Source organism: Parasteatoda tepidariorum, chromosome 4, assembly GCF_982258835.1.
Source record: "Parasteatoda tepidariorum strain Cologne lab strain chromosome 4, Ptep-v5.0, whole genome shotgun sequence".
Classification (NCBI taxonomy): Eukaryota; Metazoa; Arthropoda; class Arachnida; order Araneae; family Theridiidae; genus Parasteatoda; species Parasteatoda tepidariorum.
Genome location: NC_141758.1, coordinates 94,060,152 through 94,348,509, shown reverse-complemented (window position 1 = coordinate 94,348,509; position 288,358 = coordinate 94,060,152). Strand labels below are relative to the sequence as shown.

The window sequence follows — 288,358 nt, the reverse complement described above, 5'->3', positions numbered from 1 at the left end:
TCTCACCGCTTTTTAATGTTTTTTTTTCTTTCTTTTTACTAATAACCACTGTGTTGCCTGCAATGCTGTTGTCTAAATAGAAAGTTTACTGGGCGTTGTAGGAAGATGGTGTCCCACCTCTTTGCAGGTAGGGAGGCCCAGTGACATTTTCAAAGTACCAGGCAGTTCAAAACTCTCTTCTGTTATTATTTAAGCTCTAACGTTCCCTCATATTTTTTAAATATTTTTTTTCTTTCTAATATGTAACTGATACGTTATTTGTTCTTTCCTTTCTCACCGTTTTTTAATGTTTTTTTTTCTTTATTTTTAATAATAACCACTGTGCTGCCTGCAATGCTGTTGTCTAAATAGAAAGTTCACTGGGCGTTGTAAGAAGATGGTGTCCCACCTCTTTGCAGGTAGGGAGGCCCAGTGACACTTTCAAAGTACCAGGCAGTTCAAAACTCTCTTCTGTTATTATTTAAGCTCTAACGTTCCCTCATATTTTTTAAATATTTTTTTTCTTTCTAATATGTAACTGATACGTTATTTGTTCTTTCCTTTCTCACCGTTTTTTAATGTTTTTTTTTCTTTCTTTTTACTAATAACCACTGTGTTGCCTGCAATGCTGTTGTCTAAATAGATAGTTCACTGGGCGTTGTAGGAAGATGGTGTCCCACCTCTTTGCAGGTAGGGAGGCCCAGTGACACTTTCAAAGTACCAGGCAGTTCAAAACTCTCTTCTGTTATTATTTAAGCTCTAACGTTTCCTCATATTTTTTAAATATTTTTTTTTCTGATATGTAACTGATACGTTATTTGTTCTTTCCTTTCTCACCTTTTATTAATTTTTATTTTTAATGTTTTTTTTTTCTTTCTTTTTACTAATAACCACTGTGTTGCCTGCAATGCTGTTGTCTAAATAGAAAGTTCACTGGGCGTTGTAGGAAGATGGTGTCCCACCTCTTTGCAGGTAGGGAGGCCCAGTGACATTTTCAAAGTACCAGGCAGTACAAAACTCTCTTCTGTTATTATTTAAGCTCTAACGTTCCCTCATATTTTTTAAATATTTTTTTTCTTTCTAATATGTAACTGATACGTTATTTGTTCTTTCCTTTCCTTTCTCACCGTTTTTTAATGGTTTTTTTTCTTTCTTTTTACTAATAACCACTGTGTTGCCTTCAATGCTGTTGTCTAAATAGAAAGTTCACTGGGCGTTGTAGGAGGATGGTGTCCCACCTCTTTGCAGGTAGGGTGGCCCAGTGACATTTTCAAAGTACCAGGCAGTACAAAACTCTCTTCTGTTATTATTTAAGCTCTAACGTTCCCTCATATTTTTTAAATATTTTTTTTCTTTCTAATATGTAAGTGATACGTTATTTGTTCTTTCCTTTCTCACCGTTTTTTAATGTTTTTTTTTCTTTCTTTTTACTAATAACCACTGTGCTGCCTGCAATGCTGTTGTCTAAATAGAAAGTTCACTGGGCGTTGTAGGAAGATGGTGTCCCACCTCTTTGCAGGTAGGGAGGCCCAGTGACACTTTCAAAGAACCAGGCAGTTCAAAACTCTCTTCTGTTATTATTTAAGCTCTAACGTTTCCTCATATTTTTTAAATATTTTTTTTTCTGATATGTAACTGATACGTTATTTGTTCTTTCCTTTCTCATCCTTTATTATTTTTTATTTTTAATGTTTTTTTTTCTTTCTTTTTACTAATAACCACTGTGTTGCCTGCAATGCTGTTGTCTAAATAGAAAGTTCACTGGGCGTTGTAGGAAGATGGTGTCCCACCTCTTTGCAGGTAGGGAGGCCCAGTGACATTTTCAAAGTACCAGGCAGTACAAAACTCTCTTCTGTTATTATTTAAGCTCTAACGTTCCCTCATATTTTTTAAATATTTTTTTTCTTTCTAATATGTAACTGATACGTTATTTGTTCTTTCCTTTCTCACCATTTTTTAATGTTTTTTTTTCTTTCTTTTTACTAATAACCACTGTGTTGCCTTCAATGCTGTTGTCTAAATAGAAAGTTCACTGGGCGTTGTAGGAAGATGGTGTCCCACCTCTTTGCAGGTAGGGAGGCCCAGTGACATTTTCAAAGTACCAGGCAGTACAAAACTCTCTTCTGTTATTATTAAACTCTAGCGTTCCCTCATATTTTTTAAATATTTTTTTTCTTTCTAATATGTAACTGATACGTTATTTGTTCTTTCCTTTCCTTTCCTTTCTCACCGTTTTTTAATGGTTTTTTTTCTTTCTTTTTACTAATAACCACTGTGTTGCCTTCAATGCTGTTGTCTAAATAGAAAGTTCACTGGGCGTTGTAGGAGGATGGTGTCCCACCTCTTTGCAGGTAGGGAGGCCCAGTGACATTTTCAAAGTACCAGGCAGTACAAAACTCTCTTCTGTTATTATTTAAGCTCTAACGTTCCCTCATATTTTTTAAATATTTTTTTTCTTTCTAATATGTAACTGATACGTTATTTGTTCTTTCCTTTCTCACCGTTTTTTAATGTTTTTTTTTCTTTCTTTTTACTAATAACCACTGTGTTGCCTGCAATGCTGTTGTCTAAATAGAAAGTTCACTGGGCGTTGTAGGAAGATGGTGTCCCACCTCTTTGCAGGTAGGGAGGCCCAGTGACACTTTCAAAGTACAAGGCAGTTCAAAACTCTCTTCTGTTATTATTTAAGCTCTAACGTTTCCTCATATTTTTTAAATATTTTTTTTTCTGATATGTAACTGATACGTTATTTGTTCTTTCCTTTCTCACCTTTTAATAATTTTTATTTTTAATGTTTTTTTTTTCTTTCTTTTTACTAATAACCACTGTGTTGCCTGCAATGCTGTTGTCTAAATAGAAAGTTCACTGGGCGTTGTAGGAAGATGGTGTCCCACCTTTTTGCAGGTAGGGAGGCCCAGTGACATTTTCAAAGTACCAGGCAGTACAAAACTCTCTTCTGTTATTATTTAAGCTCTAACGTTCCCTCATATTTTTTAAATATTTTTTTTCTTTCTAATATGTAACTGATACGTTATTTGTTCTTTCCTTTCTCACCGTTTTTTAATGTTTTTTTTTCTTTCTTTTTACTAATAACCACTGTGTTGCCTGCAATGCTGTTGTCTAAATAGAAAGTTCACTGGGCGTTGTAGGAAGATGGTGTCCCACCTCTTTGCAGGTAGGGAGGCCCAGTGACATTTTCAAAGTACCAGGCAGTACAAAACTCTCTTCTGTTATTAATTAAGCTCTAACGTTCCCTCATATTTTTTAAATATTTTTTTTCTTTCTAATATGTAACTGATACGTTATTTGTTCTTTCCTTTCTCACCGTTTTTTAATGTTTTTTTTTCTTTCTTTTTACTAATAACCACTGTGTTGCCTGCAATGCTCTTGTCTAAATAGAAAGTTCACTGGGCGTTGTAGGAAGATGGTGTCCCACCTCTTTGCAGGTAGGGAGGCCCAGTGACATTTTCAAAGTACCAGTCAGTACAAAACTCTCTTCTGTTATTATTTAAGCTCTAACGTTCCCTCATATTTTTTAAATATTTTTTTTCTTTCTGATATGTAACTGATACGTTATTTGTTCTTTCCTTTCTCACCGTTTTTTAATGTTTTTTTTTCTTTCTTTTTACTAATAACCACTGTGTTGCCTGCAATGCTGTTGTCGAAATAGAAAGTTCACTGGACGTTGTAGGAAGATGGTGTCCCACCTCTTTGCAGGTAGGGAGGCCCAGTGACACTTTCAAAGTACCAGGCAGTACAAAACTCTCTTCTGTTATTATTTAAGCTCTAACGTTCCCTCATATTTTTTAAATATTTTTTTTCTTTCTAATATGTAACTGATACGTTATTTGTTCTTTCCTTTCCTTTCTCACCGTTTTTTAATGGTTTTTTTTCTTTCTTTTTACTAATAACCACTGCGTTGCCTTCAATGCTGTTGTCTAAATAGAAAGTTCACTGGGCGTTGTAGGAGGATGGTGTCCCACCTCTTTGCAGGTAGGGTGGCCCAGTGACATTTTCAAAGTACCAGGCAGTACAAAACTCTCTTCTGTTATTATTTAAGCTCTAACGTTCCCTCATATTTTTTAAATATTTTTTTTCTTTCTAATATGTAAGTGATACGTTATTTGTTCTTTCCTTTCTCACCGTTTTTTAATGTTTTTTTTTCTTTCTTTTTACTAATAACCACTGTGCTGCCTGCAATGCTGTTGTCTAAATAGAAAGTTCACTGGGCGTTGTAGGAAGATGGTGTCCCACCTCTTTGCAGGTAGGGAGGCCCAGTGACACTTTCAAAGAACCAGGCAGTTCAAAACTCTCTTCTGTTATTATTTAAGCTCTAACGTTTCCTCATATTTTTTAAATATTTTTTTTTCTGATATGTAACTGATACGTTATTTGTTCTTTCCTTTCTCATCCTTTATTATTTTTTATTTTTAATGTTTTTTTTTCTTTCTTTTTACTAATAACCACTGTGTTGCCTGCAATGCTGTTGTCTAAATAGAAAGTTCACTGGGCGTTGTAGGAAGATGGTGTCCCACCTCTTTGCAGGTAGGGAGGCCCAGTGACATTTTCAAAGTACCAGGCAGTACAAAACTCTCTTCTGTTATTATTTAAGCTCTAACGTTCCCTCATATTTTTTAAATATTTTTTTTCTTTCTAATATGTAACTGATACGTTATTTGTTCTTTCCTTTCTCACCATTTTTTAATGTTTTTTTTTCTTTCTTTTTACTAATAACCACTGTGTTGCCTTCAATGCTGTTGTCTAAATAGAAAGTTCACTGGGCGTTGTAGGAAGATGGTGTCCCACCTCTTTGCAGGTAGGGAGGCCCAGTGACATTTTCAAAGTACCAGGCAGTACAAAACTCTCTTCTGTTATTATTAAACTCTAGCGTTCCCTCATATTTTTTAAATATTTTTTTTCTTTCTAATATGTAACTGATACGTTATTTGTTCTTTCCTTTCCTTTCCTTTCTCACCGTTTTTTAATGGTTTTTTTTCTTTCTTTTTTCTAATAACCACTGTGTTGCCTTCAATGCTGTTGTCTAAATAGAAAGTTCACTGGGCGTTGTAGGAGGATGGTGTCCCACCTCTTTGCAGGTAGGGAGGCCCAGTGACATTTTCAAAGTACCAGGCAGTACAAAACTCTCTTCTGTTATTATTTAAGCTCTAACGTTCCCTCATATTTTTTAAATATTTTTTTTCTTTCTAATATGTAACTGATGCGTTATTTGTTCTTTCCTTTCTCACCGTTTTTTAATGTTTTTTTTTCTTTCTTTTTACTAATAACCACTGTGTTGCCTGCAATGCTGTTGTCTAAATAGAAAGTTCACTGGGCGTTGTAGGAAGATGGTGTCCCACCTCTTTGCAGGTAGGGAGGCCCAGTGACACTTTCAAAGTACAAGGCAGTTCAAAACTCTCTTCTGTTATTATTTAAGCTCTAACGTTTCCTCATATTTTTTAAATATTTTTTTTTCTGATATGTAACTGATACGTTATTTGTTCTTTCCTTTCTCACCTTTTAATAATTTTTATTTTTAATGTTTTTTTTTCTTTCTTTTTACTAATAACCACTGTGTTGCCTGCAATGCTGTTGTCTAAATAGAAAGTTCACTGGGCGTTGTAGGAAGATGGTGTCCCTCCTTTTTGCAGGTAGGGAGGCCCAGTGACATTTTCAAAGTACCAGGCAGTACAAAACTCTCTTCTGTTATTATTTAAGCTCTAACGTTCCCTCATATTTTTTAAATATTTTTTTTCTTTCTAATATGTAACTGATACGTTATTTGTTCTTTCCTTTCTCACCGTTTTTTAATGTTTTTTTTTCTTTCTTTTTACTAATAACCACTGTGTTGCCTGCAATGCTGTTGTCTAAATAGAAAGTTCACTGGGCGTTGTAGGAAGATGGTGTCCCACCTCTTTGCAGGTAGGGAGGCCCAGTGACATTTTCAAAGTACCAGGCAGTACAAAACTCTCTTCTGTTATTAATTAAGCTCTAACGTTCCCTCATATTTTTTAAATATTTTTTTTCTTTCTAATATGTAACTGATGCGTTATTTGTTCTTTCCTTTCTCACCGTTTTTTAATGTTTTTTTTTCTTTCTTTTTACTAATAACCACTGTGTTGCCTGCAATGCTCTTGTCTAAATAGAAAGTTCACTGGGCGTTGTAGGAAGATGGTGTCCCACCTCTTTGCAGGTAGGGAGGCCCAGTGACATTTTCAAAGTACCAGTCAGTACAAAACTCTCTTCTGTTATTATTTAAGCTCTAACGTTCCCTCATATTTTTTAAATATTTTTTTTCTTTCTGATATGTAACTGATACGTTATTTGTTCTTTCCTTTCTCACCGTTTTTTAATGTTTTTTTTTCTTTCTTTTTACTAATAACCACTGTGTTGCCTGCAATGCTGTTGTCGAAATAGAAAGTTCACTGGACGTTGTAGGAAGATGGTGTCCCACCTCTTTGCAGGTAGGGAGGCCCAGTGACACTTTCAAAGTACCAGGCAGTTCAAAACTCTCTTCTGTTATTATTTAAGCTCTTACTTTTCCTCATATTTTTTAAATATTTTTTTTCTTCTGATATGTAACTGATACGTTATTTGTTCTTTCCTTTCTCACCTTTTATTAATTTTTATTTTTAATGTTTTTTTTTCTTTCTTTTTACTAATAACCACTGTGTTGCCTTCAATGCTGTTGTCTAAATAGAAAGTTCACTGGGCGTTGTAGGAAGATGGTGTCCCACCTCTTTGCAGGTAGGGAGGCCCAGTGACATTTTCAAAGTACCAGGCAGTACAAAACTCTCTTCTGTTATTATTTAAGCTTTAACAATCCCTCATATTTTTTAAATATTTTTTTCTTTCTAATATGTAACTGATACGTTATTTGTACTTTCCTTTCTCACCGTTTTTTAATGTTTTTTTTTCTTTCTTTTTACTAATAACCACTGTGTTGCCTGCAATGCTGTTGTCTAAATAGAAAGTTCACTGGCCGTTGTAGGAAGATGGTGTCCCACCTCTTTGCAGGTAGGGAGGCCCAGTGACATTTTCAAAGTACCAGTCAGTACAAAACTCTCTTCTGTTATTATTTAAGCTCTAACGTTCCCTCATATTTTTTAAATATTTTTTTTCTTTCTAATATGTAACTGATACGTTATTTGTTCTTTCCTTTCTCACCGCTTTTTAATGTTTTTTTTTCTTTCTTTTTACTAATAACCACTGTGTTGCCTGCAATGCTGTTGTCTAAATAGAAAGTTTACTGGGCGTTGTAGGAAGATGGTGTCCCACCTCTTTGCGGGTAGGGAGGCCCAGTGACATTTTCAAAGTACCAGGCAGTTCAAAACTCTCTTCTGTTATTATTTAAGCTCTAACGTTCCCTCATATTTTTTAAATATTTTTTTTCTTTCTAATATGTAACTGATACGTTATTTGTTCTTTCCTTTCTCACCGTTTTTTAATGTTTTTTTTCTTTATTTTTAATAATAACCACTGTGCTGCCTGCAATGCTGTTGTCTAAATAGAAAGTTCACTGGGCGTTGTAAGAAGATGGTGTCCCACCTCTTTGCAGGTAGGGAGGCCCAGTGACACTTTCAAAGTACCAGGCAGTTCAAAACTCTCTTCTGTTATTATTTAAGCTCTAACGTTCCCTCATATTTTTTAAATATTTTTTTTTCTTTCTAATATGTAACTGATACGTTATTTGTTCTTTCCTTTCTCACCGTTTTTTAATGTTTTTTTTTCTTTCTTTTTACTAATAACCACTGTGTTGCCTGCAATGCTGTTGTCTAAATAGATAGTTCACTGGGCGTTGTAGGAAGATGGTGTCCCACCTCTTTGCAGGTAGGGAGGCCCAGTGACACTTTTAAAGTACCAGGCAGTTCAAAACTCTCTTCTGTTATTATTTAAGCTCTAACGTTTCCTCATATTTTTTAAATATTTTTTTTTTTCTGATATGTAACTGATACGTTATTTGTTCTTTCCTTTCTCACCTTTTATTAATTTTTATTTTTAATGTTTTTTTTTCTTTCTTTTTACTAATAACCACTGTGTTGCCTGCAATGCTGTTGTCTAAATAGAAAGTTCACTGGGCGTTGTAGGAAGATGGTGTCCCACCTCTTTGCAGGTAGGGAGGCCCAGTGACATTTTCAAAGTACCAGGCAGTACAAAACTCTCTTCTGTTATTATTTAAGCTCTAACGTTCCCTCATATTTTTTAAATATTTTTTTTCTTTCTAATATGTAAGTGATACGTTATTTGTTCTTTCCTTTCTCACCGTTTTTTAATGTTTTTTTTTCTTTCTTTTTACTAATAACCACTGTGCTGCCTGCAATGCTGTTGTCTAAATAGAAAGTTCACTGGGCGTTGTAGGAAGATGGTGTCCCACCTCTTTGCAGGTAGGGAGGCCCAGTGACACTTTCAAAGAACCAGGCAGTTCAAAACTCTCTTCTGTTATTATTTAAGCTCTAACGTTTCCTCATATTTTTTAAATATTTTTTTTTCTGATATGTAACTGATACGTTATTTGTTCTTTCCTTTCTCATCCTTTATTAATTTTTATTTTTAATGTTTTTTTTTCTTTCTTTTTACTAATAACCACTGTGTTGCCTTCAATGCTGTTGTCTAAATAGAAAGTTCACTGGGCGTTGTAGGAAGATGGTGTCCCACCTCTTTGCAGGTAGGGAGGCCCAGTGACATTTTCAAAGTACCAGGCAGTACAAAACTCTCTTCTGTTATTATTTAAGCTCTAGCGTTCCCTCATATTTTTTAAATATTTTTTTTCTTTCTAATATGTAACTGATACGTTATTTGTTCTTTCCTTTCCTTTCCTTTCTCACCGTTTTTTAATGGTTTTTTTTCTTTCTTTTTACTAATAACCACTGTGTTGCCTTCAATGCTGTTGTCTAAATAGAAAGTTCACTGGGCGTTGTAGGAGGATGGTGTCCCACCTCTTTGCAGGTAGGGAGGCCCAGTGACATTTTCAAAGTACCAGGCAGTACAAAACTCTCTTCTGTTATTATTTAAGCTCTAACGTTCCCTCATATTTTTTAAATATTTTTTTTCTTTCTAATATGTAACTGATACGTTATTTGTTCTTTCCTTTCTCACCGTTTTTTAATGTTTTTTTTTCTTTCTTTTTACTAATAACCACTGTGTTGCCTGCAATGCTGTTGTCTAAATAGAAAGTTCACTGGGCGTTGTAGGAAGATGGTGTCCCACCTCTTTGCAGGTAGGGAGGCCCAGTGACACTTTCAAAGTACAAGGCAGTTCAAAACTCTCTTCTGTTATTATTTAAGCTCTAACGTTTCCTCATATTTTTTAAATATTTTTTTTTCTGATATGTAACTGATACGTTATTTGTTCTTTCCTTTCTCACCTTTTAATAATTTTTATTTTTAATGTTTTTTTTTCTTTCTTTTTACTAATAACCACTGTGTTGCCTGCAATGCTGTTGTCTAAATAGAAAGTTCACTGGGCGTTGTAGGAAGATGGTGTCCCACCTCTTTGCAGGTAGGGAGGCCCAGTGACATTTTCAAAGTACCAGGCAGTACAAAACTCTCTTCTGTTATTATTTAAGCTCTAACGTTCCCTCATATTTTTTAAATATTTTTTTTCTTTCTAATATGTAACTGATACGTTATTTGTTCTTTCCTTTCTCACCTTTTTTTAATGTTTTTTTTCTTTCTTTTTACTAATAACCACTGTGTTGCCTTCAATGCTGTTGTCTAAATAGAAAGTTCACTGGGCGTTGTAGGAAGATGGTGTCCCACCTCTTTGCAGGTAGGGAGGCCCAGTGACATTTTCAAAGTACCAGGCAGTACAAAACTCTCTTCTGTTATTATTTAAGCTCTAACGTTCCCTCATATTTTTTAAATATTTTTTTTCTTTCTAATATGTAAGTGATACGTTATTTGTTCTTTCCTTTCTCACCGTTTTTTAATGTTTTTTTTTCTTTCTTTTTACTAATAACCACTGTGCTGCCTGCAATGCTGTTGTCTAAATAGAAAGTTCACTGGGCGTTGTAGGAAGATGGTGTCCCACCTCTTTGCAGGTAGGGAGGCCCAGTGACACTTTCAAAGAACCAGGCAGTTCAAAACTCTCTTCTGTTATTATTTAAGCTCTAACGTTTCCTCATATTTTTTAAATATTTTTTTTTCTGATATGTAACTGATACGTTATTTGTTCTTTCCTTTCTCATCCTTTATTAATTTTTATTTTTAATGTTTTTTTTTCTTTCTTTTTACTAATAACCACTGTGTTGCCTTCAATGCTGTTGTCTAAATAGAAAGTTCACTGGGCGTTGTAGGAAGATGGTGTCCCACCTCTTTGCAGGTAGGGAGGCCCAGTGACATTTTCAAAGTACCAGGCAGTACAAAACTCTCTTCTGTTATTATTTAAGCTCTAGCGTTCCCTCATATTTTTTAAATATTTTTTTTCTTTCTAATATGTAACTGATACGTTATTTGTTCTTTCCTTTCCTTTCCTTTCTCACCGTTTTTTAATGGTTTTTTTTCTTTCTTTTTACTAATAACCACTGTGTTGCCTTCAATGCTGTTGTCTAAATAGAAAGTTCACTGGGCGTTGTAGGAGGATGGTGTCCCACCTCTTTGCAGGTAGGGAGGCCCAGTGACATTTTCAAAGTACCAGGCAGTACAAAACTCTCTTCTGTTATTATTTAAGCTCTAACGTTCCCTCATATTTTTTAAATATTTTTTTTCTTTCTAATATGTAACTGATACGTTATTTGTTCTTTCCTTTCTCACCGTTTTTTAATGTTTTTTTTTCTTTCTTTTTACTAATAACCACTGTGTTGCCTGCAATGCTGTTGTCTAAATAGAAAGTTCACTGGGCGTTGTAGGAAGATGGTGTCCCACCTCTTTGCAGGTAGGGAGGCCCAGTGACACTTTCAAAGTACAAGGCAGTTCAAAACTCTCTTCTGTTATTATTTAAGCTCTAACGTTTCCGCATATTTTTTAAATATTTTTTTTTCTGATATGTAACTGATACGTTATTTGTTCTTTCCTTTCTCACCTTTTAAAAATTTTTATTTTTAATGTTTTTTTTTCTTTCTTTTTACTAATAACCACTGTGTTGCCTGCAATGCTGTTGTCTAAATAGAAAGTTCACTGGGCGTTGTAGGAAGATGGTGTCCCACCTCTTTGCAGGTAGGGAGGCCCAGTGACATTTTCAAAGTACCAGGCAGTACAAAACTCTCTTCTGTTATTATTTAAGCTCTAACGTTCCCTCATATTTTTTAAATATTTTTTTTCTTTCTAATATGTAACTGATACGTTATTTGTTCTTTCCTTTCTCACCTTTTTTTAATGTTTTTTTTCTTTCTTTTTACTAATAACCACTGTGTTGCCTTCAATGCTGTTGTCTAAATAGAAAGTTCACTGGGCGTTGTAGGAAGATGGTGTCCCACCTCTTTGCAGGTAGGGAGGCCCAGTGACATTTTCAAAGTACCAGGCAGTACAAAACTCTCTTCTGTTATTATTTAAGCTCTAACGTTCCCTTATATTTTTTAAATATTTTTTTTCTTTCTAATATGTAACTGATACGTTATTTGTTCTTTCCTTTCTCACCGTTTTTTAATGTTTTTTTTCTTTCTTTTTAATAATAACCACTGTGTTGCCTGCAATGCTGTTGTCTAAATAGAAAGTTCACTGGGCGTTCTAGGAAGATGGTGTCCCACCTCTTTGCAGGTAGGGAGGCCCAGTGACACTTTCAAAGTACCAGGCAGTTCAAAACTCTCTTCTGTTATTATTTAAGCTCTAACGTTCCCTCATATTTTTTAAATATTTTTTTTCTTCTGATATGTAACTGATACGTTATTTGTTCTTTCCTTTCTCACCGTTTTTTAATGTTTTTTTTTCTTTCTTTTTACTAATAACCACTGTGTTGCCTGCAATGCTGTTGTCTAAATAGAAAGTTCACTGGGCGTTGTAGGAAGATGGTGTCCCACCTCTTTGCAGGTAGGGAGGCCCAGTGACATTTTCAAAGTACCAGGCAGTACAAAACTCTTTTCTGTTATTATTTAAGCTCTAACGTTCCCTCATATTTTTTAAATATTTTTTTTCTTTCTAATATGTAACTGATACGTTATTTGTTCTTTCCTTTCCTTTCTCACCGTTTTTTAATGGTTTTTTTTCTTTCTTTTTACTAATAACCACTGTGTTGCCTTCAATGCTGTTGTCTAAATAGAAAGTTCACTGGGCGTTGTAGGAGGATGGTGTCCCACCTCTTTGCAGGTAGGGTGGCCCAGTGACATTTTCAAAGTACCAGGCAGTTCAAAACTCTCTTCTGTTATTATTTAAGCTCTAACGTTCCCTCATATTTTTTAAATATTTTTTTTCTTCTGATATGTAACTGATACGTTATTTGTTCTTTCCTTTCTCACCGTTTTTTAATGTTTTTTTTTCTTTCTTTTTACTAATAACCACTGTGTTGCCTGCAATGCTGTTGTCTAAATAGAAAGTTCACTGGGCGTTGTAGGAAGATGGTGTCCCACCTCTTTGCAGGTAGGGAGGCCCAGTGACATTTTCAAAGTACCAGGCAGTACAAAACTCTTTTCTGTTATTATTTAAGCTCTAACGTTCCCTCATATTTTTTAAATATTTTTTTTCTTTCTAATATGTAACTGATACGTTATTTGTTCTTTCCTTTCCTTTCTCACCGTTTTTTAATGGTTTTTTTTCTTTCTTTTTACTAATAACCACTGTGTTGCCTTCAATGCTGTTGTCTAAATAGAAAGTTCACTGGGCGTTGTAGGAGGATGGTGTCCCACCTCTTTGCAGGTAGGGTGGCCCAGTGACATTTTCAAAGTACCAGGCAGTACAAAACTCTCTTCTGTTATTATTTAAGCTCTAACGTTCCCTCATATTTTTTAAATATTTTTTTTCTTTCTAATATGTAAGTGATACGTTATTTGTTCTTTCCTTTCTCACCGTTTTTTAATGTTTTTTTTTCTTTCTTTTTACTAATAACCACTGTGCTGCCTGCAATGCTGTTGTCTAAATAGAAAGTTCACTGGGCGTTGTAGGAAGATGGTGTCCCACCTCTTTGCAGGTAGGGAGGCCCAGTGACACTTTCAAAGAACCAGGCAGTTCAAAACTCTCTTCTGTTATTATTTAAGCTCTAACGTTTCCTCATATTTTTTAAATATTTTTTTTTCTGATATGTAACTGATACGTTATTTGTTCTTTCCTTTCTCATCCTTTATTAATTTTTATTTTTAATGTTTTTTTTTTCTTTCTTTTTACTAATAACCACTGTGTTGCCTTCAATGCTGTTGTCTAAATAGAAAGTTCACTGGGCGTTGTAGGAAGATGGTGTCCCACCTCTTTGCAGGTAGGGAGGCCCAGTGACATTTTCAAAGTACCAGGCAGTACAAAACTCTCTTCTGTTATTATTTAAGCTCTAGCGTTCCCTCATATTTTTTAAATATTTTTTTTCTTTCTAATATGTAACTGATACGTTATTTGTTCTTTCCTTTCCTTTCCTTTCTCACCGTTTTTTAATGGTTTTTTTTCTTTCTTTTTACTAATAACCACTGTGTTGCCTTCAATGCTGTTGTCTAAATAGAAAGTTCACTGGGCGTTGTAGGAGGATGGTGTCCCACCTCTTTGCAGGTAGGGAGGCCCAGTGACATTTTCAAAGTACCAGGCAGTACAAAACTCTCTTCTGTTATTATTTAAGCTCTAACGTTCCCTCATATTTTTTAAATATTTTTTTTCTTTCTAATATGTAACTGATACGTTATTTGTTCTTTCCTTTCTCACCGTTTTTTAATGTTTTTTTTTCTTTCTTTTTACTAATAACCACTGTGTTGCCTGCAATGCTGTTGTCTAAATAGAAAGTTCACTGGGCGTTGTAGGAAGATGGTGTCCCACCTCTTTGCAGGTAGGGAGGCCCAGTGACACTTTCAAAGTACAAGGCAGTTCAAAACTCTCTTCTGTTATTATTTAAGGTATCCGACTACCTTAAAAAAGAGGATTTTCACAAAAAATCACTTTTTTATTTTATTGCTTTATAATAATGCCCAATTTTTCTAGTTTTCAAAACTGTTTTGTTTTTGAATGCACGTCAAGCAGAACTTTAGTTATAGCTATTTTAGTAACAGATGACAGCTGTCCAACTTACCGGAAAATGAAGCCGGTAGTAGGTAATAGTTTCGGTTCCATTTCTATTTGTGTGTTTATTTTTCTTCGATATTTAATTTTTAAAAGCTCTTAAACTCACGGCTAATAATCTGAATTATATTTTAATTAGATTTTACGTTTCATGGTTACTGTTTGTGGGTAACATGAAAAGTTAGCATATTTTCTGATAGTTTGTTTACATTTGAAGCGTACTTTCTATATCTTGATTTTGATTTGTTTTGAAGAAATTTATTGATTTCTTTCAAAAAAAGTTGTTATTTATTTTGATAAATTTATTGAAATGGGAAAAGGACGCACTTCTCGATCTAAGAAACGTAAATATTACGGTAATCAACATGCCACCAAAAGCGATGATTTGAGTAAAGTTGATTATACCATTTATTCAAAATTGTGTAAAGCAGATGAATCTATTACTTCAAGCTCTTCAAAATTATCGATTTCTATGGATGTCAATAAAGAACTGATGCCTTTGGATAAAAACAATCTGTGTGGCAATCGAATAATTGATATTGAGATCCTGATGATGATATTAGCTTCATTATGTTGTCTGGTTTGCTATGATAACAAATTGCATTTAGAAGAAAATTCTAGATTTGAGCTATTATAAATATTATAAAAAATATTTTTTACTTCTAATTAATAATAAAAACTATATTTAGACATATATATTAAAGTGTGAAAATACAGTAAGATGGTTGTTTAATAAAAAATTGTTCCTGTGTTAAATGCTTTATAAGTAGTAGACTTTTGATGTTATACACTAAATACTTTAAAATATCGCTAAATGATACGTTAAAATATCGCTACGTTAAATAAAACTAAGAAAATGTGTGAAGGAATGAGCCCCCTATAAAATATAATAACTTCCTACTGACAAACATTCATAGTTTTTAGAAAAAATGTAATTATAAACTTTAATTGTGTTTTTCTCAAAATGAAAATTTTGCTGTTTTTTGTCTACAGAAAACAAGATAACTCAACTAATTATTATAAATTTGTCTTCAAACTTTCAGAGATTGTTTCTTGTATTGGTGGTTATATAACAGACCTCCAGAATTCAGATAACTGTATTATTTTTTGCTTTATGAGATATTTTGCAGTAGATAATGTGAAGAAAATGTGAAAAAAATGGAAAAATATGCTTAACACTCCATAAATTTTTTTAATTTCATGATATCATTTAAGTTGAGGTTCATAACACTTCAGAGGGTTATACGAAACGGCTCAAAAAGTTTGATAGCTGTATGTACAATAGTTTTTTGTGTAGAGTGTTTTCCGTTAATGAGTTATTTTCATTAAAATTATCTAAAAAATACTCTTTAAACAAAAAATTTCCTGTATATTAAAATTTTCTCTATTAAATATGCTTATTTAAATTAATATACAATATAAATTGCAATAATGTTGTGAAAAATATTTATTTTTCAAAAATTTTGTCCCGAAGGTAGTCGGATACCTTAAGCTCTAACGTTTCCTCATATTTTTTAAATATTTTTTTTTCTGATATGTAACTGATACGTTATTTGTTCTTTCCTTTCTCACCTTTTAAAAATTTTTATTTTTAATGTTTTTTTTTCTTTCTTTTTACTAATAACCACTGTGTTGCCTGCAATGCTGTTGTCTAAATAGAAAGTTCACTGGGCGTTGTAGGAAGATGGTGTCCCACCTCTTTGCAGGTAGGGAGGCCCAGTGACATTTTCAAAGTACCAGGCAGTACAAAACTCTCTTCTGTTATTATTTAAGCTCTAACGTTCCCTCATATTTTTTAAATATTTTTTTTCTTTCTAATATGTAACTGATACGTTATTTGTTCTTTCCTTTCTCACCTTTTTTTAATGTTTTTTTTCTTTCTTTTTACTAATAACCACTGTGTTGCCTTCAATGCTGTTGTCTAAATAGAAAGTTCACTGGGCGTTGTAGGAAGATGGTGTCCCACCTCTTTGCAGGTAGGGAGGCCCAGTGACATTTTCAAAGTACCAGGCAGTACAAAACTCTCTTCTGTTATTATTTAAGCTCTAACGTTCCCTCATATTTTTTAAATATTTTTTTTCTTTTTAATATGTAACTGATACGTTATTTGTTCTTTCCTTTCTCACCATTTTTTAATGTTTTTTTTTCTTTCTTTTTACTAATAACCACTGTGTTGCCTTCAATGCTGTTGTCTAAATAGAAAGTTCACTGGGCGTTGTAGGAAGATGGTGTCCCACCTCTTTGCAGGTAGGGAGGCCCAGTGACATTTTCAAAGTACCAGGCAGTACAAAACTCTCTTCTGTTATTATTTAAGCTCTAGCGTTCCCTCATATTTTTTAAATATTTTTTTTCTTTCTAATATGTAACTGATACGTTATTTGTTCTTTCCTTTCCTTTCCTTTCTCACCGTTTTTTAATGGTTTTTTTTCTTTCTTTTTACTAATAACCACTGTGTTGCCTTCAATGCTGTTGTCTAAATAGAAAGTTCACTGGGCGTTGTAGGAGGATGGTGTCCCACCTCTTTGCAGGTAGGGAGGCCCAGTGACATTTTCAAAGTACCAGGCAGTACAAAACTCTCTTCTGTTATTATTTAAGCTCTAACGTTCCCTCATATTTTTTAAATATTTTTTTTCTTTCTAATATGTAACTGATACGTTATTTGTTCTTTCCTTTCTCACCGTTTTTTAATGTTTTTTTTTCTTTCTTTTTACTAATAACCACTGTGTTGCCTGCAATGCTGTTGTCTAAATAGAAAGTTCACTGGGCGTTGTAGGAAGATGGTGTCCCACCTCTTTGCAGGTAGGGAGGCCCAGTGACATTTTCAAAGTACAAGGCAGTTCAAAACTCTCTTCTGTTATTATTTAAGCTCTAACGTTTCCTCATATTTTTTAAATATTTTTTTTTCTGATATGTAACTGATACGTTATTTGTTCTTTCCTTTCTCACCTTTTAATAATTTTTATTTTTAATGTTTTTTTTTCTTTCTTTTTACTAATAACCACTGTGTTGCCTGCAATGCTGTTGTCTAAATAGAAAGTTCACTGGGCGTTGTAGGAAGATGGTGTCCCACCTCTTTGCAGGTAGGGAGGCCCAGTGACATTTTCAAAGTACCAGGCAGTACAAAACTCTCTTCTGTTATTATTTAAGCTCTAACGTTCCCTCATATTTTTCAAATATTTTTTTTCTTTCTAATATGTAACTGATACGTTATTTGTTCTTTCCTTTCTCACCTTTTTTTAATGTTTTTTTTCTTTCTTTTTACTAATAACCACTGTGTTGCCTTCAATGCTGTTGTCTAAATAGAAAGTTCACTGGGCGTTGTAGGAAGATGGTGTCCCACCTCTTTGCAGGTAGGGAGGCCCAGTGACATTTTCAAAGTACCAGGCAGTACAAAACTCTCTTCTGTTATTATTTAAGCTCTAACGTTCCCTCATATTTTTTAAATATTTTTTTTCTTTCTAATATGTAACTGATACGTTATTTGTTCTTTCCTTTCTCACCGTTTTTTAATGTTTTTTTTTTCTTTCTTTTTAATAATAACCACTGTGTTGCCTGCAATGCTGTTGTCTAAATAGAAAGTTCACTGGGCGTTCTAGGAAGATGGTGTCCCACCTCTTTGCAGGTAGGGAGGCCCAGTGACACTTTCAAAGTACCAGGCAGTTCAAAACTCTCTTCTGTTATTATTTAAGCTCTAACGATCCCTCATATTTTTTAAATATTTTTTTCTTTCTAATATGTAACTGATACGTTATTTGTTCTTTCCTTTCTCACCGTTTTTTAATGTTTTTTTTCTTTCTTTTTACTAATAACCACTGTGTTGTGTGCAATGCTGTTGTCTAAATAGAAAGTTCACTGGGCGTTGTAGGAAGATGGTGTCCCACCTCTTTGCAGGTAGGGAGGCCCAGTGACATTTTCAAAGTACCAGGCAGTACAAAACTCTCTTCTGTTATTATTTAAGCTCTAACGATCCCTCATATTTTTTAAATATTTTTTTCTTTCTAATATGTAACTGATACGTTATTTGTTCTTTCCTTTCTCACCGTTTTTTAATGTTTTTTTTCTTTCTTTTTACTAATAACCACTGTGTTGTGTGCAATGCTGTTGTCTAAATAGAAAGTTCACTGGGCGTTGTAGGAAGATGGTGTCCCACCTCTTTGCAGGTAGGAAGGCCCAGTGACATTTTCAAAGTACCAGGCAGTACAAAACTCTCTTCTGTTATTATTTAAGCTCTAACGTTCCCTCATATTTTTTAAATATTTTTTTTCTTCTGATATGTAACTGATACGTTATTTGTTCTTTCCTTTCTCACCTTTTAATAATTTTTATTTTTAATGTTTTTTTTTTCTTTCTTTTTACTAATAACCACTGTGTTGCCTGCAATGCTGTTGTCTAAATAGAAAGTTCACTGGGCGTTGTAGGAAGATGGTGTCCCACCTCTTTGCAGGTAGGGAGGCCCAGTGACATTTTCAAAGTACCAGGCAGTACAAAACTCTCTTCTGTTATTATTTAAGCTCTAACGTTCCCTCATATTTTTTAAATATTTTTTTTCTTTCTAATATTTAACTGATACGTTATTTGTTCTTTCCTTTCTCACCTTTTTTTAATGTTTTTTTTCTTTCTTTTTACTAATAACCACTGTGTTGCCTTCAATGCTGTTGTCTAAATAGAAAGTTCACTGGGCGTTGTAGGAAGATGGTGTCCCACCTCTTTGCAGGTAGGGAGGCCCAGTGACATTTTCAAAGTACCAGGCAGTACAAAACTCTCTTCTGTTATTATTTAAGCTCTAACGTTCCCTCATATTTTTTAAATATTTTTTTTCTTTCTAATATGTAACTGATACGTTATTTGTTCTTTCCTTTCTCACCGTTTTTTAATGTTTTTTTTTCTTTCTTTTTAATAATAACCACTGTGTTGCCTGCAATGCTGTTGTCTAAATAGAAAGTTCACTGGGCGTTCTAGGAAGATGGTGTCCCACCTCTTTGCAGGTAGGGAGGCCCAGTGACACTTTCAAAGTACCAGGCAGTTCAAAACTCTCTTCTGTTATTATTTAAGCTCTAACGTTCCCTCATATTTTTTAAATATTTTTTTTCTTCTGATATGTAACTGATACGTTATTTGTTCTTTCCTTTCTCACCGTTTTTTAATGTTTTTTTTTCTTTCTTTTTACTAATAACCACTGTGTTGCCTGCAATGCTGTTGTCTAAATAGAAAGTTCACTGGGCGTTGTAGGAAGATGGTGTCCCACCTCTTTGCAGGTAGGGAGGCCCAGTGACATTTTCAAAGTACCAGGCAGTACAAAACTCTCTTCTGTTATTATTTAAGCTCTAACGTTCCCTCATATTTTTTAAATATTTTTTCTTTCTAATATGTAACTGATACGTTATTTGTACTTTCCTTTCTCACCGTTTTTTAATGTTTTTTTTTCTTTCTTTTTACTAATAACCACTGTGTTGCCTGCAATGCTGTTGTCTAAATAGAAAGTTCACTGGGCGTTGTAGGAAGATGGTGTCCCACCTCTTTGCAGGTAGGGAGGCCCAGTGACATTTTCAAAGTACCAGTCAGTACAAAACTCTCTTCTGTTATTATTTAAGCTCTAACGTTCCCTCATATTTTTTAAATATTTTTTTTCTTTCTAATATGTAACTGATACGTTATTTGTTCTTTCCTTTCTCACCGTTTTTTAATGTTTTTTTTTCTTTCTCTTTACTAATAACCACTGTGTTGCCTGCAATGCTGTTGTCTAAATAGAAAGTTCACTGGGCGTTGTAGGAAGATGGTGTCCCACCTCTTTGCAGGTAGGGAGGCCCAGTGACATTTTCAAAGTACCAGGCAGTACAAAACTCTCTTCTGTTATTATTTAAGCTCTAACGTTCCCTCATATTTTTTAAATATTTTTTTTCTTTCTAATATGTAACTGATACGTTATTTGTTCTTTCCTTTCTCACCGTTTTTTAATGTTTTTTTTTCTTTCTTTTTACTAATAACCACTGTGTTGCCTGCAATGCTGTTGTCTAAATAGAAAGTTCACTGGGCGTTGTAGGAAGATGGTGTCCCACCTCTTTGCAGGTAGGGAGGCCCAGTGACATTTTCAAAGTACAAGGCAGTACAAAACTCTCTTCTGTTATTATTTAAGCTCTAACGTTCCCTCATATTTTTTAAATATTTTTTTCTTTCTAATATGTAACTGATACGTTATTTGTACTTTCCTTTCTCACCGTTTTTTAATGTTTTTTTTTCTTTCTTTTTACTAATAACCACTGTGTTGCCTGCAATGCTGTTGTCTAAATAGAAAGTTCACTGGGCGTTGTAGGAAGATGGTGTCCCACCTCTTTGCAGGTAGGGAGGCCCAGTGACATTTTCAAAGTACCAGTCAGTACAAAACTCTCTTCTGTTATTATTTAAGCTCTAACGTTCCCTCATATTTTTTAAATATTTTTTTTCTTTCTAATATATAACTGATACGTTAATTGTTCTTTCCTTTCTCACCGTTTTTTAATGTTTTTTTTCTTTCTCTTTACTAATAACCACTGTGTTGCCTGCAATGCTGTTGTCTAAATAGAAAGTTCACTGGGCGTTGTTGGAAGATGGTGTCCCACCTCTTTGCAGGTAGGGAGGCCCAGTGACATTTTCAAAGTACCAGTTAGTTCAAAACTCTCTTCTGTTATTATTTAAGCTCTAACGTTCCCTCATATTTTTTAAATATTTTTTTTCTTTCTAATATGTAACTGATACGTTATTTGTTCTTTCCTTTCTCACCGTTTTTTAATGTTTTTTTTTCTTTCTTTTTAATAATAACCACTGTGTTGCCTGCAATGCTGTTGTCTAAATAGAAAGTTCACTGGGCGTTGTAGGAAGATTGTGTCCCACCTCTTTGCAGGTAGGGAGGCCCAGTGATACTTTCAAAGTACCAGGCAGTTCAAAACTCTCTTTTGTTATTATTTAAGCTCTAACGTTTCCTCATATTTTTTAAATATTTTTTTTCTTCTGATATGTAACTGATACGTTATTTGTTCTTTCCTTTCTCACCTTTTATTAATTTTTATTTTTAATGCTTTTTTTTCTTTCTTTTTACTAATAACCACTGTGTTGCCTGCAATGCTGTTGTCTAAATAGAAAGTTCACTGGGCGTTGTAGGAAGATGGTGTCCCACCTCTTTACAGGTAGGGAGGCCCAGTGACATTTTCAAAGTACCAGGCAGTACAAAACTCTCTTCTGTTATTATTTAAGCTCTAACGATCCCTCATATTTTTTAAATATTTTTTTTCTTTCTAATATGTAACTGATACGTTATTTATTCTTTCCTTTCTCACCGTTTTTTAATGTTTTTTTTCTTTCTTTTTAATAATAACCACTGTGTTGTGTGCAATGCTGTTGTCTAAATAGAAAGTTCACTGGGCGTTGTAGGAAGATGGTGTCCCACCTCTTTGCAGGTAGGAAGGCCCAGTGACATTTTCAAAGTACCAGGCAGTACAAAACTCTCTTCTGTTATTATTTAAGCTCTAACGTTCCCTCATATTTTTTAAATATTTTTTTTCTTTCTAATATGTAACTGATACGTTATTTGTTTTTTCCATTCTCACCGTTTTTTAATGTTTTTTTTTCTTTCTTTTTACTAATAACCACTGTGTTGCCTGCAATGCTGTTGTCTAAATAGAAAGTTCACTGGTCGTTGTAGGAAGATGGTGTCCCACCTCTTTGCAGGTAGGGAGGCCCAGTGACATTTTCAAAGTACCAGGCAGTACAAAACTCTCTTCTGTTATTATTTAAGCTCTAACGTTCCCTCATATTTTTTAAATATTTTTTTTCTTTCTAATATGTAACTGATACGTTATTTGTTCTTTCCTTTCTCACCGTTTTTTAATGTTTTTTTTTCTTTCTTTTTACTAATAACCACTGTGTTGCCTGCAATGCTGTTGCCTAAATAGAAAGTTCACTGGGCGTTGTAGGAAGATGGTGTCCCAACTCTTTGCAGGTAGGGAGGCCCAGTGACATTTTCAAAGTACCAGGCAGTACAAAACTCTCTTCTGTTATTATTTAAGCTCTAACGTTCCCTCATATTGTTTAAATATTTTTTTCTTTCTAATATGTAACTGATACGTTATTTGTACTTTCCTTTCTCACCGTTTTTTAATGTTTTTTTTTTCTTTCTTTTTACTAATAACCACTGTGTTGCCTGCAATGCTGTTGTCTAAATAGAAAGTTCACTGGGCGTTGTAGGAAGATGGTGTCCCACCTCTTTGCAGGTAGGGAGGCCCAGTGACATTTTCAAAGTACCAGGCAGCTTAAAACTCTCTTCTGTTATTATTTAAGCTCTAACGTTCCCTCATATTTTTTAGATATTTTTTTTCTTTCTAATATGTAACTGATACGTTATTTGTTCTTTCCTTTCTCACCGCTTTTTAATGTTTTTTTTTCTTTCTTTTTACTAATAACCACTGTGTTGCCTGCAATGCTGTTGTCTAAATAGAAAGTTCACTGGGCGTTGTAGGAAGATGGTGTCCCACCTCTTTGCAGGTAGGGAGGCCCAGTGACATTTTCAAAGTACCAGGCAGTTCAAAACTCTCTTCTGTTATTATTTAAGCTCTAACGTTCCCTCATATATTTTAAATATTTTTTTTCTTTCTAATATGTAACTGATACGTTATTTGTTCTTTCCTTTTTCACCGTTTTTTAATGTTTTTTTTTCTTTCTTTTTAATAATAACCACTGTGTTGCCTGCAATGCTGTTGTCTAAATAGAAAGTTCACTGGGCGTTGTAGGAAGATGGTGCCCCACCTCTTTGCAGGTAGGGAGGCCCAGTGACACTTTCAAAGTACCAGACAGTTCAAAACTCTCTTCTGTTATTATTTAAGCTCTAACGTTCCCTCATATTTTTTAAATATTTTTTTTCTTCTGATATGTAACTGATACGTTATTTGTTCTTTCCTTTCTCACCGTTTTTTAATGTTTTTTTTCTTTCTTTTTACTAATAACCACTGTTTTGCCTGCAATGCTGTTGTCTAAATAGAAAGTTCACTGGGCGTTGTAGGAAGATGGTGTCCCACCTCTTTGCAGGTAGGGAGGCCCAGTGACATTTTCAAAGTACCAGGCAGTACAAAACTCTCTTCTGTTATTATTTAAGCTCTAACGTTCCCTCATATTTTTTAAATATTTTTTTCTTTCTAATATGTAACTGATACGTTATTTGTACTTTCCTTTCTCACCGTTTTTTAATGTTTTTTTTTCTTTCTTTTTACTAATAACCACTGTGTTGCCTGCAATGCTGTTGTCTAAATAGAAAGTTCACTGGGCGTTGTAGGAAGATGGTGTCCCACCTCTTTGCAGGTAGGGAGGCCCAGTGACATTTTCAAAAAACCAGTCAGTACAAAACTCTCTTCTGTTATTATTTAAGCTCTAACGTTCCCTCATATTTTTTAAATATTTTTTTTCTTTCTAATATGTAACTGATACGTTATTTGTTCTTTCCTTTCTCACCATTTTTTAATGTTTTTTTTTCTTTCTCTTTACTAATAACCACTGTGTTGCCTGCAATGCTGTTGTCTAAATAGAAAGTTCACTGGGCGTTGTAGGAAGATGGTGTCCCACCTCTTTGCAGATAGGGAGGCCCAGTGACATTTTCAAAGTACCAGGCAGTACAAAACTCTCTTCTGTTATTATTTAAGCTCTAACGTTCCCTCATATTTATTAAATATTTTTTTTCTTTCTAATATGTAACTGATACGTTATTTGTTCTTTCCTTTCTCACCGTTTTTTAATGTTTTTTTTTCTTTCTTTTTAATAATAACCACTGTGTTGCCTGCAATGCTGTTGTCTAAATAGAAAGTTCACTGGGCGTTGTAGGAAGATGGTGTCCCACCTCTTTGCAGGTAGGGAGGCCCAGTGACAGTTTCAAAGTACCAGGCAGTTCAAAACTCTCTTCTGTTATTATTTAAGCTCTAACGTTCCCTCATATTTTTTAAATATTTTTTTTCTTCTGATATGTAACTGATACGTTATTTGTTCTTTCCTTTCTCACCGTTTTTTAATGTTTTTTTTTCTTTCTTTTTACTAATAACCACTGTGTTGCCTGCAATGCTGTTGTCTAAATAGAAAGTTCACTGGGCGTTGTAGGAAGATGGTGTCCCACCTCTTTGCAGGTAGGGAGGCCCAGTGACATTTTCAAAGTACCAGGCAGTACAAAACTCTCTTCTGTTATTATTTAAGCTCTAACGTTCCCTCATATTTTTTAAATATTTTTTTCTTTCTAATATGTAACTGATACGTTATTTGTACTTTCCTTTCTCACCGTTTTTTAATGTTTTTTTTTCTTTCTTTTTACTAATAACCACTGTGTTGCCTGCAATGCTGTTGTCTAAATAGAAAGTTCACTGGGCGTTGTAGGAAGATGGTGTCCCACCTCTTTGCAGGTAGGGAGGCCCAGTGACATTTTCAAAGTACCAGGCAGTACAAAACTCTCTTCTGTTATTATTTAAGCTCTAACGTTCCCTCATATTTTTTAAATATTTTTTTTCTTTCTAATATGTAACTGATACGTTATTTGTTTTTTCCTTTCTCACCGTTTTTTAATGTTTTTTTTTCTTTCTTTTTACTAATAACCACTGTGTTGCCTGCAATGCTGTTGTCTAAATAGAAAGTTCACTGGTCGTTGTAGGAAGATGGTGTCCCACCTCTTTGCAGGTAGGGAGGCCCAGTGACATTTTCAAAGTACCAGGCAGTACAAAACTCTCTTCTGTTATTATTTAAGCTCTAACGTTCCCTCATATTTTTTAAATATTTTTTTTCTTTCTAATATGTAACTGATACGTTATTTGTTCTTTCCTTTCTCACCGTTTTTTAATGTTTTTTTTTCTTTCTTTTTACTAATAACCACTGTGTTGCCTGCAATGCTGTTGTCTAAATAGAAAGTTCACTGGGCGTTGTAGGAAGATGGTGTCCCACCTCTTTGCAGGTAGGGAGGCCCAGTGACATTTTCAAAGTACCAGGCAGCTTAAAACTCTCTTCTGTTATTATTTAAGCTCTAACGTTCCCTCATATTTTTTAGATATTTTTTTTCTTTCTAATATGTAACTGATACGTTATTTGTTCTTTCCTTTCTCACCGCTTTTTAATGTTTTTTTTTCTTTCTTTTTACTAATAACCACTGTGTTGCCTGCAATGCTGTTGTCTAAATAGAAAGTTCACTGGGCGTTGTAGGAAGATGGTGTCCCACCTCTTTGCAGGTAGGGAGGCCCAGTGACATTTTCAAAGTACCAGGCAGTTCAAAACTCTCTTCTGTTATTATTTAAGCTCTAACGTTCCCTCATATTTTTTAAATATTTTTTTTCTTTCTAATATGTAACTGATACGTTATTTGTTCTTTCCTTTTTCACCGTTTTTTAATGTTTTTTTTTCTTTCTTTTTAATAATAACCACTGTGTTGCCTGCAATGCTGTTGTCTAAATAGAAAGTTCACTGGGCGTTGTAGGAAGATGGTGTCCCACCTCTTTGCAGGTAGGGAGGCCCAGTGACATTTTCAAAGTACCAGGCAGTACAAAACTCTCTTCTGTTATTATTTAAGCTCTAACGTTCCCTCATATTTTTTAAATATTTTTTTTCTTTCTGATATGTAACTGATACGTTATTTGTTCTTTCCTTTCTCACCGTTTTTTAATGTTTTTTTTTCTTTCTTTTCACTAATAACCACTGTGTTGCCTGCAATGCTGTTGTCTAAATAGAAAGTTCACTGGGCGTTGTAGGAAGATGGTGTCCCACCTCTTTGCAGGTAGGGAGGCCCAGTGACACTTTCAAAGAACCAGGCAGTTCAAAACTCTCTTCTGTTATTATTTAAGCTCTAACGTTCCCTCATATTTTTTAAATATTTTTTTTCTTTCTGATATGTAACTGATACGTTATTTGTTCTTTCCTTTCTCACCGTTTTTTAATGTTTTTTTTTCTTTCTTTTTACTAATAACCACTGTGTTGCCTGCAATGCTGTTGTCTAAATAGATAGTTCACTGGGCGTTGTAGGAAGATGGTGTCCCACCTCTTTGCAGGTAGGGAGGCCCAGTGACACTTTCAAAGTACCAGGCAGTTCAAAACTCTCTTCTGTTATTATTTAAGCTCTAACGTTTCCTCATATTTTTTACATATTTTTTTTTTCTAATATGTAACTGATACGTTATTTGTTCTTTCCTTTCTCACCTTTTATTAATTTTTATTTTTAATGTTTTTTTTTCTTTCTTTTTACTAATAACCACTGTGTTGCCTGCAATGCTGTTGTCTAAATAGAAAGTTCACTGGGCGTTGTAGGAAGATGGTGTCCCACCTCTTTGCAGGTAGGGAGGCCCAGTGACATTTTCAAAGTACCAGGCAGTACAAAACTCTCTTCTGTTATTATTTAAGCTCTAACGTTCCCTCATATTTTTTAAATATTTTTTTTCTTTCTAATATGTAACTGATACGTTATTTGTTCTTTCCTTTCTCACCATTTTTCAATGTTTTTTTTCTTTCTTTTTACTAATAACCACTGTGTTTCCTGCAATGCTGTTGCCTAAATAGAAAGTTCACTGGGCGTTGTAGGAAGATGGTGTCCCACCTCTTTGCAGGTAGGGAGGCCCAGTGACATTTTCAAAGTACCAGGCAGTACAAAACTCTCTTCTGTTATTATTTAAGCTCTAACGTTCCCTCATATTTTTTAAATATTTTTTTCTTTCTAATATGTAACTGATACGTTATTTGTTCTTTCCTTTCTCACCTTTTATTAATTTTTATTTTTAATGTTTTTTTTTCTTTCTTTTTACTAATAACCACTGTGTTGCCTGCAATGCTGTTGTCTAAATAGAAAGTTCACTGGGCGTTGTAGGAAGATGGTGTCCCACCTCTTTGCAGGTAGGGAGGCCCAGTGACACTTTCAAAGTACCAGACAGTTCAAAACTCTCTTCTGTTATTATTTAAGCTCTAACGTTCCCTCATATTTTTTAAATATTTTTTTTCTTCTGATATGTAACTGATACGTTATTTGTTCTTTCCTTTCTCACCGCTTTTTAATGTTTTTTTTTCTTTCTTTTTACTAATAACCACTGTGTTGCCTGCAATGCTGTTGTCTAAATAGAAAGTTCACTGGGCGTTGTAGGAAGATGGTGCCCCACCTCTTTGCAGGTAGGGAGGCCCAGTGACACTTTCAAAGTACCAGACAGTTCAAAACTCTCTTCTGTTATTATTTAAGCTCTAACGTTCCCTCATATTTTTTAAATATTTTTTTTCTTCTGATATGTAACTGATACGTTATTTGTTCTTTCCTTTCTCACCGTTTTTTAATGTTTTTTTTCTTTCTTTTTACTAATAACCACTGTTTTGCCTGCAATGCTGTTGTCTAAATAGAAAGTTCACTGGGCGTTGTAGGAAGATGGTGTCCCACCTCTTTGCAGGTAGGGAGGCCCAGTGACATTTTCAAAGTACCAGGCAGTACAAAACTCTCTTCTGTTATTATTTAAGCTCTAACGTTCCCTCATATTTTTTAAATATTTTTTTCTTTCTAATATGTAACTGATACGTTATTTGTACTTTCCTTTCTCACCGTTTTTTAATGTTTTTTTTTCTTTCTTTTTACTAATAACCACTGTGTTGCCTGCAATGCTGTTGTCTAAATAGAAAGTTCACTGGGCGTTGTAGGAAGATGGTGTCCCACCTCTTTGCAGGTAGGGAGGCCCAGTGACATTTTCAAAAAACCAGTCAGTACAAAACTCTCTTCTGTTATTATTTAAGCTCTAACGTTCCCTCATATTTTTTAAATATTTTTTTTCTTTCTAATATGTAACTGATACGTTATTTGTTCTTTCCTTTCTCACCATTTTTTAATGTTTTTTTTTCTTTCTCTTTACTAATAACCACTGTGTTGCCTGCAATGCTGTTGTCTAAATAGAAAGTTCACTGGGCGTTGTAGGAAGATGGTGTCCCACCTCTTTGCAGATAGGGAGGCCCAGTGACATTTTCAAAGTACCAGGCAGTACAAAACTCTCTTCTGTTATTATTTAAGCTCTAACGTTCCCTCATATTTATTAAATATTTTTTTTCTTTCTAATATGTAACTGATACGTTATTTGTTCTTTCCTTTCTCACCGTTTTTTAATGTTTTTTTTTTCTTTCTTTTTAATAATAACCACTGTGTTGCCTGCAATGCTGTTGTCTAAATAGAAAGTTCACTGGGCGTTGTAGGAAGATGGTGTCCCACCTCTTTGCAGGTAGGGAGGCCCAGTGACAGTTTCAAAGTACCAGGCAGTTCAAAACTCTCTTCTGTTATTATTTAAGCTCTAACGTTCCCTCATATTTTTTAAATATTTTTTTTCTTCTGATATGTAACTGATACGTTATTTGTTCTTTCCTTTCTCACCGTTTTTTAATGTTTTTTTTTCTTTCTTTTTACTAATAACCACTGTGTTGCCTGCAATGCTGTTGTCTAAATAGAAAGTTCACTGGGCGTTGTAGGAAGATGGTGTCCCACCTCTTTGCAGGTAGGGAGGCCCAGTGACATTTTCAAAGTACCAGGCAGTACAAAACTCTCTTCTGTTATTATTTAAGCTCTAACGTTCCCTCATATTTTTTAAATATTTTTTTCTTTCTAATATGTAACTGATACGTTATTTGTACTTTCCTTTCTCACCGTTTTTTAAAGTTTTTTTTTCTTTCTTTTTACTAATAACCACTGTGTTGCCTGCAATGCTGTTGTCTAAATAGAAAGTTCACTGGGCGTTGTAGGAAGATGGTGTCCCACCTCTTTGCAGGTAGGGAGGCCCAGTGACATTTTCAAAGTACCAGGCAGTACAAAACTCTCTTCTGTTATTATTTAAGCTCTAACGTTCCCTCATATTTTTTAAATATTTTTTTTCTTTCTAATATGTAACTGATACGTTATTTGTTTTTTCCTTTCTCACCGTTTTTTAATGTTTTTTTTTCTTTCTTTTTACTAATAACCACTGTGTTGCCTGCAATGCTGTTGTCTAAATAGAAAGTTCACTGGTCGTTGTAGGAAGATGGTGTCCCACCTCTTTGCAGGTAGGGAGGCCCAGTGACATTTTCAAAGTACCAGGCAGTACAAAACTCTCTTCTGTTATTATTTAAGCTCTAACGTTCCCTCATATTTTTTAAATATTTTTTTTCTTTCTAATATGTAACTGATACGTTATTTGTTCTTTCCTTTCTCACCGTTTTTTAATGTTTTTTTTTCTTTCTTTTTACTAATAACCACTGTGTTGCCTGCAATGCTGTTGTCTAAATAGAAAGTTCACTGGGCGTTGTAGGAAGATGGTGTCCCACCTCTTTGCAGGTAGGGAGGCCCAGTGACATTTTCAAAGTACCAGGCAGCTTAAAACTCTCTTCTGTTATTATTTAAGCTCTAACGTTCCCTCATATTTTTTAGATATTTTTTTTCTTTCTAATATGTAACTGATACGTTATTTGTTCTTTCCTTTCTCACCGCTTTTTAATGTTTTTTTTTCTTTCTTTTTACTAATAACCACTGTGTTGCCTGCAATGCTGTTGTCTAAATAGAAAGTTCACTGGGCGTTGTAGGAAGATGGTGTCCCACCTCTTTGCAGGTAGGGAGGCCCAGTGACATTTTCAAAGTACCAGGCAGTTCAAAACTCTCTTCTGTTATTATTTAAGCTCTAACGTTCCCTCATATTTTTTAAATATTTTTTTTCTTTCTAATATGTAACTGATACGTTATTTGTTCTTTCCTTTTTCACCGTTTTTTAATGTTTTTTTTTTCTTTCTTTTTAATAATAACCACTGTGTTGCCTGCAATGCTGTTGTCTAAATAGAAAGTTCACTGGGCGTTGTAGGAAGATGGTGTCCCACCTCTTTGCAGGTAGGGAGGCCCAGTGACATTTTCAAAGTACCAGGCAGTACAAAACTCTCTTCTGTTATTATTTAAGCTCTAACGTTCCCTCATATTTTTTAAATATTTTTTTCTTTCTAATATGTTACTGATACGTTATTTGTACTTTCCTTTCTCACCGTTTTTTAATGTTTTTTTTTCTTTCTTTTTACTAATTACCACTGTGTTGCCTGCAATGCTGTTGTCTAAATAGAAAGTTCACTGGGCGTTGTAGGAAGATGGTGTCCCACCTCTTTGCAGGTAGGGAGGCCCAGTGACATTTTCAAAGTACCAGGCAGTACAAAACTCTCTTCTGTTATTATTTAAGCTCTAACGTTCCCTCATATTTTTTAAATATTTTTTTTCTTTCTGATATGTAACTGATACGTTATTTGTTCTTTCCTTTCTCACCGTTTTTTAATGTTTTTTTTTCTTTCTTTTCACTAATAACCACTGTGTTGCCTGCAATGCTGTTGTCTAAATAGAAAGTTCACTGGGCGTTGTAGGAAGATGGTGTCCCACCTCTTTGCAGGTAGGGAGGCCCAGTGACACTTTCAAAGAACCAGGCAGTTCAAAACTCTCTTCTGTTATTATTTAAGCTCTAACGTTCCCTCATATTTTTTAAATATTTTTTTTCTTTCTGATATGTAACTGATACGTTATTTGTTCTTTCCTTTCTCACCGTTTTTTAATGTTTTTTTTTCTTTCTTTTTACTAATAACCACTGTGTTGCCTGCAATGCTGTTGTCTAAATAGATAGTTCACTGGGCGTTGTAGGAAGATGGTGTCCCACCTCTTTGCAGGTAGGGAGGCCCAGTGACACTTTCAAAGTACCAGGCAGTTCAAAACTCTCTTCTGTTATTATTTAAGCTCTAACGTTTCCTCATATTTTTTACATATTTTTTTTTTCTAATATGTAACTGATACGTTATTTGTTCTTTCCTTTCTCACCTTTTATTAATTTTTATTTTTAATGTTTTTTTTTCTTTCTTTTTACTAATAACCACTGTGTTGCCTGCAATGCTGTTGTCTAAATAGAAAGTTCACTGGGCGTTGTAGGAAGATGGTGTCCCACCTCTTTGCAGGTAGGGAGGCCCAGTGACATTTTCAAAGTACCAGGCAGTACAAAACTCTCTTCTGTTATTATTTAAGCTCTAACGTTCCCTCATATTTTTTAAATATTTTTTTTCTTTCTAATATGTAACTGATACGTTATTTGTTCTTTCCTTTCTCACCATTTTTCAATGTTTTTTTTCTTTCTTTTTACTAATAACCACTGTGTTTCCTGCAATGCTGTTGCCTAAATAGAAAGTTCACTGGGCGTTGTAGGAAGATGGTGTCCCACCTCTTTGCAGGTAGGGAGGCCCAGTGACATTTTCAAAGTACCAGGCAGTACAAAACTCTCTTCTGTTATTATTTAAGCTCTAACGTTCCCTCATATTTTTTAAATATTTTTTTCTTTCTAATATGTAACTGATACGTTATTTGTTCTTTCCTTTCTCACCTTTTATTAATTTTTATTTTTAATGTTTTTTTTTCTTTCTTTTTACTAATAACCACTGTGTTGCCTGCAATGCTGTTGTCTAAATAGAAAGTTCACTGGGCGTTGTAGGAAGATGGTGTCCCACCTCTTTGCAGGTAGGGAGGCCCAGTGACATTTTCAAAGTACCAGGCAGTACAAAACTCTCTTCTGTTATTATTTAAGCTCTAACGTTCCCTCATATTTTTTAAATATTTTTTTTCTTTCTAATATGTAACTGATACGTTATTTGTTCTTTCCTTTCTCACCGTTTTTTAATGTTTTTTTTCTTTCTTTTTACTAATAACCACTGGGTTGCCTGCAATGCTGTTGCCTAAATAGAAAGTTCACTGGGCGTTGTAGGAAGATGGTGTCCCACCTCTTTGCAGGTAGGGAGGCCCAGTGACATTTTCAAAGTACCAGGCAGTACAAAACTCTCTTCTGTTATTATTTAAGCTCTAACGTTCCCTCATATTTTTTTCTTTCTAATATGTAACTAATACGTTATTTGTACTTTCCTTTCTCACCGTTTTTTAATGTTTTTTTTTTTTTTTTTTACTAATAACCACTGTGTTGCCTGCAATGCTGTTGTCTAAATAGAAAGTTCACTGGGCGTTGTAGGAAGATGGTGTCCCACCTCTTTGCAGGTAGGGAGGCCCAGTGACATTTTCAAAGTACCAGGCAGTACAAAACTCTCTTCTGTTATTATTTAAGCTCTAACGTTCCCTCATATTTTTTAAATATTTTTTTTCTTTCTAATATGTAACTGATACGTTATTTGTTCTTTCCTTTCTCACCGTTTTTTAATGTTTTTTTTCTTTCTTTTTACTAATAACCACTGGGTTGCCTGCAATGCTGTTGCCTAAATAGAAAGTTCACTGGGCGTTGTAGGAAGATGGTGTCCCACCTCTTTGCAGGTAGGGAGGCCCAGTGACATTTTCAAAGTACCAGGCAGTACAAAACTCTCTTCTGTTATTATTTAAGCTCTAACGTTCCCTCATATTTTTTTCTTTCTAATATGTAACTAATACGTTATTTGTACTTTCCTTTCTCACCGTTTTTTAATGTTTTTTTTTCTTTCTTTTTACTAATTACCACTGTGTTGCCTGCAATGCTGTTGTCTAAATAGAAAGTTCACTGGGCGTTGTAGGAAGATGGTGTCCCACCTCTTTGCAGGTAGGGAGGCCCAGTGACATTTTCAAAGTACCAGGCAGTACAAAACTCTCTTCTGTTATTATTTAAGCTCTAACGTTTCCTCATATTTTTTAAATATTTTTTTTTCTTATATGTAACTGATACGTTATTTGTTCTTTCCTTTCTCACGTTTTATTAATATTTATTTTTATTGTTTTTTTTCTTTCTTTTTACTAATAACCACTGTGTTGCCTGCAATGCTGTTGTCTAAATAGAAAGTTCACTGGGCGTTGTAGGAAGATGGTGTCCCACCTCTTTGCAGGTAGGGAGGCCCAGTGACATTTTCAAAGTACCAGGCAGTACAAAACTCTCTTCTGTTATTATTTAAGCTCTAACGTTCCCTCATATTTTTTAAATATTTTTTTTCTTTCTAATATGTAACTGATACGTTATTTGTTCTTTCCTTTCTCACCTTTTTTTAATGTTTTTTTTTCTTTCTTTTTACTAATAACCACTGTGTTGCCTGCAATGCTGTTGTCTAAATAGAAAGTTCACTGGGCGTTGTAGGAAGATGGTGTCCCACCTCTTTGCGGGTAGGGAGGCCCAGTGGCATTTTCAAAGTACCAGGCAGTACGAAACTCTCTTCTGTTATTATTTAAGCTCTAACGTTCCCTCATATTTTTTAAAAAAATTTTTTCTTTCTAATATGTAACTGATACGTTATTTGTTCTTTCCTTTCTCACCGTGTTTTAATGTTTTTTTTCTTTCTTTTTACTAATAACCACTGTGTTGCCTGCAATGCTGTTGTCTAAATAGAAAGTTCACTGGGCGTTGTAGGAAGATGGTGTCCCACCTCTTTGCAGGTAGGGAGACCCAGTGACATTTTCAAAGTACCAGGCAGTGCAAAACTCTCTTCTGTTATTATTTAAGCTCTAACGTTCCCTCATATTTTTTAAATATTTTTTTCTTTCTAATATGTAACTGATACGTTAGTTGTACTTTCCTTTCTCACCGTTTTTTAATGTTTTTTTTTCTTTCTTTTTACTAATAACCACTGTGTTGCCTGCAATGCTGTTGTCTAAATAGAAAGTTCACTGGGCGTTGTAGGAAGATGGTGTCCCACCTCTTTGCAGGTAGGGAGGCCCAGTGACATTTTCAAAGTACCAGGCAGTACAAAACTCTCTTCTGTTATTATTTAAGCTCTAACGTTCCCTCATATTTCTTAAATATTTTTTTTCTTTCTAATATGTAACTGATACGTTATTTGTTCTTTCCTTTCCTTTCTCACCGTTTTTTAATGGTTTTTTTCTTTCTTTTTACTAATAACCACTGTGTTGCCTTCAATGCTGTTGTCTAAATAGAAAGTTCACCTTGCGTGTTAGGAAGATGGTGTCCCACCTCTTTGCAGGTAGGGAGGCCCAGTGACATTTTCAAAGTACCAGGCAGTACAAAACTCTCTTCTGTTATTATTTAAGCTCTAACGTTCCCTCATATTTTTTAAATATTTTTTTTCTTTCTAATATGTAACTGATACGTTATTTGTTCTTTCCTTTCTCACCGTTTTTTAATGTTCTTTTTTCTTTCTTTTTACTAATAACCACTGTGTTGCCTGCAATGCTGTTGTCTAAATAGAAAGTTCACTGGGCGTTGTAGGAAGATGGTGTCCCACCTCTTTGCAGGTAGGGAGGCCCAGTGACACTTTCAAAGTACCAGGCAGTTCAAAACTCTCTTCTGTTATTATTTAAGCTCTAACGTTTCCTCATATTTTTTAAATATTTTTTTTTCTGATGTGTAACTGATACGTTATTTGTTCTTTCCTTTCTCACCGTTTTTTAATGTTTTTTTTCTTTCTTTTTACTAATAACCACTGTGTTGCCTGCAATGCTGTTGTCTAAATAGAAAGTTCACTGGGCGTTGTAGGAAGATGGTGTCCCACCTCTTTGCAGGTAGGGAGGCCCAGTGACATTTTCAAAGTACCAGGCAGTACAAAACTCTCTTCTGTTATTATTTAAGCTCTAACGTTCCCTCATATTTTTTAAATATTTTTTTTCTTTCTAATATGTAACTGATACGTTATTTGTTCTTTCCTTTCTCACCGTTTTTTAATGTTCTTTTTTCTTTCTTTTTACTAATAACCACTGTGTTGCCTGCACTGCTGTTGTCTAAATAGAAAGTTCACTGGGCGTTGTAGGAAGATGGTGTCCCACCTCTTTGCAGGTAGGGAGGCCCAGTGACATTTTCAAAGTACCAGGCAGTACAAAACTCTCTTCTGTTATTATTTAAGCTCTAACGTTCCCTCATATTTTTTAAATATTTTTTTTCTTTCTAATATGTAACTGATACGGTATTTGTTCTTTCCTTTCTCACCGTTTTTTAATGTTTTTTTTCTTTCTTTTTACTAATAACCACTGGGTTGCCTGCAATGCTGTTGCCTAAATAGAAAGTTCACTGGGCGTTGTAGGAAGATGGTGTCCCACCTCTTTGCAGGTAGGGAGGCCCAGTGACATTTTCAAAGTACCAGGCAGTACAAAACTCTCTTCTGTTATTATTTAAGCTCTAACGTTCCCTCATATTTTTTTCTTTCTAATATGTAACTAATACGTTATTTGTACTTTCCTTTCTCACCGTTTTTTAATGTTTTTTTTTCTTTCTTTTTACTAATTACCACTGTGTTGCCTGCAATGCTGTTGTCTAAATAGAAAGTTCACTGGGCGTTGTAGGAAGATGGTGTCCCACCTCTTTGCAGGTAGGGAGGCCCAGTGACATTTTCAAAGTACCAGGCAGTACAAAACTCTCTTCTGTTATTATTTAAGCTCTAACGTTTCCTCATATTTTTTAAATATTTTTTTTTCTTATATGTAACTGATACGTTATTTGTTCTTTCCTTTCTCACGTTTTATTAATATTTATTTTTATTGTTTTTTTTCTTTCTTTTTACTAATAACCACTGTGTTGCCTGCAATGCTGTTGTCTAAATAGAAAGTTCACTGGGCGTTGTAGGAAGATGGTGTCCCACCTCTTTGCAGGTAGGGAGGCCCAGTGACATTTTCAAAGTACCAGGCAGTACAAAACTCTCTTCTGTTATTATTTAAGCTCTAACGTTCCCTCATATTTTTTAAATATTTTTTTTCTTTCTAATATGTAACTGATACGTTATTTGTTCTTTCCTTTCTCACCTTTTTTTAATGTTTTTTTTTCTTTCTTTTTACTAATAACCACTGTGTTGCCTGCAATGCTGTTGTCTAAATAGAAAGTTCACTGGGCGTTGTAGGAAGATGGTGTCCCACCTCTTTGCGGGTAGGGAGGCCCAGTGGCATTTTCAAAGTACCAGGCAGTACGAAACTCTCTTCTGTTATTATTTAAGCTCTAACGTTCCCTCATATTTTTTAAAAAAATTTTTTCTTTCTAATATGTAACTGATACGTTATTTGTTCTTTCCTTTCTCACCGTGTTTTAATGTTTTTTTTCTTTCTTTTTACTAATAACCACTGTGTTGCCTGCAATGCTGTTGTCTAAATAGAAAGTTCACTGGGCGTTGTAGGAAGATGGTGTCCCACCTCTTTGCAGGTAGGGAGACCCAGTGACATTTTCAAAGTACCAGGCAGTGCAAAACTCTCTTCTGTTATTATTTAAGCTCTAACGTTCCCTCATATTTTTTAAATATTTTTTTCTTTCTAATATGTAACTGATACGTTAGTTGTACTTTCCTTTCTCACCGTTTTTTAATGTTTTTTTTCTTTCTTTTTACTAATAACCACTGTGTTGCCTGCAATGCTGTTGTCTAAATAGAAAGTTCACTGGGCGTTGTAGGAAGATGGTGTCCCACCTCTTTGCAGGTAGGGAGGCCCAGTGACATTTTCAAAGTACCAGGCAGTACAAAACTCTCTTCTGTTATTATTTAAGCTCTAACGTTCCCTCATATTTCTTAAATATTTTTTTTCTTTCTAATATGTAACTGATACGTTATTTGTTCTTTCCTTTCCTTTCTCACCGTTTTTTAATGGTTTTTTTCTTTCTTTTTACTAATAACCACTGTGTTGCCTTCAATGCTGTTGTCTAAATAGAAAGTTCACCTTGCGTGTTAGGAAGATGGTGTCCCACCTCTTTGCGGGTAGGGAGGCCCAGTGACATTTTCAAAGTACCAGGCAGTACAAAACTCTCTTCTGTTATTATTTAAGCTCTAACGTTCCCTCATATTTTTTAAATATTTTTTTTCTTTCTAATATGTAACTGATACGTTATTTGTTCTTTCCTTTCTCACCGTTTTTTAATGTTCTTTTTTCTTTCTTTTTACTAATAACCACTGTGTTGCCTGCAATGCTGTTGTCTAAATAGAAAGTTCACTGGGCGTTGTAGGAAGATGGTGTCCCACCTCTTTGCAGGTAGGGAGGCCCAGTGACACTTTCAAAGTACCAGGCAGTTCAAAACTCTCTTCTGTTATTATTTAAGCTCTAACGTTTCCTCATATTTTTTAAATATTTTTTTTTCTGATGTGTAACTGATACGTTATTTGTTCTTTCCTTTCTCACCGTTTTTTAATGTTTTTTTTCTTTCTTTTTACTAATAACCACTGTGTTGCCTGCAATGCTGTTGTCTAAATAGAAAGTTCACTGGGCGTTGTAGGAAGATGGTGTCCCACCTCTTTGCAGGTAGGGAGGCCCAGTGACATTTTCAAAGTACCAGGCAGTACAAAACTCTCTTCTGTTATTATTTAAGCTCTAACGTTCCCTCATATTTTTTAAATATTTTTTTTCTTTCTAATATGTAACTGATACGTTATTTGTTCTTTCCTTTCTCACCGTTTTTTAATGTTCTTTTTTCTTTCTTTTTACTAATAACCACTGTGTTGCCTGCACTGCTGTTGTCTAAATAGAAAGTTCACTGGGCGTTGTAGGAAGATGGTGTCCCACCTCTTTGCAGGTAGGGAGGCCCAGTGACATTTTCAAAGTACCAGGCAGTACAAAACTCTCTTCTGTTATTATTTAAGCTCTAACGTTCCCTCATATTTTTTAAATATTTTTTTTCTTTCTAATATGTAACTGATACGGTATTTGTTCTTTCCTTTCTCACCGTTTTTTAATGTTTTTTTTCTTTCTTTTTACTAATAACCACTGGGTTGCCTGCAATGCTGTTGCCTAAATAGAAAGTTCACTGGGCGTTGTAGGAAGATGGTGTCCCACCTCTTTGCAGGTAGGGAGGCCCAGTGACATTTTCAAAGTACCAGGCAGTACAAAACTCTCTTCTGTTATTATTTAAGCTCTAACGTTCCCTCATATTTTTTTCTTTCTAATATGTAACTAATACGTTATTTGTACTTTCCTTTCTCACCGTTTTTTAATGTTTTTTTTTCTTTCTTTTTACTAATTACCACTGTGTTGCCTGCAATGCTGTTGTCTAAATAGAAAGTTCACTGGGCGTTGTAGGAAGATGGTGTCCCACCTCTTTGCAGGTAGGGAGGCCCAGTGACATTTTCAAAGTACCAGGCAGTACAAAACTCTCTTCTGTTATTATTTAAGCTCTAACGTTTCCTCATATTTTTTAAATATTTTTTTTTCTTATATGTAACTGATACGTTATTTGTTCTTTCCTTTCTCACCTTTTATTAATATTTATTTTTATTGTTTTTTTTCTTTCTTTTTACTAATAACCACTGTGTTGCCTGCAATGCTGTTGTCTAAATAGAAAGTTCACTGGGCGTTGTAGGAAGATGGTGTCCCACCTCTTTGCAGGTAGGGAGGCCCAGTGACATTTTCAAAGTACCAGGCAGTACAAAACTCTCTTCTGTTATTATTTAAGCTCTAACGTTCCCTCATATTTTTTAAATATTTTTTTTCTTTCTAATATGTAACTGATACGTTATTTGTTCTTTCCTTTCTCACCGTTTTTTAATGTTTTTTTTTCTTTCTTTTTACTAATAACCACTGTGTTGCCTGCAATGCTGTTGTCTAAATAGAAAGTTCACTGGGCGTTGTAGGAAGATGGTGTCCCACCTCTTTGCAGGTAGGGAGGCCCAGTGACACTTTCAAAGTACCAGGCAGTTCAAAACTCTCTTCTGTTATTATTTAAGCTCTAACGTTCCCTCATATTTTTTAAATATTTTTTTTCTTTCTAATATGTAACTCATACGTTATTTGTTCTTTCCTTTCTCACCGTTTTTTAATGTTTTTTTTTCTTTCTTTTTACTAATAACCACTGTGTTGCCTGCAATGCTGTTGTCTAAATAGAAAGTTCACTGGGCGTTGTAGGAAGATGGTGTCCCACCTCTTTGCGGGTAGGGAGGCCCAGTGGCATTTTCAAAGTACCAGGCAGTACGAAACTCTCTTCTGTTATTATTTAAGCTCTAACGTTCCCTCATATTTTTTAAAAAAAAATTTTCTTTCTAATATGTAACTGATACGTTATTTGTTCTTTCCTTTCTCACCGTGTTTTAATGTTTTTTTTCTTTCTTTTTACTAATAACCACTGTGTTGCCTGCAATGCTGTTGTCTAAATAGAAAGTTCACTGGGCGTTGTAGGAAGATGGTGTCCCACCTCTTTGCAGGTAGGGAGACCCAGTGACATTTTCAAAGTACCAGGCAGTGCAAAACTCTCTTCTGTTATTATTTAAGCTCTAACGTTCCCTCATATTTTTTAAATATTTTTTTCTTTCTAATATGTAACTGATACGTTAGTTGTACTTTCCTTTCTCACCGTTTTTTAATGTTTTTTTTCTTTCTTTTTACTAATAACCACTGTGTTGCCTGCAATGCTGTTGTCTAAATAGAAAGTTCACTGGGCGTTGTAGGAAGATGGTGTCCCACCTCTTTGCAGGTAGGGAGGCCCAGTGACATTTTCAAAGTACCAGGCAGTACAAAACTCTCTTCTGTTATTATTTAAGCTCTAACGTTCCCTCATATTTTTTAAATATTTTTTTCTTTCTAATATGTAACTGATACGTTATTTGTTCTTTCCTTTCTCACCGTTTTTTAATGTTTTTTTTTCTTTCTTTTTACTAATAACCACTGTGTTGCCTGCAATGCTGTTGTCTAAATAGAAAGTTCACTGGGCGTTGTAGGAAGATGGTGTCCCACCTCTTTGCAGGTAGGGAGGCCCAGTGACATTTTCAAAGTACCAGGCAGTACAAAACTCTCTTCTGTTATTATTTAAGCTCTAACGTTCCCTCATATTTCTTAAATATTTTTTTTCTTTCTAATATGTAACTGATACGTTATTTGTTCTTTCCTTTCCTTTCTCACCGTTTTTTAATGGTTTTTTTCTTTCTTTTTACTAATAACCACTGTGTTGCCTTCAATGCTGTTGTCTAAATAGAAAGTTCACCTTGCGTGTTAGGAAGATGGTGTCCCACCTCTTTGCAGGTAGGGAGGCCCAGTGACATTTTCAAAGTACCAGGCAGTACAAAACTCTCTTCTGTTATTATTTAAGCTCTAACGTTCCCTCATATTTTTTAAATATTTTTTTTCTTTCTAATATGTAACTGATACGTTATTTGTTCTTTCCTTTCTCACCGTTTTTTAATGTTCTTTTTTCTTTCTTTTTACTAATAACCACTGTGTTGCCTGCAATGCTGTTGTCTAAATAGAAAGTTCACTGGGCGTTGTAGGAAGATGGTGTCCCACCTCTTTGCAGGTAGGGAGGCCCAGTGACACTTTCAAAGTACCAGGCAGTTCAAAACTCTCTTCTGTTATTATTTAAGCTCTAACGTTTCCTCATATTTTTTAAATATTTTTTTTTCTTATATGTAACTGATACGTTATTTGTTCTTTCCTTTCTCACCTTTTATTAATTTTTATTTTTATTGTTTTTTTTCTTTCTTTTTACTAATAACCACTGTGTTGCCTGCAATGCTGTTGTCTAAATAGAAAGTTCACTGGGCGTTGTAGGAAGATGGTGTCCCACCTCTTTGCAGGTAGGGAGGCCCAGTGACATTTTCAAAGTACCAGGCAGTACAAAACTCTCTTCTGTTATTATTTAAGCTCTAACGTTCCCTCATATTTTTTAAATATTTTTTTTCTTTCTAATATGTAACTGATACGTTATTTGTTCTTTCCTTTCTCACCGTTTTTTAATGTTTTTTTTCTTTCTTTTTACTAATAACCACTGTGTTGCCTGCAATGCTGTTGTCTAAATAGAAAGTTCACTGGGCGTTGTAGGAAGATGGTGTCCCACCTCTTTGCAGGTAGGGAGGCCCAGTGACATTTTCAAAGTTCCAGGCAGTTCAAAACTCTCTTCTGTTATTATTTAAGCTCTAACGTTCCGTCATATTTTTTAAATATTTTTTTTCTTTCTAATATGTAACTGATACGTTATTTGTTCTTTCCTTTCTCACCGTTTTTTAATGTTTTTTTTTCTTTCTTTTTACTAATAACCACTGTGTTGCCTGCAATGCTGTTGTCTAAATAGAAAGTTCACTGGGCGTTGTAGGAAGATGGTGTCCCACCTCTTTGCAGGTAGGGAGGCCCAGTGACACTTTCAAAGAACCAGGCAGTTCAAAACTCTCTTCTGTTATTATTTAAGCTCTAACGTTTCCTCATATTTTTTAAATATTTTTTTTTCTGATATGTAACTGATACGTTATTTGTTCTTTCCTTTCTCACCTTTTATTAATTTTTATTTTTAATGTTTTTTTTCTTTCTTTTTACTAATAGCCACTGTGTTGCCTGCAATGCTGTTGTCTAAATAGAAAGTTCACTGTGCGTTGTAGGAAGATGGTGTCCCACCTCTTTGCAGGTAGGGAGGCCCAGTGACACTTTCAAAGTACCAGGCTGTTCAAAACTCTCTTCTGTTATTATTTAAGCTCTAACGTTTCCTCATATTTTTTAAATATTTTTTTTTCTGATGTGTAACTGATACGTTATTTGTTCTTTCCTTTCTCACCTTTTATTAATTTTTATTTTTAATGTTTTTTTTTCTTTCTTTTTACTAATAACCATTGTTTTGCCTGCAATGCTGTTGTCTAAATAGAAAGTTCACTGGGCGTTGTAGGAAGATGGTGTCCCACCTCTTTGCAGGTAGGGAGGCCCAGTGACATTTTCAAAGTACCAGGCAGTACAAAACTCTCTTCTGTTATTATTTAAGCTCTAACGTTCCCTCATATTTTTTAAATATTTTTTTTCTTTCTAATATGTAACTGATACGTTATTTGTTCTTTCCTTTCTCACCGTTTTTTAATGTTTTTTTTTTCTTTCTTTTTACTAATAACCATATATGGCAACGTTACTATTAAAAAGTAACGAGTAAAAGTACAAGTATTTTTAAAAAAAGTAACGAGTAAAAAGTAAAAAGTTCTTATTTTAAAAAGTAACGAGTAAAAAGTACAAGTACTAAACAAAAAAAGTAACGATTTAAAAGTACATTTCTAGGAAATCGAAAATTCAAAGTAACCTAAAATTTTATTGAATAATATTCTTATGTTCTTTAATGTTTTTGCAAAATTGTTGCCATTTTTTTCATTATTTTTAATTTTGAAAGTTATGGATATTAATTTATTTTTAAATTCGGAAGAATATTATTATATAATTTTATAATATAATCGTATAATACAATTTTAAAATCAAATATAATTTTTTGGATTTTGATCTTTTTATGGATTTGCACGAAAAAGAAATTTATTTTTAAATTCGAAAGAATATTATAATATAATTTTATAATACAATCGCATAGTATATTTTTAAAATCAAATATAATTTTAATATCAAACTTTTTATAGATTTGCATGAAAAAGAAATTTTATCTATTGATTTTAATTTTTAGTTTATTATTTTTATTTATTTAAATTACCATTGATTTAAAATTATTTTATTCTTTAGAAACGCGTTTTAAAAAGCACAGTCATAAACAAAGCAAACACGGGGTTTCAGATAACTTAGTGATCTTTGAGCTAGTAAAAAATAATTGAATGTGCAGTATAAGTTGAAACAGAGGGTATTCAAACAGAAAGTTAGATGTGAATGCAGATATATTGCACATTAATTTTATAAATTAAAAAAACATAAGCATTTTTTTAATGTAATTTTTTTTTAATTCTTTTTTTTTAGAAAGCTTACCGAGTTTTAGAAAAAAGTAACGATTTCATTCGATATTTCCGTTACAAATACTTGTACTTTTTCCCTGAAAAAGTAACGAAAGTACAAGTAAAAGTACTAAATTTAAAAAGTAACGAAGTACAAGTAAAAGTACGTACTTTTTACTTGTACCGGCGGTACAAGTAACGAAAGTAAAAGTACTGCCATATATGGTACTAAGCCAGGTAAGCGAAGAGTCACTTTAACTAGTTTAACGATCCAACAGAAACAGAAACTAGCATCCACACAGAAATCGGAACTCTTCTGCTACATTTTTCATTCCGGATTCAGAAAAATAATTCGTTTTGTTGGTGATTATCTCGTAAGGCGATAAAAAATCATGCATAGTACACACGCCTTCGATATTCGACGGGTAAGGAAGGGGGTATGAAATTCTCCTCGAAGGAAAAGTGGATTAATATCCCAAGGAACCCTCTTGGAGCACCCCCCATCCACAATAATAATAGTTACATCTTGTTTAGATCCCAAAATTCTGGGAAGCATTTATTACCAAATTCGATCAAACAAGTTATCTTCACTTCTGGTCCATAGATATCAAGATAGGAATAGATTTACCCATAGTGAAAAGGAATCGGTCAGGAATCAGTCAGGAATGTGTCAGGACTAATGTCAGGGTAAGGAAGGGATATTTTGATTTCGTCATGTGGTAAAATGATTTTTAAGGTGTTTTTTATCTTATAAAAACTTTAAAGGAAGTAGCTTAAAACTTTAAAGGAAGTTTTTTTTAAAAACTGCATTTTAAAAAATAAGTAGTTTGAGAAAATATTAAAAGTTTTTATTTACAACTGGAGGTGTTTAATCCCCTTACCCCTCTCACCTACGTTCCTGGCATGCAATAATTCTCTAATTCAAACAATGAATTTTTTTTCAGTGAATCTGTAACTAAATTTAACATGTGATACTCAGTTGTGTGTTGATAAATGTAATTCTCGCGAATTAACTTTCATGATTTGATCATGTCAGTGGCAGAAACAAGAAATTTTTAAGGATCTGTATTTTTAAGAACTCCATGGATAATATATCGTCTGCTGCTACTCATATCGTCTGCTGTATGACGTTCGTCTGCTGCTACTCATATCGTCTGCTGTATGACGTTCGTCTGCTGCTACTCATATCGTCTGCTGTATGACGTTCTCTTTTGTTGCTAATGTCTTATATAACACAGGTATGGTACAAGTTTTTTACGTTGAATCAAACGAGACTGCATCCACAGAGTGAATAGTTTAAAAGTTAAAATCATTAAATGAGTAAAAAGTATTTCCGCTGGCATATGATTATGTACACTTATTACATTATTATTTACAGTGAATATTTTCCGATGTAATTTTCATGCTGAAATAAATGGGGATAAAATTCACGTCGATAAAGATAAATAAGCTTTAAATGATAAGGAATTTATTTATAATAAATACAATTAGTTAAAGGAGTTTTTTGTAAGAAAAAAAAACCATCACGACTTTTGAAAAATCAGTCCTTTTGATTTGTCGGCTTTCATTTGATAGAGCTAGAAAAAAAATGCACAGTAAACAATACTTTTTCTTGTTTATGAGGGTGACGTGAGATGATAAATAATCGCAACTAGAAGATGGTACTTTTTGTTGCTAAAACTCTTTATTTCTTTATCTTGACCATTGCTGTTTCATCTCAATTCAGGGTTTAAAAAAAATTACGTACTAAAATTTACGACCAGTGAAAAAGTTAATGTAGGCACGTGCCCTATTTTTTTACACAACCCTTTTAAATTTTTAACTATTCATGCTATTGACTCGTGTATAATATCAATTGGTTCATTGCGAAAAAAGTACATAGGAAACATTGCTTCCCTTGTTTAGATAGTTTTGCCAGTTGTGTAAAAAAGTACAATTTTGTACTTTTTCTGTAACTATTTCTATTACTAAAAAACATTTGTGAGATCGTTTTAAGATTGATTTCATCCTATTTAGTGGAAGAAAAAGTCGAAAACAATACCTCACTTGCTTTTCTAGAAGAAATTCATTTCTCTTTCCTCCTCATATTATATTCCCATCTTCCTTAAAAAAAACCGAGCAAAGCTTACAGAGCACAGAAGGGCGAGTTTTCAAGTATCATGGGATAACAAAGCTATACACTGAAATTCCCTAATTTTCAATTCTTTTGAATGCCTAAAGTGTAACAAAAAAAATTCGATATAATATTAAACTTGGAAAAATTCATAATTGTAATTTAAGATGGGGTAAGAAAAAGTTGGATTTCTTTTTATGTTTAAGAGGTCAAAAGTTCTGACTAGCGAAGGAAAACTAAAAAATTTTCAAAGAATGTTCTACACAAACTTTTGCAAAGCAAAACGAAATTCTCACTTTATGGAAAGTTAAATTTTTTTAAAATCATATTTTTACTGTAAAAGTCAAAGCAGAAACAAGAGGAGGGTATTTTATTTTATATCCGCCAACCGAATTCTTGAGTTTATGTCTTCCAATGTTCAACTCGCGGAGGAGTTTTTGATGGATTTACTTTGTATGGAGAGGAAAACCTCTCACTTTTAGCCTGACAGCAAGTGGAATTTAATTCAGGATCCATCTACCTATGTGGACTTTTTACATCAGCACAGTGATTGGTGCGAGTCAGATGCAAATTCGTATCAACCAGCCATCTCTGGAATTCGAACCCGGGTTACCGTATTGGCAGGTTAGCTCTTTATCCCGTGAACCACCATGACTCACGGGAGAGTAAGCGGATTTTCTTACGCTTGCATTAGGTTTTAATTTTCTTAATAGTAAGCTGTTAGCGTTTGAAATAATAGTTTTAAACAGCGCCAATCAGGACATTTATAACATTTTCCCTCCAAATTATGAAAAAGTTCAATTTGAATGAGATAAAAATATCTAACGTTCGTTAATCACAAAAAATATAATTAGAATTTTTTTAAAAGTGATTTAAATAAGGAAATAAAAATCTCTGTTCACTGTTATTGACATAGGAAAACTGTAACAGGAAGAAAAATATAATTTAAAATTACTTTAATATAAAGGTATAAATATTCCATGTATAAAACATTCCTTGCTCAATTCAACTTTAATCTTAAAATTTATGAATAAAGACAAGATAAATCTCTTTCGCCTTTTTTTTAAGGAAAAAAAATTTAAAATATTAATGCTAAATCTTATTTTATAAGTTTTAACAATAACTAGTGACAATTACCGCTTTAGGTTCCAAATATAGCATTTTCAAAGTTATAACACGTTATTACTTAGTAATTTTTTTTAGTTTTGTGTCTGTTACTTTGTTTCTCTCAGAACGTGGTCAAAATTTTAAATTTTGATAAAAAAAAAGATAGGGGTCCGTTCAGATATTGTGTAAGCATCTAATGGTTGAGGGGTCTTATTATTTGCTTCTTTTTACTGGCAAAGCTAGGGAATTGGTATAAGTAATGTTTATGATAGACTTGTAAATCCCCTTACATATTCAATTTTCTTTTCAAAAGCAGAATTAAAAAAATTCACAAAAAATTAAAAATTATCCTTAAGCTCTTTTTCACAAGCGATGCAATTTTCACGAATTTTAAAATAAATTTTTCTCAAATTAATGAAAATTTCAAAAATAAGTCTTTCTCCAGGTTTTATTTATTTTACTATTATACAACTGCAGTTGATTTTAATTACAATTTTATTGGCACTGCAATAGCATGACACAATATATTCAAGCATAAATTTTAAATAATTTTGAAAGTTATGATTCTAGGGCTGCAGTTCTGTCATAGCGCGAATTTCCGCTAAATTGTCCTCTTTCTTTCTAAAATCCGAGAATTTCTCAATATGCTTCGATTAACGCTAAAATTGCTTACAATTAGAATATTTTTCATTTTTATTTAACCGAATTTTTGCATTCCTAAAAGCTTCAAATTAAACGTGAAAAATTGATTTTACATTTAAGAGTGTGAATCAGTAGAAAAATTGCAGAAAAATAGTCCAGACATAAACCCTATCTTGTCAATTAAGGTGGCTCTCCTATAGTTAGGGAGGGTGATAGACTGATGATTCTAGGAAAAGAAGGTACAGGAAAAAAGGGTACGGAAAAAAAGGTCCTGGTAAAAAAGGTACCTGTGTAGGGAAAATTCTGTGGGGGAAAATATTTGAAATGAGAAGATTAGATTGAAGCACTTTTTGCTGTCCAGTGCATGTTTTTTTTTTTTTTTTCGTCATGAGCGTTTTTAAAGTCACTAAACATCCAACACATAAATCCTCCCAACTTCCCCGATTGGCTACTTTAAGCCTCACATTAGCAACTTCTTCCCAAAATATAATTTAAAATAGAAAATAACACATTTTTCACTTAAAAAATTACAAAAAAAATAAAGCATTATTGAAAAATTTAAATAGTATCTTTCCCGCTTTAAAAAATAATCAAAGAAGAATAAATAAATGAAATAAAATTTTTAAAAAAAAAGCTTAATACAACCAGCCCATAAGTCCCCCCCCCCTTACCCTTCTCCTTACCTCAATGATCTGATCTGAATTATTACAGATAAAAAGAATATTCATTGAAACAGCGAGAAGCATTCATGCTGCCCAGAAAGCGAGAGGGGAAATATCCCTACAGATTTTCCCTATGGAGGGACCTTTTTTACCGGGACCTTTTTTCCGTCTACCTAAACTGATTACCATCCTGGAGTCAGTAAGAATACAAAATAAATAGGAATTAGAAAAGAAAAAAAAATTATAAACCAAATCTTTGACAGAAAAATTGGCATACATGCTATTGCACAGGGAAACGCTCCCCCCCCCCCCCTGAGCCATCACTGCTCTAATATATTTGTCTCTGGGCCAAGGGCTTTTTTGCGAAAGAATTATTGTATTTGATCAAATATTTTAAAAGATAAGATGTGAAACTTGACATATTGGGGTAAGAAAAATTTGGAACACTATAGCGGTTAAACTATAAAACCAGCTTTTTAAAACTTTGTTTACCTCCTATATTAAGATGATAAATCTGAATTGTTGGAAAAAAAAGTATCTAAAAAAAAGTGCGTTTTCTATCGTCCAGAAAAGTATATTCCGCTACGGTTAAAGTTATAATACCTATTATGAAAACTTATACATATTTCTAAAAAATTATAATTATCAAAGGATTTTATAGAATGAATATCCGACCAGCAGTTCTAAAAATACTCGTTTTTTTTTTTTTTTTTTTTTTTTTTTTTTGTAAAGATTACTAAAGTTTTAATTTTCTAAAGCAGCGGTTTTGCTTTTAATTTCTTTCAGCTCTAAATGATTAAACTTCCCTTGGTGGAACACTCACTTTAAAAAAAAAGTTACTTAGCAGATGTGAATTTGCTGCGAATAATAGTTTTTTTTTTTCATTCTTTCATCTATACCAGGGCCTGATTATTGCCTAGGCCCAAAAGGCACGGGCCTAGGGACTTTCTGGGGGCCTCAAAAATTAGTTAAAAATTCCACAATATTACTTTTTTTAAAATACTGAACGAAACAGTTTTCCTCAAAAAAGGCATTTTTTTTTAATTTCAAATTTTCATTATATGTATTGTGATAAACCAAACTGGTGTAAACATTGCACTAATCATATTCGCAATGTCTCATATAGATGATTAGTGTCAACAAGAGCTAAAAGCTTATTTTTAACAAATATGTAAAACTGTAGATTGAAAGCTACAATCTTTAAAATAATTCAGCTAATCAGAGACATTTAGCAAAAATCACTGATTTCAACTTTTTGTGGTCACCAAACTAATTTTATTTTCATACAACATTGTTTTGATGTTTTATATTTTGCTTTAATATTTAGATGCGTAAACTTTATCTTAGAAAAATAATATTCAATTGTCTGCTTTCAAAAATTTTAGAATGTTTCTCTTGAATCATGCAGTTCAATAGATTCTTTTTATTGTTCGGACAACTCTCCAGTAATTTAATTTCAGAATATTTTGTTAGGGGCCCTGAAAATATTGCGGGCATTGGTCCTAAATTTGTCATGATTGGTCCCTGATCTATACCAGTCTTAAAGTTCGATTTTATTTTAGGCAGTTGAATTTGTAAATCTGCAGCAACTTTTAGTCTATTACTTCTTGGCTTATGCATAAATCAAATTGAATAAATTAACCGAAAATTATGGTTTTTGCAAAAGAAATATAAAATGTCAAAGTTATCAGTGAAAAAATAATTAGTAATCCTTAAATTTGTAACTTTATTTTGAACTTTAAAGTTCGCTGAGAAATGCTGATACAAATCTTTTTAGTAATTTATTCAGTTTATTGTTATTGGAAAAAAATATAATGATACATTTTGAAATTTGCTATTTCTTTTTTTTTTATATTGGGGAATTACTTAATTTAAATGATTTCATAATAATAACCAAATTAAAAAAATAAATTAATTTTCAGTTGAATGCAAACCTATTACAGGTTTCAAAAATTATTTCTAGTTAAAATTGTTAATCAAATTTAAATTTTGTTATTTATTTTCAATTAAATTTATTTATTAGTAAATCTACTATTATTATTATCAGCATAATGTTATTGGAAAAAAACCTAATGATACATTTTAAAATTTTCTATTTCTTATCTTATAGGAAAATTATTTAAATGTTTTCATAATAATAACAACCAAATTAATAAAATAAATTAATTATTGGTTGAATGCAAACCTATTACGGGTTTCAAAAATCATTTCTAGTTTTTTTTAAAAAAGTGTCTAACCCCTGTGAAATTTCCACAGAACACCGGGTCCCAGGAAAAAACCTTTATGGAGACTTGTGCCCCGCTTTCAATAAACATTTGCGCTTTAAACATAAACACTGCCGCTTTGTTAATCAATTTTGTTGTTTATTAAAAATTAAATTTATTTATTTGTAAATCTACTATTATTCTTTGTGAATATTTACTTTTTAATAAAGCTCTCTTAATTGTTTGTACGTTTTTTTTCCCTCCACTCCCTGTAAGCAAGTGGATTTTTAAAGTCAGTCAAATCGGAAGATCAATTCCAGTGCAATTAATAATAAAATTTATTTCACATGAATAGTAATAATTGATAGAAGTTACGCGGACAACCTTCAAAACAAATAAAACGTAAGAAAATTTAGAAAAAAAATAAACTTCAATTTTTTCTTACTTTACTTTTTAAAACTTTTCTATAATATTTTTTCCTTAAAAAAAGAAAAAAAATATGCCGTTATTTGGTGATTACGTAGATAACTATAAATTAAGCAGCTTTCCACATTTTGGAGCAATTTGTAGGATTTTGCACTTGATATAAAAGAAGGTAAGTGTTACTAAAAATTATCTATAGAACATTTCTCAATTTCATACTCTCAACAATTTGAGACGAAGAAATAATAGTTTAACAAGCAGAGAATAAATTAAATAGAAAAATAATAACACTTACTCGACCAATGAATTCGGCAAATATCCACCACTCTCTATTGATATGCACTCTGTCTTTCCAAATTTGATTAATGGAATAAGAGTTTCAACGTTTTCATATATTAAGCTTTTGAATAAATGGTAAGATCTGCTGTCTACTTTTTTCCGAAATACCAATATATCTACTTTAAGTTTGTTTGCTGCTTTAAATATATCTTCTAACAATAAAACATCGAAATGTGATCCACGTGTGATAAACAATCTGAAAAGTTCGAGAAATGCACTCTGGTGAACGCGAAATTTAGATGAAAGCTTTAAAAGTTCTTTAATTTTCATATTAACAGGAAGACTACCTAAAACATGGTGATCCTCTTGGTAGATTTCAATCGCTTTTACATAAAACTTCAGAGCAGACGATAAATACAGACTGCATTGGTTATCTTCGTGGAATTCAATCAGAAGGCGGCCACACCACATTAAACTCTTGTAAGGTGACGTATCACGAAAAATCTTTTTTAACTTTTCAATTGATGAAATATCATCATCACATGTTGGAATCATTATAGTTTCTAATTCGAGAAAATCATCACTCATAAGAGACGTCCAAATATTAACAGAAACAATATCGCTTTCTTCATCTTTTGAAAAAATAGTATCCTCTTTTTCGAATCTGCAAAGGCAAATCATTCCATTCTGGTCATTTTCCTTCAGTTGGAAGGATTTGAAAACAAGCAAGAAATCGCTGTAGTCCATGTTTACGGTATCCATTAGGCGGTATCCAATATGCACGCTTGCGGTATCCATTTCCAAAGGAAAAGAAATTTTAAACACGATTTGAAATTTCAATTTGGAACTACTTTTACAAATTGTTACTTCTTGAAAGAAACCACCAGGTGACTGGACACCATATATGGCAGTCAGGGCCGGATTTAAGCTTAGCGGGGCCCTAAGCTACTGAAAATGATGGGGCCCTTTTAAGTTCATTTCTATTTCTATACACCTAAAGTAAACTGTCGTATTTCTTATTGCTGAATATTAACATTATATTATTAAAAATTTGATAATATTGCTTGATTGTTAAATATATTGATTGTGATGGGACTATAATGTACAGCCTTTCTATTATTACACATATTTTTTGAACGAGAAAAAAAACAGAAACTCATTTTAAGAACATCATAAGCACAGAGTAAAGATTTGGCATGTTAGAAGAACCATTATATGTTTAACAGAGTTTTTTTCTTGAAATTCTGAATCTATTTATTTGGAATTTTAAATGTTTTTTTTCTTTCTTTTTTTTGCGAATTTTTTTTTCTAAATTGTTTTTTTTTTAAACGTTACATTTCGCTTTGCTGCTCTATGACTTAGAAACATGAAATTATGAAGGTGTGTCAAAAATAAGCAAGGAGTTAGAAAGAGCATAAGAAAATACAATTTGATTATTAGTTTTATTTTTTTTCAATAACCGCCGTTGAACAACCGACTTAATTTGAGTTTACGACGACGAATTTTTAACTCCGTATAATATTGAATAATCACCTTATAATTTTAAGCTCAATCCAGAAGACAAGAGAATTGGATCAGTACCCAGAGGTATTGATTTGTTGTGAGAACTTAGAGGACTTTGTGACTACGGCAGATTTAACATGCACCAGTCACCATTTTATACATGGGTATTCTTCATGGTATTTTTATTCATGGGTATTTAATTAAAGAAAAACCCGTATTGAAATCTAACGAATTGTCCCTGATAAATTTTGTGGCAGTAAGAAAAATATTGAAGCCTGATACATGTCCAGATTTTTGAAACACTTTCTAGTTTTACTATTTAATCAAATTGGTTTCGATGTCTTTCATCCCGCCTGTCTCATTAGTGATTCAGCATATTTCGATATCATTTTTGATTCGTTCTTACTTATTAATTTGTTTGCGACAATTAATTTGTATAACTTTTTTACTACATTTTTGCGAGGAGTTTAAAAATATAATATCGAGGGCATTAACTGAAGTTGAATTGGCTTTTTTGTATGCCTCTTTTACTTACATCATCCACACACCCACACGCGACCGACTGCTTCTTAGAAACAGATATTAAATAGTCTCTTGATCAAATGATGGGACAAAATTTGCTTTTTAAGCAAATCAAAAAACTTTTCTACATTTTAAAATTGTTAATTTTTAAATAATTTATTAATACTCAAATTGTTTAAAAGATATGTTCCTTTTTATTGACAACACAGTTTTATATTTAATATAGCCATTTATTTATATTTTTTAAACTTATTTTTTATTTGTTTTTATTTTATTAAATTAAATGCACAGATTTAAAATAAAAACAAATCTGCCAAAATTTTATAAATAGTTTCAATTTGCAATTTTAAGAAGTTATTTCAACTTTGCTTTAAAAATTTGAAATCCTTATAAATTAAAAAATTTAGATGCCTTATTAACTGTAAACACATAATAACAACAAAAATCAGGGAGTTAAAAATAGAAACAAGTATGATCAATAAACAATAAAAGCATAAGCTAACTAAATAAATGAATTTTATGTACGAAATATCATATTTTACAAATTAAACATAATTCATATTTCGGGGATACATGGAAAATTTGGTCAGACAGGAGGTTTGAACAATATTTTTTACATATATATTAAAGCATTTGTTTAGCTGATGATCACTTGATTTCAATGCTCTATCAAGCAATATCACATGTTGCTTATGTCTATTAGCAGTAAGTAAAATTAAAGTAAAATCACATCTGTTATCTCAATTTCATCCAAAATAAACCAAATCAAGAATTTTGGCAGATGGGCCTGTCAAAGAGGGAAGTGAATGGTGGCCCACCATTTAAATAAATAAAGAAAGGAGTTCACGGATTCATGTACGATTAATTTGGAAAATAACAAATTAAAATCAATTACAATATTTAAGTAAATTAAACAATTAAGCTAGTTAAAACATTTAGGATAATTAAAAGGAAAAAAAGCTTTTGTAATAAATTGGAAAATATATATTTTGCAAAAAAGAAAAGTTAAAATTAAACGAGAAGCTCTTTAAGGACAATGAGACACAACGGAAATTTCGAAACAGAGTTGACCCTAATCAAGATTCTCCCACAGCCGTAGAAATTTTTTGCCCAGAAATCAGACAAAAGGGTGTTTCTGTGGACAAAAGAGCCCACAGCAATTTAAAGAAGCTGAAAACATTTCCCACAGTGTAAATTGAGGCGGCTATTTGACTACTCCATGGAGTACCGCTTTTTAGGATCCATGGACTACTCCCGTCACTGGTAGCTACGAAAGCTACAGGATATTTTCATCTGTCAAAAGGCCTTTTTATTGCTCTTTTGGTTAAAAAAGTGAAGAGTAACAATTATTTTATACTTGTAAACACTTCTATTAGATTTTGAAAAGCGTTCGCCCATGCAAAAAAGGAAAAAAAATGTATTTTAGGCTTCAGAGGGCTCCAACTCCGAATAAAACTTTAAAAAAAGAAGGAAAAAGTTGGATCTGGGGGCCCTTGCCATCTCGGGGCCCCAAGCTACAGCTTATTTAGCTTATACGTAAATCCGGCCCTGATTTAGTTAATGAAGTTCAATATGTTTAAAAGTGCTAAAAAAGAGGACTATGTTCGGCTTGCTGTCGAGCTTAATGTAGACATTTCTAATATGAAAACTATTGTTGATCTAATTACAGCAATTCAGAGTTGTGATACGATATTTAATTAAGGTTTGAAAGTTTTTTTATGATATTATAAGTAATAAACCTTTTAGATCTTAAATTTTTTAGTACTATTTTTCTCCAGTCACACAGAATAAAAAAAATATTTTTACATTTACATGTGGAAAAACAATTCACAGATGTAGCCTTTTATTTATTACTTAATAATTATTTAAAAGAAAATAAATTTTTAAGTGTTCTAAATTTGCACTAAAAATAGGACTCAAATGGTGCTGCCATCTATTAGTTACATCAGCACAGAAATACTATAAATTATTTAATGTAAGCAAAATAAAGAAAATATTTGAGAATTGCAAGTGAATGAAACATAAATTTAATTCTTCGCATTTATAATATAGCGTTTTCAAAGACAGTATGCATTAGGATCTATATATAAATCTAATAAATACCTAATAGTGTTTTATTATTTTCATCAAACAATTATTATCCTGGATTATTTTCCTTCTGAAAAATAATTGTATTAAGTTTCGTCGCAAAAAAAAGTAAAGGAATTTCGAGTACAACGTCAGCATATCTTGCAAATTCGTATTGGTCAAACTAAAAATTAAATGCATACTGTCAACAAAATTTTACCCTCCAGTAAGATGCAATAAAAAAATTTTATTAAAATGTTGAAAAAAATCAATATTATCTAGTCTTTTTTCTTCATATTTATTTTATCTCTTTTTACTGAAATTTAAATCAAATACACATGTATAAATATACATAAATCACGGGTCTGTTAAGAAGAAATTTGGGTCCGTTCACGGACCCTTCATAAAATATCTTTTCATAAGAACGGACCCATCATAAAATAATTTATCTTTTGATCAGGCCCTTCACAAATTCATTAATCTTCATTATTGTTTTGTTACTCGAATAAACTCTTCCTGGGGGGGGGGGTAAAAAAAGATGGTCCAGACAAACTAAGTTTAAATTCCAAATGTAGTATTCTAAGAATATATATCTACTTTTACAAACATTGTGTGCACATTCTTATTAATATTAAATTGCAATTTTTTTTTGTAAATAAATAATTGATCAATTTATTATTTCATAAAATTAATTATTTGAATATTATGTAAATAAAAATTAGTTTCTGGCAATTTTTTAAATAAAATATTATAAATTTAAGAATTGTTAAAGTTTACTTAATGCGTAACACATTAAAAGTGATACAATACTAAATTGAGTTATTTAAAATATGTCAATTGAAATGACTAAGAATGCGAGTGATTTTGTTTCCATTATTCGTTCAAAACGAGTATTCTATGTTGAGCAGTATAGGCTAAATACCAAATATTTGTATGTTGCATCTCTAATTTAGCAGCAGCAATTGTTGAGCAGAATCTTGTATCTATTTACAATTTAAAAACTTCTTGAAAAGTCTTTTAGCAATTCTTGTAATAACATGACCCTATTTGCACAAATTCACAAAAGCAGGACCCTGGTTGAAAGAAAGTGACTTAATGCTTATTTTATATTCCCAAATTATGAAAAGTTTTTTCACAAATTTACAAAAACAGGACCTTTCACAAAATGTCTGGACAGACCCCTGCATAAATATATATTAAGATACATTGATTAACTCAGAGTTATCACCAATAACTAGAACAATGTAATCACAATAATACAGTGAATTCGCGATAACTCGAATCTGATAGGACTGACGAAAAACTTCGACATATCGGAAGTTCGACTTACCGTTAGTTTCGGTTTTGGACTTTCAAAATATTGGATTATTTAATTAATGCTTATTAATTACAAATCTTCTAAATGCTTACAATATTTAAGATCATTTTTCTGATAAGCCATTTACGATAAGACTGTTTGAAGCACTTTATGATACCCTGGTCCATCGGCTGCAACTTTGCTGTTGTGTTTGGCGGGACAAGTTTACAGCTTTCAAATTAGGTAGATCACTATGCGCTGTGCATTTATCCATTAAGGTGGTCCTAAAGCCGTATACCTGTAATGTTAAAAACCGCCGAACAGTTACACAGATTAAATAGCGTACTAAGGGTCTCGAAATTTTTCACGACATTTAAGAATCTTGTTAGCCATAACCTAAAATGTTTATTTTTGGAAAATTAGGTTGTGAATTATTTTTAAAAGCATATAAAAGTTTTGTTACATTTGATTTTGTAGTTCTGGTTCTGGAAATTAGATGGCGCTACAAGGCTACGAGAAATGTGAATTTACCGCTAGTGAGGACAATTTGCGAAAAAAAGCATAAAATACTTATTTATATTCTCATTAATTGCAAATTCTTTTTGTTTTAGGTATTAATACAGATTGTTAGCTTTATTCCAATAGCAGTTTTAAAACATTTTATTCAGTATTTAATTTGTTTAACTGTTCGGGAGAAAAGTCACTAATTAATAATTTTTCCAGCATCGAAAATCAGAATATTTTGTTTTTTCAGTTGTTTACGAACGCGCTTGAAAGAGAGTTATTCAGGATTTAGCGACTAGCATCAGCAATTTTAATGTTTACATTGATATCACGTACATTGATATCACGTTGAACCAAAGAAAAATCGTTGGAAATTTAGATGCAAAGGTGTTAAAACATCGTATTTCTTATATTAAATGTGTTAAAACTTAGAGACATAAGAATAATTTAATCTACATACTCTGTTGAAATTTCTGGCAAATGTCTCAAAATAAAATTATCTGCTAGTTAGTTTTACTAATATTTATACGCTACTAAAATATTTCTATCAAAATCGTTATATTTTCTAAATGAATAAGAGCTCAATATTTTTTTGTTTTCTCAAGAATCGGAAGCTTAAAAAATTGTATTTAATGTTAGTACGTACACAAAAAATCAATTTCAATCTTGCATTATTTGGAAATTATTATTATCAATTAAAATAGATGATCCTGTTAATTAATGACCTATTATTAATAATTTTTTAAAAATATATATATAACGATTAAAGTGTTAAATTCACTTTTTGTGTATTAAGTGTTGATGGCACTTACCACATAACTGGAATTTCTCAAAAGAATTTTAAAATTTGCAAGCATTTTTTCTTCAAAAGCATCTACTAGAGTTTTGAGTACGGATAATTTAATTAAAAAATATAGCTTTACTTTTGAGTATTTTATTTATTCAAAAAGCAGTATTGTGATGGCAAATTTTGCAATTTGAGAGAACTGAAATTTACAAATTTTATAAATATGATCTTTCTTTTTTTTTCTTCTGAAAATATCATGTTGAACTTTTGCAATTTATTTTAACTGCAACTAATTTTAACTAGAACCTGATTACAGTGGTTTCACTCTTTTTATTTATTTGTTTATTTTATAACCATAGATATAAAGATATCCCCTATATTAGTCCCTGTTTTTAACATAATTTAAAGTTTATTATAATAATAAAGAGTTGTTACCTTATGCATACACATACGTTTATTAATTTTTTGCCCATTTAAATTTTATTATATTTGAATTATATTATATAGATGAATATTGGAAAAAATTTAAGCAATTTTGCATTAATAAAAAATGCTTAATTTATGATTATCATAACAAAAACAATCAAACGACAGTATGCCATGCTCCTGTATACATTCCTACTGCACCCTATTAAAAGAAATTTTCTACATAAGTATACACACTTCCTTTGAAATAATGGCATTGAGTAGAGTACACACACACACTGTGTGATTTTTGTGCCTTCAGCCCTTGGTTTTTCAAATTAACCATGTTTATGATTATAAAAAATTATTTCAAAGTATTTACATTTTTAAATGTAATATAGAAGATTTTTGTATAAGTATATCCTTCAAAATAAGTGACATTAAAGCAGTAGCATTTAATTGAATATATTAAAAATTTATGATTATTCTGTTTGCACTTTTGAAATTCGAATAATACTTTTATTTTCGTCCAACTAAGATTATTAAAACCCTTTTATATAAGATAGGTTTTTAATTATGTCAAATTATAATTTGAATACCTTCAGTTTGAAAGCCCTTGTTTTTTATTAATATCAATTAATATTAAAACATGCAGTCTATAAATGTTGATTATTGCTTCAATTTTAAAATATCATTTTTTAAAAGAAACACAATTGTCTAATAATGACTGATGTTTTATAGTTTTGCTAAATGGTAGAATAGAATTGTATTACCAGTGCTTTTGCAGATGACTTTTTTTTCATTCCATCTGATTAAGAAAATGTTTAAAAAAAGTTTATCTATTTTCGATAGTTTCGATTATATAACTTCAGTTTTATCCAGGATTGGCATGATTCTTTTTTTTTCTTGAGACATTCATTTGAGAAAAAAAAAAAATTTTAATGCAGAATTTATCCCTGTATTCAGAGTGTTGTTAAGTTTTTTTAAATTTTGATTTTATCAATATTAAAAGTCGTATCTAAAGTAACAAAAAGGAAAGAAATGTATGTAAATTATTTGATGTCAAAAATTAACTGATGAATGTAAAAAGATACTAGTATTTGTTAATAAAAGCTCCATGAAACCTTCAAATTGTACCATATATAAATAATAATGTTAAATAATTTGTTGTTTAATAACCATTATACATATTTAGTGTTGTTTATCTGATAGCAAAAACTTTAAAAATTCTGCAGCAGTTCGATCAAAGCCTAAGAGGTTTAAATTAACACTCTTTGCATTAGAATTCTGCAAATATTCTTCACTACTTTTTTCAAAATAATTTTATATAGTGATATAGTTGAATAAAATGACCAATCTAAATCCTGTAAATGTTATTATACAAATAGTGACGAAAGTTAGGTTTTGTGTTCGAACTACGAAATTCTTTTTCAGTCTTCCTGTTTTTATATAATTTAAAATTTTACTTCCTTTGGCAATTTTTTTACGTTTTTATTTAAAAAAAAAAAACTTTATTCTTTCAAATGTAACAAAAGTTTTAAATGTAACCACTAATTAAGAAATGCAGTCCAGAAATATAGTTGACCTTTTTTTTTTTGTATTAGCTCAATTGACCATCAGAAACATTTTATTAAAATTATTTGCCATGGTAGATTGTTTTTACCTCTTATTCAAAATATTTACCTTATTTTTACCCAAAATGATGAGTTAAATTTAAATGTTTTCCTTAAATTAAAGGAATTGAGACCAAAAATATATGTTATATGGTTATGAAAATCATATTTCTAATCTCATTTCTTAGGATGTACTTTTTATGTCTTGATCAAAGTTGTAACAATTGAACTGAAATTGTTGAAATTTTTTTTTTTTTTGATATTTAAATTGAATATTTTTTTTTTTTTTTTTTTTTTTTTTTTGTGAAATGATTATTTTTTGGCTTTGATGGATTCCCTCTCCATGAAATCTTCACTATATTAGGAAACTTGTCTCTATTTATATTTTTTACCTTAGGTTATGCAATTTGGAACTAAAATTATAAATTTTATTTTGGTGTGTTTAATAACAGACTTAAATCACAAAATTTATTAAAAACATGTGGTGTAACTACCAATATGATTATTAAACATCGATTCACTACACACAGCCATGAACTTAATACAACTCTCATGGCTAAAGCTCAAAACCTGGTGACCTTAATCCAGCTCTCCTGGTCTTTCACAAATACAGAGGGGATGAATTGTGGCGTAACTACCACTACTATTTTTTAACATCAATTCACTTATAAATAAGACATGATAACTTGATTCAAATTTGAGATACCTTTTGATAGATGAAGGTTGGCATTGTCTAATGGCTCGTGCACTGCAAAGTCTCTCTTTTCTTTTCTTTATTTATGGGGTACTCAAACCCAGTAAAATTTTAGGATATGGTACAACTCTATTTTAAACATTCGTTACATCAGTAATAATGTTTTATTCCAGCTCAACATCGAAAATAAAAGTGGACCTCTAATTTATATTAATATAGTAATTATTAAGATAAGTTTTGACTTTGATACTTTTTATACAATCCAAAAAGAGTTTTATTTTAATTTTCTTTAAGTAAAGAAAAATTGGTACTTTAAAAAAAATTAGGACACGAAACAAACGTATTATTTTATTGATTTTCCGAATATTTTATTCCGTATTCGACGACATTTGCTGATCACCTAATTATTTATTTGGTTCACATAATTGTGAGTAGTGACTTGTTGCGAAATGAATCGTTTAAAATAAATTGAAGTTTAAAAAAAAAGAGAAGATTTGTTAGTTTCACAAACTGATTATTTTTTCATACTTTAATATCTTTAATTTAATAATTTTTTAAGTTACTTTAATAGTGATGCTTTCTGTATTTATCTTTTAAATAATAAGTATAAAAAAACAAAAAAACGAAATATTCATAATATTGAATAATGGAATATGCTGTTACAAGAAATAATAAGCAGCTTTCGTTAAAAATATGAAATAATATAGTAATGCATTAGCTTAATGTTTTAAAACATTTCTTATTTAATTGCTAATCTCCTAACAAAAAAAGAAAGAAACAGACTGGACATCATTTACCAAGGCCGGATTTACGTATAAGCTGTAGTTTGGGGCCCCGAGATGACAAGGGGCCCCAAGTATATAATATAATAAATATAATATATACAATATTAATAAATATAAATAAATGACTGAATAAAACAAAAAACTTCATTGTCATTAGAATGAAACATATCATCTTTCAAGCGATTTAAGTATTAATAAATTATTTATAAATAAATTTTTTAGTTTAAGAGATAAAAAAGTTTTTTTTTTAACCCCTTCATTCGATCATTAGACTATTTAATATCTGTTTCTAAGGATCAGAATTTTGCTTTTGTTTTACTTTAAAAGTGTACAAATTATATATTCAATGCTTTCATGTGATATGCAGCAGTTTTAAATAGCACTTAAAAATATCTAAAATTACTGAAATTGTCAATTCAAAAAACAATTACTTTTGAATATGAAATTAAATAACTACACACGTTTGTTTTGCAATCTCATTTTATATAGCATTATTTAGAGGAGACAGTTGCGTGTGGATGTGATGATGACGTAATGAAAGAGGCATACAAAAAAAGCAAATTTCAGTTAAAATCCTCAATATTATATTTTTAAACTCCTCGAAAAATGTAGTAAAAGAGGTATGCAAATTAACTGTCGCAATCATATTAATATTAAGTAAGAACGAAACAGAAATGATAATGTTGAATCATAAATGAGACAGGTGGTATGAAAGACATCGAAACCTATTTGATTGGTAAAACTAGAAGGCGTTTCTAAAATTCTGAAATCTATCAGGCTTTAATTTTTTTTCTGTCACAAAATTTATCAGTAATTAAAAATAATACATTTATTCTCAATATTGGTTCTGTTTTTTCGTTGATTAAAATGTTTAACATTAACAGATAGTTGTCTTTTAAAACATTCCATTCCGTAATAAAATTCATTCCATATTCTGCAATTGTAATTATCTAAAACTAATTGATATAAAGCATTAGTGTGTTTCATTGATATGTTGAATGCTCGTTTTGACTGGATGCTGCTCTTGCACATCCTAGCCACTATACACAAAGAGACGAGCTGATACTTCAAACCCGTATTACATTTATTCTCTCTGATATTTAATAGACCCTTTAATAAATCCTTAAAAATATAAGCCAAAAATTTACATAAATAATGACAATTTTTATTCTTGCACTAAAAATTAACAAATGTACTTGAAACAATTAAAAAGAAAGCAAAAGTAATGAATAAAGCCCGGAATTTCAGGCAATAAAAAATGCAAAAATAGGCAGGCAAAAAGGCATTTAAAAAGCTTGAAATAGGCACTTAAAAAAGGCACTTAAAATTGGAGCAAAATGGTAGTTGGTAATGCCTAAAAGCCCATATAGGTATCCAAGGTATAAAAAAAGTTGCTAGAAGTATCCGGTATACCTACATATTCATTTCACTCGACTGTCATAGCAATAGTACAAAATAAGTGGACATAATGGCACAAAAAAAAACCCTCAACTGCGTAGGTGCGAAATAAAAATTGAAAACTCGTACTCACAATAATATTGTATGCAGATTTATTCTGATGATTGGTTGTTGTTGCACATCACAAATAGATGCTTTTTCAAATTTTCGAAAGAGAAATTTTGTCTCCTGTCAGTCAATATAGTTTTAAACAAAGAGAAGGATCTTTCTACTTCGACAGAAGTTATGGGCGCGTACCTAAAACAACTTGCCATGGTAGGAGATATGGTAAGTCCAACTGTAGTATCACCAGAAAGTACTTTTGCAATGTCCTTGATGCATTCAAAGTCTGTATTTGCAGAGATGACGTTTTCACATTTCTTCCTTATTATGTCACCAGATGGTCCAGGCACAGACATTAGTTCTTCAATAGTATTGGCGAAAATCTTTAGTGACTCGGACAAAGACATATTTCTTTTTTCCATGTGTTCAATAGCTCCAGGGAGCTTCCCAAAATAAGTTGAAATAAAAGTCAGTTCATTTTTAATTTTAGAACTACTAAGCAGATTTTTACTTTTTCTTATGGATATTGCCTCTTCATCCGAAAAGCTGGTAAGGACTCGAGTAACTTCCTCAAAATTTGTGCAGTAGTATGAGACTGCTGAAATCCATGTTCCCCATCTCGTAAGGATCGGTTTAGGAGGTAATTGAATGTCCGGTGCAATTTCTTTGAACTCTTGAAGGGTCTTTCACAAATACTTTTTTCACACTAGAAACAAGCGAGTCTACCTCAGGATAGAGACCTCTTACTTCCTCTGCTATCCTGTGCAATGCATGAGCAAGGCACGTTAAATGGATTATATTAGGAAATAAAACTTTTAAGGCATTTCCATCTTTTTTCATGTAGGAGGCTGCATCTGTAAGAAATAATAGCACTCTTTCATGCTCAGTACCATTTGGCCAAAGTAAAGCCAGTGCATTAGTGAACAACTGTGCAATTGTAGTACTGTTAGTCTTTTGCAACTGTTCAGATGTCAACAAAAAGATTTTATGTTTTTCAAATGGGTCCATAACACCAACAATAACATTCGCAACATATCGTCCAGCTACATCTGTCGTTTCATCTATAGATAGCCATATGTTTTTCGTTCCGATTTCATTTTGAATAGTTTTAAGAACTTCGGTATAACAGTCATCTAAGTAAGTTTTCCTTAAAGTTGATTCACAGGGCACACTTTGATTCGTATATTTTTGCAAAAAAGCTCGTATACTTTTATTTTCAAGTTTCCACAGCGGAATGCCGGCATCTACAAATGATCTGCATAAATCCATGTCAAATTCCGATTTGCGAGAAGATAATTGAAATCAGGTGGGAATCAGAGTCGATGTTTTCCCATCTTTTTTATCTTTTGTTGTTTTATGCTTAGATGTTTCCAAGTGCTGAGATATAAAATACTTCTTCTCAAAATTTACTGACTTCTCCCATGTCTTACAAAACAGAATGCTCCCATCAGTAGAGAACACATCCGACCCAAATTCTTTCACAAAACTGTCCTGTTTTTTGCTTGTGCAGGCTTTTACTTTAGGCATGTTAGAAATAACTAGTATACTAGAAAACTTTTTCCTGCTCCTGCTACAATGTGCTCAACCAGCTTGGTGAATTCGTTTTGTAGATAAGAGAGCATACGAGTTATTCGATGGTGTAGGCTATATGGGCCGTAAGTAAGAATAAATTCTATTGACTGTAAGTAAAAATAACTCCTATCTTTTCACTACCTTTCTCTTTCTCCTTGCAAAGCGCATCGGGCGAAGGTGACGCCACGACGATGGTGACGCCACGAAGAGACGGAGAGAAAATATTAATAAGACAAAAAGAATAAAGTCCTAATCTCTATAAATGCACAACAATACGTCGGATGACAGTCAACCATTTCTGTACTTCAAAATTTCTTCATTTTGCGTTTATGCTCGGTCAAAAGCACAAAAAGCTTTGCAGAAAAATTTTAAATTAGACAGAAATAGGCATTTATGAACAAAAGGAACGAAAAAGGCATTTTCAGAAGAAAACGTTTAAAAAAGGCAGAAAAGGGCATTTATGGCATTTTGCCTGAACTTCCGGGCTCTAGTAATGAATAAATATTTTTAATGTAAACATCAATTAAATAATATCAGCTTACGAAATGTTCTTTTTATTTTTACAAACAGTATTAATATAACGGCCCTCACCTGCTCCAGGGTGTAGGGACTGCTGGATTGGGAATTGACAAGGCTACTGATTTGAATATTAGTAGTCGTAAACTCGAAACTGGATTGGCTGTGCAATGACTGTTATAAAATTAATAAATGTGGGCGGGATAGCCTGGTTGATGGGGCTCGTGTTCGTGAGAATTTGAGTTTGAATCCAGCCGGCAGAAGAATACCCATGTATAAAATGGTGACTGACGCATGTTAAATCTGTTGGGGTCACAAAGTCCTCCAAGTTCTCATAAGAAATACCTCTGGGTACTGATCCAGCAGTTCCCTTGTCTTCTGGCTTCGGTTCAAAATTACAAGGCTACCGAGTTAAACATTGGTAGTCGTGAACAATTGAGAATCGTAAAGAAAAAACAATTGAGAAAAAATTAGCAAAAAATCATTAAAAATTGCAAATAAAATATATTCAAAATGAAATTTAAAAAAACTCTGTTAAATATATAGTGGCCCTTCCAGCATGCCAAATTTTTACTCTGTGCTTAAAATTTGTTTCTGTTGTAACTTTTTTCTATCGTTCAAAAAATATGTGCAATAAAAGAAAGGTTCTACATTATAGTCTCATCACAATTAATATATTTAACAATAAAGTAAACTCAAATTTTTAAAAAAATTTAATGTTAATACTCAACAATAAAAAATAATGACAGTTTACTTTAGGTGTACAGAAATAGAATTGAACTTATAAGGGCTCCACCAAGCTTAAATCCGGCCCTGTCATTTACTGATGAGATTTGAGATTAAACCTTACTAAACTGATGCCAAATGTTGATAATTACTTATTAAAGTATCAGGTTCATCCCTCCGTCTAAAAGCATTTATTTATTGCTTAGTTATTTTATATAACATATAATAAATTTTAATTTGACTCGTTTTAATTTGAATTTAATTAATAAATGTATAAAATTAACATGTGTTTTTTCTTAAGTTTTTCACACTACACTTCTCTACAGTTAAAAATTTATATCTGTCACAGTAAGTAGCACTATACCAGCTGTCAAAAATAAATTTGAAGTTGATTAATTTACAAAAAATTAATATCAGGTAAGCAGGGGTCTACGAGACAAAAAAGTTTGGGAACCAATGATCTAGGAGATAACGCAGCTTGTTTTGTCAATAGAATAATGGTTGCATTTAGAGCACTTTGGTTCTCAGAAAGAGTTCAAGATATTTAGTGGTGATTGTTCTATTTACGGATAAAATGGTAATAAACTCTGCTGTGATCAGGGAACGATTTGTGTTGTCAATTAGCTCAGGAGCTCCGGAAGAGATACGAGTACTGTAGCTAGTCGGAAAGTAGTATAAATTTTGATCGCAATTTAATTCAGTTATTAATAATAATAAACCTTTCGGTGATAAAAGAAAAGAGTTGTTTTTTTTTCATTGATAATTAATTCCGTTTTTATACTTAATCGAGATTTTGTATGTTATTGTATTTTTTATAAAAATTCGATACTTTTTTTTAACATGAATATTAACTTCAAATCCACAATAAAAACATCTTTTTTACTTAATTTTTAGCAAACATTAGTACATTAGAAAACATCAAAGAACACCCAGAAAGTTTGAATAAAAATATATTTTACAGAATTTAAATGAAAATAACTTGTGAGCTAGAGATTTTCTTAAAAAATTAAACAATAAAAATTATTTTAGCTCGGAAGCTAAGGATACATAATATGTGATTAGCGTTGAAAACTCTAAAGGTCTAAAGCGTTACATGAAAAATTAATTTCCATTACAGATTATTTGCAAAAACCGTTTAATTTGGCAGTTTATAAATTCATTTTTGTTAAATTTGCTTTAATTTAATTTTTAAAAATAGTGTGTACACACAGATATATATATATAAATATTTGGATTGTAATTTTTACAGCAGAAAATAGCATTATTAAAATTTATAATAAAATAATGCCACGTCAAAAATTTAAATGCATTTTTAGCGTGAATGAAATAAATTTTTTTTTATTATCTTTACTTCATGTAGAAATTACTGCTTGAGCAAAATTTGATTTTGTATCTTTTATTCCGAAAAATCGAAATACATAATAAAAGATTTTCTCGGCTGTACGCAAGCTAGTTTCAATGAGTCATATGATTTTGTGAAATTAATAAAATACCATTTCTTTTATTTTTGTAGAAACTGATTTGCACTTAATTCGGTGTCAGTTTTTAAATTGAAAATCTAAGGGTAGAATTACGCATTAAAAATTTAAAAAAAAACATAATTTCTATTCAACTTATGTGCACACTAGATTTAAAAGTACAACTGTAAATCAATTTAATTTTTTTATTAGAAATCAGTGTATCAATTTTAAGAAAAACCAAAAACCTGTAAAGAAGAACTTTTTTAAAGAACTGATAACGTGTACGCTTTTGCATATTTTATCTGTCAAAAGACTTATATATGGCTTCTCGCAATCGGAATTCCTATCACTTTCCCTGTAGCTAGAGTTCAGAAATTTTATTAGATGATAATACAAGTATTCTTCGTTTTCTGACCGTTACAATCAGAATCCTTCTCTCAGTTGATATTTATGGTAAATCGAAATTTAAGACCACACATTTAAGACAAGCTAAAATGCCCATATTGTATAATTATTTCAAAATGCCTCGAGCACAATTTATCTACATTCTGTTGTTAATTGAAATATAACCTATTTCCTTCATGAACGACCTATCAGATACAAAACTGAAAAAGAAATAAATAAAATATTCTTTAAAAAAGTTTTTTTTTTAAACCGAAGGTAATAATTCAATTTTTGGTAGACAAAAAAACAGGGCGTACCACTTTCGTAAATAACTTTGATCTCCACCGAAAATCCCTCAACCTTACTTCTTTCGATAAACTTCATCAAAGAACGTTCCTCGCATTTCTAATAATAATGTGGGAATTAAGTTTCTTATCTTACGAGGGTCAAAAATAGGCATTTATTCTACTTTTATGTCCACATGAAAATAAAATAGTATGAAATTAGAATGGTTTTTTATGATTAAACGAGGAAAATATTTTTTATTTAAAAAAAATCAGATTTTTTTTTCTTTTAAAACAGTTTGTTTACTTGAAATCTCTAAAACAGCCTCGTTGATTTGTTAATGACACCGACTGGAAAATATTAGTTTTATTAACCTAACTGATTTTAAGGGTTGAAAAACTTAATGATTTTTTGAGACAGTGTCCTCTTACTTTCTATTTGAATAAATTTTAAAAATTTTCCTTTTTGAAACTCATATAGAGTTCGATTGTTAACTTATGTATTTTTCATTTTTTTCCTTCTTTTTTTGAAAGGGTGATTATTTTAGATTAAAATATGAAGCTCTTTTATAAAAAACCACAGGAAAAAAAAATTTTGAAGTTCACCACTTGTAATACTTTGCTTTTGTGATCAACAGATAGCCAACTAACTAAAAAATATGATTATTTTTTTTTCCATATCTTAAAAATTACTTTTTACAGATATTTGTAATGTAATCTTAATTTATTGTGTAATTAAATTTTTTTTTAGAATTTTTTTTTTCTTCATCAAAATAAAGATGAATCTTATGAAATTTTGTCGATATGACTATGGCTTTAAAATTTTATTTAAATAACCCATATATCTTAGGAAAGGAGAGTGGTTACGGCATGAAACATAATTTTTTATGTAAATTTAATGTTATCTAGCTTAGTTTAAAAAATGCATCATTTGTTATTTATGCATGCGAGCGATTTTTCAAAAATAATCTATTAAGGTATTAGAGCATATATACAATTACAAAAAATAACATTATATTATTCATTTCAACCAGTAAATGAACAAACTTGTGTTTTACATATTTATTACAAAAGCACCTAATAGATTTTTTTATATTTAATTACATTTTGTAAGGCTACTTTTTATTATATTCTTAAATTTAATTATATTCTATTAGGTGAAAAATTTATATTATTTATTAAATCTGTAACAAGGAAGTTTGATTAAAAAATATAAAAATATGTGTAATTGCCTGAAAAAATTAAAGGGTAATTATTTCTCAAATGCCATACATTTGGTCCTTAAGCCATAAATTTGTTGTCGAACAATGCTTAAAAGTAGTAGAACTAAAACCGCTTAAAAGAACTCTCTGTACATTTAAAAGACACTCTGTACTTAATATATTCCTTTACTTAACATGAGTACAAATACTTTTAAAGTTTATAACAAATGTTCAAGAAATAAATAGAAATTTATTGCATTGCATCATTTGGTTCATAAGATAGTTTTTTTCATTAAAAAGAAAGAAAATATAAGCAATTATCTACACAATCTATTTTAAAGAAATTTATTTTATAATTACCAAAGACTAAAATAATCAGCATATTTTATTCATTATGTGGTGCCCTAACACAAACATTAAGAAAAATATATTAACATAAAGCTCTTTTTTCGTCAACTTTTATTTGCAAGATGCAATTTTATTTATTGCGCATTGTTGTAGGGAGAGCAAGATTCTGTGCAGATGCATGGTTCAGAGCAGTATTGACCATATGAAGTTTTTACGGTTCTAGGAAAAACCATGTTTTCGTATAGTTTTTTCACTCTATAAAAAGTAAGATTTCCCATAGTTTTTGTTGTTTTGTAAAATAAATAATTTTCTTATGGTTTTTACCATCTTCAGAACAAAGTCTTATTGTTTATGCCACTTTTGTGAACATCTCCTTGTATGTATCATTGGACACTATAACTTTATTGCAGCTGCACAATATACACAAAAACACTCAAATAGCAGAAAAGCTTTAATAAGCAGAATTTTTTTAAAAAAAACTAAATATCAAAAAATTTTCTTTTCATGAAAGACTGATAAGGACATGCAAAAATATTAAATAATATTACCAATAAATTGAGTAGTTATTTATTCAATAAATGATACGTAGAAAGAAATCATATCTACAATATAGAAATCATATATTCCAATCAGTTATAAATAACAAACCACTACCTGTCAATAAACATGGGTTAACAATATTTACCTAATTTTTATAGGGAAAAAACAGAGATCTGAAGTAATGTACTACAAGTAGTGAAACTATGTACAATAATTGCTACTTTTTGTGTACTTTGTAGCATAATGTGTTTTTTCAAAAGAAAAAAAAAGTAGTGCAAAAAAAATAAAAAAAAACAGTAGTTTGTAGAAATTCCGCAATTATTTTTAACAATTACTTTATAGAATAGAAACGTTTGTTCTAAAGTTAAAAGATCCCTGTGGCTGCAGCTGAGCATAAACAAGAATTATGTATTTATACTAGTCATTATGAATAAGAGATATCAATTTGACCATATATTCATGCCCAGACAATGTCAGCAATCAATTTAAACATATATTCAAGTGTGAATGCTCACTTATGAAAAACATTGAAGTTATTTCAAAGGAAAGAAACATATTTCCGATGTATTTAATTTCTTAAGCACATAAAATTGCAAATATTAGATAACTTCCTCGCATTTTTCAAACTGAATATTTGTTGTCGAATAAAGCATAAAAAATTGTTGTTTTAGGATAATGTTTTAGAATAACAAACTGGTTCATGCAAACATGAATAAATAATTACTAATAATTTATGGTGTTTCAGCTCATATTTTATTAAAAATCATTTTAAACTTAAGTGTAAATTAAATTCTCCAGTTAAATTCATTTCATTTATTAATCTAAGATTATTTGTTTTACGATACTAGAAGTCGTTCTTTACATATTTACATCATTGCGATACATTGATTTATTTACATCTAGAAACTGTTAAAAGGTAGAATAGCTCTTTTTGAGGTAGCCAATCAACTATGAGTTAGAATCTTTTTGGGAAAGGCTAAACTAGATCTTAGCCTAAGGCGGGGTGTGATTTTCAGCGCCATCTAGTTTTCAAGTTTGAGGCTAGAATCCACTTTAGGACCGCCTTAAGAGAATCACTTTTCTTTTTTTTAGCGAAGAATTTCGGATCCAATTTTCTTACATAGTCTTCAAATAAAACTGATGTCATCCAAAACTTTTTGTTAGATTTGCAATCCAAAGGATACGTTTTTACATTCTTGAAACATCGGGGATTTCGGTATTTACCGATAACAAGTAAGGGCAATTTCTCTGTCCTAGACGCATTTCGTTCAACTAGGACAGTCAAACGTTTCTTGCACATTTTGCCCCCCTGAGAAGTTTTCATCCTTAAACATCATAGTCTTATTTGGAAGACATTTAAAAAATAAACCCATTTCATCAATATTGAAAGCATCATTTTCACTGTATCCTTGAAGTAAATTTGGTAACGTTTCATTTAACCTCTGTTCACATACTTCAAGAGGACAGCTTTAACTTCTCCATGAAGAGTGCGAAAGACATTGTGTGTGTTTTGCGAAGAAAGGGCAAGATATCAGCTCCAAGGTTTTTTTTTCCTGCTTTAAAAGATCCAAAAAAATCGAGTTAAAGGGAGTAAAATTCGAGTAATCGAGAATAATTAACATGAAATTGAAGATAAAAGGGTCGGGACCTCATAAAAAAATCGAGTTATAGTAATATTCGAGTTATCGTACTTCGAGTTATAGCGAATTGACTGTATCAGTTTCAATAGCCTAAGTTCTGTTTTGTATAAATAATTTTATTATACACAAAATTCAATACATTGAAGCATAAAATACACCGTATAATTAATGACTGCATAATCTGCAATAACAGTTGAGTGTAAAGAAGTGAAAATAGCAATATTTTAGTGCTCTTTAATCAATAACTTTTTGTTATCATACAAAATCTAATATATTTCTTAACTGGTCACCGCTCAGCATCATATTTATAGGACAACTTCCTTTTACAAAAACATACATTGTAATAAGACAATTGTTTCAAAATTATTATTTCTCCTAATTAAAACTCTCACACACTATAATTCAGGGTTGGCAAGATTTTGCCGCAGGTGGAAAAAACCATGGTAACTACCGGTAAAAACCGTCCTGGCAAAAACAGGTTTTTACCAAGCAAATTGGCAAAAAGTGGCAAAAACCTATATTTTCCAAGATGAGAGGACAAAAACACATTTTTGATACAAAATTATTCCTAAAATTGAAATATATACTATGAATATAAATAATTACAAAAAAATTAACAAAATTATTATTCCATAATTAAATGATAATGTAATAATATATCATTTTAGTAGTTTAAAACATTATTGATTGGAAAATTTGTGATTATTCTCTTTTTTCCAGAGAAATAAACTTATTTTAAATTAATATAACTATAATTTAAAGCATAAAATATCTATCCGCGTGTGTAGTTAATTATTGTACAAATAATAATTTTTTATAATAAATAATAATATTATACAAATAATAATATTTATTTATTTGCATAAAAACATTTATTTTAGGATTCTAAAATGAAAAGAGATCAAAAACTTTCAATCTTTTAAAAATTATTACCCTTATATTAATTATTAATATGTTAAAAATAATTTTTTCATGTAACGTATCAAAATTATTATTCCTTATGATTGAGTTAAATTTGTTTCAAGTACTTTGTAATAATATTTAATCAGCTATTTAGATAATTTGGTTTTTGCCGGTTTTTACCAGGTTCTTGCCACTGTCCTGGCAAAAACCCCTTTTTGCCGGCAAAAATTCCAACCCTGCTATAATTTATTAATGAATTATACATCCGGGACTAGAATTGGTAGAAATTCGAATGAAATTAAGTAACAATATGAAATATCCCCTTAGTTTGAACATTATACCACTTTCATCATAAGGCTACTTTTTGTATCACTTCATTATAAAAAGTCGAAAAAATGGATTAAACATAGACAAAACTTATCAGTTATTTAGATAATTTGGTTTTTGCCACTCCAACCCTGACCTGTAGAAATGACTGCTTACTTATTTATGCTATATTTGCTTACACAGATCACTGGATACAAATAAGTTTAACTAATTATGGCAATCTTTGAACTTTAGGAAAAGATAAAAATTTTATAGGTGTAATCAATGTACACGTAACAATTAAAAATATTAATAAACATTTGATATTTTTTACACAAATTGCTTTAACTTATTAAAGAAAATAATATAATAGGAAAATATTTATAAGTTTTGAAGCTCCATAATTCATGAACAACAAAGTTGAATACCTTATCCTTTAAATATGCTTTTAATACTGATAAATTATGCTTTAGCATAAGAATAATTAATGAAATATTAAAAATAATAATAAACTCTTTAAATAAATTTTTTTTTAAAAATTAATTTGTTTCTTGTTCAAAAATTAAACTTTTATTTTTATTTTTTTAATTGTGACATAATTTCAATAAAAGGGTTTTGGACAGACTGGTTTAAACCGTTATTTAATTTATTCTGTCCAAAACCTTTTCAACTGTGGGATGTGGATTATCTTTTTAATATTATGTGACATTTGATGCGATAGATATTTCAACAATGTTGAGGAAAGGCAATAAAATTGGTAAATTAGCATCATAATTTGCAAATGAAGAACCAATGTTAATGATCCATGCGCATAAAAAAACGGAGGAAAGGCACATTAAAATTAACCGACCCTTCTTCAACCGGGATGTGAGTATCGTAGACTTGATAAATAACATAATTGGTTGACAAAAAAAATTGCTACAAAGCAAAAGATGACAAATTCATATGCTCAATCATTTTTAAATTTAATAATGTTAAATGCTTGGCTACGAAACAAATGTGAGCATGTGTAGAGGCAACAACTGAAGTCTGCAGAATTTAACAATTAAAAAGGTTTTAAACTCTGCAGATTTTCTTTTTGAAGTAGCAGAAACTCTTTGCAATATGAATAGCATGTTCAAAAGTAACAGAAAAATAAATATCAAAGTTCAGTAAAAAAATATAAAGGTCTGGCTCAGCATATTCCACCAAAACCCGTGCGACCAGATAAAATCTGAGACTGGCCTAATTGGCAAAAGAATTTGATGCAAATGTAAAAAATGCAAAGGATTAACACAAAATATTTTTGACAGATGTGGTGTAGGGCATTGTTTCAACTAGAGTAACAACTGTTTTTAAAAAGCCCACATTAATTGAAATTTTTGAATAGGTGAATTCTTGTTCATTCAAAGAGGTGAATCGGGTTCAAATCCCAGCCATGGCTCGTCGATACAAATTCCGCATCCGGCTGGCACCGACCACAGTGTGGACGTGAAATACCCTCAGTGGTAGACGGATCATGGGTAAGAGTCCCCTTGCTGTCAGGCTAACCATGGAAGGTTCTCGTGGTCTTCTCTCCATGTAACGCAAATGCGGGTTCGTTCCATTAAAAAGTCCTCCATGAAGGTAAATTTCTCAAAATACTTGATCCAGGAGTTTCCTTGTCTTCTGGATTGGGTTTAAAATTACAAGACTATGGAGTTGAACATTTGTAGCTGTAAACCTTGAAACTGGATTGGCTGTTTAACGAGGATTATAAAAAATTTTTAAAAAATCTTGTGGAAATGCAACAAACCATTTTCTTTCATTAAGTCTTTTATTTTCTATGAACTTAAAATGATGTATTCTAATGTATTGATAATTTTAAAAAAACACTGTTGTTAAGGTATAAAGGTTCAACTTCACTTAGATACAAAATGATAAGATGAATAGCTGTCTATTGAGAATTACTAAAAATCTACCACCGTTTGATAAGATGCCAAGCAGATCTTAGAAGTTTAAAGAACCTTTAATAGTGAATCATATTAGAATTTACTTAGTGTTTAACACAATTCCTCTGCTTTTTTAAGACTGACTATGTGAGTAGTTATTTTTAATTTTGTGAACAGTAAATAAAGTAAATAAGAATAAGGAACAGAATAATAATTGAGAACCATTACAAAACAACCACAGTAAGAAGACTAGTTGTTTATCGAGAACTACTGTAAAACAAACACAGTAAGAAGGCTAGTTGTTTATTAAGAACTACTGCAAAGCAAACACAGTAAGAAGACTAGTTGTTTATTGAGAACTACTGCAAAACAAACACAGTAAGAACACTAGTTGTTTATTGAGAACCACTCTAAAAAACAAACACAGTAAGAGCACTAATTGTTTATTGAGAACCACTCTAAAAAACAAACACAGTCTGATCAGATACCAAACACAAATTTAAAAAGTATAAAGAATTTTTATTGTAAACTGTATTTTACAGGGTTGGGTTTTTGACGTCAAAAAGTGGTTTTTGACATGACAAGGGTATAATACTGGTTTAAACCGTCAAAAATGTCAAAAACTGAAGTTTGCCAAGAAAATATATAATCTTCAAAACTACCAACAGTTGCCATGCATTATATTGAAATTTAATTATACTATAGGTAATCAGCAGGTTTTAAAATATTTTTTAATTAAAATTAAGGTAAAATAACAGATTTAAAATCTCAGAAATTTATATTCAAATGCATGTGCAGAAAAATTTTGCACAAAAATTGTTTAAATATTTATATTTAAAAATTTTTTTTCTTTTCTTTTTGATACTTAAGAAAATTAAAAGTTTATTACTATGCATTTTTGACATATAAGGAACATATAACTAATATTTATAAGGAACTTACAAGTTATGTTGTATAAATACAAACTTGATACAAGATACAAGTGTATAAAAAAAAATTTTTAATGTTATACCGAATATCTTTATTATCCAGTATGTTAATTTGAATTTAAAAGTAGTTATATTTATGAATAATGATAAATATAATTCATATTGTTTATTATATTTATTTATAATTATTACACTTATCATTTTAAAACAATTTTTATCTCTTAATTTTTTTTTCTCCACTCGTATTAAGAATACAAATAATGCATATCTTGAAAGCAAGAAGTAATTATTCAACAGCTGAATATTTAGATATTCAACAAAACTATATCATATTCAGCAAAATGAATAGGCTGAATATACTGTAAATCGACACTAACTACTCTGTGTATTTAACAGAAAGCACTTAAATTTGTATTGTCTTATGTTAAAAAGATTATTAAGAAGATTTAAAAAAAATATTAAAAAGATTTTTCTTTAAAAGAAGATGTCTAATGTACAAAACTGCTAATGTTTATCTTTAAAAATGTCTAATTTTTAGTATAATCTAAACCAGTGGTGCGCAAACTTTTTTCGACCGCGACCCCTTTTGCAGAGAGAAAATTTTTGGCGACCCCTAGAGATAAATGTTCACAAATACGATGTATATTTCGAGCATTTCCTTCGTTTCATCGAATAAAAACATCATCATATTTGACTCATATTAATTTTATTTATAATTTTAAGAAAATACTTTTTGTATAACACAAAAATCAGTAAATAGCCCTTTAATGAGATGTATGTGGCTGCAAGTTTCTAATTATCTCATCGATGTTTGGATGTATGTTGCTAATTGCAATTCGCATATCATCTTCAGGTTTTAAACGTGAGTGGTATTTAGTTTTTATTGAAACTAGTTTGCTAAATCCAGTTTCACATAAATACGTTGATGCAAATTGTATTAACACTCTGATGGCATTCTTGCATAAAACGGGATATTGTTTTTCCACGGATAGCCAAAATGTTTGGCAAGACTGAGTCTTAAATTGATTTCCAAGAGTATAATCACTAATCAGATCTCTCAATTGCTCTTTCTCACTAATTTGAAGCGTTGAACTGCATATGTCAAAGGAAAATGGATCACGAATCCAACCAAGATCGTTTTCAGGAAAATCCTCGAATCTTTTCGAAAATTTTTTCTTTAAATTTTCAATGTGATTGGAAATGATGTTTTTAAATGTAAATATATCTATATTATTTTCCTTGATAAAATCGTTAAAGCAAGGGAACATGTTGGTGTTGTTTTTATTCAGTTCAGTTTGCCAGAGACTAAACTTATTCTTAAAAGCTTGAATTTTGCTGGCTGTAGTTATGATAGTTGAATTCTCACTCTGCAAGCTCAAATTTAAGTCGTTAAGTTTTTCGAAAATATCAACTAAATAGCTCAGCTTCCCTAGTCAAACTTCATTGATATAATAACTTGCCAATCTATGTTTCAATTCGATTTAGAACATGTACACTTCATTTCTCAAATCAAATATCCGTTATAGTATTTTCCCACGTGAAAGCCATCTGACTTCGATGTGTAACAGTAATTTCTCATACGTTGAGCCCATCTCATTGCAAAGTATTGAAAAGAGACGGCTGTTGCACTTAATGTAGTTAATTGAGCTAACAGCGTCTTGTAATACGTTGTGCAACTCTTCATCCATATCTTTTGCAACAAGAGCTTTCCGATGAATCATACAGTGATTAAATACCAATACCATATGAGGTGCCACCTTCTGAATTAAGCCTCTGAGCCCTTTATTCGAACCTGTTAATGCTGCAGCACCATCAGTACAAACCGCAACACAGTTTGCCCAGGTAAGGGACTTTGTTTCAAAATATTCATTTATTACTTCGAATATTTTTTCTCCAGTTGTTTTTCCTTCCAAATTTTTGCAACATAAAAACGTTTCTGTTATATCTTCATTAAAAATAAACCTAACGTAAATAATTAGTTGTGACATTTTAGTAATATCGGAAGTCTCGTCCAGTTGTAAAGCAAATACAGATGAATTTTGTATGCGTTTTATGACTTCTGACTCGATATTTCGTGACATTTCGGAAATCCAATTGCAATTAAACAGTGAGTGATGGCGCTTCACTCTTTATATGTACACTGTATGGTATGCAGCATGCAGGGATAATGCATTTCATAAAAATTTGGCGACCCCCAAAAAACTTCTGGCGACCCCTAGTTTGCGCACCACTGATCTATACTATACACTAAATTTGGTTATAAATAAATTTCTTAATAATATCACTGCAGATTTTCAATAACACATGAAAATGAATACATAATATTACAAAAGATGTGAGTTTTCAAAAGTACAAGATTTTGGTTACTATTCAAAATATAAGTGTTTCTTCAAAATTTTAAATTTATTTTTTCTAGAACATATTTAGAAACACTATCCTTTAAAAAATATATAAATTTTACGTATTAATTAAATTTCACATATGAATATAGGTTTTTGCCATTTTCGACATTTTTGACAATGAGGTTTTTGACATGCTGGTTTAAACCATGGTTTAAACTGTCAAAAACTGTCACATGTCAAAAACCAGCCAACCCTGGTATTTTACTTAGTGTTCGACACTACTTCTGTTCTTTAAAACAGACTTCATGAGTAGTAATTTTAATTTTAAAGACTAGTTAGTAAAGAAAAGGCGACAAAGGTGCACAATAATATTTGAGAACCACTACAAAATAACCGTAGTTTGATCAGATGCCAAATAGATCTTGGAGTGTACAATAATATTTGAGAACCACTACAAAATAACCGCAGTTTGATCAGATGCCAAATAGATCTTAGACTTAAATGTGATTTATTACTAGGGCTGGGATAGCCTGGCCGATAGGGCGCCGGGCCATGTTTGTGGGTTCGAACCCTGCTGGCCAAAGACTCCGTGAAGTAAATGGTGACTGATGCACTTTAAATCTGTCGAGTCACAAAGTCCTCCATGTTCCCATAACAAATCAGTACTTCTAGGGCAGTGTTGTCACTACAGTGCGAGAATCTCGCATATTTTTTTCTTTTCTCGCATTAAAAAATTTTATTAATCAATTTCAAAACTCGTGAATTTCTCGCATTTTGGAAAAAGCTTCGAATTACGCCATTTAGAATAAAATCCATTTCACTTTTCCTCCTGGATCTTTCATTACTTTCAACATCTGCCCCGTTATCTAGCTTCCCTATTTACCAGTATTGTTCAGAACCTTTTCGAACAACAGAACACAACCACAGAACCCCTTTCAGAACACATTTCTCTGCAACCACGTGTTTACCGTAGGTAGGTAAGGTTTCTTCATGCAAGACGTTCAAATTTTTTATGCACTAATGTAAGTTGGACAAATAGCTTGTAAAGGCAAAATCTTCTATAATGATGCACCAAAAATATTCAATGCTTTAAAAAATGGTAGACGTTAAAAATGTATTATAATTAAAGAAATGATTTTTTTTCAAGAGTTTTTGTGTTTTTTTAGTATTTAGAAATCTTACCTAACTTTTTGAAATCTCACCCTGTTTTTGAGAAAGGGTGAGAAATTCTTACCCATTTTTTTTCTATGATGAAAACACTGTTCTGGGGGTACTGGATTGGAGATAGATCATTCTCTGATTTAGGTCAAAATTACGATCTGTGGATGAATGAATGGATGTATGAACTTACTATAGAAGTGTGTGGCAGAAGTTGAATTCTTGGCCGTAGATCCCACCCCTCTGCCTAAAACAGGCATGTCCTCTACAGTTGTAACTAGAATAATGGCTTAACTTTAGTATGAACAAAATTATGACTAGATAAATGATGTCTATACTGAAAAGTTTCGTTACACAAACTACAAGCATAAGGTTTCTCTCTAGTATGTAGCCTAGTATGTCTAGATAAACTGTTTTTCGAACTGAATCTCTGAGTACAGAACTCACAAGCATAAGGTTTTTCATCACCATGGTCAATTCTATGGGCATCTAAATAACAACGCCCAGAAAAACCTTTATTACAAATTTCACATGAATATGGCTTTTCGTTGGTATGAGTGCGATAGTGTACCTTTAAGTTGTTTTTCCATTTAAATGTTTTGTTGCATAAAGTACAAGGATAAAGTTTTTCTTCTTGATGAACAAGACTGTGCCTTTTTAAAGCATCCTCGTATTTGAAACTACAGTTGCATACGCTGCAGGAATGAGGTCTCTCTTCGGAATGAACATACATGTGCATTTTTAAGCGAGAATTCCGATCGAAACTTTTATTACATAAACTACAAGGATAAGATTTTACTTTAGGGTGAGGCTGGTTACTGTTTTCAGCAGATGTTTCTGGAACACACGTGTGTCGATCCAAATGAATCTGCAGAGGAAAACATTTATTACAGACACTGCAAAAGTGGGGTTTAACGTCTTCTTGAAATGGACTTTCTGTCTCGGAGTTATTATTATTAACAGACATTTTTTGAAGCACCTACAGAGCGTTAACGTCAAATCAATTATTTTAATTGTGTCTTGTGTTTATTAGGCGTGATTAATGGTATTACATAGAAAGAGAAAATATTTAGCCTCTTAAAATAGATTAAAACTCTCGTTGAATAAAACGAACGAGTAATAATCTTTTTTAAGTTAAAGCTCTTAACTGCCCGTTTCTGTTTTGATTTTAACTGGCGTAACACGACTTTCAAACCTTTAAATCTAGGTTACAATTAAATGACAAATCTCATACCAAACTGTCATCATTTCACAGCCATAACTTTTTTATTTGCTCTGTTTAAGACTGTCACCGCTATTCAGCATATTTCTCTTTTAAAGGTAGATAGGAACTTATTAACGTCACCCTAGAGCTGCATAATGGGCCATTGGAGACGGTCTAGGAAACATCCATGAGGATGATCCGAGGACATAACTTCGCAATTTCGATTCTCTGCGGAGGGGATTTCTCCCTTACTTTGGTAGCCCGACGACCTGCGCTAGAAGTCGAGCACTTTACGATAGAACAGTTAAACTAGGACTAATGCCACGCATCCTTGGTTCCTACGCAGGCTGATCAAAGTGGTCACCCACCCGCTTACTGACCACAGCTAGTGATGCTTGAATAATCAGATTGTTGTTGTTGTTAATTTACGTCGCCCTAGAGCTGTCCAATGGGCTATTGGCAACGGTCTGGGAAGCATCCCGGAGGATGATCCGAAGACATGCCATCACAATTTTGATCCTCTGCGGAGGGGATGGCACCCCCGCTTCGGTAGCCCGACGACCTGCGTGCGAAATTGAGCACTTTACGGTAGCACATTTTAACGAGGACTAATACCGCACACCCTCGGTCCCTACGCAGACTGATCCAAGTGGTCACCCACCCGCACACTGACAGTAGCCAGTGATGCTTGAATTCGGTGATCTGCTGTGAACAATCTTAACAATCAGTCCACTGCGGGACGGAATAATCAGATAAATTAAGGGATGGGAATACCCAACACTGACGTCTTTAAGTAACTCGGCCTTGTATGCCCTTTGCGCGGTATACACTACACTGATGTTTTTTCTTTTAAAGTTAAGTGCACTTAAATGTGTTTCAATAAATAAACACTTTTTCATGAAAATTTATTCATATTGTTTTTTAATTTTGCTTTATAATTAATATTACTGCAAAATTATGACAAATGTAAAAAAAACTGACACTTGCATTGATTGTTGTTGTTGTTGTTAATTTACGTCGCACTAGAGCTGCACAATGGGCTATTGGCGACGGTCTGGGAAACATCCCGGAGGATGATCCGAAAACACGCCATCACAATTTTGATCCTCTGCGGAGGGGATGGCACCCCCGCTTCGGTAGCCCGACGTCCTGCGCGCGAAGTCGAGCACTTTACGGTAGCACAGTTTAACGAGGACCAATACCGCACACCCTCGGTCCCTACGCAGACTGATCCAAGTGGTCACCCACCAGCACTCTGACCGTAGCCAGTGATGCTTGACTTCGGTGATCTGCTGGGAACCGTGTTTTAACGATCAGTCCACTGCTGGACCCATTTATTTGAAACTAAATAAAATACCTATTTAACTATATAATCATAACTTTTAAGTACATCATTATACATAAGAGTTATAATATCATTTTATTTTATTATCTAATAATTTAAATTTAAGATTATTATATGGTAGTAGAGTAGTAGTAGAAGTAGAGTGATTGATATTTATCAATTGGGAAACATAAATCATACAATACAGGCTCTTTGATTACTTAATAAATTAGATTCCTTTACCTATCTTTGCAAATACAACACACAAATTCTGCTTTTTAAAAACATTTTATTTAACATCGGTAGCAATGAAAGCTGAAAGCTTAGTAAAAGTAGCTTCAAATATTAAAATAAATTTTGTGTCAGCATGTTCTAATCTTTGATTTCCTAATACTCAATTCTTAAGTACATCTGATGAAAAAATATTTTTGTACTTCATTAAGTTTCATACCAAGCTATCCCATTTTATTGTATATCTGATAATTAATGACGATTTGAATGGCATTTAACACACAAAAAAAAGTTTTTTTTGTTTCCGTTTTACTATTACCAATAGTAAATTGAACACATATTTTGTTTCATGAAATGACACTTCAAATACAATAAAAAAATTTTATTAACTTACAATTCAAAAAAAAACTAATTGCACAATATTTATATCACAGTACATTCAATTAGTTCAGTTCATTTTTTTCAATTATGCACAGAATAAAAAATATAATTACACACTTCCTTAAAAAAAACCTGTTTCATCATTCTAGAAAGATCATATTCTTCTAAATAAAGAAATTACATCAATTCATTTGTCAATATTTTAAACAAAGTGTACAATCTTTATATCACAGTTTGTTAAGTTTCTGAAGTTTATCTCAAATAAAATTAAATAGATAATTAAATGAAAGAAGTATTTTACATGAAACCAGTTTGGAATAACTTATCGTTGTGATCTTTTAAATGTCATATCGTCACATATTTTCTTCATGGCACTAATGTCTTTGTTAATAACTCTTTGACAGTATTGCTGTTAGTGTAATGAAATAGGTTAAAACATGGGGTAAAATGCTCCATATTTGTTTCGTATACTTTCTTGAAGCTCTTAAACTATTCTTGTTTTTAAAGCCTAGAGAAGAATTACAGTTTTCTGTTGAAAAATAAGTCTAACGTCAATGTTAAAAATCTTTTTCGAAATTTTTTTTTTCCCTTCAAGTATACATATGATGACCGCTTATTGCTGAGTAGAATCAACTTGCGTTCTGTATTATAATATATCGTGCATCTCATTTTTCACATGGAAATGGTAAATTCTAAGCAGCTGTATCCAGATGAGAATAAACTGATTGGTGATACAATTACTTGATGGGAACTAAAATGAATTAATGTCTTTTCTCAATAAAACAATTAAGAGCATATCCAAATGAAAATTCATTGATACGTTAATATGTTGAAACATTTAAATGCACATCCTGATGAAAACGAATTGATACGTTTGTCTGATGAAACAATTAAATCCACATCCTGATGAAAGCGAATTGATACATTTATCTGATGAAACAATTTAATGCATTACCTGATGAAAACGAATTTATACTTTTGTCTGATGAAACAATTAAATGCACATCCAGACGAGAATGAATTGATACGTCCGTATGATGAAACAATTAAATGCACATCCTGATGAAAACGAATTAATACGTTTATCTGATGGAAAAACTAAATGCAAATCCAAATGAAAATGAAATGATACAAATGATACATCCACTGGTTGAAACAATAAAACCAGATGAATATAAATTGATGAAACGATTGAGAGCATGTTCTGATAAAAACAATTTGATGCATTTACTTAATGTAACGATTAAGATCCATATCTTATTTTACTTGAGATAATCTAGCAACTGCCAGTGAGCCATTCATTTCTCCAGGGTCAGATTACAGCATAAAAGAAACGTAAGATACTTCAGAGTCTGTACGCTTAAACCGAGACAGCACGACTGATGAGTTACCCATGTTGAAGTCGTCTTTACTTAGTATCACCGTAACTGTGGTCGATATCGTGGAAATAGTACGGTCTTTCTGTTGTTGCTCCTCAGTTTTATCAGGAGAAATTACTCCCCATGATTGCACTTCGGCTGAGCCAAAAATCAAGAAAGTTATAGCACCAATGACGTATAATGCAACAGATATGTAAAAAATCATTGTCCATTGTTCAACATTGCCTTTCTGGAAAAGAAGATGAAAAGCACATCATAAGTTTACATGAAATTGAAGTAATTTTTTATTAATGTATAGAATGAATTTACTTTTTAAGGCATAAACTAGGCTTAAACGGATTTAAACTATCTAGTGAAACAGTTTTTTTTCTTCTTTTTTTTATCATGAGAAAAATATACAAATGGGAGGAATGTTCTTGATTAAAGTATAAAATAAATTTATTCAAGATCTAAACTAGGCTTAAGGGACTTAAACTATTTAGTGAAACAGATTTAGTTTTTTTATTCTGAGAAAAATATACAAACAGAATAACAAGGGGAGGAGTCAAGTCATGCAGTTCAATACTCCATAATTTCGTGGCAATATGATCAGAATTACGCACAAACCTCCTTTATATTATTTACTCTAGAAATTCTAATCAGATTAAGACATTTAACCACTTTGATTAATCCAAAGAAAGCTAAAACGAAAAATAAAATTGAAAATTAAAAAAACTTCTTTTGTGTCTTAGTTAAAATGAAAAAAAAAAAAAAAATGCGGTTTTGTGTCTTGCACTCTAACACAAACTCTTTGGCACAACGACATTACATGAATAAAGGAAACAACCAAATAAGGCACAGTCAACAACGAAACAATGGAACTGAAATTAATGGTTGGGCAAAAAAAGGAAAAAATTGAAGAGACGGTGACAATTTATTATCAATTTAGACAAACTTATTTTTAAATAAATTTGGAGCTTTAGTAGTAAATATATATATGCAGATTGCATTGAAATATAAAGAGAGAATGTAGTTGAAATATTGGCTCCGATTGTGACCTGAAACTCGCCTATCTTCAATTTTTGGTGGGTATCAACTTGTTAGGGAAGTAAAAGCGGTAGGTGCGTAATACTGACCATATTGCCTCCAACGTGCTCTTGGTCACGAAATTATGGATTGTTGAACTTTGGCTCTCAATCCCAATTGGCTGTCGCTGAAATGCTTTACTTTGCGTTTTAGTTGAAATATAGTCTTAAAAACACATTTATCTTTAAAGTTTTTTGGCCGTAAAAAATAAATTATCATTATTATTGTTATTATTATTATTTAATCTTAGAGTATGTATGACCTCTTTGATTAAATACTATCCTCAAACATCGTATACTTAATAGAAGTTTACAAATATGCTACTTACATTTCCTTCTAAGAAATATCCAGCAACAATAGGAGACAATATTCCCGGTATACTCGCAATTGCGTTCGAGACGCCAAAAATTTTACCTGAAAATAAATAAAACATTATTTTGGACTGTTTAGGATATTCTTTATACTGTAAAAACTTTAATCTAATAAATATGTGGCTTAAACTTAATTTTTTAAAATATGCTCCTCTTTTATTGAACATATTTTTTGTAATTCTAGTTCTTTCTTCATTTTTTTAAATCGATAAATTTCTGAGTATACAATAATAAAAAAGAGTTGTGATTAGCTAATATTGCAGTTTCACTGATTTAAACTCTACCAACTATGAGTGTATTTTTCTGTAATATTAATTAATCTAATTAGTAAAGAAATTGCAAACAAATTCTTGCTTTCTTAAAGTTTTACTACAAAGCAATTTAATTTCGCCATATCCCTTCTTAAAAAGTATTTTGTATTTGCATAAATAATAAATATAGCTCACGTAAAATATTTAAATTTGAATTTCTTCACAAAAAAACAACATTCAGGCATGATGTGTTTATTTAATGATTCTAAGTACATTAAATTAATTTATATTGTATATTTGTTAAAGATCTAACTCATGGCCTGAATTAAGAGTACCCATGGACGCCACTAATTACGCTATTTGATGTGGGTTTCTTAAAAGCATATTTTATTTTATTATTTTATAATCGTCATTGAACAGCTGACCCAATTTCCGGGTTTACGACTACTAATGTTCAACTACGTAGCCTTGTAATTTCAAACCCAATCCAAAGGACAAGGGAACTGCTGGATCAAGTATTGGGAGAATTTGGCCTTCAAAGAGGACTTTTTGATGGAACTAACCCGCATTTGCGTTACATGGAGAGGAAGATCACGAGAACCTCCCACGGTTAGCCTGACGGCAAGGGGTCTCTAACCCATGATCCGTCTATCACTGAGGATATTTCACGTCAGCACTGTGGTCGGGGCAAGACGGATGCGGAATTCGTATCGACCAGCCATCGCTGGGATATGAACCCGGTTCACGTCATTGGAAGGCGAACGCTCGGTGGCTCTCTTAAAAGTATAGTACAATTTATAATAAATGCATTCAATTTTAGCATGGTTTTTATAAGGATTGCACTGAACTTTAGTATGGTATTTATAAGTATTGCACTCAATTTAAGTATGGTATTTATAAGGATTACACCCAATTTTAGTGTGGTATTTATAAGGATTGCCTTCAAATTTTTTTTCTTTTTCGTATACCTGTTTAGGCAGAGGGGGGTGCGATTGTTCTTGTTTTTCAGTGGTGCCATCTATGGCCAAGAATTCGACTTCTGCTACACTATTCACTCAACCACAAACCCGTTTATAGGGCGGGTCACATTCACACACAAAGGACATAAAACACACAGAGAGAAAGAAACATCCATGCCTTGCCCGGGATTCGAACCCAGAAACTTTCGGATGCAAGGACAGTTCCGTGCACCCTACACAGGCCGGTCGGCCTTCAATTTTAGTTTCGTATTTATAAGGAAGGCACTCAATTTTATGTTAACAAAAAATTTTTAAGCAGCTCACCTGCAAAATCAGGTGCCATGTCTACGATGACAGAGACATCTCCACCGCCGCATAGACCAAATAGGGCCATGGCACTTGTTAAGAGAATGATCACAGCATTTGCATTGCACTTGACCAGTGGGATTGCTGTCATGCAGGCAGCTGGACCTAACAAAGCTGAAACAAAACAATTTTCAGAATAAATATTAATAAAAAAAAAAGAATTTCTGTTGTAATAGAAAGCAAAACTTTGCAAACTGTATCAGGAAAACTCAGATTTACTACCTCAGTGTAATTTTTTTTGTATCTTGTAAAAATGTTTGATAAGAAAATATAGATAACTTATAATGTTCGCGTTTGGTTTCAACAGCAGCTTCATATAAAATTAAACTACAAGATTAATATTTTTTTTCTTCCCTTCTGCAAATCGGCGTATGTTATTTAACTTTAGCAATTAAAATAACAGACACTGGAGATAAAAAAACAAGCATCTTACTTTTGTAACCCTTTAATGCAGAATTTTTTTAAACATATTTTTCATACTTTTTTCATTATTTTATCAAACTAAGTAAAAAATATTATATTTAGCATTTTAATAATTTATGGTCATGAGAGTAAGAAAGCTATGTAAAAAATACCATAAATGCTTAATACCATAATTTAATAATTTACGATATTTAGCATTTTAATAATTTATGGTCATGAAATACAGCATGAAACACTGGTGACTTTTTTGCGTTAAATATGGAATCTACCGAAAATGCCTCACTTCCAAACAATAGTTTTTTAAATTTGCACTTATTTGCAGTTATTTAGATTAGGAGAAACAAAAATTTATCATTGAAATTTCTTTAATTTACAAAATAAATTACTGATAAATTTTTGAAGTTTTTTTTATTGCGCATTTTTTATTTCAGAACAAATATAATTCCGATAATGTAACAGATATTTTTTGTAACTCTTAGATTGTTTTTTTATAATTAAAAAAATTCCAATATATATTTTCTTCTAATTTTATGTTACTATTTCAAAACTAAGGTTAATTTTTTTTAAATACAAATCTTTTAACCGTATACACAGAACCTATATGTCAAATTACAATATTAACCCTTATTACAGCAACTGGAAGTAATATTGTAACATGTCAATCACGGGTCTACTGTCATACATACCAACTTCTTCCGTTCTAATATTTAAAATGGTAATGAAGTTCACCACTTCTAAATTCATTTTTATTTTAGTAAATTTGATTTGTAGTGGTTTTGACGACCACTATATGCAATCAATTCAAGTCATTATAGATGAATTGTAAATCAGTCACTGAAATTTTTAAAGTTTGACAAAATTAAACCAATTAAGATTATTTTAATTGTAATTTCACTGCGGATTTCTTAAAAACAGGGAGTGGAAATGTTAATTTGCCTAAAAACGAAAACGATTGAGTTCATGAAATTCATAAAGAAACAAGGCTTAACAACAAAAAAGAAGGAAGAAAAAAAAGCAGAATGTATTAATTTATATTTACTAAAAAAAAAAAGAATAAATAAATAAAGCTTAAATTTATATTTACCAAGAGTCTCAAAACATTTTCTTATCGTGGTTGTCCTGAAGTACTCTTTGGCCCGAATGTAATCTGACAACTTTCCGGACACCACTATAGAAAAGCAAAGTGCCCCAAATAGAAGAGAATTCACAAGGCCATTCTAAAAGTGATATTTCAAAAATAAGAATTAAGTATTTTACATGTACAAAGAATTTTGTGTTCAAATATATTTTATATAAACTATTACAACATTTATAAATATCCAATGTGAACATGTTCAACCTAGGATTTTTTAAAAATTGCTGAAGGAGTAATATTTTTACATCAATCTTCCTCAATTTCTAATTACAGTAAAATAAGCTACTTGTATTTACACACTGTCTAAATTCAAATTATAATGAAATTTATAAGGTATTTTGCTTACATTACAAGTTTCTTGAATTAAAGAACTGTTTAAATATTTCTTAACCATATTTTGTTGATTTTGGACCGCAGTAAAAATTCAAATTGCCATATTGCAATATTCGAACGATCTTAAAAGAAAAAATTCCAAAGAGACGGTATTTCTTAAAGCTAAAGGAAAAGCTTAGGCTAAGGAAAGAATTAAAAAAAGAAAGATCTTTTTTTCAGTTTTTGCTTATCAGTTTAAAGAATTTTATATATTTAGAATACTTACAAAAAAGGAAATAAAGTATAAACATTAGGGGTTGGAAATTAATATATAAAGTGCGGAAAAAACATTCTCGAAATCCGTTGAATTAATTGTGAGGAAGACGAGATTTTTTAATTTTAAAATAGTCTAAGAATTACTAAGGAAATGCTGATAGATTATCGGAATTACATTTTTTCTAAAATATAAAATCCAAAAAAAGGAGCTAAATTTTTTTCTCCATTCATATTAAACAATGATTGATTTTGTAAATTAAAAAATGTTTGATGATGAATAACTGTCTCTTTTAGATCTAAATAACTGCAAATAAGTAAAAATTTGAAAATATTATTGTTCGGAAGTGAATTAATTGTATTTGGAAGATTATACCTTAGCGCAGAAAAAACCACCAGTATTTGATGCTATATTCCATAACCATAAATTATTAAAATGCTAAATAGAAGATTTTCCCCTTATTTTGACCTAAATCAATACAAAATAATTTAAAATGTATGAACAATTTTATAAAAAATTCTGCGCCAAAGGTATGAGACTGCATTAAGACAAGCCCACAAACAAAGCCCTGATGGAACATTTTAGAAGCCGCATCAAATGATGCAGCCATATTAATGAAAAATCATGGCTAAAACTTTCATCAAATAAAAGTCAAGGTGCCAGCAAAGCTAAAGAAGACCTTTACCGTGCACAATCGAAGCCCACTTATTCTATGAATAAAAAAAGAAAGAAATGGTGCTAAATAAATATATAAATAAACTGTTTAAATTTCTGAAATTGTGGCAACTTTTACATACCTTATGAATAGGTAAATGAAGCACTTCATCCAAATAGGCAGGAAGTTTGGATTGAAAACAAATAAAACTCCAAGCACCGCAAAATTTTGCTATAGTAACAGCCCAAATGGGTAGGGAAGATGCCACTTGACACCACGGCACTGGAGGGCTCTGCAACAAGAATTAAAACAAAGATTACTCTTACCACTTAAGTTGAGAGATATATCGTGGAATAGGGGAGAGTGGGGTCAATTGTAACAGGGTACGATTGTAACAGAGCAAAAATTTCGAGTGTCGGGTTCTAGATTTGGTTCCTAAGGGGCACAGAAGCTGTATTTAATAAATCTACATGTACACCCCTGCTGCCAACCATTATGTACTTTTGAAAGAGTTATATCACAAAAGATAGTTTCACGCTACGTAAGTAATTTTTTTGGAATTAGAATATTATATTGTAACAAAGTAATTTTGTTTAAACAAATAAAAATTATTAACTGAATATGTAAGTGGGCACCTTAATTAACATTTCAAAAAAAAAATTTGTTTTGTTAATTAACTAGCATTGTTTTTAACAAATGAAGCTGGAATGGCGTCTTGGGGACGATTGTAACAATAAGTAAAGGGATGATTGTAACATCTGAAAATAATTAATCTTATGTTTACAAACCATTACTTAACTCTTTAGGAACCACCAATAGTTTCCTATGTCATTAATATTATGTTGGATGTGCATTATTTTATTTGTCACCTTTCACAGCATAAATTAAAATTTTTAACCCTTTAAAGTTAAAAGTTTAACCCTTTAGGTCCCTGCTCATTATTATTTTTACTCCTAAAATATCACTACTATTTTAAACAATAAAAAAATACATCACAACCATGATAATATGTATAATTAACTATGCTTTAGTTGAATTTTTGAACTGTTACAATTGACCCCGTAAGTGGGGACAATTGTAACAAGTGCACGACTGTCAAAAATTGTTAATAACTAATGTAATAACATTTAAAATAAGGTATTTATTTTTTTCTAGTAGAGGATAGTCTATTTCACTTGTCTGTCAATTAATACTAGTAATATATTGGATTTTTTGTTAGTTAAAAATAGTTAAGTAAAAAATTTTACAATTGACCCCACTCACCCCTATAGATGTCTTTCAAACATCACAATGACGATATTATAAACATATTCGATTGATATCAAATACATACCAGAGTTAGCCGTCGATTACAGCTGTAATTGAGTACAGATAATTACTGCTATGTAATTCAATTACTTGTAATCACGATTACAGGTAATCGTGATTGCAAGTAATCATAATTTTTGATTAGATGAGAGTAGAGCAAAAATGTAATCGATTGCATTTTTCAATGGCAGTAATCAATTACTTGTAATCATGATTACAAATTTTGATTACAACTGTAATCGTGATTATAATGCTCAATTACAGTAATTCATTACTTGAAATCATGATTACAAACAGTCAGAATTTTGATTACAAGTGTAATCCTGATTACATACCCAATTACTGTAATCAATTACTTGTAATCGTGATTATAAGTAATCAAGATATATGATTGCATGTAATCTAACTATACGGATGATTATCGATAACGATAAATATCGATAATATGACAATGGAGTGCTGATACATTTTGTTTCGATGCTGAAAATATTATACGATGTAACACAATAAAATACTGGAAAATATCGTGGTGTATAGAAAGATATTGATATTTTCATACAATATTGAAATATATATAGGGGAGAGTCGGGTAGCCCCGCTCACTTAAGGAGTATTGCTTATATTTCTGTATAATACTGAGTAATAATCAACATTTTTGTATGTTTCTATTGTTTTATCATCTAATTATATAATGCAAAAAGAATAAACCAAAAAAAGAATAGTTAAACTTAAAAAAATCGAAATTTAAAAAAACATGTTTTTCAGCTCTTTTCAAAATGTGTCGGGTAGCCCCGCCCAGTTACAAAAATTTTGGTTTTTGGCTATTTTTTCAGGTGTAAATGAGAATGACCAATGTATTGACAATAGATAAACCTCATTTATCATTTTTATCACAAAATTATTTTATTTATTGCATATTTATATACTTTTAGTGAATTCTATCATTTAATAACAACAAATGTCATACCTTTTATCATTATTAATGTATATTAATATATTATAATGTTAATATATATTTATATTAAATATTTAACGAAAGTAACTTAATTTAAGTAACAATAATTAATAACAATAGTTGTTTTTCAATATAAACTTACTTGGTTGATCTCTTCTTATAAACATAATATAAAATACTTCTTATAAAATTACAAATTCACTTTGTATTTTGATTGCATTCAAATGCTTCTGTAGATTGATTCGTTAAAAAATGAGTGAAAATAAATAAGTAAGCAAATAGCTTATCATAATATTTATGATTTCTTGATATTAAATTTAATTTGGATATATCAATTACATTTTTAAAATATTAAATTTTTCATTTTTAAATATATAAATTTATGTTTCTTATAATATTAAAACATATATTTGTTGTTAAAAATTCATAGAACATTCAAATTTGAAGCAATAAAATAATAATCTTTGCAACCGTACATTTATCGACGAAATAAAATTGGGCGGAGATACCCGACATTCATGTGAGCGGGGCTACCCGAAATCCAATTTTTTTGTAAATTTGTAATTACTCGAACAATTTTTTACATACAAACTTCTTTCGTTGTGCAAATTAAATTTAAGACTACATACTTTAATGCTGTATGTATAAAGAAAATTATTTTTTTAGTATTAAAATGAAGTTTAATCGAAACATTCAACCAATATTTCTTAATTTCATGACTACCGTATTCAACATATTTTCAAAACTATTGTTTACCATGTTACCAGCTGCATAAATACTTGAAACTTTGAAAATAATCTTTTTTTAATATAACAATTAATGTCCGATGGCCCATTGACTTGAAAAAATATTCTATACGTGTGAAATTGACAGTGGGCGGGGGTACCCGCTGAGCGGGGCTACCCGACTCTCCCCTATGTATTGAAATTCCGATATATCCGCGATATTGAAATTCCGATACCGACCAGCAGTAGTTATTATTGTCCCTTTCACCACATAATTATCGATCTAGATTTAATGTAGTTCGGTATAATGTTAAGTCATTGGAATAAAAGAATCAATTTTCATAAAAGAAAATCAAAATTTTGTCTCTTTATGAAAATTAACTATTGTTAATTAACATTAAAATGTAATTTTAGAATATATTTTTTAAAAAAAAGTCTATTAAAATAAGCTGGCAACTTTACTCTAAGTGCATATTGTCGAATTATCTCTTTTCTACAGAAGAAGATGAAAACAACTAAACCCGAGTTGAAGGGCAATCGTTAGAAACATTTCTAAATTTCAGCAATCAATTAAACTGGTTTTTATATCTTTTATCCTAGAATTACTATTTTTATACTTCGTATACCGGGATACTACGGATTCGATAGATTTCGATGGTGTTTTTGTATCATTTTGCGTAAAAAATCATTAACGTGTATCCGTATATCCGAAGGTTGTATAAGTCGACCATCTATTTTAGATCGCGAATTTCTGATTTGTCGGACATAAAAGTCGACTGCTGAAAAAACCCAAATGTGACGACATTACTGTTAACGTTACTGAATCCGACGCAGATGATGTTCAAGATAGAATCTTTTAAATTTATATCTTTATGGTTTGTTTTAAAAGTTTTACATTGAGTTAATTTTTTTGAAACACTCATGAATTTAAAATATTCTTACTAAAAGAAACCATTAAAAGTAAAGAAAATACAGAATTAACTATATGCAAATATATTAAAAATAGTTTTTGAAAGGGGTGGATTGATACAGATTTGTTCATATCCATCTCATTGTTTATAATGCATTGATAATTTCACAGTCAACGAATGTCCGACTTTGTTAACGGTATGTAAGTTGACCTCTTGATTTTCGTAAAAAAAAAAAAAAAAAACGACTAATACTTTCGACAATGATTAAAAAAATCTACATTAAGTGCGGTAATTGTGGAACCGTTTTTACTTTTGAACTGAAATATGTGTGCCTATTGCAAGCATAAATACAACAAAAACATACCTTTTTGCTGTTGGAAATAAAGGGAATGTTTCTGTGAATGTAGTTCATTTCTCTGGTACTAATTCTAGGATGATCAGCAGGAGAATCATAAACAAAAAAGGTGAAAAAACCAAACCACACAAAACCAATAATTCCTAAAAAAAATTGAAAAAAATAAGATATTGAACCTGAATGCTTAGATATCATTCATCAAATGTGTTGTTTAACGGAACACATGTTTAGATATCATGCACATATTGTTTAACAATATTTATGTTTTGACTGTTGTTTAACGATATTTATGTTTAGATATTAAACATCATGTGTCGTTTAACGATCCATGTTTTGATATAATGCATCAAATGCTGTGTTATGGTATCCATGTTTAGGTATCATACATCATAACGTGTTTGACGTTTTCTATATTGAGATATCATACATATAGTCTTTCCACGATGTTTATGTTTAGATATCAAACATGTGTTGTTTAACGGAATCCATGTTCAGATATAATGCGTCGACTGTTGTTTAATGGTATATTATATATCATAACTTATTTAACAGTATCTATGTTTAGATACCACACATTAAATAATGTGTAACGTTATCCACCTATAAATATCGTACACCATTTGAAATTGAACGGAATCCATTTTCATGTATAATGAATTCATGAACAGTTAGAAGACATCAATTTTTATGTGTAAGTCATAAAATGTTAAATGGTTTCCATGTTTGTCTATCGAATTCCAAAGTTCTTAGTTCAGACTTAATTTTAAATGCTTTCCTTTCCTTCAAAATGTGAGTTTTCCTTTTTTAATTAATGCGAACGAAATTGTTCGAATACGAAAGAAAGAGAAAACAAGTTTTAATAAGCAAATAAAATTGCCTAATTTAGCAGTTTCTTAATAACTGTGTCCCGCAGTGGACTGATCGTTAAGACACGGTTCCCAGTAGAAAATCGAAGTCAAGCATCACTGGCTGGTGTCAGTGGGCGGGTGGGTGGCCACTTGGATCAGTCTATGAAAGGATCGAGGATGTGCGGTAGTGGTCCTCGTTAAACTGTTCTACCGTAAAGTGCTCGACTTCGCGCGCAGGTCGTTGGGCTGGTTGGGCTGCCGAAGCGGGAGTGCTATCCCCTCCGCAGAGGATCAAAATTGGGATGGCATGTCTTCGGATCATCCTCAGGGATGTTTCCCAGACCGTCGCTAATAACCCATTGTGCAGCTCTAGTGCGACGTAAATAACTTAATAACTGTAAAACATTTATATCCCAGCGTACTATTTTGGAAAAATGTAACCGGTTCAATATAACGGGTACGCTAAATAACGGTTATTTTAACTTCACTTACCCAGTGCGTAGAAAGCAGAAGGCCATCCTCCGACCAAGTCGTTCTCACATAGATATCCAGTGAGAGGCATTGACAACACTACACCGAAATGTGTACCTATTACGCAAAGAGACAAAAGTGTACTTCTTTCCTGGAGAGGAGCCCATCTTGCAAATAAAGTGTAAGCACTGGGATAATTCATGCCCTTAAAAAAAAAAAAAGCATGCTTTTAATTTTTAAATTAGCAATTAGTTATTATAAATAGAAACTTTTTTTTTCATCTATTTATAGAAAATTTAACTACGAAATCTATCAATGTTATTTTAAATTCAACTATTTCAACAAAAATCTATTTGACAACGCCATTTGTATCTGGTTGAAACTAATCCTGGATCATGCCCAGGGACCACCGATCTGGAGGGGGGAGGGGGCAGTGAAACAAAATAGAAAGAAAAAAAAATACCGTTCAATGAGAGAGGGAGAAAGAAATAATTTATATCTATACAATTTGTTTTTAAAATTTTATTTTAATGCTCAAACAATTCGAATTATGAATTTAAAATTGCAAATTCAAATTCTTAATTGCCCTTTTGTATGGTTAAGATAATTCGAACCCCGTTAATACTAATATATATATTGATATTGATATCTTTTGCTTTGGCTATATTGATACAATATTAGAAAGCACTACTTTTGCTGATATAATCGTGTGAGCTGATGAAAAGAATAAATATTTTATTTTCCGAATTTTTATTAATTTTTTTCCTTTTTATTGATTTTTTTCAGGTTTCTTATTATTTTATTTTTATTCCCCCCACCCCCTTTTCTTTCATTGCTCTGCTATTTTTCCATGTTTTTTCTACATTTTGAACTTATATATATAATAATAATAATAATAATAATAATATATATATATATATATATATATATATATATATATATATATATATATATATATATATATATATATATATATATATATATATATATATTTACAGGGCGGATACAGCCCTCCCACTTATGAGATGCTTCCGCGGTCACTAATCACACTGACCACAGGAATTAAATATTCTCAATGGTAATTACCCACTTTTTACAGGTACTCAATATTTCGTGGTTTTTTCTCACCATTTAACGTAAATGAAGATTAACTTATTAACAACAATTTTTCCTTTCGAACTAAACACTCAAGTATTTACTTACATGAACGAAACCAAGCAAAACTCGAAGAACAATCATCCAAATCGGTGTTAGACTCGATACATACGGCGTCAGACATGTAATGACGGATGATAGAAAAGTAGCGCAGCCAAACAGTCTCTTGGCTCCGAAAATATCAGCCAGTCTACCTCCGACTATCTGAGCCACAACATACCCATAAAAATAGGAACCGATGATAACACCTTGAATTGACGGCGTCCACAGATAACTGCCCTGAAAAATCCAGATAATATTTTCAAATTTCAAAGATAATTTAAACAAGCATTACAAACAATCTTAATATTTTATGTATTACGGATGATCATTATAGAATAACTATCAAAGTGAAATTAATTACGTAATTTAATATTTAGATGAGAAAAAAAATGCTTTCTGTTGTGGTTTGACACAACAGATGCGTACCTGTTTGGATTTAAGCGTGACGTTCATGCTTGATTCAGGGACCGGACAACGGCTCTCGTCTGTGTCCGAATCCATGCTCATAACTTCAACCTCAGCACTGCTGTTTACCATGGCCACCATGGCAACATTCAGGCACACTCTTTGTCCGAAAATGAGGCACATGCCGCAGAAAATTAAAAATGTCAGAATGTATCTTGCAGGAATGATATCTGAATAAAGAAAGGCAAATAAGTTATTAGAAAATATCGATGAGCACAAAAGTATAAAAATATAATTTAATTATTTAACTTTATTAATTTTTTTTATCTTTATTATAACTTATGTATCTCATCTTTACTATAACTTACTGTTTTTATCTTTATTATAACTTACGTATCTCATCCTTACTAGAACTTATTATTTTTATCTTTATTACAACTTATATATCTCATCCTTACTATAACTTATTATTTTTATCCTTTATAAGGTATGTATCTCATCCTTACTATAACTTATTATTTTTATCTTTACTATAACTTATGTATCTCATCCTCACTATAATTTATGTATCTCATCCTTACTATAACTTATTATTTTTATCTTTATTATAACTTACGTATCTCATCCTCACTAGAACTTATTATTTTTATCTTTATTATAACTTATGTATCTCATCCTTACTATAACTTATTATTTTTATCTTTACTATAACTTATGTATCTTATCCTTACTATAACTTATGTATCTCATCCTTACTATAACTTATTATTTTTATCCTTACTATAAACTTATTAATCTTACCTTTATAGCTCAATAATCTTATGAATGAGGGACAAATTAGGTCTTTTAAGGAATCGGATAACTGTTGTTAACTATAAATTATTAATCTTATCTTTACTATAAATTATTAATCTTGTGTTTTCCATAACTTATACATCTTTACTACGACTTATTAATCTTATCATTACTATAAATTTATTAATCATATAAAACAGGAGGAACTTGGTCTTTTTTGGAATCGAATATTATATTTCTTATCTTATCTTTACTATATTTTATATATTATTGAACATACTTGTAAATTTCAATGTTGCTATAACTTATTGATCTTATTTTTACTATGTGAGTTATTATTACTCCAATTTGCTGCAACCTTAAAATGATGCTATATTGAACCATATTATCGTACTTCTTACTCTGGATTACCATATATTAAGGTCTAACACGAACGAAAACATGGTGCAATTTAAAACTTTGCGTTAAGGGTTCAGTAAAATTGCACCATATCGGGATATCGATGTTATGGTTCACATTTGAACTAATTTTTCTGAACATATCTTGTGTTTACTAAATAATTAATCTTGTAAATTATTAATATAATGAAAAATTAAATTAACGGAACATACAGGAAATATTGATAGTTAAAATTTTTAATCGGTATTTCCGGTACCGGAGATTAGAATATGGGTCGCGGTATCATTTCTGCTCAAAACGAGGGTCAAAACTCCCCTACGAAAAAGTAAATTAGAACATATCTTTATATAAACGATTTGTAATTTTCTTTAAATAATTTGAGAAATTTTATTTCGAATAGTCTTTAAATTGTACCCGACAGTAGGATTGTGTTCTAAATGGTCTCTCATAGGCATCTAATGCTTTCTTTATATAAGATTAAGAAAAGATATTCTCAAACTTTCTAAGAAACTTCGACAATATACATATTAAGACAAATAAATTACAGTCGAACAATTTTATCCGTTAACGCTCTAAATTAGAGCTGGACAATATATAGCGATACTTTTTGAGCAATATTATAACGATATTTTAAAGAGTTTTTTCAAAAATATCCAGAATGCTATTATATAAATATAGCAAACACGTTAGTAACCGGCAATGATAATATTGTGGTCCTTATCAACAGCGATAAAGATAAAGTAGAATATTAACACGATTATAAACAATGTAAAATGTCGACTATTACAGAAAACGACGTTATTGTAAGTGCTGATAAATTTTCTTCGGGTACTAAAATTATTGATCAATGTAAAAATATAATAATTGAGAAAATAAAATAGTAAAACAAATAAATAGTATGGAAAATAAAATAACAATATTTCCACACACTATATCATAATATTAAAATTCTGATACCACAAGGATTAGTTCGACGTGTGATAAATATCGAATACAATAATATCGAAAATATTATACATAACGATATTTATTCAATGCTATAATATTGGGACCGTCATTGGCATCGATAAATATTGAATACGATAATTATGTAACAATTATTGAAAACGATGTTTAACAAATACGAAAATTACTGTGAGTTTTGATAAATTTTGTTCGGTAAACGATAATATTGATTTAATTTTTGAATAATTTTTGAATCTGAAAAATATTGTGGTATATCGTAGAACAATCAATATCTTTTGATTATGTATCGCTGTATAAAATTCCTGACTACTTAACCGTTAAGAATAGTTCCGTTATAAAAAAATTACATTAGGGTCATATTTGTTATATTATAATAAATACCAGAAAAGCCAATATTAAAGAAAAATTACATTGTATTTTTTAATTGCTACCCTAAACAGAAATTCACAATTATTATTTCGAATTAAATCATCAATTTCTTCGAATTTCAAACTCACCTTTGCATTCGATTTCCGGTTTCTGTTTAATATTTTTCGCTGCCTCCATTTCTGAATTTTAAAGTGGAATCTAGAAAAATATGAAAGATCGAATATTTATTTAATTTGCAAAACGTGTTCCTTTTTATACAAAAATGAGAAGTGAACAGCCTCTCATTAGCATTAATATTTTTTTTTATCTGATAAAATCATCTGACAGTGTCAACATCAGTTTTACGCAAAATGCTAGAGATGAATTAAGAGATGATTGTTAAATGGAATTTCGAACAGTTGAAAATCTTTGTCCTTATTTACTCCTCCTGATAAGGATTTCATTTCTTCATCTTACTCTCCCTGTGATCCTGAATCTCTTAAATCAATATTCTTAATACCCTCACTGACATAACTTGTTGCTAACCTAGCTTTTCCATTGCTTTCGAAGTTTCTTTTCTCCTTTTAAACAATTGGTTAATGGTTTCAGAAGTTTCGGGACTGTTCTAAGAATCCATTATTTTTTTAAATATAAATTTGACATTAATTATTCTAATTTGACATTAATTAATTGTTCTAAAAAAAATTTTTTTAATATAAATTTGACATTAATTATTTTTAAGCATTTATTTCTTTTAAATTTTAACAATTCTATTTAATAATAAGAATTCGGTTTTGACCTTACTTGCACTAACTGGTAAAGATTTCATTTCTTTTTTTATCTTACTCTCCCTGATTCTAAATCTCTTAAATCAATATTTCTAAATTTTCTTCCATCATAACTCTTAAATTTTCTTTAACCCATTGGTGCTTAGTGCCCCAGTTAAAGGCCAGTTATATAAGAGCCTTATTTTTCCGATATAAATTTGATATTAATTATTTTAGATATTCATTTCTTTTAAATTTGAAAAATTCTAGTTACAAATAATTTTTCGCTTTTGATCTTATATACTTTTTCTGAGAAGGATTTCGTTTTTTTTATCATACTCTCCCAGATCCTGAATCTCTTAAATCAATATTTTTAAAATTCGTTCTGGCATAACTGTTACTAACTCGATTTTTTACTTGTCTTCGAAATTTCCTTTCACTCATTGCTGCTTATATTTTCGATATAAATTTGGCATTTTTACAACTATTTTTAAGTATTCATTTCTTTTAGATTTTTACAACTCTAATTGGCAATATAAGTGTTCAGTTTTGACCTAATTTACATTCAGTGAAAAGGGTTTTAATTTTTGAACGTATTCTTCCTGGTCCTGAATCTCTTAAATCAATATTTTTGAGCCGCGATGGCTCAGGGGATATAGCGTTCGCCTTCCAATGCGGCGAACCGGGTTCGAATCCCAGTCGATACGAATTCCGCATCCGGCTTAAACCGACCACAGTGCTGACTTGAAATATCCTCAGTGGCAGACGGATCATGGATCCCCTTGCCATCAGGTTAACCGTGGGAGGTTTTCGTGGTCTTCCTCTCCATGTAACGCAAATGGGGGTTAGCTCCATCAAATAGTCCTCCACGAAGGCAAATTTCTCCCAATTCTCGATCCAAACGTTCCCTTGTCTTCTGGATTGGGTATTGGAGTTGGACATTAGTAGTCGAAAACCCATAAAATTGGATCTGCTTTTCAACGACGGTTATAAAAGAAGAAAAAAAATCAATATTTTTAAGTTTTCTTCTGGCTCTGTTGCTTGTACTAACTCGCCTACGAAATTTTCTTTAACCCATTGGTGTTTAGTGTCCCATTTTAAAGACAGTAATAAAAGTGCATTTTTTTTCGATATAAATTTCTCATTAATTATTTTATAGCATTCATTTCTTTTAAATTTAAACAATTGTAATTAGTAATAAATGTTCGATTTTACCTTACTTACACACCTCAATACTCGGTTACAAAAATAAAGTTAGAAGCAGACTTTTGATGGCAAATAGATGTTATTTTGGACAGAGAAAATCAATTAAAGTCGAAATTCATCTGTATAAATTCTAAAATAAATTTATACAAAATATTGATTGAACCAATGACTATGCATTGCTGTGAGTAGGATCGAAGCATCGGAAAATATCGATTCTATGCAATCATCGCCGATCCGATATTTGGATTTGATTTGATTTTATAACCGTCGTTGAACAACCGATCCAATTTTTGGGTTTAGGACTACTAATGTTCAACTCCACAGTCTTGTAATTTTGAACCTCATCCTTAGGACAAGGGAATTCCTGGTTGAAATATTGGGAAAAATTTGCTTTCCTGGAGGATTTTTTTTTATGGAACTAACCCGCATTTGCCTTACAAGGAGAGGAAAACCACGAGAACCTCCCACGGTTAGTCTGACGGCAAAGGGACTCTAACCTATGATCCGTTTACCACTGAGGATATTTCACGTCAACTCTGTGGTCGGTGCAAGTCGTTCGGGAATTGTGATTTACTGAGATGTGTGCGATATTTTCCGATGTATCGATGTCTACACGCGCGATGTAGAGCATTGTTCCCGATAGTACATCGATGTCTGTAAGCTCGCGCGAAGAGTATTTTCCTCCATAAGTGTGCAGTGATAGCTGTGACGATCATCGTTAGCTTTCCTCTGTTTTTTAACATCGTGACTCATCGTTTTGCTGACGTGATGAATCTGAATGGATTGAGAATCGAAGTGTTGCACAAATCCTGTTGATTGTTTTTACAATAAATCCAGCCGTTCACTGTTTTTTAACCGCTATTTTGCAGGCATCGCATGTCTTAAAATATTGTGAAATAATTATAAAAAAATGCAGCGTTTATTTTAAAAAAGATACAACGTACTAATTGAGAATTTACGCAATACTTAATATTAAACAATAATGTATCGAAACATCGTGATGCATCAAAATATCGCGATGCCAAAATCCTAACATCGCCCTGTTCTAGCTGCGAGAGCTAAGCAATCAATAAATTTGAGGAAAATAGATTGTTTATTTTTAAAAAGAAAGATTCTTCTGTCAATCTTTGGAGTCGATAAAGAAAACAACATTTGGAAAAATTTATATAGCTATGTATAATAAATGAAATGTATAATAAATGAATATATGAAATGTATAATAAATAGAAACGACCTAACATTTTGAGAGTTATTAAGTCCTATAAGATCAGATAACTCAATGCAAAGATCTAGATCCAGTCAGCCAAGAAAATTACGTTTATTTCTAAAGATTGAAGGTACAAGATGATGCTGACCGCCTACGAGGTGGCTGGACAGTGCAAAAAAGAATATACTATTAGTGTCGGGAGTGAACAGGTGGAGACCCAGAGGAAGCACGATAAGGAAGCATTGGCCTGCACTGGCCTGTGGTGTTGATAATGATGAAAAAGAAGATAAGGATTTTATTCTTTTATCTTACTCTCTCTCTGATCCTGAACATCTTAAATATGACTGTTGTTAGCTCAGCGTTTTCATCCTCCCCTTCAAAGTGTCCTTCCTACTTTAAACTCTGGGTTCCCACTGTACCGTCCCTTTTTAGGGACAGTTCCAAAAATTTATTATTTTTCCAATATAAATTTGCCATTATTTAATTATGAGTATTTATTTTTTAGAGATAATAAGGCTCGTTAGTAATGAGGTTTTGTTTTTAGTTAGACCTCCCGATAAGTATTTCATTTCTCGATCTCAATCTTTCTGAGTCCCGCATCGTTAAGACACGGTTCCCAGCAGATCACCGAAGTCAAGCATCACTGGCTACGGTCAGTGTGCGGGTGGGTGACCACTTGGATCAGTCTGCGTAGGGACCGAGAGTGTGCGGTATGGGTCCTCGTTAAACTGTGCTACCGTAAAGTGCTCGACTTCGCGTGCAGGTCGTCGTGCTACCGAAGCGGAGGTGCCATCCGCTCTGCAGAGGATCAAAATTGCGAAGGCATGTTTTCGGATCATCCTCAGGGATGTTTCCCAGACCGTCTCCAATAGCCCATTGTGCAGCTCTAGTGCGACGTAAATGAACAACAACAACAACAACAATCTTTCTGAACCGTGTAATAAATGGTGACTGGTGAACGTTAAATTTGTCGGGTCCCAACGCCCTCCATGTTCCTATGACAAATCATACCTCTGGGGGTACTGATCCAGGAGTTTCCTTGTCTTCTGGATTGGTTCAAAATTACAAGGCTACGGAGTTGAACACTAGTAGTCGTAAACCCAAAATTTGGTCGGCTGTTCAACAATGGTTATAAAATAAAAATAAATATCTGATTTAGATAAGTAGAGGCTTAGGGGTTATAGCGCCCACCTCCCAATGCTCAGGGTTCCAAACTTAGAGATGGCTCACCTCCACCAACTTTGCACCTGACTCGTATTGACCTCAGTGCTAACGTAAATTATCCACAGTGGAAGACGGATTGTGAGTTAGGGTCCTCTTGCCGCCAGGCTAACCACGGGAGGTTTTTCTCTCCGTGTAATACAATTGCAGGTTCGTTCCATAAAAAAAGTCCTCCATGAAGGCAAATTTCTCCCAATACTGAATTGGAGATCGATCGTTCTATGTAGGTCAAAATTACGATCTGTGGATGAATGAATGTATGTATGAATTTATCCGCTCTGGAAAAAACCGGTAAATAAAAATTCCCTTTCTGAAGCATACTCAAAGTAGAGCTCATTACGTAATAGAACCGGTTAAACATCTTTCCTGGCTTCAGAGATCGCCTTAATATAAAGCCACTATGAGGCAAATATTTACATTGAAAACGAAACAGTTAATAGGCTTCATCCGATTCTGGTTGTGTATTGACAAGTTAAAGTTGAAAGCGTTATCAACAAAATAAGTTCATTTGTGCTTCTCTGACTAAAACATTTGGATTTTATAACGGGAAATGTGAAATTTAAAAAATAAAAATAAAAACAGCATTTTTTAAATTTTGGTGCGTGGAGTGGGTTCTAAATATTATTTTTTTTCCTTAATTAAAACTTTAAGAATGTTAGTTTTATACCAAATGACATCTTTTCAGAGGACGCGGTCAAAGAATTTGTATAAATTGGCAGTTCTGTAGTATTTGTACAAATTTATTATATTGCTGGGAAGGAAGGAAATTTGGTAAAGCGAAAAGATTTAAATACAATTTTTTGAAAAAGCTATACTGTAAATGACAAGTTTCGGAATCATTTCTTAATTTCTAATTTTGAGTTATGTAATTCTTGTTTGTATAAGTTGATTCTATAATTGTCAGTAAGGCACATTTTGAAAATGGTGGTCTTTTGGAAACTATTTAGAGCTTGGTAAATGTGAGTAAAAATTAGTTAAATGTGAGTTAAAATCAGTAATAATGTGAGTTAAAATTAGTAAATGCGAATGTAATAATCTATTGGTGTCACTCCCTTCATTGTGTTACAGAATGAAGATCAATTTAAATGGATTGAAAATTCAAAAAAGTTCCTTTTTCGCAATATTTTTCCGGAGTAAACCGCTTTTCTAAGGTTGCGTGATCAAAATTGGGTCAATAATCATAGAAGATTAAGGAAATCTCCGCTTTCTCATAAACTCTCTTAAATTAAGGAAGAATTCTCTTAAATTAACCGAGAGTTCTCTTAAATTAAGATGTCAACAATCAGACGATGTTTACGGTTGGTCATGGTCCGCCTTATCATTTCTTATCAGCTCTTCTCATTCATTTCGACAAAAATATATCTATATTAGATTTACTTTAAAACTATTTCATTATTTGAGAATATGGAAGTCGAATGAATAATCTTATCATATTTCTTTCCAGGTTTGAGTATGAATTTACGAAGCTTGATTTTATTCATTCTCTTTTGAAATTATCTCTTTCCGTTTTTCTTGTTTGTCCCAATTCTTTTTTATCGTTTGCACAAAGCATTCAGTGTGATCTTCTAAAAAAATGTTTCGCGTTTTCAATATGCATAATAAATAAATAAACAAAATTGTGACAACCTTCTCTTGCTAAATTATTGATATGAAATCCTAACCCACAGAAAACAAGGTATGTTTATTCAGAGATCTAATCATATAACTTAAAACATCGTCTGCACTAATTAAATAGCATATTTAAAACAATCCCCTACTAATATTGCATTTTAGTACGTGATAATCCAGTTATTAAACCAAAAGTTATTTAAGCATTCTTTTTATTTTTATTTTACGCTCTGAACATAGGAGTGAGGTGGCTACTGTGGACATGGGGCTAATGCTGATTTAGGGATACTATGGACAAGAGGAATATTTATGTTATTTATCAAAATTTTGGCGGATTCTGCAAAACTTTATAACACTTTTATATGCATAACGACGGATTTGACTCTTAAAAAGCAGATTAAAAATTTTTATTAGCTTTTTAATTGGCATATTAGGCTAATTTTGTTCATTGATTTTAATAATAGGTGAAGTTGAGAATGAAAATGGGTATTACAAATTTAAATAGTTACCTTTGATTAATCTTTTTTTAATTAACTGATAATAAGCTTTAACAAATAAAGGGTTCATAGCAGACACGAAAATAACTACACGGCACTTGGCAAGTCAACAAGAAAGAAGTGGTGATTTAAACTAAATAAATGAACGATGGATTTTTTTAAAAAAAATATTATTAATCCAAGCAACAACAAAAAAAAGTTTTCAAAAAGGGCTGTTAATTGAAAAGGATCGATATCGGTCACGGATTCATTAGTTTTGGAAAAAAAAGTGGCTGTCAAGTTATTAAAGACTACCGGCAGCTAGCTTCGAACAAAAAATTTATAATTTCAAACCTAGTTCATCGAGCTAGTGTGGATACAAAATGGTTAAGTCAATATTAGGCTCTTTGTGATAAAAAATGTAAGTAAATGATTGATTAAATAATCACTAAATAATTAAGTAAATAATCACTTAATGACGTATTTATTTACTAAAGATGAATTTTATAAATCATTTAAAATTATTTGCAGTTTTTCTCCATTTTTTGATTTCCTTGATCACAGGGAATTTCAATATTTATAAAGGGAATTTATAAAGGGAAATTCAAAGTTGGCACTTAAAGTTTTATCAATTTAAAATGTTGATAACCTATAGAATTTTATTATTTCCATAGAGGTTGTTTATATTTTAATAATAGCGTATCAATAATTTGTATCAAATTATTCCATAAAATAAAAATCAAATTCGATTTAATTAATAAAATAATATTCCTTTTTACCTAATAAATATTATAAAAACTTGCCTTTAAAACAATTTTTTTTTTACATAATTAGAGTATAGCTCACCTTTTATCTAAATTAATATTTGTTAACCTTTAATAATAATCAAAATGAACATTACGGATATTTATTCAAAACTGCATTTTTAGACTAAAATTTGTTCCATTTTAATTTTAATAGCTTATCTATTAATAATTATATATCTATTAATAATTATATATCTAAAAATTAATTTTATGACTTTTCCATATCAACCCCATATTATACGGCTGCTAAGCTAATCTAATAATGTAAACTATTTTTTAAATTATTTTTTTTTAAAAAACTATATACATGCAAAATGAACTTATGTATAATCTAAAATGAATATAAAATAATAAAAATAAATTCCTGATATGATTAGTAAACTATGTTGACAAATCTATGAAATAATCCATCTTAGTTCTCCTCTTTAAAAGTAAGATTTATGATTTTTTGCGCACGTAGCTTTAACCCTTACGTTTTAATATTTTAATTGACAATATTAATTCAAGTAAGATTTAGAGAAATTATTTATATCATATTTTTTAAATGATAAGTTCGTTTGCCAGATATATTCTAAAACTTACAAGGCATTAAAAAATGATAGAAATCTGTTTGTTTAGTTTTTTTTTCAGCATTATTTCTTCATTTTATTTGTTACTTATTAAGAATAATGCTACTTTTGATATTTAGTAATTAAAACTTTAATTAAGCTTTAATTTTGCGAGATAACTATTTCATGAATGTTTTAAAACATTTTATTCGCATATATATAAAACTAATATTAAATGTTTATTTAACCCTTTATATCTCAACATCTCTGATTTTAATAAAAATTACTCATACATTAGAATACATCATTCTAAGTATGTAAAAAATAATAAGAAAATTTACAACATAAAATAAGAAAAATTATTGGAAAAAAATTGATTGTTGCATTTCTGCACCCTTATGCAAAATGACAAAAAGTGCTTGTAGCATTCCTGCAACATTGTGAAAAATGGCACTAAGATTGAAAGATTCAAAAATTTTAATTCATATGAAAATTTTTAAAACAGTTGTTACTTTTGTTGTAACAAAGTCCTACACCACATTTCTCAGAAATAGTTTGTGTAAATTCTTTGCATTTTGGGTATTTGCTTCTGATTCTTTTGTTAGCCCAATTAGGCCAGTGCCCAATTGCCTAATTTCATCTTGGCGCACAGGTTTTGGCCGACAATCACCGAAATCGTCCTTCAAAATTTGTTGGGGCAAAGACATAGGCTTTTTGTGTATGTTGCAGATATGCAACACGGTGATATAAAGGGTTAATAATATCTACTAATATTAAACAATGCTATTTTTTGATATTTAACAATTGCACTTTGTTATATTTTAATTTTAGAAAGCAAATATTTTAATTTATGTATTAAATTATTATCATTATTTTTTATTCTCTTTGAACAGATATTTAATGCTTATTTTAAAAAGACTAATATGAAATAATAATACTTTTGTTGTTTAAGAATTTAACTCTGTATTACAATTTCATTTTACGTATTTTTTTCTATGCATTATTTAGATCCAATTAACTCTTTAATTTTAAATTAAAAGCGTTATTTATTTAAAAACATGTAACTTATTTAAAATTCCTGTTTGATGTTTTAATAATTTTCTTAATTATACTCTAAAATTGAGGAATTTTTATTTTGTTTTATGCATTTTTTTAATTTTTTTTTTACAATAATTTTTTTACTCAATTTTTAAAACGGTTATAATATTCAAACGGTTAAAAAAATAAATATCTGTTTAATAATTAAAAACTTATGATTCTAATTATTCTTTGTTTAATATATTGCTTAAAATACTTTGTAATCAATAAATCGATAAAATAATAAAGTTTTTTTTTAAAAAATACATACCTCAGAGATTTAACAATAAACAGTGCTTTGGACGGTACAATAAATTAGGCCACACAGGAAAACTTATTTTTCGAGACCACTAAAAAGCATTGTGAGAGAGTTCGGTTTTACGTTCATATTTGTTTTCGATTGCAACATTAAAATTTTAAAATGAAGGTCAATGCATGGTGAAATAAACATTCGATGAAATTCTAAATGTATCGGAATTGTTTCATTCACTTCTTCAAACGCGAAATTCCTATTCGAAATTTAAATCAATAGAAATATTAAGATGGTAGGAAAGTGACAGATGTTCTGAGTTGCTAATTTTTATATGAGTCTTAATTCGAGAAAACTTTCAGATTTCACTGGTCCTAAATAATAAATTAATAAAGTTACCAAAACATATTCATCTCGTTGTGGTGTTTTTCGCTTGAAAAAAAATATCGTCCTTGGAATGCTAGGAATGCAAACGATTTTTTTAAGACGTGTGCTGAACCTATTTTATTTATGTATTTCTTTCTTCTCTTTGCTGTATGTGCAGTGGTTCTTCTTTTCATGACAGTTTCTGGAAAACTCTTTTTTAATTGCTTCATTGTAGAGTAATCGGTGGCATCAGGGTGACTGGTTCCTGTGACCTCCTAAAACTTTTCCCTATTAGGAAGTTCGGGAAACTTTGTTTGTCACTCAAAAAATTTTAATAATAGTTGATTTCGCCAAATGCGCTGCAAATGGAGCCAGAAGTACTCTTTTATATAAGAATGATAAGAAAGCGCAATGAAGAACATTTTTTTTTAAATATTTATTTTGATCACAAGAAATTGGCGTTTTTCATATATTTAATATACTTCATTATTGTATTTTTAAAAAAATTCACCTTAATGATATTCCGTGAAAATCAAATTTTTATTTAAATAATTAAGTGCTTACAGTTCCTGGTCACATTATTAGAGGCACTATAAGATTCTATGTAAAATTATAATTACTAGCTGATACAATACAGCTGTATTGTTTTTACTCTAATGAGACTGGTTTGCATTTGTTTATGCTCCTGTATCAATTGGTTAACGCTGTAATGCAATACGTTAAACATAAATACAAATAGGAAGTATTTACGCGCATAAAAAATCTCCTGAATAAAAACCCATTACATGTATCTTTAAATATAAAAGTATTGCCTATAAACTCGTGCAAATCATGTCATTATTAAAAAGCTACAGTGCGTTTAATAATTGATCTAATTATTACAATATACTAATAATTAGAGCCCGGATTTTGATGACCTAAAAAATCTCAATTAATGCCCTTAAAAAGTGCAAAAAATGCCCTTAAAAGTGCAGAAAATGCCCTTAAAATGCGAAAATTGCGCTAAAAATGCCTTATGACATGACTTAAATAGAAGTAAAAATATTGAACTAAAACAATGTTTTACTCTTTAAAATTATTATGAGTCGTTTCAAAAAATATAAAGCAATGCAATACTTGTTCCACGTTCATTAAAGTTTGACAAATATGTTTTATATCCAAAAATAACAACAAAAAAAAAGGAAAATATATTGACTCCAAAACATTTTCATTTTGTATAGAAACTTAAATGAATATAACAACTTCCATCTCATAATATTACTAAATATCAAAATTACAGTGGATTATTAATTTTTTTTTAAATATTTTGAAATGTAAACGAGCGTCTCTTGTCTGAAAGCAAATTTTTATACAAGGAGAAGTTTCTTTCAACGTCTACTGATGTTATTGGTGCGTACTTGAAAAGGACGGTCAAAGATGTTGCTTCACCTGTTAATATCCTAGGAATTTTCTTCATTGTTTGGAAGCCAGTGTAATAATAAAAAATTATAAAAAATAATAAAAATTATAAAAATTTAACAAAAAATTTAAAAAATGCTGTAAAATGCAAAATACGCCCCAAAATTTTAAAGAAAATGCCCTATAAATCTCAAAAAATGCTCTAAAGGACAAAAAATGTCCAAAAATGCAAGAAATGCAAAAAAATGCAAATGTCATCAAAATCCGGGCCTTACTAATAATGCTTGATATAATAAATATTCTATATTTGTATAATATATCGTCTAATTTATCCTATCGTCAAATTTATGTTATGTATCGTCTAATTTAACTAATTAATACACTAACGTAAACAAGTCCAAACCGGTTTCAGTCACATAAAAAACAATAAAGCTGTATAGTAACACCTGATAATTAAGATTTTACATAGAATCTCTTAGTACGTCTAATAATTTGGTCAGGGATTGCAAAATTAATTGATTATCAACATTTTTTTAATAATATTCCATGGTTCAAGGTAATAATATGACACGAAAAATCATTCAAGATTGGCATAAATTTATGTGATTATGAAGAAAAAAATCAATTGAATAAGTTAATTTCAAAATACATAAAAAATAAACTATAAATTACATTAAATGAAAATTGTAAGAGTTAAGTATAAATCCAACATTAAATTGTAACCTGATGAATAACAGCATAAAAGACAATACACCAGCAAGTGAAATATTAAAAATTTTGAGTTAGTAAAATTTTGCATGAGAGCAAATTATACACATGTCATTACACATCATAATTTCACAGCTATTCAGGTTAACCACTTTTCATAATTCAGTTAAACCACTGTTTTTACTATTATTCAGTTAAACCACTTTTCAGTTAATCCAACATATTTAAATCCAAGAGCATTTACTTCAGAATTTCAATAATTGTAGTAAAACTTCGTTCCACAGTTTGATGGGTAACAGTCCGAAGTTGCACAGAAACAGTCATGCAGAAAAATACTGAATTTAAAGTTATATGTATAAAAAAATGGAAATATCATCAATGAAATAAACCGAACATAAAAGTACTAAAATAAAAATAAAAATCAGTAACTTTGTAGGTTTTGTACTACAAAGTTACAGATTTTTATTTTTATTTTAGTACTTTTATGGTCGGTTTATTTCATTGATGATATTTCCATTTTTTTTTTTTTTATGCATATACCTTTGTGCTGCAAGACCTAAAAAGTGAACAATACACAAATAACGGCACTAATATACAGTAAACTCCCGATTATTCGGGGAATTGAGTGATCCAAGAAGCTAACGATATTATAATCCGCAAAATGCTTGAAAAGGACATGCATAATCAATTTTTTTTCTATAAATGATAAATTTTAATATCTATTATTAGCAATTTTCTTCACATTTTTTATCATTTTTACATGAAAAAGCCTGTAAAATTTTGTTTGTTTCTTGGTGTTAGAAAGGCAGGAGACTGAAATAAAACAAGCACAAGCAGACTTTTAACTCGGGTGTTCATACTACACTATTAAAAAAAGAACGCACAAAATAATGTTAAAAACATGTGAATCAGTTTTTATAAAAAGTTACTTACACGAGTTTTAGAAACTCTTATCAGTAGCAAACTAAAAATAAACAACCGGCAGCAATTCTGAAATCATGCAAATGGCCCATAAATTATTCAAAGCCCTGCTTAAGAGTTCCAAGAACGTTGACTAAATAAATGACTGAGGATAATGCATCATTTGAAGGCAAGACAGAAAAAAAATTAATTTCTTTTCTTGCTGTCAGTATCATTGCTTTGAATAGTTACTATGCGATCCAAGAGATGAAACTGCTTTAATGTGTGTTGAATCTATTCATTGAAATTTGAGTTTAACGAATATTAAAGAAGTTGAAGTTGCAATGATTGTTTATCATTGCAAACAAAAACAAGAAAAAGTGAAGTACAGATTATTAGCATATAGTTTGTCTAAAGTAAGAACACCCCTAGCCATTCGTCTGGACCCTTTAGCGGTGACTATGGTAACGAGGTATAATTATTTAAAGTAGGGGTGTGGGGTCATTGTTTAGTACAGGTTTTGGCTCGAGGCGAGAGAAAGAGAATCTCTTTTTTTCAGTCTACTGTGTAAGCCCTACAGTGAAGAGAAGCTACCCTCCCTGTAATGTGCTATTCTTGTTTCCATAGCAGCAGACTCCCTCAGACTTTGTAGCAGGGAGAGTTCTTACCGTAGACAAACTATACATATCTTTAGAATTTCTTTTTTGTTTGTTTTTGGTTTTTAACTTTTGATTTAAGTGAAAATTAAAGTGTAATATTTCAATCTTGGAGGGGGTGTAGTGATTAGCTCGCCGCTAGAGGGCGAGTTGATCAAGCACCTAATAAAATAATTAAGGTAAAAGGAATAAATGAAGAGGGACCGGCGCGTTAGGCTGGGTTTTCTTTTATTAGGGTTTATTTCCTGATATTAATACATTTTGACCGTTAGGTTGGGGGCTCTTTCATTTTGCCAATTGTTTTTAAATGTTAATTAACAAGTATTTTTTTGCTTTTCTTGGATTTGTTTCAAACTAAGTAGTAGCCCGCGATGGCTCAGGGGATAGAGCGTTCGCCTTGCAATGAGGTGAACCGGGTTCGAATCCCGGCGGTGGCTGGTCGATACGAATCCGCCTCCGGTTTGCACCGACCACAGCGCTGCCGTGGAATATCCTCAGTGGTAGACGGATCATAGGTTAGAGTCACTTTCCCGTCAAGCTGACCGTGGGAAGTTCTCGTGGTCTTCCTCTCCATGTAACGCAAATGCGGGTTACTTTCATCAACAACAAAAAAAAGTCCTCCACGAAGGCAAATTTCTCCCAATACTTGATCCAGGAGCTCCCTAGTCTTCTGGATTGGGTTCAAAATTACAAGGCTACTGCGTTGAACATTAGCAGTCGTAAATCCAAAAAGTGGATCTGCTGTTCAACGACGGTTGTAGGAAGAAAAAAAAAAAACGGTAGGACTCGTCTTATTTTTGATGTTTTTAATCCTGCTTTCTCAGCAATAATTCGTCATATTTTTGTTTTTTCCTCTCTTCAATATTAATTTGCCACCCCTAATTCAAGGAACCTAACTAAAACTATATATTAAGGGAGATTTTTAAGGAACGCATAATAACACAACCTGTGCGTTAATAATATAACACTAATGGTGATTTAACGAGCAAAGATATCATAATAGTAGATAAGTATACACACACATAAATGTTTTATCAAATCCGATGGAAATTAAACAAGTTATCAAGCCAGCTATTCCGAAAAACGATGTTAGATAAGGTCATTTTTATATCTGTATCGCTATAGGAAAAATGCATATTCTACGTAAATTGTAAAGAATGGAAAAATGAGTAGAAAAACTAAATCGTTTTTGAAATAAAACTTTTTTTGGGTCAGAATGTTCACCTTTTTTTTTGTCTCAAATATCTTATTTGAACTTATTTTCAATAGTTTCAATTTGAAAATATTGCATTGAAAAATATGGTGTTTCTTTGCAGCTTATTTTAATGTACTCTGACGATCTAATGTCCCACAGTGGACTAATCGTAAAGACACGGTTCCCAGTAGAACTTCGAAAACAAGCATCACCGACAGCGGGCAGAAAGCGAGTGGACGAAGCCTGCGTAGGGACCGAGGGTGTGTGGTATCGGTTCTCGTAACACTGTTTAACCGTAAAGTGCTCGACTTCGTCTGAATACCGAAGCGGGAAAGCCATCCCTCTTCAGAAGATCACAATTGTGATGGCATGTCTTAGCATCATCATCAGGGATGCATCTCAAACCGTCGCCAATAGCCCATTGTGCAGCTCAAGTGCGGCGTTAATAAAATACTCAGAGCTCGATAAACAGCCCGTCCGCCCGTCCTCGGCGGTCAAAAATTTCCCGCGGACAACAAATTTCTAGAATCCGACGTCCGCGCGGACGGCCATTTTCCCGTTAATGTTCGTGATACATTTCCAATTTTTGTTATCTTACAAGAGTCTAGCGCCTCACTTATAAAATGACCCTCTAATCTAGAAATACAGCAACATACTGCTCATGGTGGAATTGATGTTTTCTCTGTCTGGGAGTACTGCCGCGGTTGAAAGAGGCTTTTTAGCAATGAACTTACAATAATTACAATGAATTACATTACGTACTGGTCTTAAACAAGAAGTGTTTAGCTCAGTTATGAACATCTACCTAAATGGAAAACCCCTTTCAAATTTCTGTTCAGAAACCTCTGTAAATCATTGGCTTGATTGTGGAACTGGCAAACGTCATATTTTGATTCATTTCAAAAACGCAGTACCCTCGGATAAATTGACATTCCAGATAACTTGACTTTTGTCATTTAAATTATTTCACAAAGGAAACACTAGGTTACTATTAGTAACCTAGTATATACTATATAATGTAATGCGTATTGCTGCATAATGTAATCCTAGTATTTGTAATCCTAGTAACTACTAATTCATTGTGCAATTTATGTAAATGTTTGTAATAAATAAGAGAAATTATATTTTTATTTATTTAGAAGCGACGGGTTAGTTTCAAAGGAGGACGGGTACATTGTTGGACAAGCCTTCCTCGGGGACGGGTAAAATTTCTGGGTTTTTTCGAGCCCTGTAAAATACCTATCTTCCTAGCTAACGATCTAATGAGTTTATAATTCAATACATAGTAAAAGGTGTAAAAGAAAAGAAAAATAAACTTTTTTCTTATAATTACACTAGTTAATTTTCTCTCATATTTTTTTAACTTTACGATATACTTCGATAATTTTCTCCCATATTTTTTTTAAACTTAACGATATACTTCGTAAATAAGAGTTTCGTTGGTAAAATGCGCTAATATTTTTAAAAATTTAAGAAAAAAAAGCTAGATTGCAAGGAAATTAAATAAAAAATCAATAAATAAATTAAATAATAAAATTTCTTATTTATCACCTGTTCGTCAACTTACAGCAGTGTTTCCCAAAGTGTGGTACGCTTACCCCCAGGGGTACGGGAACAGTTTAGCGGGGGTACGCATTCTTATGCGAAATATCTTGCAACAAACGAAAATTTCAAAAAAAAAAATATTTAAAAACAGAGCTAGCCATGAAAATTTACCATTACGTATTTTTCTATAAGTTATTTTTTGCAGAGTTAACAGTTAATAATTAGTGGTGTCAACAGTCAGTTGTGATTTTTAACTTTTGTGAATTTTTTTATAGCAAAAAAACATTCATTTTTTTTTATTAGTGGTACACAGCGTTACGAAAAATTTAGAAAGGGTACACAAAAGTCATAAGTTTGGGAAACACTGACTTACAGGAAGAAATTCTTGAATGTCGATGAGGAATATTAATATTCAACATTCAGAGCCGGTTTATACCCTTCGTAGGCCCTAGGCACAGAGCCGGATTATACCTTTCGTAGGCCCTAGGCATAGCCGTTTTTGGGCCCTCCCCTCCTTCCCCACTCCTCCCCTCTTTTCAAAATATATGCTGAAATTTTCTTGCATATTTTTTTTTTTACACTTTTATTAATATGGATTTTAATTTACGAATTTGTTTATCGAACTTTATCTGCAATACCGACTAAGTGTAATGCATAAAGTAAGAGAAAAAAGAAAGGTTCTCCTAACTTTAAAGAGAAAAAAAATGGTAGAAATATAACATTTAAAAGAATAAAAAATTTACAAGTTTAGACAAGAAAAACAAGTTTAAAAAATACAAAATTCTCATATTTATTTTTTTAAAATAATTACAATTCCTAAATTAACTTATATAAACAAAACCAATGATTAAATAACGCAATATATTTCTTACCTAATTAAACGGGGGGAAACAATAAAATAAAAGGAAAACTTATTGATCTAAATCAAAACACTTGAAAATTATCGAAACGATAGTTAAAAAAGGCACTAGCATGAATATTAAAACCCGGAACAAGGCAAGTATCAACGGAATTTAAAAAAAAAAAAAACTAATGATAAAATTTATGAATAAAAAGAATTTATTGAGTGCGAAATTTATCGTGAAAAGAAAAAAAAAATCAAACGCAGTGGAATCAGAAAAACAAAACTTTTTTTCTGATTCCACTACGTTTGATTTTTTTTTAAATTTTTTTCTCCCAAGTTTTTCGTAGGCCCCTGAATTTCGTAGGCCCTAGGCACGTGCCTAGTGTGCCTATAGGTTAATCCGGCCCTGTCAACATTCATTATTCGACAACAACATTTGTTATTTCAACATTCTTTTCTAAGCAAAATTATTTTCGCCGATGCTCTTATGTTATTAATAAATCAGTCAGCTTTTTTGCAGCATGCTATAAATAAACTGTTATTAGTAAATACTATTTTTTTCATGACTATTTATGTTTCGCTTTCTTTTTTGGTATTTTAATAACTATATAATTTGCATTATACTTTTATTTTTTAAGATTATAAAACTTATATCAAGTTTTAAAATTAATATTTGATATAAACATCAAAACAAAATGTTCCCTTTTTTTTACATTACGTTTATAAAAATTTTATTTTAAATTGGACAATCATTTCAATTATCATTTAAAAATCATCGTTTATATAAAATTTGTAGTTTTTTCCTTTATATTAGATGGATTGCATATGAATAAAAATGGATTTAATTTTCTCCTACATTTTTCATTTATATTTTAAAAACCCAAAACCTAAACAAAGTTACGAAGCTTGCATTTACTATCACATAAAAAATAAATACCAATATGAACTATTAAGACTTAAAACAAATTGCCTGTTTTTTTTTCTAGCTTTTTTAATAAATATTCTTCCATTTTTTTAAACAACACATTAGAAATTTTCTTTTAAATTTATTGAAAAATGATTTAAATATCGCTGTGAAAAATCGAACTTAGTATTATAATATTCTAGAAGAAAGAAAACGCAGACTGAGATGGTCGAAAAACTGGATTGTAGAGTTTTCTGAACTTTTCGTCATCTTTCTCGAATCTATGACGATGTAATATGACGTCAACAAAAGATATTTCTAGCATTTACTCGCAAGGAAAGAGCATTCTCGATTGTTCTAATATAGATGGCAGCACTAGACTATTTCTCGCGTTTTCTAGTATTTTCGAAGCAGACTATATATATGAAACCGAAACCGCACAACAGCATGAATCCTAAAAGAGGTAAACAAAGTGTTTTGTTGATGCGAAAATTGCTCGCTGATTTTACGTTGTGCATTGCATTGTGAAGTTAATCTATTTATATTGAATCTGAAGAGTTATACGAAGAATTTTTCTTCTTCTACGAGACTGTTTATTCTTGAGTAATAGCTTATAATTTAGTGTTTTGCATTCGATTTGGACATTTTGAGAAGATGCCTTGTAGTAAAGCACCTGCAATTGGTATTGATTTGGGAACCACCTATTCCTGTGTGGGAGTTTTTCAGCATGGAAATGTTGAAATCATCGCAAATGATCAAGGAAATCGTACAACTCCCAGTTATGTTGCTTTCACTGAAACTGAAAGACTGATCGGTGATGGTGCAAAAGCTCAAGTGGCAATGAATCCTGAAAACACCATCTTCGATGCTAAGAGACTTGTTGGAAGAAATTTTGATGATCCTAAAATTCAACAGGACATGAAGCACTGGCCTTTCAAAGTGGTCAACGAATCTGGTAAGCCGAAAATAAGTGCTGAGGTTAAAGGTGAGCGGAAATTATTTAATCCAGAAGAAATTAGTGCTATGGTATTGACCAAGATGAAAGAAACCGCAGAGATGTATCTTGGTCAAAAAGTGACTGATGCTGTTATCACAGTGCCAGCTTATTTCAACGATTCCCAGAGACAAGCAACAAAAGATGCTGGAAGAATTGCTGGACTGAATGTGTTGAGAATAATTAATGAACCAACAGCTGCTGCCTTAGCATATGGATTAGATAAGAACTTGCGTGGCGAGAAAAATATCCTGATCTTTGACTTAGGAGGTGGCACATTTGATGTTTCAATTCTAACAATTGACGAAGGTTCGCTTTTTGAAGTAAGATCAACAGCTGGAGATACTCATCTTGGGGGAGAGGACTTTGACAATAGACTGGTTAACCACTTTGTGGAAGAGTTTAAGCGCAAGCATCGAAAAGATGTGCGAAATAATTCAAGAGCTTTGAGAAGATTAAGAACAGCCTGTGAAAGAGCAAAAAGAACTCTGTCAAGTAGTTCTGAAGCTAGCATTGAAATTGATGCCCTGTTTGAGGGAATTGACTTTTATTCTAAAATTTCCAGAGCCAGATTCGAGGAACTTTGCATGGACTTATTCCGATTGACCCTAGAACCAGTAGAAAGAGCCCTAAAAGATGCCAAACTAGACAAAGGTTCCATCCACGATGTCGTCCTTGTTGGAGGTTCTACTCGCATCCCTAAAATCCAAAAGATGTTGAGGGATTTCTTCAATGGAAAAGATCTTTGCATGTCTATTAATCCTGATGAAGCAGTGGCCTATGGTGCTGCAGTTCAAGCGGCTATTTTAACTGGCAGCAATGACGAAAAAATCAGGGATGTTTTGCTGGTGGATGTAGCACCTCTATCTCTTGGTATCGAAACAGCAGGTGGAGTGATGACTAAGATCATCGAGAGAAACTCTCGTATTCCGTGCAAGACATCACAAGTATTTACAACTTATTCTGACAACCAACCTGGCGTTGATATCCAAGTTTATGAAGGAGAAAGAGCCATGACTAAAGACAATCATCTTCTTGGACGTTTCCAGCTTTCCGGCATTCCACCTGCACCAAGAGGTGTCCCACAGATCGAAGTCACTTTCGACATGGATGCCAACGGAATCCTGAATGTGTCTGCATTAGAGAAAAGTACTGGAAAGTCCCAAAGCATCACGATTACTAACGATAAGGGAAGATTATCCAAGGACGAGATTGAGAAGATGTTGAACGAAGCCAAACAATACGAAAAAGAAGATGCCGAGCAAAGGGAGAAAGTCGCATCCAGGAATGCCTTGGAAGGCTATGTGTATTCTGCGAAGCAGGCTGCTGACTCAGCTCCTGAAGACAAACTATCTTCTAGTGACAAAGCTAAAGTGAAGCAAACTTGTGACTCTGTAATTCAGTGGTTGGACAATAATACATTAGCTGATAAAGATGAACTTGAACATAAAATGAAAGAAATCCAATCTGAATTATCGCCTTTAATGACCAAATTACATCAAGGCGGTAAATCATGTTGTTCTGGAAATGGACCTTGTTGTTCAGGACAAAAATCGAATACTTCTAGCACTGGTCCCACAATTGAAGAAGTTGATTAGACTAATTTTTTGGTGAGTGTATTTAAAATGATTTTGCTGAAATGCATATTTATATTTACTAATTACATTAATACATTGTAAATATATGCAACTCATTTCCAGTGCTAGAGTTTTATGCTTTGTATGAGGTTTTAATTTTCTTTTATTTCATTATTGCTATGTAATATTGTATATAATCTAGTCTTTTTGCACTATTTATTTAATTTATAAATACCATTATAAATTTCATGTGTTGGATTCTGAAAATGTGAAATATCATTATTTTTTGATGTTTTAATCAAGTGTTAAAAAAAATGTGATATTTTTAAATAAAATTATTTAATGTTTTTACATTGTGTCTTTATTTGAATTTTGTTCTTATTCAAGATTTATCCAAAAAATCTGAAAAATAACAAATTTAATGAAAAATATAAAAAAAATAATCGCACTTTGGTATAGTAGGTATGCAAGGCCAAGATTTAATAATCAATACAAATTTAAATTAAAAATTTATTTCAATTTTGTAGTTAATAAACTTATATTTTTTCAAAAGCTTAATGATTAAAATTTCCCATATATTTTGTAAATAATTGTTAGAAATTCTTGTATTTAATATTTCAAATAATCTCGCACAAATCAATTTTAGGTGCTTTATATCTCTGGTACAAAGTAATTTATGTGAGGCATAATAAAAATTATTAAGTATTACTATTTTTCTTAGAAAAAGTTTCCATAAAATGTGTTTAAAAAATACATTATAACAAAAAGCTCTTTATTTTAATCTTTTAAATGCTATATATATTTAAAAAATGCATAAAATTTTAAAATACATCTGCATATTAAAATTTGGTTCTAAAGCTTATTTATAACCTTGTTTTTATGTATGTATACAGGAATTGTATTAAACCTTTATTTTTGTTTGGAATTAATAACATGAAAATGTATTTAATCAATAAATATAATCCAAGTAATAAAATAGATATAATAATGTTATCAAAAATATCATTTGAATAAGAAAAATTAAAAAATTCATTGATTTGAATCAATGAATCTAGTAGAAGAGGGAAATATTCGAAACAATTTGATGAAAATAAACAGAATTTTGCTCTGTTTAGTGATAGGGTGCATCTTTTCAATCTAGAATTTGTTAGCTGTTACTTTCTAAAACTTAGCATGGGAGAAAATTATGCCACAAATTTAGTTTAAGGATTATAAAAACATTAACCTTCTTTGTTCAAATTGTTTATTAAGTCATTTTTGGATTTTATTAGTTTACCTTGAATGATACATAGTTTAAAAAGATCAAATATAAATTAGTTTGTTTTAAAACACTCTTATGACAATGGTAGTGGTATTGATAGTAAAAACTTTAAAAATTATGTGCATTATTTTTAAATTAAGCTGTGATTAGATTAGGTTTTTTTTGGAAACAATTGCATTATTTTTTCAAAATTTTCAACATTCTTAGTAAGAAGTGAATTTTTTTTTACTGCTGTATTTTAAAGGAAATGCAAGATATAGTCGGCATAGCTTCGGTTATAAATCTATACTCTTTTTAATCTAAATTATCCATCTTTTTATCTTAAATTAATAATTTTAATTATAAAAAAGATATCTTGAAAAAATTAAAATTAGAGTGGGTCAGAGTTTTTATGAACTATAACTTTAAATAAAAAATGCAATGCACTAAATAATTAATTATTCTAACATTACATTAGTACTTGGTAGGTAACAAATTAAAACATTTTTAAAGACAAATTAAAAATCTTAAAATTCTTTTGATGTTCAGAATGGTATACAGATTAAGTACAAGGCAAAAATGTAATGCCTTTTATATATATATATAAAGTAATTACTTAATATGCATAATTAAATAGAAAAATCTATCCAATTTCAAACATAGGTTTTTTTTTTAAAATATAAATAAATCAGCAAGTTATTTTATACAAGAAGATTTGTAAACTTGCTGATAAAGTAACATTATTTTATCATTATAAAAAACTTTAAAAAAAAAAAGGTGACATTTTATAATTTATTTTATCCTAAAGAATTATAGGGAGATGGGTATAATGCTATGTAGATTAATACACGAAAACAAGATAAAGCATAAGAATGTACTAACATGCATTTTTCATTTTAGTCTGTTTTTTGGTAGTTAATGATACATTACAATAAATTGGAATTGAGCATTTAAATGCATTAAGATAATTTTAAAAGCATTGCAAAATAAACATGCAGTAATTAAATTTTAGTGTACTGTTACATTTTATTTTAATTATTAAATTAAAATTATTAAAAATAAAAATGGATTTAAAGAATAATAATTATCCTGCTATGAACGGTACACAAATTTAAATAAGACTTTGTACACAGAATTTATAAGTGTTTTGGGTAACCCCAATTTCATATTTAAGCTATTATATCTTAGAGCAGCAGTTACTAACTGGCGACCCACGAGCCGCAAAGCCTTTTTTTGTGGCCAATGAACTATAATATTAGTTGTCGTTTTTTTGCCGACAATTTTCGTAAAAAATCTATATGGGATTAAAATACTTTTCTTTCTTTAAAATAAAACCCAATTTCATCGTTTCTGTGAAATTTAACATACCAATGGCGCAAAAAAATTTATTACTCAAGTTTTGCATCTAAGAAAATATTCATTCAAATACAAAAATAATTGTGTATGCTCATTTTTTTTTCTTTGTATTTTGCGAATATAATTTAGCATGTGTGTATCAGAAATTTTCTTGAAAAAATTCTCCTTCAACTTTTTGAAACCACTCCTTTTCACGAAATTCTTTTCATTTGTAAATTTTGTAGCCAGAATATTTTAATATGCAATTAAATATCTTTCAAAAATCAACTTCTTATTTTAATTTGTAATTCAATACTTTTGTCTTGTACAACTTGATAAAAATCTGACAGTAATATTTAACGTTCCTTAAAACATAAAAGAGTTCTATATAAAATTTTGATAAAGTTGCGGCCCGCCATTTGACTGGTGTTTTTAATTACGGCCCCCGGCCTCATGCAAGTCGGAAAACCCCTGACTTAAGAATAATCAAATAAACAAGGAAACAGAAATAGAAAAAAAACTAAAATATGTTTATTTATGTCAACAACAGCTAATCCATTACATGTCATAAATGAGGAATAAAATGCCTTAAGAAGAAAGTATAACAGCATTTTTACTAAGCTCCCAATTCTTTTTGTTTCTTCTTCTTTTTCTTCTTTGGTGTGATGTCATCATTCACTTCAGAAGTATTTAAACTTAAATCCATTTCTGGTTCTTCAATTGATTCTTCCATTAGTTTCCTCTTTTTTGCTTTCCTTTCAGCTTTTAATTCAGCCTTTGTTTTGCCGCCTACTCGAGCTACAAAGTCCTCTGAAGCTTCATGATTCGTCTCCTGTAACAATGAAAATGACTATTTTAACATATTTTAAATTGAAATATACATTCATAGAAAAAGTTTTTGCCCTATCTGAATTACATTTAATTATCTGGTTCTGACCAGATTTTAAAGGATTAATTCCGTCCTAATTGATAAGTTTATTCCGCATAACATAATGTAGGAAAGGACATATTGAGAGTAACCTGTAACTTTTAAATTGCAATATAGAGCTTTGTCAGGATGCTCATTTAAATCAAAATTCTCTGAAATTTCCAGAGTAAAATTAGAAAAATTTTCATATTTAAAATAAAATAATTTTGATAGTAATTTATTACCAATATGTTTAAATGTACTATAAGAATATCTAAATGCAGAAAAACCTAACCTTGTTTTAAACCTAAAATTATCATAATAATAAATAAACATTTTTCTATTGAAAATTTTAATTGTTAATTTCATTACATACTTTTAAATGATTAAAGTTGATTTTCAAATATGTTTATTATTCTAAGGTAGGGTTTAAATATGTTCAGGAAATAGATATTATTTAGAATTAAAAATAAATTATTTATTAAAAAGAGCACCAGTGACTAGAAAAATATAAGAGCCATTGGATAAATTCAAAAGTTCGAAACGGCACAATTAGGCAATTCTTTGCAAACAATAATATTTCAAAAATTTTAAGTTTCTTCCTGATTAGAATAAGTGGCTACTTTGTCATTTTGTAAAAAATGAACTTAATGTATAAGAAAGAAAAGATAGCAAACTTCATTCAAAACTTAAATATTAAAACCTCATTGCAAAACAGATTTGCAAAAAGTATTAAAACTTATAGTTAAGCAAATGAACAATTCTCATATACAAAATTATACTACAACAATAGAATAAGTTAACTAATTAAAAAAAAAAAAACACTCTTTTTCACTTTCCGTATAAATTCTGCAAGAAAATATTTTGAAAAGAAATATAGATTTAATTTCAATAGGCTGTAATATAATTATGCTATATATTCAAATAATTAGAATAAAACAATTAGAATTTAAAAAAACTGATTGAAATCAAATAAAAAAGATAAAAATTAACAACCCTGTTTTAAGTATTACATTAATAAATATTTCCTTGTTTGAAAATCAAGAGTAAATTCATTTTGATCATTCTGCCATAAGTTAATTATTATTATTTATACAAATTCATATTAAATTTTGTCTCATAGATTTACCCAATAAAGGATCATATAACTTTCTTTTATACTGTGAAATACTTCAAGTCAGAAACACTATATATTTGCCAGATAAATCTTGACACTTAAAAATAATAATAATGAAAAAGTTTTAACATTTTAGATAAACATAGAAAAAATTTATTCAGCTGCCAAATAATAAAACGTAAACAGTTTTTCTTATCAAATGACTGCCTTCATTAAGATTGACAAAAAATTATTACTAAGTTTCGTTGTAAAAATATGGGATGACCCTTAAAATACACACAATTCATAATGAACAACATACCGCAGATTCTTCTTCCATCTGCTTTCGCTTCTTTTTCTTCTTTTTTGTTGGAGATTCTGTTTCACCCTATAAAAGAAAAAAGTAAATTAATATATAAAATGACTAATTACAATTTAGTTATCACAAGAGAAAGTCTAGGTGTTATAATCTTATTCATTGCTTACCAGTTAAAATAAAATCATTTAGTACCTAACATTACGCTACTAATATATTTGAAGATCAGTAAAACAAAAGGTTAAAAAAAAATGAAAAGGAAAAAAAAATGCTTGTTCTGAATAAAGAAAAAGCTTCAATGAACTAAAATGTAGAAGATTAAAAATCAAAGTTTGAAAGTATTGTATACATTGCCTTAAATTTAAGCAGAAAATAAATGAAAGAATTCATACAATTGCAAAAATAATGATTACTCAAACAGCATAAAGTAATGTTATTATGTTAATGAGGATTCCTATGTAAGTTGACCCCCTGCAGTGCATGGCTTTAGTGGTCAACTTAGGTGCTTAACTTAATGAAAGGGGATGAGTTTTCCTTCCAATTCTTTGTTTCGTGTTACTCTTCTATAGATCAATGTTATTCTTATAAATATGTTATATATAAATATATTTTGTATATCAGTCACCAAACTAGATAAAATTAATTAAATTTTCTTTTGTGAATTTAAAATTGTATCAAGTAAATATTGCATACATCTTAAATGAGATTAATTACCAGAATGATTTACAATTTGTAACATGTACATAAAACAGACATACAATTGCAATTGTACAATTAGAGCATAAAATAAATTAGTTATTATTAATAATTTTTAAAAAATATCGGCACACAGAACATACATACTATTAGAATATTTAGAATTAAAAGTTTCAACATTTTAAGATTTACTACAGACTTTATCCTTACAGACCTAGTTGTTGCATAACTCTTTAATCCTCTGCAGATTATGTTTAAATATCAAACTAATATGAACACTAAATCACTTGAAATAAATAATAAAATTTTTATATAAGTTACAAACAATTATAAAAGAAATCGTCATTAAATATTAAGATACAAAAAATGTAAGCTTCAGGGCAATGGCTTTGATGTCTAACCAGAGGGGACATTGAACTGCAAAAGGCTAGTACTTTTCCCTGTATTTTATTAATTTAATGAATTTTTTGTACATAATAAAGAAACGTTCCTGAAAGAAAAAAAAATTCCTGGACAACATAAGGGGTTACAATAGCATTTAATAACTCTCCTAGAAAATTTGACTAATTTCAGTAGTCTACATTCAAGATAGGTGGTCAGGTTGCAAAAATTTTGCACTTTTTAATTACATATGATAAAATTTGGTTCTTGGTTTAAAAATAAAGGTCTATTTAAACAAGTGATCAACTTGTTCCACTAGAACTGTAAAATGCAAATTGAAACATTTAACAAGTTAATTATGAAATGAGAACACGGAGGATTATATTATGAAGGTCCCTTGTACATTTAGGTGTAGACAATAGGAGTTAAGTAAAGTATTGCAAATAATGATTTAAATTTTGTTTTTGGAACAAACGAAAAATTATGTCTCCTAATTGGGCCACCTAAACAAAGGAGAAATAGAACTTTCAGTAATCTCTAATAAAAATTACAATCCGAAATAATTGGTATTCCTGATGATATAATCTTGCAATTTTAATATTAAGCATTACCGTATCAACATGGTTGGCAACTGCTGCAGTTAAACCATTCATCAAAGCACTTTCATCAACATCTTGCAATAACTGCTTTTTAGCTTTCTTTATAGCTCTTTTCCTTTCCTTCAGTACCTGTTTCTCTTCAGCTTCTGCCTAAATAATTGAAAGATAATTTAGCAAACAAACAGAACACAACAAGTTTAAAATATCTAAGTTAAGGTATTTAATTATTATTATTACTTCTTCAAAAGCTTCAGCCATCAAACCTATATTCTTCGCTGGGATTTCACCAGTCTCAAAGAATTTCAACCTGTTTTCTACCTGATCTTTCATCTTCTCGCCGTAAATACTGGTGGGCACATCTGGTCAAAATAATAATGAGTTAGAACACACTTAGATTGAAAGTAATGAATAAATTGTAAAACATTGAATTTCCAAAATATTTTTTTTTAAAAATACGTTTAACAGGGTGCATAGCCAAATTTTTCAAAACAAAAAAATAATAATAAATAAGCACCTTTTAAGCACTTTAAAAAATAAATATATAATTTGTCAGGCTTGGCAAGTTTTTGACAATTGACGGTTTTATCCAGATTTAACCACCATGTCAAAAAAAACTTCAGTTTTGCAGGCATAGTTTTGATAATTGTCAAAAATCATAAAATTTTGAATCATAAAACGAATGGCGTTTTCCTATGCTAAGGACTGATGGTACGCGGAAATAGATTGGGGTTGAATTAATTGTGAAAACATTGAATCGAACAATATGAACAGTGTCTTTTTGCATAATATGTGGCAAAAATCAACAGGGTAAAGGGAAAATTCAGCACACCCAATGAAAAAAGCACCTTTAAGGGCTTTTAAAAAATGATAATCGAAAATAAGCACTTTTTAAAAACGCTACGAACCCTGTTTAAGCTACAATTTTTTTTTCTTCCTAAAAATATCTAACATGTAAAACATTTACACAAAACCACTTCACATAAAGTATATTTTAACCATAAAATTATTACATATTTTATCAATTTGAAAAAAGAAAAAAAAATGCAAAAGGTCCAGACAAATGGCTAGGGTAGTTTTTACTTTAGACAAACCATAGCAGAAACATTGCTGGCTTATTTTACCTTCTAAACAGAAATATACAGAAAACAAATTACCTCTAAAGCAGTCTATCCTGGATGCCACAGCACATTTATTAGCCAGATATCGAGAAATTCTGCCTTTATCTGCTTTAGCAGCTCTTCCAATAAACTTTGAATGGTACAACAAACCATATTTTGGAGTATTGCCTCGAGTTTTTAAGGCTCTAAATAAAGCCTTCTCTGCCCCTAAAATCTGAACTGTTGAAGCTGGAGCTTTGGCAAGGTTTGTTAAACTGCCTGAATGTGCAATGAGTCTGGCACCAACAACCTCTCCAATCAAGGCTGCTAAGTTGGGAGCAACATTATGCATTTTTTCTTTTAAATACTCCATTATTTCCTTTCTTTTCTCTGTCATAGACATTATCCTTTCCACAAAACTATAGACATTTTCAAGATCAGGACCTCCTACATCCATACCTGAAAGAGAAGGGAGACAATGCTTCAAATGGCAATTCAATTTTATAACTGCAACCCAATCTTTCTTCTTTTTTTTTTGCATCTAAGACACTTTCAGAATATATGTAAAGAGTAGGTACTACAATAGGGAACCGATTATCCGGAACGATCGGGACCATCGCTATTCCGGATAACTGATTTTTAAGTTTTTCTGAATCGCTACAAAAAGCTGTTTTTTTTTATTGTTAAACCCAACTTAAAAAAAATAATATTTGGAAATAATTTTAAAAAGAAGAAAAAACAATGAAGTAATACACTAATGATTATTTCCAAAATGATGGTAAGGTAAACATCTTTCAAAAAAGAAAGAAAAATCCTAAAATCTTATGAGGGAAATTTTTTTTTTTAAAAAAAATGGCGGGAAAATTTATTAAATTTCGTTCCGGTTTTTTGGTTTTCTGATTTCCAGATAACGGGTTCTGTACTGTATTGTTTTTTCAAGAATTACATGTTTTTTTTTCATAGCATTTTATTGAAAACTCAATAAAACTTTAATCAGGGTTATATAGGAGCCTAACTATATATTATATCGAGGGTTGGAGATCTCTATTATAATAAAGTTCAAACTTTAGAGTATTTCATTTTCAGCTGTTCAAGCATTACAGAAAATATAAGCTTAAAATAAAACAGGAAACAACCTAAAAAAAGCAAAATTTTTAACTAAAACATAATTAATTCTTAATTATCTGGTCATTGGTCTGGTCTCTTGGTGTTAAAATACCATTCATAATTCAATGTTTTGTCAACGTAGAAAATAAAGTATTGATACAAACTAATAAGGAAGTAACGGCAGGACAAAATCATACATGGCCAAAGCATTCTATATAATCTCGTATGGATAAAATACTAGTTAAAAATTCCCTTTTGACAGGAAATTTTCAAGCAAAGTTTTACCCAGATTGCAGCTTAACTGTGAAACAGAAAACTAACAGTTTACTCCATCTATAAATAAAGTAATAACTTTAAAACTGCTCCAAATTTTTCTTTAATGATTCAGAGCTCTAAAACAATATTACTTTCCAAAAACTACCAACAATAAATATCAAGAATAGAAGAGGAATTTTAATTAGGAAAAAATTAACACATAAGTAACATGAATTTTCTTTTTTTTTTTACATAATTTTTTTTTTTTAAATCAATATTGTCAAAAACAAAGTAACAAATTCTTTTAAATGCGTTAATTAAAATTTAGCTCTTACCCATGGAGCACCTAGCCAAGATCATGATTTTTTCAACTTTAGCTCGATCACCAAGTACTTTTTCTAAATCATCCTCCAATCCCTCGATTTCTTTACGATTCTTTATTACATGAACACACTGGATAAACATAGCATTTTCTGGGACAACTTGCAGCAGCTCAGGAAAATGTAAACTATACCATTCACTAAAACAACACACATAGAAATATAAGCTATAATTAAAAGAACTGTAAATAAAACAAATGTCAAATTTACATTGAATTAGTTCAAAATACACTTCTGCTTTTTGTAGTAAAATATATCAAAGTTTGAGAAATTAATCTAATAACAGTAGAGAGCCAATTATCCAGGATGCCCGTGGGCCATTGCTATTTTGGATGTTCGAATTTCTGGTTTTCTAGATGGATCGGCTAAAAAGTGTCATTTTCTAATGTTTTATTCAACACAAATTACAAGGAAAAAGAGTAACACAACTATTAAAAAAAATGGTAGAAAATAACACTTAAAAGCATAAAAAAAATTAAGTTTAGACATAAAAAACAAGTTTAAAAATACAAAATTCACATAAAAATTTTTTGAAGATTAATTAAAATCACCAAATTAACTAATATGAAACTAAACCAATAATTAAAAAAACGCAATGTACAGTACAGAACCCGTTATCCGGAAATCAGAAAACCGGAACGAAATTCAATAAATTTTCCCACCATTTTTTTTAAAAAATATTTCTTTTCCCCCTAAGATTTTAGGATTTTTCGTTCTTTTTTTAAAGATGTTTACCTTACCATCATTTTGGAAATAATTATTAGTGTATTACTTTATCGTTTTTTCTTCTTTTTAAGACTATTTCCAAATTTTTTTTTTCAGTTGGGTTTAACAATAAAAAAACGGCTTTTCGTAGCGATTCAGAAAACCGGAAAAATCAGTTATCCGGAGTTGCTATGGTCCCGATCGTTCCGGATAATCGGTTCCCTACTGTACTTTATATCTAATTATAAGGAAAAAAGAAAGCAATAAAATAAAAGGAAAACTTATCAATCATATGTTACATAATTATTAAAAACCCCGACAGGGCAGGATATTATAAGTTTATTTGAATTTTAAAAAAACCACTTATCCTACAATTTATGAATTAAAAGAACTAATTTATTCAATATTCAAATTTATTGTGAACACTGACAAAAAAAAACTCAAAATGTCAGGGAATCAGAAATGTATCATCTTTAAAAAGAGAAATCTTCATAAAATAATCGTCTGCCATTAGTAATTAACTATTTTATGCTTAGATTAATAAACAATCTTCTCTTTTCATTTTTATATCAGATATATAGATCTTTATATAAGGATATCAGCATGCTGCTTCTTTATGTTTAATTGACGGCAGCTTATCAGAAAACCACAGATTATTTCTGACATATAGGAGAAAATAAAACATTTGTCTCTCCCCCCCCCCTCACTAAAGATCTTCAAGATCACGAAAGAAATACTGAATAAATGGTTCGATAAGGTATTAGTTTTTCAGATTTCCTTCTTTTTAGCTGAACATAGCCAATATTGAAAACTTTCACATTTAGAAGTATGCCATATGCTAATGGGAAAATCTGAATATTTGCAAAATGCAGACATAATTTGTTATGCTTATTATGCAGTGAACCTTATAGGCACTTGCACAGCAACACAGACAACTGACAAAGTCTTCAGCCTATCTAAGTTATCATGTGTGAAATATAACTTAATTTTAAGGAGATATAAAAGCTAAATTACATAAAATAGCAAAATAATAAAAAATGAATGACACAAAAATAATTTTAATTTTTACATGCATTTGAATTAAGTCACATATTTAGAACTAATTTTAACAAAATGAAAAGAAAAAAAAAACATCAAACTGCCTAATTATTCTATTATATCACAGTTGCAACAATTTTTTTAAGAATTATTTTAACAATACTGAACAGTTTATAGAAATATATCATTTAATAATAAAAATTAATGCGTAAAAAGGTGCAGTGATATTACATATTTAACCTTTTAATAAAAATTTTTGGTTCTGTGAACATTAGTACATCCTTGAAGGACAAAAAGCCATTTCTCACCCATCAAATAATTTAAAAGTAAATAACTATTCAAACAATAATGAAATGCACATAAATATCTGAAATTAAGAACTCTAATACATACCGAACTCTCATAACAAATGTATTGATATCTTTATCAAGTTGGTCTAGCAAACTTATACTTTGAATTATCATGTTATCAATTCGGTTAACATTGAACTTCACTCGAGCTCTGGAGTAGTAATGACCAAGACCCAATTGGGACTTAGATGCAGCGCTTGCATCTTCAAACCCTTCAACCAAAGTATGAAAGTGGCGTCTCAATCCTCGAATGATCTCTTGAACAGCAGTATCTGCTGAAATATTGAATCCTAATTCGGAAATAGAAACAGCCAGCTTTGGATCTGCAACACCAACAATTGATTTCTTCTTTTTTGGCACTGACTCCTCCAGGAACTCTTTAAGTTCAGGGTGCAATATACCTTAAATATACAGGAGAATGTTAGGAAAGAAATTTAACAAGCAAAACCTCTTTAGTTCTAATTACAGAAAAAGAGCTTGATAACACAAACCTTGAAACATGAGGCCTTGTATTATATAAAACTTTGTATTTTATAGATAACGGACCCTTCACAAAATAATATATCTTTTAATCGGACATTTCACAAATTTGTTTATCTTCATTATTGTTTTGTTAATCGAATAAACCCTTCCCAGGAGAGGGGGGAGAAAGACGTTTAGAGAAAAACTAAGTTTAAATTCCAAATGTGGTATTCTAAGAAAATATTTCCACTTTAACAAACATCGTGTGCGCATTCTGATTAATATTAAATCATAATTTCTTTTGTAAATAAATAATTGATCAACTTATATTTATTCATAAAACTAATTAATAGATTATGTAAATAAAAATTAATTTCTGGCAATTTTTTAAATAAAATATTATAAATTTAAGAATTGTTTAAGTTTACTTAATGCATAACGAATTAAAAGTGATACATTACTAAGTTGTGTTATTTAAAATGTGTCAACTGAAATTATTAAAAATGTGTGATTGAATATTTTGTGTTGAGCATCATAGGCTAAATATCAAATATTTGTATGTTGCATCTCTAATTTAGTAGCAGCAATTGTTGAGCATAATCTTATATAATGTGTATCTATTTACAATTTAAAAACTTTTTGAAAAGGTTTTTAGCAATTTTTGCAATAATAGGACCCTGGTTGATAGAATGTGACTTAACACTTATTTTATATTCAAAAATTATGAATAGTTTTTTTACAATTTTACAAAAACAGGAACTTTTACAAAATGTCTGGACAGACCCCTGCTTTAACTTACTTATGAATAACAGCATGACTTGGATCAGGTCAATATTAATGCTATAAAATAATTTTTTTATAAAAATACTTAATAACACAAAAATATACACTGAAGTATTTTTAATATTTTCAGAAAAAATTAAATTATCCAGAGCACTAAATTTGTCAATTCCACGTCCCCCTGACCAAGAAATTTGTTGATTTTGGTATACTTTAAAAATTGTAAACTTAATGCCGCTAATACAGATAGCAATTTATAAAACTGCATTATATAGATCTTCTTTTGTATTTACAATTCTAATAATCAGGTCACATGTTCTTGGAAAATGCGCACTTTGATGGACCCTGAATATTATTCTGAACTAGGAATCAGGAATGAACCTAGATTTTCAGTGAAAAATCCTGTTTATACGAAATTGCAAAGAATCTAAGTATAATTTTGTGTATGCATAATTAAAAGCTACGTTCCTTTGGCCACTATCCCGTTTTTGTGATTTTGTAAAAACTGATTAAAAAAATAATATTTTACAATATAATATTTAAAAAAAATACAACTTAAAATATAATTTATGATGTGATTTTAAAATTCTGTCAATATGAAATGCCAAATATTATTCGTAAATCAAAAATTAAGGCATCAGTAAATCATCAAATACCTACATATATATACAAGTAACCAGTTGTAATTAAAAGTAATAAAATGACAATGTAATTCAGATAATTAATAGCAATTAACACCATGCTAAATTTACCTTCAGACATGCTATTCATGTTATCCAGAGCATGTCTTGTATTTTTGAAAGCTCTAAAATCTAATAATTCCACAATTTGCTTGAATTTTTCTAATTTAGCAACATTAGGTTCAACAACATCTTTAAATTCTTCAATATCTTCAAACTTCATGGACTTGAAGAGACCATATCCTGCAGCATGCTCAAACAAAACATAGAGACAAGGCTAGAAGAAAAGATATACAATTACCTTGAAACAGTGATGATATGAATAAAAATTTGTCATTAAAAACTTGTATGGATAAAAGTTATCCCTTATTTTGAATAGAGAAAAATACAAGAAACCAGAGCTCATTCTAGGCAGGGTAAACAGGGAGCAGCACCCTGCTGCCTCTGAAGTAAATTAGTGCCCTGATGTAATAGACTCCATACCCTTTTTGTCCTTTCTTTCCTCAACCCTTCTTTATTTTTTCCCCAAACTCTACAATGGATTTCTTAAACTTTTGTTATTTTCAACTCTTTTTATTTAATTTGTTATTGCTGTCAATACATAGATTTATATGGGAAAGGAAAAATACCCATCACACTCCCTTGTTGCACTTGTCTTTGAAAGTTTGCAGTTACTTCACTATCATAAAATCATAATTATTATTAATCATTTCAATTATTAAATCATAACTACAGATACCTAAAAACATAAATTTATTATTTTATTAATATATGCATGGATTTTAAATAAATTACTAAGCTAATTAGCTTATTAACTCGATATATGTTAATTTATTAATAAAAATTAGTAATTAAGAAGATTGCTTTGCTACTTTTAGAAAAGTAAAAAAATAAATAAATGACAATGCTTTTTAATAGAACGAGTAAAGCCCTATAGAAAGAAATTATTTCCTTTTTAGAATAATAATGCCATTTTTTAAAACTTTTGCACCCTGCCCTTTTTTCTGCCTAGAATGAGCACTGCAAGAAACGACTATATTAAATATTTTAATTATATTTAATCCTTAATTAGAAACTGGTAAAATCAAATGTGATTGATCCTGTGTCAATATCTTTGACAAATTTTGGCAACTTTCAGACTGTGGCTTGCATGAAACCAAAAAAATAAAAAGCATTGCAGAAAGGGCCCAACTCAAAAGGAATAACTTAGATCCGACTCCAGATACATCACAATATTTATCTAAAAAAACTTTTGGTGAAACTAAGTTTTTTGTGAAAAAGGAGAGATATCAGCATCCTGATCTGTGGCAGAATAATCAACAAGTCTTGGCAACTTATGGGCAGTGGCTGTGAGAAACTAAGAAGAAGAAAACATAAGAAACAAAGAAAGGGACCCCTTCAAAAGGTATAACTCCTAGCAGCCCCGGGCAAACATCTACACGTTTTTGTTTTGTTCTTTTTAAATAGCAAGTATATTAGGTACTTTGCGAATTTAGATGGTGCAACAGATCACCATGCGGAAATATCCCCGTAGAAAGTAGGGATGTAACGAATATTCGGCCTAGCCGAATATTGAAGTTATTCGGCCGAATAATGAAGTATATGTTATTATTAATTATTTAGATTTGTGAAAGCCTTATTTTTGGCATCAAGATAATTAAAATATTACAAAAAATACATCAAGTTGTTAAATTTTTTTTAAAATATAGAAAGTATAAAAAAGAAAATTTGTTAATATTTATTTCATTTTTAATTTAAAATTTGAAAATTATTTAATTACAAAATTAAAATTTCAAAAGCGAAACTTTTTAAAAAGTTCTTAATTTTCTGAGTTTTAAAAATTTTTCTGACAAAAAAGAAAGTTAAGAATACATTTAACAGTAGTAAGCAGGGTTGCAAAAAAACCAGGTTTTTGTAGAAAAACCCAACCCGGGTGGGTTTTATTGGGTGTTTCTGGGTTCTATTGGGCTTTTCTGGTTTTTTTTTTTTTCAAAAGAGAGGGCAGGTATAAGTACCTTATTTTAAAAAAGCTTATTTTAATATTAATAATGAAGTTTAATTTTATAAATTGACTTCATATAAATAATTAATACAAATAAATTGATGTGAAAGTCTGGAAAAAGTTTCTTCTGACATCACGATGCAAAATGGTTATATGTACTCACATACATCACACATTTGAAACATATTTTAACACAGAATTTCTTTTTATTTATATTTTAATCCTTAAAAAATATTTGAGAAAATATATTTTTATTTGCATAGAAAGCGAATCAATGGCACTGACCAATCAATGGCCGTACAGTCAAATCTAGCCAGCAAGGTGACTCTCCAGTCTCCAACACAATAAGTTTCTTCACTAACAATTAGTTTCTTAGTTCACAATTAGTTTCTTCACGTTCTTTCACTTTTTTTAGGCTAAACTACATATATATTTCAATAGAATAACTCTTTAATATAACAGAGGATAAAAAAAAGAAATCAATCTTAGAAAAACCCAGTAAAACCCACTTTAGGGTGGGCTTTTCAGAGTGGGTTTTACCCAGTAAAACCCGGGCGGGTTTTATTGCGCAGGTGGATTTTTTGAAACCCTGGTAGTAAGTAATGAGTTATCTTAAATAAAGTAGCATATAAATTACAAGTATAACTAAAATATGCTATTATTAATTATTTAGATTTATAAAAGCCATATTGCCCTGTTATTGGCATCAAGATATTTAAATTATTACAAAAAATAAATCAAGTTGTTAAAATTTTTTTTAAATATACAAAGATTAAAGAAGCAATTTTGTTAATATTTATTTAATTTTTAATTTAAAATTTGAAAATTACTTTAATTTCAATCAAAAGAGAATTTTTTTTAAAAAGTAAGTATTCGGCCTAAAATTTGGCCGAATATTCGGTATTCGGCCCCATCACTATTCCTTACATCACTAGTAGAAAGGACTTAGAACCTACTTTTAAAACAGTCATATTACTTAAGTTAACATAACAAGTAAAGTTAATATTAATTAGTAACGAATTTATAATTTTTACCACTATGGTATACCTCTGGTGTATCTATGGTTATCTCTCTGGTATATATTTAATAATTTTTTTTATTTAACTAAATAGTGGTTTGAAAAAAGGTAGTCACAAACTTAACCCTTCAAGTTCGCATGATTCTGATAGGTCATTGGTTCACTGCACATCATGGAATGAATGCCTGTTAGATGTAAAAACTTCGCGACGATTTTGGTATAGGTATCTGTACCCTAATATCACAAACCATATATAATATATCTGTCTATTAAATTTTTGGTTTCAGTAAATTTGCATGCAATGGTAGTGAAATTTTGTCGAGAGGGAAAAAAAACACAAACTTGGACCAACTTGTAAGATACAATTCATAAACACCTAAATTGCAAGAAAATACGAATTTGCTTATTGATTGAAAGTGAATGTAATTACTGGGTAGCAATTTCGCATTGCAGATAGAACGATCAGGATCGAAAAACCAAGAAATAATGAGAAACCGACATATGTGTTTTATGTAAGTATACATCATCTAAGATTTCACATTGAAGCAAAATTCATTGAATCTTAAAGTTATATATACATCATAAACAGCAATTAATACTAAGACAAATGATCATTACTTACCATGATTTCTTAAAAAATTTCTTTATTTAACTTGTATTATATAATTAATTACACAGTCGACAAAGCCTCCAACACATGCATGCTTTTATTAAAAACAAACATTTATAGGAGTTGAGTGGTTATAAACTGACAAACAGACTAATTTTGAATTAATTCAAAAAATAAAAAGCGACGAGTTATTTTTCAAATATTATTTCTCTATTCAGTTTTAGTGAAAGATTTTAAGAATGAAAATTTATATCTGAGTATTTGTAATATACATTATAATATGAATCTAAAATAAAGGAAAACTGATGCCTTTTTTTTTAAAATCCAAATCCAAAAGATTCGTTAGAAAAGGAATCAGTCGTACTCAATATATTAGCAGAAAAAAAAATATTTATATTTTGCAACTTTCAATCGCTTTTCATGATTTCAACCTTGATTTAAATATTTCTTAATTGATTCCTTGTCTATGTCAGTCTTTCATTATTAATAATGGGTTTGTTAACTGAAGGATCCCCCTTATCATGGGAAGAAACAAAAAAGTATGCAGATCATGTTAGACAACATGGTGTAATTCAGTTTATAAAATTATATCATCGCTTAAAAGACCGGCAAAATGATTGTTTGAAGTGGGGAGATGAGGTAAACAATTATATAACATTAAAAAAAATTGCCATTTTTAAAATACAGATTGTTTTGTCCTGTATAAAATAAAAATTTTTTAATACTAAATGTTTTTTAAATTAATTTTTAAGAGTCAAGGCTTATAATTGCGATAATATTTTTTATCTGTTTGATGACCTTGAATTCAATGGATTATATTTTGTAAATTTCTTATATATATATTGAAATATTTTTTTTTAATAATTTTTACTTCCCGGAAAATTATGCGTTCAATTTTTAATCTTCAAATTAAAATATAAATACTATTTAGGGTAATACTGGATGAAAGTATATAATAATTAAAATAGTTCTACTAAAATTGGTAGTATTATATTTTCCTATTGATCTAGTTTATTTTAATAAAATTGAAACTTGTATTTTTACCAATTTTATTACAGTTCTTTTAAAGTAGTTACAAACCTGTAAACTTCATATGTTGTACAAAATTATTAGGGTCATTTTAATGAATGAAAAAAAGATTAAATTTTCTTTAAAAAATAATGTTTATCGATTGCATATTTTTATGTAGATACATTATTATAATCTATTGAAAATGAATTAGTTTTGTATTTATGATTGTTTGTATAAACTAAATTGTAATTTATTTATTTTTCTATTTTTGTGTAGATTGAATACATGATTATCAAGTTTGATCATGAAAATAAAACTGCTAAAGTTTGTTTGAAAGCTGAACCTTTACTTTCAGTTTTACAAGAAAAAGAGAAAGAAAATAATGGGTATACTTTTATTGATTTTTATTTGTGCCAGTGATTTGGAAAAAGATGTGTGTCAAATTTTATTCTCGTGTTAATTTAATTTTTTTTAATTAAAGATTATAATTAAAAATAGTTTTTTAATCTTATGGTTGTTTCCAATAGTTATGGGCTAATTTATTTTTACCAAATAATTGTTAACCTTTACAACATCCATGCACAAAAAAATTTCAAACCTTTTCTCAAATTACATTAAAGTCAGATATTAGTTCATTTGATTTAGATTTTTAAGCTTACTGTAAATTTAAATTCATTAAAAATTAATTTGATTTAAAATATTATTTTGGCAAAACTATTTTTAAGTTGGACGAAGAACCATTGGGCCGTTTTATTTATTTTATTTCACCCAACTAAATTTTTTTTTCTTTCTTTTTTTTCTTCTTCAAAATATATGTTGCAAGTTAAATATTTTTTTTCTTCCTTTTTATAAATTTTTTTTTCATATTTTCAAGCTATTGCTTTGAAGTCATTTACTATATACTGAATTTAATCCATACAAATTATCAATTTTGTGGTTTTTTAACACACGATTAAATATAAAATTCGGTCTTCTGTCTTAACTATGTGAACTCTTTTTAATTAAAGAAATCTTGATTGCATATAATAATTTATGTTGCATTATTTGTTTTAAAAGCATTTGATGAGAAAATTGGATTTCTTGTCCATCTAGTGACGTCAAGGCATTGTGGCGTCCTGAGTTTGGAGCTTACATGATAGAAGGAACACCAGGTAAACCATATGGGGCTTTATCTTCACATTTCAATGTTGTGGAAGCTAATATGAAATTTAGGTTAGTATAAAGGTTTTTATTGAGATATTTTTAATTTTTATCAAAACAGTTCTTCATTATTTTTCATTGATATTTTTTTAAAGGTATTGTATTGAAATAGTATCATTAATGTAGTAGGAATATTAATGATAATAATAATGATTAATCATAATGTATCATATTAAAAATGGTGTTTACCAAAGGATAAAAATTAAAAAGTTGCCGATTGACTGTTTGTTTGAAAAATCTTTAAGTATTAAGCTATCTTTAAATCCATTAAAATTTAATAAATATAAATAGTTGTCCAAAAATAATAATTAAATATTAATTTACAGAAGGAAAAAGCATGTTATAGATAGTGATTTATTAAATTCAAATGACTTACAAAGACAATGATAAAGTATTTTCATTTTGTTAAGATACAAGTAGGAATTAGAAGACGTTTAAATGAGCCTATTTAAAGCTATTTTGAATAAAAAACACCTAATATGGGATCAATTAGTATTCAAGAAATTCTGCATATTTATGAGCTATTGAAAGCTTTGGGAAAAAAAGATTGTGAATTCTTTTACTTCTTTATTCTAAAGTTTTTTTTTTTTTTTCATGTTTAGTATTCTTCTCTTTTCATAGATACGTATTTTAATCTTTTCAACATGTTTTTTGAAAATTTTTTGTAGACGAGATGAAGTAACTACCTTATTGCAAGAGGATGAAAGCATACTATGCTTAACAAGTTTTCCACGGTGAGTAACACTTAATTTGTTTGTTATGAAAAATTTGGTGCTTGAAAGAAGTAGTTGATTTACAATAGTTCAAACGTTAAATTTTGTTATGAAAAGGTTTGTTGACTGAAAAAATTATTATTTGTTGAAGAGGTTCGATGAATTCCCATAAGTTGAAAATGTTGATTGATGTATTTCCATCTGTCCATATTTCATTTTGGAGTGATGTAGGTAACCAATTATTTATCAAAAATCATAAATTGTTTAATAAAGAATCACATTATAATAAGCAAAATTGTTTTATTTTTTAAATTATATGGAGCTGTAAAGTAAAGATTAATCTTCAGTGTTAGTATAAATATACCTTATCAAATTATAAGTTTGGAAAATGGCCCAGAAGGCGTGAAATGTGAAAAATATATCTTATATAATGTATGTTCAGTATATTGCATGCATCAGGATTATATTTTTTTATGTTCAAAAACTGATTTAAATTGTTAAAAACCCTATGGTTTAATGACTGATCGTATGAAAATCGTAAAAATTTGCATAATTTTTTTTTGCATAAAATTTAATAAGCATTATACTATATGTGTTTTTGAATTAAAGTTTATTTTGTTACCAAACATAAATTATTTTTTTAAAGAGTTAAATCTGTAATTGTTATTTCAATTTTAAATAGATTCATTAATAAAAATCTGATCATAAGAAATTCTCTTTGTTGGCAATTTTTGAGTTTTAGCAAATGTAAAAGAAAAAGCTTATGAAGAAATTAAAAATGTTGAAATCAAGTTAGGACGAAAGAATTCCCATAAACAGTAAAAATAAATTGTTATAACATACCTATTGCAAACAGCCTGATAAAATATCTTAAAGTGTTTCTCTCTCTTTTTTTTTATCAGATATTGCAGTTGTTTCTAAACTCGATTAAAAGTTTTTAAAACATAGTCTAAAAGGACTGAAATAAAGCTGTTTCAAATTGATCATACATGATCAGAACATTTTGAAATAAGAGCCATATCAATTGTTTATAAAATGCAATCTAGATATGCATATTTTAAAACTGCCAATTTTTATTCATATTAGTTTTTAATAATAATAAGTTTAAAAATAATAATTTTAATAATAATAACTTTTACAATAGTAACTTTACTAATGATGATTTTAATAATAATAAATTTATAATAATAATTTTAACATTTAAGTTTTTGTCAGTAAAAATATAGTTATACTTAAAAATGCAATTTAGAAGTTTTCTTTTAAAGTTATACAGTTATATTAACACGTTAAAAAATGATGGAAAGGTGATTTTTTTTTTATTATGCTGCTGTATATGTGTAAAAAATAATTTCTGTTATTTAATGCATCAAGAAATATTTATACATTTATGAAAGTATAATGTTTGATGTTTTTAATGATAGATATTTGATCGAAGGTTCTTGTGATGACAGTTTAATCCTATGTTATATTTTTCAAAAACTATCACAATTAAAATCCTGTAAACTTATTTTGTGCAGGCCTATTTCAAAATGTATACTGAATGTAATTTTTTTGACAGTCATGCTGACTCATAATGAAAAGTAAGCATTTTTTTGAAACTGTCTGGCATCTAATCTCTCTATCTAGTTTGCGTGCAAAATTTATTGGGTTTTATAAACACCGTTATTCACAAACAATCTGTACACATGTCAAAAGATTTGTTAAAATAAACGTTTTCTTTAATTAAGAAATATTTTGCAATGGAAAATCTATCTTTTTACTATTTTCACTTAGTATACAACTAACAAAACAGGATATAAGGAATTAGTATTATTTTCTTGAAATTATGCCAGCCTTATATTTTTGTTTTTTAAATGTTATCATAGGATGTTTTGCTAATCATCGTTTAAAATAATAAATTATAACTAATTTTCAAGTCAGGAAATTAATGAAAAAAAAATTTTCTTTGGTAATTTTTAAAGTTTTAAAATGAAAATGTCTCCTTTAAATATTTTTACTGGAATATCAGAGTATATAATATAATATAATCATAACAAAATTCAAAAGGTTTAAGTTATAGATTATTTAAAATTTTACATATCTTTTTCATTACCTTGAATGTATAATGTTTTCCCTTCGGACAGTGTAGCACTTCTAACAGTGCTAATAAACTGTATTTTCAATCTTTTTAAATCATTTGAATTCCCAACCTTGAGTACGTAGTGTAATTCTAGATATAGGATTCTAGAAATCCTGGGTGCATGATTCCCAAAAATCATGGATAGCACCTAAAAATTTAATAAAGATTAACCTTTTTTTTTTTTTTTTTAAATTGAATATTTTTTATAAATTTGAATACTTTTGAAAATAAAAAGGATCTTTCAATATGTAGCTTGTATATTTGTTATATTACTTAGCTTAGTTATCAGTGAATTAAAATTGTAAAGCTTGCATCTGGATGTGTGACATAAGTACTCAGATGCCTATTAAAGAAGTCTGGCTCTAAAACTGTTTAATGTCTTTTTTAATATGTGAAATCCTGTTAATTAGCTCAAAATATATTCACGGTGAATCATTATCTTATTTTTCTGACTTTACATTTAATTCATGCCCAGTTGTAATATTTCTTTTCATGCTATGATTTTATATAAATATCACATTTACTTTATATTGTGTTAATTATTTTTATAGATAGGAAACTGGTATAACTTATCGCTATCCTAAATTTCCTAATTTATTTTAAGCCTAGGTTGTCCAAATTTCACTGTACCTCCTACACAGATTGACCCGAAAACAAGTGCCTTACGATCCTTATTTTTTCCTGATGATGCTGTATATGATGGTCATCCTAGATTCAAGTAAATGTTAAAATTAAGAATTTTCTAATATAATATACTTTTGAACGAACTATTTGTAATAAATAATATTTTTGCATATTATGATAGTACATTACTGGCTGTGGCTAGGATTTTATTACAAAGGGGGCTTAAGGTATTTTGTATAATGCATATGTTACATATTAATTACATTTATTAGTTTGTGACATAATAATAATTTACAACTAACATGAATAATACAGTTCAATATTGTTATTTTAAATTACCTAGTTTTACTAAAGCATTTATGAGAAAACTTTTTATTCTCTAGAAAAGTTTCTTACCTAATTCTGGAAAATGTAATAAATCTAATTATTTAAATTTTCTACCCAACTTCAATTATAAATTGTTCAAATATTAAGCAATTAACTTAAAGAGCCTTTTTTTAAAAAAGAAAAATTATTTATTGTGCTGTAATTTTTCTTAGTATCAAAACCTTTTTATATTAATAAGAAAATCAAAATTTTGTTTACTACTTGGCCCTGAGATAGTAATTATTAAGCATTATGCTTGAAAGATTTCTTAAGTGTGAAATAAAATACAAATCAATTTTAGTTTTTAAAAATGATTCAAAAACATTTTATTAAGGTTCTATTAAAAAAAAAAAAACTATTTTTACGAATTTTGTTGACAAATGTTTTGGTTATCAGAGATGAACCCCTATATCCTGGTCATAGCTGTGGCACTTTGGAAAAGCTTGTAAATGCTCATTTGATTAAACGCTGCACCAATTATATTGATTGAATCCTAACTTTGGAAATGGTAAATGCTGTTGGCTATCTTATTTTGTGTTATAATCACTATGATGTTGATTAGTAATAAAATGCCTGTTGCAAAAATTTCCATGCACTAGTACTAATGTAAGCCTTACTTCTCAAATTTAATTTTTTTTCTTCTAAAGAACTTAAAAATTTACTTAAAAAAATAATTAATGATGGATTATGTTATTAATGAAAAATTGTTTTTATTTGAAAACAGCAATATGGAAGCATCACTTTGAAATAATGCACTACTGAAATAATGCATTATTTTTTAATTGTGATAAATGAGAAATAGGTAACACATCTCTCCAAGTCAAAGAAAATATCATAAAACTTCTAGAAATGTTTTAGACTTTAAGTATTTAGTTATGACTAAAGTATGTCTACATGTTCAATTTGTGAAAACTTTTTAAATACTTTTAGTTTTTGAAATTTATATTGAATTCATTCGTTCATAATACATGACACAGTTTTATATAAATGAATTTTTAGAATTTAAATCTTTACATATGTGTTTGCTCTTGTTTTTGATGAATGGGAATGAAAAAAAAAAAATACTCTAAAATTGCTTTCATGTTTACTTTTTTCAGAACTTTAGCTCGAAATATTAGAGAGAGACGAGGAAAAAAAGTAATAATCAATGTACCAAGTAAGCAATTTTTATTTTTCATTTTAGGTGTTTAACGTCAGTGCTTTTAAAGCTTTCTTAATTTTGATTTTTTTTTTAAAAAAAAAAAAAAAACATGTGTTTTATTTTCAAGAAACCAACGACTGGATGTACAAATGTCAAAATTAAGTTATAGAAGTACTTATTGTAGTTTTTATAGATTTTCGTGATTGCAGAATTATTACAATGTAAATTTTTGAATCAATGTTTTATTTTTAGTTCTCTGGTAATGAATGTCTGTTACTTTAAAAAAAATTGTAATCTCAAACTTTTTTGACAGATTTGAATGTGGGGATTTCTTTCAACAAAACATTTTATAAACTTATCTCACTTTTGCCTCACAAAAATTATTATATCATGGTAACTTTAAAATGCATCACACATAATTTCCAGTGTCGAATCTGATGCTTTATGTTTGGTGATTAGAGGGAAATAGCAGTGACATAATAACTATAGACTACAGGTTTTATGGCTGTTCTTTTTTTAAAAAATTGATTGACTAATATAAAAATAAATAATTGAATGAAAAATAAATAAAAACGAGTGTGAGATCAGCAACAGATCAATAAAATAGTCATTTTATGTCTTTTTACATCCTCTTAAATTATAATTAACTTAATAAAATTTTAGCTACTAATTAATATTATACTTTAATTATAATTTTATTGAAAGACATTTTACATATTATCTATCATTGTTGTGAATTCTGAAATTGTTTTAATCAATTTGTTTAAAGTTGTTCAACTAGTTTAAATCCACAGTTTTTCAATCACCTCCTAATTTACTCTACTACTAGTTTTTTCAATATATACATTTAAATACAGTTTTTTACATTTAAAATACAGTTGTTATACATTTAAAATACAATTTTTTTCAAAATCTACATTTGAAATTACAAGTGTTTTATTTGGGTGGGGATTATTAAATGGGTTCTTATAGGTGGTTTTTTTTAATGTTTGGAAAATGGTGAACCTGACATTTTAACACAATTAAGCAATAAAATCATTTTAGTTCATATCATTAATCAATCATTTTTAGAAAATTGTCGATCAATGTTCCAAAATGAGAGTTCTTTTGAAATATTATTTATTTAATTAAGATTATTTTAAAGTAGTTGTAAATTTGTACAGTGTCTAAATATATAATACACATAATCTTTTTTTTTACACAGTTTACAAAGATGTGAACACTCAAGACCCTTTTATTGAAGATTTTTCTCAGTTGGGGGATGATGGTGAAGCCAAGGAAGCTGCAAAACCCAATCATGTATACATGGATACCATGGGGTTCGGTATGGGATGTAGCTGTCTACAGGTTACTTTTCAAGCCTGCAATATTACTGAAGCAAGAATACTGTATGATCAGTTGGCAGGTCTTTGTCCAATTGCTGTGAGTTAGAGTAACTATCCTGTTTTAGATTTTACAGAATTTTCATCACACTTTAGTTTAGCATCATTGGTGTCATTTTTAAGGAGATAATTTTTATCAAACTATTTCATTTTCTTGATGCAATAAATTCTCTGTCTGTTCATGTTCAACTATAAATTTTTTGTCTAATTTAATGACCTCATCATTTAGCTGCAAGTAGGTTACCGTTTCTCTAAATGGTCATTATTATTTTAATTTGGTTCCTAAAAAGCCCTTTTATCATTAGTATCTCTCTTTTTTTTCACTCTTAATGTCAAATATTAATCGTTTTTTAAAATTTTCAGAATTTTATCAGGAAAATTTAGATTTGTTTGAAATTAATGCCATGGTTAGCCTGCACAGAGTTTTTGTTATGTTTGTTCGAAAACATTCTCAATTAACAAAGGATTCAGCCGAATTAACCTGCATTTTTGCAGCAAAATTTCTCTTAGACATTGAACTTGTCTTAATTAATTCTCCTATGTGTTGATAATAAAATTCAACACAAAGAACAGACACTTATAACTGAATTAGCATGGGCTCCTTTAATCTTTTCTAACTTTCGTGCTGTGTTGTCTGATGATTGAGGAGCTGTTTTCCGGGAAATGTTCCCAGAAGTTGTATATAAATTTTCTTTTAGATCGAAACAAGCTTAGGGCCTTATGGCTTTCATGCTTTAGGGCCTTATTTCTGTTAAAAAATGTTAGATGAAGGAAACTCTTTTTTTTTATTCACTTACTTTGATGAACTAAAGAAAACTGATTAAATTATTTGTCTAACTTTATTTAGCTGGCATTAAGTGCTGCTTCTCCTGTTCATCGAGGCTATCTTACAGACAAAGACTGTAGATGGGACATAATAGCTGCATCTGTTGATGACAGAACAGATGAAGAATTGGGTCTTAAGGTAGAATTAGTTTTTTTTTTTAAAGTTTATAAGGTACATTTTAATTGTTGTTTATTGTTTGTAAAGCAAGTTCATTTTTTACAGCCTCTAAACACGAATAGGTTTCTTATAAACAAGTCTCGTTATGATTCAATTGATTCCTACCTCTCACCTGCTGGAGAAAAATTTAATGATATCAAATTAGTTTATGATCAAGATATTTACAACATGTTGAGGGAAGCAGGTGCAGTATTAATGAATTGTTTATTCTTTTTTATTTTATTTTATATGCATTAATCTTTTTTCATCTGCATTTAATTTTATTTTGTTTTTCAAATTAAAATTTAAAAGTAATTGCCATTTATCTCGGTGTATAAGTTGAGTTTTCAAACCATAAAAATGTATTAAAATTGGGTTATTAACTAATACATCGGTAATAAATTCAGGCATTCGTTGATTTTGAAATATTGATGCATTATAAACAATGAGATAGATATAAATAATTATGTATTTACTGCTTTTAAAAATTATGTTCAATAGGTTATATACAATTTTTCGTAAAATATTCCTGTAAGTAGTTTAGTTCTTTGAACGTTAGAGACAATATTAGAACACCATATTTTTCCTCTGGTTTATTTACACTAAAATTTTCACTTAATTCGAACAAAAAATCTGCACTTTAAATTTTTTGCCTATAATAAAACAGAATTGCTGCAACCAAGAAAACCAAAAAAAGAAAGAAAAAGAAAAATTTTAAATTTCTCCAAAATAAGAATTTACTTGACTTAAAATCTGGAACTGTCTGCGAACATAATGTTTATGATCTTGTTTTATGAGAAGCTTTATTTTTTAGTTGAAATCATATGTGTATGGTTTATAAATGCTAAATATTTATTTAAAGCACTAATATTTGCTTTGTCCTTAACCACCTGGACATACATACATACATACATGGAACATACACCTAGAAAAATCAGTTTTTTTTTTTTTTTTTTAAAGTTGCAACCTTGTCATCAAATAATATTTAAAAAAAATATTAACTGCTCATAAGTTAATATTTTTAATGTGATTATTTTGATTTGTAAATAAAAATGTTTTTTTACAGGTATTGATCATTTATTGGCTCAGCATGTAGCACACCTTTTTATAAGAGATCCTATTTCATTATTTTCTGAAAAAATTGATCAGACAGATGAAGAAGATACTGACCACTTTGAAGTAAGCTAACTTTAACTATTTAAGTTTATGAGAAATTTTTTTATTATTGTCTTATACATCTTGATTATTTCTTCCTTTAGAACATTCAGTCTACAAACTGGCAGACAATGCGATTCAAACCTCCACCTCCTAACAGCAGTATTGGTTGGAGAGTAGAATTTCGATCCATGGAAGTAAGTTTATTAAGTGATATTTTCTATGTTTGTTATGTGGCTCAGTACTGTTGTTGACGTTTCAGATCAATCAAATTTTCATATTTTTCCTGGAGTTGAGAGTTAGCGTTTATGCGCAGTTTTCAACTCTGAAATGCCACACTAGTTTAAAGACAAAATACAGAAATTTTTTGAAGTCAGAAATACTTTATGATTTGATTAGAAATTCTATAAATGGTCATCCCGATAGTAGGCTTAGAACGACCCCTGAACTGCAATTGGCAAGTTACATTTTAGTGCTGAAAGGCATGTGTAAAAGAGGTATTAAGTGTGAAAAGTTGGGAACTTTTGTGATATTTTAATTTTCTAATTATTTTCTTATTTTAATCATACGTGGATAATGATAGGAACCATTGAAATTTTATGGCAACTTTATTTAAAATTATCATTTTGCTATAAATATGATTCAATTTTTCATTTACTTAATTCTTCTTTATGCTACCAATACTTTATATTATATCTGTTAAGTCTTTAAAAATTGTTATCATTTTTCGGGAAATTTCAACTTGGTTTAGAATCGAAATTTCATGCGCTGGGTTAAATTACCGATAATTTAATATACTTTACCAAATATTTAATGAGGGTGATTAGTGACTATAAGAAGCTTCCAAATGTCACTGTAACTCATGATTTCCTCAAGATTGGATAAAATCATTCTCATTGATGATAATCATAGTGGCTCAGAGGATAAAGTTATCGCCTCCCAATGAGATGGCCCAAGTTCGATTTTGTACCCAGATCTCACTGACCACAGTGCTGACGTAAAACATCCTCAGTGCTGGACAGATCATGGGTTTCTGTCCTTTTGCCATCAGGTTAACCGTTTCAGGTTTTAGTAATTTTCCTCTAATGTCATGCAAATACGAGTTAGTTCCATCCAGAAGTACTCCACAAATGCAATTTTTTCCCAATACTAGATTGAGGAGTTCCCCTGTCTTCTGGTTTGGGTTCAAAATTTCAAGGCTGCGAAGTTGAGCACTGATAGCTGTAAACTCAAAATTGGGTTGGTTATTTAACAACGGTTATAAAATATTTAAAAAAAAACTCATTAATGATGTAGATAGAAATAATATTATGACGAAGAAAAATATAACCAAATTTGGCATTCCCATGAATATTCTTTTAAAGTTATTAGGTAAAAAAGGAACTATCCATTAGTGTTTTGAAGCTGAAGACTTTAACTAACTGGTCAGAGTTTATCATCAGTCCTATCAGATTAGAGTTTTTACGAATTGAGTCTATTTCTTGTATCCAAAATGCTTTTTATAAGTTATTTTCTTATCAAATATTTGTAGAAACTTAATTCATGTCTTTATCAATCTTATTATCAATTGTAATTTAAAACTTAGAAATTAATCAATGAATTTATAATCACCTATATTTAATTTGTCATACATATTCACAATACACAACTTTTGTTTCAGGTTCAACTTACTGAGTTTGAAAATGCTGCCTATGTAGTTTTCATAGTTCTCCTTACAAGAGTTATTTTGACATTCCAATTGAATTTTCTGATTCCAGTCTCAAAAGTAGGAATTTCTTTAGCTAAACAAACTAATATAGAAGCTCATTTTTATTTATCTTATAATTACTTCATGTATTTTAACTTCAAATGAATCTCATGGAGGAAACTAAAAAATTTCTATTTAGCCATAAGACATAAACGACCAACAGACTTAATCCATTACACATCTAATGGACATAAGGAATCATCGTACATTTATTCATTAGACATACTAAGAGATCATTCAATAGATATTTACTTTGTGATAATTTTAAGATGTTGTACCTCATGATGAATCTTATTGAGAAAAATAAAAACAATTTCTATTTATTCATAAGACATATAGGAATTATTCGACATTTATCTACTACTATCCATAGGATCGACTATATACATAGGCGATGAGAGATCCTTATACATTTATCCATAAGACACATTCAAAGATGAATTAAGAGATGTATATGCTTAATATTTACTTCAATATAATTTTAAAATGTTTTACCTCATGATGATCATCTATTTATTTATTAGGGGGTCATTAGACTTTTATCCTTTACACTCTACTATAAATCCACCAGACTTGAGTGCATGCTAATGATTCAATTATATGTCATAGGCTAGGTGAAAAATCTGGTTTTTCCAGTTTGCCCATATTAATTGTGAGGCTTATTGCAGTGAACCAGATTACACCCTACATACATACACTATTTTGATTATCTGATTAGTTTTATCTGCTTGACAATTGAATAAAACTAATTTTCAAATCAGTATTATTTTCAATTTATTAAAAAATAGTGTTTATTGTTTTTTTTTTTTTTTTAACTATAATGAATAATTTATTCTTTTTCTCCAATATTTTGACAATCATAAGTTAGCCATGGCTTTTTCAAATTGTCCTTCATTTAGTCTTGCTTTTATGATTCTTCAAATATTTAACCCACTGGCGGTTTAGCAAATGAGCAAAATTGGTAAAATGTTTCTCCCCAATACACTATTTACCTATCTAATAACATCGAAAAACGAGTTCTGCTATGCAGAAAAGACTGCAGGTTAAAGTACAACTTTTTATGCGCTGAACCATCAGTAAGTTAAGGCTTTTTTTTGTTTCAAATACTTTATCCATCTAAGTTTGATGGCTCTCTCTTTTGAATGCCTGATAATTTGGTTAAAAATTTTCTTAGTGGTTGTAGTATCAGGTATTTATTTTAGCTTTTAAATATTGATAAACATTTATAAGGCCTTGTATAATTGTAAAGTTCTGTAGTTTTTTTTAGCCATTTTTTCTTCCTTTTTGGTTCAATTTTTTACTTCATAAAATAATTAATTCTTGTAATAATATTTCATTGAATATCCATATTTCATACTGAATTTTTATTATATCTCATTCTTTTGTAAACTTGTTATAATCATTATTATATCATCGCTAGGATTAGAATTTTTTTTATAATAAGAACTTTTTTATTTACAGGTTGATGAAAATTTATCCAAAGCTCAAAATAGAGACGCTGTTCTTAACGAGAAATTTTGGTTTCGCAAAGATTTAACTACTTGTAAGTGATACTATAAACTCATTCAAAATTATATGCATTTTATTATTCTGTATTGATGAATATATATAAATCAATAAAGTATGCTAAATCTAGTTAGATTTCATTTAATGACCAATAGTTGAAAAAGAAAATTTAAAATTTGGTGCACCATTATATGTAACTTAACATTAATATATGTGCATCTGACGCGTATACATATTTCGTGTATATTTTATTTTTTTAAAACTTTTTTAATGAATTTCTTTTTAACTTTTAGGTGAAAGCCCTCCTGTGGCTACTGCATACATGGCTAGTTGCTGTAATCCTGATGAATGTCAATATAAATTAATGACCATAAATGAAATTATAAATGGGAAACCAAATGATTTTCCTGGATTGGTGCCTCTGATACAAAAGTTTTTGACTAGCATGGATGTAGATGTTGACACCCAATGTACAATTCAACAGTATTTAAAACTGATACAATTGAGGGCTAAAGGTAAACATTTATTTTAATAGAAATGCAATAATTTTACTATCACTTATTGGATTCTGATAGTTTCTCCTGGTACAATAAAAAAATTCGTTTTTTTTTTTTTTTTTTTTTTTTTGTTTAAACGTGTTAGACAATTTTTAAAATATAAGTTTTAGTTAAAATATAAGTTTTAGTTTGTTTATCACTTACTTAAAAATATTACCCTAGATAATAAACATTCCTCTTGATTTTCTACTAGTTTTGGGAAGTCTGGATGTTAACACTTTAATAACTTCCAAAACTGCAATTACAGTCGAACCTCGTTAACGGGAAATCAGCTGGACTATCATATTATTTCATGTTAACTGAATTTAGTTTTATCCGATACATTATGAAAACAATTTATTATGTATTATTAATACATGTTATGCACTACTTTAATGTTTGTAAACAATACTATTATGAACCAAACAAATTAAAATAAGCTTAGAAGTTTCAACTATTTTATTTTTACTTGTTTATTTATTTGCCCATCTGCTACGTCTAACAAAGGAAGAAAATAGAAATAGCATTCCTCAAAATGAATGATTGGGATTTTATTTACATGCTTATTACATGCTTGGGCTGTGCCAAGTTATTTTCAGTAATTTTTTGAAAGGAAAATGAAAGCATATTTTTCATTCTTAATCTATGATATGAGTTGAATGATGAGCTTCAGAGTAAGACTGAATTGAGATTCCTTGCTTAGGATAAGATAAGTAATATTACTAAATAATGAAGTTAATGAATAAGTTTGTTGCAACTTTTCAAATTTAATTTGTTTTCCTTTTGTGAACAAAATGTTTATTATTTCTTACAAGCTAGAATGCTATATTATATTTTAAAAATATAACTAGGGAAGGGTGGTATATAATACTCAATTGAGAGCTATTTTTCATCCAGACACCTACTTAAACGTGTATGATACGATTATCAAAAAATAATAATAAAATTACCTGAATATCAAGTTTATAAATTTACAAGTTATGGTGTAAAAACGAATTTATAATCATATGTCATAGCAGGCATTTTTTTACTTGGTTTATAAACCCATTATAACGAAAATACAAAATGACAGTAAATGTTTCTATATTTTTTTGTTCCAATTCCAATAAAAATATATTTTGTAAAACAGTGATCAATATTCTATTCATGCGAGCGTTTATAAGTGTTCTAGAGTAATTCTTTTGCAAAGATAACAATCAACATGTGTGTCGAACCAAATATGAGACAAAAGAAATATACAAATAGCCAAAAACTCTGAAAGATGAGCCAAAAAAAACATTAGATATTCTTTGTTTTCTATAAAAGCTCTAACTATTAATTTAAGTTACTTCTAATAAATAATTTGTTTTTTTTTTATCTTAGGTGATCTAAAAACATCTGCTCGGTGGATAAGAGATTTCATAGCCCAACATCCAAATTATAATAAAGATTCTATTGTAAATGAGAGAATCAATTATGACCTAATGTGTGCTGCCGATCAAATAACTCAAGGTAAAAAAGGGTGCCCGGAACTTTTAGGCAAACCATCCTCGAGGACCACAGATGACATTCCGAATGCTGTGGAGAAAGCAGAAAAAAGTTATTCCAATTCTGTACTTCTACGTACTTCTAAATAATGCATATTTTTCTTACTAAAATAAATATCAATAAATGTTATGAAGATTGCTGTATAGATTATTAAATGTAATTGGAAAGCTTAGTTGAAGAACATATCCTGATTGGCTGTAAGGCTAAAATAATCCTTCAGACAGCTTTTTCAACCAAGGTTGGTATGGTTTTAGACACAATGGTTAAAAAGCATGACTTTTACCATCCTGTCAAATGTCTAAAACTCTTTTGTCCATGGTGAGACTTTTTTTATTACCATTATTGAGATAATAGCAATAAACTATAACCTCCATCCATGTTTTTAAAATTTATTTAACAGTAGTTTTTATACTTTTTGTTTTATACTACCAAAGGCTAAAGACTTGCAAGGTCAGATGAGTCTCTATTTAATGGTGCTCTACTTAATGATAGTTTATTTAAAGACTCTATGTTGCAAAGGCTCTATGTCTCTACTTAAGGGTGAAAGTTTTGAATGTATAGAAATTTTTTCTAAATGGGATGATTTTCTGTTTGAGGAAATAAGTTTGGTTAGAGGATTTCTTTAAGTATAATAAAGATATGTGTAATAAGTGACTTATGAAAACAGTATAAATGAAAATTAAAGTAATGTTGCAAATGAAGTGAAATGAAATCACTGCCTTCTATATATCTGTTGCTATTACAGTTTTAAGAAGATATATCATTTCATAACATGGGGATTGAATTCTTTAATATGCTTGAAAAAGTGGATAAAAAACGTTATCAAAACTGCAATTGAAGCAATGAACTCTTTATTTAAAAATTGCTTTTAATTTTTTATTTTACTTCGTTTTTTTATTTGAATTGTGCAATAAAAAAATATTTTGGAATACGCTATTTTATTTTAGACATAAAAGAGTTAAACCCACTGAGTTCAGAAGTATTTCAATAGTTATTTCTGCACAAATTCTATTTAAGGGACATTCTGTTCTACTTAAAAATGATATTTCATGGTCCCTTTAAAGTTGTGACTGTTTTTTTAATTCAAAAGGTTCAACTGTCTTTTTAATTGGAGATCTTGTCTTTGAAATGCTAAAAAAAGAAAAGGCTCTTTTCATATATATTTTTTTCATAGCTATTACAAACTTAAAGGGCAAAGTTTTGTAGATTCGAGTTTATGGAATAAATCCTCATTATATTTTAAAATTTATTAATGCAATCTTAAAAATACACTGAATTGTGGTCCTTCAATTGATATTGAATATATATTTAAAATAAAAATATTAAAAGATATAGTTATGCATTTATTTTTATATGCAATATGTGAATAAAGGAGTAGTTTTAAGCGTTTAAACTATTTCAGAACTATTGGATTGGTCAGAAATGTTCTAAAACCAAATTTTTCAAATTCAATAAAATGTCAGCACGTTCTTCAATTAGGCTTTTCAATTAAGATCTGATATTGTATTTTTAAAATAAGTTCAATTTATGTAAATGTTGTAGAAGAAATATGTATATATCATTTTAAAAAATGTTTTGATAACACTTTTTACTATCACCTGTTATTCTGTTGTTTTATTTTTAATATTTTAACACATTAAAGCACTGCTTAAAATGACATAAATATATATTGAAATTGTTAAAGCCTTTTATATTCATTTTTCACTTTAAATTTTTTTAATACATGTATAAGAATATTTTCTAAATTATTTTTTGTTGCCATATATACATTATTAATAAATTGGTCACATTTTTATTTTACACTTTTTTTCTATGGTGTAGAGATGTTTTAAATGAGTTTCTAAACAATATTATCACAAAATCGTAACAAACAATCTAAACAAGAAAAGTTGACTGCAACAGAGACTATTATAACGCCAATATTATTGTTTGCAAAAGCTTGAATAGCACAAATACAGCAGAACTCTTGTTTTTACATTGTTTTGTACGTGATCCCACTTCCTAACCTCACTTTCAGATGGCCCATGAAAATTGCCTATACAGATAATGTTTAATTATTCCGGATTTAACATTATTCTTTTATAGTAAATTCTGTTTTTTGCATTTTTCTGACTGACAAAAGTATTTTTTTTTCTCCACGAAGACCGCACGAACCTTTTCTGATTTTCTTCAAAGACTTGTTCATTAGCTATTTGTAGATTTTCTGACATTCTTCCTATTCCATATTATTGACATTTTGTCTGTGCTAGATAATTTACCACTTGGTGATGGTTAAAGGAAGTATGGGAGTGAAATTTTTTCCAGCAAACTTTTGAATCTTAGAATTATTTGAAGAATATTGCACTAAAACAAATGGTTACGTAATAATTTTTTCCTCATTCCGACGATCTCCAAGATGTTTCTAAAGTAAAAATAAGTTTTCTGGAAGCTCTGATTTTGACAGCATTGCCGAGAGTCGACTAAAACGGGTTTAATAAAACTTATCCTGGTTAATTGCTTCTCGGAATCCAATGGGAACATAGGTCTTTCGGAATAACATAGCATGTCATAAGATATTACGAAGTGGACCTGAATATCGCCTGCAACACATCATTAACTAACATCCCATTTCTTTCCAATGCCTGCTCCCAATGATAGGGATGAAAATGATGATGAGCAAAAAATATCTGACAATATATCCACAGCTAATCATGAATTTGAAAACATATGCAAATAATAGTAAGCATTGAGAGGGAAATTGTTTAAATTGTATTTTAAAAAAAAAAAAAAAAACGAATGTAGAGATTGGGCAATGTTTCTAATAATTCATATCGTAATTGTTAATTTCTGAAAAATATACTTAGATTTTTTTTACCCCTGATTTTATGCTATCCTGCTTTGTGTGTTTTTTTAATGTTAGTCTGACAGAAAATATTCGGGGTTCCACTGTATGTTAATGCACCTTAACCAGTTGCATACCACCGTGACGCAGTAAACCCATACAATATAACTCACAATAGAGTTTTTAAAAAAGTATCATAAAAAGGTGACACATTTTATACCATTTTATTTAGTTTTTATAACCTTTAATAATTTAAAATATTTGAAACATATCACTACTGTATCTTGAAATTCTATACATGAGAAAGTCTGTACAACATTTTATATGGCTGCTTTTGCAGATTTATTGGAATCGGCATAGTCCTGCATTCTTTCTTCAATAAGAGGCCTGAAGTGACGAATAAGTCCCTAAAAAATATTTTATTGAAACATTTTTTTAAAGAAAATTTCTTTATTATTAAATAAATACATTTTACTATTTTGAAATTGAATATTAGTAGTAAACAATTAAAAGTGAATTATTTTTTAATATGAAACTAGGCGTGAAAATAAAATAAATTTAGAGAGCTAAGTTTATCGTCAATATGAATCAATAATTCATCTATCTAAGAATATAAATATAATACAGAAAATAATATGAACTATAAATATTCCAAAAATGCAACACTTATTAACAAATTGTGATCTACGCTACTTAATGTTAAAACAACGTAATCTTTTGTTTCACTCAAATCATATTTCTTCAAACGGGTAGGACTTATTAAACAAAAACTATTCATTGGATTGACCCATTTCTTTTTTTAAAAAAACAATTTGGAAAACTGACAATGAACTAACAAAAAATTGTTACATTTTCTTTGTTATAATTGTTACAATATTAAGGTCCAAGTCTTTCGATTGCAATACAGCTATGTTCGTTCAAAATGTGAAGTCAGCAGAAAAAATTGCTCTAGATTTGAGTTCATAAATGGCACTATTTCAAAAGCCAAACAAAAAAAAATTTTGGTGTTTTCAAGAAAAATTAACTACTCCTGTTAATTTAAAGTTGTTTCCTGTTGAGGAAGAGAAAACCTCACCAAGACTGATGTTTAATACAAATTTAGAATGCATTCTTTTTTTTTTGAAGATGCTTTTATATTTCCCATGTACAAGAATAATTTCATTGTGAATTTATAAAAAAAACTCACAAATTATCTATTTTTAAATTATTTTAACTTTCATTTATAAACATCTATGAAAAAAAATAAACTTTCTTTTTTAACCTCTGAAAGTATACATCTATCAGGGGTCTGTTTAGAAGAAATTTGGGTCCGTTAACGGACCCTTCACAAAATATCTTTTCATAAAAACGGACCTTTCACAAAATATTTTAACTTAAAATCGGACCCTTCACAAAATGATTTTTTCTTTTTATCGGACCCTTCACAAATTTGTTTACCTTCATTATTATTTTGTTAATCGAATAAACCCTTTCCAGGGCAGAAAACAAGAAAGATGGATGTAAACGAATTAAGTTTTGTCTTCGGCAGACGATTCTTCCATTATTCGTCCGAAATTAATATTTTGCGTTCAGCAGTATAGGCTAAATACCAAATATTTGTATGTTGCATCGCTAATTTAGTAGCTGCCATTGCTGTTTATTTCTTAAAATTTAATTTTTTTAATTAAAATTTTACAGTGTTGAGCATAATTTTGTATGTCTTCACAATTTAAAAACTCCTTGAAAAAGTTTTTTTTTTTGCAATAACGGACCCTATTTGCACAAATTTATAAAAGCGGACCCTGGTTGAAAGAATGTGAGTAATTTTTTCACAATTTAACGAAAAACGGACCTTTCACAAAATATCTGGACAGACCCCTGTTTATAAAATATTTCATAAATTCAAATCTTTCTAAAGATGTAATCAACACAATCAGAAGTAATAATAGACCTGCCATAAATAAAATATAATAAGCACTTCATCCCTGTTAGCTTATTAAAACCTAATCTATAACAGTTTGTCTCATGGCAAATTATATTACATAACTTGGTAAAAATAGAATTTATTTTTTAACACAAACTCTTACATTTTAATGATATCTTATAAACTAGATTAACAACTAATAATTAGTTACCTGAACAGGCCAAGCAGCTCCATCTCCAAGAGCACAAATAGTATGACCTTCAATTTGCTTGCTTATTTCATATAACATGTTGATTTCTTCAGGCTTAGCACTGCCCTCAACTATTAATTAAAATGACTCGTTTAAATATTATAATTTTCAAACAATAAATCTCATTTCAAAACTTGTCGATTCTAAAGAACAATTGGCAAGTCAATCCTAAGAAGTAAAATATAATAGAAATGGCAAACATCCCATTGAACATTTGGTGGTGCAAATCGATGGAAATTTTTTTTTTTTAAATTACATAATTATTTGAATTTCTTTTCTTCATTTTTCATCTAAATATACAGTGGTAGTGAAAAGTAAAATCTCTTAATATTATACAGTGCAATGTGAATGGTTTTTCTATCCCAACCATGGTCGGAACTCTTAAAATAAGTAAACAAAAAGATTTTTTTTATCTTTAAACCAATTATCGCATAAAATCGTTTATCATGTTCTCCAATATCTATCAATTATATTGGATAAGTAAGCTGCCTTTTAAAAGTAAGTTTAAGTTTTAAAACTGGAACAGGTATTGGATCTATCGGATGAGCATGACATACCGATTATGACCTTGCAAGAAACTAAGCTTGGGCAACAATCCGCTCTGAAAGTAAAAGACTTTACAGTATATTATATAGATATACTCAGCAGGAGGGGAGTCGGCATGGTCCTCCTCAGCAGAAATTTAAATTTCAAAAAGATCGGCTTTCTGTAGATACCCTATATACGTTCAATGGATCTCCTCCTATGTTAGTTTGATCAGTATTGAAATCGCTAATTGAGATCAGTATTGAAATCGGTAATCGCCGAGACTGCCTCGTCTGGAAATAAAAATAATCATCCTGCATGGCAATGTTAGCTTAACAAGCCCAACAGAATAAAAAGGATGGAAGAAAAAGTACTTTGGAGAGTTCCACCTGATCACCCTTGATACTTGGAAAAAAGATCTCGATGGTGTCATCAGCTCAATATTTCGAAAAAGAGGCAAATGGCTCCCTCATGTTTTTTTAAAGATCACGCCGAATCTCTTACCTTTCAACAGGGGGGGGGGACTCTTTCTGGTATGTCATTGGTGCAAAGCTGATCAAGCCTCCCACAATCATATTCTTAAATGTTAATTTTAAAATTCTTTAAAACTAATATTAAAAATCCCAAAATATTCAACTTTTGAAAAACATGGTTAAATCTGTGAGGATGCATGCATACAATACGTTTAAAAAATGAAATGTATACATTGCACATAAGACAAACAGATCGCATTTTCTTTAGAATATTATAGGGTGTTCAAAAATATGTATTAATTGAAACTTTATCATTGTAACAAAATTTTCATTATGAGCTAACCCATAATCTTAATATTCTTTAAATTAAAGAAATATTTAAACAGTACTTTTTGAAAAATTAGAAGAAACATAATTTAACAAATAAAAATTATAAGTGTCAAACTATTAATGTATGGCAATATTCATTGAATATAACATTTTTAATTTTGAGCAAAGTATCTTACCAAATCTGTTCATTATTTTATACATCCAACCTACTCCTTCACGGCAAGGTGTGCACTAGGGATAAAAAAAAAACCAATAAACAAAAATAGAAAGAAAATAACAATAAAAAGACAATTATTTGGGGAAATAATTACCTGTCCACAACTTTCATGCTTATAAAATTCTATCAATCTAGCGATAGCTTTAATTATATCTGTTTGTTTATTCATCACAATTACAGCAGCTGTACCCAGAGCTGTTTGTGCAGCTACTAAACCATCAAAGTCCATCAAGACGTCTTCACATACTCTGCAATATAATAATAATGAAATAACAATAACATACAGTTTAATTAGTTTTAAAGACTAAGATTTTTCATTTTGAAAGAAAAAAATATACTTTATAAGCTTTATTTGAAAAGCAAAGCCACTTAAAAGCATTGAAATCTATAGAACTTTCAACATAAACATAACAGCATAATTACCCTTGCAATTATAGCAGCAACCTTTATAATCAAAATTGTTTTTCACTATTTTCCATGTGTATGGTAACCCATGCGTTAGAATAGTCCTGAATAAATATAGAATGTTATGATTTCAGATTAGTTCTTATCCTCAGTTAATTTGTGAAACAAATTATGCACCAAGGAGTACAAAATTGCTCTTTTACCAATCATTGGTATCCAGAAATAGGACGAAGACTGTACCGCAAAAAGAGTTTTCAATGGCAGACCAGTTGGCACAGGAAATAGAGACAGGCCGAATTTGAGAAGGATAGATGGCCTAGAGAAAGACCTTTTGGTCTTAAAAAAACTAAAAATTGGAAGACACTAGTAAAAAAAAAGGGTTAGCCTGGAAAAAACTTCTTGAGAAGGCCAAGGCCCATCCTGCGCTGTCGAGCCATTGATGATGGTGATAGTATATAGAAAATGTTACAATATGGCACAACGAGAAACTTCTGAACATGGGTAAAGGTTAATAAGCATTAAAAGTATAATTACTGAGAAAAAGGGCATCTTGACATGCTAATTCCATTTTTAAATTACTTGGGGTCCATCGTATGGACCCTGCACAAACCCTTTCAAGTCAATAAATAAAAACTAACTTTTTAGGTATGACAGGTGTTGATGATCCTCCAGGAATAACACCTAATAAATTATCCCATCCGCCAAGAACACCGCCGGCGTGCTTTTCAATCAGCTCCTTCAATGGAATGGACATCTCTTCTTCAACCGTGCACGGATTATTCACGTGGCCAGAAATGTTAAAAAGCTAGAAGAAAATTTAATCCATGTGTTTTAATTTAAACAGCAGAGCAAATAAAGAGTCTAAGTAAAATTTTTGAAAAATGAAACTATACAAAATTTATTGTGTGATAAGTCTTTTAATTCCAAATATTTTAGAGGATTAATATACTAAGAGTTGGTTTTTGAGCGGAAGAAAGTTTCAATTACAAATGCCAAGGCAGTGCCAGTGTTTTGGCATTTGCACTTAAGTCTTGTGCATTCTAGAACTTGCCAATTAATTCAAATTCACAATCAAACTGAATGATTAAACTTATTTTAATTTTTAAAGTTAGTAGTCTAAAGTGAAGATTTATGCAGTCAAAATTCAAGACTGAAAAGTCAACTGAAAATGTTTAATCATGCAACACATGAAAAGAGCTAAGATTTAAAAGTGTTTGCATAACTGTATAGTTTACCATGATAGGCATATAACTGTTCTTTCATAGAAGTTAAGCATTTTTATAAATTAAAAAATATCTCTTTTTTTTTAGTTTAAAATTTATAGTTTTTCATTGGAAAAAACAAAAAGTTAAAAAGACAATGTTTTAATGTTTAAAATAATTAATAAAGGATTTGTTTAAAAAAAATTACTTTTCCTGTCTCTGTCAAAATCAAACAGCTTTCTAACACAATGTAAACATGTTTATGGATGAAAAATCTTTCTTTGTTTTAAATTGCTATTTTTTCATTAAAATATAGAAAATTTCAAGGCTCACTCTTAATAACATTAGTTTTTAACATGTTGAAAATTTTTAATAAAAAACATTTTTTATACTTTTTTAAACAAGTTTTTTAAAAAGAAAAAAATAACATTACTTGTTTAATTACCACTAAATTCAGTAAAAGAACTTGTGTTCATTAATTTCATTTCATTTAAAACAGTTCTTTTTTAAAAATACAGTGAACTCTCACTACTACGATATCCGATACAACAATAACTCCCTCTATTACGATAATGTTCCGTGGTCCCGCCAAACTTGCATATGGATTAATGTTATCTTCCTCTCAATATAACGATATTCTCTGAAGCAGTAAACCTCTGTAAAACGATTTTTTTTCAAATTTCAACATTATTTTCTATTTTTTTTTTACTGGTTTTCAAATAATGTAAAATGCCTTTTTGTCATCTTTTACCATTTTTTTCATCTTTTCTGATAAAAGGGTCACTGCTGGTTATGATCTTTCACCCCACTGTTATTTCTTTGCACATCAGAGAATGGCTTTTGTATTCAAATTTCATTCCCCCACTGTTGAGGTACTTAGACCACCCTAAGAGCTTCATGTTTTAGAATTGCCTCCCTCAGTTCTTAAGAAATCACCATTGTAACATCATGAGTCATAAATGACCACACACATCACAGTAACACCTGCGACCCTGAGAAGGTACTGTTTCTGTAGAAGGTGGGTGGAGCACGTTTATTGAAATTGAGGAGGAGAGAAAAATGTATACTGACCATTGGTCATCGTTCATCACTGTCACTTAATCCCTGATTTAAACTACACCTGGTGTTTTCATGAGCTAGCGCAAATTCTACGATCAGAACTTTTTGCATTTAGTGCTGCTAACATTTTCAGCTTGGTGAGTCTTCAGTGTATTGGATATTTTTTACTAGTGTAATGGCAGGGAGAAAGCAACTTTCATTTCAAGATAAACTTAACGTTATTAAAGATATTGATGATGGAATGAAACAGATTGATGCAGCTAGAAAATACGGATTATCTCAATCTACAGTTGCAACGTTTCTAGAGAAAAGAAAACAGATCGAAGATACTGTAAGTTCAAATTTAATTAATCCAAAGCGTAAACGACTAAAAGTCGCAACTAATGAAAACATCGATGCTGCCGTCTTAAAATGGTTTCAAGAGATGAGAGCAACAAATATCCCAATAAATGGGCCCTTGTTATGCACACAAGCACGTAAATTCGCAGTAATGCTAGGGAATGAAACTTTTAAAGCTAGTAATGGTTGGCTAATGCGCTTTCGGGATCGACATGGAATAACTTTCCAGGAAGTTCACGGAGAGAAAAAATCTGCTCCGATTAACGAAGCAAATAAATGGAAGCAAGAGAAGATGACAGATATTCTTCAAAAGTATAAACCAGAGAACGTTTATAACTCAGATGAAGCTGGGCTGTTTTTTCAACTCCTTCCCGATCGAACATTGGCATTTAAGGGTGAAAAATGTTACGGCGGAAAAAAATCAAAGCAGAGATTGACTGTTCTTCTGTGTGCCAATAGCACAGGGACACACAAAATTCAACCTCTTGTTATCGGCAAATCATTGAAGCCGAGGTGTTTCAAGAATGTGAAAAGTCTTCCCGTGGAATATAAAGCCAATAAAAAAGCTTGGATGACTTCTAAGTTTTTTTCTGAATGGTTGTTGATGTTAGATAAAGAAATGAAAAAGAGGAAGAAAAAAATTGCTTTATTAATTGATAACTGCACCGCTCACACCTCAATTCCAAAACTACACAACGTCGAAATTGTTTATTTCCCGGCCAACTGCACTTCGATTTTGCAACCACTCGACATGGGCATAATCAAGTGTTTCAAAGGATACTACAGGAAGCGTTTGGTTGAATCGATACTTGTCAACATCGAAAATAAAGTAGAAGATCCTTTTAAAACTGTGAATGTCAAGGAGGCATGTGATATTATTGCTGGTAGTTGGTGGGAGGTAACAGAAAAAACTATTCAAAATTGTTGGAAAAAGGTCGGTTTGTGTGTCTTGGAAGATGAAATTGTTTCTAATAGTGAAGAAAACTCCACAGACAGTGATCTTTCAGATAATCAAGAATTTGTTTTGAATCTTCAAAAATCTTTATCCCAACTTGAGGAAAAAATGGGTAAAACATACGGTGTTAACGTGGAGGACTATTTAACTGCGGATGACGATCTCACAATTTTCGCAGGAGTTAGTGAGGAAGAGAATCTCTCTGAAATTACGGATGAAATGGAAAATAATGATGAGGAAGAAGATGGTGATGATGAGCCATCTGTATCACCGTCCGTATTGTCACCCCATGAAGATCTTCAATCCGTAAAATCTCTAAAGACATTTTTCTCAAGTCTTCCATTCACAAATGAAAATCATTTTCGGGCATTGGACTCTATGCATACTTTGTTGGTTGACTTAACAGTCAGAAAAATGAATAAACAAACAAAAATATCGGACTTTTTTCAATAAAAATGTTTTTTTATTCAATAAAAATGTTTTTTTAAGGTAAGTTTACAATCTTATGTTCTGTATTTATATTCATTGTTTTTAATGTTTAACCGTAATAAACACTTAACAAATTAATTTTTTCGATAATATATAAATATATTTATAGTTAATGAATATATAACATTAAATTTCAAAAAATCTTAGTGCGTCCCAGAATTATGTGGGCCCTCGATATAACAATATATCCCTCTACAACAATATTCTTATTTGGTCCGCAAAATATTGTTGTAGCGAGGTTTTACTGTATATATATAATTTTAAAAACTATTAACTATGAAAAAAATGCCAAAATTTTCGTAAGTTTTTCTCGATACTTAATCATTCTTTTTCAATTATTCAACATGAAACTTAAATATCATAACATCAAATAATAAAAACAAAATTAAACAAAAACATGAGTATGAAGCAAAACAAAAGGAAGAAATAACTATCTAAAGGTCAAAACCTGCATTTGAAAAAAGCTAACCATTTAGAATGGTGTAGATCTAATACAGCACATTCAATATAAACATCAAAAAAGAACTGTTAAATAAAATTAAAATAATCTCACGAAGACATATTTGATATTTAAATTAATATAAATTTAAAATAACAATTGGGTATAAGCATACTTTAGTGCCTGAATTCCTTGGCCTGCCAAATGAAGCAAACCATGCACCGCCGCGCCTACAAATTGTAGGAGCCACAGCGACAGTCTCTACATTAGATACAGTAGTCGGACATCCAAATACACCAATATCAGCAGGAAATGGAGGCTTCAATCGAGGCTTTCCTTGCTTCCCTTCAATAGATTCTATCAAAGCCTAATAATAGATTGCAATAAAACATCTTAATTGTAGATTACATTAATAAAGGTTGCAATAATAGATTGCATTAATATAGATTGCAATAAAAGATCCTAAATACAGATTACATTTATATAGGTTGCAATAATAGATCCTAATAATAGACTGAATTAAAAAAGATGACTAAATTTAATACTATTTCCATTATAGATATTAAATATTTGTGCCCAAATGATCAAGTTTTTACATTTTCAAATGCAATTTTCTTGGTTTCCAAGGGTCCACATAAAAATGCCAATTAATAAGTGTCTTATAATTTAAGAATTATGAAAAATCAGACACAAAAACATACTTCATATAAATAAATATACCTCCTTTTGATAGTTTTGGAATTTTCACCCACAGAATATGAAATTAAGCCATAATGCAGAAGGTAAATAAGTTATATATTTAAAATGTTAAGTCTTATTTGCTATTAGGGCAATTTCGTTCAAGTTTTTGATTTTTGACATTTAAAATTACATAGAAAAGATCCAATCAATCTTAAATTTTAAAATTCAATTTTTCAGGAACTATTCAACTGATGTTGCTCAAATTTTGTATTTTGGCATGTTAAATTTTAATATTTAAAATAATCCAAAAAATTGTATACCTCACAATTCAAATTTTTTCAATCATTATTCAATAAAATAATAAATATTTACAAAAAGTTATTTTTTGCACGGAATTATCTTTGGATAAACAAATTTTATAATTATGAGCAAAGGTTTTTCAATTCAGTTAAAAAGTGTTCAAAATATAGTGAAATATGCAAAAAGTAAAATTAACATTAAGAGGTCCAAACTTTGAAGTGCCTCCTGTATAAACTATTGGGACCATATTTCCAAGATTGTGGCAATCCCCTATATTTTGGTCTTCAGAAATCTGAATCCATAAAAAAAAAAAAGTATGTTTATTCAGAGATAGTACGTTTTGGGGTCCGATTTTGCAACCTAAAGTATGATCTGCACTTGTTATTAGGATATTTAAGGCCACTCCTTCGAGCCATTAAGATTGAGTCCTAGAACATGAATATGCGATCATTAGATCAAAAGTTATTCAGGGTAGTCCTTTTTTTGCACACTGTTCATCTCATGCCCAAACAACAGAAGAATTAATACTAGGTATCCAGAAGGACTCCCTTTTTATATTAATTGCTTTATGAAGAATTTTTTTGTCGCCTGTTACCTGTTAAAAAATGTTTTATAATAAGATAGTACAAGTCTATGTTTTTTTTTTCATACATGTAATTGTTTACAGATAACAACACAAAACAATGAAGATTATAACTGCAACAACATTTCATAAATCTAAACTCACAGTTTCTTCTCCACAGATGTAAGCACCTGCACCTCTGTGAACAAAGACATCAAAATCATAGCCTGAACCACATGCATTTTTTCCGAGTAGACCAGCTTCATAAGCTTCTTTAATAGCTACTTGCATGTTAGACGCTTCATTATAGAATTCTCCCCTAATGTAGATATAAGCTGAAAAACATCAAAATTTATTATTTATAATATAAAATTAAAGACATCAGAAAAATCAAACATTGCCAATTTGGCTAAGATATGATTATACTGCTTATGTAACTGTATCCAAGCAAAGTATTAGAAGCACATAGTATCAGATGAGAAAATTATATCCCAAAAAAAGGGTACACTTGTGAACAGAATACAATTGAAAATTAATACAAAACTTGATAATCTGGGTTTAAGTTGAGTTTAAAAGTTCTTTAGCAAAAACACTAAAATAAGAAAAAAAAGCTTTTAGAAAAATGAAGCTAATGAATGAGAATTTGTAAACCCTTCTACAAGTCTGGATGCTCACTTTCTTTCGTAAACAAGTTTAAAAAAATTCACCTTAATAAAAAGTTTTCAAAGGTGTAGGACTCAAAAGTTTCTTTTCTTTTTTTGCAAATTTAATTATTTGTTTGATTATAAAATTAAAAGTCGAGATTTGTATTTGAGGGATTTAAAAATCACATATTGAGATTCACACAATTTAAATAAATAAAATCTTGCATCATTATTTTTATTAAAATGTAGCTAACATCCAGTGGATAAAAGTTTCCCACATGCATTTTCTTCTTGTTCTAATTTCAGGTATTTTTCATTTTCTAAAAAGAGTTTTTATACAGACATTTTGCAATTTTTAATTTTAGCTTTTTTGGTTTTTTTACCAAACTCATCCCTGTGGTAAGAACCAATATAGAATTCTATAAAAATTCAAAAAAAAATTATTTTTTTTAAATCTATGATTTCAAATTTTTTTTGCCAAAATGAAGAGGCAACAAAAGAGTTGAAACTATTTACAAGGGTAAATCAATGTGTGCAGAGAGTTTTTTGATTGAGATTTTGCGTACGCAGAAAGCTTTTATATTTTATCTAAATCTGATAAAGCACTAATTTTAGTTTCTTCAATACAATAGGAATATTAAATTTGAAAATTCCACAGTAATTAAAACAATTAAAAGAAATGAACAGATTTCAAAAATAAATCATAACAATTAATTTAACTTTTCATAAATCATAACAATAAATTTAAACTTTTACAGCTAGTGTAACAAGAGTAAAAGAAGCACAACTGCAAGACCATGAGCAAAAGAAAGTACTGGAAATTAGCTTGTTGACAAAGAGCAATAAGTAGTATAAAACATTTTGCGAAAAGTACTTTCTGTAAAAAGAAAATTTATATAACATAAACATACCAGCTCTGGCACCCATAGCTCGACCAGCAACCAAACATCCTTCAACCAACTTATGAGGATCATGTCTCATGATTTCTCTATCTTTACAAGTTCCAGGTTCACCTTCATCCGCATTCACAACAAGATATTTGGGTCTACAAACAATATAATATATATAGTGCATATAGCTGTACAAAGTGCAAAAGAAAAATGGACCACCTTTAATAACTTTTAATCAAATGTTTAGATCTTCACATTCTGAGAATCAATCATAACGGTGCCTCAAATAGGCCAACCTATTTAGTGCAGACTATAATTTAAGTTATGAAATTAGATACAAAAATATACTTTCACTGAATAAAAGTAAATTTCTTTGCGGATTCGGATTTCTATGCCCCCCCCCCAAAAAAAATATAGGGGGTAGCTGTAATCTGAAAAATATGGTCTCAATAGTTTGGTCAGGAAAGCAATCCAAAGTTTGAAATCCTTAATGTTAGTTTTACTTTTTGCATATTTCTTCATAACTCGAGAACTTTTTAAGCAAATTGATATGCTAATGCTTTGCAAATAATTATAAAATTTGCGTATCCAAAGATAATTCCCTGCAAAAAATATCTTTAGTAAATATTTATTACTTTAATTAATAACAGTCAAACAATTTTGAATTGCTAAGTACACAATTCTTTGACATAATTTTACACATTTATAAATCTTTTTAATTTTAATTTTTACAATTTGCGACATAATTTTTTGACATAATTTATAATGTAATTTTACATTGCATCCTTACAGTTCAAAATTGTTCTACTATTATTAAATAAAATAATAAAAAATAATAAATGTTCACTAAAAGATATTCTTTGAATTATCTTTGAATAAATGAATTTTATAATAATGTGCAAGAAAATTTTTCAATTTCCTTAAAAAGTCCTCGAGATACATTATGAAGTACATAAAAAGTAAAATTAACATTAAGGGATTCAAACTTTGGACTGCTCTCTTAACCAAACTATTAGGAACATATTTGTCAGATTGCAACATACAGAAGTTCAAAATTTAATAATATTTAGGTTTAACATTTATGCTAAATACGTAAAGAAAATATATAAATAAGTGCATAAATAAAAATAAAAACTTAATCAAATCTCTGCATTTTCCCCCTTATTTTTTTATTGAGAAAATGTGTATAAAAACAAATTAGCAGGTTTTCTGAATTGTAATTTTTTTAGAGTGAACCAAATGAATTGTGAAAAGTACCTTTTTAAAGAACTTTTAAACATACTGTCATTGTATAAAAGATAAATTTTCCAATGTAAACATCTCTACATTTAACATAAATTTTTTGAAATATGACAAAAACAAACAAAAGTTTAATGTTTAAAAGATAAAATTTGTTTTTTATTCAACATTTTTAACAAACTGCTTTAATGGTATCAACCTTGAAATATATATAATTTTTATTTCTACTTCTAACTTTTTTTTCAAACTGTACACTAATTTCATGCTTCATAAGAGAAAAAAAAGGCTCACTTTCTAAAAAAAAATTTTTATTTTATTCAAAAAACAAAATTTTAAATAATTAAATGATATGCCAAAAGCATAATTTGGATTATGGTTTTTAATTTTTTTTTAGATAAAAAAAAAAAAACAGCCTAGTTTTATAAAAAAAAATTCATTATAACTTAACTGTGATATGATTATGAATTAAAATTTAAAAATTCACAACAATGATTTATAAGCAAGAAAAAAGTGCTAAAATAGCTAATACCTCCCATCATCTGGTTTATTCATAAAACTCCACTTCATTCCAGTAGGGAAGCCAGCCCCTCCTCGACCTCGTAAGCCTGAATCTTTAATTTCCTTTATGATCCAGTCAACACCTTTGATCAAAATTTCTTTTGTTTTGTACCAATCACCCTACTCAGAGAAATATATACATTAATTTTATAATGCTTAAAAAATAGTTATAATAATACTCACAAATCTTTTCATACTTTTTTTTTAAAAATTTAAATTGTACTGAAGAAATTTTTGTGTTTTTAATAATAATATCTTAAATATTTCCAGTAAAAAATTAGTTACAATATTACTTAACAATTTTTCTTATTTTTAAAAATTACAATATTACATTAATAAAAAATCACTTTACCCGTGAAAGAGCACCTTTGAGTTTCCAATCATGGCGCCCATACAAATTTGTGAAAATTCTGTCTTCATCTTTCAGTGGTCCAAACTTTGTCTAAAAATAGTGAAAATAAAGTTTAGTAAAGTTTATGTAAGAGCTATCCCAAAATAACCAAATGCAATAAAGTGATATTGAAATGACTATTCTTTTGGCCTAGATTTAAACCAAAAAGATTCTTTATGAATAGGTACTTTAAACAGTTCCTCAACTCGCGATTTACTCCAAGAACCATTAAATATATCAGTAGTACCGTAGAGAGGTAAGGTCACTTATTTGGACTATTGGCATAGGTTTTATATTCACATATTGTGGCACTTCAAAAAAAATTTTTTTTTTTTACAATTTGTTTCTGATCATTTACATCCTCCCATCAATGAAAAGTATTTTGAGCTTAAACCAATTCAAATATATGTTTGCGAAACTGTGAATAATGCTTGTAGAAAGGTTGTTGAAAACAATGGCTAAAAGAATAAAGGGTATTAATCCATTATGTTTTGAGGGACTTAAAAAGAGTAACGGTCATTGTCACCGGCGAAGCTTAATTCATTGTGGTACGATTAGTAATTGATTGACTTGTATATATGTTGTTAATAATATTTCTCAATGTTAATAACAATAATTTATTTTGTTCTTTAAATCATTATATGAATCGTTTGTTAAATCTTGATTCCGTAAAAAATTCTAGTGATATTACTGTATGCAATATTTAAATTATAATTTAGAAGTAAACATTAGATCTCTAGAAAGCTTAAATGTAGTCTCTGGAACATATGGTCACTTATTATTGAAACTAATACCGGAAGATTTAACTTTAGAATACAACCGCATACAAAAATCAAAATTAGTTCAATTTATTAGGGAAGAAATTCAAGTACACGAATTATCTACATTATTCTATGATAGAGTTAATAAAAATTAACACTATAATTCTTATAGCTCCAAGGAAGTAATAAATAACAAAAACAAGGAATGTAGAAATGAGAGAAAACTAAATATAATTAATTCTTTTACATTACTGCAGTGTTTCCCAAACTTATGACTTTTGTGTACCCTTTCTAAATTTTTCTTAACTCTGTGTACCACTAAAAAAAATGAATGCATTTTTTACTATAAAAAAATTGCACGAAAGTTACAAATCGCAGCTGGCTGTTGACACCACTAATTATTAACTGTTAACTCTGCAAAAAATAGCCAATAGGAAGATACATAATCGTAAATTTTAATGGCTAGCTTTGTTTTTAAATAAATGTTTTTGAAATTTTCATTTGTTGCAAGATATTTCGCATAAGAACGCGTACCCCCATTAAGCTATTCCCGTACCCCTGGGGGTACGAGTACCACACTTTTGAAAACACTGCATTACTGCACAAAGTGCCATCTGTTGGATTTTAGAAATTGTTATTATTAACATTGAGAAATATTATTAAGATAAGTATTGCTAGTATTGTCATGGCACTTGATGTATTACTTAAAAGTACAGTGGTAATAGATTTATCTTGGAAGACAAGACCTTGTTATGTACCTAATGTCTAAAGTCTTTAAGAAAATATGAAGAAACAACAAAGTGTCAATGTTCATAAATAATTAGAAAATTTTGATTTTAAATGTAATAACTTACTTTAGTTGGTGTTGGTGGTGCAGTAGTAGTAGAATTCCATCTCACTAAACTGCATACAGGATTGTAGTTAAATTGTCCTAAAAAAATTAGGAAACTAATTCAATTTAAGATAATTAATTTAAAGATTAATATTACAATTGTAAAAATAGACTTAGTGTCTTACAAGACATTTCACACATAAAAAATTCATTAGCGTACAGTATTTTATACTCAAAAATAGCAATGAACAGATAAAAATAAAATTTCAACAACTATATAACTTTTGATCCAATGATCGGATTTTCACACATTAAAGTTTTATCTTAATGGCTCATTACAATTTTTATTAAAAATATGTTGATGCTCGAGAATGTTTCATATACTTTTGCTTAAATTTTAGATTTTGTCACTTGAGTTTAAAGAAAATATGTATGTCTATTTAGTTTAAAGAAAATATGTATGACTTAAAATTCAAACTTTTTTCAACAATAATTAATTCAAAAATAATTAATACTTTTTTAATAAGTTTACAGTAATAGTTTTTTTTATGAAACTATCATGAGACAATCAAATTTTATCATTGTATTTAATTGAGATTAGCTTAAATAGGTTGCAGGGTTGGCAGGTTTTTGACATGTGACAGTTTTTGACAGTTTAAACCATGGTTTAAACCGTCGTGTCAAAAACCTCACTGTCAAAAATATCGAAAATGTCAAAAACCTATATTCATATGTGAAATTTAATTAATGCATAAAATTTAGATATTTTTTAAAGGATAGTGTTTCTAAATATGTTCTAGAAAAAATAAATTTAAAATTTTGAAGAAACACTTATATTTTGAATAGTAACCAAAATCTTGTACTTTTGAAAACTCACATCTTTTGTAATATTATGTATTCATTTTCATGCGTTATTAAAACTCACATCTTTTGTAATATTATGTATTCATTTTCATGTGTTATTGAAAATCTGCAGTGATATTATTAAGAAATTTATTTATAACCAAATTTAGTGTATAGTATAGATTATACTAAAAATTTAACATAAGACAATACAAATTTAAGTGCTTTCTGTTAAATACACAGAGTAGTTAGTGTCGATTTACAGTATATTCAGCCTATTCATTTACTATGCTGAAAATTTAGTTTATCCAAATACTTGTGAATTTCATTTTGCTGAATACGATATAGTTTTGTTGAATATCTAAATATTCAGCTGTTGAATAATTACTTCTTGCTTTCAAGATATGCATTATTTGTATTCTTAATACAAGTGGAGAAAAAAAATTAAGAGATAAAAATTGTTTTAAAATGATAAGTGTAATAATTATAAATAAATATAATAAACAATATGAATTATATTTATCATTATTCATAAATATAACTACTTTTAAATTCAAATTAACATACTGGATAATAAAGATATTCGGTATAACATTAAAAAAAAAAATTTATACACTTGTATCTTATATCAAGTTTGTATTTATACAACATAACTTGTAAGTTCCTTACAAATATTAGTTATATGTTCCTTATATGTCAAAAATGCATAGTAATAAACTTTTAATTTTCTTAAGTATCAAAAAGAAGAAACAAAATTTTTTAAATATAAATATTTAAACAATTTTTGTGCAAAATTTTTCTGCACATGCATTTGAATATCAATTTCTGAGATTTTAAATCTGTTATTTTACCTTAATTTTAATTAAAAAATATTTTAAAACCTGCTGATTACCTATAGTATAATTAAATTTCAATATAATGCATGGCAACTGCTGGTAGTTTTGAAGTTTATATATTTTCTTGGCAAACTTCAGTTTTTGACATTTTTGACGGTTTAAACTAGTATTATACCCTTGTCATGTCAAAAACCACTTTTTGACGTCAAAAACCCAGCCCTGATAGGTTGAAGCATGAGAAAAATAAGCAAGAAATGAAATTAACATGAAACGGCTCAAACGTTCAAACACCCTTTTAGAACCTATTTTGACAATAAATTTAAGATTTGCAACTACCTTTTACTTTTTGAAGGTCAAGAATCCAAACTGAATGAGTATGATGATGTTCACAACCCAACTAATAGAGAGTAATTTTGTGCCAGCATTTGTAATTTAAAATATCGTAAGTGACACACAAATCATACTGTATAAAAAATTTGATAATAACAAAACCTATTAAGGTGTTCTGTTCTTTATATATATATATATATATATATATATATATATATATATATATATATATATATTTCTTTACACATTGTATATTCAAGAACCGATTCCAGGTTCAATTGGTAAAAGATAAAAGAGTTCTGATGAAAATTTTATTGTTGAGACTAAAAATAAAGAAGATTTTAGCACTATTTTTAATTATATGAAAGTGTCTTTTATTTCTATTAATAAATAGTATTAATGTATCTTTAAACGAATTTCAAAGAAAAACAACACTCTTTTTAGGAATAAAAAAGAAGTTTGATAAGTTTTCTTTTCTTTGAAATTTAATCTCAGATAAAAAATAAATCAAGCAAATTAAGTGACATAGTCATATACTTGCAGGTCACTCGGTGACCCTTTGATCATAGATCATGACTGCTAATTTTTAAAAAAAAAAAATTCCCTTTCTTTCAACATACATACGTATGACATATAATTATATAAAAAAAATTTTAAGCAGTAAAGCTAAAACTGAAATAATAAGATGATCTTCCTGAGGTGAAGGTTAAGCACTAGCTACAAAGCACGTTAAAAAGTTTTCAGCTCTTAATAACAAAATAAACAAACAAATATAAAAATTAAAAACTTTATCCTAAATGATTAGAAACCAAAGGTTTCAGAATTTAGAGTTCAAAACTTTTAATTACAACAAAACAGGACAATAGGTCAAACGTAGCTAGTTACATAACAGTTACTGTTTCTCTTAATTTCAGCTTAGCATTCATGATCAGGAAATAATTATGCACAATATAGGTAAAAATTACCTCTGCAGATTAAATTATTCACAAGCGCACGAGTGCCTGTAGCCATATCGCTACTTTTTGTCAAATTTAATTCAATGAAGTAAATAAACAAAAAGTTTGTTTTGATCTGTTCGATTGATTTTCTAAATAGCTGTTGCCAATCCACAAATTTAAAAATCATTGATTGTCTTGCTGGAAGCTTTGTCATCTTAAAGGAACTATATTGAGATTAATCTTATGACGTCACGCACTCAAAGAGTCAGTTGTAAAAATAAGAATCTAGAGAAAAAGACCCATCTTCCCATCTGCAACAAAACTTTAGCTATCTGGTTTATCTTTATTAATCATTTTATCTTACCTCCAGCAAAAAATTAAAGAATATCAAGATCTTAATTTGTTGCTTTGTAGAATAAATGTTTCTTTTAAAGTTATTTGTATCATTCTGAAAGGAATAGACTGGTGCATGCAAAATCTGTCGGGGTCACAAAGTCCTGCAAGTTGCCATGAAACATTAATACCTTTGGGGGTACTAGATCGGAGGTAGATCGTGCTCTATTCCAGTCTAAAATTATGATCTATGGAAGGATGGATGGTGTATAAATGTGTCTCTCTGTAAAACGGAATGTGCTGCATGTATGTGGTCCCCAGATCATCCTCAAGACAGACTGTTGCCAATAGCCCATTTTCAACTCCAAAGTGACGTATATTAAAATTCAGCATTTTTCCATTCCTAATGTTTGAAAGATAAATTCATTCAGTGTATTAGAAAACAAATTCTTCCCTAACAAATACAATATTATGACTATAAGTAATGTCTTATAATTATTACTCTATTTTTATTGATTTAGAGAAGTCAAACGTAAAGTTTGTCACTTTTCTTATCAGGGGGCTTGGAGGTTTTATCAAGGAGTTAATAAATTATTATCCCTAAAATTGTTGTTAATAAAAATGCTTCAAAAAATGATATTGGAAGAAATGAAATCTCATTCAAAATAGTTATTTTTTGCAATAAATAACAAACGAACGAGTTTTGTTAATGTCTTTAATTATAACAATATATGTATTTTTATTTTGAATGTACCCTATACTTATTGTTCTTTTGATTCTTGCAAAGAGAGTTCTGGAGAGTATAGTTGTATGCGGAAAAAATCTGTTAAATAAAATTTTCTTTGAATGTAAGTGCTAAGTGCAAGGAGTTAATGTTTAAAATATCATACTAGAGTTGTGGATTAACAAAATAATTTAAAAATAAAATAATATGAGAAAAAAAGCATTATTTTATATTTTGATACTTCCGAAATGAAGATTAGAAAAAAACACAGAATAATATGATAAAATAGAATCTTAATCAAAATATGATAAAATTAAAAAGTTGATTAAAAAAATTTCTGAAAGGGAGGCTTTTTTTTACTTTTGATCATTTAAAAATCAGTCTTTTAAGAATTTGTATAACAAAGATTTTTAACTTAAATTAAACTGTGATTTCCACAAGTTATAAAAAATAAAATAAATTTGAAAATATTGGAAAATAATCGCTCATATCTTTGGAAAAACGAATGTTTCCAAATTTTGCGAAGCAAGAACGTCTTACTTTTACAATTAATTTCAATATGATATAGTTATATCATATTGAAATTAATTTTTTTATAAAATAGTGTATTTTGCATATAAATTCCAGTATGTTCACTTAACTTTAAAAGTATTGGATTGCGAATTATAAACTGATTTTATTATTCTTGGAAGTTTTTTTTTTAAGTTTTTTTGATATAAAATGAAAATATTGAAAAAACTGTATGGACATAATAGATGCATATTTCAATATTCTATGCAACTTTTACTTCTCTAAACTGAAATGGATCCATTCAATTAATATAAAAATTAATTTAAAAAGTAAATTGTTCTTGCTTAGTTTTAATAATTTTTAGCTTCAATATTCATTATTTATATTCATAAAACTCAAAGTGGTTTAATTTTTACTTTTTTTAACCATCTATACTTTTCAAAAATATTTTTTTTTATTTGGATTACGAACTGCATTTTTTTAATACAGGCGAGTGTTAAATCATTTATGCGAAACAAATATTTTACGAGATATAGTTCTAAAAAAATTTATTCCACGACTATAGAAATAAAATAGAAAAAAAAAGCATTTTCATTTTTAGTTTTGATAAAAAAATTTTTTTTTTATAATTAGGTCACTGGATAAGGAAGGATTAATGAATAGAGGACTTTATAATTAACTAATATTGCATTTAACTTATTTTAAACTTAGAATTAGCATTTATTTAATATAATAAAGAGTCACTATATAATAGATTTTCAAAACAAGTTGCCATGGTGAAATATGCAAAACATATTTCCGAACTTTTAAAAACCAAATTATTATCTTTTTAACCCTTTGACAATAACTAAAAATCATTAAAATCTGTAATCTTCTTATACCACAACCCAGTGGCGTAGCGAGCTTAACTCGCGCCCGGGGCACAATACCCTTTCAGCGCCCCCCCCCATTCGAAAACCATATAATATTATATGTAAAATATACTCGCAAATTAATGAATAAAGTCATAGACTCAAGCTAGGCTTTAAATTTGAGACAAAAAATGTAGTTGAGAGAACAAGACTAGATTTTGAAATGTATATGATCATCCAGAATTAGTTCAAAAGATACCTATTATTTATTTTACATTATAAAGAAATATTTTAAAAACATGCAGTTTAAAAACATGTAGTTAAAACATGCAGTAAATATTTATTATATCTAAGGAGATACATATATTTAATAATCATATGATTATAATACATTAATAAAACTAATTACTATGTCAAAATTTTCCGTGCTTTTGATGAAGCAAATGTATCAATAATATCATCAAAATTGATCATTTAAAATTTTTCTCTTTCCTATATGCTAGGTCATTTAGGCGATCTGTCAAAATTAATTTTAATTTGCTGAATGAACATTCGCAGCTAACAATTGATACTGAGATAGTCAGGAGTATTTGAAGTGCCGCTCTCAGATTTGGAAAAACATCTTCTCCATTCGAGATTGATTATAAAAGTAAGAAATTCTAATGGAGTTTTAGGTTCAATTTCTTTTCTACTGCGGAGTAACATTTTGCTATCACAAAATTTGAAAAAAAAATTCTATTACATTGAAATCTGTATTATAAAATTCACCCAAATTTTTACAATTTTTTTCAAGTTCGTTATCAACATTATCCTTGTTTAATAAATTTTCAACGTCTAGTAGAAATCCAAATTTGAAATTAAGGTCACTTAATCGTGTACACATTTCTTGTTGGAGACGATCAAGAGTGCTTTTCATAACGCGAGAAATTTCACTCTCTGCGGAAAGACCACCATAGCCAATTCTCCAGGCACGTATTGTTGTATCCATATCCCATTTTTCACTAAGAGACTCTGATTTTTCTATTGCCTCTTTACAGAGCTTGTCTCAAATTTCGGCTAGTTCAGTCGCTAATGATTCAAGATCATGGAACACTTCTCTAAAATTCATTCTAGGATCTTGTTATCTGAGCTGCACACGATCAATCCTTCTTAAGATTTCATACCAGAAATGAACTAAAGTTATAAAACTAAAGGTTAGTATATTTTGCAACAGAATTGTAGCTTCACTTCTGTTGTCACTTGTAGTGGTAGTGTGCTCTGCTAATTTTTCTAATAGTTCTTTTATATTCTCTAGCACATAGATGATAACGATAACAGCTTGCATTCTGGCGCTCCATCGCGTTTCAGATGTGTGACCTGCCATCACGGCAGCATTATTGTAACATTGTGATCTGCAGTTTGTTAATGAAATTTCATCGTAATTTAATTTCTCTAAAATTGTATTTTTGATCGAGGCTGCATCTTTAGCATGTATTTCAATAAAATCCAAAAAAGATTCTTCATTCCCCTCCGCAGAGGATCAGAATTGTGATGGCATGTCTTCGGATCATCCTCCGGGATGTTTCCCAGTCGCCAATAGCCCATTGTGCAGCTCTAGTGTGACGTAAATTAACAACAACAACAAAAAAGATTCTTTGATGGAAACTTTTTTATTGATAAAATCAGCATCTACGTACATACCTAACGACTTGGGACATTTGTACTCGAGAGATATCAGGAGTTGAATCAAACAAAAGTTCATAATATGTATTTCTTTTGATATCGTTTATTAGTTGATTTCGAACTGTAGATGCCAGAAGATGAATGAATTCATTTTGAATCTGTGGTGACAAATATGAGAATAACAAATTTTTCTGTTAACAAATTTTTTCATACTCTATTCACTTAATAGAATCGTCGAGTAGATGTAGTAAGTAATCTTATTCGATTTATTTTTACCAAGAATGCCTTGAACTTGAAAGGTAGTAGCATAGTGAAATATACAATATAATTTATGCTGACATTAAACTTATATATAACATTTAATATTTAATAACATTTCATTTTTATTCTAAACAGAGCGCGATGACAAGGGCACAAAACTGAAAAATACACGCCCAAAATAACTTAAAAGTTACTATTTCGGGTATTTCACTAATTTGTTGCTGGCTTCCACAACCTGTCGTAAATGTCACGGATGTGTACAGTCACGGATGTGTACAGGCCGGATACGTGAAAAGTATCCGGAAAGTAACAAATAATCTTTTTTTTAAAAAACAGATAATTCTCAGGCACACAACAAATACGGCGTTGTCTGTGTCTTTTCCTAAAAAAGATAAGACGCTGTATTTGTTGTGTGGGTGAGAAGTATCTATATTAAAAAATAGACGATCTTTTCCGGACACTTTTTTCCCATGACTGTACATATAAGTACATTAGAGTGTTATTGTCATCGTTTTAAAATAACATGCGTAAACTACATTGCGTTTATACAAAAATAAATAGTGGTCTGAAAGAAAGAATGTTTGTACTTTGTGCACTGCAAATATTTATTATAACATATTATGAGATAATTTATGTAACCACACAGCGTAGATGCCATAAGGAAGTGCTGACAGACACAGGTCAGCCAGTAGAAAAGACGCGCCATTTCTATTATGAATATATTATTACAGTTCGATTTAGACTATTAAAGTGACATTATGAATTAAATATTATGAATAATACTTATGAATTAACATTTATTATATTACACTGGCACTAAATTTGAAATATATTTTCCAAAAATCAATTATAATAAAAAAAAATTATTCAGCAATTTTTTGTTTTGGGGACCATTTGGCGCCCCTTAGTGAGTAGCGCCCGGGGCATGATGCCCCCCCTTGCCCACCCCTCGCTACGCCACTGCCACAACCTTGAATTGAGTGAGGAATAAAATCTATTTTTAGAGATTCCCTCTACACCTGCCTAACACATTAGCATAAAATTCGAAAACAGTTATATAGTTGCTGATATTTTAATTTCATTAAAATTCGTTCTTATTTATCGTGCTTTCTTTTCCGCTAGATGCACAACCTTTTTGAGTGAAGGGTCACTTGAATAGCAGGTAGATTAACGAAGAGCTGGCTGCTCGCATATTCAGTCAAGTTAGCGGCAAGATATGATAATTTTTAAATACACATTAGTGTTCTAAGTGGTTTTTTTTTTTTTTTTTTTTTTTCAGCAGTAAATTTAATAACATAGTTGCAGATAATGAATTAATTTGAATTTCGTTAAAAAAAAAAAAAAAAAACTGATATATTTTTCTCTATTTTTCACAATAATTAATTTATTAAATATATACTTAAAAAATAAAAACTGTAGAGCTTTCAGGATGAAAGTGCAAAAAAGTACACGCATTTTTTGAAGAGTAATATAAATTTAAATTAAATATTTTCATTAAAGAAAATTTATAATGTTTAAACAAAAATTAAAACAAATCTATTACAGTACAGTTCAATGTACTGTAATAGATTTGTTTTAATTTTTGATATTTATTATTTAGATATTTAGTATTATTATTATTTTGATATTTAGTATTATTTTTCAGATATTATTTCTATTTCTTGAATTTTACAGGTTTTAGGAATTTTAAATAAAAAACGTTTTCTATTTAGTTTTTTTTTTTTCAAAAGAAAAAAAAAATTTATAAATTACCTAAGCTAAAAAAAAAATTTAAAGCAAAATGAATTACAAACTAACTAACGTTTTCCTCAAGTTTCATGGTGAAAAATGAATTAAAATATCGGGATTCTAAATACCACTTACAAATGCATGGTGACAACTGCCGAAACGGCGAAAAAATAACTTATATTTACGATAAATTAAGCACAAATAAAATGCATCGAGTAGTGATTATTTAAATTCGCATTACATCGTAGTTAAAGTAACGGGATATTTTATTTTATAACCGTTGTTGAACAGCCGACCCAATTTTTCTTGGCTTTACGACTACTAATGTTCAACTCGGTAGCCTTGTAATTTTGAACCCAATGCAGAAGACAAGGGAACTCCTGGATCAAGTTTTAGGACAAATTTGCTTTCCTGGAGGACTTTTTAATGAAACTAACTTGCCTTTCCGTTACATGGAGAGGAAGACCACGAGAACATACCACAGTTAGCCTAACGACAAGGGAACTCTAACCCATGATCTGTCTACCACTGAGGATATTTCACGTCAGTACTATGGAATTAGTAGTTACAAGTACCAAAAAACGATCTTGCAGGGTTCCCACTCTTTTAACAATGCAAAAAATTAAGGACTTTTTTTTGGAAAGATTAAGAACTTTTTTGAAAAATTAAGAACCTTAAAAATAGTATGATTGTTTATTATTGAATAGATATGTACCACCAGTAACAGAGTCAATTACTTACCTTTCTGAGAAAAAATCAATAAATAAAAAAAATAATTTTATTATAATGTAGCACTGATATAATTGTTTTAATTAACAGTGTTTGCCAAAGTAGGATCAGGCAATTTCTGCAAACCAGGGTAGTTTTTTTAAAAATATTTTCAGATTGTTAAGGGTTAAAGACATCTATGAAACTAATACGTATTCTATTTTTGATGATTTAATTCAAATGTAAAATTAAGTGCAGAAATTAAGATTTGCAATTTTTTTCAAATATTAAAAAAATAATAGTTAAGAAATTTGGGAAAAACATTGAAAAAATTATTAAAATAAATTTTTATATTCAGTTGGGCCAAAAAAAATTATTTCTTTTCTATTAACCAAATGCTTCATTCAAAGAATTAATACAAAAAAGTTGAATTAAAGTTATGCAAGAGAGTAATTTTCTTAACTATCTCATGTTAAATTAAGTCTCATTTCAAATAAAACAGGCTGTACTAATATCTAAGCACCTTAAATCATTCCACTTTTTTTCATCAGGCTTTACTTAATTTTTCTTAAAAATTCATTGCAATAAATATTTTAATGAAAATTTTTATAGAAAAAAATACAATTATATTTAAGAAGATTTATAATTTTGAAACCAATATGTTTTTTATATTAGTTCTCAGTGAAACATATAAATAAAAGGGTCTAAAAAGATTTTTCAAAGACCTATGACAGTTACTACACATTCCTAAATCGATAAGGTTCGTTAATTAACAAATACTGATAAATTATTTATTTTTTGCCTACTTGTAATACTTCGTTATCATCCTCTATCATTCTTAGTATTATTCTCCACTATTATTAACATTTGATATTTTATTTTTATCGCAAAATTTACAGTTTAAAACTGAAAGTGGTAGTCTTTTATTATAAAGTAATCCTGTAAAAAATTGTTCCTATCAAGTATAGTGATGATGAGAAATTAAGGACTTTTATTTTCCAAAATAATAATTAAGCAGTTTTTAAGGACCGTGGGAACCCTGATCTAAACATCACTTGGATTTATGATGAAATGGGCAAAAGCAAAACGCGTCAAAAAGTGATTTAAATGTGCAATTTCAAACTCTCATGTCTTAATAATAAAATTAATTTTCTATTTTGAATCAAACTTGACAAAACAAGGTTTTAGAAGAAACTCTTTGACATAGGAATTCAAATTAACATTAGGTGGATAGATAATACTACGGAGAAAAAAAATTTTTTTTTGTTGACATAACAAGGCTTTCAAGATATCCAGAGTATACTGTACAGTACAGAACCCGTTATCCGGAAATCAGAAAACCAAAAAACCGGGACGAAATTCGATAAATTTTCTCGCCATTAAAAAAAAATTTTTTTTTTCTTCTTCCTCATAAGATTTTAGGATTTTTCTTTCTTTTTTGAAAGGTGTTTACCTTACTATCGTTTTGGAAATAATCATTAATGTATTACTTCATCGTTTTTTCTTCTTTTTAAGATTATTTCCAAAAATTTTGTTTTTTAGTTTGGTTTAACAATAAAGAAAACGGCTTTTTGCAGCGACTCAGAAAACCGGAAAAATCAGTTATCCGGAATAGCGATGGTCCCGATAGTTCCGGATAATCGGTTCCCTACTGTATTATGATAAAATGACAGTATATTAAATGAAAAATTTTAATACCAAGATGTAATTTTTAATTATCCGATAACTACAAATGTAATCTACCTTAGTACATCTTTTAAAATTTGCAATACTCAGTGAGAAATTTTATCTTATAATCAATGTTGAACACCAGATTCATATAGCATTTTGCTATCCTTAATGTTACAATCCTATCTCCAAACGATATCGTTTGGTTCAAAATCCAAATGATTTTGAACCCCAAAAGATAAATTAACTCTGACATGATGTGCTAAACAAGGAAAAATGTAAGTTCTAAAAAAAATTTTCTGTTGTAACTAACACATATTTGAGCGTCACTGAAAAAAAAAAAAAACTACGACAATCTCCAATGGTTAGCAAGGTAGTAGAAGAACTATAACCACACTGGTTGAAAATTGAATTTATTGAGCTAATGAGTGAGAAACAAGTTTTCTAGAAAAACTAAAGTTTAAAGTTATTGACAGCTAATTTTATTATGACATTCTCATAATGTGTAAACTAGTAATAGCACCAGAATAATTAATATGTGATTTGTAAGAAAATATTTCTATAAAAGTGTAATTGTCTCAAATGCGGAGCTGCTGTAATAGTAGGTTAGGAAGGACCTTGATTTTCTTGGAATTTTAGGGGCCACCGAGACTGAAGTAATTCAAAAAAGGATTAAATTATTTTTAATATTGCAAATTTTCGTTACAGTTTCAATCATATTAGATGATAATCTAATTTGATATTGGAGAATATAGTCTCTACATTTTTTGGTGGCAGATTCCAAGAGATAAAAATTATTCATAGAATTAGGAAAAAGCTATAGGTACTTAACAATTATTTCAAAGTGAAAAATCAATATATCATTTATAAAATTATATCATTGATAAAATTAATCAATAGTCTAGAATTTAAAAAAAGAATTATAGAATTTTTAGGAATGAAATTTTAAAAGAATGAAAAATCCTGCTTACTTATTTCTTGTTATAGTTCCATAATTAGGAAAACAATTATGGAAGTTCTAAGTAATCAATTTCCCTAGTGGTTTTGAACAAACAGAAAATTTAAAGGGTGTTTTTTTTTTCTTTTCAAGAGTAAAACTAAGCATAACAACAGTTATTTTGTAAATGCCAGAAGACACAGACGCAAAAAAAATAAATAATGCACAGGCTGATAGTACATTTTTTTGTATGCATACAAAATATAAATAAAACTAAAATAAAAAAAATCATTGAAAATGATTATAAAAACTAATTTTTATGCGTATCACAATGAGACTTGAAGGAATTAAAGTCACTAAAAAGAAGTTTACATATTTCACAGATATGCCTGCCAAAATGTCTTTTATTTGAATGAGTGCGTAAGGTTCTTTCAGTTTTATAAAACTTCTTGCACACCGTACAAGAATATGGAGTTATTGCTGGTGACATAACCGAAGAATTAGGAGATTCTTTGGAGGTCACATTAGTTTTATATGGAGTTATTGTTGGTGACATAACCGAAGAATTAGGTGATTCTGTGGAGGTTATATTTGTTTTAGAGTGTTTCTTTAAATGCTTGGTAAGACTTGATTTCTGGGCAAAGCCTTTATCACAAATTTCACAAGCAAATTTGTGTTTATCATTTAAAACTCCACCATAGCGTAGTAATCTGTCGATTAAGAATTCACCCTCCGAACATAAGTTACACTTATGTTCGGTATAAGTAACTTTGAGTTCTTGAATAATTTCTATCTCCGAATCACTATCACTAAGAGAAACATTCAATTCTTTATTACTGTTTTCAGCATCACCTGAAATAAATGAAAACTATTAATCAATATATATATATATATATATATATATATATATATATATATATAAAAATATTTTTGGTGCATCATCATAGAAGATTTTACCTTTACAATGTCCATCTCACATAAGTGCATTAAAAATTTGAACGTCTTACATGAAGAAACCTTACCTATGGTAAACACGTGGTTGCAGAGAAATGTGTTCTGAAAGGGGTTCCGTGGTTGTGTTCTGTTGTTCGAAAAGGTTCTGAACAATACTGGTAAATAGGGAAGCTAGATAATGGGGCAGATGTTGAAAATAATGAAAGATCCAGGAAGAAAAGTTAAACGGATTTTATTCTAAATGGCGTAGTTCGAAGTTTTTTCCAAAATGCGAGAAATTCACGAATTTTGAAACTGATTCTTAGAATGCGCGAATTTCTCGCTGTAATATTTTATAATGCGAGAAAAGAAAAAAATATGCAAGATTCTCGCGCTGTAGTGAAAACACTGTTAGTTTATTCATATAATATGAACTATTTTTCAACTGTAGTCGTAAATTAATCACTTGACAGTTAAACCAATAAATATAATTAATATTAGGACTTAAGGCCGTAAGTTTTTTAAAAATAGATTCTCAAAAGATAATGTTTATAGATAGTTGGACTGTTCTAAGTAGAACTCAGATTTGATTGAAGGACACTACAAGCTACCATACATCACATTTTTAAAAAATGAGGTTTTCTCTTACATGTTTGAAGACTTTTTAACCAATAAATATAATTAATATTAGGACTTAGGAATTAATATTAGGTTATTAATGCTTAGGACTTAGGAATTAATATTAGGTTAAACCAATAAATATAATTAATATTAGGACTTAAGGCCATAAGTTTTTTTTAAAATAGATTCTCAAAAGATAATGTTTATAGATAGTTGGACTGTTCTAAGTAGAACTCAGATTTGATTGAAGGACACTACAAGCTACCATACATCACATTTTTAAAAAATGAGGTTTTCTCTTACATGTTTGAAGACTTTTTAACCAATAAATATAATTAATATTAGGACTTAGGAATTAATATTAGGTTATTAATACTTAGGACTTAGGAATTAATATTAGGTTAAACCAATAAATATAATTAATATTAGGACTTAAGGCCATAAGTTTTTTTTAAAATAGATTCTCAAAAGATAATGTTTATAGATAGTTGGACTGTTCTAAGTAGAACTCAGATTTGATTGAAGGACACTACAAGCTACCATACATCACATTTTTAAAAAATGAGGTTTTCTCTTACATGTTTGAAGACTTTTTAACCAATAAATATAATTAATATTAGGACTTAGGAATTAATATTAGGTTATTAATACTTAGGACTTAGGAATTAATATTAGGTTAAACCAATAAATATAATTAATATTAGGACTTAAGGCCGTAAGTTTTTTAAAAATAGATTCTCAAAAGATAATGTTTATAGATAGTTGGACTGTTCTAAGTAGAACTCGGATTTGATTGAAGGACAATACAAGCTACTATACATCACATTTTTTAAAAATGAGGTCTTCTCTTACATGTTTGAAGACTTTTTTATTTTTTGTTGTATGAACTCTTTAAGGATAACTGGCACATAAACAAAATGTTTTTTATTTTTTCAAATAAGTCAGAAAATTAAAATAATTCTTAAAAAATTGGCTGTCATAGATAGAACATGAACTGCCCTGTTGGTAGATATATGGCAAAATTAAGAACTTCAGCACAGTATTTTTAAAAGTGGTTACTTTTTCAGAAATTTAAAATTTTATACAATTAAAAAAGCGGTTGATATTAATAATGCATTGCATTTCTCAAAATATGATATTAATTTTTCATATTCGTTCATTTTCTTAAGCATGAAATCGACTTCCTCCGCCAAATATTTTGTAAGTTAGACGGTGACTGGAAGGCAATTCATTAAATGCCATTTTTAAGTATTTAGCCTCGCCGTGACTGCTAGCGACTGTACATTTTGCCCTATATTGGTAGAGCCTTTGCCTACCGTAGCTTGTCACTATCTGTGGGATTGTAATTTCTCTCATCAGATCTTAATGGTTCTAAATTCACTTGAACCACAAACCATTATACCACATATATGAACCACAAACCACTGATGATATATATGACTAATATATGAACCACAAACCACTATAAGAACCACAAACCATTATTGAACACTGTATAATGGGGGATTACCACCACAACCTAAACTCAAATTTTAATAATGGTAGTAAAATTAAAGCAGAAACCGGCATGTCATTTGATCACTAAGGATGGATTCCAGGCAATAAGAGCCCATTAATGCAGCTCTAATGCAATAATAACATTCGATTTGTAAAACATCGGATAGGATTAACAGTAAAGTTTTTAAAAAATCAAAATATAAATTGGTATTATTCTCTGCTAATCTACAAGCATTGACAGAAAAAATAATGTTTGTACATTCATTATATGACAAAACATTTATTGATTTTCATATTACTTTTAAATTTTGATATTATAAATTCAGATACGCGTAACTTCCAACTTTCTTACTTTGCTACAACTTGGTAAAATCTTTTTAAACTAATCTACAAGTTGGTACATAAGAAATTTCTATTGCGAAATTAAGGGAAGTAAAACAGTTTCATGTCTTTAAAATAATAATAATAATAAAAATGGGGTCATATATACAATAATTGATTCAGTTAAAAAAAAAAAAAATCTTTACACAGATTTTGTCAAAATTGATGATGAAAAAGTTAGCAATTATGAGAATTAATAAATTGTCAGCAGAAACTTTTTTAATTTAGCTTATGTGCTTGTAGAAATTTTTTTTAATTAAAAATTTTTGTTTGCAGAAAGTTTTTTTTCTTTTTTTCCTTTTAAACAAAGAGTGCGAAGGTGTGCCAATAAATATACTTATTTGGATAAAAGCCTGAGAAAATACTTTAGCAGGGAAAGATTTCTGTATTGTGATGTGTGACAGAATAATTGTAGACTTAACAACTTCAGAGCAACGGCCTGTAAGACACTATTAAAAATTCACTGAAGGTGACCAATTCAAAGGGTATAACTTGTAGCCATTAGCAGGGAAATCTCTAAACGTTTTCTAAACAAAAATATTAAAGTTTGAAATCCATTTGGTGCCTTTGCAATTGTCATTGGTGTGAAAGATTGACACACAGAACTATCCGCTAAAAATATTTCAATACGAAAGATTTTTTTTTTCGGTAGATGTTGGGAACCAATATATACAGTGATGAATAATAGTTTACAATAGGGTGCCCTTTTTTGGCACCAAGATCAGTGCGAGAAAGTAATCCCAGTAATAGATTTTCTTTAAGCAGACCCACTAAATGTCAAGCCTTTACGTCCAATTTCAGATCCCTATAGGGGGATATTTCTGAGTCGTGATCTGTTATGGCAACAACAATCGCCAAGGTACTAAATGGATTTTAAACTTGGATATATTTTGAAAAAAAACTTGCAGAGATTTGCCTAGTTAGGCTACGAATTATACCTTTTCAGCTGGCAATCTCGTCAAGACTCGGCGATTATTCTGCTGAAAATCACGATGCGGAAATTTTTCTATTGGATTTCAAAATCATAAAGATTGTTGTAATCATCAAGTTTTAACTGTAGATGTTTAAAAAACCTGTACAGGGAATAATCCATTACTAAAAGTTTTAAAAATCAGTTATATAGAAAAGGAAAGGCTATAGAATTATTATTAATAGTTATAATCACTCACCATTTAAATTTAATGAAGCTTCAGCCATAACTTTGAATACAACACTATGAAAACATGCAGAACAGACGAGACCGCGGGGAGAAATTTGTTTATATTATTGTTACGTTTTGTTGCCAAACTACAAGTACAGTTAAAAGATTTTTAATTAAATGAAATAATTTCGATCAAATTAGAATTTATTCGTCAAAAATCGACAAAATTTAGAAGAGCATAGCTTTAATTTTTTTTCCTCAAGTAAACGAGAAAATCTCTAAAAAGAAATTTCTGTAAGCTGCAAGCTAGTTTGATGCTAAACCATAACAGAAAGTAAATAAATAAACAAAATGGTTTCTGTTTCTAGTTGCGTATCTGAATTGAATAATTTTAGAATTTATAATATCTATCTTTCTATTTAATTAAAATGAAATCTGGAATGCTAGATATCAATCGGCTTTGTTAGTTAAATTTGTCACAGAAAGGTTAATAACAACGTAAAGTAAGTTAACTTTTTATAAAATATATTGTCATGTTCTCAGTTATGAGAAATATTTAACATTTTTTCAATGTCATTCTGATATTTGATCATTTTTTTCAATTAAGATTTTAGAAAAATTAATTTTAATGTGGTGATACTTGAATTTCATTTTTTTTTTAACGTTTCACTGTTATGTAAAACATACTGTTGTGTAAGCTACATTAGACGGTTTTTCTGATACTTTTCCTTTTTTCAAGTAATTCATTAAAGATAAATTTTTAAATTTATTTTTGCATTTTGGAAACATCATAAATTATTTTTAGCGGCGAAGAGACTATTTTCCTTTTTTAACCTCTGCAGTTGCTGATTTTTTTAATGGAAATTATTGTGAAAAATAACTTTATATCATATTAATCATTTCCTTCATCTTTTAACAACACAGCATTCTTAATGACATCTCTTAAATAACACAGCATTCCTCAAAAACATTAATTTGATTCTAGCAACTCTTCCCAATTAATTGTATTTCATATACCCAAGTTCTTCATGCATAATACACCAGACTTAATTTATAAGAATTCGCTCTGCAATATCAATATTGATGATCATAATTCTTAAATACTTTTCAATTCTTCCTAAAATCTGAACATATTTTAAAATATTGTACAATGAAAGATAAATCTTATATAGTATGATATTGAAGTGTTGGAAATGTAAAGAAAAGACAGGGTATCCGCGCACCTGGAAAGTCATAAATTTCAGTATTGAGCAAAATTTGTCATGATTTTAACTATCTTTTTAAAAAAAATCATGAAAAGTCATGGATTTAGGTCGCCGAAAAATCTAATTTTTAAAATGGAATTTACCTCCTCCATACACATCATGGTGTACCGAATGTCTGAATTTGTATCAAAATCCCCTCTCACAGTCATATTTGATTAAAATATAAAATGTTTTTATCCGTGTTCTTTAAAAATTATGGTGTTCTTTCAAAAAATGAAAGAAAAAAACTTTTCTAGAGGGAATTATCTTTTAAACTTCTGATTGCAGAATTTTTGTTATTATTTTTTATTTTTATTTTATAAATTTAAAATTCTAGCTAAAGCTAGCCAAGAAAATTTTTTTATTCCGAAATGAGAACAGAAAAATCAGGAATATTTCTTTCCTTTCCGATGAACAAGAAAAGTATCTGTAGAGAAAAAGAGGGAAAAAAAAATTTGCTTTTGGATTTTTTTTGCAGTTATTATATTGCTTCAACTCTTTCTTTACCAGGGCTCAAAAAAACTCAGAAATTTTACCCGTCTCCGAAGAGGGCTTGTCCAACAATGTACCCGTCCTCCTTTGAAACTAACCCGTCACTTCTAAATAAATAAAAATATAATTTTCTCTTATTTATTACAAACATTTATATAAATTGCACAATGAATTAGTAGTTACTGGGATTACAAATACAGGATTACATTATACAGTAATAAAAGAAATACTAGGTTACTAATTGTAAAACCTAGTATATTTCTATTATGAAATAATTTAAATAACAAAGGTTAAGTTATCTGTCAATTATCATGTCAATTTATCCCATGATACTGCATTTTTTAAATGAATCAAATATGACGTTTGCCAGTTCCACAATCAAGCCAATGATTTAAAAAGTTTTCTGCACAGAAATCTGAAAGAGGTTTTCCATTTAGGTAGATGTTCAGAAATGCGTTTAACGCTTCTTGTTTAAGATCAGTAAATAATGTTCTTTTTTTGTAAGTTCATTGCTGAAAAGCCCCTTTCAACCGCTGCAGTACTCCCAGACAGAGAAAACATCAATTCCACCATGCGCAGCATGTTGCTGTATTTCGAGATTAGAGGGTCATTTTAGAAGAGAGGTGCTAGACTCTTGTAAGATAACAAAAATTGAAAATGTTTATAGGAAAATGGCCGTCCGCGCGGACGCTGGATTCGAGAAGTTTGTTGTCTGCGAGGAATTTCTACCCGCCGAGGACGGGCGGTTTTTCGAGCCCTGTTCTTTACCCTGTTTTTTAATTTTAAAAATTTATAAATATGAAGATGCAGAGTATAACAGTTTTGGTTATACCTATCATTTCTAATGAATGTTATTATAATACTTTTTTTAATTTATTGTTGTTGTTTTTTTGTCGGGAAAAATAGTAACTTCATTAAGTCATGAAAAATTCTTGGAATTAATCATGGATAGTGATGAATTTGAAAATCTAAAATGAAGCAGATACCCTGAAAACAGTAATTGCAGAAACAGATGTATTGCAGACTTTCTGTTGTTGTACTAATTAGTTCAAGTTAATATTTATTTTCATTTCATGTATTAAAAGTGTTTGCAGCATAAAATTTGTAATAAATTTTATTTCTTAATCAAATATCTCACAGTAAAACCAAAACACAACTATATACATGTACTGAAATAAAATTGGAAATATACATGTGTCAGTAATGTTTAACAATTGTTTAGTTAGTTTTTAAAATTGATAGGGGTGATAGTATTCTGGTTGTATCCCTGATTTCTGGGTCTAATAACTATAAGCAGTTCATGTGATCTTGAACAATATCATCGAGAAAGACCATTTGTTTGTGAACTTCAGCAAATTAAAAATTGTTTAACTTTTGCTAAACTCTGTTAATGAAACATTTACATACATGCAATTCTTCTGCCAATTTGATTATTTTGCTTCTTTGAATTTTTTCCCATTTTGAATGTTTTGGAACTGTGATAAAATCTGTTTACTAGTATTGTGATTCTTACTCCCATGATTTTAATATCAAACATGGATTTTCATCTTTACTTAAATTAAAAGTTATGCTTTGCGATTCCTATTCGCGCGATTAAAAAATCCAATATCACGATTTGTATTGGCACGATTTTAAAATCCAATATCACATTTCATTTTTATTCGAATTAAAACTTAAATGTTGCAATTCATAGTCACGCGTTTTTGAAATACAATACATCGTATTCACTTGGTTGTAATATCAAACATTGATTGTTGTATTTATCCTAGTTTAAAAAATATGCATTGCGATTCATATTCACGTAACTGCAAAATTATTTTCCGGATTTGTATTCAGGCAAGTTAAAAATTTCATATCGTAATTTATATTTTCGCGTTTTTAAAATCCCATTTCGCTATTTATATTGTGATCATAAATTTTAAAATTTAATGTCGAGATTCTTGTAAGAAATAAGTTTTTTTCTTGAATTAGTTACTATAAAAGTGTGATATTCTTCATTAGTAGGTAATTTAACTCTAAGTGTTTATTCAAAAAATTATGTTACATGAACTTAATGTTGAGATTCTAGTAAGAAATAAGTTTTTTTCATGAATTAGTTACTATAAAGGTGTGATATTTTTCATTAGTAGCTAATTTTATTCTAAATGTTAGTTCAAAGAGTTATGTTACATAAACTTAATGTCGAGATTCTTGTAAGAAATAAGTTTTTTTCATGAATTAGTTACTATAAAAGTGTGATATTTTTCATTAGTAGTTAATTTAATTCTAAATGTTAGTTCAAAGAGTTATGTTAACAGAAACTTAATGTCGAGATTCTTCTAAGAAATAAGTTTTTTTTCATGAATTAGTTTTATAAAAGTGTGATATTTTTCATTAGTAGGTAATGTAATTCTAAATGTTAGCTCAAAAAAATTATGTTACATATGAAACATGTATTGTATATAAATTTATATTTTGATTTTAGTTTTATACCCATAAAATTTTCAGGGTTTTTTATTTTGTGTCACAATTACTCCTGATAAGATGTTCTTATTTATTATTTTTTAATTAACAACTAGTTTTTATTTATTTATTTTTTTAATAAAATTTACTTTCTTTTTCAGAATGGTATCTATTTTCGGTGCGAATTCGATGTTAATCAGCCCATCCAAACATTTTCTTAGACTTTGCCATCCATTAGGAGCTTTCTTTGGTGCCAAAGATGGACACAAGACAATATTCGAATCAAAGCAGCTTTCTACTAATTCTGTACCTCAATCAGTACAAGTTATCATTTGCGGAGCTGGTGCCGTTGGAAATTCTGTTGCCTATCATATGAACCAAAATAATTGGAAGGATATTGTAGTGTTGGAGCAAAGCAAGTTAGAAAACTTCTGCAGACTTATTGATTTTTTCAATTTATACAGATAATGATTATTTTTAAGACATCAGATTTATAATTTTTAACAAATTTATTTTGGGCCCTAGATATGATTACTGGTTCCATTTGTAATTTTGTTAGCAGATTCATCTTTAAGGAAAAAAAATTAATTTAATAATTACAATATATTCTTATCTGAGCTGTGATGGCTAAGGGGGAAGCGCTCTCCTTCCAATTTGGTGAACTGGGATCAAATCCCAGCAATGGCTGAACAATACGAATTTTGCATCTGGTTTGCACCAACCGCAATGCTGACATAAAATATTCTGCATTGTAGATGGATCATGAATTAGAGTGTCCTTGCCCTCAGACTAACCATGGGAGGTTTTAGTGGTTTTCCACTTTATGTAACGACAATGGAAGTTAGTTCCGCAAATAGTCCTCTGTGAAGGTAATTTTCTCCCAATACTTGATCCAATAGTTCCCTTGTCTTCTGGATTGGGTTCAAAATTACAAGGTTACAGAGCTGAACTTTAGTTGTCGTAAAATAAGGTATGCACAACCTTTTTCATTTAGTGGGTCACAGAAACTTAAGAAATGCTATGTTGGGAGCAAACATAAGTAACGTAAAACTGTAATTGTACAAATTAACTTACGGTGTATTTATATCTTAATTTTAAGTAACCTGTATATACGTTGTAATATGTAAAATAGGCAAAATTTTGCATTTCTGTGCAAGTGCAGAAATCATAGCCATAAATTAAACTTGTAAAAAGAAATTATTGAAATCAAGTTCAGAGTTGTGCTAAAGCAATAAATAAATGAAAAAAACTTATATGACTTGTACAAAAAATTTATTAAAGGAAATTAACTTTCTAATGCAGCTTTTTTTTTCAAGGCAGAATAAAACTTTTATTTTCCATATTTTTTGTATTTTTATTAAAATTTAAAACTGTTCAGGGACCAAGTCTCACACATCGAGAGTCAGTGTTGACCCGCAGGCTATAAGTTGTGCCTCCCTGCCCTAAGCCATTTTAAAGTAGCATTAAAGTATCTATTATTAAAAATTATATTGTATTATACTATAAAAAATTATAACTTATTGTCATTGATATTACTTCTGTTATTTTTTAAAAAACTCTTGGTCTTCAATTTTAATAGCTAATGTCTTGATTAGTATCAGTAATATTTTAAGAAATTAACTAGTGAGTATATGAAAAATCGTTTAATTATGATATGATATCATTGAAAATTAATGAAAATCTTTAGTTTAAAATTGGAGGATTTAAACTGAGAGAAGGTTTTAATTATTTTATGAGAAATCTTTGTATTTTGTGATTAAATGCTTCATTTGACTCTTAGAATTGGTAGTGGTGACTCTTGGCGGAGTTGTGGCATTGTTGGCCATTTTCATTCTACTACTGAAGGTCGTTTGACAACATACAGCTCTGAGTTATATAAACAATTACAGAATGAAGGTCATGATATTGGTAAATATAGGTTTTTTAGATAGATATTTATGTATGAAATATGACAGTATGAAATTTTTGTAGTGTTTTAGTTTTTTTTATATATGAAATATTAGCGTTGGTTGAAACTTTTTGAATTTTATTTAATTCGCTAATCACAGATAGCCGGTTTATTTTTTTTACTTTCTATTCTGTTTTTGTAATCAATTATTTTTACTTTTATTAGTTTATGTTTATAGGAATATGTTGAAAGTGTTCAAAATTTTGTGAATTTCTATAGACTTTCATTATTACATAGCTCTTAGCTGACCAATGCTGCCATATAAGCAGTATGGAACTTTTACTTCCCATGTTGTGTATATGGTGAAAAAAATCAATAATTCATTATTTTATCATTTTTATTATTATTCTGCAAATTGTGAAACTACGATTATACATTGGGAAGAAGCAAAACTTAAAGTATTTTTGGACTGTTCAGGGTTAAAATAATTAAATTTAAAATAAATCACAAAAAATATCAATTTTTTACATTTTACCCTTGCCATTAATCATAAATATTTAAAGCATTATTATTTAAATTTAGAAATTTTTCTCAAATGTTTGTATAAATAACTTGAAATAATTATAATTGTTATGCTTTTTTAAATATACTTATGTTGAAAAGTATCAAATTCAAATTAATATAAGTTGCCACTAGGTAGCCTCTCAGTGTCCAAGGCAATTTATTTATTTTCTTTTTAAAAATTTATAAATTAAATTAAATTTGTCTGTTAAATTTATTTATAAAGCAATGTTTTCTTATATTGAACATGTTTTTTAAAGGGTACAGAACAACAGGTTCTGTTAATATTGCCAGAACAAAAGAAAGAATGATAGAATTAAGAAGACTTGAAGCTGAAGCAAGGTAATAAATGTATAACAAGGTTTTTTTTTCTTTTAAAGATTTTATTATGTATGAATGCTTTTTGTTTTTTTCAGCATTAATCTTTGTATTAACAAAAAGTATTTATTTTCAGTTCACTGACACTTCTTGAAACTATAAAACTAATTTTTATATCATACAGTAGAAGATCTTTTTAATGCAGACATTAAATATTGAGGCCAGGGCTCGAAAAAACTCAGAAATTTTACCCGTCCCCGAGGACGGCTTGTCCAACAATGTACCCGTCCTCCTTTGAAACTAACCCGTCGCTTCTAAATAAATAAAAGATATAATTTTCTCTTATTTATTACAAACATTTACATAAATTGTGCAATGAATTAGTAGTTACAAGGATTAAAAATACTAGGATTACATTATACAGTAATAAAAGAAATACTAGGTTACTAATAGCAACCTAGTATTTCTTTTATGAAATAATTTAAATGACAAAAGTCAAGTTATCTGGAATGTCAATTTATCCGAGGGTACTGCGTTTTTTAAATGATTCAAATATGACGTTTGCCAGTTCCACAATCAAGCCAATGATTTACAGAGGTTTCTGCACAGAAATCTGAAAGAGGTTTTCCATGTTCATAATTGCGTTTAACACTTCTTTTTTAAGAACAGTACGTTTTTTTTTTTTTTTGAAAGTTCATTGCTGAAAAGCCAATTTCAACCGCTGCAGTACTCCCAGACAGAGAAAACATCAATTCAAACATGCGCAGTATGTTGCTGTATTGTGGGTCATTTTGCTGCCTTGTAACTTGTAAGACTCTTGTAATATAACAAAAATTGAAAATGTATCACGAACATTAACGGGAAAATGGCCGCCCGCGCGGACGTCGGATTCGTGAAATTCGTTTTCCGCGGGGAATTTTTGACCGCCGAGGACGGGCGGACTAGCTGTTTTTCGAGCCCTGATTGAGGCTTAGGCTTATATGAAATTTGAGGCTTATATGAAATTTGGTGCTATATAGATGTTTCCATGTATCATTAAACTTCCCTTCTAAACATAGCAATATATCTAAGAAACTGATAAATATCAATGCATTAAAATAATTTTTAAGTATAAATACTTTGAAACACAAAAATATACACTAAAATAATTATTATTTGTGGAATATTATCTTTAAAAATAATAATTATTATTTTTAGAATATCATTAGACTTACCTTCTAAGCATGGCAATATATCTAAGGAACTGATAAATATTAGTGCTTTGAAATAATTTTTAAGTATAAATACCTTAAAACAGAAAAATATACACTATAATTATTAATTAATGGAATAAAATTGAAATTATTTGGAGTATTAAAAATAAAATGAAACAAAATTATCAATTTTGCTTTGCTTTCAAGAATGAAAAGTTGATGTGACACATGAAGAATTGCAGTTAATCTTCTTCTATATAAAATTTTATTCACTTACATACAAGAAGATTCTATGTAATTTTGACTTGTTAAATTCTATTAAGGAGACATAAGGAAACATAATGTTTGAATCTACAAGAAGGAGGGTACTAAAAGAAAGTGATTATTTTATGGCCACATCATTCACGAAACTTGAATATAATGATATTTCTAGTTCAGTCCTTTTAAGAGACAACAGTTTGTGCCAAACCTTATGAGAATATAGCATTCCCCCTCCCAAAATAAGAACAATTCTTTATTAGAATTAAAGAACAAAAATATCATTTATTAATTAAGTTGCGGCCCATTGTAGAAAGTGTAATGACTTGTTCCTTGAACCCAATCTTTTTCATGAATGCAAAGGTGTCCATTTTGAAAATTTCTAATTATGTATTTTAGGTAGTAATTTTTTAAAATATGTTTTTGGAATATATTATTGTTGATATAATAAGCATTAAAGTAGTATATGTGTTTTTTCTTTTTATACTTTCACAGCCTTTAATTTTGTTACAACTAAATTATTACTATATCATTTGTATTTGGAGAAGCATAGTCCCATTACTAGCTTCTATGTGACATGAAAATAAGTATATTCATTCTATTTCAATAGCAACTTTTATATAATTACGTTTTCATTATTGATTTCAAATATCATATAACTCTCATTCTACTATATCATATTTTTTACTGTTAATACCATATTTACTTTTTACCCTTGTCAGGATCCATGGAATCAAGTGTGAGATTTTAGATTCAAAATCAATCAAGAAATTTCATCCTTTTGCCAAAACAGAAGATCTAGAAGTAAATGCAAATTATATCTTTAAGTGTTTTTGAACTAGTTATTGAGTTTTGTTTGTAAGTGGTTTATATATATTTTTTGTCCACCTTCGCAAATTTTGTCACTGATTTTAATTTATATCAATGGCGAATTTTGTAATTGTAGTAAATGTATAACGGTGAAAATTTTGTTTAAGTCATTACTCACGCTAAAAGTGGTATTGTTATTTAGTATACTAGGAGACTTCTCTTTCATAACCCCATGGTGGTCTTTTATTCATCTTTGTTTTTTCTGTAAAATTCGACACTTTAAAAAAAGATCATTTTGTTCATAAAATATGTAATTAAAATATAATATATAATGAAAATAGAATATGTAATTAAAATATAATATATAATTTAAATATAATATATAATTTAAATATAATATATAATTTAAGTATAATATATAATTTAAATACAATATATAGTTTAAATATAATATATAATTTTATATTAGAAAATTTCGTTCATTCCACCGATTCATACGATGATCAAATACTTGAATTTGAAAAATAATTAGTTGCACTTGAAAAGAAGATTTTTAAACTGAGGAATATGGTATGTGTGGTAAAAGTAATAAATGAGATGTAATTCAACTTATTAATGTTAAATATTAACCTATAATTTTAACAGTCATTATTATAATGTTAACAATCTTAAATGTTATAGCAATTCAAATTGCAAAAAGTTGTTATCTCACTAAAGACATTTATATTTTAAAAATTTTTGATTTAAATGCATTGATCTATATCTGGAAACATCTGATCGCTTTTAATTATTTCTTTTACTTATTTTTTTATCCATATTTTCGTTACTATTCAAGTCAAGTTGGTGCTAATACAATGGTGATTTCAAGGAAAATAAATTTTTTGACAACGATGTTGCATAAATAATCATTATTCGAATTAAAAATAGTGGGAAAAATTCACGAAAAGAGTACTTAAAATTGCAATAACTTTAAAACAAATTGTAATTTTCAAAAAAAAAAAAAAAAAACTTACATTAAGTTTATGAATTAAAACAGCTTTTTAAATTCTGGAAAAAGTACCGAAAAGTAAAAGTACTGTTAAAGAACCATTCTGGAATCAAGAACCAATCTGGAACCAAAGAATCAACTAAATTAACGAACAGTTTGTCATAAAATCTTATGTTTGAATAAATGGTTTTTTTTTCTATATTACCCCAATCACCTCAGTTCTTTTAATATAGGTATTTTTTAATTGTGATTAAGTGTTTTTAATTTTTTGTTATTTTATAGTTTCATTTTTTTAATGATTTTTTAATTTTTTCTTTTTATTATTTTAAAATATGTTCTTTTTTTAAAAAAAATCTTAATTTATATAAATTTTGGATTTATTCAATGCTGAATTAGTTATAATTTTTTTAAAATCATCTGCAGAATGATCTGCAGAACCCTCATAAAGGTGGATCAAGTGGAGCATTTGCTTAAGGCTCTGCACTTTTAGGACTCATAAAATATTAAATAAAAAAAATTAAAAATTTTAATTTTTTATAAAAAAATATTTTATGGATGAAAATTAAGCTTTCTTAACTGTTTCTATAATATTTCTTAGGCGTCGCTCTTAAAGACAGTAGTGTATGCACTTCTAGATACCATAAAACTCAAAATCGTTGAAATATAAAATTAATATACATTTAAACATTTTTCTGTGAACATATAAATGGAGTCTATAGCTGAAAACTTTTATTTTTCTAAAAACCCTATGAATGATATATTATTGATAAAAATTAAATGGTAATGTAAATTTGAAAATTAGATATAAAAAATTATTACAAAAAGTTATGTTGTGCATTTTTAGTGATAAATTGATTTCGACGTAACATATTTCATTTAGCATAGAGGATCTCTGTACTGAAGAAAGAGAATATTTAAAGGTACCGTTTTCTCCAGGACCACACAAAATTTGAATTTTAAAATTTGATGAAAATCTGAGTTATTTAATATAAGTTAAGAAAGATAATATTTAGCTTTTAAGGATATATTCTAGATAGAAATTTAGTGAAAGAAGGTGCCAAGTAACAAATTAAAAGAGCATAAAATCAGGGTTTAGAAACAAGCCTTGAACAGCTGTATCTAAAGAACATAAATATCATTGTCTATGCTGTTCAATAATGTGGCTAAAAATGAAAAAATTGTATTATGTTAAAAAAATTTTACTGTTCTTAATTTTTTTTTCTCTGATGTGTTAAGTGATTCATTGAAATATAATTTAGAACCTGCTTTCACGTATCTCTATTGTCATTAGTAAATGTAAATTATGAAAAAATTTTATTTTACATGACTATTTTAACCTACTTATTATTAAAAATATTTCTTTTAGAAAAATGTACGACATTAGTTTTACCCTTGCTTCATGGTAAATAATATTATTTATCAAAATTATTCAAAATGTTGTAAATTTAGCTATCCATTGCTTGAATGTAATATTTACCTGTATGTGTTTAAATATTTTGGAATAAAAATTTTTTTTCAATAATATTGTAAAGTTAAAAATGACAAATTCAACTATGATTGTATGAGCAATTAAGTGTTTATACACATCTATATATACTTCTTTATATTCCAGGGTGGTATATGGGTCCCAAATGATGGAGTTGTTAATCCTCTTAGTGTTTGCAATGCTTTAGCAAAAGTGTCACAAGATAAAGGTATTAGTGTTAACATATATTTTGCCACTTTATTTAAACATTTCTTTATATTTGTGTGATTGATTTTTTTGTACTTGATTACTTAACGTTCTAAATAGTTCACTTTTTTTTATTGGCATTTATGAATATTAGTTAGTATATATTTCAGATCGAATCAAAACTCTACTGCTTATATATTTACATGTATGCAAATTTGAATAAAAATATGATAATTATTTTTTAATCGTGTAACCCTGGTTTTTCATTAATTTCTTTCTTTTTTGTTGTTGCTATATTAGAGCGTATTAATTAAGTCATTTGAGGAGGAAAAAAGATCATTTTTTAAAAAAAACATTTGTATGATTTTGCAAAAAAAATATTACTTCTTTTAAAATGTTAAGTCATTTTTACATCAAAACTTAAAAGTAGTGAAAGTAGAATTTATTCATAATTTATAAGTAATTGCTTGGACAATAAGTATTTTATATTTCTTAGTGTCTATTCTCTTGAAGGCTAATCTGTACACACATCAATATAATAGCATTTTTAAAAAACTTTTTGTCTTTTTTTTAAAGCTATTTGTGATACTTTTATAATTTTGAATTAAAATACCAAATGATAGTTTGAATAAAAAGGCATTATTTGATACTTTTGTGTAAAATGTTACATAGTTGCTAATTCTTAATTTTACCATGCTGATTATTTACTTATGAATATATTTTTTGATAACCATATTAATTATCAAGCATTTATATTATTATTATATTATCAAATATTGGTATTGAAAGATATATTCATCAAAAATAATAATTATTTTAATTTTGATAAATATTTCTTTAGATAATTATGCCAAACTATATAAATTTTTATAATTGTAATTTTGCCTATAAATATATCCTTTGATAATTTTGTGTTATCTAAAGAATAAATTAAATTCTTCATCCATCGCATTGCTTAATCATCACTGCAATTTATAACAGAAATATATTACCCAATGTTTTTCTTTTTACTAATTATTTATACATTTCTTAGATTTTATTATTTGTGGATTTAAATAATTGGTTTATTGATTTAAACTCCATATGTTTTGAAACTTAAAATTTAAATGGCACTGTAATCCTAAATAAGAAATTATCAAAATTATTGTTACTGCAAAAAGTTTATTTTAGATTTTTTTTTATTTAATTTTTTTTATGAAAGAAAAATATTAAATTAAAGTATTTTATTTAATTTTTTATCTTTCAGGTGTTAAATATTTTGAAGGTTGCAAAGTGTTAGAAATTTTGACTAATGGTTGGAAAGTGACTGGAGTTAAAACCAATTTAGGTGTAATTCATTGTGAATATCTCATCTTATGTACAGGAATGGTATGATTTTTTTAACATTTTTCTTTGTTAAATATATTTTGTATATTTAAATGTTTTTGAGAGCTAAATGTTATATACGTTGATAGATTAGAATGAATAATCAAGAATATGGGCTTGGTTTAAATAATAAAAGCTATAATTACATGATAATCACAATAATTTGATCATTTATTGGGCTCAATTTTCTGGCAATGGGCTCTTAAGTCAAACTATTCATTTAATCAAAACCATGTATGTAATGAGATTTTAACACTTATTGGGCTCAATTTGCTGGCAATGGGTTCTTAAGTCAAACTTTTCATTTAATCAAATCCATGTATGTAATGAGATTTTAACACTTATTGGGCCCAATTTGCTGGCAATGGGTTCTTAAGTCAAACTATTCATTTAATCAAAACCATGTATGTAATGAGATTTTAACACTTATTGGGCTCAATTTGCTGGCAATGGGTTCTTAAGTCAAACTATTCATTTAATCAAAACCATGTATGTAATGAGATTTTAACACTTATTGGTCTCAATTTGCTGGCAATGGGTTCTTAAGTCAAGCTATTCATTTAATCAAAACCATGTGTGTAATGAGATTTTAACACTGCTTACCAATTTAGAAAATGATACAAATTATTTTTAACATTCTGCATTATGTAATCTGATGTACAAACATGTATTTAAAATTACATGTTTCATAAAAATTGAAGGGCGTGCTATATTCCATTTTTCTAATTTCACTATATTTTAAGAACTCTTTTCTTCTTACCCAAATGTACTGCAAATCCATCTTGTACTACTCTCAATTGATATTTTTGATGAAGAAAAATTGAAAAATACCGAAGTTGTTAGGAAACAACAAGCCCTTCAATTTCCCTCTTTATTTAAATACTTATATAGACTAAACAATTTATTATCCTGGATAGCTAAACTTTACATGACTTATATTTTTTAAGGGCTGTTGATAAGCTGTTTATTCATGAAATTTTATTTTCTATTATTATATATATTTAAAAAAAAAAAAAAAAAAAAAAAACAGTTTTGAAAGTTGCATGTGAAGTTAATATTTTTAATACAAATTTATCCTAGAAATTAATATTTTTGATCATTTTAGAATTAAGAAGGAATTGATACAATTTTTATTGTCATTAAGTGTGTGGATGCCTGCAGCAAATTTCTTTTAAAAAGGAACGTAATAATATGATATTTGCAAAGGGCAAATAATAACTATAATTAATTACTGGGGAAAATAACAATTGGACTATTATAGGATAATACAAAATTTGTTATTTCCTTCAGAATGTTCGTAATCTCTTTGAAAACATATTTATAAAAATACATTTCACATATAGTAATTTCATAAAGTAATTTGCTTAAGCTAAATATTTACCTAATGAAAAATTTAATTTTATATTAAAAATATCATTAGACATAAATTTCTAAGTTTCAGTGTCCTTAATTGTCAATTGAATACCTCCACTGACTGGGTTCTTGGGGCTTTGCTCTTTTCTCAACCTTCCTTTACATGGGTAGTTTAAAAAATATTTTCTTGAAGCAAATTGTTTAATATGTTAAAACATATTTTTTGTTAAAATATTTAATTCCAAAATTTTTTTCTTCATTTAAAAATGTATATAATATTTATGTTTTAGTGGACAAGAAACTTGGGTATAAGCTGTATTCCGACTTTCCGTGTACCTATCCACCCAGCAGAAAATGGCTATGTTCTCACTAGACCTGTACCAGGTCTAACGCCTACCACTCCAAGTAAATTATAAGTGTGTTTTATTATAATTAATTAGAGTTAATTTTTAAATTTTTCCAATTATATTTACTTTTTTATTTGACTTACTTTTACTTTTTACTTTTTTACCACAATTTTATAGCAACTAAGTGTGTTAATTTTTTTTTCTTTTTTAAACTTTTGCTTCATATTTTAAAACAAAAATACTCTATTTGCAAATTCAAATTTCATTATGTGTTATTTTAATGGTATTTTGTACAAATTTGTTCTAATAGCATGGCAATTAAAGATGTGGTTGTAATTTTTCAAATTAAATGCTGTTTATTGTAACCTTTTAAGAAATGAAGTTAGAACGAATTAAATGACGTCAAATGAATTAAGTTAAAACCTTTTAAGAAATGATAGGTTTCAGAAACCTATAAAATATTTGGTTGAAGAATATCTTGTATATATCCAGAAATGTTTCACAAAACTTCTTAAAAGGTTTTTAAATTTTTTCCCCCGATAGATTGTTAATTTTTTTCAATTTATGTAGAGAAATTTGCATTATTTTAAAGTAATAAATTTTGCCGAAATAAAGAGTAATGCTAAATCATTTAACGTGGAAGGAATTTTTAAACATTTTCTTGTCCTTTTTGCGCATTGTGCCTCGGTTCATTCAAGTATTATGATTCTCAGCTCTTTTTATGTATAATTTCTGTTCCTTGGTGTTTAACATGCAAATTGTTTCAAACCCTTTATTAAACCCTAACAAATTTGACCTCTACATATGTACCGAGAAAAGAAATTCAGTTATCTTACATAATTGCATTCGTTGTCAAAATTTACTTTTCTGTGATCATCTATGGCTTTTTTTTATAAAGTTTTTAAAAATATGTAAATACCAATACTATTTGGATTAAATATCTTAAATTATATCTTTTAAAGTTATAAATTTTATGAAGCAGTATATTTTTTTAAAGCTTATCAAATTGAGAAAATTAATGAAACAGTAACAATAAATTTATCTTTAAGAATATTTTTATTCTATTGCTTCAATTTTTCTTTATTGCTTCAAAAGATGGAAAGTTTCTCTATGATTTTTTAGCATAATTTTTTATGCCGTACCATTTTAATTTGTTTGTTTTACTATCTTTCCATGAAAATTTCATTTTTTTCTTTTCTTACCCTGAAACTAAATCTTCTTTCTTTATTTTCTCCAATTAGTTTGTGAATATTTTATGTTGCATTACACTTACATTATAATTCTCCATAGTCACATATTCTTGTAAAACTATGCTTTTTAACTAAAAACATATGCTCAGTTTAAAAAATAAATTCAATGTTGTGGTTTAACTGGGTTTTGTTCTGCAGTTGCACTTTTAAACCCACCCAGCTTTAGATTGTTGGGACGAAACTTGCCTTGAAAAAAAGTGGATTGTGCACAATGCTGACAACTTTGTCATAATCATGCTAATAATCACAAATTTGTTGAGTATTATTCTCCTGGCTCACAACAGTCTGTTGTGGAAATGCTTTACTTTACTGTTGCAACCATTATGTTTTGTAACACCCTGTATAATTATCTTCATTGCTTTATCTGCAGGAAATTGTTCTTAAAAATCTTTTTTCTTCCCCAGTTCTTAGGGATTATGATGCTGGCATGTATTGTCGAGTATATGATACAGGCTTTCTTGTTGGTGGTTTTCCTAAAAGAGCTAGACCCTTGTTTGTCGATAAAATGCCTGATTACTTTGCATTTCAAGAACTCACTCCAAATTGGGATTACTTCAGTAAGTTTAAATTGTTCTAATTAAGATTATATAATATATTCATTCAAATACGTGTGGAGTAGATTGGTATGCTTTTGAATATTTGTATTCTTTCTAGGAATTTTAAATATCCTCTCTCTCGAAAAAATTCTATCTTTCTTTAAACAGCGAGCAAGATGGTTGTGGGGATAGGGTGCTGGTTTCCCAACAAGGATACCCATATTCAAATCTCAGCAATGGCTAACTGATATGAATTCTGCACCCGGCTTGCATCAACCATAATGCTGGCTTTAAATATCCTCAGTGGTAGACATAAAATAGGTTAATAAACCCTTGGGGCGAACAGTGGAAGGTTTTCATTGTTTTACTCTCCATGTTATTCAAAGGTGGGTTAGATCTAACAAAGAATCTTTTATGAAAGCTTAATTCAATGCTAATCCATGTCCCAATGCTTCAAAATTACAAAGCTACAGAGATGAACATTCCTAGTCACAAACCCAAAAATGGGTTGGTATTCATTATTATAAAATAAAATGATACTATTATAAAATAAAATAAAATGCTTAATCCAGGAGTTCCCTTGTCTTCTGGTTTGAGTTTAAAATTGCAAAACTATGGAATTGAACATCGATAGCTTTAAACCCAAAAATCGACTATGCATCATCATATTGGCTAGGCAGCCCAATATGGACAATGCCTTCCTCTGAAGATTTCTCCCTAACAACTTCCGATTTATCTTTGATCTCCAATTCTTTTTATTAATTGCAAGAAAATCAGACTCTTCCGAATCAACCCATCTCAATCTTTTAAATTAAACTTTTCAGTTTTCTTGATATTTGTTTTTTAATAAAAATTGCTGCTCTTAACTAGCGTTATGCTATATGCTTAGAACAGAAATTAAAAATTTTGAAGGGAATGGGTAGAAAACTTAACCTTTTTGTCAAAATAAATATAGTATTTAAGTTGTGAGAGTAAATATTTACTAGTATTTTATATACTCACAATTTAAAGCAACCTCATGTAACAATGCTCATTTTCATATGGAAACGCAGCTCATTATATCAAATGTCAATAGTAGCCATTGTGTTCTCAGTATCGTTCATAATGAGCCAACTTTGTACTGGAAAATATTAATTAATTTAATGATCATTTGTTTCAAATGAATTGTTTTTCAAAATATGCACTTACAATTCAAGTAAATAATATTTGTTTGTTTTTGTTTCAGAACCTGTGTATGAACAGGCACTTTTCCGAGTGCCTATTTTGAATCAAGTAGATATTCATCGTTACGTAACTGGACCAGACACTTTTTCACCTGATGGTCATTGGGTTCTTGGTGAAACGTCAGAAGTAATTAAAAATTTTTTATTCTTTTTAAAAAAATGCAGTAATTCTTTGTTTCTATTGAAGCCAAATGATTTGCTCAATTGGATTTTAAGTTATTCAAATTGTTTTCTAATGTGAACAGGTTGATAATTTATATGTTGCGGTTGGCATGAATGTTAATGCAGTACAAGGAGCTGGAGGGATTGGCAAAGAGTTGGCTGATTGGATCACCACTGGACAACCAAAAGCATATTTACTGCCATTCGATATCAGAAGATTCATTGATTTTCACAACAATCTGAAGTTTTTAAGTGATCGAGTTCAAGAAGCTGTTGGTAATAATTTTTTTTTAATAGCAGGCACTTTCGTATTGGCCTCATAATTGCTGCTCTCTTATCGTTACCCAGTGGGCACCTGTGGCTGAGCCACGGCAGTGGAGTAGCGTCGCCCACATCATGCAGCCACAAACCCGTTTATTGGGTGGGTTATATTCACACAGAAGAGGCGGGTATGGCCTAGTTGGGCCCACATCCCATATCCAAGAGGATGTGGGTTCGATCCCCTCTGGTCGAGGCCCTCCCGTGTAGTAAATGGTGATTGATACATCTTAAATCTGTCGAGTCACAAAGTCCTCCATGTTCCCATAACAAATCATACCTCTGGGGATATTGATCCAGGAGTTTCCTTGTCTTCTGGACTGGGTTAAAAATTACAAGGCTACGAAGTTGAACATTAGTAGTCGTAAACCCAAAATTGGGTTTCATTCAATGACGGTTATAAAATTAAAAATATAAAATCACACTGGAGAAAGGGCATAGAATACACACAGTGAGGAAGTTAAATCCATGCCTAAGGTGGGATTCGAACCCACAACCACTGGCCCAATAGTCCAGTACAGTAACCACTAGACCTAGAAAAGTATAGCGGTAAACCTCGAGAATAACCAATTTTAAAATTGTTAGTAACAACAGGTAATTAAAAAAATTAAAAGCTATTTGGTAATTATTATTTTGGTTAAAACAGTTTTTTCATTGGGTCTGGAAAAACTAAAATTGTCAGGGAATTCGATTTCGGAAATAAAAAACTGGGAAATGTCAGGAAATAAGGCAATTTTTTTCTAAAACGTAGAAAAATATGACAACAAACCTGGAAAATAACTCATTTAAAAAATGAGAGTAACAATGAATAGGTTCAAAGTACAATGGTCTGACATATATTTATTTGATTGTCGTGAAAATTCTGCTGCAACGCGAACTTTAGAATGATTAAAATTATAATATTATTTTGTGAAAAAATGCTTTTACTATATTGTTTGTTTTACCAACGAGAATTTAATTTCTAAAATTGTTACCCTGTTATGAAGTCAAAATTGTGTGTTTGTCAAATTTGTTTTAATTTATTTTCCTTCTTGAAATAAAAGATGCAAGTACTTTTCAACTGTGACAAAAATGAGAGCAATAAGAAAAAACTTCGGAAAACATGTATGATATGTGATATGTTATTTTTTTAAAATCAAAATAACGAAAGAAACACCTTATAGAATTTCGTTCCTAAAAATAATACAGGCTCTCATTTTAGGGAAATATTGACTACCTATTAACTAAGAAATAATTATAATACAAATTAATAATAATTTTCTTTTCCCCTTTTACTAGTGATTTCTAAATTTCTTTTGTTCCAACTAAATGTCTAATTTTTTCTTGACTAACAAAGCCATCTCTTTAAGCAAATTTAGGTATAAAAAGAAGTAAGTTTTATCTAAAACTTTAAGTATTAGTAAATGTGCTATAGCAGTGATTATCAACCACTGTGCTGCAACACGTTTGTGTGCCACCAAATTTTAGAAATGATATAGTAAAATTATAATGCTTTTTTTTATTAAGAGTAAAGTTTAAATTAAATAAAATTATGTTTATATATATTATCCCGTGATTATCCAACTATCCCATGATAGCCAAAACAGCTTTAAAATATTTTTGCAATTTTCTACATCTTATTTGTGTATAATTGAAGCTTATCCTATAGCACAGTGATAGGTTAAGAATCTCTCTGCTATAGGATAAACTTCAATTATTCATTAGAAAACTAACAGTTAAAAGAGAAATAGTGTTAAACAAAACAATAAAATAATCAAAACTGGTTTCCCTTTCTTAGTTTAAATAGAAATATTTAATAATTATTATGATAATCAAAATAGAAAGAAAATTGCATTTCGATTGAAAATTACACCTGTTATAGTTTTTTATCTTTATAAAATGAAATTTGTAATTTCGATTTTAATATATGATAGTATTTTAAACTTTGCGCAATTAGTTTTGTTGATTTATACATTTATATTTTTATTATTTAGGTTATAACTACTCTATTCGCCATCCGTTGTTATGTGAATTCAAGACAGCTCGAAAATCTCGTTGTTCTCCCCTCTTCACAATGCAAAAAGAAGCAGGAGCAGTATTTGGTGAGAGGATGGGTTTTGAAAGAGTTTTATATTATGACCCTGAAAAGCCAAGTAAGTGATTTATTTAATCTTTGATTTTTTAATATTGTTATGATAAGTATTAATTGCATACAGCATTTTGTCCTAGCACATGATAGATAAACCACGACAGAGATAATCTGTCATATTTGATTAGGGATGGTTTACTGTATATTTGTTCTGCATTTAATTTTCGAAAATTAAAAATCCTACTCACTTGCATGTTTTTTTCATAACTTGAAAATGTAAAGAATTTTTTTTTTCTGAAAAAAAGTTAAACTCATACGCTTTTTCTTTTTCAACCGGACAAATCTTTAAATTTTGTCTTAAATTAAAATCTGCTGTTAAAATTTTGAAGAATCTAGTTTTCCCTCTTGATTCTATAAAAAAATTGTTTTAAATTTGTCTTATTAATAGACAGGTTTTTTCTGTAAGGATATATAAACAAGAATATATATTGCATCATTTTTCTCAATTTATTGATTTTATTTTAATTTTTGCTTCTCAACTGCACATAATGTGTTGCCTTACAAATGTACAACCACTAAAAATTATTCACATATCACTTTCATGTATATTATTCTCATTATTTTTTGTTTTAATTACAATTAAACAAAAGAATATATTATAATCATCAACATTATTTTTATTTCATTTCAGAAGAAGAATGCATGGACCCACCCAAGATAGAATTTGGTAAGCCATCCTGGTTTGAAAAGGTTCGCGAAGAATATTACGCCTGCAGAGAACGAGTAGGAATCATTGATATGTCTTCTTTTACTAAATTCCATTTGAAAGTAAGTTTATTGATTCCAGCCCACATTTTTATTTTATGATGGATCAGTGGTCGGAACTAATGCACTACTTCGAGTAATAAAACTACTGCAGTTACTAATTTTTTTCGTAATTTGTTGTGTAATGCACTACTTTTAGATTAAAATAGTGAAGTGAGTTAACGATTCCTTATTTGTTCACTAATTTTTAGAGATTCCTTACAACTACTCTGAGGAAATAAATGCGGTTAAAACGTAACTGATTTTTTTAAATTTCATTGAGGTAAATCGATCAGTGCATCCAATGAGAATGTTCCCAATGTACTTTATATTGTTTTTTTCCCGTCATTCACACGTAACAAAATCACAAATATTTTATAATTTTTTAGTTTTTCTTGAAATAAATACTCACTGTCAAAAAAAGATATAAGTTGAAGGCTGAAAGAAAAAAATTTGCCAAAATAAATTAATAAATTTTCTTTATAAAGCTTTTTAAAAAAATTTTGAGTACGAGTGTAAATTAAATCAGCAGAATCCATCTCCTAAAAGTAGTTAAGCAATGAATGTAGCTCTTGCATTTAAAAAAAAAATGGCTATAGAATAGTGTAGTTCTTCCAACCACTGTGATGACACGCTATGAGTCTAAAAACAAAATATACTTGATTGATAAATATTTTGTGTTACAGTCAGGTGGGACTGAAATTGTAGATTTATTACAACTGCTTTGTTCCAATGATATTGATGTACCAGTTGGAAGTCTTGTTTCATCTGGGATGCAAAATGATCAGGGATGTTATGAGAATGATTGCCTTTTACTGAGGAGAGCACACAATTGGTAAGTTTATTATACTATAGTAGAAAACTAACGATTCTTATACCTGCATACTTTTTTTCAACAAATTACAAATAATAAAAAAAAATTAATTTGATAAGGGAACAAGAACTCTGTTTATTTTAATAGTTAAAAAGTGTCCGGTGAATGGACGTATGGACATGGGACTTGCCCTGTCTTTCCTAAATAAAGCAGGATTTTGAAGGATGGAATATGATGATGTAAATTAATGACTCAGGGTTTCCAGGGGGAACAGAAAATGAGCCGGGTCTTGAAATACATTTTTCAGTTATTATCTTTCTTTAAAAATGCATTTTTAGCATAATCTTACAATAAACATGGAAAATAATGAATCTTAGCGTTCATAGTAGCCTGTGAAGTTTGAAGTTATAAGTCATTATAACATATTTTGCTTTTGTTTATTGTAAAAAGTTTACTAATATATAGCTTAGTTTTATTATTAAAATAATACTTATTATTATATACCAGGGGTGGCCATCCTGCGGCTCGCGAGCCACATGCGACTCTTTGAAGGATTATTTGTGGCTCTCGATAAATGTACTCGAGTTCCCTTTTCATTTTTGTGCTATTTTATTTTAAAAAAATTATTATCTTTCCGTATGTGTTTCAAAATGTCTTTTAAATTACTGAGAACAAATATGAAAAACTAAGTGAAACGTTGTTTAATTGTTGAATTAAAAAAGGCTGCTTGTCGAATTATTTCAATATTCGGAACAACGTACTTATGTGAATAATTTCATTCCACTTTAAAATTCGTGAAATCCAAACACCGATCAGTATTAACTAACCAGCATCTCAAGGGATTAATGAGAAGTGTTGTCACCAATTATTCATCAAATTTTAAAGAATTATCAAGAGAAGTAAAATAAATGTGCTTAATTTTTAATATTTAAATTCAATACACATATTTTGTACTTTTACTTATATGTTTTCAATAAATATAATCTATGTAAAAAAATTTAATACCTTTCAAATACGTATTTAATTGCGGCTTGCGGAAAATTTCAAATTTTGAAAAATGCCTCGACTATCAAGGAGCTTGGCCACCCCTGTTATATACCATACATTTATTAAAATACTATATATAACATTTATTAAATTATTTTTTTAACATAAAAAATTTTTTTTAGTCAGATCTTCGAAAATCTTGCAAAAAAACCTGGAAATTAATTACTTTTTTTTTCTTGAGATAACATTGATTTTAATGAATAGTATTCTACACTATAAATTAATAACGTGGAGTTCCCAAAGGGTTAAGAAAATAAATGCAATGGGAACAGAAAATGAGCCGGTTCTTCTTCTAAAAAAAGCTTGATATTGTTTAATACTGTTAGTAATGATTTAATTCTGTTTTAATTAGTTATTTCATGGTGTCACCCACTGCCCAGCAAACTCGTATTGGTGAATGGATGAGAAGACACATGCCAAAAGATGGATCCATATCCATGAGTGATGTCACATCCATGTATACAGTGCTTAATGTGGTTGGGCCAAAATCTAAAGAACTCATGTCTGAGTTGACAAGAACTGAAATGGATGTTCCAGGATTTACATGCAAGGTAAACATTTCATTTCAAAGTAATATATAGATTAATTTAAGTTCAAATGCACATTTATCTGCTTAACTTATCATACAAAATGTAGTAAACAATGAAACAGAGTCTGTTAGAAAGCGTTTGTGAAACCTGACAATGGAAATGGCACCAAATTCGGTAAAGATACTAAAGGTATGAGAAAGAAGATTTCACGGGATTGCCACTCAAATCTGGAAAAAAAATTCCCTGTGTTTTCCCTGGACAAATGATACACAATATATTAAGAGGAAACACAATTACTGTACTCTTGTGATATTGGACTAACTATACTAGTTTTAATTGCTGGAAAAACTTAGAGAAAAAAAAAGGAACAGCTGAACATACGCAAATAATGCTATAGTAAATAAAATAGTTTAGTATAGCTGAAATATTCTTAAATATCTCATAGGTTATGCTTTGAGTGATCACCATTTTTAAAAGACGAAAATAAGAAACAAAATTCCCTATAGTTTCCCAGTTTGTACAGAAAAACTCAAAATTCCCTGTTATTTTAGGTGATTTTTTTTTAATTCCCTGTATTTTCTGGATTTTCCCTATTCTACCTGTCGAGTGGCAACCCTATTTCACGAAGAAAAAAACTCATTTTAGTTTAAGGAAAGTAAAAAAAAGAAAAAAACAACAAATGAATATTTTACTGAGCAACATAAATGCAAATTAAATATTTTTATTAAACAAATTATATAGAGTCTAAAATGATTTAAAATAAAGCAAAACACATCCTATCTCAAAATAAGATACAGCATTCAGTTGGGATAATGTTTAGTATATTTTTAACCTTAGGAAAGAGATTTTAGGAATGTTAAATCTTAAAACGGTTAAGTTACAAAAAGTTCGAAACAAAGCTCTAAAGCAGCAAACAGTTTAAAAATCCACATTCAAATTTTGAGTTTTGTATAATATATAAAAGTACTATCAAGATAAAAAAATAAATAAATAAGTCAAAATAAATATAGCGACTGAAAAAGAAAGATTGAAAAATAACATTGATTGACGATCAAATCTGCACAAATAAACCACGTCAAAAGTAAAGATTATAATGCCCGACTCGAAATTCGTTGTAATACTAGGTTAAAAATATCAGGATTTTTGAAGCCCCATGGAAAAACCTAGCAATAACTATTGACAGAATGAAAAAAAAAAGTTAGATTTGCGATGAAATCGGTACAAATAAAAGCGAACATTGAATCAAGTGTCATATTAATACATATTAAAAATATCAGGATTTTCAAAACCATGTAAAAGTGCAGAGTGCCAAGAAAAAAATACCAACTTCTTCTGGGGGTTGATCATTATAAAATGGTTTATAATTTGTTTATTTTAGAAAATAAATGTTGGATATGCCAGTGAAGTGCTTGTAATGGGCTTCAATAATACTGGAGAGCCAGGTTATTCACTTTATATACCATCAGAGGTAAATTTAATTTTTTTTATCACAGTATTATTCATCATTTTGATAGTTAAAATCTTTCTAACAATTTATATGATTTCGTATTTTTTATAGTATGCCCTTCATGTTTACACTAATCTTCTAAATGTTGGAAAAGACTATGGTGTTCGAAATGTTGGATACTATGCCTTACGTTTCCTCAGAATTGAAAAGTTTATACCATTTTGGGCAGAAGAACTTGACAGCCATACTACACCTTTTGAAGTTGGAAGAGGCTTCAAAGTCAAAATGCAAGTAAGTATGAATTTAAAAATCCTTCTTTAACTGCAATAATTGTGTTAATTTATTTAACAATAAATTTACTATATTTCAAATGCTGTTAACATGCTCATTTAATATGCTTGAATAATTATGAAGGGTGGAAGTGCTGAATTAAATTCATTAAAAAGTATTATGAATATTTTTGCCTTTTTTATTTTCTAAAATTAAGTTTACTTAATTCTGAGCAAAAAATAACATTTTAGGATCCAATAATAAAGTAAACCATAGCTTATAGAAAACTTGAAATTGTGAAGATATTTAGGAAAAACATTACTATGATGATCCTTAAAAAATGGCTTATTTTTTAAATGAATTAATAATTCCCACAAAAAAAAATTTATTTTCATTATTCTACATTTTTTGATTTAAAATGCAGTACAGAACCCGTTATCCGGAAAACCAAAAAACCGGAGCAATATTCGATAAATTTTCCCGCCATTAAAAATTTTTTTTTCCCTCATAAGATTTTAGGATTTTTCTTTCTTTTTTGAAAGATGTTTACCTTACCATCATTTTGGATATAATCATTAGTGTATTACTTCATCGTTTTTTCTTCTTTTTAAGATTATTTCCAAATATTTTCTTTTTTAGTTGGGTTTAACAATAAAAAAAAAAAGGCTTTTTGTAGCGATTCAGAAAACCGGAAAAATCAGTTATCCGGAATAGCGGTGGTCCCGATCGTTCTGGATAATCGGTCCCCTACTGTAGGATAAAAACACCATACTCAGTAATTTCTTTAATATTTAACAGCTTGTGTGTATAGGTCTTTTTTAAACAAAATAGTGGCCCATCGAATAAAGAATGCATTAAAGTAAAATTTTAACGCTATTCATTGAGAACTACTCAAGATCAAGAATATGCTATGTCAGGCATGAGAGGAACAAAAAACCTGAAAATATAAAAAATCTGAAAAAATAAATAAAAAAGCATCAGAAACTATTTTGTAAATGTTTAAATTATATATTTATTTAAAGTATTTTTTTTTAAAGTATTCAGTGAAAATCCAACTAATATATATAAATCATAATTAAAGAGAATAAAATAATAATTAAGTTTAAAAATTTAATTTCTGCTAAACTTTAGAGAGTTGGAAGAAACTCATGCCCACTTTGCACATTGAAAACTAATTTGGTTCCATATATGTTTCCAGATAAAAGTAAATTGCATAAAAATGTTCGTTTAAGAGAACTTAAAGTTTAAAGTTGTGAGCTCTTTAAGAAAATGAGAGCTCTTTAAAGTTTTAAGAACAAACTTTTCATTAATACAATTAAAATTAAACTTTAAATTAATTGATACCAGACGAAGGGAAAAGCCTCTAGGAGAATTGCCTCTTATAGTTAAAAGAACTAAAATCATGGGAATTGTTAATTGGAGTAATCTAACATGAGATAGAACCAGCTAAATAAAACTTCCGGGCTGTCAAAGAACATGGGGCATCTTATCATAGAATATGTGTTAGCAGGTCACATTAAGAGAAGGAAAAGTTGCAAAAATTGCAAGCAAGCTCGGGGTCTATAGGAGATGAAAGGTGAAGATCAGTTTAGGTTTGTCCTATTTAAATAAAACACACTGGAGAATTTAATAGTGTAATATCAAAAGGGGTTTATGTGCGTTTAATATCTTCGGCAGATATCAAAAGCACAGTTGTCATCTTTGAGCATGGCCATTAATAGTTTTTATGTCATTGTAGACTGTAAGAATGTCAGTAGATGCCACTTCAAAGATGTAATTATTAGTCAAATTAATCTTTTTGTTAGGACATTTGTACAGGGTGTGTAATGTTTTCAAAAAGTGCTTAAAGGCTTTTTATTTATTTACATTTTTTAAAAGCCCTTAAAGGTGCATTTTTTTTACTGAGGATTTGTAAAAAGTGTTTAATTTTCTATCATTAAAAACAAAATTTCTTTGCCGTGTCGATTGTCATTCTAAATTACAAAAAAATGCATGATTTTCACAATTTTCTCTACACAGAAACTAGTTATTTTATAATGATTCTGTGAAGTTTTTGATAATTTTTTTGAATTTTATTGACTTTGTGTTCATAAATTACGAACTTTAAACGATTGAAAAAATAATTTTAGTTACTGCACACATCCTAATTATGATTTTTTTTTGGAAAGTGATTACAAAATATTTTTTTGGGTGCTTTAAGAGTACTTATTTTTTGTTGAAAACTCTGGCTACCCGCCCTGTTGTAGTATCTTGAGTTTTTTCACGATTCTCACAATTTGCTACCCCAAGTTCTTTAGTAAAGTTTCAAGTTCCTTACATCTTTTATCACTCCTCGTATTTGTATGTGAAATATTGGAACAACTGCATATCCCAAAAATGTGGATTACAAACATCATTTCAAATTTATTTGAAATAGTGCAATGTGCATAATTTTAGGTAATAAAAAGGACAAATCTTCGTTAAAAATTTCATAATGGTAGTTACAGCTAAATTCCAGTTAATTCCCTTACTTGCAGAATATATACATTTCCTAATTATGGTACATTGTACTTTGTTGCAGAAAAATCACTTTCTTGGTAAAGCTGCATTGCAACAACAATTGGAGCAGGGCTTAACGAGACGTTTGGCACACTTCCAACTTGAGAAACACAATCACGAAGCAGACATATGGAGTTGGGGCAGAGAACCTATCTACAGAAATGGCCAGTACGTGGGGAAAACAACCTCCTCTGGATACGGCTTTACTTCAGAACGAGTCATTTGTTTAGGATTTGTTCACAACTACGATGAAAAGACTGGAGAACCGCAAGTTGTCTCGCCAGAATTCTTTTCCAATAATGCTCATTTTGAAATTGAAATTGCTGGGAAGAAGTATCCAGCTAAAGCTAGTCTGCATGCTCCCCAAATACCTATTGTTAGTATGAATGGAACAAGTACAAAGTATATGCCAAAAGCAAGGATAGACACAATTTCCCAATCCACTTTAGATGGCTAGCCTTAGGATTTTACTGCAGAGGACAATAGCGTGTGTAAATATTTTAAAAGTTTAACTGGTCAGTTTTTAAAACTTATTTTTAATAACAATATTTTCATAAAGCTTTCCTGTGATAATATTAGTTCAAAATATATTGTAACATAGTAAATTTTAATTTATCAATATTGACAACTTGAGCCATTTCTTTTACAAAACAGTATATATCCTTGAAAACAGTTGAAACTCTTTAAGTTTTTTTTCCCGTTAAAATATATATATAAATTCTACTGATTTTTTATTTTGTTTGCATGACCAAAACATCACTTACCTAATTCTTTCAGGTTTTTCAAAATTCAGGGCTCCCACTCAATTTCAGGAAAAAATTCCCTGACTATTCCAGGTATATTAGGTAAATTGCAATGAAAATCCATACCATGTTTTATCTATATCATGCAATTTTTCTTCAGAAAACTTTGATTTTTTTAATTTGTAATGTCAAATATTGGATTTTGTGAGCAAAAAAGAGAATGGAAACCTGAAAAAGTTTCACTAAAAAGTGGAATTTTATAAAATAATAGTAATTGATGTAAAATTTATTTAACTCGAATCCCAATAATTGTTTACTGTTACTGACAATTCTGAGACTGGTTATTCTCCCGGTAAAAATATAGCAATTTTTCAGGTTTTTGGTAAAAAAATTGCAACTGTCCCTGACTATTCCTTGCTTTATAGAGTTAAAATAAAATTCCCTGACAATTCCAGGTTTTTCCTGTTCTCCCTGACTAGTGGGAGCCCTGAAAATTTCTATTTGAAGTCGGACTTTGAATGCACTATGGTATCAAAATTCCAGTTTGAATACTCCATTAGTGCTCTATGAGCTTTTTGTCATATCTCAATCGCACATAAAGTATAATGTTAGGAGTCTATTACAGTACAGAACCTCTTATCCGGAAATCAGAAAACCGGAACGAAATTCAATAAATTTTCCTGCCATTTTCTTAAAAAAAAATGTTTTTTTCCTCTTAGGATTTTTCTTTCTTTTTTAAAAGATGTTTACCTTACCATCATTTTAGAAATAATAATTAGTGCATTACTTTACCGTTTTTTCTTCTTCTTTTTAAGATTATTTCTAAATATATATTTTTTTAGTTGGGTTTGACAATAAAAAAAACTGCTTTCTGTAGAGATTCAGAAAATGGGGAAAATCAATTATCCGGAATAGAGATGGTCCCGATTGTTCCGGATAATCGGTTCCCTACTGTACTTCATTTGTTGTTTATACATTTAATTACATTAATTAACATTTTTAAAATAATTACAAATAAGTAGTATACTTACAATTTAAAACTATTTCTTTTATAATTAAAGAGTGTAAGTGGTGATTATTACAAATATTCATTTGTAATAACTAAGTATTTTATTCAAAACATCAAAAAAGAATTAACAAATGTTGCATCAAAACATAGAACAAGAATTTTTTTTTAATTTAAAGCACATACAAATATTTTATTATTTACAACAAAATAATTTACAGCATAGCCCAATAAAAGCAGAGTCTATTTCATAGTGATGTTACCTGAAATAAAAGTTATTATAAATTAAAATCAATTTGAAACTGAGAATAAAAGAAATTATACTCTATAAATTAAGACCAGTGATCAAATTTTGTTCCAGTAATTGTGTAAAAGTTACATCTTTGTTTTAAAATAAAACAATAATAATTTAATTTCTATTTAAATAACTCCAACCATGACAAAGTAAAACATACTAAATTTGCCACAGTACTAATTTTTACTAAGTAACCACACTGGTTTTTTATTTTATACAACAATTTAGTAGCATAATATATCAATAAATTTAAAGTTCATAAATATATGTTAAGAAAGAGATTTACAGACAATAAAATAAAAATTAGTGAATGATAAATTTGTTAAATTTTGGTTCACAGATTTAAAGGTTAATGCCATAATTTTATAATCAGGCCATCATTGAGAATAAGGATTTTTGCCTTTTGCGAAGGATATTTTAATATAATTTCAAGACAAAAATTCTGATCAGAAATTTCAACGAAAGAAAACTTAAAAGTTGTCAATAATGGGGAGGAGATTTAGGTTTAAGGATCATATCTCCTCCCGTGTCATTTTCATGATTGAAAAAAAAAGAGTTTTTAAAACATTGTTTATTAAATTGAAAAATATATTTCTATTTACTTTTCTAATCACATTACTTTAATAACAAAATTCAAATAAATCAATTTTTAAACTATTTACGACACATATATATTATCTTAATGAAATAAAATTATGCAGGTTTCTTATTACTACTGATGAATAAGTACATCAATTAATTTAGCTTTTAATCTTTTTTGTATTGCCCAAATACTGATGCAATATTTGGGCAATTTTATATGAACATATCCAACAACATTTGAGATTTTCATAAAATGTACTTATTCAGCAGTAGTAAACTTTGGCAGAAATCTTTAAAATATGTATAAATACTTTTATTAGAAGTAGATATTCTTCCAAAATGCCTTTTATATATCTGTTTTAATTATTTATATATAGTGGTAGACAAAATTCTTTTAATTCTAATTGATTAAAATACTAATGCATTACTTTTGCTACCATTAGAAAAAATATTTCCTGAAACTAGTGAAATTACAAAGTTCTTCAAAGATACATTAGCATTATTTCTTCCGAGTACAGTTTCCCCATTGAATAGCATGGTGTAAAACCAATTCAATTCATGAGAAAGCAACCCTGTTTCATTCAAAACTGAATTCAAAGTTGACAGTTAAGTGGTTAAAAAGGGGGACCATTATGTCAACTAAACTTACATATTTAAAAAAAATTAACATCATAGTAGCAACTGAAAATTTAAATGGAAAACAGATGCAATGTTTTATTATAACTCCAGTTTTTGTAAATAAGCTTAAAAATTTTCACTAAAATCTTACCTAAAAAAGTCTAATGCAGAATTTTGACTTTTTTTCCTCTGAAAAAAATAAATATAAACTCAGCATTAAAACAATGTAACAAGAAATGCAAAAATCCCAATGCACAATTTAGATAGAAACTTTGTGATGATGTTAGAAAAAGACAAAATCAAAGGATTTAACTCATGTGTAATATTAAAAAAGTTATTACTAATTTCGATGCAACAGTAGTACATTGTATTTAGTGCACAATACAATATAAAAAAATAGAATCTCTAAACATTACAAATAAGTGGAAAAATATAAAACATAAACAAAATTAGGCAATAAAATATAGGATATTAAAAACACTAGTAATTTCATTTGACTTAAAAAAAGTATTAAATAAATTAAAACACATAATTATTTTAAGCGATGTTGTCTACACCTGTTAGTGTAATTCGAAAATAGGCTTCCATACTGTGAAAAAATATGGTATGGCAGAAGATATATTAACTAACAATGTATTGATTTTGATGGTATGATAGGCTTCCCAAAAATCTAAGCATGCAAAAGAAAAATATTTACAAATAATAGTAGCCAAATTGGATTCTATGAATCTTGAATCTGTTATGCAATAAATCAGTGTTGAAATTTGATTATTTTATTAATGATCTCATTAATGTACATGAACTTAGTGTATTTTTTATAAACATAGAACAGACAACATTTGCAAGAAATTTAGTAAATTCCCAATTAAATTAATCGAGGAATTTTCAAAAGTTTTTGTTAATGTGATCTGTTCTAAATAGGTCTATGCTTAATGGATAGAAATATGCAAACAATAACTATAGCTGATTTTAAAAACTTAAAAAAAAAAAAAAAAAATAACAAAAACTTATAAAAGTAATAATAAAATTTTCTTACCTTTTTTTCTTTTTTGCTTATAGGTGTAGTATCTAGTTCACTAAAAAATATTAAAGGAAATTAAAATCTAATTTAGGAAGAAAAAAAAACTTTTATTCAGCTGGGTAGCCATAAACACTCAGATAAAAATAATTCCCTGATTTTTTTTCTGACTAATTTTAGCAAACTTCAATGAATTTCGTAACCAGTGATATATATTTTATTTTCATTTTTTCTATTTAGACTTATCTATGAACAAAAAAAAACATATTATAAGAATAAAATAAACCTATTACATGAAGAAACACAGGTAAATAGCAATAAAGAGAACTAATGGAAGATACACACACACACATTTTATTTTATAAATAGATCTAATTTCTACGTAATTTTATAAATTTAATAAATATAAATGCAATCATGGGGCAAAGAAGAAACTAATAGACATATATTTGTTTACATACATTGAATGAAAACAAAGCATTAAAGAATATCTTCCTGAATTCATACAAATTTTTTTGAAAAAAATTCAGTGCAAAGTCCAATATTAAGATGTCCATTTACAGGAACAGTCTTTTTTTTCCGGACACTTTTTAATTATAAAAATAAACAAAACTTTTCTCTTTTCAAAAAAATAAATCTTTTTCTCTTTTCTTTTTTTTTGAAATTTTTGACTTGATAAAAAAAAAGAAAAGAAAAGCAGGGATGAGGATTCTCCATTTTCCGCTACCTTCTGCTTCTTTTGGACCAGACTTCGATTTTTGTTTAATTTTAATCTGATTTACGCTACAATATGAAAAAAAATTGGATAACATGGAAATGAAATTCAGAGTTTCACTACAGCACTAAAAAATTGCATATTTTTTACATCTCACATAAAAGGATTATTATCGTTAAGAATCACAGTAATTTTCAAAGTGCTCAAAAATGTAAAATTCCGAAAAAAATTGTGGATTTGATATGAAATTGTCACTACTAAAGCCGGGTCATTAATTGATTATTCAAAAGTGCGATTAGAAATCTGCGGATTGTAATAATATTAAATTAAAAATGAAATCGAAATTTTAAAAACTATGTAGAAACCTGAGACCGTTGAAGTGAGATCGACAAAACCAATGGGCAATAAAAATCGTCACAAATCAAGATATAAAAAAATAATTCTACAAATGTGCGGTCTTAAATCCACGTGAGATTGCGTATGAATTGTCAAAATTGAGTGAATGCATGATCTGAAGTTAGTCAATTAAAATAATATCATATTAGGAGATTTTAAAAACAAATTGAAAGTCCGTTTTAAAAGCTACCAAAAAACAATCGGCAAAACATTGCGGAATTGACGTGCAATCGTTGCCAATCGAGTAGATTGAAAACTGATTACTAACTGAAATGCGCTATTTGAAATTTGCATCACCTTAATTAACGTCTATTTGTTATTTCTTACTGAATTAGGATGTTTTGATATTTGTTTACCTTAAAGACCTATTATTCGAAAAAATCTATTTTCCGGACTTGCTGAAGTTCCAACGATTTTGGATATGGGTCTTCCTACTGTATTAGAATTTTATTACCTCAAATTTCTTTTCTATCATTTTTCCAGACTCATAAAATTCTATAAACCTGTAGTTGTCTTTAAGTATGAAAAAAGTCTCAAATTTTCATTTAAAATTTTACAAATATGTAAATACTTGAAACTAATTTCAAAATCAATCTGACGTAGTAGCAAAAATAATTCCCAATTCTTTATATTCGAAAAATAAACAATCATTATATTTTTTAATAACTGGAAATGGAGAAATGCCTCTTATAAAAGATGTCTTTCAATAAGAGCATATCATGCTCTGAATTTCAATGTATAGTGTACATAATTTAATTTTGTTTACTCGTAAAAGCATAAGCATCATACTTTGGTATAAATATACTTGGTTACAAAACTAAATAGGTAAAATACTGTCTAATTAATACTAAGTAAAATCGTCTTACTTTTCATCTCTCAAGTATCTCGATATAGACCTCAGAATAAAAGAGTAGTTCTCCTGCGTCCAATTACGATTTATCAGAACCTCTTCATCCACTTTCAAAATTAGGTCAAGGTAACTGTGTGCAGGCCTTTCGAAAAACAAAATATATATAATACATAACAGCTTTTAAAAATTAATTTGCAAATATTTATTTTTGTTGAAGTAATACAATTTGTGATTTCACCCATTCAAATATTTTTAATTCTCTACGTAAAAAGCATTATACTGACCTGCCAACAATAATAAAAAAGAAAGAAACTCATACATTCTTTTAAGTTATATAAATAACTTTTTTAACTCTAAAAACTGAAAAATAATAAATTAATCTATTCCTTTGAAATAAATTGAGTTGATTCAGCACTCTTTATTGTTGTTGTTGTAGTTCATTTACGTCGCACTAGAGCTGTGCAATGGGCTATTGGCGACGGCCTGGGAAACATCCCTGAGGATGATTCGAAGACACGCCATCGCAATTTTGATCCTCTGCATAGGGGATGGCACCCCCGCTTCGGTAGCCCGACGACTTGCACACGAAGTTGAGCACTTTACGGTAGAACAGTTTAACGAGGACCAATACTGTACACCCTTGGCCCTTACGCAGACTGCTCCGAGTGGTCACCCACCATCACACTGACCACAACCAGTGATGCTTGTCTTCGGTGATCTGCTGGTCCGATCAGTCCACTGTGTGACTCAGCATTCTTTAAAAATGCCATACAAAAATATTATGAAACAATTTCTGGTTAGCATTTCCAGGTCGACCAATTAAAAGTTTTTTCACACTATTTAATATCGATCTTCTCAAAAAAATTAAAAAACTTTTGTTTTGTATTTAAATATTACTCAAAGTTGCTATTTTCGCATGAATTTAAGATACCATAAGCTTTGCTAATGCAGTGCTTTGTATAAATTTTGTTAAAATCCTTGTTACACTTTTGGGTTTATCTGACTTTCCAAAATATAATATTTAAAAAAAAGCTCTAGAAAGGAATTAAAATGATAAATGAAATACACATGAATTACAAAATCACTGACAAGGAGGAAAGTTTTGAGAGTTAAATAAGTTATTCTTTCCTGTGATCTAGCATTTGAGCAGAAACTTTTTAATACTTCTTTGCGGACTGCAAACAAGCTTTTATCCTATTATAACAATTTTATTTTTATGAAAAGCAAAATCATGTAAAAACCTCAATTTTAAAAACCACACATTTTTGACCAACAAAGGCGCTCTTAAACATAATTCTTTTATACGTTGAAACTTACGTGTTTTTATTCATACTATCAATAACAGCTCTGTGGAGAGTATGAAAGGCATTTTGAAAAGAACCTTTAATCTGGTGCATCAAATAAGTTCCTTTGGCAATATCACGACCTACATAATGGAAAGAAAGTTTATCAGCATAAATCTAATTTAAAGATTTCATAAATTACAAAATAAATTAACAAGACTTTTAAATATATAGTATATTTTGCACTAACAGGGTGCGTAGCCAGATTTGTCAACAAAAAATAAGCACCTTTTAAGCACCCAAAAAATATTTTTAATCACTTTCCAAAAAAAATCATGATTAGGAAATGTGCAATAACGAAAAAATTTTCTTTCTATTGTTTAAAGTTTTTAATTTATAAAACATAAAATCAATGAAATTCAAAAACATTTACAAAGATTTTACATAATCATGATAAAATAACTAGTTTCTGATAAATATTGCAGAGAAAATTGTGAAAATACATAAATTTTTTTTAAATTTATGATGACAATCGACACTACATTGAAAAAAATCTCGTTTTGAAAGATAGAATTGAATTGAATTGAATTGAATGTAAGATTTAATGGCACAAGGTCCAGAGAGGACATGCTGCGCCAGACACACGGTTTTAAAAACATATTAAAAGGTAGAATAGAGTACAATTACACAATAAGTATAGTAAAAATGATGAGAATTCTAAAACAGTGAAAATGCAAAAATTTTTATATGTAGATAAAACTTGATAAATCTCTTATATACTGTTTAAAATACCAATAGTGCGAAGAAAAGCAAAGATGTTAGGATGATGGTTTTCATCTAACAAGTCTTTTATGCATAAAATGGAGCTACCAAAAAAGGTGAGGCGAAACTGGTTAAAACATGGACAAAGTATTAAAATGTGATGAATCGTGAGTAATACGTTGCAATCGTTGCATTTGGGAGGAGGTTCTCCAAATAGTAAATGAAGGTGAGTAAATCGAGTATGTCCTATTCGCAAGCGGGTGAGTTTGACATCTGTCCTGCGCATGTGCAGTGCAGGCCAAGGCTCCAAAATAGGTTTAACAGAATGTAATTTGTTTTCGCCTTGCAGGTCCCAGTGTTGCTGCCATAAACACTGAAAAAGTTTGCGAATGTGGTTTTTTAAATCAGAAAATGGGACAGATAATGTTATTGGAGAAGAGGCAGATCGTGCAGCAGAATCAGCTTTGTCATTTCCTTTGATACCTACATGACTGGGAATCCAGCAAAATAAAATTTTAAAACCCTTCTTGTATAGAGAAGTCAATATATGTTGAATAAAAATTAAAATTGGATGAGCTTCGTTTCTCACATGTTCTAACTGTCTCAAAACACTCAAACTATCCGAGTATATACAAAATTTTCTAGCCGAATGCGAAGAAATGAGTCTTAAAGCTAAAAGGATAGCAAATGCTTCCGCTGTAAAAACAGAGCAAATTGCAGGAATGTCGTAGCTGTAAGTAATATCAGCCACAACAATCCCACAACCAACATGTCCAGGGAACTTAGATCCATCTGTAAAAACTGCTATGTATTGTATATACTGATGACGATGGAAAGTGAACAGCTGTTGAAAAATGCTAGGTGAGACATTAGATTTACTGTATGACACAAATGAACAATCAAGATAATATGATGAAATAGTCCATGGTGGGATGAGAAAATAATTTACAGATTGCGATGGTATATCACAAAAATCAAATGTCTGAATGAGTGATCGCATGCGAGAATTAAAAGGTGGTATATATGAGGGTCGTGCATCATATAATCGTTGTAAACTTAGTGGAATAATCTCACGTCGAAGAGGGTTCGATGAAGATGACAGGACGCGAAAGTAAAATGTTAAAGAGAGCTGCATGCGTCTGAAATTGAGAGAAGGTTGATGACACACAGCATACAAACTCTCAACAGGAGAAGTGCGAAATGCTCCACTACATATGCGTAACGTCGTGTGATGCACCGTATCTAGACGTTTTAAGTTAGATGCAGAAGCCGTTCCATAAACTGTGCATGCATAGTCAATGCGCGACAGTATAAGTGCTTGGTAAATTCGCAATAGCGCGGTACGGTCAGCACCCCAAAACGTGTTAGAAAGCACCCGTAACATATTTAGGGATCTCTCGCATCTTTTCCGCAATTGTTTTATGTGAGGCAGAAAAGTAAGCTTATGATCGAAAATGACTCCAAGAAATTTTGTTTCCATAACGACTGGTATAGCAATGTTATGGATATGAATTACAGGATCATTGTGAAGCCGACGTTGCCGACAAAAATGTACACATGAGCTTTTGGAAGGTGAAAGGGTATGGCCATTCTCATCACACCATTTTACTATTTTATTGACAGCAAGTTGTAACTGACGTTCGATTACTCTCATGTCAGATCCTGAGCATGAGACATTGAGGTCGTCAACATAAAGTGAGCCAAAAACTGCTGGGGGTAGAATGTTTAAAATGGAGGAAACATGAACTATGAAAAGTGTAACACTCAGAACACAACCTTGTGGAACACCTTCAGATTGGATGTAGAGATCAGAAAGTGTACTACCCAGCTTAACATGAAAATATCTCTGACTCAAAAAGTTTTTGATAAACATAGGTAGGTGACCACGGAGGCCCATATTAAACAATGCCTTTAGAATGCCGTATCTCCATGTCCGATCGTACGCCTTCTCAATATCAAAGAAGATAGAGATAAAATGGTTACGTCGGACAAGAGCATTCCGGATACGTGTTTCTAATGCAACAATGTTATCAATGGTCGACCTGCCCTTTCGAAAACCACTTTGAAAGTCGGGGATGAGTTTTTTCTCCTCCAAAAAGTAAACCAAGCGAGAGTTGACCATACGCTCAAATACCTTGCTGAAGCAGCTAGTCAGAGCTATTGGGCGGTAGTTTATTGGTTCCGTTGGATCCTTACCTGGCTTTAAAATTGGTATCACTAGAGCCAGCCGCCAACTTGATGGGTATATCTGCTCCGTCCATAATCTGTTAAAAAGTAACAGAATATTCTGCAAAGATGCAGAAGTCAAATGGCGAAGCATGTGATATGATACACCATCAAGGCCGGGGCTCGTATTGGGTGCTTTTGACAGCGCTCGCTGCAATTCATGAAATGTGAAGTTACAATTATATTGAAATTGCCGTCGAGTCGTAAACTGCAGCGTCTGGGCTTCAACTCTATGCTTGTGAGCTTGAAAAGCTGAGCTGTAACTGTCAATGCTAGATACGGCAGCGAATGTTTCACCCAAGATGTTACTCACATCTACAGGGTCAGAGTGCGTGATACCGTTTATATCAAATACCGGAAGATGGAATTCACGGTAGATACCATTCGCTTTCTTGACCCTCGACCAGACTTGTCTGGGAGATGTTGTAGATGTGATGGATGAAACATAGCGTGACCAAGATTCTCTCTGGCTTTGACGCCGAATCCTGCGTGCAATCGCTTTAGCTCGCTTGAAATCGACAAGATGGTCTGTTGTAGGATACCGACGGAAGATGTTCCATAGCCTCTGCTTCTCTTTGTGAGTTGCGGAGCATTCAGCAGTCCACCATGGCTTGCGATGCCGGGGACGAGAAGTTGATGTTTTTGGTATGCTACTTCGTGCAGCATTGATGATCACAGAAGTCACCGTTTCAACAACAGCTTCAAGATTTTCGTCTGATACCATATCTTCTGTAATGTCAGCAAGCCGTGCGAAAAGCCTCCAATCAGCACGATGGTAAATAAATGTAGAGGGTCTTGTAGTGATAGAAGCAGTAGATGTATATGAAACAATGATTGGGAAATGATCGCTATTATGAAGATCATTATCAACTGAAAATTCTGAAAAGGGTAAAAGCGCAGGTGAACATAAAGCAAGATCAATGCAATGAAAAGTTCGTGTAGGTTCATGAAAATAAGTGTCTTCACCTTGATTCAGTAAGCAGAGATTATGATCAAGGATGAGAGTTTCAACTTGATGTCCTCGGGCATTTGTGTCGGAACTACCCCATAAATCGCTGTGGCCATTAAAATCTCCAAGCAAAATAAAAGGCGTAGGTAACTGTTGAATTAATGAGTTTAAATCATGTTGTGAAACGGAAGCATGTGGAGGTATGTAAATGGAACAGACTGTAATGATAATGTTTAGATGAACCTTGACTGCAACAGCCTGTAATGACGTTGACAATAAAAGGTGAGTTGATGGAAAACTTGTTGATGTTAAAATAGCGACACCACCATTAGGTCTACTACCTTCGTCATGATCGTTTCGGTAACATATATAGCTACGTACATTAAAATTATCAGATGATGTTAAATGAGTTTCTTGGATTGCAAAACATGATGGGTGATATTTACAAATTAAATCTCTGATGTCAGAGATTTTGTTTCGCACACTGCGACAATTCCAAGAGATAATGGAATTTGCCATTACCTTTTGGATTTAAAATTTGATTTAGACGCAACATCCATCGGTGGGTCGTCGAAAACCGATTCGTCATCCGATGGATGTAGTGTTATTTCTGTGTCCATCTTCTGCAAGATATCTGAAGTGGACTTTTTAATGATCTGTATAAATTTTGGGTCTTTATTCTTTTTAGGAATACCTGGTTTTTGGCTAGGTGGCAACTTTACATTCGGACGCTGCTTTAAGGCAGGACGAGGCTTTTCTGGGGATTTCAATCGAGATGTTTTTGGAGGTGGAGATTTGGATGCAGGTCTGCGAAAAGTAGAGGGTCCGGTAAAATTAAATTGTGGTTTTTGTTTTGTTTGCTGTGAGGTAGATGATATTGAGGGATCTGTCTGCGTACTTACTGAGCAATATGAAGTTTTGGCTGCGGCTGAATAGGATACACCCGGACGGGGAGTGCGGGCCATAACTATTCGACGGGCTTCGCTAAATGATAGGTTTTGCAATACTTTGATTGTCTGAATTTCCTTTTCTAGTGACCATTTCGGACAACTTCTGGCGTAAGCTGCATGATCACCCTTGCAATTGATGCAAAGAGGTGGCAACTCGCAAGAAGTGTCTTCATGGTCAGTACTTGAGCAACGGGCACACACCGGTCGACTTCGGCAAGATGTTTTAGAATGCCCAAACCTTTGGCATTGATAGCAACGCAAAGGATTTGGGATATAAGGTCGGACCGGGCAGTTAATCCAGGCCATTTTAACTTCAGATGGTAAATTAGATGAGTCAAACGTGAGGATAAGGTGTTTCGTAGGGATGAGCTTACCATCCCTGCGAATCTTAATCCTTCTGACAGATGAGACATTTTGACTTTGTAGGTTTTCCAATATCATTTCTTCGGTATCGTTTATAAAATCTGCTTCTGATATGACACTGCGAGAAGTATTTAGTGATCTATGAGGTGTAACAGTTACATTGAATGAACACATGGTTGTGCATGAGGATAGAGCAATAGCTTGTTTTGAGGAGGAAACTTCAACTAATAGGTCACCAGAGCGTAGCTTCTTCACAGAGGCTTTTTCTCCCAGAAACGAAAGAAGAGCCTTGTGAATGAGAAATGGTGAAATGTTAGTGAATGAAGTGTTGGGTATAGTGGGATTTTTCAAAGTGATAACAAAATATCGTGCGTTTTCATATGGTGTTGAGGGTGTTCCGCTGTTTTTGTTTTGGTGTGCGGAACTGAACACCTGCCCATTTTCGTCCATAGAAAGCAAAACTTACTTCCACTATCAGCGGCACCACCCACCACGGAGTCCAACTTAGGGGATGCAAAAAACAAGTTGATGCTGCCACCAGCTTGTTACTCAACACCGATGCTGACCGATAGTTATACCCCTGAGGCAGCCTCCACCCTTAACGAGATGCCCAGTAGATGACCCCGGCCTTGACCCTAGTCAACAGATGACGATTGTGATCAGCCGATTGATGCACACAGGCCAATATGCACCTCCCGTTTACCTGAAGCACGGGCCAAAGCAGTGTATTGGGGTACCAAGATGCCCCTCAACTGCCAGGATCCCCTTTTCCAGGGACACGGGTCTCCACGCACGGCAAACACGCGGGTGGTCTCTTCCCATCTATGTCCAACACAACAGAGCGGTAATCAAACACAGATGACAAGCCCTCACCAGTAAATTTGGCAACCACGTCAAGGGGGAAGAGAAAGGGGAAAGTAGAAGTAAAGGGAGAGGAAAACGAAGGGAGGACAGATCACTAGGGTACCCCGGGGCGTGACTCCCTGTGTTTACCTGAAGAAGGTAAACCCCCTCAGGGGTTTGAAAGATAGAAAATTAAGCACTTTTTACAAACCCCCAATAGGAAAAAGCACCTTTAAGGGCATTAAAAAAGCGTAAATCACAAATAAGCACTTTTTAAAGACGCTATGCACCTTGATTAATATAAAGTATAATCAAGTAAAATGCATTTCTTTTATTTGGTATAATACACATCCTAATGAAACTATCATAAAATTTTTATGATAATAAATTTCAAAATTGTTGATGTATCAAATCGCCTATTATCTGATAAAACAAAGTTAAAACAGCACAAATTGTTCTGGCGGTATGGCTGAGATAAAGTTGAGGAGAATAGTTTCGGGGAAAAGGCAACATAGTTTAAGATATAAATATGCTGCTAATTTAAATTTTAGTAAAATTCTATAAAAAAAAGTACTATAAGCATTAGATAATAATCAAAAGTGGTATTCTTCTATTTTTAGAAATTCTTGTTTAATGCTTTCAATAACTTTAGTATTTTTCTAAAAACACCCAACTTTTTGACATTTAAAATTAAATTAAATGTAAATTCTTTAAAACATTTAATTTAAAAATTACATTGTCGGAAGTGTATAAAACTAAGCTACACATTAAAACCAAACTCAATTTTTAAATACTTTTTCTCACTTTTTTTGGCATTTTGTGTATTTTTTAAACGAGAATATTATTAAATTTAAATGCTACTAAATTTATGCTAATTAAATTCTAAAGAAATTAAATTAAATCATTATAAAAATAAATAAAAATCTAAATACCAGCTATAAACGGATCTTCTACAGTCAAATAGGATCCAGAATCTCTATTCTTCGGCAGATACTTTCCCCCATTGTCAAAATGAATTGACACACGTTCATAATTAAAATTCACACCATAGTGTTCAAAAAATTCCATTAACATTGTTCCCAGATTAGTTGATGGATAACATTTTGGTTTATAAAATCCCTGAAACAAAAATAATCAATAAATATGTTTACTTTCTGTCGTAAAAATTTGAAAATGTTTACTTTTCAAAACTTCTATACTGTTAAAAGGATAATTACTTTTAATAGACCATTCTGAAAGAAAAGTAGTTAGATAACTATAGACTTTTTATTTTCGTTAATAGTTTACTTTAATATTAAATGCACAATTTAAAAGCCTTTTAAATATCTGAAATGGATCTTTTATAAGTTCTTCTTTAACTTTTTCGCACTGACTGTCACATATACATGCCAGCATGAAGGGAACTTTTCTGGTCAAAACCCCAACATTTTGATCCAGCCGGTCGAAACCTTAGATACTACTTCTTGTTCACCCCAACATACTTGTGACAGTGTTCAAAAATTTTTTAAAAACTATAATTTGTATAAAATTGTAACATTTATAATATATACAATATATAATACTTATAAACAAATAGTACTCAAGTACATACAAATGTAGATTGTAGATAGATAAATGCAGATTTGACCTTTGTCTCGAAATGACAGACATGACCTGATTTGATTGAGACATGATAATATTGACACTTTACATAGCATCAGAGTAAATAAAAAGTTATCTTGTTTTCCTGAATAGCAAAGAAGTCTCTAATGTTATTATAATAATTTAGATTAATTATAAATGTATAATATTAATTATGCTTTAGAATGATTTATAAAATATTGTATCAGTAAAATTCATTTTCAGAAATGTAAAATATAGAAAAAATCTATAAGAAATTACAATAACTAAATACAAGTTAATTAGATTTTATTGTAATGTTTGATGTTTTCTTCTTTACTGACTAATTGAACACCGTGCTCTGTTAATCTATTTAGAGTTAGAATTTCTGGATTACAAATTTGACTGCTGTAAAATAAATTGTCAGAGAAAGCAAGTTTTTAAATTATTTAATAAAATAAAGTATAATATGTTTACAATATTTTTTAAATTTTAAAAATTTTATTTACAAATGGATTAAAAATTTTACAAATTTAACAATATTTTAAAAATTTTTGAAAAACCAATAAGAAATTAATGAGATAACTAACTAAGTGTTTATGAGGTTTTAATGTAGATGTGTTTTTTTCCTTACATTAAAAAAACACATTAGTTAAACATAGAGTGATTAAATACAAATCTATTTCACGATAGATTAAAGGAATGATTGAACACCAATATATTGAGAGCATGAACTACAGGACTAATAAAAGATTAGCATGTTGAAATTTTTTTTTCACAAATGAAAGTAAGTATTAAATAATTTTTTAAAGTTAAGTATTACTTAACAAGAATGTTAAAAAACATAATCCTGATTAATTTTTTTAAGAGTAACAAATTGACAGTAACCTGAATTTAAGGACCAGTTACTATTCATAAATTTAGTTTTAATGAATTGTTGGATGATTTTTCCTTAACTCATCAAACATTCAGACATACTGATTGATTAAACACCAACATATTTAAAATTTGAGCTTAGATGTGTATCTTGGAAAAGATAAGATTTTCCTAAATAAAGTGTTCTTAGTAAATTTTCAAAATAATGTATGAATTAGCATACATTTTTGGGGGTACAAGTAAAGTTTTTATATATATTATGCATTATCATGTAAGTCAAAATTGGAAATAATATACTTATATTTAGTGTGTGTGAAGTAAAAAATATGTAAATAAATCTTAATCTAAAGAAGATTTTTTTAAACCATTACTTAAACTTCAAACACTCAACATACTGGCAACAACACCATCTGTTAGGAAGTAGAGAAGTACTTTTGGCATTAGCGGATACTTTATTGCCAAAAAAAATTTTCTTAAATTTCTTCAACAAATATGGAGATATTTGAGCATATACGGGTAAACAGGAGATAGTCTTAAAATACAGGAGCCTTCGTTAAAAAAACAGGAGACTTGGCCGGCATAAATTAGTAGCCATTTTCAGAATATAACAAAATAAATTTTTTTTAGAATCAAAAAGTGAGACAAACCTGTAAAAAGCTAATGACCAGCAATGTCAAACAATAGGAGTTCATTCCTCCTGTGAAAACTTCATTCAAACCTCTATGAATCAAAAACTGCTTGAGTACTAATACCAGTTTTGGTAATGGTGGATATTCTTTGATATTGTTCTGCAACAATATAAAACAACATTGTATTTCTAAGCAACAAAAGGCAAGTGAGATTATAATTAACAAATGAAAAACTGTTTGAAAGGATAAAGAACATAGTATTATGATTAAAAATGAATCGTATTTCCTATACAGGGTACATATCCAAATTACTCAACAAAAAATAAGCACTTTAAAAAAATATCATAATTAGGCAGGGTTGGAGAGTTTTTACAATTGATGGTTTTATTTTGTATTAACCGTCATGTCAAAAAAAAACTTTTGACACAGTTTTTGACAATTGTTAAAAATCATGAAATTTAGAATCATGTAAAACAAACAACCTTTTTATACGCCATGAACTGACAATATGCCAAAATAGGTTGGGGTTGAATTATTTGTGAAAACGTTGAATAGAACAATGTGAACTGTGTCTTTTTGCATAATTCGTAGCAAAAATCAACATGGTAAAGGAAAAATTTCATTTTTGAAAAGGGAAAATTAAGCACTTTTTAAAAGCACCCAAAGAAAAAAGCACCGTAAAGGGCTTTTAAAAAATGAAAATCGAAAATAAGCACATTTAAGCACCTTTTAAAAACGCTACGCACCCTGCTATACAGGGTCGTTGCGCTTCTTTAACAATCACATTTCCGACTTGCAGCATCTGGTCAAATTTGATCATCACTGGCTGTACAATGTGTAAAAATTTTTTTTATTGAATTTGTTCCCATTGCAGTTCCACCTAGTATTTAATTTGAGAGATTGCAAATTAAATATTATTGTAAAACAAGTATTAACCTCCTCAAGGAAAAAATTGTTTTGAAATTTAATTCAATATAATAAATTTTCAAAAGGAACATTCTACATTAAGAAGGGGATAAAAAAAAAGTTTTTCAACAGTAACAAAATTAAACAATTTTTGTACTTGCATGTGCAATATACAAATCAGAACTTCCAAAGGAACAATTTCTCTTCAAATGAAACAAATGTGTTGCTAATTTTAACAATCTTATTATAAGTAACAGAAACAGATTTCAACTTTGAAATCATTAGAATTGCTCCAGAATAAAAATATATGAAATTCAGAAGACAAGGGCTCATACATTACATTATTTATTTCATTGTTGAAAACAAAATCAGCTGTATGAAAATATTGTACAACTGGCATAAGCAGCTGTCTTCTTTCTAACCCAAGATGTAGTATGTATAGTTTGAGATCTGTTTGGATTTTCTTTTGTATTGAAAACATTTTTCAAAAAAGTAGAAGACTAAATTATTTTCCATCTAAGGTCTTTAAATATAATGATTTTCAATGGAAATATAAAATGAGATTTTGTAAACAAACTATTTAATTTTTTCAATTATAGCAGATGTACAAATACAATGTTATGTACAAAACACTATTTAAATGAGAGAAAAAATACCTGAAATTTGAGTAAGAAAGAAGTATATCTATAATATATTTATAGAATCAAGGAAAATAAAATAATCAAGATCAATTCTTTTTAAATCGCTGAATGTGAATCTCAATGTATGATTTTTAAATCACATGAATATCAATATAAATGTGTGATTCAAAATCCCATGAATACAGATAACAATGTGTAATTTTAAGTCTCATAAAAATGAATTACAATGCGCCATTTTAAATCATGTGAATGTAGTTTTATATCACGTTTGAATATGTAGGTAAAAGCGTAAAAAAAAATTAAAAGAAAAAACTTTTTGGGAGGAATTCCAAAAAAAATGGAACTCTTGATAAGGCAGAGTTTTTCTTTTAATTAAATTGGGCAAAAAAAGCAGAAAAAAAACTCTTCCCTCATATATGAACAATAATAAATATTATCACAGGTTTCCCTGTTTAAAAAATTGCAATTAAAATTATAGAAATAGCATATTAGTGAAAGACAAAGAAAAAACAATAAAAAATTATACTTTAATAAACTTTGCTGATTTTCCACCATTGGACGCATTGAAGCTAATATCAACTCGTATTTTTGATGAGGTATGAATCATTTTTACAATTGGTACCTAAAAGTTAATTAATTAAAATAATTTATAAACAATAAAAATAAATCAATTTATAAACATAGCGACTAAGTAAAAATGTATAATCATTATTGATAATAAATATGCAAGTTTGTGAAAACATCAAAGGTTTAATTAGGACATCATTGTCAAACTAGTATACAAGCATTGATACAATATTGTTAAATTACTATGTTATGCTTTCGTACACCAGATTTGAAGTAACTGTGCACGTGCAGCTGAAATGCATTTGTGCCAGTGTTAGAAAGAGATTTCCAGAAAATTAGAAAGTTAATTAAATAACGTAATTAGTGATGCACATAGAATATAGAAGACGGAATACAATATAGATACAGAATATAGAAGACAGAACACAAGTATTTATTAAACATAAAGTATAACAGAAAAAGAATAATGTATTTTTAGGTTGCTTTAAAAGTAAAGAACAGTCAATGCAGTCAGAACAGTTATGCGAACCTACAATTCTTCGTTCTCAAAAATGCTTTTTATGGAGCATTGAAATATATTTATTTTAGATGTCCATAAAATGCAAATATGAAAAGGAAAAAGTCCAAGTGATTACATTAAACGAATTTCATGCTAACTATTAATATCAAAATTAATTTAGATACTAGAAAATTTAAGGATTCTTATAGTAATAAAATATGAAAAAATATATTACACTAATAACTATAAACTAAAATTGACTGCATTCCATTTATGATTCACATTACATGGGCTTGAATTAAAATTAAACACATTTATGTTTATTATATTTCTGAAAATAAAAAGATAATAAATATATTTTAAATAGTTATAAAATATTCTTGAATAAGATTAGAAATAGAGAGTTTGCATAATGAAAAGCTGATTATTTTAGAATATTTAAAACAGAAAAAGCTTCCAACTGATTACTATATGTCAGGCTAATTTAAATTCAAGCAGTTATACCTAATTAGATGCTTATACAAGCATCTAATTGCGTAAAAATGTTATTTTGAAAGGGAATTTTTTAGAATTTTCTTAATTTTAAGGAATCTTTCAAAATGTACAAAAAAATTAGGAGACTTTTTAGTTCAACCAGCAGCTATGTGTATTGATAAACTTTAAAAACTTAAACTGAATGATTCTTACTGATGCATGGGGAATGATGGTTATATCATCTTCTTCAATGCCATTTCTTAGCAAAGCTTCACTTAAAGTGCTCAGGGGTACACATTTCCATTCTCCAGTTACAACTAAATCAATATCACTGATAAAAGATATAACAACTGATTAGTCATTATCAGATAACTGTTACAAATATCAAACTTAAGTGAGTTTCATACCTGGATGGAAGGTAAAGACCTGTTCTAAAACTGCCAAATACTTCAACCTAAAAAATGAAGAAAACCTGATTAGTTAAAACTTAAAGTGGAAGTTAAAAAATATTGCTAAAAATAATCACAGTTAGTAGGAGAGGAAAACAACTTTTACAATCAATTCTGGAATTTAAAAGATGTGATATTTTTAACATAAATTTAAAAAATTACTTTTCGTACATATTTGTTTTCGTGTCAAAAAATACAGAAAATTTGCATTAAGAAAAATTAATGTTAGTTTTTGCTGAAAAAATTGACAAAGTATATTGTTGATTTTCTCAAGGGCCCTAGGCCCCTGATTTTGATGAGCCGGCCCTGATAAAAATTGATGAATCAAACCACTAGGAATTGACGTGACATTGCATTGGGGACAAAGAATAGTAATAATATTTTTTTTTAATTTTTTTTTTTCGAGATTTTTTTATATTTAATTCAAATAAAAATTTATTTGATGAAAATTTTTTTTTAAAATTTTTTTTTTTACTTCTTGTAAGCATTGTAAGCTAAAATACTATTAAAAAATGAAAATAAATATTTTAATGAGAAATATTGCTTAAGGATACAAAGTTTCACGAATTGAGAAATAATGTATAAAATGCAAAATCATATTAAATTAGCTAACAGGGAATTTCATATAAAACTGACAACTCTTTTAACAGGAATATATTGTGAGAATAGATAATGTAACCAAAGAAGAATGTTACCAAAAAGGAATAAATAATAATTAAATATTATTAAGATATTCTTTTAAGACATTTTATTTTACAATATCATTATAATATTTATAAATATAACAATTATTAAAATTTATTTTTAATTAGAGTGGAAAGCCCCATAACTCGAAAACAGCGAAACTTGGAGAGAAAAATTTTTTTTTCTTCAAATAATAAGTCTTTAAGGTAAACAAACATCATAGCATCAGTTACTCAGCAAAAATAACAAATCAATAATATTAAACATTAATTTCAAACGTTTCCTTATAGTTTAGAAAAAATAAAAATGCTATTGTTTGAACTTGCTCTTTCTTGAATAAAGACACAATTTCCTTTTGTTGCATTTGTATTACCAAATTATTCAACAAAAAATAAGCACCTTTTAAACACTTTTCAAGCACTCAAAAAAATATTTTTAAGCACTTTAAAAAAATAACATAATTAGGCAGGGTTGGAAAGTTTTTGACAATCAACGGCTTTATCTTGTTTTAACTGCCATGTCAAGAAAAAAGAAAACCTTTTGTCGTTGTTTTTGACAATTGTCAAAAGTCATGAAATTTTGAATCATGTAAAACGAATGGTGTTTTCATACGCTACATACTGACTATATGCCGAAATAGATCGGGGTTTAATTAATTATGAAAACATTGAATAGAACAATGTGAACTGTGTCTTTTTGCATAATTCAAAGCAAAAATCAGGATAGGAAAGGGAAAATCTCATTTTGAAAAAGGGAAAATTAAGCACATTTTAAAAACACCCAATGAAAAAAACACCTTTAAGAGCTTTTAAAAAATGAAAATAAGCACCTTTAAGCACTTTTTAAAAACGCTTTGATGCAAAAAAAATTAACTAGGTAGATAGTCAGATAAATACAACACTAAAAAAAGGCCTTTTATTCCAAAAGTAAATTTATCAGATTTGATAAAAAAAATAATAATATAAAACAAGGAACAAAACTGAGTAAATTATGTTAATAAAAACAATTATAATTAAAAGAGAATCAAAGTTCGTCTACTGGTGGTTCAGGGTTTATGCTTTTCACCCAAGTTTGTTTTTCTTTGGCTGCTTTTATCTTTACAACCAAACTTCTGTGTGCTTATTGAAGCAGAGTAAATATTTAGGTATCAAAAAAACAGCAAGAAAGAAAAAGAAAATTTTTGTAATACCTTTTTTAACAAAATCACAAATGAAAAGAAAAAAAATTAAAAAGGAAAAGTTATTTCTTCATTTTGATTGTATAAAATTAACAATTCCAGCAAAAAGATGTCTAAATAAGGGACAGCATATAGAATTAAAATAATTACTTTCACATACATATCTTATGTTTACAAATAAACCTTTCTTCAGAATCTCATTGAAAAGTTTGGGGATATTTTTCGCAGTTCTACAAAAGGAATTAACGCTGCTCTTTCTATGTACTTAATACTGACATGATGAAATATCTCTCTCCAAAGATACCACATCAAAGCTAACTGGTATTTGGAATACCATATCAAAGATATTTTTGAAGTTCAGGGTAACTGTTATTTAAATCAAAAATTCACCAGTGTTAACTTACCTTTGCTTGAGGCCACAGCGAATGAACAATTCTGGTGATGTGCTCAATGACTTTTAATCTCACTTCCGCTTCTTCCGTAGTATGACTCATGAATGTAAAAAAATCATTAATTTCTTGGTGTAAACTGAAAAAAAAATTGAATATATTAGAATGAAAAGAAAATATTTGATGTTGAGTCTACCTTTCAAATCATGAGTAGTACATTTGCAATAAATTTAAATAAAGAGGATTTAGTGTTACATGGCTAGGCATAATATTTTAACAAAACCAGTCAATTAAATATTCCAGTGTTTTCTTCTCAGAAAAAAAATGGCTGAGAATTTCTCACCCTTTCTCAAAAACAGGGTGAGATTTCAAAAAGTTAAGTGAGATTTCAAAAATTAAAAAAAAAAAAAAAAAAAAAAAACACAGAGACTTGAAAAAAAAATCCTTTCTTTAACTATAATGCATTTTTAACATCTTCTAATTTTTAAAGCATTGAATATTTTTGCTGCATCATCATATGGAAAATGTTCTACATCTACTTTTTCATCAGCTATTCTCATTAGGTTGCTCAATTGCGTATTTGTTTCGTTTTGATCGTTTCTACCCACATTTGTTTCATTTTCATTTGTCCGTTTCGGAGTAGGAGATATTGGCTTTACGAGGTATTTATCCATCTTACATTAACGAGCAAAAAATTTGAACGTCTTACATGAAGAAACCTTACCTACGGTAAACACGTGGTTGCAGAGAAATGTGTTCTGAAAGAGGTTCCGTGGTTCGGAAGGATGGTGTTCTGTTGTTCTTAAAGGTTCTGAACAATACTGGTAAATAGGGAAGCTAGATAATGGGGCAGACGTTGAAAATAATAAAAGATCCAGGAAGAAAAGTGAAACGGATTTTATTCTAAATGGCGCAAGTGAGAAAGTTTTTTCAAAATGCGAGAAATTCGCGAATTTTGAAATTGGTTTATAGAATGCGCGAATTTCTCGCGGTAATCATTTTTTAATGCGAGAATATTAAAAAATATGCGAGATTCTCGCGTTCTCGCGCTGTAGTGAAAACACTGTATTCATGTGAAATAAAATTTTAAATTTAAGCGACTATTATAGCATTTCATAATTCAGAAACTATACTTGCGTATTTTACCTTCTATCATTTTGATGAAATCTGAAAATAAATTTGGTTTAAATTGAAATATAATCAAATTTTTGTACTAAGAGGCGATATTTCCATATTGTGCTCTGTCGCGCCAACTACAATCGCCAAGGTGCCAAATAGATCTTAAACTTGTACATTTCCTAAAAAAAATCATGTAGATGTTTGCCTGGGTGTGGCCATGAGTTAAACCTTTCCAGTTGGTCCATTTCTGTGATGTTTGTTTTTAGTTTCTGGCGGACCGTTGCCCGGAAGTTGTAAAGACTTGCCGATTATTCTGCCACAGATCACAATAAGGAAATCTCCCCCTAAGCTATGTATGTAATTTGTCAATTTTTTATAATCAACTATTATATTAAAATAAATTTGAAAGATACAAAAATAACCCAGGCGCGATCTTGGCGAAAATGACTGACAAGGTAATTGAAGTTGTACCCAAATTTTGTATTTTGCCATATAAAATCACATTTTTTAGTCTTATTCATTCAAAACTGTGAAATAAACTTAAGAATACAGGAGGTTCAGAAACTTGTACTTTGTTATCACTTGCTTTGGGGAAAGGAAGATTTATAATAGGAATAAATTATAAATTGACTATACACATAATGAAAAAGTAGATAGTTAAGTGTTTTTTTTAAAAAGATAATGGATTTTTTTAAAATTTCCAATAATTAAAAAAAATCAGAAGATTGCAAATTTAGATATTTTTATTTATAATCCTTCAATATTTACAGTAGATTATAATCTTCTTCACCAAAATTTAGGGTTTTTAACAATTGTCTAAAAAGCTATGTAAACCTTTTCGACATGACAGTTAAAACCAGAAAAAATCCAATATATTCTCAAAAACTTGCCAACCCTGACCAATACCGAAATCTTTCCGATATCCAAGATAACGAAAGCTATGAACGAAGAAGTAAATGGTCAATAACATCTTTAAGCTATATTATTCATCATAAATTTAGTTATGCTTTATTTGACATAAATACTATTTATATTCTTACCCTACTATACCACATCGATAAATAGTTTTTTTTTTCCATGGTAACATCGTAAATTGACCTGGAGATTTGGACATCTTGGATACACGCTTAGACTTGAAGGATTCACAGTCATATTTTTTAATATTTGATACTTCCGTAGGTTTGGAGCATTCCGCAATAGGAATAAATGAATCTGAAGTATATTGAGGATCAGTCTCCATAGCAATTTACTGATATAATAAGCTCCTTTTTATGAACAGATTTCGTAAAAAGAAAAGCATAGAATAGAAATCGTCAAGGACTTCAAGAATAAGCAGTAGTATCTAATTTTTGCATGCCAAGACAATAGCAATATCTATGGAAAGGGTAACACGAAATTATGTAAGTTTTTTTTGTAATGTTTATATTTGTTATGTAGTCTTAATCCTACATATTTCACCTTTTTCTAATCTGAAAAAAATCGATCACGTTTAAAAAGTGCATTATTAATACCCTCTATTCGTATGCTTAATTAAAAACTGAAAATACGGTTTAAATCGTTTTATAATTTTCATAATAATGAACCCATTACGTATTATCCAGTGTTGTGCAATGCCAACACTTCACACGTGTTTTAAATTTTTTCTATTTTAATTTATTCTAATAAAATTGTTTGTTATTAAAAAGAATTACTGAATACAGTTCATTTAATTTTATCTTACCTTATAAACTGATTCTTTTTAATCTCTTTATGAAATATGGATATCAATTTTAAAAAAAACTAATGATTTGAAAATATTTGTAACCGTTGTAAAATTCGGTCCTTTTTGTTTTTTTGTTGCTGCCTAGCTTTCACTGTAAATTTAACTTTTAAAAGGCGGTTTAATTTTATTTATAAGAAAACTAGTCGGTCAATACTTCTAGTCCGAATTCTCGGTTTTTTTAAAGAATTATTGAAGGTCCAGCATGGATGAAACTAAAGAAATTAAAACAGACTCTACTTCTGACGAAACTTTAGCACCCGCTAATGATTCCAACAAGTATGGGCTTTCATTTTCTTACTAAACAGATGTGTTTTTCTTTGACGTGTTATTCACTCATATAATTATTAGTGTAGCTCGCTGGTTATGTTATAAACTACTCCAAATTTTTTTCAGAGAAGGGTCCGTCAGTCTACTATTCAATGAAATGATGGTTTACAAATTTTCCCCTCTATTTTCTTTTAAAACTATTGGTGGCTGCTAATAAGTACTTAACTCTAGTTTAGCTTTTATAAATGGTTTATTACAAATTATAATACTGTTATTAGCCTGAATTATTTAAATATTTTTTTTCTTAGTTTATTATCGTTAATTTCCTATATTGTGTTAGCTTATCAAGTATATAATTAGACTAAAAATTATGAAGAATTATTTTAAATCTATGTTTTCATTTCTTTAAGTTTTGTTATTTGCATATTACACAACGTACTATAGTATACCTTGTTTGTGGAAATATTATCAAGTTGAGATAAAATGTGCAAAGATTAGACGAATTTTCTAAAAATTTAGGTAACTTGCCAATTCTTGAAAAATTAAATGGGCACAATACCTGTCTGTCAAATAATTTTCTGGTAATGAATATATTTCAATTAAACCCATTTAGTTCAGAGTTGGCTAGGTTTAGGGTCAGAATGGATTAATCCACATTTTAAACCAGTGTTTCTTAACCTTTTTGATATAATGGACCCCTTTTAAAAAATTTTAAGAAGTCATGGACTACCTCCCTGTGAAAAAAAATTTTTGCAAAAAACCTCAATTATTAGAAAACATTTAATTTTAATAGTAAGCAAAATTTTTATAATTAAAATTTTTAATGTGCAGGTTGCTGCTGCTTTTCCTTAATTAATAAATTTAATTGGGGGATTGTTTTCGACAAAGCAACGTGTATATCTCGTTCAACATTCAATCGATTTCGATGTTATATTTTTATTGTCAGAAATGTGGAAAATCCCGCTTCGCAAAGATACACTGTAGCAAACAGAATTATAACTGCCATAGTTCGCTTTACAAGCAATGGGTAGGCTTCCAAGCATTTTAAAAATTAGGAGTAGTCAGTGGACCTCCAAAATATAACTCATGGACCCCTTAGGGGTTCATGAACCACAGGTTAAGAAACCCTGTTTTAAACCGTCCTGTACATAGCCTCTTTGTCTGAAAAGTGTCCAAAACCCTTTTATTCAAATTATGTCACAGTTTTAAAAAAAATATTGTGAAAAATGAAAGGTTAATTTTTGAATAAGAAACAGACAAGTTTTTGTTTTATTGAAAGAGTTTATTGTTATTGTAAATATTGCATTCGTTTATCCTTATATGCAAAAGCATAATTTAAAAACATAATTTATCAGTTTCTTCATATTTAAGGGATAAGGTATTCACTTTTGTTGTTTAATGAATTATGGAGCTTCAAAAGCATTATTTTCTTATATTATTTTTATTTAATAAGTTAAAGCAAATTGTATAAAAATTATCCAATATTTATCCAATATATATTATCCTTTTACCAATGTTCAAGGTTTTAGAAAGTTTAAGACAATAAAACCCACATGTCCTGTCAAAAACCAGTTTAGGGCATGCAGAACATCAACCCTGATTTAGTTTTATGTTAATTTGGATACTAAATCCTTTTAAAACATATTAAAATACATAGTTAATGTTTACCAATCCGAATATTGAAGAGACTTTCTGCCCAGAAGAACTTAAAATATAATTTTCTTCAATGTAATCTAATCTAAGCTAATTTATTCTTCATTAGATATCTGACAAATTGCTTCCCTATCTTTAAACTTTTACCATTTTTAGCTTGAACAAAAATAACCAGGATTTATTTATTCAGTGATAAGTTTTTAAAAATTGAAAACTAATTTTTGAAACATTTTTGTGAGAAATATCAATTTTAGCTATATTATTGTTTTTAAAAATATTAAAAATTGTTAATATATTTTGATAATTTACTTGGTAAGTGTTAAAATTACTAGAATCTGATTTAAATCAGATCTTTTTTTAATGATTTAGGTTAAATAAATTTAGGGGCATATTTCTGTATGGGGTCTGACGCTCCAACTGCAAATGCCAAATAGAACTTGTGAAATTTAAAAAAAAAAATTCATGTACACGCTTGTCCGGGGGTATCTGCAAGTTATACCTTTCAAGTTAATCCCTTTCTGTTTTTTTTTTTTTTTTTTTTTTTTTTTAATCTTGCGGGTCATTGTCAGGAAGTTGCCAAGACTTGGTGATTATTCTGTCACAAATAATGTTGCAGAAATCTCCCTGCATTTATTTAGTTTGAAACAGTATATTGAAATTAATTTGATAAAAACCATAGATTTTCTTATGTTTTAAAAATTAAGTTCCATCTTGAAAGCGGTAAATCCATCTGAAGAGTTCTTTTAGCTATGGACTGCAGATTGTGCTCACTTAGTGTATAAGAATGATATGTGTGTTTTAACAAAACTTTCAGAGACAAAAAAAAAAAACTATTTTTATTTTAAGTTGGTTTAATTGCTAAAAATAATAGATCTTCCATTATTTTTATAAATAAATTAATGCTGTTGATAGTGTTCATTGACTTATGCATGGATATACAGGAGTAAAAAAATAAATTTAGTTGTTGGTCTGAATGACCTGTCACAAAAAAATATTACTTGTCCATACCCATGCATTTCCACTGGTTGTTTTACATGCTCCTGTTAAAAGTTAATAAGGGAAATATAATGAAAAATGTCAATATAAAGAAAGTGTTACTCTGTGATTAAAATACAAATCAAAGAACAAAATTGAAATCATAAAAATCTAATTCTAAATCTAGAAAGAAATTTAAATGTGAAGAACCTATGTAAAATGAACTGTTTTATTTTTCAATGTTTATGCTATGCTTGGTATATTTATCAACTATATGGTTGACTTTTTACTTATAATTTCAGTGATATAAAAGATATTGTGGAAAATTTGTCAACAATTGCTGACTGTTTAATATGAAGTGTGAGTGATATTTTTTTAACTCTAAATTACATTTCAGAACTGAGGAAATGGATGTAACACCTATTGATGGTGCACCTTCTAGATCAAAGGATTTAAGCAAGTAAGAATTGATTAACAAGACTAATAATAATATTGATCTAATTTCTATCACTTTATTTATGTAAAAACAGTAGAATTCATTTAAATTGTTTTTTGTTTTTTTTTTTTAATTTTAACTGGATGATTTGTAAGTTTGATGCGAGAAATAACAAACTATATTCCACAATTTGCATTATTACTTGATATTTATTCTTCTACATTTTATTTCGATTATAGCTACAGTTTCGATAAGTTTTAACATAAGACCAATTTAATTTTTTACTTAATTGTTAAATCAATTTGTTATAATTAAGTTTTATTCAAAATAAAATAATAACTGATGTTATGAAGCATGACAATGATTTTAAATGCAGGGTTCTGTCTAGGTTTTTCTGAGAGGTACCTACCTATTTTGTGAAAATTTAGACATAATTTGTGAAAATTAAAAATTATAATAAAAAATCAACACAAAAATATGGATTTATTGTTTCTTACAGGATACAAAAATAAAATTTTAAGAAAAAGTATTTTGAGAAACTACCTTTTTTCCTAGAGTTGAATTTGTGAAGGTACCATTAAACGGTAGTAAATTTGGCCTGAACAGACCCCTGAAATGGGTGTTAAATTTTGAGTCAACCTGTGCATGATATTTGTCCTTCAGACTGGTAATTTTTATAATTTCTAATGCTGCAAGTTAATTTTTGATTGTTTAAAATCTATTTTTTAAACTTTTTGCTATCGAGAAACTAATCCCAGTTATGATTGTACACATGGAAGTATATTTTGCATTTAACTTTTTCCAGCTTACTTATATTGAGATTTGTCCATTTTTTTCTAGAACTTTACCTGAAGAAGCATTTAACAATTTCATTCAGGGAAAGAGACACATGCTTGTTCAAGATTATACATTTGCTGTTCAGAGTTTAGCTGTTGCATGTGAGTTATATGTGAAACATTTTGGGGAGCTTGCTGTTGAGTGCGGTGAAGTTTATTTTCTCTATGGAAAATCTTTGATTCGTTATGCACAATCTCAGTCACAAAGAGGAGTTTTAGGAGATGCTATAAATAAAGGTTAGTTTATAAACCAGTAACAAAGTAATGAAATGTTAAAATTCATTTTTGGCTTTTCAAATTATATGTAATATGTTTTTTACTTTAATGTGTTTTTTTTTCCAACTGTGAGCAGTACTCTATATTATTAGAATGAAAGTTAAAAATAAATGTTTCGTGATGTTATGAGGGCCTCTGCTAAGAACATCAAATTATTAGCCAAATTTCAAAATTCTTAGCCAAAAGCAAATCATAACGCTTTTTTATGATTTATTTTTTCCCCGCAGAAAACTCAAAATCAAAGTATAAATTTATTTAAAATTCAAATGAAGAGTCATTTTTTATTTGTAAAGTAGTAAATGAGCAATACATGGGGGAGAGGATGAGTAATGTAGGTGTTATATCTTCTTTAAAGAAACGAAAAAGGAATAGATCGACTAATTTTTTATAACTTAAGACTAGAGCAGCAATATAAAGATAAATCTGAAGCTACATTCTGTTATTGTCACAAGAAAACAAAACAAATTTTCTAAAAAAAATAATGGGAAAGAAATTGGTTACGCATTGTCTTATTCGGCAACGATCATAGTGACCTGTATTTTTCCGTAGTTTTTATTCTGCCTTAGTGTGAGTCCCAGTTATGTCTCATGTAAGAAATTTCTACTTAAAACTTAACAACTCTGTAAATTTAATTAAAAATTGTAGCTTTATTTAATGTATTATTCAAAATGAAACATAATCTGCTCATACATCAGTAACACCAAATTAACAAAGCTTTTATTAAATCGTATTAAACAGTTCACATGTTTTATGAAGCAGTTTTTTCTTAATACATTGGAAATTAAGTTTTATGAACTAAAAATTAAAATAACTGCTGCAAATAGACAATTTTCAATTTTATGCAGTTTAAATATTCTATGATAACGCTTATTTATATGTTTTTCTATCATACATCTGATTCATTAAATATATCTATTTTTATGAAGTTATAATTATGCTATTTACAATGTTCTTGAATGTAATATTGCTACCGAACTCTTTAACATTCTAAGTTATAAGATTTTTATGTGGTAATTTAAATTTATATAATTTAAACTTAATTAATTTTTAATTTGAAATAAGTCTGATATTTTTTAATCTCTAACTATATGTATTAATCCCCTCACTAATAAATTGTATAAATTTGATGTTTTATCTTCCATGAAGCAATATTTGAGCAATTATATTCTTATTATTGAACCAATATATTAAAGTAGTATTTTTTGTTTGTTGTAAATTCACGCTTGTATACTAGATCTGAATTTGCGTAAATATTATTTGATATTGAAATCTAATTCACAAATGCCAAAAATTGCACCAAAAAAAAAAATTTTTATTGCAATAGCCTTAAACTTATGGTACTTCTGTACTATCGAGTCTATATAACTACCACTGTGATCTCATTTTCATTTGGAAACTAAAATGAACATTATAATCTGAGATAGCTGCATTTTGAAGGCATAAAACTATAGCAAATAATTTCTCTTACCTCATAAATACTGCACTTATTTTGACAAAATATTATTTTTCTATCCACTTTGTTCAAAAGTTTTAATTTCTCTTCTTAGCATATAGTATTATGCTAGTTAGTCATTTTTGCTAAATAAAATGTAAAGATAACTGAGAAATCTAAGTAAAAATAAAATCTAAGGAACATGAATACCATGTGCTTAAACTCAAAATATATCTCTTATTACAACACCCAACAAAAGATTGAAAAATATTTTCATCGGATAAAAAATGATTATTGAATAATTTGAGAAGAAATTCACAAAGCTTGCTTGCATACAAGAGAATCTGAAGTGTATACGAGAATACACTTCAGTAGAATACACATAAGATAAGAATAGGTGTTCCTGTCCCTCTTTTTCTATTTATAAAGAACTTTTTATATCTATTAAACGGTAGTGTCAAATGAGAAATGATATGAATCATTTTCTAGAAAATAGTCATTAAAGTATTACAACATCTATGGAATAGCAAATAGGACTTTGTCTTGGTCAGTATATTGAACCAGTTGTACTAATTGAGGGTCATACTAAATTACATAGACTGTACTATTATAAGTTGTATTGTTACCAAAAAATTTATGTATAAATTAGTTCCTTTATAACTTTTGATGAAACTACTCTTTTTAGTATTTTTATATTCAGGTTATTTTTTCCTTTTTATATACATTTCTTAACTTAATTGTTATGCAATTTTTATTGAATATTGATAGCCTAAATTATATTGGGTTCTTTTCTTCATTTAAATTCTTTATTCGTTTTATCTAGTTCCTGGTGTTGCTAACGACGATGATGATTGTGATTCTACTGGTAAGATATTTTTTATTTTTAAAGTTTTAGGAGATAAAAATCTGTGCAATATTTCTCTTATAACATTTGTTTATGTTTTTTAGACGAAGAAGAAAATGAAAACGAGAATGAAAGTGAATCAGGTTTGTTTTTTGTTTTTTTCATGACCCTGGTTTTGAAAATGTTCATTATTTTTTCATCGAAAAAGATCTTTAGTTCCCTTTTCTAATAGTAGCAAGTCTAAAATTTAAAGAAAAATTTGTTTTAGTCAGCAAGTACACCAGTTTGAAATTTAAACTTTAATTCTTCAGAGACAAGATTCTTAGTAGAACACTAAAGTCAAGCATCATTGGCTGCTGTCAATATAGGGATTGGTGACTACTTTGATCATCCTGCATAGGGATAAAGGGTGCTTGTTACCGGTCCTTATTAAACTGTTCTTAAAAAGATTGACTTGGTGCTTCGTTAAAGTGGGGGGCATCTCCTATACAAAGAATCAAAGTTGTGATGACGTGTCTACGAATCATCCTCTACGATTTTCCAGAATGTGATCAATAGTCCATAATTAATCTCTATTGCAACCAAGTACCTAACTTTTAATAATTGATGCAATATTTTGGAATACCAAAAATGCTCTTTACTAGAGATAAAATTTCATATTCAATTCTGGAGTTTCTCTTTGCATTTTGTTTTACGTGTTAGGAATTAAAAAAAGTTTTAATGACTAATTTCCTTCTTGCTTAGACATCAAAGGCTAAGTGACGAAACTGAAAAAGTTCTCCTTTATCTGGCATATATCACAGGATCTTAGTATCTCAGGTAGGCTTGGACCCCCCAAAGTACCTAAGCTGAAACTCTTCTCTACAACTTGCTGCGAAGTTTTTGTAATGCAAGCTTTAGTTCTAAATGCAGAACTAGTTTAAGCTTTTTAACGCTTTGGAAAATCTAAATCTTCGGGTTTTTTTTTTAATAGCTTTTATTTTCTTGTTTGTTTTTCATTTGTGAATGTAGACATTTTGTTTTTAACTTATGGGCAAACTTAACTATTCCTTTAGTAATTTAAATTCAAAGCAATTTTTCTACTATGATTGTAAATAAATTACCTTGATGCAATAAATTGTGATGAAGCTCTTTCTATTTCGAAAAAAATCCTTGAAAATCAATAGAATGTTTCAGTTTTTAAAAAAGTGCTTACTACAACAAATTGTCGCTTGTACTATAGTAAAGCATGACCACAGATTCTCTACTTTTACTTTAACCTTCAAAGCTTTTCAGTAAATCTTGTACATATAAATTTTGTTGCTACGCATTATTTATTGGAGCAAATTAGTTGAAAAAATTAAAACTTTTAATCTGTAAAACTGTCAATAAAATCATGATTTTCCCTTGCTTGATGTGTGAATTACCCATTTTTATTTCTATGTCTGCATGTTGTCTACTTTAAGTCCATACAAACCATATGACTTCAAATAGTTAATTACATTGTAAGAGCGATAGTTCATAACAAAATGTTTGTAAATTAAAAAAATTTCTTTTATAAAAGTCAACAATTTTATGATATTCCTCACATGATCCATGTAAAAATTCTAGTCAGGACTTTTATGAAAGCAAGACTGACAAAAGCAAGAAAAATGAAGCATGCAATGCAGTATCATGAACATCATATGTAAAAAAAAAAAATTATTGATTTTAACATTAAAATTTTTTGATTGCAAGTTTTTGGATACATTTTATGTTGTGTAATAAATGATTTTCTTTTTTATTGTCTCTGTGTAGTTCCAATTGCATCAAATCAAATTATTGGTGGTTCTACTAGTCTAGACATAGACTGCTCGTCTAATTTCCCAATAATTGAAAATTAACCAAATTTACCAAATTCATTATTTTCTTGCATTTGTCAGCCTTGCTTTCTTAAAAGTCCTGATGATTCTTTTTGGTTATTTTATTTTTAACTTTTAAATTTAAGTTGTATTTTTTGTTCTCGTCTGGCAATGTGCCACTTGAATTTTCTTTTCTTGCTGTGCATTATTGTGTAATGTTCAACAATCTGCACTAAACAAAAAACATTTCTTTTTATCTCATTTTTTAGGAGAAGATAAAGAGAAAGAAGGTGAAAAAAATGGCTCAGGTAAATTGACTGTTTCTGTGATTATTTTTATTGTGTATAGAATTGAAATAAGCAATTTCTTTTGAAAAAATTGTTCTATGTCTTTAATTATAAAAACCATGTGTATCAATTTTAGGTTTAAATCAAATCTTAAGTTTCTAAGAAAATCTTTTTCCTTTTATTTTTAACATGTTTTAAAAAATATTGTTAATATATCTTTTTACTAGGTATTCTGCTCACTGCATTATCAAACTTTTAATAAATTCCAGGAAATAATTTAAATTTTAACAAAATAATGTATGGTTACCTTTGGCCAACTAAAGCAAAAAAGCGATCAACTTTCAATCAAACTTTTAACCAATTCCAGAGAAATATTTAAATTGTAGATACAATTGTGCAGAGTTACCATTGGCAACTAAAAAGACGGTTTTTGACTTTTTTGAGCAAAAAAGCGATCAAAAGAAACTATTTTTAAAAAGAGGCAACGTTTTGAAGATTCGGATGACTATTTCTTCAGAGATCATGTTATTTATATAATCAGCGACAGATTTTTCGGCACTTTTCTGCTGTTTCTAATTGCAAAAGAAAGAGATCCATTGTTAAGGAAAACATGCTAGAAAAAAAAAATTAAGTATAAGGAGGAAAAATTCAAAAAAAGTTTTTTGTTTTTCACCCAGGGTTGCTGCAATTCAATCTGCCTTTGTGTAGTAGTTCTTTCTAAATAATGCTATTAATCATTGTTTAAACTAGTTGTCTGAATTTCTCCCTAATAATAATTCTTGTACAGGGGTTTCATTTTCGCTTGATAACAATGATTCTTTAATCTTTATATTTGTTCTGTTAACTTAATTATTTCAATACATAACTGTTATTTATTTCATTAGTAAAGAATATTTTTCCTTTGCTTTTAATTTTTTAAGAGTAATTTTTATAGTTAATAGGTAAGATTTATTTCTTCAAATTTGCTTTTATTCTTCGCAAATTACAATGTACATATTACAACACAGTTAAATACTATGCAATCTGATTCCCGTATCAACTAAATTTTATATTTAAGAAAAATTGCACATTTTGAATTTGTTTTCCTGCAATTTTAAAATCAAGCATCAAAGTGTGTATTTACTTTTTTTAAAAATAAAATACAATGATTAACTGTGATAAATTATGAAAATTTTTTAACTCTATTCAATTTACATGTATTATAAAATATCATGATTCATTTTCACGGAATGTAAAAATCGAATGTTGCAACTCATTTTCAGTTGATTTTTAAAAAGTGTGGTTATCATGATCAGTATTAACATGATTTTTAAGAAAAATCAAGATTAAAAATAACACCTAACTTTAACTGAACGAATTTGAAAAGAAATGAAAAAAAACTTGCAATTCATTATTTTTGCAATTACCCCCTGTACTATTTAAAATGTGATACATAAAAAAAATTTAATTTCTGTTATTAGCTTTTTTATTTTCCTTGCCTAACTTACCTTTGTAATTGTAGAAGTTGGGGATAACGAACAGTTTTGATGGAAACTTGCCGCGGTTTAATTTACAATTGCTTTCTGTCTCCAAAATTAAATTTTATTTATCTTTAGTTATAAAATTTATCTTTATTTAATTCATTTTATTCTTGATAGCTGTAAAAAATATTGTCTTGATTTTGAAGCAGTAGTGGAAGTACTTAATATTAAATAAACTAAATGTTTTTTAAAAAAACACTATAAGTTCTAAGAAATAAAGTTTTGATTTTTTGTGAGTATAAGACCAATCTGCCTATGTTTTTTTAAACTATTGTATTGTACATTTGGATGATGCAATTTCTTTAATTTATTTTAAAAGGTTGCTACATGAAAAAATAAACTTAATTATTTCTATTAGTGGCCTATGTAAGCTACTATTTTTTATATTTAAGGCTACTAATGCAACAATTCTAGGACAATTGTGGTAGAAACCTTAACTGAGGTGAAGCCTACAAATGTACTGTAGAAAGTTTAATTGTGGGATTCTCTGCCATGCAATTTTGTCTACTCCGAAATTAAAAGTATTTTTGCTAGGCCATTCAAGGGGATTAACTTTTAAAGTCTTGTATAATTTTGTCAAAATATTTTTCAAAACTTTCAATAATGTTAAATTGTTTTCATCTAACTATAAATATGTCAAACTCCTTTGAAATCAAGTTTGTATATTGCCTATTAAAGCTTTTTTTATGTATATATATATAAAACATTTTGTAATATTTGTTGCAATGTTCAATGCCTGATGAATATAGTGTTTTTATAAGATTATTGTAGAGTAACGTAACCAGTCTTTAACCATAACTCCATCTTAATTTATTTATTTATTTTTTTAGCTACTGAAGAAAATGAGACTGAAACGGAAGAAAAAGAGCCTTCTGAGTCCACAGACTCACCACAACATGTTGAGAATGAAGTAGATTCCAAAGAAAAAGAACCTGAAACAAATGCCGCAGAACCAGATGTTTCAAGGCAGAATGAATCAAGTAATGAGGAAAATCCCGAAGCAGAGGTGAATGATTAAATATTTATGATAAATTATGTGGTTATTGATTTTATTAACATGCTGGATCTTAAAAAAGAAATGTTAACTCGAATTTTTCACAATTATTTTATTGTTAGGCAATAATTTCCAAAATACCATCCCTTGGGATTCAGTTTCTACTGCTTAACTTTTAAGAAGTATAATATGGTATTATAGTTTTGCACTTGAAAGTGTTTTCAATTTGCTCTTAAAGTGATGAGTGTATCACCTGTCATCATTGAACAAATGGCTTTGCAGCTGTTTTCAATCTTTAAAAGCTAGAATATATTTGGTATTTTCTTTTAGATTCACTATTAGTTATTTGAACATTAAAGGTTTAAAGAATAACTTCATGCTCTCCAGAATCCTGCTATTTTATTGCTTGCATATGAATAATCAAAATGCTATTTTTTAATCTTGTTATTAGTAGGAATATTTGATGAAAATTACTCTTCTCAAAAACCTATAAATATATTGTTTAAAATTTATCTGTACTACATAACTTTTAACGTGATTTAAATTTGAGCTTAACGTACTGCGATGTTTTTTTTTATTTTTAGTCTTTTCTAATATCCAGAGAATGTTTAGCAAGATCAAGTAATAACTTTCTTACACTTTCATTTTCTTACAATTCTTTTAAAGATTAAAAAATACTTTCTTACAGTTTCACCCAATCAAGACTTCTAGTGAAATGCTTCAAAATTGACATTCAAAGACTTGCTTGTTGCCACAATTACGCTTATATTTTACGGCTTTTTGTCAGGACACGTGTTTGCCATTCACAGAGTATTCATATCATGTATGTGACAAGCTGTATTAGTTCTGTAATTCATATTCACATAACTTTAAAATTATTCAAAAGCAGAGATGATATTTATTAGATCTTCTAAATCTCAATTTTTTTGTTGTCACATTGACTTATGCATATTTTATTTGATTAAATTGTTTCTAAGAAGATTTTTATTTAACAGTTGCTTTACTCATGAGGAATATCATTCCTTTTAATCAATTCTTAATTATATTCCTTGTCATAAACGTGCAAAATCTTAACTTTGCCTGGTAACCAGTTTTAAATGTCAATTTGAATTCACGATGTTGGTACTATTCTTAGCCGTATGTTTAGGCATCTTTGCATTGTTCAAACTATATCATTACATTAATTTCATTGTATAACTGCATTATTTTGCGGAACAATCGTTTTTTAATAAATGCATTAAGTGTTGGTAGTGTTCTATATTATTTTCTTTGAAGGTTTTTTTTTTCCTGCATAAATCTTAGGAAAATATTTCATTCCAGCATAAAAGGGTGCTCTGATGCATAAAAAGTTTTTTTTTACAGGCCTAGTAACAAAGTTTCTTTCACGACCATTTCATATATTAATATCAGACTACTTCCAGACCTTTTGTAAACCGCCCTGTTTTTGTGAAAACATTTATTCATAATTTTTTGTATTTATTTTAAGCTTTGATTTAGATTATTTCAGACAGTTTTTATGATAAAGTGAAAGTTATGCACAAAATCATATAAAAACAAATAATTAAGCATAAATGTCATTAGCTCCATTCTTCAATAGAATTTTGTGTAGAGCTTATTTTTTAAATTGAGATTTATGCATTTTTAAAGAAACTATGTTAATTTCCTATACGTTTCTAAAACTTTTAAAGTAATTTTAAAATAACTACTTTATAAGATAATTTAAAAATATATAGAAAGTTCCTGTGGCATTGAAGGCAAGATTTTTGTTAAATGTAACTCATGTATTGCAGGATGATGATTTGGAACTGGCCTGGAATATCCTTGAAGCTGCTAAATCTATATTTATGAGGTAAGGTGAAGTGAATTTGCATAATCTGAAATGACTTTGAAAAATTCCATATTCATTAAAAAAATTTTTATCTAATTCTGTTTTACAGGCAAGGTGAGGAAAATAAAGAGGCTCAATTAAAGGTTGCAGAAATTTTACAACTACTAGCAGAAACTAGTCTTGAAACTGATAACTATCCTCAAGCAATAAGTGATCTCAAATCTTGTCTTTCAATACAAGAAAAACATCTTGCCCCTGATGATAGAATTCTTGCTCATACGTATCCTTTTAATTCTGAGTGATTTAATTTGATTTTGAATAACTTATTTAAAGCTTACAAAATAGCAACATAGTCACTCAAGGGTGAGATTCATTCTTTCAGGAATTAAGAATTTATAGAGTTTTTGAAATGTATCAATACTTTTAAAATGTAAAATTTTTTTTTTTTTTAAATACTGAACAATTGTAAGGAATTTGCTATTTTAGTAATTATTATTTACATTTCATTTTTTGAATCAAAGATTAATAATTAAATTTACTTAGCATTTATTGGAATTAATATTAATGAGAGAAATCACTTATGAAACAGGCCAAAAGATTTGTTTCCATGACATACTATTATCGGTATTACATATTATCTTTTTTATATTAGATCTTTTAATATTTTTTTTTTAATAAGTATAATTGTTATTAAATGTAGTCGTTAAAAAGTATGTGCTGAATTCTATTTTTATATTTTCTTTCTTAAACTGCTAATGCATTAGCGTAAAAGTTCATTCTGGTTTTGCTATAATTTTGTAAGTTTTTTTTTAAAACTTTTTGCCAAATTATTTAAAATAGACAATTTATTTCTGCTGATTAGGTTAGATTGGTTTTATTTTTGATTTAGCAAACTTGAAATAAATTGCTGAATAATAGATCTTGCTTGCGTTAACTAATCCTTCCCATTACTATTGATTAGCTTTTGATCCAGATCAGTGATTCTCAACCTTTTTTTTGTTGCGGCACACAATGAAAAAAATTAAATTAAAAGTTGTTTAATTACCTATTTTACACTGTGTTAAATAGTTTGTGATAATAATTATGAATGTGAAATAAAATATGTACTACAAAAGCACATTTATTAAGGGGTTAATTATTTCTTTCGACCAATTTTTTATTAGTAGGTTATTATTTTTTTGCTAGTTATTATTTGTTAGCTTGTTTTCTATAATTAACTGTTATTTTTTTGTGATTTCATGTTAACTAGTTTTTTTGCTAATTATTAATTGTTAGCTTAATTTTTGTTAGTTATCCTTTATTAATTTGTAATTTTAGTTATCCTTCGTTAATTTGTTTATTAATTTCATAGCTTACTTTAATGATTAGCTCTTACAACATATTTTAAAATTGTGTGTCATATACAATTTAAACACTTCCATCTTATTTTAAGATTATCGGAGACAATACAATCGCGGACAAAGATGTTCACGCTGTTAAAGCGTGGAAAATTTTTAAAAAGTGTATATATATATATATATACACACTTTTCTCTAATTTAATACATGTTTCTTTAATTTTATTATAATAAGAAAAAGTATTATAATTTTTATTGTATTATTTCTAATATTTGGCGGCATGCAAAAGTGCCGCCACACAGTGGTTAAGAATCACTGATCTAGATTGTTACCGTCTGTGTCAACTGTCATATACTTTATTCCTTATATTTTCACCACAAAATTTTAGCTATTTCAAGGAAAAAGAATCATCCAAATTTTATGTAGATTGAGAATATTTTTTGTAAATTTCATACAATTTCCTATAAGTTACCTTATTTTTAATTCCTTCAATTAATTTCAGCAATTTTACCAATCTTTAAAATCAAAGTTACCATACTTCTTCAATGTGTAATTCTTTAACAGTTTTAAAAGATATTATCAATTGGGTTTAGCCTATATGCTTCAAAAAATGTATGATGGAGCTATAGAAAACTTCGTTAAAACTAAGAAACTCTTTGAACTTAGAAAAGAAAACCTAAAAAATACCCCAGTATCTGAAACAGTTGGTGGGTTTGAAGCCGCAGAGCGGCAAAAGGAATTGGAAGAAATTGATGGCATCATTACCGATATCAAAGAAAAGATTGAAGATACTGAAGAATTAGTACGGAATGCAAAGAACGAATTGCAAGAGGCAATTATCAAAAAAGAACAGGAAGCAGAGGTTTGTATAATTTAATTTTTCAAAATGATTTGCGCACTAGAACCCAATTATAATTTTTTGCAACTCTAACCTTAAATGCGCATTTTATTCTTGTGACGACTGAATGAAAGATTTTATTTCCCATCAAAATTAGTCAAAGCTTTTGTTATTTTATCTGGTTTGATAAATGTTTACTTTTCTGAGAATTTATAAAATGAACTTATATTTATCCATTTATGTTATTACAAATTCCATTTATTTTAATTTTATCTTTTAACTTAAATGAGTTCTTTTTAATCTAAGGTTTTTTTTAAAAATGATATTTTTGACTGTTATTTACTTATTTATTCATTTTTATCTAACATGTATTTTACTATTAAAGAAGTATAATATTAAGTTGTTAAATTTAAGGAAATGCATACTTTTGTATCAAGCAATTCTTATATAACATGGCAGTTTCAAATGTGTAAAAACTGCAAATTGTATATTTTGTAACATAGCAAAATAAATATATTTTTTATTATGAAATTTTCAAATGTATAAATAACATACTGTCTAATACCCTGTTTTAAATGTATTTAAAAGAACTTTGAACTTATGAAAGTTTTGAAGTACCATAAGTTACTTTAACAAAAATCAGAACTGTTTGATACTTTTCAAATATGTGCATTTAAAGTTTGTAATCACATAGTATTACAAACCTGAGTTGTTGTTTTTTACATGCCCGTTTGAAGTGTCGAGAGCCTGCTAAAAAGTGTACTAGATTTAATACTCTTTTCTGCTCTGCTACACATTTCTTGCCAGCATTTATACCTTAATCAATCCATAATCTTTTATACATATTTTTTTTAAAAACTTTTGAACATTGAAATTATTTTAATTTCAGATTGAATTTGGAAAGCCAACTAATCCAACTGTTTCCAGTAGTAAACCAGTGTCAAATATAACACATTTGTTAAAGCGAAAGGTAATCAAATCATCTGTTTTGTATTAGTGCTTTTTTACATTGATGATTTCTATATTGTGAATGAAATGTCATCTATACATATTGGCTGTACTGTAATGACTACCTTAATGTATATTAATGTCTGGTCAATGAGTTGTACTACACCTGCCCAAGGTTAAGAAAACTGTGGGGCAAGGTGTGGGTCATTTTTCTCACTTAATATCACTATTTTTAAGGCTTATTCACTTATCTCACTTTTTTTTTTTAAATTTTTATTTCACAATTTTTTTCCCATTTCAATGAAAATGAAGTTTTTACATTTCTGTCTTCATTGAACCTGTGATATTGCAGTCAACTTGCGGTAGTAAAGGACTGGCCCAAATATGTGGGGCATTAAGAAGGATTGATAATGTGAAGAGAAAGAGAAATTTTCCACTTTCAAATGAATACCTCTTAAAATTCATTGCATCGAGGAATGATTTTATTAATCATCTATTTTAAATTTTGTTTCCTTATCTGTAGTGGAGCTGCAGAACATGTTATTTTGCGTATTTCTTCTTGAATTGAATTTTCTTTTGCTATAGGGTTCATTTGTACCTTACAAGTGCTTAACTTCGCATCATAATTATAATGTTGCACTATAAATAACTGTTGATGAGAATGAATCAATCTACTTGTTTTAAGTTCAAAAAACTTTCTGTAGTTTATGATTATTTGACTTTCTTTTTAAGCAAAAATATTTTCTAATTAATTTGCAGCACACAAAATCGCCTTCTTATGTTATTCATATCCGTTTTTCTTTTTCCACGCTTTTTCTCTTGTGCTCTGCAATCTTGTACCTGCATTATTAAATAAAAATATTTTTATTATTACTCTGCTGAGTTTAAGTTAAGGTATAGGTAGTTATGCTCTTATCATAAACTAGTATAAAACATTTCTGGTAGAAATTTATAACACTTATTTAAAAAATAATATTTATTACCCCTAAGAGGTTAGAGAAACTTTTTCATAAATCATGTTTTAATACAACTTTGAAATACTATTTCCTGCTTAGATCTAATTAATACACTTTATTCATTTAGAAACCAGACGAAGATGGAAATGATTCTGAATCTAAACGTGTAAAGACCAGTCCTAGTGTTCCCAATGGAGAATCCACAGTATGTTTCTTACCCAAAATATGCATGCTTAGTTATTTTAGTTAGGGTTGGGATTTCAGTCAGAACCTAAAATTAAACAAAGAGAAACACTATGAGGAATTATAAATTATTCTTTTTAACCATAATATAAATCTTATAGTGTTAATAGAATACTTTGATTTTCTTTTTAGTAAACAATCTAGGCTTTTGAAAGCTAAATGTAGAAAAATTATTTTCTCAATTTTGTTTTTTTAAAATACTGGATAATTTATAATTATTAAAGTATTTATTAAATATCTTTAAATTTTAAATAATACAAAAAAATAAAAAAAAAATTTTTTTTGCTACATGTTAAATTTTTCTTGGAAAATGTTTATTTCAGAATTCATTCAAGAAGTTTAAAGCTTTGGAATATTTTTAATTTTAAAAATTGCTTGATTTTTTTTTTTCATTATTAAATTTTTTAATAAATATATTAATTTATATTATTTTGTTGGAAATGTTCTTATATAAGAGCTAAATATAGATTTATTCTTGAGAAGGATTTATTTCATAATTTTTTCAAATGGTAGTGTAGAGCTTTAAAAAATATTTAATACATTTTATTCTTACAAATTGCTAGTTTTTTTTTAAAATTGTTTAATAATTATCCTTTTTTACGTATTTAATTTAAATCTGTATGGTCAAAAATATACTGTAAGTTAATAATTCCTTTTTGACTTAATATTTATTTCTTTAATATACTGCAGCGGCTTCTCAAATTTTTTTTTGTTTTTAGACGTAAATATTTTCTCTAATGAAAACTGAAAAAATTTTGTCTCTTAATAATTGTGGTTTAAACAAAAAATTTTACTGATTATTTAGCTCAAAAAATTAATGAATATCTTTTTTAAGATCCATTTAAATACCTAAATTTTAATTTCTGTGCATAATTGCATTCTTGCATGCAGCTAATGAATATTTTTCAAAGCTTGCTGCTGATTTCTTAATTTTAGTTCTTTGCTTAGCTTTAGCATTCTTAGCTCTCAGAAAATTCATTTCTAAACTTTGAATTTGCTTGTATTAAATTTTCATTGTAATTTAAAAATGCTGTATATTTAAATTTATTAAAAATCATTTTGAAGATAAACAGGTTCCCTTTTAAATACATTTAAAAAGAATGATATTTGTGTAGTTTTAAAATTACTTCCTATCTAGTGGAAACTTCAGCTATCCTATCTATCTTCGAGCAGATTTAACAGGGATGATTGTATTTCGAGTGTATCCCAGATTTCCTGGTTTTCCGTATCAACCTTCCATGTCTAGAAACTAGGAGTACAGTGTTTTCACTACAACGCGAGAATCTCGCATATTTTTTTCTTTTCTCGCATTAAAAAATGATTACCACGAGAAATTTGCGCATTCTATAAATCAATTTCAAAATTCGCGAATTTCTCGCATTTTGGGAAAAGCTTCAAATTACGCCAATTAGTATAAAATCCGTTTCACTTTTCTTCCTGGATCTTTCATTATTTTCAACATTTGCCCCGTTATCTAGCTTCCCTATTTACCAGTATTGTTCAGAACTTTTTCGATCAACAGAACACAACCTCTCTGAACCACGGAACCCCTTTCAGAACACATTTCTATGCAACCACGTGTTTACCGTAGGTAAGGTTTTTTCATGTAAGACGCTCAAATTTTTTATGCACTAATGTAAGATGGACAAATACCTAGTAAAGGCAAAATCTTCTATGATTATGCAGCAAGAATATTCAATGCTTTAAAAAATAGAAGACGTTAAAAATGTATTATAATGAAAGAAATTTTTTTTTCAAGTCTATTTGTATTTTTTCAGTTTTTAGAAATCTCACCCTGTTTTTGAGAAAGGGTGAGAAATTCTCACCCATTTTTTTTCTATGATGAAAACACTGGAGTAGTGCATGCAAATTTCACGTATCGTAAGACTATAGATTCCTGATCTTCCACTAATCAAAACTTACAATCTGACTGTATTTTCACTGCAATCAAAAATTTAAATTTTGAAACTTTCACTAAATGTTAATGAGACATTTTCATTCGTGTTATTCTCCCAGCTTTTTTATTTATTTTGTTGTCGGATTTTCGTTTTTACTATTTGAAACTACGCTGAAATCCGCTAATACAGTTCATATTCACTCGATTTTAAGATAAAACCTTAAATTTCGTATTTACCTGATTTATAAGTGAAACATTGTGATTTGTATTCACGCAAATTTAAAATTCATTTGTATTCACTTATTTTTGATGTCCAACATCATAACTTCGGTAACTATAAGAACCAAGCTTTTTCCTTAAATTAGTTACAATTAAGGTATGATATTCTTCATTCCTAGATAATATCTTAGTTCCAAATATTAGGGTGACCTGGGGTAATTCTTGATCCAAAAAAATGCAAACATCTATTTTGTGAAAAAACTATTCAAGATAGAATTTTAATATTTACTGGAAATTTGAGGCTATATGAGACGAGTCCTATGCTACCTTCTTTCGTTTGAAAATCTAATTAGAATTTAAAAGATTTTAAATTTTTAGTGATCGGGAATTACCCCTTCTCTTGATCATTTCTGGGGTAATTATTGATCACCAGTTTTTATAGTAAATGGGCAGTTTAAAAATAATTATACAATGGTAATTAACAAATAAGACATTAAGATCAAACAAATAAACCAAAAAGATATTTTTTAGCAGCTATTAAGACGTTTTATTTAAAAGCCGGGATAAAGATTAACATTTCAGCTCTGGCAGCAGCTCTCACACTGAAATTTTCATTTTCAATCATTAAAAGAAATTTGCTATTTTTGCTTTCTAGAAGCTTAGTATCCTTTTTAAGCTTATAATTTCTCACCATATTTATATTAGGTTAATTTATCAACTTAAAAATTATTCTAACAATGTACACACATAAAATTAAGATAGAAGAAAGGTAAGGCAAGCTAGAAATGGTGCATATCAGAACAAATTTGTCTTGTATACAGTTAAAAACAAATTTTGTGATTATAGTTAAAATATATTTTATAGTTGTTCCACTTAATAAATATGATCTGTTATTTAAGAAAAGATAATTAACTATTTATTAGCTATTTTTTATACTATTTATAATAAGAAATGAAAATGATCAGGAATTGCCCCAGTGATCAATAATTACCCCATCTGTCGGGGGGCAACATTTGATATAGTTTCCTATAATCAATTACAATGTTTACAGTAGATGTGAAACAATTAAACAAAAGCTTACACTATTTTAATATCAAAGAAAAAGAAAGTAACTCAAAATATTTATTATTAAGAGAAGGAGGGGGATCTTAGCAGAAATGTGCACATTTTAAAACCCATCTTTGAAATGGAAAATGCAGAAAGCATTTTAAAAGATACTTATTTTGTTAGATTAAACAAAAAACTATTATTAAGTAAATGTAGTTATACTTTAGTAAAATGTACAAGCCTTCTTGTCCATGTCTCAAATTTAAAAAAAAAAATTTTAAAAAAAATAAAACTTAGGTGATCATTATTTACCCCAGAAACAGAGTGATCGTGAATTACCCCGGGTCACCCTATATTAAACATGCATGCATAGGTATTAATTTTCTTAATATAATTTTCAATTAATAATTAAAAATTTTTAATTAATCTTTAAATATCTAAGATATTTGCCTATTTCATAATAATTAAAAATAAAAAAAATGTCTTACTTTTGTTAATAGTTTTAAAAGTTTATTCAGTTTTATGAACATAGTAAAAAAATTTATTTTTTGTGAATAGACAAAGTATCTCATTGCAACAGTTGTTCCAAAATTATCTGTTACAACTTTGTACTTATTAGGATAAAATGAGGCACTTTAAGATTTGTAACTCAAATGTATGCAGTTTAGCAAAGCCCCTGCACTAAGGTTCTAAGGTTATTAGTCTGTAAATTAGCCAAATATCAAAAGCATTAGCCAAATTTCAGAATTCTAATCTTAGTTCTAATCATAAATTCAAAAGCTAATCTTGAAAAAAAAAATTTATAGACATTTTCTATTAAAAAACTTCAAATCAAAATACAAATTTTCTATAAATTAATTTATTTTATAAAATTCAAATTAAGTCATTTTGCAGTTGGAAAAAAGTAAATGAGCAATGAATGGGAGAGAGATTGAAAAAAGCATTTGATTTTTTGTCTTTGAGGAAAAGATGTAGGTTATTCTAATTTTTGATAACTTATTAGATTAGAGCATTAATATGAGCGCAACACTGAAGCAACATTATGTTATTATACATGATATTGTCGTGAGGGAGCATATTTTCTACAAAATTGGTTGGATAATAATATGCATCCTGCTACCAATTAATCTTTCATTGACTCAAACTGTAGGTCATAATTCCGTCATCTGGTATCGTGTGGTTTGGCTTACTTAGTTATCTGTATTGTACCATAGTTTATCTCAAGCTTACATAATCTCTCTTGATGCTTACATTATCTGGACATTCTGATTGGTTAAAGGCGATATCTAATGGAAATGACTTTAATCCAATAAAAAAATTACAGGATTTGTGCTGAAAATTCCCTTTGACCTTTTTTTTCTGACCAAGAATGTATATTCAGAAGAGAATGTATATCTTTTCCGAAGAAAATATCATTCACCAATACTTTCTCCGATACAATTTTCACAGAATTTACAATTTTATCGCATTTGGCGAGGTGGCGAATGCTTAGTGTGGCCCTGTATGAGATATAATCCCTGTTAGAAAAAAAAGAGAAAGAAAATGTCTGTACCTACTCTATGGGGGGGGGTACCTTGTCTGGCTGTTGTACAAGATCAAAACTGTTGATCCTGATATTTCTTGTCATGTTTCTGTTGAAAACTGGCTGCTGAAACAAACATTGATCAATTATAAGATCAACTTGTCTGGCTGTTGAAATCAATTCGTTTTCATTTTACACATCTAGCAATTGGTATTTCATACATATTTAAGATGCAGGAATTCATACAAGATTTTGTCAACTCTTGCCTTTTTTGATTTGGTCAAAAATTAGTTGGACATTTGTGTATTTGTTTATCTCCTAGAAAATTTCTTTTTTTTTGTCCTGTTTTATACTACACCGTTTACGTAATATAAGACTCGTTTAATAATTAAGATTATAGTTTTAAATGATAATATTGAGTTTTCATGCAATTTTAAATTTCTTTTAAACTGTTAAGATATGATATGGTAGGTTTTTAAGTTAATGAGTTTCCAAATTGCTCTTCATATAATATGTTAATTCGACTTTAAAGTTCTTATTAGTTTTTTTAAATTTTTTTTTTTTTTTTAGTGTTAATGATTTCTGAATTTTTTACAGGTTGCCAAGTGATTCCAAAAGTTAGTTCCCCACCGATCCGTCACAAAGCAAAGATGATTGTAAATATTTTTGTGTAGCGTAATTTGTGGTTCACCTTCTTTATTTTTTAGAATATCCATGTTTGTACATTTTTACATTAAAAATGCATCTTTTCTTAAAATAGAATTTTTCTTTTATATTGCTCAAACATGAACAAAATTTCAGACGGAGTTCCCTAATTTATCAAAACATATTGCTTTTTTATAGTCATTTTGTCACATTTAGATATAACTTATTTGTCACGAATCCTTTTTAATATTTATTCATTTCTGTCATTCACGGATGCCACTCTTCAGTCCTAAAGACTGAAATCAGTCTTGAGAAAAAGTCTGGTCTAAATTTAGTCCTGTTAATATCTATTTTCACTTTGTTTTTTTAATTTTTTCTTTTTTTTAAAAGAAATATGTAACAAATATTTTCTATTAAAAGTATATAAAAATACTACTTTTTCATAATTATTGCTATATTTCCCTAATTTAAATTGAGATTTTTTTAATGAAATTTTTAGAGCCAAGGTAAAAAATTTATAATGATGAAGTGAAAAATAAGTAAAGGTATGAATGACTCAAAGAAAAAGTCAGTGGTTACTGTTTGTTGGGTAAGTTAACTGTTACGTTTGCTGTAAAAATAGACTGATAAAGCAATTGGGGCCATTCTCGGGGAAAGCTACATTTTGCAGTCACTGAGCTTTTTCTGAAAATTCTGCTGAACAATGCTAGATCGTGTTAATTAGTCAAATAAGTTCAGTGTTGGCATTTTTTTAGAGTGGCCTCACCCTTGCTGTCATTACCACTTATTGCCCTATTTTAAATTGAAACTTTACAATATGATACCAAAAATAAAGGATTCTAAAATTGTATTAATTAGAAGGTTCCGCCCCATGCTCCTCAACCCCGGGAAAGCATTCGCAGTTCCCTTCAGATTAATTCATAATCTGAGTCACCTTCGCTTGTTCAATGATACATTCTGGGGTCTGTCCAGGCCAAATTTACTACCATTTAGCGGTACCTTCACAAATTCAACTTTAGGAAAAACGGTAGTTTCACAAAATACTTTCTCTTAAAATTTTATTTTTTTATCCTGTAAGAAAGGATTAATCCATATTTTTGTGTTGATTTTTTAATATAATTTTTAATTTTCACAAATTGTCTAAATTTTCACAAAATAGGTGCCTGTCAGAAAAACCTAGACAGACCCCTGACATTATTTCAGACTAGCTTTGTATACACTTTTGATGACTGAAATTTAGAGTAAATAGTTCATGAAACTTTTTTCTGTACATGCACACATTATTAATTTGAAATTGCAAACAGTTTTTACAAATTTTTCTTAAGCCCACAATCCTAAAATTCATTGTTCAGAAGCACAACATCAATAAATCCTTTATTTTATAAAGTTAAGAAATTTATTGGAAAAAAAAGAGTAAGAAAAACAAATATGGTTAGTAAGGAAAATTTAAGTAGTACTTTGTAGTTGAAATAAAATTTTAGCTTGAATTAAATTTTAACAATTCATATTTCTCTAAGGCAATTCTCAAATTTTTAATCCCATAAAATTAATTTTTTATACGTACGTGAACGAGTAAGAGGCTAAATCTTTCTATTTTGTAGCAAAATCAAACAATGTATTGAACGCTAATAAATAAATAAACAAAACTAACACTCTTAGATCAAACAATCGGACTTTCGGATGACTCAATTTGAATGGTCCGAGGGCCTAACTTTAAGAATGTGAAATGATTAGTGTAAAAAAGACTATATATTAAGAGTCAAGAAATTTCCCCCACCAAAACGTACTTGCTTTGAAGAAACATTTTTCCTTCAACGTATGCAGATTCTTGACCCTTAAAATAATGGGAATAGTCGCAATCTAGAGAAAAAAAATAGTCCCAACAAATTAGTGAGAGCAGTTAGAGCCTTCTCATGTTTGCATTTTTTAGTTATACACACGGCTGACGATTCTAAGGTTGCTCAGTAATCATTTAATTTATTCCTTTTTCTTGTGGCGTCAGACATAGTTCAATGCATTTTTTGACAGTATACTTGGCGCAGTAATTACGAATTTCGTCCCACTTTATTTACTTTCTATAGTTAGTCATGTATTATTGAAATACATTTTCCTCACTTTTTTAATTTTCAAATTTCGTATTTTACTTTGATTTTTCGTAAGTTATTTTAAAAAATATTATTTACATCGGATTTTTATTTTCTCTAAAATAATTTCTATTCCTCAGTCCTTGTTATTTTTCAAACATTTTTAAGTTAAATGGGACTTTTTGTTAATTTTTGTGATTAATTTTGTAACCCGTGCTAAGTCAATACACGTAAATTGTTATTTTCTGTCTGAAATCATGGTGCGATGCCTGTACATCATGGAAAATAAACGAGAAAGAGAAAGCATTCTCATTTTGACCAGGAATCATATTTTGGTTGGTTTCAGTAATCACTCTTTCATATCTTCCAGCTCAGTTGAGTGTTATGTGCATTGAGAACGTTGAACGACTATCTATTTTCTTGTATTTATTACATACACTTTTTTTTTAAAAAAAACTAAATTTCATTTAAATTTGTGCAGTGATTCTGGAGATAAAAAGACAGAATTTGAGAAATCTATATTTTGAATACTAGTGTCATTATGAAACAATGCAGCAAAGTCAATATTTTATTGGACAAATGATGACATAGACATAAGATTAAATTCCATTCAATTTTACAAACTTAACTATCTCTAATCTTATTCCAGATTAATTCCTCTTTTTATTAATTCTAATAAGTTCATTCAGTCAAGTTTTCAATTTAATTTTTTTAAGTGAATGAATGAAAAGTTACGAGACAATTTAGATAAACATGAACACAATCTAGGTACAGACAATTAGAGTAGTTAAGGGTTTTAAACAGAGAACACCTGATTAAACTTTGTTGTCTTTACTTAAAAATATAAACTATAGCATCCATAATTGATCATTTTTTCCCCTTGCTTCCTTTTAAAGTAATACAAATTAGTTCAAGGTATTATTTTTTAAAATTTAAATGTGTATTTACGAAACGAATAAAAACTTTCAATCACAAGTATAATTTTACAAACAAATTAATGAAATAAGTTTTTGTACATAAGTAATGCGAATCAAGATTATTTGAAGTACCTGCACTGCACAGAATCACAAATTAAAAGTGCGTGAGCATGCGAGATATTACGCGAAAGTGCGAAACCTCTCTAATAACGTTTAAGTTGAAACGAAATAATAGTTTGTGTTGCAGTAGTGCAAATGCTTACCGAAATTTTCAGCATACTGATGAATAAATTTATGAATAACTTTTACTAATGACTACTACTAATGAATAATTTTAATTGATAAATAAATTTAATAGGTAAACAAAATTAAAAAGAAATTATTTTCAATTCTATGACGCAATAACGTTGTCCTTGTTTTTTTGCCACACCCGGTAATTAAAAAAAAAGTGATAAAAAATCTAAATTTGATTCTTAAAATCGATTATTTTAATGTCTGCATTTGTATTCTGGAGACACAAAAATCAAGAAAATCAGGACAAAAAGCTCAAAATAAGGACAAAATATTTCTTATAAGGAGTAGCAGGATAATTACAAGTGTGTGTATCCAGGTTTTCCTGATCAGATAAAACTAGGAATTCACATATTTTCAAAATTCGATGTTTGATACCCAAAATGTTGCTACTAAAACAATTTAAAGAAAAAATTATTAAAAACAATTTCAATCACAAATCTGAGGGGAGAAAAACATAAAAGAAATTTTTTTTTTATTGAGAGAAAGTTTCTTATCTCATGTTAGTGATATAAATTTCCCTTTACTCTGTGGTGAGCAGATAATTTTATCTTAGTACTATCTCTTTGCCAGGATATATTTCATATTTTGGAATTCATTACAAAAAAATCTGTTTTCAAGATAAGTTTTTTTTTTTGAGACTTCGTATATGATAACATTTTAAGATATTGTTAAATTTCATACATGAAGATATTATTCACCTGCTCATTTTAATATTACAGTCGAACTTGTTTATAACGAGCTCGGATTTAAAGAGGGAAACGATAATATTTGGTTGGATCAATGTTAAGTTTATGGAACAGAAATCTCTTTTAACGAGTAAGACCCGGTTTTAGCGAGCAATATTTTTCTGTCTTGCAATCTTTTTTCGCATCTTTCTGTCTTATCTTTTTTCAAAATGAGCGAGAAATCAAAAAAAAATCGCGAACTGAAACTTAATTGCCCTTATCACTCTAAAGCTTTACCGGTTGACGAAAAAGTAAAAATTTTACAGGAGTTGGATGACGGTGTTAAAAATGTTGAAATCTGCAAAAGGTATGGATTGTCTTCATCTACTGTTTCCACACTGCTAAAAAACAAAGGCAAGTTAATGGATGCACACGACCAAAATAAAACAGACTGTAAACGACTAAACAAGTGTTCAAAAGAGGATTTGAACGAAGCGTTATTGAAATGGATGAAGATGCAACGTAGTGCTGATTTACCTGTGAGTGGACCTATTCTAAAAGTGCAAGCAGAAAAATTTGCTGAACAATTTGGATATTCTGAGTTTGTTGGGGGGAGGGGTTAATTGTCATTAAATTAAGAAAAGTATTTAAAGCAAGTAAGTATTAATTAAATTTTAACTAAACTTAATCATTTGAACTCCCAAGCCCCCCCCCCCTCTTCTGGTTGCACGCCTGCCTTAAGGATCCGTTTATTACGAGCACTCGGATTTAACGAGTACATGTTACGGTCCCTTTGTGCTCGTTATAAACGAGTTCGACTGTAGTACAATCCTAAATGAATCAAAGATTTTATTAAAACTATTTCACGCGTTTCATTTGTGTTTTAAACTATGTCTGACCGCGGTGCAGACGTAAAATATCTTCAATAGTAGACGGATCATGGGTTCCCTTTCCCTCATGCTAACCGTGGACGGTTTTCGTGGCTTTCTCTGTGTAACACAAATGCGATTTAGTTCCATCAAAAAGTCCTCATAAAATTTCTCATAATACTCGATACAAGAATTCCCTTGTCTTCTAGATTGGGTTCAAAATTACAAGGCTACGGAGTTCATCATTGGTAGTCGTAAACCAAAAAATTGGGTCAGCTGTTCAACGACGGTTATAAAATATACATAAAGAACGAAATGGGGACAGTAATATAGTAAATTTTCAGAACAAAAAAAAATATATTTCATTTAAAAGTAGTATATAGAAGACGCGGTGGCTCAGGGGACAGAGAGTCCAATAAGGTGAACCGGGTTCGAATCCCAGTGATCGCTGGTCGATACAAATTCCGCATCCGGCTTGCACAGTGCTGACGCGAAATATCCTTAGTGGGAGATGGATCATGTGTTAGAGTCCCCTTGCCGTCAGGCTAACTAATGGAGGTTCTCGTGATCTTCCTCTCTATGTAACCTAAATGCAGGTTAGCTCCATCAAAAAGTCCTCCACGAATGTAAATTTCTCTCAATACTCGATACAGGAGTTCCTTTGTCTTCTGGATTGGATTCAAAATTACAAAGCTACGGAGTTGAACATTAGCAGTCATAAACTCAAGAAATTGGGTTGACTGTTCAACGACGATTATAAAATAATTATAATGAAACTAGACACGATAGCTTGGGAAATAAATCGACTGCCTCCCAATCACGTGACTCAGACTCGAATCCCAACATACAAATCCCGTCCTCAAGTGCTAATATTGGATAACCAATGATCATGGGTTCGAGTCACTTTGTCAGCAGGCTAACCGTAGGAGGTTTTCCTCTGTATGAAACGCGAATGCGGGTTGGAAATATGGTTTAGAAACGTGTGTGTTCATCAAGAAGTCCTGAACAAAGGCTTGTTTGTCCCGATTATTGATTCAGGAGTTCCCTTGTCTTCTGAATTCAAATTACAAGGCTACGGAGTTTTATATTGATACTCGTAAACTCAGAATTGGGTTGGCTATTCAAAATAAGGTAATTTTAATTATATTTATTACGTTACTTAGAAGCAATCAACAATTGGTAGTTACGACAACAATTAGTCTACAAAATAGAGTTAAACATTTCTTTAATGAATCAAAATTTCCCTTTGAAGCAACTAGTAATTTCCCTATAATTGAAAAGAATAACAGTATTGAGGTGGAAACACATAACGGCCGCCCTTAATATATATTTTTTAAAATCCTTATAATATGAAATAAAACATGAATGTACATTAGGGGTCGTATATTAATGTTTGGGTGAGCAATCGAAATTTAACGAGACACTGAGAATCAAAACTCGTTTGGTTGCCGTAGGAAACAAAGGATTTGAAATGTGATTGTTAAAAATATCTCCAAGCTTCATCAGTCAATCAAACCGATTTTCACCAAGGATTTTTCACTAATGATTCGACAGATTTCGAAAGCTTCGCCTTTAACTTAAAAATTTGTGACCCCTAATATAGATTTTTTTTCACTTTATTTTGATATATTAAAGGTAGCAACTATAGAACAAGCTATATAAAGTCTGTGTCACTTATAACCTGGCCAGTTTTCATTCACATAAGCCGATTGAAATTTCATTTATTTATAAGAAAGCTTCTTCTAGTTTTTTTTTTTTTTCATTTCGGATTTGTTTCGTTAAATACCATGAACGACAGTTTGGTCTGTTTTCATACCATGCAGCAAGATTTTGAGAATTATCAATATGTTATAATATACAGTGAATTCGCGATAACTCGAATCTGATAGGACTGACGAAAAACTTCGACATATCGGAAGTTCGACTTACCGTTAGTTTCGGTTTTGGACTTTCAAAATATTGTCGGATTATTTAATTAATGCTTATTAATTACAAATCTTCTAAATGCTTACAATATTTAACATCATTTTTCCGACAAGCCATTTACGATAAGACTGTTTGAAGCACTTTATGATACCCTGGTCCATCGGCTGCAACTTTGCTGTTGTGTTTGGCGGGAGAAACTGCAAGTTTACTGCTTTCAAATTAGGTAGATCACTATGCGTTGTGCATTTATCCATAAAGAGTATCACTTTTCCTTTTTTAGCGTAGAATTTCCAATCCAATTTTCTTAAATAGTCTTCAAATGAAACTGATGTCATCCAAAACTTTTTGTTAGACTTGTAATCCAAAGGATACGTTTTTACATTCTTGAAACATTCTTCGTTTTTCATTCTCTTTACATTCGGTATTTTCCGATAACAACTAAGGGCAATTTCTCTGTCCCAGACGCATTTCCTAGGACAGTCAAACGTTCCTTGCTCATTTAACCCCATGAGCAGTTTTCATTCTTAAACATCATAGTCTTATTTGGAAGACATTTAAAAAATAAACCCATTTCTTCAATATTGAAAACATCATTTTAACTGTATCCTTTAAGTAAATTTGGTAACGTTTCATTTAACCATTGTTCACATACTTCAAAAGGGACAGCTTTAGCTTCTCCATGAAGAGTGCGAAAGAGATTGTGTGTGTGTTGCAAAGGAAGGGGCAAGATATCAGCTCCTAGGGTTTTTTTTTTGCTTTAAAAGATTTTAAAAAAATCGAGTTAAAGGGAGTAAAGCTCGAGTAATCGAGAATAATTAACATGAAATTGAAGATAAAAGGGTCGGGACCTCATAAAAAAATCGAGTTATAGTAATATTCGAGTTATCGTACTTCGAGTTATAGCGAATTAACTGTATTTTCAAAACTGAAATATTGTTTAATTTTATATAGTCAAAGAAATTGTTTAATTTAACTTTTAACGCATGTATTTGTCCAGTCAATATCCGTTATAGCTTCTGTCATGCAACATATATATAAATACACTGAAGAGCCATTACATTATGACCACCCTCCATCTATAACAATGGGCTCTCCCAGGTTTTCATGGTTTCTCGGCCAGGAACAATGTTTTCATGTGGCACATTAGGACCCATGATCCTCATAGAACAATCCCTGACGTCTGTAAGCTACTTGAACATAGTTGCAGACCAGGTTCACCCACTCATGGCAACAGTTTTTCCTGCGGGGGATGGTGTTTACCAACAGGATAATGCACCATGTCATAAGGGTCGAATCGTCATGGATTGGTTCGAGGAACATTCCAGTGACTTTCAAGTCATGTCTTGGCCCCAAATTCACCTGACCTTAATCCAATAGAGCATTTGTGGTCCTACTTGGAAAACCAAATTCGTGCTGCCACGCCACCCCCTCGCAATGTGAGGGAATGGTACCAGATACCTCAGACTACCTATCAGCACCTTGTGTCATCAATGCCAAGGCGGGTGCTAGCAATTTTGAGGGCTAAAGGTGGTTATTAGCAGGGTGGTCATAATGTAATGGCTCTCCGATGTATATATAAAATCAGCCAAAGGTACATACCTCGTAGTGCGTGAATTTTTTATTTCATAGAAAGATAGTTTTTTTCATTAAAAAAAAATCTGTTAAACTAACCATAATTCTACATAAAAAAAATATTTGATAAAAAGATAACACATTTATAGCTAGTTTTCTATTTGTATTGTTTCTTCAAAATACATTTATTTCAGAGTTATTAAGAATCCTATATGTCACTATAAGTTCAATCACGATTAATTTTTAATTTGAGATATCGAATTATGGATTTAATGCGGAGAAAAGCAAATAATTTTTATTTTAAAAAAAATTAATTCATATTCAAAATAATTTACATAAGCGCAAATAATTTAATAAATTTACATAATCAAAATAATTTACATAAGTGAGAAAAAGAAAACGCAACTTCCAATCGATAAAAACCAACAGAGAACAAAATAATAATTACAAATGAAGATTTAGTTTTCCCTTAGAAAAACATTGTATTTAAAATCATAGAAACATTTCTAATAAAACATTAAAAAAAATTGTTTTCTTTTTTTGTTTTTGATGAAACAAGTGAAATAAGAACTCTTTTTATACCTTTACAGTGATAAAAATTTATGAAATATTTAGTGATATCTCCACAATTAATATTTTTAACAGCAGTTTTGTTTCCCATGTTCACTGATCACTAAAACTATATAAATGATACGTCTGAGATTTATGTTTCAGTTCTTTAACTGGGAAAAAGGTAAGTGATTACTTATATTGTTTAAAAGTTGTGCAGTTCTTATAATTTCTGTACTTTAATTTTTACAATGCAAAACGTTTTGTTCATAATGATCCCTCGGTTATGTAAAACATGTAAAAAAAACATTTCTGAAAATCGCAATATAGCGAATATGATTTTATCTTCAGTTTCTAATTAAGACAGTATTAAAACAAATTAGATTTATGAAAAAGTATTATTTATTTTACAATATGGTAACGTAAATTAAGTATTCCTTTACTTATTATTTGTAAGAGCGTTTATAATAAAGCGTTAGAAATTAGAAACTTTTTGCCCTTGCAGGGACAATTGTGAGCCCAACTCAAAAATCCTGGAAATTTCTTGAGAAAAATCATTCACATCTTTATAAATTTAAATCATTGATATTTTCACAACGTGAAATTCTATATAAATTATATGCAGCATAATTTAAATGAATAGTTACTTATAAGTTTACTACTTTTATCTCTAATCACATTTATTATTCTACCAGAAAAAATATTTACATATGAAAGAGATGCCAAGTGTAAATTCTAGTTCTAATATTTTTAAATAAAATGTACAAGAATTTTTATACATAAATGTGATCGATGATTTCTTGAAACTTCTGAACTTTGGATTTCCGGAAACTTACGGATCGCGGTTAGCGAAAAATCTGGAAATCCGGATTTTTTCCGGAGCACAATTACCCCTGCTCTTGTACTGAAATGCTATTTTTACTTAGAATAATATAACTTAGAAGAAAGTTAACTCATAAATACGTCAATAAATTTTACTTTTAATTATTGCATGAAGAAGTGATATATTTTAATTATTAGAATCTTTATATAGTAAATATTTTTATAGTGTGCTTTTTTTCACACTTTGATCATGAAATAAAATTCCCCGAACTGTAATAAGATTTATATGCCATAAAACTGACCTAAACTTTCTTTGAATCAAACTTATCTTTCTCATAACTTTTCATTATAACTAAAAACTCCGATCAGCAAAGTTAATATATTTTTGCACAGTCAATCGCTTTATAAGAGAAAACAGGAAAAAAAATATTAAGGTGATAAAAATTATACCAAATGTTGTCCAAAGCACATTAAACCATTACTTACTATTTATCTGAAAATATGTAAAAGAATTTCCCAGAATCACAATAGCTAATATATTTTTATCATCAAGGTTGATAATAAAGGTTAATAAATAATGTTGTTAAAAACAAGATGTTTTGCTAGCTTGTTTTAAACTTAAGTATCGTATATTTTAAAATAATTTTAAAAACAAATAACGTTCGGTTGTACATAGCTGTTAAGTACTCGATACGAATTAATTTTAACTATTTTGGAAACGTTCTAAAATTTAAACAAACCGTAGTTGCGTATAACTATAATTTTATGGTATTCAATAAAAATTTTCTCAATTTCTTTATTTTTTTAAATTCGCTTTGTCATTTTAAATTAGCTTAACTTCAAAACTTATCCTCAAGTTTTTATAATAAGTTCTTTTATGTTTCGATTGGTGTGTGCAATATGTCATTTATTGTTTTAATATGAATTAAATAATTTTTAATTGTTTAAATATATTTAGTTGTATTTAAAAAATTTCACCCCCTACCCCAGAAAAAAATTTCTCATGTACTGAAAAACATACTTTTTTGGCAATGTTTTTAAATATTTTGCTCGATGTCGGTCCCTTTAAGCTTTAGCCTCTTGGACCCTTATATAATCCATAACTTAAAAAACAATTATTAATATTAATTTATAGATTTTGTTCTCCGTCGTATATAGGTTGAAATAAATAAATCCCTACATTAGTGTTCCCCAACCCCCGGTCCGTGGATCAAGTGTTACCGGGCCGCTCATTTCATTGAAACTGAATTTAAATTCCTAGGTTTATACCCCAAAATAAAAATATCTGTGTTCCATTAAAATTTTATTTATTTAAAAAAATAGAGGCCCCCGAAGGTAATGACATAAATTTTTTAATGTTAGTAATGTATCATTGTCTCCGATTGTTCAATCTAAAATGAATTCCTGTTTTCAATATGAATTGTGGAAAATGTTCCACTTACCTTTAGACCGCCAATTTGATGATTCATAAACCTTTATTGGTTTTAATTACAAATAGATGAAGATGAATTTACATGAAATGGTAAATGATAATTATAAAGTGATGAAAACATTGAGTTAGGTATTAGCGCTGTATGGCGCGTCTCTAGTTACATTACATCTACTTCTACTGTTTATAAGTTTCTGAAAAAATAAAAAGTTAATACTTCTGATGCGCCAGTGGCGCCATCTGGGGATAGTTTTCTGGTATGAGGGGGATGAGGGCTCGTTACATCCTCCCACCTTGAGTTTTGGACGACAAATGTCATGACGAAACTCAATTAGTCAATTCAAGTCTATAAAGTTTTCGACATGGTCGTAAGTATGATCCTTGGCGAACAAAAAACAAGGGGCGCGCTCAAATGATCAGAAAGTAGGGTCCACAATCGTGGTTGCCGGGAGAAAAGTGTTGCACCAAGCAGACTCCTCAATTCTGCTTTTAACATGTAAAGTCTATGGCGGGCTTGTCATACTTTGAATCGATTTTTCTTGTTCAAGAATCGGAGTGATCAATTAAAAAAAAATACTAATAATTTTTTCAATCTTTCCTATCCACGAAAATGTAGGTTAATTTTTTAAATCTTTATTACTTTTTGTAATATTGCCTTTGAAACACAAGTCACTTGCTACCTTTGAGTAAGGGAGGAAGGCAACTTCCACCCCCAAGTTCACTAATCTTCTCGGTGGGAGGTCTTGCTCCCTTTTGAAAATCTTTTTCTCTCTCTGTCCTCCTGAAGAACTGATATGGGGAACGCTTTAAAAACCGATAGCTTTCTTTTTAGTTATAAGCTTGTAATTTATTATGAAAATTATATTGCGTTCATTCTATATACATTTTATTTATTTAGTAGTAATAATTTTCTTGTTTTTATTTATTTTGAAAATGGAATTTATTTTTTAAATACATGATTCCCCTTTTTTTAAACTTTGTTTCTTGTTTTTTAGAGATGTTTCAGAATTAAAAAAATTAGCTGCTGAATAAAGTGAGATTAATTAAAATCGAATAAATGACGTAAAGATCTTCCAATATATTATAAAGCATCACAAAACTGCAGTTTTCCTTTTTTTAAAAAAAATATATCGTACACTCATTTGTAGGTTTAAAAAAACATTTACATTAAAAAAATTTAAAAGGTTCCAATTTTTTCATTCCGTAAATAGTTTTAATTACTCCAATAGCGGGAATAGTATGTTTTTTCACGGTAAGGAAAAAAAATAGCTAGTACACAAGACCACGCATCATCCAAACATGAACAAGCACTTAACCCTGTTTTTAGTGCTTTAATGTAAATACATTAGAACACTAAAGTATTATGAAATTTTCATTTTAATCAGCAAATGAAGAAAAATATGAAAATACACGCATGTATTGTAAAATTCTTTTTTAAAAAAAGGAAGTAAAAGAACATTAGTGGTCATAATTAATATTCACGAGAGAAAAATACAAACGATATCAAAATATAATGAATCGATGCTTAGGAACGCAACACTGAAAATATTGAAACCAGTTTGATTGCCAGATGAAATAGAAAGAATGAGAAATGTGATTATTATAAACACCACGAAATTTCATCACGATAAATTAAAAAATAAAAATAAGCTGTAATACTTAGAGTTAAGCTACTCTTTGTTACTTCAGACAGTCAAACTGGTTTTGATGTTTTCAGACCTGATTCCTTAGTTGATTCCCTGATCTGTAGTTCCTAATTAATACACTTTTTAAAACTTTTTTTCGCAATATTCTAAAAATATATATTAAGTGTAGTAATTATGCAATATCTTATGTATTTAATAACGAGAAATTTTTCGAATTCATATTAAAAGTGTATAATGTAATTTTTATTCATAACTTTTTGCTAGAACAAAGTATGTAATCAATGTGTTATTTTAATTTCTCTTCCCTCTGACCCTCTTCTGCCATTCATGGAGAAGAGTTTTAGTAGAAATTTCTATACTGCAAACTTTAATTAGTGTAATTATAGTTAATTAAAATATAAGAAAACTAACCGTCATTAGCATTACATAAAGAGGAAAAACACGAAAACCTCCCAGGGTTAGCCAGCATGCCATCTATATGAATATATCTCCTAGATAACCATAATTTTCTGTATTTTTGTATTTGATAAAATTTTGTAAAGTAAACTTGTCTCAATCTGTTGTTATGTTGTAAATTTTAATCAAAACCAATAAATGCCTTTTCTTTCAAAAATTTCGTTATCGTACTTTTTATAAATTAATTTCTATTATTTTGATAAATCTTTATATTAATTACAGTGAGCAGTCTCACAAATCTATGTACTAAAATGTAAAATAACATAGAATTGTTTTATTTTGTTGTTTTTAATGATCCATCGAAATGATCTATTAGAAAAATAAATTTAAACTGTCACTTCAGCTTATTAGTCGAAAATGTTATAATTTATTTTTACGACGGAAATAATGGTATTTTTTTATGAATCCTCATAACTGAAATGAAAGAGTTACATCAATTTTCTTATAATATTACTTCTACGTTTAGAAAGTTATAAAGCTTATCAAAGATAGTTTTTAAGGAATTTCTTAGAAATAAGTTATACTTTTGTAAGTTATTTATTTGTCCTTTTATTTACGACATTTACAAATAAAATGCGTTCATTACCCCCTTTTACCATTATTCTTTGTTATTAGGGTTATAATAATTTAATTAAAAATGAAGTTCCTTTATTATATAAAGTAATCACAAGATATTACTTGATAAAAATTATTTGATAAAATATAAATACCTTTTAACAAGCAAAAGCTGATAAATAAAATATATTCACTTTTTAATAAGTTATATTTTCCTTTATTCCTTTAAAATAAACTTCATATAAAACTGCGCTCTCAAAATATGCAGTTTAATAAATTTATACTAAATAACTGCTTTAGATCAATAAGGAATTTCTTTTGTATTATTGTTAAATAATATCTCTGGCGATAAGTTTTTAAAGTAACTATAACTGAGAAGAAATAGTGTAAGTAAAAATGATGAATATGAGTTTGTGGGTGAAGTTTTAAATGTATCCGAGCTAAATTATTTGAATAAGTTAAGTGATATAATCGGAAACTAGATCTGTCTTAATATGATTTAAAATTTTGTGATAATTAAATCGAATAATTTTCAATTTTGATGTTTCAATTTGTTTGTGACAAATAACCCCGGTGTATATTTTTTAAGATCGAATCATAATTCCAGTTCGGAGTTATTTATACAATAATAATTGTAGTTAGCAAAAGTAATAATTAAAATGAAGTGAGTTTTTAGTGAAGGTTAATTTAGTTTTTTCAAATTGCGAAATTCAAATATTTAAGTCTAAATCAAATTTACATAGTAAGCAACCATATTTGCTTAAACAATGGATTAAATGTTAACGTAGTTTTTTAAAGTGGTAGAATTTAATTAGTTTCAAAACGGTGTAACAATCCTTAAAAAAAATAATTAAAATTAAAAAAAGATTGTGAAAAATATTTGTATTTGAATTGTAATTGAAAGAAGAAAATTAAATACGTAATAAAAAAATAAAATCTTGAACTCAAGGTTTTACTTTAACATAAAAAGTTTTAAAAATTAGCAAATCAATTTTAAAAAAATTAACAAACTTTATTTGATCTATGGAGAAAATATAAATTTATTTTTAATGTAGTTACTTTATATGAATTACTTTCATGTGACTACATAGTAAAATTTTATAAATTTAAATACTCTGGTTATTATTAGTTCTCTAAATAATCAAATCAAAATAATAAACAATTCAAGATATAATTAGAAAAAGTGCATGTTAAATAAAATGATAAAACTATTTTGAAAATAAATAAAGTCGTTTTATAGTTAAAAAAAATATTTTTTAAGTTTTTATTAGAAAGAGAAAAAGCATAATATAAGATAAAGAGTGAGTTTCTTCTGATATCTTTTGAAAGCTAGTTGACCCCCGCAGGTTGCAGTTTCGGGTTACACACACGCACCCCCACAAAAAATGTAGGGGAGACAGTAGAACGGGTTTTGGAGGTGCAATATATTTCGTCCCTTTTCGAACCTATCCTTACTGAAGGTTAGAATTGAAATGAAAAGGCCTCTTTAGGTATTCTTTGGCCAAGGTATGATCCATGCCGAGTTTTTACGCGCACCACTCTTGTTTTTCCATCTTTGCCGGGGTAAAGAGCTTCTATTTTGCCCAAAAGCCAATTGATGCGTTTGTTCTTATCGTCTCCTACGAGAACGATTTCTCCTTCTTTAACTTGAGAGTCTTTCTTTTTACGGGCAAAATCCTTAAGTTGTCCTAAATATTCAATTCGGAAACGTTTTCTTAAGTCCTCTCGAATTTTTTGACGATAGGCAAATCGTTTTTTCATCCTGGTGGCATCAATTAGATCAATATCTGGTACTCCAGATTCTTTAAGTTCGTGCAAAAACATGGCAGGTGTTAATGGTATCAGGTCCTCTAGATCTTCTGAGATGTACGTAAGTGGTCGGGAATTTATGGTGCTTTCAACATCACAAATTACTGTGTATAGCTCTTCATAGAGAAGGTTTGCTCTTCCAAGGACTTTCCGTAAAATTGATTTTAGCATTCCAATCATTCTTTCAAAAAATCCACCCCACCAGGGTGCAGAGGGAGGATTGAACTTCCAGTGAATCTTTTTCGAAGTAGCAAACTCTTTTAGTTTTTCGAAGTCTACTGATTTTAGATCTGCAGCCGCGCGAGTCAGATTTGTGCCGTTGTCAGAGAAAACCGTTGCGGGTCTTCCTCGTCGTGCTATAAACCTTCTAAATGCCAACAGAAAGCTATCCGTGGAAAGTGAAGTTACTAACTCAACATGAATGGCTCGGAAAACCGCACAGGTGAATAGCACGATCCAACTCTTGCTTCCATCCTTTAAAAAGAGTGGTCCGCACAAATCCACTCCAATGACCTCGAAAATCAATGCTTCTCGTACACGATCTTCAGGTAGAGTACTTAGCACTTCTGTAGGACGAGCGCTGAATCTTTTGCAAATGACACATTTTTTAATCACTTGTTGAACAGTTTTTCTGCATCTGAGGATCCAATATTGTTCTCTTAGAACTGACATTACAATTTGAGTTCCGGCATGATTTAGTTCTTTGTGTTTATCAAGTATAAGGCAGTGAGTGACATTATGGTCAGATGGCAGAACAATAGGATACTTAAATGTTCTCAAATCCTTCCTCATGGCTATTCTTGTTCTAACTCGTATAAGGCCTTCATCATCCGTTATAGTTTGTAACGAAGTATAGCAAGGCTTGGTTTCTTCTGCTAGGCATCTGTTCTGCACGTACTTCACAATAACCATTTCAGCATCTTTCATTTCTTCAATAGTCAGTTGTTTTTCGAGGTTTCGTTCATCCGCAGCACTCTTGATGTTTCGATAGAATCTGTAAATCCAAGCAGTTACTCTTATCATTTTTCGATATGATGTTAAAGTATCATATAACGGAATTTGTCCTTTGAATAAATTTGTTGAAGTCACTACCGTTTTTCTTCTTTCAGCGTTGATAATGTCCAAATCTGGATCGATAATATCTTTTGGCCAGAGCTGTGGTGGATCTTTCAGCCACATAGGGCCCTCCCACCATTCAGATTGCTTAAGATGCTCTGCAGAACATCCTCGTGAGGGAAGATCAGCTGGATTAAGAGTTCCGGGAACATAATTACATTCTTCTGGCAAACTGAGAGATCTGATTTCTTGGACTCTGTTGTAAACAAAAGGGGCCCAATTTTCATTCCTTTTTATCCAAAAGAGGGCATTTACTGAATCTGACCAGAAAAATGTTGGAATATTTTCAAGTCTTAAGTCTGATTTAACTCCATGTGCCAGTCTAGCTCCAATTGTACAGGATAAAAGTTCAAGTCTGGGTATTGTGACGGGTTTTAGAGGAGCTACTCGAGATCGAGCTTGAATGATCTGACATGATGTCGAGTCTTCGTTTTGGCTTCTCAGGAATATGCATGTAGCATAAGCTACCTTGCTCGCATCACAAAAAATATGTAAATTTAAATTTCTCGAACCTTCAGGCTTGTCCAAGAGACACCTCGGAATGGTTATATCTTTCAATTGACTTAGTTGTTTTTGCCATTTTTCAAACGTTTTTCTAATAGAAGATGGTAATTCTGCATCCCAAGTGCATTTTAGCTTCCAGCACTCCTGAAGCATGATCTTCGGTCTTAATGTTACTGGACACGTGTAACCAATTGGGTCGAATACTTTGTGAACTTCAGACAGGATTTTCCTTTTGGTTAAAGTCTCAAAGGCCTGCGATGTTTCCTTTAAGTCCAAAGTCAATGAATCAGTACTTAACTTCCAAATCAGTCCCAAAACTAGTACTTTTCTTTCTTCATTAGGGATGGCTACTTCTTGTGAATTTAGGATACTATGCTCCCACCCTCTTAGATCGAATTGAGCTCTCTTCAATATATACTGCGATTCAGTCATAAATTTGTGCAAATGTTCTCTATCTTCAACACTGGTTAAGCAATTATCTACATAAAATGATTCTTCTAATTTAACTGCAGTTTCCAGCATTGATTCTGGCGCTTTCTTCAAATGGTACCGTAGGGTGGCTCCCAACAAATACGGACTGCAAGTCAAGCCAAACACCACTCTTCTATGTTGGTAAATTTTGATCTTCGAAAGGTCTCCATTTTCACACCATAGAAATCTTAGGAAAGGTCTATCAGCTTCACTCAGTTGAATTTGTAAGAAAGCTTTTCGAATATCTGCAATGACTCCAATCTTATTTAATCTAAATCTGTTGATAACTGAAGGAATGAGCTCCACAAGATTAGGTCCTTTTTCAAGACAATTATTGATAGAGGGGAAATTTTTTATTTTGGTCGAACCATCAAAAACGGGTCTGATCTTGGTAGTAGAATTTTCTTTTATCACAGCTCGGTGTGGCAAAGAATGTTCATTGGTGGCTGTATCGTCTGGGCTAACCTCTTCGATAATTCCCTCTCGTAGCCATTCTTTAAACACCGCTTCATAATCTTCTAATATTTCTGATTTCTTTAGGGACTCAACGCAGTTCTTCAATCTTCTTTCAGCAACACTTCTATAATTAGGCAGAGTAGGGTGATTTAAGATCCATGGAAGGCTCACTTCATATCTCCCATCTTCAAGTACCTTTATGTTGCGATTAAAATGGTCTTCGGTAGCTTTTGCAATTTCTTCTCTTGATTCTTTTTCACCTGGGTCTAATATCCCTAACGTATCTAGTTTCCAGAGATCCGAAATTTTAGCCTGAGCCACATGAAGGGACAAAACTGTGTTGGTTCTATTACTGTTTTCAGGATCACGAGTTTTACCCATAAGTGTCCAACCTAATCGCGTTTCGAATGCAATTAAATTTTCTGAAACCGATTTAATAATACCTGTGAAAAGTTTACCGCAAACGTCGGCTCCGATAAGTAAATCAATTTCTTTAGTTTCTGAATTCGACCCTTCCATGTTTTTATAATCGCAAAATTTAATTCCTAACTTATTCGCTTCTTTTATCCACGAGCCGTCTCTTATTTTAGGAATTTCTGTACAAATTTTTTCCTGATCATAAACTTCAAAGTTACAAAAATAATCCCGATTTAAATCGCTCAAAAAAATTCTGTATTTATTATGCTGATTAGTTCTTTGTAATCCACCGAAAAGACTATGATTTAAGTTTTCTTGCCCTATTGGTTTGTAACCTATTTTATTTATTGTTTCTTTTAAAAGATACGACTTTTGGGACCCCGTGTCTATCAATCCGCGTATAATTATTTCTTTTTTCCCGTTTATTAAGCGAATTGTTAACGTTTGCATTAATACTTCCGGATTACAAGTTTCATTCGACAAAACCGTACTTTCCACTTTACTATCTGTTTTCTTTTCCGGACACATAAATGTATAATGACGTCTAAAACAAATATCGCATTTTACAAAACTCCTGCATTTTTTAGCCGTATGGCCAAAGCGAAAACAAATAAAGCAACAACCGCTTCTCTTTAAAATATCCCTTTTCTCATTCATTTCTTTCATTTTAAATTCATTACAATGCCATAAATTATGTCTATCGTTACCGCAAGAAATACATTTATTTTTCTTATAACTCGATTCATTCAATAAACCTGACGCCGTTGATATGCGAATCTTATTTTGTTTATTCGAATTCTCGCCTCCACTGCTACGCTTTGAGGAGGGAAAGGGGGAACATTCTGAAACTCGTGTTATAGACGAACTCAAGGCCGTGGCTTTTTCTCGGCTAATTACTTCTGTTTTTAAAATATCGAGGATCTCTGATATTTTCCACTCATCATCATTGCTATATTTTTTAGTTATTTCTAACACTATATCTGAGGGAAGTAATTTAATAAGTATAGGACAGAGTAAAGCCCCGTAATTTTCCTGATTAATTCCCAAAGATTCTAAATTCCTTATTTCAGTTTGACAAGAATCAAAAAGTTTTCTTAATGAAAAAATATCTGTTGATTTTTCTACTGGGGTTAAACTCAATAATTTATTCAAATGAGAGTTAATTATCAACGTTTTCTTGCCAAAGCGTTCTTTTAATGTTTCAATTGCTGATACATAATTATTATTTGTTAAACTGAATCCTTTAATCGCATCTGAAGCCGATCCCACTAAATATGTTTTCAAGTAATTAAACTTTTCAACATTCGACAAACCAGTGTTTTTATCTATGGCAGATTCGAACTGATCGTAAAATCTTTGCCAGTCTGCAGGATCGCCAGAAAATTTCTCTATAGTTAAAAGAGGCAGTTTCACAGAAGAAGTTTCATTTATTCTTATATTAGTGTTTATCTTCGGTTCAGAAATGTTCGAATTTAACTCAGGAGACACTACCGAAGTCGACAGTTTTTCTATTTTTCTGTTTAATCTGCTTTTACTTCGTACAATATTTGTCAAATATTCATCACACTTTATAATTTCTGTATCGATTTCATTTACATCCGTAATACCCTGCTGAATTTCGAGATCAATTTCTTTCAATTGTTCTTGTTTTAACATTAATTCAGACATTAACTCATCCAATTCATCTATTGTAACCCTATCGTCTTGATAAATGTTTTCGATTTTGGTTAATAACTTAGTTGTTAATGACCTTATCGTAGTACGCTTTTGTTTGGATTTCTCCATCTTAATTTATAAGCGAACTATTTATACACTTAAAGTCACTATTCTATGAAACTAAATTTCTAATCGAAAATAAACAAGAAATCTCTTAATGGCGGTCCCTGTTCGGGCGCCAGAAAATGTTCAATCTAAAATGAATTCCTGTTTTCAATATGAATTGTGGAAAATGTTCCACTTACCTTTAGACCGCCAATTTGATGATTCATAAACCTTTATTGGTTTTAATTACAAATAGATGAAGATGAATTTACATGAAATGGTAAATGATAATTATAAAGTGATGAAAACATTGAGTTAGGTATTAGCGCTGTATGGCGCGTCTCTAGTTACATTACATCTACTTCTACTGTTTATAAGTTTCTGAAAAAATAAAAAGTTAATACTTCTGATGCGCCAGTGGCGCCATCTGGGGATAGTTTTCTGGTATGAGGGGGATGAGGGCTCGTTACACCGATTATCCCCAGATGGAACCGTCTCATTGCAAAGAAACAAGCTCAGGGTTCTCACTGATTTAACGTTCTTAGAAGTTAAAATGTTAAATCCCTTTAAATTTATTTTTTGGTGTAACTGTATTTTATTTTGAAGGCATGTTTAAATACAATTCAATCAAAATAATATAAAATATAAAAAATCAATCTCCGCCCCCAGTGGGCTACGGAAAAATTATCAAACGTTGACAGGTCCGCGGTGATAAAAAGGTTCTTACATCATAAACTTCGTGATCTTAATGTTTTTTTTTTTTTTTTTTGACTTAATAATTTGTGATATTACTTCAAATATATTTCATTTAATAAAAAAAACCTTTGTTATGTTATAGTTGTTTGTTTTTTTGACACAACTGTAAACGTAAGAGAGAGATGGTTAATAACTGCCCTGCAATATATTCATTCACGTATTTCTGTAAAAAATGAAGTAAAAATAAATCAAGCACTTTAAGTAGCAAATTAAAATGCTAGTGAGAAAAATCTTTTCAAACTGTTACTAATTATTATTGAGATTTAAAAGAGGAAGGAATGTATTAAAATTATCAAAATCCAGTTTGTCTAGGAGACTGAAATTGCTTATCTTCCAATAAACTGGTTTTATGTGATTTTAATTTTTTCGTAGCTCTTATATTTTCAATTATGATTGATGAGATTACTAAAACGTTTCTTTTTCTAACTTTAATATTTATTTGAAACCATTAATAAGCATAGCGTTTTTACTTAAATCTTTTATAATAAGAGCGGCCATTACGGAACACCCTGCATATTTAAATATTCTTTTCTTTTCTACTAGCATATAAAATTCGTTTCAAATATTATTATTCTTTTTTTACTTGCATATAACATCCACATAAAAGTATGTTTGGATCATAAGATGCACTGACAGTATTGTTATCTTAATTTAAAATTATTCAAAAATGCTGCTTTTATTATTTTAGAAAAACCGGAAACATCCAAGATGATTGGAAAACTATTTTTTCTCATCTTTATGTGTGGTAAGTACCCTTAGCTAAAAAAATTCTGCGTCCCTTTGTCTCCTTGGCGGAAAAAAAATATTATTTCAGATGCTCGAGAATTTTTTGTTGTTGTTGCTATAATTCCTAATAAATTTCTAAAAATTTTTTTACGACTGCGAGTCGTAAAAAAATTTTAATTTATCACAGAATTAAATTTAAAAGAGAAAAAAAATCTTGTCACTAAGTTTCTGATTTAGAGAAGATTCAAAATTATACGTAACAAGTAATATTTGTAATGCTTGTTATTTTGCTTTTTAATATTAAAAAAACCTGATAAAGTTTGACATTAATATTTAATGTTCCTTCAAACATAAAAAGAGTCCGATATAAAATTTTGATAAAGTTGTGGCCCTCCATTTGACTGGTGTTCTTAATTGCGGCCCCCGGCCTCATGCTAGTAGGAGACCCATGATTTAGACCAAGAGCAAAAATTCAATATTTGACCTATGATAGAGACTTGGTTAAAAAAAAAAAAAAAAAGCGCAGAGTATTTTCTTATATCAGGAAGTTCAAATATTAAGTAAAAGTAAACTGTTTTTTTTTTTTAGACTAATAACGATTTTTTAGAAAAGGAATCAATTTGCTTCTTGTTATATATTTCATAGTTAACAATATTATGAACTAACATAAGTAATCCTATGACTTTTTTTTTATATATATATATATTATGTAATAAATCCTCGAAATCTAGAATATGTGATAAACTTGGATAATTAAAAAAAGGAAGTATTTAAGCATAGTATATTTTGCTTGTTACTGAATGTTTAAAATTTTCAATGAATTATGCTAATCAAATTACAGAAAAATAAAATCAATAAGATTTTAAATATTTCCATAGTTAGATAAATTTAGTATATTAAGGGTCCCTTTTAAAAGTAACTGTTTGGGTTTCTCTATTCCAAGTTTGGCCCTGGGGTGGAAAAATTTGGTAGCTTTTATTATCTTATACAGGAAACAGCTACTTATTTATAAGCATTGAAATAAAACAACCATAGATGGTTTGGGATTAGGTTTTAAAATGTATGCAAGGTGTACAATTGGTGATTAAAGTTTTTAAACGTATAAATTAACTTAAATCTAAGTAAATGTTTAAAAACTTATCTTTAAGCCACACACAGTATTAAAATAAGTGATCCAAACCTTTACTAAAACTTGACACTTAATGGCATGAAAACCAACAACCCTCAAAACAGTATAGCTAAAATAAGGGTAGTAAATTTAACCTGAATAAGTGAGCTAAGATGATTTTACTTAAGAGTGTAAATAATTTATAATGAAAATTTCAAATTTAATAACTAAAACTATTCATTATGGGAAAAATTAAAGTTTCCAGTTTTGATATTTAAAAAATCTTTCCAGAGTTTTGATCATTCCAGTCCCAGACTAATATTGTTTCTGAAATATCAAGGAAACTCAAAAAGAAATGATTGATTTTCTTTCAAAACGAGATTCTAGAATTATTAAGTTTGTTTTATTTTAACTTAAATAAAATAGGTTTAGGCTAGAAATGACCACAGGCTACCAATTATATATGGATACTTATTAAAAAGATTATATTTGTAAAATCAAAATTCCCAATATATATATATATATATATATATATATATATATATATATATATATATATATATATATATATATTTAAAAGACGCGTCATGTTTCTTCAAGTCAAAAACATACACAAATTGTCTAACTCGTGAAAGAACAAATTAAAATACATTTTAAAGATGACAATTCAATTTTTTTTTTCTGTTCAAATTTATAGGTATAGGATTGTCCAGCCAAGATGCCAACGCATATATGGATGCAGTCATTAAAGACAATTTGCATACAGCCGTGTTCAAAGCTGGACTTGACCCGTCTTTTATATCTGATTTCGGAACTAAATTTGGAGTTCAAGACATCTATGGAAATATAGGAGAAGCAATATTTAATCGTGGTAATCTTACAGGATTAGACAAAGCAAGGCGAAAAGGCGATTGCACAAAGCCAACACCGTCTGGATCAACAATGTTAATCAACTGCACCATTAGTTTAACCCAGTTAATTACTGAATATAAAGTCCTCATAAGGAATGGAACCCATATTTATTTACCCCGAAACATGGGACATGTTTCTGAAACTGTTGTTTCTTTGGAAATTGCGGGACTGCATCCCTTCTACCGTGGCTCCCTGAAGAAGTTGAAAGTTGATAAGGTTGGACTAATCACTCCAACTTTTTCTGGACTGCCAGCTACTCTCAACAAATACTTAAAAGTTCTGCAAGACGCTTATCGAACACACGTATCGGCTCAAATATATAATGTCCTACAAAACAATTATGCCCTGGCCTTAGATGCTGCATTTAGGAATGTGTCCATGGCTGCACATCATTAAAACTAAATTCTGTGACGAAAGAACATATTACTGCTGCAAACAAATAAATATTTAAAAATTATACTAAACTGCACATCATTAAAATTAAATTCTGTAAAGAAAGAACATATTACTGCTGCAAACAAATAAATATTTAAAAATTATACTAAACTGCTTCAAATTCCTTTTTTCTAGTAATTGCATAATTAACAAGCCTGTTTCCAGACGAGGAAAAATAATTTCAGTCAATGGCTAAACATTATTAAATTCTGTAAAGAAAGAGCATATTACGAACATAATACATATTACGGAAACATAATACATATTACGGATGCAAATACTTAAAAATTCATAGTAAACTGTATCATGTTACTTTTTTTTATTTATTAAGAAGACTGTTCTCTGACCAGGCAAAATAATTTCAACTAGTAGCTGCACATTAAATTTTGTAAAAAAAAATCGAACATTCTACTGATACAAACAAATAAATATTTAAAAATTTAAAGCAAACAGTGTAAAGTTACTTTTTTCTATTCATTGTATAATTAACAAACCCGTTCTCTGACAAGGCAAAATAACTTCAGTGAGAGCTATGTTGAAATAACGTAACATAAGAGAATTTTATACAGGTGAAATTACTCTGACAAGTTATAATTTCATTATCTGTTCAGAGAAAAAATCTGTTATTATTAATTTTTTTTTCAGTGGTGAATATCTGATTCAATAGTTTGTTGTGCAGATAATTTTACCTATGGCATTTAGAGCTTTAGAAAGCATTAAAAAATAATGACAAAACTTAACATATTTTACTTATTACCAATTAAATATATTTTTGATACATCTATTAAATTTAGAATTCTAAAATTATATATTGAGAGTACAAATTAGTTCGGTCTGTTTTTAAGAGATGGTTCTGCTGTTATGAATGTTTCATAGTGAAAGCTGGTTTCAGAGGTTAAACTTCTGTCAATAATATTCTGTTTATATCGCTTTGAGTTTCATACAAAAACCCTGTTTTTTACTTTGTTGAGTATGTCAAGTTTTGTGGTAACGAAGCACCATTTGCGAGGAGGTTTTATGTTTCTGCTTTAATTGGAAGAAAAGTGCAGCTGAAGCACATCGAATTCTTGTAGAAGTTTATGGTGACAATACTCAACTGATAAATCATGTAGGGAATGGTTTCGACGTGTCAAGAATGGTGAATAATTTTGTATACTATGAGCTGCTACAACCTGGTGATTCCATTACGGGTATAGGCAACAATTGATTCGTTTGAGCAGTGCATTACGAGAAAAACGGCCGGGATACGAGCAAAGACATGACAAAGTTATTCTTCTGTCTAATAACGGTCGGCCTGATGTCGCAAAAAATTAATTAGGAAACGCTCAAGTGGGATATTTTACCGCACCCGCTGTAATTGCTGGACATTGCTCCGTCTGATTACTGCTTGTTCCGACGGATGCAGCACGATTTGGCAGGTCAGTTCACTTCTTTCGCAGAAATCGAAAATTGGCTCCTAACTTGGATCGCCTCAAAAGACGAGACATAATATTATTATTATAAATAATATGTAGATTCTAATGCCTTAGGAAATAAAAAAA

General features: G+C 29.7%; 11 protein-coding genes and 1 long non-coding RNA gene across 16 annotated transcripts; 5 read left to right on the top strand and 7 right to left on the bottom strand.

The window, feature by feature from the left end:
* Positions 1-81,064: 81,064 nt before the first annotated feature.
* On the bottom strand, positions 81,065-107,274 carry LOC107436579 (sialin). Its single transcript, XM_043048720.3, has 11 exons — positions 107,139-107,274; positions 98,101-98,170; positions 95,465-95,673; positions 95,045-95,275; positions 93,863-94,046; positions 92,532-92,665; positions 88,411-88,560; positions 86,977-87,109; positions 85,428-85,583; positions 83,851-83,936; positions 81,065-82,686 (listed from the first exon to the last, which is right to left on the bottom strand). The coding sequence occupies exons 2-11, from the start codon at positions 98,147-98,149 to the stop codon at positions 82,396-82,398; spliced, it is 1,623 nt and encodes a 540-aa protein (XP_042904654.1). The 5' UTR covers positions 98,150-98,170; positions 107,139-107,274; the 3' UTR covers positions 81,065-82,395.
* An 8,727-nt stretch (positions 107,275-116,001) lies between these two features.
* LOC107436593 (heat shock protein 70 B2) lies at positions 116,002-118,553 on the top strand. The gene has a single exon (XM_016048359.5). The coding sequence runs from the start codon at positions 116,288-116,290 to the stop codon at positions 118,223-118,225; it is 1,938 nt and encodes a 645-aa protein (XP_015903845.1). The 5' UTR covers positions 116,002-116,287; the 3' UTR covers positions 118,226-118,553.
* A 2,735-nt stretch (positions 118,554-121,288) lies between these two features.
* Positions 121,289-135,366, bottom strand: Nop56 (Nop56 ribonucleoprotein). Its single transcript, XM_016048358.5, has 9 exons — positions 135,271-135,366; positions 131,701-131,905; positions 129,750-130,107; positions 127,569-127,753; positions 125,929-126,330; positions 125,012-125,133; positions 124,787-124,924; positions 123,105-123,170; positions 121,289-121,611 (listed from the first exon to the last, which is right to left on the bottom strand). Exons 1-9 carry the CDS (start codon positions 135,271-135,273, stop codon positions 121,396-121,398), a joined length of 1,695 nt encoding a protein of 564 aa, XP_015903844.3. The 5' UTR covers positions 135,274-135,366; the 3' UTR covers positions 121,289-121,395.
* Positions 135,367-135,586: 220 nt separating this feature from the next.
* Positions 135,587-153,067, top strand: Gclc (glutamate--cysteine ligase). Of its 2 annotated transcripts, XM_087161716.1 has the most exons (15): positions 135,587-135,897; positions 136,546-136,655; positions 137,362-137,481; positions 138,138-138,203; positions 140,906-141,019; positions 142,389-142,447; positions 143,637-143,854; positions 144,662-144,778; positions 144,863-145,001; positions 145,863-145,975; positions 146,056-146,148; positions 147,612-147,716; positions 149,160-149,241; positions 149,498-149,719; positions 151,103-153,067. In XM_087161716.1, the coding sequence occupies exons 1-15, from the start codon at positions 135,748-135,750 to the stop codon at positions 151,354-151,356; spliced, it is 1,962 nt and encodes a 653-aa protein (XP_087017842.1). In that variant the 5' UTR covers positions 135,587-135,747; the 3' UTR covers positions 151,357-153,067. The 2 variants fall into 2 exon arrangements, with proteins under 2 accessions (XP_087017842.1, XP_087017843.1); XM_087161717.1 differs by lacking the exon at positions 135,587-135,897 and having other exon boundaries at positions 137,326-137,481.
* A 1,226-nt stretch (positions 153,068-154,293) lies between these two features.
* Positions 154,294-172,746, bottom strand: ND-51 (NADH dehydrogenase (ubiquinone) 51 kDa subunit). The gene is made up of 12 exons (XM_043048718.3): positions 172,507-172,746; positions 169,555-169,631; positions 167,901-167,990; positions 167,520-167,668; positions 165,773-165,906; positions 164,383-164,552; positions 162,850-163,041; positions 158,830-158,996; positions 157,881-158,034; positions 157,746-157,800; positions 156,203-156,312; positions 154,294-154,495 (listed from the first exon to the last, which is right to left on the bottom strand). The coding sequence occupies exons 1-12, from the start codon at positions 172,691-172,693 to the stop codon at positions 154,409-154,411; spliced, it is 1,572 nt and encodes a 523-aa protein (XP_042904652.2). The 5' UTR covers positions 172,694-172,746; the 3' UTR covers positions 154,294-154,408.
* An 8,574-nt stretch (positions 172,747-181,320) lies between these two features.
* LOC107436589 (uncharacterized) lies at positions 181,321-186,613 on the bottom strand. The gene is made up of 2 exons (XM_016048355.3): positions 186,463-186,613; positions 181,321-182,713 (listed from the first exon to the last, which is right to left on the bottom strand). The coding sequence occupies exons 1-2, from the start codon at positions 186,488-186,490 to the stop codon at positions 182,172-182,174; spliced, it is 570 nt and encodes a 189-aa protein (XP_015903841.2). The 5' UTR covers positions 186,491-186,613; the 3' UTR covers positions 181,321-182,171.
* A 150-nt stretch (positions 186,614-186,763) lies between these two features.
* LOC107436588 (pyruvate dehydrogenase phosphatase regulatory subunit, mitochondrial) lies at positions 186,764-215,000 on the top strand. 2 transcript variants are annotated; one of them, XM_016048352.5, is made up of 18 exons: positions 186,764-186,937; positions 190,774-191,031; positions 192,393-192,520; positions 193,322-193,403; positions 195,553-195,634; positions 198,241-198,322; positions 199,547-199,668; positions 201,309-201,423; positions 203,020-203,172; positions 204,377-204,501; positions 204,620-204,812; positions 206,828-206,986; positions 207,614-207,750; positions 208,413-208,561; positions 209,940-210,138; positions 211,496-211,585; positions 211,676-211,855; positions 214,395-215,000. In XM_016048352.5, the coding sequence occupies exons 2-18, from the start codon at positions 190,775-190,777 to the stop codon at positions 214,827-214,829; spliced, it is 2,688 nt and encodes an 895-aa protein (XP_015903838.1). In that variant the 5' UTR covers positions 186,764-186,937; position 190,774; the 3' UTR covers positions 214,830-215,000. The 2 variants fall into 2 exon arrangements, with proteins under 2 accessions (XP_015903838.1, XP_015903839.1); XM_016048353.5 differs by having other exon boundaries at positions 186,775-186,937; positions 207,617-207,750.
* Positions 215,001-216,271: 1,271 nt separating this feature from the next.
* Positions 216,272-239,804, bottom strand: LOC107436587 (terminal nucleotidyltransferase 4B). Of its 2 annotated transcripts, none has more exons than XM_071182767.2 (12): positions 239,701-239,804; positions 236,877-237,000; positions 234,570-234,616; positions 234,376-234,493; positions 233,149-233,244; positions 231,094-231,234; positions 228,904-229,090; positions 221,913-222,021; positions 220,612-220,737; positions 218,653-218,692; positions 217,768-217,805; positions 216,272-216,384 (listed from the first exon to the last, which is right to left on the bottom strand). In XM_071182767.2, the coding sequence occupies exons 2-12, from the start codon at positions 236,964-236,966 to the stop codon at positions 216,381-216,383; spliced, it is 996 nt and encodes a 331-aa protein (XP_071038868.1). In that variant the 5' UTR covers positions 236,967-237,000; positions 239,701-239,804; the 3' UTR covers positions 216,272-216,380. The 2 variants fall into 2 exon arrangements, with proteins under 2 accessions (XP_071038868.1, XP_042904646.2); XM_043048712.3 differs by lacking the exon at positions 239,701-239,804 and adding an exon at positions 239,021-239,589.
* On the top strand, positions 239,582-262,674 carry Nasp (Nuclear autoantigenic sperm protein). 2 transcript variants are annotated; one of them, XM_016048349.4, is made up of 13 exons: positions 239,582-240,018; positions 243,035-243,097; positions 243,914-244,146; positions 246,441-246,482; positions 246,566-246,604; positions 248,551-248,589; positions 250,919-251,094; positions 252,873-252,931; positions 253,020-253,190; positions 254,821-255,109; positions 255,975-256,055; positions 257,117-257,194; positions 262,515-262,674. In XM_016048349.4, the coding sequence occupies exons 1-13, from the start codon at positions 239,945-239,947 to the stop codon at positions 262,524-262,526; spliced, it is 1,356 nt and encodes a 451-aa protein (XP_015903835.1). In that variant the 5' UTR covers positions 239,582-239,944; the 3' UTR covers positions 262,527-262,674. The 2 variants fall into 2 exon arrangements, with proteins under 2 accessions (XP_015903835.1, XP_015903836.1); XM_016048350.4 differs by lacking the exon at positions 257,117-257,194 and having other exon boundaries at positions 239,789-240,018.
* On the bottom strand, positions 257,156-266,295 carry LOC139425930 (uncharacterized). Its single transcript, XR_011637067.2, has 3 exons — positions 266,158-266,295; positions 261,948-262,043; positions 257,156-257,260 (listed from the first exon to the last, which is right to left on the bottom strand). It is a non-coding gene; the product is annotated as an uncharacterized LOC139425930 (long non-coding RNA).
* A 2,351-nt stretch (positions 266,296-268,646) lies between these two features.
* On the bottom strand, positions 268,647-282,904 carry LOC147812030 (uncharacterized). The gene is made up of 3 exons (XM_087162300.1): positions 282,433-282,904; positions 277,877-281,298; positions 268,647-268,658 (listed from the first exon to the last, which is right to left on the bottom strand). The coding sequence occupies exons 1-3, from the start codon at positions 282,902-282,904 to the stop codon at positions 268,647-268,649; spliced, it is 3,906 nt and encodes a 1,301-aa protein (XP_087018426.1).
* Positions 282,905-284,235: 1,331 nt separating this feature from the next.
* LOC107436581 (uncharacterized) lies at positions 284,236-286,928 on the top strand. The gene is made up of 2 exons (XM_016048346.4): positions 284,236-284,381; positions 286,168-286,928. The coding sequence occupies exons 1-2, from the start codon at positions 284,345-284,347 to the stop codon at positions 286,776-286,778; spliced, it is 648 nt and encodes a 215-aa protein (XP_015903832.1). The 5' UTR covers positions 284,236-284,344; the 3' UTR covers positions 286,779-286,928.
* The last annotated feature ends 1,430 nt before the right edge of the window (positions 286,929-288,358 follow it).

Coding starts and splice junctions, on each gene's coding strand:
- LOC107436579 (XM_043048720.3), bottom strand. CDS start 98,149: ATGGAGGCAGCGAAAAATATTAAACAGAAACCGGAAATCGAATGCAAA. Junction 88,561..92,531: donor TTATTTCCAACAGCAAAAAG/GTATGTTTTTGT, acceptor TTCTTGTTGCAG/AGCCCTCCAGTGCCGTGGTG. Junction 83,937..85,427: donor CATGGCACCTGATTTTGCAG/GTGAGCTGCTTA, acceptor ATTTATTTTCAG/GTAAAATTTTTGGCGTCTCG.
- LOC107436593 (XM_016048359.5), top strand. CDS start 116,288: ATGCCTTGTAGTAAAGCACCTGCAATTGGTATTGATTTGGGAACCACC.
- LOC107436581 (XM_016048346.4), top strand. CDS start 284,345: ATGATTGGAAAACTATTTTTTCTCATCTTTATGTGTG. Junction 284,382..286,167: donor TTTTCTCATCTTTATGTGTG/GTAAGTACCCTT, acceptor TCAAATTTATAG/GTATAGGATTGTCCAGCCAA.
- LOC107436587 (XM_043048712.3), bottom strand. CDS start 239,220: ATGGAGACTGATCCTCAATATACTTCAGATTCATTTATTCCTATTGCG. Junction 234,617..236,876: donor CGCTGTGGCCTCAAGCAAAG/GTAAGTTAACAC, acceptor TTCATTTTTTAG/GTTGAAGTATTTGGCAGTTT. Junction 220,738..221,912: donor GATAGTATGAATAAAAACAC/GTAAGTTTCAAC, acceptor GTTTTTCGAAAG/GCCTGCACACAGTTACCTTG.
- Gclc (XM_087161716.1), top strand. CDS start 135,748: ATGGGTTTGTTAACTGAAGGATCCCCCTTATCATGGGAAGAAACAAAA. Junction 137,482..138,137: donor GAAGCTAATATGAAATTTAG/GTTAGTATAAAG, acceptor AATTTTTTGTAG/ACGAGATGAAGTAACTACCT. Junction 149,720..151,102: donor GATACAATTGAGGGCTAAAG/GTAAACATTTAT, acceptor TTTTTATCTTAG/GTGATCTAAAAACATCTGCT.
- Nasp (XM_016048349.4), top strand. CDS start 239,945: ATGGATGAAACTAAAGAAATTAAAACAGACTCTACTTCTGACGAAACT. Junction 243,098..243,913: donor AGATCAAAGGATTTAAGCAA/GTAAGAATTGAT, acceptor ATTTTTTTCTAG/AACTTTACCTGAAGAAGCAT. Junction 248,590..250,918: donor AGGTGAAAAAAATGGCTCAG/GTAAATTGACTG, acceptor TTATTTTTTTAG/CTACTGAAGAAAATGAGACT.
- Nop56 (XM_016048358.5), bottom strand. Junction 130,108..131,700: donor CATGAATAGCATGTCTGAAG/GTAAATTTAGCA, acceptor TGTATATTTAAG/GTATATTGCACCCTGAACTT. Junction 123,171..124,786: donor TTGCCAACCATGTTGATACG/GTAATGCTTAAT, acceptor TTTCTTTTATAG/GGTGAAACAGAATCTCCAAC.
- LOC147812030 (XM_087162300.1), bottom strand. CDS start 282,904: ATGGAGAAATCCAAACAAAAGCGTACTACGATAAGGTCATTAACAACT. Junction 281,299..282,432: donor TGCCATAGATAAAAACACTG/GTTTGTCGAATG, acceptor AAATTTGTACAG/AAATTCCTAAAATAAGAGAC.
- ND-51 (XM_043048718.3), bottom strand. CDS start 172,693: ATGACAAAGCTTCCAGCAAGACAATCAATGATTTTTAAATTTGTGGAT. Junction 167,991..169,554: donor CACCACCAACACCAACTAAA/GTAAGTTATTAC, acceptor CACTATTTTTAG/ACAAAGTTTGGACCACTGAA. Junction 164,553..165,772: donor AGCTATGGGTGCCAGAGCTG/GTATGTTTATGT, acceptor GATGTTTTTCAG/CTTATATCTACATTAGGGGA.
- LOC107436589 (XM_016048355.3), bottom strand. CDS start 186,490: ATGGCTGAAGCTTCATTAAATTTAAATG. Junction 182,714..186,462: donor AGCTTCATTAAATTTAAATG/GTGAGTGATTAT, acceptor CATTTATTTCAG/GTGATGCTGAAAACAGTAAT.
- LOC107436588 (XM_016048352.5), top strand. CDS start 190,775: ATGGTATCTATTTTCGGTGCGAATTCGATGTTAATCAGCCCATCCAAA. Junction 203,173..204,376: donor TCCAAATTGGGATTACTTCA/GTAAGTTTAAAT, acceptor TTTTTGTTTCAG/AACCTGTGTATGAACAGGCA. Junction 204,813..206,827: donor TCGAGTTCAAGAAGCTGTTG/GTAATAATTTTT, acceptor TTTATTATTTAG/GTTATAACTACTCTATTCGC.